Genomic DNA, 288,358 nt, shown 5'->3' on the forward strand with positions numbered 1-288,358 from the left:
CATATGCAAGCTCACCGATGATATCTTTTTGTTGCTTGAACGGCCTTGGTGGGGCGTATTATTAGGGGTCGAAGACAATGGCTATTTCGATGGGGGGGTAAGTCTTATATTTTTCTTATATTTCAATTTGATTAATTTTTTTTTAAATTTATGTAAGTCACTAATATATGTCTTTTTTTGTAAAACAGCATATCGAGCGTGGGTGACACGTCTTCTAATAATAAGAAAACTTAAGAAAAATAAAAATATACGATATACAATAATGCCGACGTCTTTTCACGCCGTTCACTTGAAGAATGCACGAGATGAATCATTTGATTTGGGCAATGGACAAGCTAAACTTTATCCTGCATGGTGGGAGGTCGATAAGGTTAGTATTTATTTTAGATTGAGTTTAAAGGTTTTATGAAATAAGTGCGCAAATGAATGAATTATTACTTATGATTGCAGGTGTTTATCCCTGTTTTGGAACGTAAACATTGGATTCTCGTCGAGCTTCAGCTCCCATCCCTTAAGACAATAGTGTATGACAGCATGATAAATTACATATCATTGGCTGATTTAAGAGATGTTATTAAGGGATGGAGCTCTCATTTGGCTAAATTCTTGGATGCGATCAATTATTGGACTCGTTCTGGAAACAAGAAGCCAAAGAAGCTCAATATTACAGTTATTAGAGACGAGACCGCGCCACAACAAACGAGCGGAGCCAGAGGAGATTGTGGTCCTCTCGTATGCTTGGCGTTGGAGCGTTTGACGACGGGAAGCATCAAGTATCTACCTCCCACCGATAGAGATAAAGCTGCAGTAGGCGTGTGGTTTCGGCATTATATGGCTAAATCGATATATACGAGACGCTGCCTACCTGCATCCGCGTTATAAAAATGTCCATAAACAATTGGTAAGTTTATATACTTTTGGTTTGAAAATGTTTGGTTAAGTAACTAGAATTCAATAATTTGTAGAAAGTGTTGTCTGAACAAATGTTTGGTTTCTGCAGGTTAATCTCAGAAGTGAACTGCGTGAAAATGATGTCGAGCTGCAAAAGTTGATTCAATAGTTTAATTGATTGTTTTTTGATTGTTTAATTGATTTGTAAAAGTGATTCAATAGTAGATGATCGGAAATAAGAATTATTGCTTATTTTTTGATTGTTTAATTGATTTGTAAAAGATGATTTGTAAAAGTTGATTTGTGTAATTGATGCGAACATAATTCTTATTTGTGCTTGTTTAATTGATTGAAATGTAATGGTTGATTTGTTGATTTCAATCTGCATTATGTTGAAGGCAAAAATGACTATCGCAATGCGAAATGAAAATCGCAACGAGAGAATCGCAATGCGAAATGAAAATCGCAACGAGAGAATCGCAATGCGTTTATAATTTCGCATTGCGATTATCTCGTTGCGATTTTCATTTCGCATTGCGATTTTCATTTCGCATTGCGATTCTTTCGTTGCGATTTTCATTTCGCATTGCGATTTTCATTTCGCATTGCGATTTCCATTTCGCATTGCGATTTTCATTTCGCATTGCGATTTTCATTTCGCATTGCGATTCTCTCGTTGCGATTTTCATTTCGCATTGCGATTTTCATTTCGCATTGCGATTCTCTCGTTGCGATTTTCATTTCCGCATTGCGATTTTCATGTTGGGATTTTCATTTCGCATTGCGATTCTCTCGTTGCGATTTTCATTTCCGCATTGCGATTTTCATGTTGCGATTTTCATTTCCGCATTGCGATTTTCATGTTGGGATTTTCATTTCGCGTTGCGATTGTATTTTCCGTGTTGCGATAGTCAAATGCATGCCTAATAGTGATAACAACTGAATAACAAGAGTTGGTTAAGTCAAAATGGTTGGCCTGAGTCATTAATTCAACTGAAAATGTTAAAAGTTCACACATAAAATCCACATAATACAACGTTTGCATTTAAAAATCACCTAAGTTAACAGTCTCAAAAGGTGAAGCCAATCGTGATTGGGATTTTAAAGATGAGTGCCTTTTGCTTGACACCATATGAGCTTGGATTTTGATGAGGATCCATATTTTGGTAGAGGAAAAGATGATTTTGATGGCACTGGTGATCCACATGTCAACCTGTATGACCACTTTCCTTGCACCGACTACATGTCGATCTCTTCTTCTCTTCACCCTTAGACGGTATACGATCGTGACTTTTTGGTCGGCCAGGTAGCCTTCTGTCCATGGCTGGTGGCAAAACTGTTTGTAAGTCATCTGGTATGTCCCACTCAGAAGGATGTGGAATAGGGTAGACAATCTCGGCATAAGTCTGTCGATAAACTTCTGTAGTGTAGCAATCCATAGCGTATGCGCTTGAATCATCTTGGTTTAAATGAAGAGCAACTTTTATAACATGGCCACACGGATAACCAGATGTTTGCCATTTCATACAACTACACGTCTTTGCATTTAGATCGACTAGCCCATTTAAGTTATTATCCAGTACTTGAAACAAAGTGTTTGAACATGGTTCAACTCTCCATGACGTTGACTTCACAACACGTTTCGTTATCTTTTTTTCAGTCCATGGTGTAACACGATGTTCCAATGTTCCTGTAAATTTAAATAAACAATACTTAGTAAAATATATAAATATGATAAGTTACGAATTCAAAGAAATAATACCTGCATGGTTTCTTTTCTTGTAGTACCACTGTTGAATAGAGGCTCGAAAAAACTCCATTAACATAGTAATGGGTAATTTCCGGGAATGACGACTTAGAGCGTTGATTGATTCTGCACTATTAGACGTCATGAAACCATATCTTGCTCCAAGTTGATGTACTCTTGACCATCTTTCAAACCCGACATCTTCTAGTGTTTGAGCACACTGAGGCAAACACGTCTTAAACAATTTATATGCTTATTGAAATCCACTTCCCGATAAGCTTTTACAGCCTTCCAGTATGTCCATTTGTGCTTTTTTATACCAGCAGACCTTGATTTTAGATTTCTATACAAATGAACACCACAAAGTCCATGAAAAGCATCTGGGAAACACCTTCTAACAGCGTTGTCATTGAGTTTGCCCTATCGGATATGATTGTCAGATTGCTAATAGGACCTATGCAATCCCTAAGATGCCCCATAAACCATGTCCATGAATCAGAGGTTTCAGATTTGCCAACCCGTAAGCTATTGGCAATATCCCATTGTTAGCATCCATGGCTACTGCTAATAAGTTTACTCCAAGGTATCGACCTTTCAAATGTGCTCCGTCAACTATAATAACTGGGCGCATGCAAGTAATAAACGAACGAATCTACAAAATAATATACACAAGAAATATAATCATTTAAATGTGAAATGCATGTAACTAACAAAAATGAGTCAACAAAATTATATTGATTTACTAACCGTAGCACCAATGGCGATAAACAGCAACTCAAGCGTCCATCTCTATCTGTTTTGATATGAGTTACCGACCCAGGATTTTTCAGCTTTAAATTGTGACAATAAGCCGGCAGTTGGGCAAACGATGCTTCTGGCGACCCCCTCAACAATTCCAAGGCATAACATTTGGCTCTCCAAGCTTGAGAATATGATATACTAATCTTGAACCGAGCATTCATGTCAGTCATAATTTCATGTCCCCGATATACCCTGCCATTCAAAAACATTAACTCAGCCAGAAAACCACCCAACACCTTTTTGTTTGCCTGTCTATGGTGAGGAAAAACTTGGGTTCTTGAACATGTATGTTTATCAATAAAAGTCCTAACTTGAAACATTTTGCAATCTTTTATTCTCTTTGCAATCATACGCCACGTACAGTTTTTGTCAATCATACACCTTGTTTCGAAACGATCTTTGCTTGATTTGTTAACTTTTAGTTGATAGCCATCTTCCACACATTTTGTATACAAAGCTATCTTCAATCTTCCTTTGTATCAAAACAATCATCTTTCTTGACACGAATAACTTTTGTGTAACAATCAACTGCTTTCTTTGCCAACTCTTCTTCCGGTAACTGAAGTAATTCTGGCATATTCCAGTTATACTCCCGTGGCATTTTCTTTTCTTCGGGGACTTTTCTTCTTCTTTCTTCTTCAGGATTATATGAATTACAGAATGGATGTTCAACATGTTCATTCACAGTCGTAACTTCCTCCTCATTATCATCAACAACATCTTCCTCGGCAACGGGTGTTTCATCATCAAAATTCGGGTATTGACCAATATTAAAATCATTACACACATGGTCTGTTTCTTCTTCTGAAACATCATCAAAATCCGTGTATTGACCAATATCAAAGTCCGGATATTGACCAAGACCAAATTTCGAATACTGACTAGTACTCACAATTTTTTCTGTTGGCTCATCATCGTCTAACTGGTCAATACGAAAACCGGAATTTGGTGCTGAAAGTTGATTGGGATTTGGATTAGAGAAAGGTTGTGGGTTTTGAGAAAAACTTAGTTGATTACTACCCGCTACTGACCCAACAATACTACTTCTAGGTTCAACAACATACAATGTAACATCATCTTGTGAAACACTAATGTAAGCAATGAATCGTTCAACATCTTCATTGTCGGTTAACAAATAAACTTTACCATTTCTCTGATAAGATAGCCTAAATCCACTTAGGGGCTCTAAATTCAATTTATTTGAAACACGTAGCATTAGAGTTTCATAAGTTAACTTTTGTAAAGACAATTTTAGTTGAAGATTCATGGGTAAAGGCATATATTGTAAAACACCATGAACATTATCCCATGACCCTCCAAAACACAAATCTATCCAAACATGATCAGATGATTTCATGGTTGTAAATTAATTTACTAAACAGACGAGCTGCGAAACTAAAACCTGTTGCCGGATTGGGAAGGATGTCGTTGGATATAGGAACGGATGTCGCCGGAGAGAGTGATAGATGGAGATGGAATGAGTTGCGATTTAGGGATTTAGTTTATGATTTCAGTGTTATATACCCAAAATTTCAGTGTTGTGATTTACAGATTCTCGTTGCGATTTACGGATTATCGTTGCGATTTACAGATTCTCGTTGCGATTTACGGATTATCGTTGCGATTTACGGATACGCGTTGCGATTTACGGATTATCGTTGCGATTTACGGATACGCGTTGCGATTTACGGATACGCATTGCGATTTACGGATACGCGTTGCGATTTACGGATACACGTTGCGATTTACGGATACGCGTTGCGATTTTATGTATTATCGTTGCGATTTACGGATACGCGTTGCGATATACGGATACGCATTGCGATTTACCCATACGCGTTGCGATTTTACGGATACACGTTGCGATTTACGGATACGCGTTGCGATTTATGTGTTCGCGTTGCGATTTTCATATTCGCGTTGCGATTATTGAAAATCGCAATGCGAATTTGTACTATCGCATCGCGATTTTCAAGAATCGCGTTGCGATTTTGGAAACTGATTTGCGATTCTGGGGATCGCGTTGCGATTTTTATTTCGCGTTGCGATTTTGTTGGTCATTTTGGCAAATCCAAAAAAAGTTGGTTAAAATCGTATATTATAACTTTTTTTTGGTCACTGAGGCGATTTTCTCTTATATATATTGTCCAATAGATACCTCTTTTGTCGAATGAAAATACGTTTTATATTTGTGTCGAGTATGATCGAATATAAATTTTTACATTAAAATTTGGATCAATTTTAAGATCAAATAAAACTTGTCTAAACTCAAAAATAAATAAATGAAAGAGCATATTTCTTGTGTTAGGTCAGGTTGGATTGAAAACTCAACCTGATTTAACTTGATTAGTTATCATCTCTGCATATATTTATGAGCTTTGTCTCTTGAGATATGATGATGTTAGGTTTTGTTTAAATTATATAGTATATTTTTAAAATAAATATTTAAAATATATTATAAATATTTATTTTTTTTAAAAAAAGTAAATATTATTTATGAGCCTTTGTCTCTTGAGATATGATGATGTTAGGTTTTGTTTAAATTATATAGTATATTTTTAAAAATAAATATTTAAAATATATTATAAATATATAATTTTTTAAAAGTAATATTTAGAATTATCATTTTTTAAGAAGAATATAGATGGTGTAATTAGGGAGAGTTTAAGGAACAACTTAGTTTAAGGCTAAAAAACTGCAGAAATAGACATAAATGAATATGTGATAAAAAATATTTTATGTTGAACGTAACTTAAATTTTTTTATTTTTCTAACACTTTTGGTTGAATCTAAAATGTCAACTTCTTTATAACATTTTTTATTGACAATAAAAAATATTATATTTTTCATAATATTTTAAATTCAAACAAAAATATTAAAAAAGTATAATATTTTAAATAATATAATTTAAAATATTATATTTTTATCATATTTTTAATTACGTTCCTCTTATCGTCTCTTAATCTTAAATTAGATTTTCGTATCATAGAACTTTCCGTATAATTGCAGTGAAATCCTTAAGATCTGTCAAAAAACCAAGATTCGGCCACCGCCCATTCAATTTGATAGCCTTCCAAAGCCCGATCTCATTGATTCACGAATCTAGGTATCCGCACGAATAATCGAAAAATATATACTCTTCCCGCAGTACCTTTGCTGGCTCTGCGTAACAACACGTGACGTGGAACATAATGTCCAAGTGTCGGTTGTCCTAAGGGTGTAGTTATATTTATAGAATATGTAGAGAGTAGCATATTCAAGAATATTTTTAAAGTAAATGCATATATTAATAACATAAATATTTCATATGACATAGATATAAATAAAATTTTAGGATGAACATCTTCAGTAAAATAAACTATTAATATAACAGAATTTAAATTTTAAGATGATCATGTGTCTACACTGAACAAAGCCTACACCCATTATTATATATAGACGTTATCAATAATTAAAAAATAATCTAAATAGATAGTACATTATAACCTCTACAAATCATTTTTTTGGTCCGATAACCACATAGATTCCGTCTATATTAAGAGTTGATGAGTAAAATTATCTATCCATTATATTAAAATATATTTATTGTTTAACAGATATTAAATTTATTATCACTCAATTTAATAGACATTAATAAAACAATTAATTATTTATAATGACATGTGATATCACTATGCAATGTGACATGTCTAAATTTGGATCAAAGAGGCTGCATGTCATTTCACATATTTGACAATATTAGAGGCCATGTACCATTTTAGAAACATAAGTACGCATAGGGAAGATTTACAATAATCTAGGGACCATTCATTCCATTATCCCTAAATCTCATTTATTTTTAGAAGTTATGCTCGAATCCGAGAAGAAGGTATCATGTTTCGGTTATCGCTTTGGCTGGAAGCGTGGGTTCTTCCCGAATAAAATAAAAGCGCAGACTCAGAGGATGTGGGGTCGGCGCCGGCCCTTCACTCTCGCCGAATTCACAGTTTCATAACAGCCCTTCTCATTAAACAAATGAAAAGTCAAAACCTTTGCTCAAACCAGAGTATCCGGGGAACACTTGCATGTTATGTTTATTCACCCCTTTGAACTCCACTCCCTATATAAAGGTTTCTCTACTGAATTTGTTTCTTTGAGACGGAGCTTTTAACAAACAAGAAAAAGAAGAAGAAGATGATTTCTCTACTGTGTTCTAACTCGGGTTCATGCATGGCGGCCCTGATTTTCTACACTTGTGTATGGATCCCATATCTTCAGTTCAAGAGCCTTGTTTCGACCTCGCTGGTTATATCGTCAATATTATGGTATCATTTGATTCTAATTTAAACAGTTTTCTATAAGTATGTACAACACATATATATTTCATCGTATGTAACATCACAAGATGCATATATTGACGAGCATGGTTCTAACTTCTATCATATAAAATAATAACTGTTGGTAAGATCACAAGATGCATTACTGCAAGATGAAAATATTAGTAACGAGTAGAAAAATCAGTAAATGAAATGTAAAAAAAATAAAATAGAATAAATTTAATTTGTCATAATAAAAGTTATTTTATTCTCATAAAAAATAATTCCATCATACTCAATTTAATCATAAAATTGATATCATCCTCAAAATTAATATTATAAAATCATAGTCATCCTAAAATATAATATAATATCTTTATATTCATACATTTAGTTAATGTCTTCTTGAACTCATTAAATGATTTCAGTGGTAGAAGAGAATGTTATTCCTCCTAGAGATCCTGAATTCAAACAGTTGTGTCTGCAGATGTGTACAATATCAATAGTTAAAAAAGATTTTTAAACAAATACTACCTTGATTAATTGGAGGATAATAAACAACTATATCAGGAAATAGAGTAGAGAAATCTTACATATTAATTTCCACTGAGAAATCTTTTAGGCAGAATATGATCTTCCAAGAAATAGTAGCAACATTTGCTGATTTCTCCTATATGATAGAACCATGCTCTTCTCCAGTAAGGATTAATGTAAAGCACACTCGCAATACTCAGTATCACCACAACATAAGATGCAACGAAAGACGCATAGAAGGCCGTCATATCGATCAAGTCGTTGTCGGTTGACCCCTTCGGCAATGACGATGGTGGTGGTTCGGATGGTGAGCAGTTCTTCGGCAATGGTTTACCGCAGAGAAGAGGATTTCCAACGTAGCTGCTTTCCTCAAATGTTGAAAATTGTGCGGTCATTACCGGTGTACTTCCGGACAAATTATTGTAAGCTACACTGAAATAAGACAAGCTATATAACTCCACAAGTTGTGGAGGGATTGTACCACTCAAGTTGTTGTGGGAAAGATCCAAACTCTCGATTTTCTTCAAATCGGAAAATGTCGGTGGGATTGATCCTATCAAACGGTTGTGAGACAGATTCAATGCATAGATATTCTGAAAGTTCTTCACTTGGTGGGGAATCTCACCTGTCAACTTGTTGCAAGAGAGATCGATGCCAGACAGGTATGCAAGGAGTCTTCCCTTGTAAAAGTATGAGTTGTTTTTCGATGTGAACTGTATCGGATCATCAGTGGAGAATGAAGTCTGATTATACGCAACAGCAGCGACATAACGAACATATTCTTGAGATACTTCAACAAATGCTGTAATCATCAAGCAAGATGGAACAGTACCTGAAAGATTATTATTGGAAAGATCAATCAAGCTTAATTGATCCAAATTGCATAACCGAAGTGGAATCTTTCCTTCAAAATGGTTGTTGTTTAGAAGAAGATAGCTCAGCTGAGAAAGGTTGCCAATCCAATTCGGAATTTTTCCAGTCAAGTGGTTGTTACTGAGATCTAATGTCACCAAGATGCTGCTGTTGCGGAAAGCATTTGTGATTGGCCCTTGTAGCTTGTTTCTTGATAAATGAACTTGATTGATCCATAATGGACTAAAGCATGATGGAACATGCCCAGAAATATTGTTCATCGAAAGGTCTAAAAGTTTAAGATGAAGATTAAGATTGCAAAACTCCACCGGGAATGGACCTTCAAGATGATTTTGCGCCATCGCAATATGTTCCAATCTTGACATATTCCCCATCCACCTTGGTATCTCACCAGAAATCTCATTATTGCTTAAATCCAAGGTTGTCAACTGTGACATATTCTCCATCCAATTTGGAATCTCCCCAGAAATATGGTTATTGCTTAAATCCAATACAGACAACGAAGAGCAATCAGACAAAGAATCTGGGATTTTTCCTGAGAAATGATTCCCATCCAAACGCAGCTGAAACAATTCTGTGAGGTTGAACTTTGAAGAGAACATCTGCCCTTGCAATCTGTTGTTTGACAGTGCAAGGTAATTTAATGAAGAGCATCCCAGGGTCAAACCCTCTGGCAGTCCACCGGACAATTGATTGTCTGACAAGTCCAAGACTTCCAGGTAATTCATATCACCAATCGAAGCAGGAATGGTACCGTGAAAATGGTTTTTTGACATGTTCAAAAACCTCAGTGATGGTAGTTTTTCCCCTATTTCAATTGGAACTTCGCCATAGAAGAAATTTTTTGAGACATCCAACCGTCGTAATTCTGTTTGTGGAAAGAAAGATAACTTAAAAGGTCCGATGAGAGAGTTGTTGGCAAGTGATAAACTTGCTAAATTTGTGTTGTTTTGCAACAACCAATTTGGAAATTTCCCTTTTAAGTTGACATTAGAGAGATCAACATACTGCAAGTCATGCTGGTGGTAGAGGAATGCAGGAAATTGTCCAACATCTCCACAACAAGATAAGCTGATCTGATTCAATTGGAATCTTGGGACCAAGGATTGCATCTCGCTTTCAACATACATGAGATTGTTGTCCGCATCAAAAAACTTGAGCTTTGAAAGGTTGAAGAAAGGTTCCAACGAGATTGGGACTCGAAAGTAATTATCATAAAGCCTCAACATTACAAGGGATGTTAAACTCTTAAGGGCAGATACTTTTCCATATAACTGATTTGAAGACAGATCCAAACTTTCGAGAGATGTGAAGTTGGAAATACACTCGGGCAAATTACCCGTTAAATTATTGTAGGCTATATCCAATTCTCGAACATTCATCAAATCACAAAAACCTGTACATGAAATATAATATCAAAATTAAATAAATAAATTACTTAACATTTTTTTCTAGGGTTAATTATATAAGATGCAACTGATCTTTAAGTGGTGTATCATTTATACTATTAAACTTCGGTTTTAACTTCAATTATGCCACTGCATGTGTCATTAAATTTTAAGAAACGATGATGTGGACATATGTTTATGCTGCTGTGATGACGTAAACAAAATGACATCGTTTGGGCGACGATTATTGATGCCTAAAACACATCGTTTTAGACACTAAACTTTAAGGGTGTATCGATTTTGTCACAAAACTTTTAAATAGTTAACTTTTTACCACTACACTTTTTCTGTTACCATCGACAATCAATCATCATTCATCATCAATCATCTTTTACGGCAAGATCGGTACCAAAATGTTTGCATTTCACTCCTCTTTCTTCTCATAGGATTGTTTTTTCAAGAAACTCACTCAAAATCGATGAAAATTCATTTAAAAGTTCAACGTGCTAATACATGATCTCTTCTGATGACTGTCCAATAAGGATAGTTTTGAAGTATTGTTCATCTTCTCGAAATAATACTTCTCACCATTTGGATTTTCAAACAAACATCTCAAATCACTCAAATCTAATAAATTCCCCCAAATTCATAAAAATAGTAATTTTTTTTATTTAATTTCATCGATTTTGAGTGAGTCCTGTGGAAAACTAATTCTAGAAGAAGAAAGAGGAATAAAATACGAACACTTTGGTACAGATCTTGCCATGAAAGATGACAGATGACGGGTAGTGATTGCTTGTCGGCCACATCTAGGAATGTACAATGACAAAAAGTGAAATGTTTAAAAGTTTAGTGACAAAATCAATATACCCTAAAGCTCAGTGCCTAAAACAAAACAACATCGTTTGAGCCATCAATAGCCGCATCAAAACGATTTCGTTTTGTCCATGTCATCACATTGTTTGAATTTTAACGGCCCAATGATATAATTGAAATCAAAACCAATGTCCAATACTATAAATTGAATCAATTAAAAGTTAAGTGATATTTAGTATAATTTATCCTTTTTCTATTTGGAAGCAAATTTTGGATATGAAAAGACAATTTTACCTTGGACATGTAAGGTGCCATTGAGTCCACAATCATCTATCCTTAGAAACTTGAGAGAAGGCATTGCACCAATTTTTTCAAGAAAGTTATTTGCAAGAGGAGTATATGATATGTCCAAAGACTCCAAATTCTTCAATTGAAATGCTGAAATATATCAAATGGATGATATGTTACTGAAAATTTTAGGAAATAAAATTATTTTTACGAGAAAAAAATGGAAGTAAAAGTACATTTATTTCTACTCTTTTTTTTTTCTTTATATATATTTAAAGGTTCAAATTACCTTGTAGAGTGAAGTTTTGGCTGATCTCACACGAGGACAACTCCAAATACTTTAAAGAAGAAAGTTGTAGAGTGAAGTTTTGGCTGATCTCACATGAGGACAACTCCAAATGCTTCAAAGAAGAAAGTTGTAGAGTGAAGTTTTGGCTGATCTCACACCCGAACAACCCCAAATGCTTCAAAGAAGAAAATTCTCTTGGACTTCCAACAGAACCTTTCAAGACCAACTCTTCTAAGTTTGTAAAATTATATATATAATGAATTAAAGCAATGTTGAATATCATAACTTACTGTTTGGAAAATCGGATGTCACCATCGTATCATTAAAACTAAAACCTCCCAAAGAAAGAGTCTTTAACGATGGAAATGAGCCGAATGATTGTAGCAGAAGGCTACAACCTACACGAAATGGTACATTTTTTAATTACTTTATTTCTTTAGAAAATTCCAATTACATTTTTTAAAAACAACATTTCAAATTATTAAACTAACAAATTTAAATTTATGTTGATTTATAAACCTATAATTTTTTATTAGCAGTACCTGAATAGCAGAGGATATCCACCTCCTCCAAGCTTCTCAAGCCAACTAATTCTGACAAGATTAAGAAATCGTGATATAATTCAGTTGGTTTAATTTTACCTTTAATCCTTGTATTCTTCGAACTTTTGAAATTTAATCCATTTACTTATAAAATTTTAGAAATATGAAATGAGGGTGTAATTGAAAGAAAGAGAGACAATCTTACCTTTAATATCTATTGATCCTTTTAATTCAGAACCTCCAAGAGACAAAGACCTCAGATTCGGAAACCTACCAAGAGATGACAATATGCTATTGTTGAAGCGATTCCCCCGCAAATAAAGCACTTCCAAATTCATCAGCCTTGATTCTGTCGTATTATTAATTTGATTTCTTTTATTAAACCAATTTAAACTTTGATTAGAATAATTAAATAATATTATATATTTGACGTATTACATAAGTTTTAAATATTATATAATTAAATAAAATAGAAAACAATTTATAGAGCTAAGTGAAGTACCTTGGAACGAAGATCCCAAGCTCTCAATCCCATTGTAGCCTAAATACAATTCCTTTAAATTTTTCAAAGTACTGAATTCTGTTGAAATCCATGAATTCAACCTCAATCCAATTATTTTAAATCAAGCACCATAATAATAAAAAAATTCCCCAAATCAAGCATGGGATTGTAAAATAAAACTTACCCAGTAAATCAACAGTTCCTTCTAATCCACAATACTGTAGATTCAATGATTTTAAAGAAGTAAAACCATGTAATTGTGATAGGATGTTGTTACTTAAGCTGTTACGAGATAAAATCAAAGTCTCCAAATTATTCAATCTTGATAGCATCTTAATACCTGCACCCAAATATGAAGGACCGCCAAAAAAGAATTGAGAAGCATTGGTATAATAAGTGACAAAATTTGTCCTTAGAGTTTGGTAAAATAATTAATTTGACCCCTATTTTTCTTAAAATATTTTTATTTTTCAATGTTTTATTATTGATCAAAATGTTTTTTTTTATGAAATTGTTAGTTGACTAATGGTTAACGCTTGTGGTTGATTTGACAGTGACACATGTCAAGTGTTTTTAAGTGAGTGTAAAAATATCATGTAAGCAATTAAACATGCCAACAACAAACATTGACCTACAGTTACTATTTTCATCAGAAAGAAGGGACCAACTTGACCAAAATCAAAACATTAAGAATTAAAGTGATTTAAAACAAATATATGAATCAAAGTCATTATCCAGACAAACGTTAAGGGTAAATTCTGACATTATAACAATTAAATATGACTTTACCATTAGTATGATTCGATCCTGTCAATGGGAAGTTGTATGATAAATCCAAAAACTTGAGGGATGAAAGTTCACTTAAGGACATGAAAATGCTATCATTGAAATAATTTTCACTTAAATAAAGTATCTCCAATTTCTTTAATTTCGAAGACAGCCTTTCGAAACCTAAAAAGAATAAAAAAAAAGAGAGAGATTAAATTAATAAAAATAAGTAATTGAAGTGATAATGAAATCGAAAAGAAATGAACCTTGGTCGGCAACACAACCAGCAATGTAATTTGATCCCAAGGAGAGATTCTTTAATTCCTGAAAAGGAAGAAATAACGAAGCATTCAAATACCAAGGAACTCTACCATACGAATCATACTCCAGTGCTGCATCAAGAAATAGTTTGATAACTCGTCCGGTGGTGGGGTTGCACTCAACCCTCGCCCATTCACAGCAGTTTAATGAAGTTTCTTTTTCCTCTACCGGCCAGTAATAGCCAAACCCTGTGTCTGTAACATCAATGAGAGGAAAGAAAGGTTTGAGTCGGGAGAGAGCGACTCGTTCTTCCTCCAAGCAACACTCACACCACCCCAACATTAAAAACGCCAACAGAGCCATAGCCCACCATCTCCACTCCATCTGCTCACTCATCACCTATGTCTTATGCTTTTGTGGCCGATACTGTTAACCCATTATATACTACAACGAAAGGGACCACCCCTCATGTTTCCCAGAAATTCATTCATCATTGAGGCTCCACTCATACTTACATAAATTGGATATTTTTTTAAAAAAATTACAATATAATTGATTTGATAAAGAAAGAAAAAAACACTAAAAGAAAAGTGAAGTTAAAGAGTGGAGTATAGACTTATAGGCACATCTAATTTGTAAAGAAATATTTTTCTTCGGTTAACTTTTGATTGAAAGCAAAAAAGTTTTGTTGGAATAGATTTATTATTACCTCTTATAAATGAATTTAGGGTTACAAATATTCTTGTATTTTATTATTTTTAACATTTAATAAATATTTTATTTACACCAGAATTTTTTAGAAAAAAATACATGAACTTATATATTTCTATTATATACTTTAATTATTGTTATTTTTCAAATATTCGTAAGTAAACCGTGAGCATAGAATCGACTGTGTTCACACTATAGTTGGAAAATTTCCAGTCCATAGAAAGAAACGTGTCCTACCTTGTTGGAAATTTTGATATTAAGTCTTTGTCTCTCACATTGACGAAAAGCAAGAGGACCCAATAATTTTCTATTGGAAAAAAAAGGGAATTAGGTTTAAGTTCCACCAAGTTTCCAGATATTAATGACGAGCTTGACATGTGATAAGACCAACTAATAATATATTTTATAATTATAAATATATTTTTTATAATGTAAAAAAAAGACTCTCTATGTTCTATAAAAAATTGTCTTTTATTGATTTTTTAAAAATAAAAAAATTTAAACTTTAATCATGATTTTTTAAATAATTAAATTTTATAAAATATATATTTACAAACTACTTGATTGAAGGTTTCTAAAATATATTTTTACATATTTTTATCAATTATAAATTTTGAATCATAATTAGTCAAAGTTTAAAAAAATTAACCCAAAAAATCAATAATGGACATTTTATGAGAAAGAGGGAATATTATTATTCTATAATATTTGGATCATTATATCAAAAGATAATAATGCTATTCACCGCTACAATCCAATGTATATATGATTTTTTTAAATAAATTCAGAGTCAATATAAGGTAGTAAATATTTAAATACTTTTAATCTTTTGATAATAAACACTCATATTCTTATACATGGGATACTTGAATTTAAAATTTCAAAACATTTATTAAAATCCTTCCACTATTAAAATTTCTTGGTCGGTGTACATATGAATCATTTATGGATAAAATATTTATAAATTATACTTGCTTATTTGAATTACAAAATTTACATAATTTAAAAATATTTTAAAAATAAAACTTAAATACAAAATATTTTAAAAAATACATGAACTTATATATTTCTATTATAAACTTTAATTATTGTTATTTTTCAAATATTCGTAAGTAGACCGTGGGCATAGAACTGAGTGTGTTTACACTATAGTTGGAAAATTTCCAGTCCATAGAAAGAAACGTGTCCTAGCTTGTTGGAAATTTTGATATCAAGTCTTTGTCTCTCACATTGACGAAAAGCAAGAGGTGATTACCCAATAATTTTCTATTGGAAAAAAATGAATTAGGCTTAAGGTCCACGAAGTTTTCGGAGGGGTTCTCAAAAGTATATGATTCATTAACGCGGTTTGTTGATCTATTTGTTTAAAATTTTAAAAATCGGATAATTAAAAATAATTATTCGACCAGGTTAGATACTCGACCTGTGATTTTTCTCGGGTAGGTGGGTCGGTTCCGGACCGAACTTTTTTATAATCGGGTACTCGACCCAATCTAGTAATTTTAATATATATATATATATATATATATATATATTAGTTTAAATTATATTTTTATTTTTGGTTCCTTAATATTTTTACCTTAAAACTAAATTTAAATCTCTAAATTATTTTTAGGTTTGTATTATATACTTTTAAGTTTTATTTTTTTATTTTTTTTATTAATTTGTCGAAATGAGATTCGAAAGAAAAAATCACGATCGATATTAATATTTTTAATATTTTCTTTTGGAAATAAAATTTAATATATATATATATATTCAAAAAATTATCCTTATAACTAACTTCAAATCACTAATTTCTGTGTATGGATTGTGTGTATTATGAAGTTTTAAATTTTATGTATTTTCTATGTGTTTTTTTAAACAAATATGAACAAAGTATCCGGATTTAGCAGACCGAGTCACGGGCCGAAAAATATTCTATCCGGAGAATCAGGTACCCAGTATTCCGAGTACCCGAATTTGAACACCCCTATTTTCCAGATCTATAAAAAAATAAGTTTTTTTTTTAAAATAAACTCAATTAAAATTTCATTTAAATAAAAGTTTAAAATATATATATATATATATTGAAATTTTAAAATAATTTTAATAAGTTTTTTATATAAATATTTGAATTTTCAACACAAGCATTCGTATTCAACAATTAAATTTCATATATTTGAAGTGTTGGGTCTCATTGTAAATTCCTTAAGAAATTTCGTTCGAACATGAGAATGTAATTCTTTTAATTCTATGTACCAAATTAATAATGAATATAAATGTAAAAATATCAAGATATTGATGACGGCCTTGACATGTGAAAAAAACAACTAATAATACTTTAATATATTTATAATTATATATATATTTCATGATGTAACAAAAAATAGAATAATAATATTATTCTATAATATTTGGGTCAGTATATCAAAAATAATAATGTTATTCACCGCTACACACGTTAATGTATATATGATTTTTTTAAAATAAATTTAGAGGGAATATAGATAATATATATTGAAAGACTCCTAGTTATTTGATAATAAATATTTATATCTTTTTTATATGTGATGTTGAAACTTAAAAACCTCAAGGAATAATAACAAATCTCTTAATCACTAAGATTGCTTAATTTATGTATATACGAATCATCAGTATTAAGGTTTTGGATAAAATATTTATAATTTATACATGCTTATCTGATTTATAAAATTTAAATAATTTACTAATATTTTAAAAATAAAACTTAATTATATAAAATATATATTTTTTTTAAAAGAAAATATCTTTCATCAAGAGAAAGACCTTCAAAAATTCCCCACAACTCTACATCCAAAGTCGAATATTTCTTAATCGTTTTGAAAAAACCTTCAATCCATCTTTTATCATGGTCTCGAATTACACCACCACAATATGCATAACCATCATTATTATTGCGAAAACTTTCATTTGGTGGACACTGCCACCTAACATTGCGATTCACAGGCGTTGTCCGAAATGTATCAGTTAAAGCACGAGTAGCATGTGCATGTGCATCTCCCGATTTAAGATGAATACTCTTGGGAAAGAACCGAGTAGCATTATATTCTTTAATTATTGTTATTTTTCAAATATTCGTAAGTAGACCGTGGGCAGAGAACCGAGTGTGTTTAAACTATTGTTGGAAAATTTTCAGTCCATAAAAAGAAACGTGTCCTACCTTGTTGGAAATTTTGATATCAAGTCTTTGTCTCACATTGACGAAAAGCAAGAGGTATTAACCCAATAATTTTCTATTGGAAAAAAAGGGAATTAGGCTTAAGTTCCACAAAGTTTTGGGAGGGGTGTTCAAAAATATTTGATTTAATTGACGAGGTTTGTTGACCTATTGATTCAAAATTTAAAAAATCATATAATTAAAAAAATTATTCGACCAGGTTAGGTACTTGACCTTTGATTTTTCTCGGGTAGGTGGGTCAGTTTCGGACCGATTTTTTTTGTAACCGGGTACCCAACCCAATCTAGTAATTTTAATATATATATATATATATATTAGTTTAAATTATATTTTTATTTTTGGTTCCTTAATATTTTACTTTAAAACTAAATTTAAATCTCTAAATTCTTTTTAGGTTTGTATTATGTACTTTTAAGTTTTATTTTTTTAATTTTTTTATTAATTTGTCGAAATGAGATTCAAAATAAAAAAATCACGATCGATATTAATATTTTTGATATTTTCTTTTGGATAGAAATATAGAACGGAGTATAGACTTATAGGCACGTCTAATTTGTACAGAAATATTTTTCTTCGGTTAACTTCTAATTAAAAGTAAAAAGTTGTTGGAATAGATTTATTATTACTCTTATAAATGAATTTAGGGTTATAAATACTCTTGTATTTTTTTAACATTTAATAAATATTTTATTTACACGTGATTTTTTTAAAAAAATACATGAACTTATATATTTCTATTATATACTTTAATTATGGTTATTTTTCAAATATTCGTAAGTAGACCGTGAGCAGAGAACTGAGCGTATTTACAGTATTATTGGAAAATTTTAGATCCATAGAAAGAAACGTTGACGAAAAAAAAGGTAAATAACCCAAGAATTTTCTATTGGAAAAAAAGGAATTAGGCTTACCACCCCAAGCAACACTCTTAGCCCACCATCTCCGCTCCATCTGCTTACTCATCACCTGTCTTATGCTTTTGTGGCCAATATTGTTAACCCATTCTATACTAAAACGAAAGGACCATCCCTCATGTTTCCCAGAAATTCCAGCTAAAACAAAGACATTACGGTCAATGGTGGATCCTGAAAAATGTGCAAGCCAGCAGGGAGGGACCAAGCAATATTGGTCATACGATCGGCCAAACGGTTGCTCTCACGAGGTGCGTATGAGAAACTCAAATTCCAGCTGCGTCCAATAAAGCGCCAAATATGCTGTAACATCGAAGAGACAGTCATGCTTCTCCTATTACCGGTAAGTAAATCAATGGCTTGTTTACTATCCGATTCAACACAAACCGATTGCAACCCCATTTTCAATGGCTTGTTTACTGTCCGAGGTGTACCAGTTAAAGCACGAGTAGCATGTGCATGGGCAGCTCCCGATTTAAGTTGAATACTCTTGGGAAAGAACCGAGTAGCATGTCCACGAGTAGCATTATATACTTTAATTATTGTTATTTTTCAAATATTCGTAAGTAGACCGTGAGCAGAAAATCGAGTGTGTTTACACTATTGTTGGAAAATTTCAGTCCATAGAAAGAAACGTGAAAGACCATCATACCTTATTGGAAATTTAGATATCAAGTCTTTGTCTCTCACATTGACGAAAAGCAAGAGGTAATTACCCAAGAATTTTCTATTGGAAAAAATGAATTAGGCTTAATTTCCACAAAGTTTGTAGATATAGACGAGCTTGACATGTGATAAGATCAATTAATAATATATTTTATAATTATAAATAAATTTTTTATAATGTAAAAAAAATACTCGCTTTGTTCCATAAAAAATATCTCTTATTGATTTTTTAAAATTCAAATTTTTTAAACTTTATCCATGGTTTTTTAAATATTTAAATCTTATAAAATATATATTTACAAACTATTTGATTGAAGTTTTCTAAAATATAATTTTACATATTTTTATCGATAATAAATTTTGAATCATAATGAATCAAAGTTAAAAAAATTGACCCAAAAAAAATCAATAATGGACATTTTTTATGAGAAAGAGGGAATATTATTATTATATAATATTTGGATCATTATATCAAAAGATAATAACGCTATTCACAGCTACAATCTAATGTATATATGATTTTTTTTTAAACAAATTCAGCGTCAATATGAGGTAGTAAATATTTAAATACTTTTAATCTTTTGATAATAAACACTCATATTCGTATACATGTGGTACTTAAACTTAAAATTTCAAAATATTTATTAAAATCCTTCAACTATTAAAATTTCTTGGTCAGTGTACATATGAATCATTTATGGATAAAATATTTATAAATTATACTTGCTTATCTGAATTACAAAATTTACATAATTTAAAAATATTTTAAAAATAAAACTTAATTACAAAATATTTTAAAAAATACATGAACTTATATATTTCTATTATATACTTTAATTATTGTTATTTTTCAAATATTCGTAAGTAGACCGTGGGCATAGAACTGAGTGTGTTCACACTATAGTTGGAAAATTTCCAGTCCATAGAAAGAAACGTGTCCTACCTTGTTGTTACATTGACAAAAGGCAATAGGTAATTACCCAAGAATTTTCTATTGGAAAAAAAGATGAATTTGGCTTAAGGTCCACCAAGTTTTTTGGAGGGGTGCTAAAAAATATCTAATTTCATTGTCGCGGTTTGTTGATCTAATGGTTCAAAATTTAAAAAATCGGATAATTAAAAGAAATTATTCGACCAAGTTAGATACTTGACTTGTGATTTTTCTCGGGTAGGTGGGTCGGTTCCGGACCGAATTTTTTTTATAATCGAGTGCCCGACCCAATCTAGTAATTTTAATATATATATATATATATAATATATTAGTTTAAATTATATTTTTATTTTTGGTTCCTTAATATTTTTACCTTAAAACTAAATTTAAATCTCTAAATTCTTTTTAGGTTTGTATTATGTATTTTTAAGTTTTGATTTTTTAAAATTTTTATTAATTTGTTAAAATGAGATTTGAAAGAAAAAATCACGATCGATATTAATATTTTTAATATTTTATTTTGGATATAAAATTTAATATATACATATATATTTAAAAAATTATCCTTATAACTAACTTCAAATCACTAATTTTTGTGTATGGATTGTGTGTATTATGAACTTTTTTAAATTTTATGTATTTTCTATGTGATTTTTTTTAAAACAATATGAACAAAGTATCTGGATTTAACAGACCGAGTCATGGGCCAAAAAATATACTACCCGGAGAATCGGGTACCCAATATTCCAAGTACCCAAATTTGAACCCCTATTTTCCAGATCTATAAAAACAAATAAGTTTTTTTTTTAAAATAAACTCATTAAAATTTCAAATAGTGAAACTAAATTTATATTTTATTCTAATAAAAATTTAATATATATTTTTATATTGAAATTTTAAAATAATTTTAATAATTTTTATATAAATATTTCAATTTTCAACACAAGCATTCGTTTTCAACAATTAAATTTCATTTATTTGAAGTGTTGGGTCTCATTGTAAATTCCTTAAGAAATTTCGTTCGAACATGAGAATGTAATTCTTTTAATTCTATGTACCAAATTAATAATGAATATAAATGTAAAAATATCAAGATATTGATGACGAGCTTGACTTGTGATAAGATCAACTAATAATACTTTCATATATTTTATAATTATAAATATATTTTTTATAATCTAAGAAAAAATACTCGCTTTCTTTCATAAAAAATCTCTCTTATTGATTTTTTAAAAGTCAAATTTTTTTAACTTTGACTACGACTATTTTAAATATTTAAATTTTATAAAATATATATTTACAAACTAATTAATTGAAGGTTTCTAAAATATATTTTTATATATTTTTATCAATAATAAATTTTAAATCATAATTAGTCAAAGTTTAAAAAAGTTGTCCCAAAAAAAATCAATAATGGATATTTTTATGGGAAAGAAAGAGTATTATTATTCTATAATATTTGGATCATTATATCAAAAGATAATAATGCTATTCACCGCTACAATCCAATGTATATATGATTTTTTAAAATAAATTCAGAGTCAATATAAGGTAGTAAATATTTAAATATTTTTAATCTTTTGATAATAAATACTTATATTTTTGTATATGTAATACTCAAACTTAAAATCTCAAGAAAAAAAAATCATTCAACTATTAAAATTGCTTGGTCAGTGCACATATGAATCATTCATATTAAGGTTATGGATAAAATAATTCTTCGACAACAATATCTCAAAAAAAATTCCAATGCATTATTTGAGTATTTTTGCCGTGAATATAAGATAATATATATTTAAAGACTCCTAATTATTTGACAATAAATATTTATATGTTTTTTACATGTGATACTGAAACTCAAAACCTCAAGGGATAATAACAAATCTCTTAATCACTAATATTGCTTAATTTATGTATATGCGAATCATCCATATTAAGGTTTTGGATAAAATATTTAGAATTTATACATGCTTATCTGAATTATAAAATTTAAATAATTTACTAATATTTTAAAAATAAAACTTAATTATATAAAATATATATATTTTTTAAAACAAAATATCTTTCATCAAGAGAAAGACCTTCAAAAATTCCCCACAATTCTGAATCCAAAGTCGAACATTTCTTAACCGTTTTGGAAAAACCTTCAATCCATCTTCTATCATGGTTTCGAGTTAGACCACCACAATTTGCATAACCATCATTATTATTGCGAAAGCTTTCATTTGGTGGACACTGCCACCTAACATTACGATTCACAGGCGTTGTCCGAGGTGTACCATTTAAGCACGAGTAGCATGTGGATGGCCAGCTCCCGATTTAAGTTGAATACTCTTGGGAAAGAACCGAGTAGCAGCATGTGCACGAGTAGCATTATATTCTTTAATTATTGTTATTTTTCAAATATTCTTAAGTAGATCGTGAGCAGAGAAACGAGTGTGTTTACACTATTGTTGGAAAATTTTCAGTCCATAGAAAGAAACGTGATAGAGCATCCTACCTTGTTGGAAATTTTGATGTAAAGTCTTTGTCTCTCACATTGACGAAAAGCAAGAGGTAATTACTCTTATATTAGAAAAAAGGGAATTAGGCTTAAGTTCCACGAAGTTTTCAGATATTGATGACGAGCTTGACATGTGATAAGATTAACTAATAATACTTTCATATATCCCATAGAGAAAAACGTTGACCCATTCTTAGCTCACCTATGTCGTATGCTTTTGTGGCCAATATTGTTAACCCATTCTATACTACAACGAAAGGGACCACCCCTCATGTTTCCCAGAAATTCATTCATCATTAAGGCTCCACTCATACTTACATAAATTGGATACTTTTAAAAAAAATTACAATATAATTGACTTGATAAAGAAAAAAAATAAAAGAAAAGTGAAGTTAAAGAGTGGAGTATATACTTACATGCACATCTAATTCGTAAAGAAATATTTTTCTTCGGTTAACTTTTGATTGGAAGTAAAAAAGTTTTCTTGGAATAGGGTTGTTATCTCTTATAAATGAATTTAGGGTTACAAATATTCTTGTATTTTTTATTTTTAACATTTAATAAATACTTTATTTACACGTCATTTAAAAAAAATAAATTACACGAACTTATATATTTATATTATATACTTCTTTTTTGAATGAAAGAGAGGAACAAATAACTTTAGCTAATACTAGCAAGCATCGAATCATCCCAAAATTCCTGCTAAAACAAAGACATTACGGTCAATGGTGGATCCTGAAAAATGTGCAAGCCAGCAGGGAGGGACCAAGCAATATTGGTCATAAGAACGGCCAAACGGTTGCTCTCACGAGGTGCGTATGTGAAACTCAAATTCCAGCTGCGTCCAATAAAGCGCCAAATATGTTGTAACATCGAAGAGACAGTCATGCTTCTCCTATTACCAGTAAGTAAATGAATGACTTGTTTACTATCCGATTTAACACAAACTGATTGCAACCCCATATTCAATGGCTTGTTTACTGTCCGAGGTGTACCAGTTAAAGCACTAGTAGCATGTGCATGGGCAGCTCCCGATTTAAGTTGAATACTCTTGGGAAAGAACCGAGTAGCATGTGCACGACTAGCATTATATACTTTAATTATTGTTATTTTTCAAATATTCGTAAGTAGATTGTTGGAAAATTTCAGTCCATGGAAAGAAACGTGATAGAGCATCCTACCTTGCTGGAAATTTTGATATTAAGTCTTTGTCTCTCAGGTTGACGAAAAAGCAAGAGGTAATTACCCAATAATTTTCTATTGGAAAGAAAAGGGAATTAGGCTTAAGTTCCAAGAAGTTTCCAGATATTAATGACGAGCTTGACATGTGATAAGATCAACTAATAATATATTTTATAATTATAAATATATTTTTACAATAAAAAAAATACTCGCTCTATTCCATAAAAAATGTCTCTTATTGATTTTTTAAAAGTTAAATTTTTTAAACTTTAACCATGATTTTTTAAATATTTAAATTTTATAAAATATATATTTACAAATTACTTGATTGAAGGTTTCTAAAATATAGTTTTACATATTTTTATCAATAATAAATTTTGAATCATAATTAGTCAAAGTTTAAAAAAATTAACCCAAAATATCAATAATATACATTTTTTATGATAAAGAGAAAATATTATTATTCTATAATATTTGGATCATTATATCAAAAGATAATAATGATATTCACCGCTACAATCCAATGTATATATGATTTTTTTTAAATAAATTCAGTCAATATAAGGTTGTAAATATTTAAATATTTTTAATCTTTTTGATAATAAACACTCATACTCTTATACATATGGTACTTGAACTTAAAATTTCAAAATATTTATTAAAATCCTTCAACTATTAAAATTTATTGGTCAGTGTACATATGAATCATTTATGGATAAAATATTTATAAATTATATTTGCTTATTCGAATTACAAAATTTACATAATTTAAAAATATTTTAAAAATAGAACTTAAGTATAAAATATTTAAAACAATACATGAACTTATGTATTTCTATTATATACTTTAATTATTGTTATTATTCAAATATTCGTAAGTAGACCGTGAGCAGAGAACCGAGTGCGTTTACACTATTGTTAGAAAATTTCCAGTCCATAGAAAGAAACGTGTCCTACCTTGTTGGAAATTTTGATATCAAATCTTTGTCTCTCACATGGACGAAAAGCAAGTGGTAATTACCCAATAATTTTCTATTGGAAAAAAAATGAATTAGGCTTAATGTCCACGAAGTTTTTGGAGGGTGCTAAAAGATATCTGATTTTATTGACGCGGTTTGTTGATCTATTGGTCCAAAATTTAAAAAATCAGATAATTAAAAGAAGTTATTCGACCAGATAAGATACTCGACTTGATTTTTCTCGGGTAGGTGGGTTGGTTCCGGACCGAATTTTTTTATAACTGGGTATCCGACCCAATCTAGTAATTTTAATATATATATATATATTAGTTTAAATTATATTTTTATTTTTGGTTCCTTAATATTTTTACCTTAAAATTAAATTTAAATCTCTAAATTCTTTTTAGATTTGTATTATGTACTTTAAAGTTTTAATTTTTTTAATTTTTTTATTAATTTGTCGAAATGAGATTTGAAAGAAAAAACCATGATCAATATTAATATTTTTAATATTTTATTTTGGAAATAAAATTTAATATATACATATATATATATATTCAAAAAATTATCCTTATAAGTAACTTCAAATTACTATTTTTTGTGTATGGATTGTGTGTATTATGAACATTTTAAATTTTATGTATTTTCTATGTGATTTAAAAAAAAACAAAATATGAACAAAGTATCCGGATTTAACAGACCGAGTCACGGGCCAAAAAATATACTACCCGGAGAATTGGATACCCAGTATTCTGAGTACCCGAATTTGAACCCGTATTTTTCAGATCTAGAAAAACAAATAAGTTTTTTTTAAAAATAAACTCATTAAAATTTCAAATAGTGAAATTAAATTTATATTTTATTTAAATAAACATATAATATATATATATATATATATATATATTGAAATTTTAAAATAATTTTAAAAAAAAAATTTATATAAATATTTGAATTTTCAACACAAACATTCGTATTCAACAATTAAATTTAATATATTTGAAGTGTTGGGTCTCATTGTAAATTCCTTAAGAAATATCGTTCGAACATGAGAATGTAATTCTTTTAATTCTATGTACCAAATTAATAATGAATATAAATGTAAAAATATCAAGATATTGATGACGAGCTTGACTTGTGATAAGATCAACTAATAATACTTTCATATATTTTATAATTATAAATATATTTTTTATAATCTAAGAAAAAAATACTCACTCTCTTTCATAAAAAATATCTCTTATTAATTTTTTAAAGGTCAAAATTTTTAAACATTGAGTATGATTATTTTAAATATTTAAATTTTATAAAATATATATTTGTAAACTACTTGGTTGAAGGTTTCTAAAATATATTTTTACATATTTTTATCAATAATAAATTCTGAATCATAATTAGTCAAAGCTTAAAAAATTAACCAAAAAAATCAACGATAGACATTTTTTTATGGGAAAGAAATAGTATTATTATTCTATAATATTTGGATCATTGTATCAAAAGACAATAATGCTATTCACCGCTACAATCCAATGTATATATGATTTTTTAAAAAATAAATTCAGAGTCAATATAAGGTATTAAATATTTTAATATTTTTAATATTTTGATAATAAACACTCATATTCTTGTATACGTAGTACTCGAACTTAAAATCTCAAAAAATAACAACAAATACTTCAACTATTAAAATTACTTGGTCAGTGCACATATGAATCATTCATATTAAGGTTATGGATAAAATATTTATAATTTATACTTGATTATTTGAATTATAAAATTTACATAATTTAAAAATCTTTTAAAATTAAAACTTGATTATAAAATACTTTTTTAAAAAAATTATTTAATTAACAATGATTCGAGCTTTTGTAAAAGGCTGAAAAAGCAAAGAAAATAAAAGTCTCGGACCGTGGACCGACCTAATTCGACTGTGACCGGCCCTACTTCCCAGTGCAAGACATTGGGCCACCTGTTGCTTCTCCTATTGGGCTAAATCATTATATACGCCAACTCAAAACCCAAACATGCATCATCCGCTTCCATTTTTTTTAGAAATATACATTTGAGTATTTACATTTGATTTTAAATTTAATTTATTATTTACATTTGAGTATTTACATTCGATTTAAATCAAAAAGGAAAGTTTAAAAACTGACTTGAATAAAAAGAGTTCATGTATGAAATTGAACATTAAAGTAAAGTTTGGGTACTGAAATATATATTTACCACTTTTAATGGAGTAGAAAAATTGTTCAAATATAAATATAAAATCGCGTCGCAGCAGCACCAGAAATCCGAATCGGGATACCGGTGTCTGAGCTTTCGGAGAATCCAGATTTTCATTTTTGACTTTTCTTTCGGCTATTATCAAGGATGGTACGTAACTCGCCTTTCATACTTTGATCTTGTTATTAAGATTGATCGGTGATTTTGTTATGTGATCTGTTTTCGATCTTTCTTTAATGCAAAGCATGGATCTGTATTTTTCTTGCTCATAGACGCTGTTTAAGCTTTTGATTCTGTGAATCATGATTTTTATTACTATTTTATGATCATATTTCTCGAATTTAAGCTTTGCCCTTGTCGTTTCTCTTCGGATCTGCTACTTGATTGTGCAGAAATTTTGTTTTGTGTTTTTGATATTGTTTGTTCACTGTAAATATTCCATTTTGACAGTTGTAGTTCACTGTAATTGATTCATTTTGATAGTTTTTCTAATTTATTGTTAGATCCGGCTTATTTCATCTTTTTTTTTTTAAATCGTATTCCATCGTACTTAAACATTTCTGTTTAATGTTTGCCTTTGAATTTTGGAATATTCGAGTTTGACGACAAAATTCTGGTGATATCTATAATTTTTCTGTTTGATAAAACCTTATTGTTTTAATGGTTTCACTTTTCAGTGAGACGTTTCTCCCTGGGTGGAAACTGTAAGGTTATTATTGATATGAAGGAAACGACATTCTTTATACTTTAGCTGTTGAATTTTTTTTATCATGAAGAAGCATGCTAAGAGGATGGCCAAAGCCTCATGTTACTAGTCGACTGATGTAACTACAAATTCACATAGATCGCATTATGTGTTTGAATTTATGACTTATTGAGGATCGGCTTTGGTTCTCATAGTGCGAGCAAAAATGGTTTTATGTTAGTTTTGGGATCTGATTATCACAGTGATATATATGGTCACACATATGTTGTTCTAGTTTTACTCAGTTATCATTGTTTATTTTCACTTTAGAAACCTAAAATGAAGATTCATTTTTTCGGTTGTTGACTTGTTATATTGCTAGTATCTGTAACCTATAATAAGCCTCTTTTGTGTTTCAGATTCACTTTGTACTTTTAATTAGCCGACAAGGGAAAGTTAGGTTGACAAAATGGTATTCTCCTTATTCTCAGAAGGAGAGAACAAAGGTATGACTAGCACATTTTATTAATTGCATTGATTAGATTTTTGAAGTTTGCACTTCAAGGAAAATTACTTTATAATTATAAGATTCTGGTGCATTTTTCTTTATCTTTAGTACTTTGTTGATGCTCTTTCTGAAGTCGGTCTTGTCTTCGTTATATTAATGCTTTATGAAATGCATTTTGAGAAGGTTATCCGTGAGCTCAGTGGAGTGATTCTCTCAAGAGGGCCCAAACTCTGTAATTTTGTGGATTGGAGAGGGTTTAAAGTTGTTTACAAAAGGTGATACTACTATCTGTTAGTGAGTCTACTTTTATGAGGAATCTAATTTACCATTTCAGAGATTTATCAACCGAGTTTGGATAAATTATGCAGATATGCTAGTCTTTACTTCTGCATGTGCATTGACCAGGATGACAATGAATTAGAGGTTCTAGAAATCATTCATCATTTTGTTGAGATACTTGATCGATACTTTGGCAGTGTGAGTAAACTTAAACAAGACTTTTCATTGAATTATTAACATTCCAGTATGTTTTCTATGATTGTGAATTAATTTATATCCAGGTCTGTGAATTGGACTTGATCTTCAACTTCCATAAGGTACAATTATTATGCTTGTCATGTACCTGTTGTTAGGTCTCTTCCTCTTCTTTTCAGAGCAGTTTAAATCTAAATCCTTGTGTTTTATGTAAATTATGCTCTCGTCATGTACTCTTTAGCAACAGTTATCCTCCTACTCCAGAACCACTCCATTCTTCTCATTCTTTAACATACCATCCATATCCTCCATTTGTATTTAGTTAAAGCATAAACTCTAAATCTCCATACTCCCATACCAGTGTGTCTCTTGATTTTATCCAGTCTCAACTCAACTATCCTAAAGAAGCACAAAGCATTCATCTTTTGAATTGATTCCAGTCAATTGAGGGTTTGTAGACCGTTTTCTTCATGTATGGAACCATAATTTTTCCTACATTCCAGATAAATACCCCCCGAAATTGTTATCCTTATGGTGGCATGTTAACCATGTTGTTGAGGAAAGGCATTTCAACCCCCCTCATATTTTCGTAAAAATTGTAGTACTTCTGAGATTATGAAATCTTTCTTCTTCATGATTCAGAGAACAAGCATTTACATGAGAGTTCTTTTAGAACAAAAGTTGTTCATGTTAGCAAAGTATTGCTTCCATTTTTAGAACAAAATGTGGTTTCTGAAAATAGGAGGGTAAATAGCATTATTAAGGATTATAGATCATTGATGTTAATAGAGTCTTTGAATAACACTTTGCTTCCATTTGACATTGAAGGCCTACTATCTATTGGATGAACTCTTGCTTGCCGGCGAACTTCAAGAGTCAAGCAAGAAAACTGTTGCACGTTTAATAGCTGCGCAGGTAGAAACTTTACCTTCCGTCGTTAAAACATCTTGTATGTCGGGTGTCGTAATTTCCGATTTTCTGAGACAACTTCTTCGTTGAACCATAGGATTCACTGGTGGAGACGGCAAAAGAGCAGGCGAGTTCCATTAGCAACATAATTGCACAGGCCACAAAGTAGTCTATGACCGGATTGTCATTTGTCGTTCGGGTTGATTTTTGTGTATCATCTGTTTCATCTTGGAGAACTTAATTTCATGTTTATGATTGTAGATTTGGGACTGGATTTTGGGGTAGAATTGATCACACATAATCATATATCAAGTATGTATACGGTCTTGCATTTGAGCTTCAAGCGTTCATTTGTTGGCTCGCATATAACTATATCATGCGTGCTTTTTTAAATAATTTTTTTAAAATTTTAAAAACAAAATATATTTTCTAATAAAAAATAATTTAAAAATCTCAAATCTCACAAACTTAATGCTTAAAACACTTAAAATTCGCTTGAATCTTAAAATCTAAAAATGAGTTTGGGTTTAAGATTGAAGTTTTAAATAGAAAAGTATCGAATTAAAGCAAATTCGCTGGTTGATGAATCAATAGAAAAGTTTCTTCAAGGACAAATTCATAGATTTGTTTGAGTAGTTAAATTTTTTTTCACTTAATTACAAAATAAAAACGTTTGAGTAAAGGGTATCTTGGCTACCGATTCTTTTGGATTTCTGGTGCAAGTTTTTTCTATTGTTTTCTTCTTAGTATGCGGTTCCACAGGATTTCTTGGGTGTTTGCTTTCCCAATGTTTTGTTTCTTTGTTCGTGTATGTGGCATTATGTTGGTTTTCGGAGCAGTTAAGAGGGGTTCGTTTTTCATTCGTTTAATTTGGATATTCTTCAAGTTTTTTTTTTCTATGTTTGGTGTTTACGGATGTTGTAGTGATTCATCTTTGTATGTCGTTGTCTCCATTGTTCATGCTCTTGCTCATTAAGATGTCATTGATCGCTTATCGTTATATTTTGTTTGTGATAATCATGAATGTATTAATTCAATATGTATATAACAAGACGTTATTGTTGATGTTTTATTTGATTAATGAATATATCACCGTCCTACTAAAAAAAAAGACATTCGAGTAACATAAAGATAGAAGAAAACAGTAAAAAGAGTGGAATATTATGATTTTTATTCAAAACAAAAAACAAATGAAATATTATCTAGCAATAAAATTAAAAATATATATTAAAGATTCAATAAAAATAAACAAATGAATAAATCTAGACAAATCAATTAAGAGAAATCAGTTAAGCTAGTCTATTAATATTTTTATTTTTAATACTTTATTGTTTCTAAACATTTAATAATTTTTTTTGAAAGATAGATAATGATATTATTATTGACGTGACATAATTTTATGATTATCATTACTAAAAAGTTAACACAATTATTAAGTGTTAAAACAATGGATAAAATTAAAGTTTGAGTACCAACTTGAGAGAATGTGTCAATTGAGGTACCAACTTGAAAGTATAAATTCTTTAAGTACCAATTTAAGACAGTTTCTAGTTTAGATATCAAATATATATTTAAGCATTTATTTATTTATTTCTTTTAAATTAAATATAGAAATAAAAATTATAATTTAACCATTTTTACTATAGACAAAGAGATCAAATTATTAAAATTATTCATTTTCATATAAAAAGTTTTAATATCGCATCTTATAATTGTATTTATGTTTTCGAATGAATAAAACTTGATAATTGGATGACAGACCTCTCCATTATCAAGAACACGCTGAGAATGCCAGCTCTGCATAGCACGAGCAGCAGCAGCCCTCTTTGTCCTACCGGATCCAGGAGCTTGAGTACTATCAGGAGGCTACACAAAATTTATAGAAGTCATTGGATAATATATTTAACTTACTATTGGAAACGAGGAGTTACCATGTTCATGCTTACTATGCAAATGCTTTGGTAAATTATTTAATGTGGACAACGTGGTAAATCCGATTTCACTCATATCAGTATATCACAGAGAGTTCATTAAGGTTAACGACCCCCAGCACTTAACATGAACTTCATAACTGGACTTATCTATCATATCCTTTCACAAGGCAATCCATCCGTCAAAACATCTAACATGCCGGCACAATTTTTGTGTATGCCATCAATATAGCATTTTTAAAACCGCATGCACCTCAGCATGCACGTAGTCCTATCAATTGAAGAAAACTTGTGCATATGCAAAAGTCAAAATCTCATTTCTTCATCGTACAAAAGAGGTAAAAACTACGTGAAAGGAAAATTTGGTAAATATAAAATATGGATACGACAAACAGCGTTCATGTTAACAAGTAACATTGAAACAAATATGCCATGCCAAGCGGATCGGAAAGCATTATAATAATATAATTATTGGATTTTACCGGACTAACAACCGTGATAGGCTCTATGAGGGAAGGAACAGAATGAGGGAGTACAGCGCCATGCAATTTATGCTTTTCATACTCAAGCAGTGCCTGCACAAATTGGTGGAACCAAATCATAGGAGAACCACAAGCCAAAATAGAAAATAAAGATAATTTATATTAGAGACGACGGACGAAGGGATGTGACCTTAATTCAAAGAACATCTTTGTTACTATAATCAATGGAAATATGTTGTTAGAACCCAACCTTCTCATAAAAGTTACGGAATGTCCAAGACACAGTAGTACAGGTCCTATGCGCAACAATAAGTAAATAAAAGGTTAGCCATAATTGTGGTATAAGGACATGAGGGTGCTTCATTAACAAAATCTATTCATAAAAACAGGAAACCGAGTTAGCAAATATAAAATTTTAATCCCATAGATTTTCCCACACAATATAAAATGTCATACGAAATCAAAATTCACCAACAATTGAACAAGCAGTTTTAATAGTATAAAAGTGTAGGCTTTTCATTACTCAAGTCAAGCAAATCGCTAGCTCATCAACAAGACGTTACAGGTTATTCTTACTTTGGGGGATTAAACGATTCTCCCACCTGCCTCCACAATTTGCATGAGGTCACCTACAAAGTCCATGGCGCAATTAGGAAAGGAAGTCCATAACTACTTCATATTCTTACTAAATAAACGTTAAAACGGAATTAACGGCCTCTTTCATGTTCGGTAAAACCCAACTAACTACAACGAAATAATGTCACAGACAACAATGATTTTGCATATGCAGATGCTGTACACACAGGCATCTCCTTCAAATGATTGATATGCCATTCGATTTTAGTTTTACACTTTCAATTTAATGTACAAGCAAACCTGTTCATAGCCTCCCAATTTGATGACAGCTCTCCATAACCTTTAATCATATCAAAAAGGGAAGAACAGTTAACACAAAGACTTCAATTTTATCAAGGAAAATGATGAACATGCATACTTGAAAAAGGCTTACTTGAGCAAATTCAAATCCTCCTTGTAAAACTTAGGGTGTTTGAATTCAAGGTTATTCTCCTTGTAAAATGCTTCAACCTCTTTCACGAAAGCCACTTGCTCCTCCTCCAAGTCGGACCCGTCGTTGTCGAAGCACATGTTAGGGTTTTTGTCATCGAGTTCTCTCGATGTGGTCTGCTCCTGATTGTCAACTCCATCGGCATCACCTTCGGGCTTTACTTTTATTTCAGCAGTGGGGATTCCACAGAGTTCATTGTCATGTTCAATTTCATCCGTTCTGGTAATAGTTTCGGCCACAGATTTGTCCTCAACATCCTTAAATTTACCATCTTCATCATCCCCAGAATTTAAAAGCTCCTCATTTTGAACATCAGCGGCAACAACAACAACATTGTGAGCTTTGTCATGGTCCTCACGACCGTGGGTTTGGTCAGAAACAGCTTGTCCTTCAACGGAATCCGGGTTGTCGCAGACCGGCTGAGCCATCAATTTCCCATCTTCTTCAACCTGAACATGGTCTTTCACTTCAGAAGCTTCTTTTTCAGTGTCCATTGGAGATAAACAGTCAGCTTCGGCTACAACAACACCCTCATTTCCTTCCAAGACTGGCTTGGAATCATCCATCTGAGCCTCACTACCACTACCGACCATCTTCTCTTGTTCCTAATTTTTTTAAGAAAAAAGACATAAAACCAAACTCTTTTCAATTAAATTCACAAAACATAACAAAACATATCACAAGAAACAAGTCTCCTCATACTCACAGACATCACTTGCTTTCTGGATTATCAACAAAATGAACAACTTTTTTAAGAAAAGAAAGGGGTTTGACTCTTTTAAGCCCCTGCACTAAAAATACATGGAAAAAAGAGGGAAAAGAAGCGGATGAGACAAAATCCTGGAGAGGGTACGGCATTAATGTACCTAACAAAACAAAAAGAAACTTACTTTGACGACATTTTAACGATCGTGACAGATTATACACCTAAAAAGATAACATCAAAAACGTTAGACACCTACTTCAAACCAAAAATATTTCTATGCACCTAAAATGAGTAAAATTTATAGTCATTGACGAACACAAGATTTTATGATAGGGAGTAAAAACATATTATCAATAGAAAATACTCAAAAAAATTAAAATAAAGGAAAATTTAAAAATTCCAGGGGCGAATGCCCCAGCGCCCCTCAATCCATCTCTTAATATAGTTTGAACACTTGTTTTTGTCATTAAGTCTTTTCTCTTACATATTTAGGGATAATTATTATAGCACTGTTCTTTATATATATTTTCCAATAAATATCACTTTTGTCGAATAAAAATATTTTTTATATTTATATTGAATCATATCGAATATAAATTTTTACATTAAAATTTGGATCGATTTTAAGATCAAATAAAACTTGTCTCAACTCAAGAAAAAAAAATGAAAGAGCATATTTCTTGTGTTAGGTCAGGTTTGATTGAAAACTCAACCTGATTTAACTTGATTAGTTATCTCTGCATATATTTATGAGCCTTTGACTCTTGATATATGATGATGTTGGGTTTTGTTTAAATTTTATAGTGTATTTTTAAAAATAAATATTTAAAATATATTATAAATATTAAATTATTTTTTAAAAAGTAAATATTTAGAATTATCATTTTTTAAGAAGAATATAGATGTTGTAATTAGAGAGAGTATAAGGAACAATAACTTTGTTTAAAGTTAAAAAACGGCAGAAATAGATATAATCGAATATGTGATAAAAAAACATAATATTTTAGGTTGAATGTAACATAAAATGTTATGTTTTTAACATTTTCAGTTGAATCTAAAATGTTAACTTCTTCATAATATTTTTTGTTGATAACAAAAAAATATATTTTTTTTTTAATATTTTAAATTCAACCTAAAATATTAAAAAATAATATTTTAAGTTATATAACCAAAAATATTATATTTTATTCTATTTTCAATTACATCCGAAATCGTTAAGATCTGTCAGAAAACCAAGATTCGGCCACCGCCCATTCAATTTGATAGCCTTCCAAACCCGATCTTATTGATTCACAAATCTAGGTATCCGCACGACTGACCGAAAGTTTCGGCCTTGGAGAGAGCTTGTTGCTGAAAAATGTTCAACTTTCTTGAATATTCTAATGATAATTAACTTAACACATGGTTTAAATATAATAAAATTAAATTTTTTATTCAATTTAATAGGAAATTTCATTTTTATTATTAATGAAACTTAAAAATTATCAATTTTCATTGTCATATTTTCCATTAAATATTTCTTGCTCAAAGATGAATCAATTTGACTTTGAATTTCGAAATTAGTCATGCAATTTTTAAAAATTGCATTTTAGTCACTAAAATTCCACTGTTTCGGTCAAATCAGAAAAATTGCACAGTTCTGAGCCAAATTTCTCTGATCTAAAATATTAAAATAATATTTCCAACCATTTTCTAACATCCTTCAAATTTTCGTAAAATTCCGATTCGATCCGAATATTCGATTTCAATACTGAACTTTCCTGCTTTATAGCTTTTAACACAATTCTCGTACCAAAAATCTGATTTCCACTAAAATCTTTGTTTTAATCCAAATTATTCAGGCTAAAATATATAACTTTTAAAAAATACAATTCCAGTCCCTAAACATTTCAAAGTTTATACTTTAGCCACTAAACTTTCAAAACTTACATTTTAGTCACTAGACAAAATTTGGGGTATTACATTGCAGTGACCCACCCTGAGGTATGATCCGAATTATTTAAGGTCCGGGTAAAATGTTAAAAACAATCCCCTAACTCATAATTTTATGCAATTTTAATATTTCTGATTTTATTTATTATTCCAACACTTTAATTTTTAGTATTTTATTTTTCCGCCCCTTTAATTTCTAATATTTTATTTTAGTCCTTTTATTTTCCAGTACATAATTTTCTGTATTTTCATTCATGCATCTAGCTTTGCATTCCTTTTATTATGGTCACCAATGTTACTTGTGGTTTATTTATTTCCAGTACCTATACTTTTCATTATTTATGTTCTAGCCTTATTTATTGTTTGTCATATTTGTACGGTGTTTTAATCTTGGCTGTTAATTTTTAAAATATTCATGTTAGTCCCTTGTTTATGTTAGTAGAGAATCGATGCTTGATTTATATTTTAGACTTAAAATCGAACTTGATTGCCTTATTACTACCTCTGGTTAGAAATAGGAACCTATGTAGACTTATTGCATGCTTGGAACTTAATGTATTTGTTTATGATTCGACTAGATCCTTAATTAACGTTTATTGACTTAGTTTCTTAATCACTATGTTTTTAGGTTGCTCAATATGGTCACCACCCCTTTTATGTTACACATATTATTATTCGAACTTTATTTTATTGTAAATCATCATATTTCTCTTTTTTAGATAAATTTTGTTGTAAGGGAAATCTATGAAGACATCTTCCAACTATAAGGGAAGTGTGTCTTCGAAGATTTTTCTCAAAAAAGTACATTTTTATATCCGATTGGTTTTTTACTTTACCATGTTTTTATTTTATTTTTTATTTTTTATTTATTACTATTATTTTATTTTATTTTTCATTTTTAATATTAAAAACTATAAGGCAATGTCTTTTGCGAGGGGAATTCATGAAAAAGTCTCCTAACTATAAATGAAGTGCATTTTCGAGGATTGTTCATACAAAAGGCATTCTCTTATCCGAGCATTTCTTGAAAATTAATACAACACTACACTCTTTTAAAATATATTATCAAAAAAAAATAAAGAAACACCGTTTTGTGAGGGGAATCCATGAAAAAATCTCTCAACTATAAGGAAGTGCGTTTTCAAAGATTGTTTGTACAAAATAAAGTAATTTCTCTTTTTAAAAAAATATAATTTTTAGGGTAAATAAATAGTTTTTCTTACATTAGACATTAATTATTCATTAAAAATATATTTTGTACTCCTTAATTTTTGTACCCACTGCATTTATTATTTGTCATCATATCATTATATATATATAGGGATGGGTATGAGACCCGAACCCGACGGGTTACGACCTGACCCGATCCGATCGGTCGATTTTTTTTAAATTGGGTTCGGGTCGAGTAAGGTCAGTTTTTTTTAATGTGATGTTCGGGTCGGGTCTAGTTCAGGTTTAGGGTGAAAAGTACCCGACCCGAAAAAAATATAATTTTACCTTACATATTTAAGAATAATTACAATAATATCCCTCTATATATTATTTTTTCCAATTAAGTCAGTGTTTTTATTGAATATAAATAATTTTTTTTATTATTTCGGGTCGGGTCGGGTTTTTAAGTTATATCTCGGGTCGTGTTCAGGTCGGGTGAAAACTTGTTTTGGTCGGGTCGGATCAGGTCTCGGGTGGAGGACTCCTTGTTCTCGGGTCGGGACGGATAGACCAAAAAACATATATATATATTTCAAAGGCAATGTTGTTTTGGTTTGGAAGAATTGACAAGTTAGTATCTTAACTTTAAAGGATGACAATCTTTGATGATTTTCTTGAATCAAAAGGACATCATTTTGAACAAATTCGAGTGAATCAATTTTCCTTTCTTAACCAAAAATCATTTTAGTGAAATCCACTCATTTCAAAATAAATTCGAATGAATGAAAGGATCACAATTTAAATATATTCGAGTTTGTAATTCCATTGTTTATACAACATATAATCGTTTGGGTATCAAGTCTGGGCACTGTGAGATGCTTTTACTTCTCCATGCGTAATCGACTCCTGAATTCTTGAAAAATTATTCTTGGTAAAACGCAGACCATTTTTATCTTTTAATGATTTTTTTATGTAAAATTCATTAAAAAAATATTTTTAGGTATTCAACCTACCTAATCTAAAGGTTGATGGTGACTCAAAAATCAAATTGTTTTCAAACCTAAATTTCACCATCTTTTCTCAAACTAAAATTTTCAAGTCTAACCGATTCCCACTCGTCGTTGGGCTGTTAGGGGAAACTTTATGACATAAGTTATATAAGTTAAAACCGGCCATCAGCATTGGTCATCATCGTCAATCAACTTAACTCACCGAAAAACCAACTGTTACAACATCCAGGGTTTTCGTTTGTCGTTGCCCAACAGTCAGCCGTCTCAAAGGAGAAGCTCTTCATTTTGCTTCAACCGTCGTTTGTTTATTTTTTTACGCACGGTGACCTTCAAAGAATCATCCCCAACCATTGTCCATCCCAACCACACCAATCACGACTGTTGGTTCTCGTTCATCCGCAACCGCCACCGCGTATAAGTCCATCACACTTAACTCTTCGATCGTCTTTTCATTAGTTTTTTTAATGGTAAAAATACATTCCAACCCCCTTATTTGTGTTTTATTTAAATTAAATTCGTGAAAACCCCCAATAGTTTCTCCAATTTATATTTTAGACTAATCATATATTTCTATTTTAAAAGACATGACTAAATTACATTAACACCCCCACCTACTTCTGTTTTAATTTAATGATCAAATTGTATGCAAACTCCCACACTTTTCCCTATTTAAATTTCAGACTTCTAGGTTTTAAATCTTCTATAATTTTTACTTTATTTTTATTTGATAATTAATTTGAATTTACTCTTTGATTTTAATTAACAGTAATATTAATACTTTATTTTATTCATTAATTTTTATTAGCATTAGTTTCATATCATTTGATATTAATTTTTATCATTAATCTTAACAATTTGATACTTAATTTTACTTGATATTAATTGTGATTATTTGAATCATCATAATATTAATTTTGATACGCAAATTTTAATATTGATCCTTAATTTAAATTTTGATGCTTATTTTTAATTTGATATTTATTTTTATCATTGCTTTTGATTTAGTATTGATTTTTCTCAAATAAATTTTAACTTGGATTTTATAACAAAAACATACGTTAATCTAAAATATAAATGGAAGAACCTATTGTGGGGTTTCATGCAATTTAACCATTTGAAATAAAACAAAAATAAGGGGGTTGGAATGTAATTTTACCATTAAAAAAATAACCTAATAGTGCAAATGGAAAAGATGAGGAGAGAGTTAAGCGCGATGGACTTACATGTAACGGTTGTTGCGGACGAACGAGAACCAGCAGTCGTGTTTGGTCTTGTTGGGATGGGCGACGGTTGGGGATGATTCTTCGAAGGTCACCTTGCGTAAAAAATAAAATAAAAAACAAACGGACGATGCAAATGGCAAAGTTTCTCCTTCAAGACGACCGAATGCTGGGTGATGACAAACGAAAGCGCTGGATGTTGTAGCAGTTGATTTTCTGACGAGTTAAGGTGGTCACCGACGATGACTAATGTTGATAGCCGATTCTAACTTATATAACTTAAAAATCGTAATTCTAAACAAATTAAATTACCTAAATTAATTTAATTTGTTTAGAATTACGATTTTAAACTATATAAATTAAAATTATAATTAATTTTAATAAATTATTACTTTTAAATAAATCCTTATACTTTTTAATATTTACAAAATAAAGACAAATTTGTTTGTAGTATATTTCAATACGTCGTTTTAGTGGTACGTTTCGATATGCAACATGCTGTGTAGAATTTTCCTACCCACACACACACACATATATATATATATATATATATATATATAAATGCGTAAGCTTAATTATTAATTTATAAGTTTGTTTATGACTTTGACTTTGTAATAGATTTTTTATGGCTGATAATAAATACTAATTCAAAAAGACTAGAAGGTAATATATTTTGACGAGCATGGTTTTAACTTCTATCATATAAAATAATAACTGTTGGTAAGATCACAAGATGCATTACTTCAAGATGCATTACTGCAAGATGAAAATACTAGTAACGAGTAAAAAAATCAGTAAATGAAATGTAAAAAATAAATTAAATTTAATGTGTCATAATAATAAGTTTTTTTTTTAATTTGGTTACAATAACATGTTCTTTGAGTGTTCATTTGCGAGGGAAATCTGGAGGGTTGTCCTCAAGCTATGCAATGTCCATCGTGAGGTGAGGGACTGGGATGGTAAGGTTGGCTGGGCTGTGTCAATTTTAAAGGGCAAGTCCTTACTTGTTTACATTCTTAAGGTAGTTTGGTGTGCTTACATTTACTACGTATGGGAGGAGAGCAATTTCAGGCTGTTTCGGGAGACAACTAAAGGTATAGATAATACAATTGATAGTATTAAAGATGTTGTTAGGATTAAAATGTATAGAAGGTTAACCAGAAGTGATCCTATTGATTTGATTCTTTGCACAACTTGGGCATACAAAATTGAGCCCCAGTTCATTGGTTGTTTTGTAGTATCAGGTTATGCTGCTTCTTGGGTAATATACAAAGGGATTTATCAAAAAAAAATTATCATACTCAATAATCATGAAATAGATATCATTCTCAAAATTAATATTATAAAATCATAGTCATTTTCAAAATTAATATAATATTTTTATATTCATACATTTAATTAATGTCTTCTTGAACTCATCAAGTGACTTCAGTGGTAAGAGAGTGTTGTTTATCCTAGAGATTCTGGATTTAAACAGCTGTATCTGCGTGTGTGTATAATGTCAATAGTTAAAAAAATTAAACTGAAGGATAATAAACAATTATATCAGGAAATAGAGTAGAGAAAACTTACATATTAATTTCCACTGAGAAATCATTTAGGCAGAATATGATCTTCCAAGAAATAGTAGCAACATTTGCAGATTTCTCCTATATGATAGAACCATGCTCGTCTCCAGTAAGGATTAATGTAAAGCACACTCGCAATACTCAGTATCACCACAACATAAGATGCAACGAAAGACGCATAGAAGGCGGTCATATCGATCAAGTCGTTGTCGGTTGACCCCTTCGGCAATGACGATGGTGGTGGTTCGGATGTTGAGCAGTTCTTCGGCAATGGTTTACCGCAGAGAAGAGGATTTCCAACGTAGCTGCTTTCCTCAAATGTTGAAAATTGTGCGGTCATTTCTGGTGTACTTCCGGACAAATTATTGTACGCTACACTGAAACAAGACAAGGTGTATAACCCCACAAGTTGTGGAGGTATTGTACCACTCAAGTTGTTATGGGAAAGATCCAGACTCTCGATTTTCTTCAGATCGGAAAATGTCGGTGGGATTGATCCTATCAAATGGTTGTGAGACAGATTCAAAGCATAGATATTCTGAAAGTTCTCCACTTGGTGGGGAATCTCACCTGTCAACTTGTTGCAAGAGAGATCGATGCCAGACAAGATTCTAAGGAGTCTTCTCTTGTAAGAGTATGAATTGTTTTTCGATGTGAACTGTATCGGACTATCGATGGAGAACGAGCTTGGAGCTTCCGCAACAGCAGAGACGTAATGAATAAATTCTTGAGATACTTCAGCAAGTGTTGTAATCATCAAGCAAGGTGGGATAGTTCCTGAAAGATTATTATTGGAAAGATCAATCAAGCTTAATCGATCCAAATTGCATAACAGAAGTGGAATCCTTCCTTCAAAATGGTTGTTGTTTAAAAGAAGATAGCTCAGCTGAGAAAGGTTGCCAATCCAATTCGGAATTTTTCCAGTCAAGTGGTTGTTGCTGAGATCTAATGTCACCAAGATGCTGCTGTTGCGGAAAACATTTGTGAGTGGCCCTTGTAGCTTGTTTCTTGATAAATGAACTTCACTGATCCAGAATGGACTGAAGCATGATGGAACATGCCCAGAAATATTGTTCATCGAAAGGTCTAAAAGTTTAAGATGAAGATTAAGATTGCAAAACTCCACCGGGAATGGACCTTCAAGATGATTTTGCGCCATCACAATATCTTCCAAATTTGACATATTCCCCATCCACCTTGGTATCTCACCAGAAATATCATTATTGCTTAAATCCAAGGTTGTCAACCCTGACAAATTCTCCATCCAATTTGGAATCTCCCCAGAAAGCTGGTTATTGCTTAAATCCAATACAGACAACGAAGAGCAATTAGACAAAGAATCTGGGATTTTTCCTGAGAAATAATTCCCATCCAAATGCAACTCAAACAATTCTGTGAGGTTAAACTTTGAAGAGAACAACTGCCCTTGCAATCTGTTGTTTGACAGTGCAAGGGACCATAATGAAGAGCATCCCAGGGTCAAACGCTCAGGCAGTCCACCGGACAAATGATTGTCTGACAAGTCCAAGTCTTGCAGGTATTCATATCACCAATCGAAGCAGGAATGGTACCGTGAAAATGGTTTTTAGACATGTTCAAAAACCTCAATGATGGTATTTTTGCCCCGATTTCAATTGGAATTTTGCTATAGAGGAAATTTTTTGAAACATCCAACCTTAGTAATCTTGTATGTGGAAGGAAAGATAACTTAAAAAGTCCGATGAGAGAGCTGTTGGCAAGAAATAAAGTTTTTAAATTTCTGTTGTTTTGCAACAACCAATTTGGAAATTCCCCTGTTAAGTTGACATTGGAGAGATCAACATACTGCAAGTCATACTGGTGGTAGAGGAATGCAGGAAATTGTCCAACATCTCCACAACAAGATAAGCTGATCCGATTCAATTGGAATCTTGGGACCAAGGACTGCATCTCGCTCTCAACATACATGAGATTGTTGTCCGCATAAAAAAACTTGAGCTTTGAAAGGTTGAAGAAAGGTTCCAACGAGATCGGGACTCGAAAGTAATTATCTGAAAGCCTCAACATTACAAGGGATGTTAAACTCTTAAGGGCAGATACTTTTCCATATAACTGATTTGAAGACAGATCCAAACTTTCGAGAGATGTGAAGTTGGAAATACACTCGGGCAAATTACCCGTTAAATTATTGTAGGCTATATCCAATTCTCGAACATTCATCAAATCACAAAAACCTGTACATGAAATATAATATAAAAATTAAATAAATAAATTACTTAACATATTTTCTAGGGTTAATTATACAATATACAACTGATCTTTAATAGGTGTATCATTTATACTATTAAACTTCGGTTTTAACTTCAATTATATCACTGTGCCATTAAATTTTAAGACACGATGATGTGGATAGATATTTATGTCACTGTGATGACATAAACAAAACGACATCGTTTGGGCGACGATTATTGATGCCTAAAATGACATCGTTTTAGACACTAAACTTTAAGGGTGTATCAATTTTGTTACAAAACTTTTGAATAGTTAACTTTTTGCCATTACACTTTTTCCGTCACCATCGACAGCCAATCATCATTTATCATCAATCGTCTTTTACGGCAAGATCAGTACCAAAATATTTGCATTTCACTCCTCTTTCTTCTCATAGGATTGTTTTTTCAAGAAACTCACTCAAAATCGATGAAAATTCATTTAAAAGTTCAACGTGCTAATACATGATCTCTTCTAATGACTGTCCAATAAGGATAGTTTTGAATTATTGTTCATCTTCTCGAAAAAATACTTCTCACCATTTGGATTTTCAAACAAACATCTCAAATCACTCAAATCTAATAAATCCCCCCAAATTCATAAAAATAGTAAATTGTTTTTTGTTTAATTTCATCGATTTTGAGTGAGTCATGTGGAAAACTAATTCTAGAAGAAGAAAGAGGAATGAAATACTAACACTTTGGTACAGATCTTGCCATGAAAGATGACAGATGACGGTTAGTGATTGCTTGTCGGCCACGCCTAGGAATGTATAATGACAAAAAAGTGAAATGTTTAAAAGTTTAGTGACAAAATCAATATACCTAAAGCTCAGTGCCTAAAGCGAAACAACATCGTTTGAGGCATCAATAACCACATCAAAACGATTTCGTTTTGTCAATGTCATCACATAGTTAGAATTTTAACGGCCCAATGATATAATTGAAATCAAAACTAATGTCTAATACTATAAATTGAATAAATTAAAAGTTGAGTGATATTTAGTATAATTTAACCTTTTTCTATTTGGAAGTAAATTTTTGGATATTAAAAGACAATTTTACCTTGGACATGTAAGGTGCCATTGAGTCCACAACCCCATATGCTTAGAAACTTGAGAGAAGGCATTGCACCAATTTTTTCAAGAAAGTTATTTGCAAGAGGAGTCTCTGATATGTCTAAAGACTCCAAATTCTTCAATTGAAATGCTGAAAGATATCAAATTGATGATATGTTATTGAAAATTTTAGGAAATAAAATTATTTTTACGAGAAAGAAATGGAAGTAAAAGTACATTTCTTTCTACTCTTTTTTTTATATATAGAGTTAAAGGTTCAAATTACCTTGTAGAGTGAAGTTTTGGCTGATCTCACACTCAAACAACTCCAAATGCTTCAAAGAAGAAAATTCTCTTGGACTTCCAACAGAACCTTTCAAGACCAACTCTTCTAAGTTTGTAAAATTATATATATAATAAATTAAAGCAATGTTGAATATCATAACTTACTGTTTGGAAAATCGGATGTCACCATCGTATCATTAAAACTAAAACCTCCCAAAGAAAGAGTCTTTAACGATGGAAATGAGACGAATGATTGTAGCAGAAGGCTACAACCTACACGAAATGATACGTTTTTTAATTACTTTATTTCTTTAGAAAATTCCAATTACATTTTAAAAACAATATTTCAAATTATTAAACTAACAAATTTAAATTTATGTTAATTTATAAATCCATAATTTTCTATTAACAGTACCTGAATAGCAGAAGATATCCACCTCCTCCAAGCTTCTCAAGCCAACTAATTCTGACAAGATTCAGAAATCGTGATATAATTCAGCTGGTTTAATTTTACCTTCAATCCTTGTATTCTTCAATCTTTTGAAATTTAATCCATTTACTTATAAAATTTTAGAAATATGAAATGAGGGTGTAATTGAAAGAAAGAGTGACAATCTTACCTTTAATATCTATTGATCCTTTTAATTCAGAACCTCCAAGAGACAAAGACCTCAGATTTGGAAACCTACCAAGAGATGACAATATGCTATTGTTGAAGAGATTCCCCCGCAAATCAATCACTTCTAAATTCATCAGCCTTGATTCTGTCGCATTATTAATTTGATTTCTTTTATTAAACCAATTTAAACTTTGATTAGAATAATTGAATAATGTTATATATTTGACTTAGTACATAAGTTTTAAATATTATATAATTAAATAAAATAGAAAACAATTTAGAGTGAAGAACCCAAGCTTTCAATCTCATTGCCGTGTAAATACAATTCCTTTAAATTTTTCAAAGTACTGAATTATGTTGAAATCCATGAATTCAACCTCAATCCAATTATTTTAAATCAAGCATCATAATAATAATAATAAAAATCCCCCAAATCAAGCATGGGGTTGTAAAATAAAACTTACCCAACAAATCAACTGTTCCTTATAATCCACAATCCTCTAGATTCAATGATTTTAAAGAAGTAAAACCATAATTGTGATAGCATCGACAACCAATCATCATTCGTAATCAATCGTATTTTACGGCAAGATCGATACCAAAATGTTTGCATTTTACTCCTCTTTCTTCTCATAGGATTTTTTTCATAAAATTCACTCAAAATCGACGAAAATTCATTTAAAAGTTCAACGTGCTAATACATAATCTCTTCTAATGACTGTCCAATAAGGATAGTTTTGAAGTATTGTTCATCTTCTCGAAATAATACTTCTCACCATTTGGATTTTCGAACAAACATCTCATAACACTCAAATCTAATAAATCCCCCCAAATTCAAAAAAAAAATAGTAAGTTGTTTTTTTGTTTAATTTCATCGATTTTGGGTGAGTCTCATGAAAAACCAGTTCTAGGAGAAGAAAGAGGAGTGAAATGCGAACACTTTGGCACAGATCTTGCCACGAAAGATGACATATGACGAGTAATGATTGCTTGTCGGCCACGCCTAGGAATGTACAATGACAAAAAGTGAAATGTTTAAAAGTTTAGCGACAAGATCAATATACCCTAAAGCTCAGTGCCTAAAACGAAACAACATCGTTTGAGGCATCAATAGCCGCATCAAAACGATTTCGTTTTGTCCATGTCATCACATTGTTTGAATTTTAACGGCCCATTGATATAATTGAAATCAAAACCAATGTCCAATACTATAAATTGAATAAATTAAAAGTTCAGTGATATTTAGTAGAATTTATCCTTTTTCTATTTGGAAGCAAATTTTGGATATCAAAAGACAATTTTACCTTGGACATGTAAGGTGCCATTGAGTCCACAACCCCATATGCTTAGAAACTTGAGAGAAGGCATTGCACCAATTTTTTCAAGAAAGTTATTTGCAAGAGGAGTAAGATATATGTCCAAAGACTCCAAATTCTTCAATTGAAATACTGAAAAAGATCAAATGGATGATACGTTATTGAAAATTTTAAGAAATAAAATTATTTTTACGAGAAAGAAATGGAAGTAAAAGTACATTTCTTTCTACTCTTTTTTTTTCTTTATATATATTTAAAGGTTCAAATTACCTTGTAGAGTGAAGTTTTGGCTGATCTCACACGAGGACAACCTCAAATGCTTCAAAGAAGAAAATCCTCTTGGACTTCCAACAGAACCTTTCAAGACCAACTCTTCTAAGTTTGTGAAATTATATATATAATGAATTAAAGCAATGTTGAATATCATAACTTACTGTTTGGAAAATCGGATGTCACCATCGTATCATTAAAACTAAAACCTCCCAAAGAAAGAGTCTTTAACGATGGAAATGAGCCGAATGACTGTAGCAGAAGGCTACAACCTACACGAAATGGTACATTTTTTAATTACTTTATTTCTTTAGAAAATTCCAATTACATTTTTTTTTAAAAATATTTCAAATTATTAAACTAACAAATTTAAATTTATGTTGATTTATAAACCCATAATTTTCTATTAGCAGTACCTGACCAGCAGAAGATTTCCACCTCCTCCAAGCTTCTCAAGCCAACTAATTCTGACAAGATTCAGAAATCGTGATATAATTCAGTTGGTTTAATTTTACCTTCAATCCTTGTATTCTTCGAACTTTTGAAATTTAATCCATTTACTTATAAAATTTTAGAAATATGAAATGAGGGTGTAATTAAAAGAAAGAGTGGCGATCTTACCTTTAATATCTATTGATCCTTTTAATTCAGAACCTCCAAGAGACAAAGACCTCAGATTCGGAAACCTACCAAGAGATGACAATATGCTATTGTTGAAGCGATTCCCCCGTAAATCAAGCACTTCCAAATTCATCAGCCTTGATTCTGTCGCATTATTAATTTGATTTCTTTTATTAAACCAATTTAAACTTTCATTAGAACAATTAAATAATATTATATATTTGACGTATTACATAAGTTCTAAATATTATATAATTAAATAAAATAGATAACAATTTATAGAGCTAAGTGAAGTACCTTGGAATGAAGATCCCAAGCTCTCAATCTCATTGCCGCCTAAGTACAATTCCTTTAAATTTTTCAAAGTACTGAATTCTGTTGAAATCCATGAAGTCAACCTCAATCCAATTATTTTAAATCAAGCACCATAATAATAAAATAAAAAAATAAAAAAAAATTGAATGGCACAAATTGATTTGGTTTCCTGCTCATGTCCCAAAATTTTCCATTGTGGCTTGGATGGTGATTCTGGATAGGCTTCCTACAAAGGATAGGTTAGCCAGATTTGGAATTCAGGTTGATCATATCTGTGGTCTGTGTGGAGTTGAGCTGGAATCTCGGAATCACTTGTTTTTAGAATGTTCTTTCGCCCGAGAGGTTTGGGATGTAATCTTGCAGACTTCTGGTCTTCATAACTAGTCGATTCTTTGCTGGGATGATACTTTGCACTGGCTGGCCTTGAATTTGAGGGGTAAATCCCTTCTTGTTTGTATCCTAAAGCTTGCTTGGACTGGTTTTGTCTATTTTCTTTGGGAGGAACGTAATCATAGGCTGTTTAGAGGTGTTAATCGTTCGGTTGATGCAATTGTTCATAAAATTAGAGATTCTATAAGAATTAAATTGTATAGATGCAGTATAAACTTGATTGATGATATAAATAGGAGACTATGTCTAGATTGGGATTTGTCTTAGTGTTATATTGTTCTTTGTAGCAGCTTGCTGCTCCTTTTGGATGAATAAAATCTTTACTTATCCAAAAAAAAGAAAATAAAAAAAATTCCCCAAATCAAGCATGGGATTGTAAAATAAAACTTACCCAGCAAATCAACAGTTCCTTCTAATCCACACAACTGTAGATTCAATGATTTTAAAGAAGTAAAACCATGTAATTGTGATAGGATGTTGTTACTTAAGCTGTTACGAGATAAAATCAAAGTCTCCAAATTATTCAATCTTGATAGCATCTTAATACCTGCACCCAAATATGAAGGACCGCCAAAAAAGAATTGAGAAGCATTAGTATAATAAGTGACAAAATCTGTCCTTAAAGTTTTGTAAAATAATTAATTTAAACCCTATTTTTCTTAAAACATTTTTATTTTTCAATGTTTTATTATTGATCAAAATGTTTTTTTTATGAAATTGTTAGTTGACTAATGGTTAACGCTTGTGGTTGATTTGACAGTGACACATGTCAAGTGTTTTTAAGTGAGTGTAAAAATATCATGTAAGCAATTAAACATGCCAACAACAAACATTGACCTACAGTTACTATTTTCATCAGAAAGAAGGGACCAACTTGACCAAAATCAAAACATTAAGAATTAAAGTGATTTAAAACAAATATATGAATCAAAGTCATTATCCAGACAAACGTTAAGGGTAAATTCTGACATTATAACAATTAAATATGACTTTACCATTAGTATGATTCGATCCTGTCAATGGGAAGTTGTATGATAAATCCAAAAACTTGAGGGATGAAAGTTCACTTAAGGACATGAAAATGCTATCATTGAAATAATTTTCACTTAAATCAAGTATCTCCAATTTCTTTAATTTCGAAGACAGCCTTTCGAAACCTAAAAAGAATAAAAAAGAGAGATTAAATTAATAAAAATAAGTAATTGAAGTGATAATGAAATCGAAAAGAAATGAACCTTGGTCGGCAACACAACCAGCAATGTAATTTCCTCCCAAGGAGAGATTCTTTAATTCCTGAAAAGGAAGAAATAACGAAGCATTCAAATACCAAGGAACTCTATTATGGAGACCATACGGACCTTCATCCCGTGGCGCATCAAGAAATAGTTTGATAACTCGTCCGGTGGTTGGGTTGCATTCAACCCTCTCCCATTCACAGCAGTTTAATGAAGTCTCTTTTTCCTCTACCGGGTAATAGCTAACATCATTTGTATAATCAATGAGAGGAAAGAAAGGTTTGAGTCGGGAGAGAGCGACTCGTTCTTCCTCCAAGCAACACTCACACCACCCCAACACTAAAAACGCCAACAGAACCATAGCACACCATCTCGACTCCATCTGCTCACTCATCAACTATTTCTTATGCTTTTGTGGCCAATATTGTTAACCCATTATATACTACAACGAAAGGGACCACCCCTCATGTTTCCCAGAAATTCATTCATCATTAAGGCTCCACTCATACTTACATAAATTAGATATTGTTAAAAATTACAATATAATTGACTTGATAAAGAAAAGAAAAAAACTAAAAGAAAAGTGAAGTTAAAGAGTGGAGTATAGACTTATAGGCACATCTCATTTGTAAAGAAATATTTTTCTTCGGTTAACTTTTGATTGAAAGCAAAAAAGTTTTGTTGGAATAGATTTATTATTACTCTTATAAATGAATTTAGGGTTACAAATATTCTTGTATTTTGTTATTTTTAACATTTAATAAATATTTTATTTACACCAGATTTTTTTAGAAAAAAAATACATGAACTTATATATTTCTATTATATACTTTAATTATTGTTATTTTTCAAATATTCGTAAGTAGACCATGAGCATAGAATCGAGTGTGTTCACACTATAGTTGGAAAATTTTCAGTCCATAGAAAGAAACGTGTCCTACCTTGTTGGAAATTTTGATATCAAGTCTTTGTCTCTCACATTGACGAAAGCAGAGGTACTTACCCAAGAATTTTCTATTGGAAAAAAAGGAATTAGGCTTAAGGTCCACGAAGTTTTTGGTGGGGTGTTCAAAAATATCTGATTTCATTGACGCGGTTTGTGGACCTATTGGTCTAAAATTTAAAAAATCGAATAATTAAAAAAGAATATTCGACCGGGTTAGGTACTCGACCTATGATTTTTCTCGAGTAGGTGGATCAGTTCCTGACCGAATTTTTTTATAACCGGGTACCCGACCCAATCTAATAATTTTAATATATATATATATATATATTAGTTTAAATTATATTTTTATTTTTGATTCCTTAATATTTTTACCTTAAAACTAAATTTAAATCTCTAAATTTTTTTCAGGTTTGTATTATATACTTTTAAGTTTTATTTTTTTAATTTTTTTATTAATTTGTCGAAATGAGATTCGAAAGAAAAAATCACGATCGATATTAATATTTTTAATATTTTCTTTTATAAATAAAATTTAATATATATATATATTCAAAAAATTATCCTTATAACTAACTTCAAATCACTAATTTCTGTGTATGGATTGTGTGTATTATGAAGTTTTAAATTTTATGTATTTTCTATGTGTTTTTTTAAACAAATATGAACAAAGTATCCGGATTTAGCAGACCGAGTCACGGGCCGAAAAATATTCTATCCGGAGAATCGGGTACCCAGTATTCCGAGTACCCGAATTTGAACACCCCTATTTTTCAGATCTATAAAAAAATAAGTTTTTTTTAAAAATAAACTCAATTAAAATTTCATTTAAATAAAAGATTAAAATATATACATATATATATTGAAATTTTAAAATAATTTTAATAAGTTTTTTATATAAATATATTTGAATTTTCAACACAAGCATTCGTATTCAACAATTAAATTTCATATATTTGAAGTGTTGGGTCTCATTGTAAATTCCTTAAGAAATTTCGTTCGAACATGAGAATGTAATTCTTTTAATTCTATGTACCAAAATAATAATGAATATAAATGTAAAAATATCAAGATATTGATGACGGCCTTGACATGTGATAAAAACAACTAATAATACTTTAATATATTTTATAATTATATATATATATTTCATGATGTAACAAAAAATAGAATAATAATATTATTCTATAATATTTGGGTCAGTATATCAAAAAATAATAATGTTATTCACCGCTACACACGTTAATGTATATATGATTTTTTTTAAATAAATTTAGAGGGAATATAAGATAATATATATTGAAAGACTCCTAGTTATTTGATAATAAATATTTATATCTTTTTTATATGTGATGTTGAAACTTAAAAACCTCAAGGAATAATAACAAATCTCTTAATCACTAAGATTGCTTAATTTATGTATATACGAATCATCAGTATTAAGGTTTTGGATAAAATATTTATAATTTATACATGCTTATCTGAATTATAAAATTTAAATAATTTACTAATATTTTAAAAATAAAACTTAATTATATAAAATATATATATTTTTTTAAAAGAAAATATCTTTCATCAAGAGAGAGACCTTCAAAAATTCCCCACAACTCTACATCCAAAGTCGAATATTTCTTAATCGTTTTGAAAAAACCTTCAATCCATCTTTTATCATGGTCTCGAATTACACCACCACAATATGCATAACCATCATTATTATTGCGAAAGCTTTCATTTGGTGGACACTGCCACCTAATATTGCGATTCACAGGCGTTGTCCGAGATGTATCAGTTAAAGCACGAGTAGCATGTGCATGTGCATCTCCCGATTTAAGATAAATACTCTTGGGAAAGAACCGAGTAGCATTATATACTTTAATTATTGTTATTTTTCAAATATTTGTAAGTAGACCGTGGGCAGAGAACCGAGTGTGTTTAAACTATTGTTGGAAAATTTCCGGTCCATAAAAAGAAACGTGAAAGACCATCCTACCTTGTTGGAAATTTTGATATCAAGTCTTTGTCTCACATTGACGAAAAGCAAGAGGTATTAACCCAATAATTTTCTATTGGAAAAAAGGGAATTAGGCTTAAGTTCCACAAAGTTTTGGGAGGGGTGTTCAAAAATATCTGATATCATTGACGAGGTTTGTTGACCTACTGATTCAAAATTTAAAAAATCATATAATTAAAAAAATTATTCGACCAGGTTAGGTACTTGACCTGTGATTTTTCTCGGGTAGGTGGGTCAGTTTCGGACCGATTTTTTTTTGTAATCGGGTACCCAACCCAATCTAGTAATTTTAATATATATATATATATTAGTTTAAATTATGTTTTTATTTTTGGTTCCTTAATATTTTACTTTAAAACTAAATTTAAATCTCTAAATTCTTTTTAGGTTTGTATTATGTATTTTAAGTTTTATTTTTTTATTTTTTTTATTAATTTTTCGAAATGAGATTCAAAATAAAAAAATCACGATCGATATTAATATTTTTGATATTTTCTTTTGGACAGAAATATAGAACGGAGTATAGACTTATAGGCACGTCTAATTTGTACAGAAATATTTTTCTTCGGTTAACTTCTAATTAAAAGTAAAAAGTTGTTGGAATAGATTTATTATTACTCTTATAAATGAATTTAGGGTTACAAATACTCTTGTATTTTTTTAACATTTAATAAATATTTTATTTACACGTGATTTTTTTTAAAAAATACATGAACTTATATATTTCTATTATATACTTTAATTATGGTTATTTTTCAAATATTCGTAAGTAGACCGTGAGCAGAGAACTGAGCGTATTTACAGTATTATTGAAAAATTTTAGGTCCATAGAAAGAAACGTTGACGAAAAAAAGAGGTAAATAACCCAAGAATTTTCTATTGGAAAAAAAGGAATTAGGCTTACCACCCCATGCAACCCTCATAGCCCACCATCTCCGCTCCATCTGCTCACTCATCACCTATGTCATGCTTTTGTGGCCAATATTGTGAACCCATTCTATACTACAACGAAAGGGACCACCCCTCATGTTTCCCAGAAATTCATTCATCATTAAGGCCCCACTCATACTTACATAATTTGGATACTTTTAAAAAAATTACAATATAATTGACTTGATAAAGAAAAAAAATAAAAGAAAAGTGAAGTTAAAGAGTGGAGTATATACTTACAGGCACATCTAATTCGTAAAGAAATATTTTTCTTCGGTTAACTTTTGATTAGAAGTAAAAAGTTATCTTGGAATAGGGTTGTTATTACTCTTATAAATGAATTTAGGGTTACAAATATTCTTGTATTTTTTTATTTTTAACATTTAATAAATACTTTACTTACACGTGATTTTTAAAAAATAAAATACATTAACTTATATATTTCTATTATATACTTTTTTTTTGAATGAAAGAGAGGAACAAATAACTTTAGCTAATACTAGCAAGCATCGAATCGTCTCGAAATTCCTGCTAAAACAAAGACATTACGGTCAATGGTGGATCCTGAAAATTGTGCAAGCCAGCAGGGAGGGACCAAGCAATATTGGTCATACGATCGGCCAAACGGTTGCTCTCACGAGGTGCGTATGTGAAACTCAAATTCCAGCTGCGTCCAATAAAGCGCCAAATATGTTGTAACATCGAAGAGACAGTCATGCTTCTCCTATTACCGGTAAGTAAATGAATGACTTGTTTACTATCCGATTTAACACAAACCGATTGCGACCCCATATTCAAAGGCTTGTTTACTGTCCGAGGTGTACCAGTTAAAGCACGAGTAGCATGTGCATGGGCAGCTCCCGATTTAAGTTGAATACTCTTGGGAAAGAACCGAGTAGCATGTCCACGAGTAGCATTATATACTTTAATTATTGTTATTTTTCAAATATTCGTAAGTTGACCGTGAGCAGAAAATCGAGTGTGTTTACACTATTGTTGGAAAATTTCAGTCCATAGAAAGAAACGTGAAAGACCATCCTACCTTATTGGAAATTTAGATATCAAGTCTCTGTCTCTCACATTGACGAAAAGCAAGAGGTAATTACCCAAGAATTTTCTATTGGAAAAAATGAATTAGGCTTAAGTTCCACAAAGTTTGCAGATATAGATGACGAGCTTGACATGTGATAAGATCAATTAATAATATATTTTATAATTATAAATATATTTTTTATAATGTAAAAAAAATACTCGCTTTGTTCCATAAAAAAACATCTCTTATTGATTTTTTAAAATTCAAAATTTTTAAACTTTAACCATGATTTTTTAAATATTTAAATTTTATAAAATATATATTTACAAACTATTTGATTGAAGTTTTCTAAAATATAACTTTACATATTTTTATCGATAATAAATTTTGAATCATAATGAATCAAAGTTAAAAAAATTGACCCAAAAAAAATCAATAATGGACATTTTTTTATGAGAAAGAGGGAATATTATTATTATATAATATTTGGATCATTATATCAAAAGATAATAATGATATTCACAGCTACAATCCAATGTATATATGATTTTTTTAAATAAATTCAGCGTCAATATAAGGTAGTAAATATTTAAATACTTTTAATATTTTGATAATAAACACTCATATTCTTATACATGTGGTACTTGAAATTAAAATTTCAAAATGTTTATTAAAATCCTTCAACTATTAAAATTTCTTGGTCAGTGTACATATGAATCATTTATGGATAAAATATTTATAAATTATACTTGCTTATCTGAATTACAAAATTTACATAATTTAAAAATATTTTAAAATAAAACTTAATTACAACATATTTTAAAAAATACATTAATATATTTTTATTTTAAACTTTAATTATTGTTATTTTTCAAATATTCTTAAGTAGACCGTCAGCAGATAACCTAATGTGTTCACACTATTGTTGGAAAATTTTCAGTCCATAGAAAGAAACGTGTCCTACCTTGTTGGAAATTTTGATATCAAGTCTTTGTCTTTCACATTGACGAAAAGCAAGAGGTAATTACCCAAGAATTTTCTATTGGAAAAAAATGAATTAGGTTTAAGGTCCACAAAGTTTTAGGAGGGGTGCTAAAAATATATCTTATTTCATTGACACGGTTTGTTAATTTATTGGTCTAAAATTTTTAAAATCAGATAATTAAAACAAATTATTCGACTGGGTCAGATGCTCGACCTGTGCTTTTTCTCGGGTTTGTATTATGTACTTTTAAGTTTTAATTTTTTAAATTTTTTTATTAATTTTTCGAAATGAGATTTGAAAGAAAAAATCACAATCGATATTAATATTTTTAATATTTTATTTTGGAAATAAAATTTAATATATATATATACATATTCAAAAAATTATCCTTATAACTAACTTCAAATCACTAATTTTTGTGTATGGATTGTGTGTATTATGAACTTTTTAAATTTTATGTATTTTCTATGTGATTTTTAAAAAAATAAAAAAAATATGAACAAAGTATCCGGATTTAACAGACCGAGTCACGGGCCGTAAAATATACTACCCGGAGAATCAAATACCCAATATTCCGAGTACCCGAATTTGAACCCTTATTTTCCAGATCTAGAAAAACAAATAAGTTAAAAAAAACTCATTAAAATTTCAAATAGTGAAACTAAATTTATATTTTATTTAAATAAAAATTATATATATATATTGAAATTTTAAAATATTTTTAATAAGTTTTTTTATATAAATATTTGAATTTTCAACACAAGCATTCGTATTCAACAATTAAATTTCATATATTGGAAGTGTTGGGTCTCATTGTAAATTCCTTAAGAAATATCATTCGAACATGAGAATGTAATTCTTTTAATTCTATGTACCAAATTAATAATGAATATAAATGTAAAAATATCAAGATATTGATGACGAGCTTGACTTGTGATAAGATCAACTAATAATACTTTCATATATTTTATAATTATAAATATATTTTTTATAATCTAAGAAAAAATACTCGTTTTCTTTCATAAAAAATATCTCTTATTGATTTTTTAAAAGTCAAATTTTTTTAACTTTGACTACGTTTATTTTAAATATTTAAATTTTATAAAATATATATTTGCAAACTACTTAATTGAAGGTTTCTAAAATATATTTTTACATATTTTTATTAATAATAAATTTTGAATCATAATTAGTCAAAGTTTAAAAAAGTTGACCCAAAAAAATCAATAATGGATATTTTTATGGGAAAGAAAGAGTATTATTATTCTATAATATTTGGATCATTATATCAAAAGATAATAATGCTATTCACCGCTACAATCCATTGTATATATGATTTTTTTAAATAAATTCAGAGTCAATATAAGGTAGTAAATATTTAAATATTTTTAATTTTTTGATAATAAATACTCATATTCTTGTATATGTAATACTCAAACTTAAAATCTCAAGAAATAACAACAAATCATTCAACTATTAAAATTACTTGTCAATGCACATATGAATCATTCATATTAAGGTTATGGATAAAATAATTCTTCGACACCAATATCTCAAAAAAAATCCAATGCATTATCTGAGTATTGTTTCTGTGAATATAAGGTAATATATATTTAAAGACTCCTAATTATTTGACAATAAATATTTATATGTTTTTTTATATGTGATACTGAAACTCAAAACCTCAAGGGATAATAACAAATCTCTTAATCACTAATATTGCTTAATTTATGTATATAAGAATCATCCATATTAAGGTTTTGGATAAAATATTTAGAATTTATACATGCTTATCTGAATTATAAATTTAAATAATTTACTATTATTTTAAAAATAAAACTTAATTATATAAAAAATATATTTTTTTAAAAACAAAATATCTTTCATCAAGAGAAAGACCTTAAAAAATTCCCCACAATTCCGAATCCAAAGTTGAACATTTCTTAACCGTTTTGGAAAAACCTTCAATCCATCTTCTATCATGGTTTCGAGTTAGACCACCACAATTTGCATAACCATCATTATTATTACGAAAGCTTTCATTTGGCGGACACTGCCACCTAACATTGCGATTCACAGGCGTTGTCCGAGGTGTACCAGTTAAGCACGAGTAGCATGTGGATGGGCAGCTCCCGATTTAAGTTGAATACTCTTGGGAAAGAACCGAGTAGTAGCATGTGCACGAGTAGCATTATATTCTTTAATTATTGTTATTTTTTAAATATTCGTAAGTAGATCGTGAGCAGATAACTGAGTGTGTTTACACTATTGTTGGAAAATTTTCAGTCCATAGAAAGAAACGTGATAGAGCATTCTACCTTGTTGGAAATTTTGATGTAAAGTCTTTGTCTCTCATATTGACGAAAAGCAAGAGGTAATTACTCTTATATTGGAAAAAAGAGAATTAGGCTTAAGTTCCACGAAGTTTTCAGATATTGATGACGAGCTTGACATGTGATAAGATTAACTAATAATACTTTCATATATCCCATAGAGAAAACGTTGACCCATTCTTAGCTCACCTATGTCGTATGCTTTTGTGGCCAATATTGTTAACCCATTCTATACTACAACGAAAGGGACCATCCCTCATGTTTCCCAGAAATTCATTCATCATTAAGGCTCCACTCATACTTACATAAATTAGATATTTTAAAAAATTACAATATAATTGACTTGATAAAGAAAAAAAAACCTAAAAGAAAAGTGAAGTTATAGAGTGGAGTATAGACTTACAGGCACATCTAATTCTTAAAGAAATATTTTTCTTCGGTTAACTTTTGATTGGAAGTAAAAAAGTTTTCTTGGAATAGGGTTGTTATCTCTTATAAATGAATTTAGGGTTACAAATATTCTTGTATTTTTTATTTTTAACATTTAATAAATACTTTATTTACACGTCATTTTAAAAAAATAAATTACACGAACTTATATATTTATATTATATACTTCTTTTTTGAATGAAAGAGAGGAACAAATAACTTTAGCTAATACTAGCAAGCATCGAATCATCCCAAAATTCCTGCTAAAACAAAGACATTAAGGTCAATGGTGGATCCTGAAAAATGTGCAAGCCAGCAGGGAGGGACCAAGCAATATTGGTCATACGATCGGCCAAACGGTTGCTCTCACGAGGTGCGTATGAGAAACTCAAATTCCAGCTGCGTCCAATAAAGCGCCAAATATGCTGTAACATCGAAGAGATAGTCATTCCTCTCCTATTACCGGTAAGTAAATGAATGACTTGTTTACTATCCGATTTAACACAAACCGATTGCAACCCCATATTCAATGGCTTGTTTACTGTCCGAGGTGTACCAGTTAAAGCACTAGTAGCATGTGCATGGGCAGCTCCCGATTTAAGTTGAATACTCTTGGGAAAGAACCGAGTAGCATGTGCACGACTAGCATTATATACTTTAATTATTGTTATTTTTCAAATATTCGTAAGTAGATTGTTGGAAAATTTCAGTCCATGGAAAGAAACGTGATAGAGCATCCTACCTTGCTGGAAATTTTGATATCAAGTCTTTGTCTCTCAGGTTGACGAAAAAGCAAGAGGTAATTACCCAATAATTTTCTATTGGAAAGAAAAGGGAATTAGGCTTAAGTTCCAAGAAGTTTCCAGATATTAATGACGAGCTTGACATGTGATAAGATCAACTAATAATATATTTTATAATTATAAATATTTTTACAATAAAAAAAATACTCGCTCTGTTCCATAAAAAATGTCTCTTATTGATTTTTTAAAAGTTAAATTTTTTAAACTTTAACCATGATTTTTTAAATATTTAAATTTTATAAAATATATTTACAAATTACTTGATTGAAGGTTTCTAAAATATAGTTTTACATATTTTATCAATAATAAATTTTGAATCATAATTAGTCAAAGTTTAAAAAAATTAACCCAAAATATCAATAATATACATTTTTTATGATAAAGAGAAAATATTATTATTCTATAATATTTGGATCATTATATCAAAAGATAATAATGATATTCACCGCTACAATCCAATGTATATGTGATTTTTTTAAATAAATTCAGAGTCAATATAAGGTTGTAAATATTTAAATATTTTTAATCTTTTTGATAATAAACACTCATACTCTTATACATATGGTACTTGAACTTAAAATTTCAAAATATTTATTAAAATCCTTCAACTATTAAAATTTCTTGGTCAGTGTACATATGAATCATTTATGGATAAAATATTTATAAATTATATTTGCTTATTCGAATTTACAAAATTTACATAATTTAAAAATATTTTAAAAATAGAACTTAAGTATAAAATATTTAAAACAATACATGAACTTATGTATTTCTATTATATACTTTAATTATTGTTATTATTCAAATATTCGTAAGTAGACCGTGAGCAGAGAACCGAGTGTGTTTACACTATTGTTAGAAAATTTCCAGTCCATAAAAAGAAACGTGTCCTACCTTGTTGGAAATTTTGATATCAAGTCTTTGTCTCTCACATGGACGAAAATCAAGTGGTAATTACCCAATAATTTTCTATTGGAAAAAAAATGAATTAGGCTTAAGGTCCACGAAGTTTTTGGAGGGTGCTAAAAAATATCTGATTTTATTGACGCGGTTTGTTGATCTATTAGTCCAAAATTTAAAAAATCAGATAATTAAAAGAAGTTATTCGACCAGGTAAGATACTCGACTTGATTTTTCTCGGGTAGGTGGGTTGGTTTCGGACTGAATTTTTTTATAACTGGGTATCCGACCCAATCTAGTAATTTTAATATATATATATATATATATATATTATTAGTTTAAATTATATTTTTATTTTTGGTTCCTTAATATTTTTACCTTAAAATTAAATTTAAATCTCTAAATTCTTTTTAGGTTTGTATTATGTACTTTAAAGTTTTAATTTTTTTTATTTTTTTTATTAATTTGTCGAAATGAGATTTGAAAGAAAAAATCATGATCAATATTAATATTTTTAATATTTTATTTTGGAAATAAAATTTAATATATATACATATATATATATTCAAAAAAATTATCCTTATAAGTAACTTCAAATCACTATTTTTTGTGTATGGATTGTGTGTATTATGAACATTTTAAATTTTATGTATTTTCTATGTGATTTAAAAAAAAAACAAAATATGAACAAAGTATCCGGATTTAACAGACCGAGTCACGGGCCAAAAAATATACTACCCGGAGAATTGGATACCCAGTATTCTGAGTACCCGAATTTGAACCCGTATTTTTCAGATCTAGAAAAACAAATAAGTTTTTTTTTTAAAAATAAACTCATTAAAATTTCAAATAGTGAAATTAAATTTATATTTTATTTAAATAAACATTTAATATATATATATATATTGAAATTTTAAAATAATTTTAATAAGTTTTTTTTTATATAAATATTTGAATTTTCAACACAAACATTCGTATTCAACAATTAAATTTCATATATTTGGAGTGTTGGGTCTCATTGTAAATTCCTTAAGAAATTTCGTTCGAACATGAGAATGTAATTCTTTTAATTCTATGTACCAAATTAATAATGAATATAAATGTAAAAATATCAAGATATTGATGACGAGCTTGACTTGTGATAAGATCAACTAATAATACTTTCATATATTTTATAATTATAAATATATTTTTTAATATCTAAGAAAAAAATACTCACTCTCTTTCATAAAAAATATCTCTTATTAATTTTTTAAAGGTCAAAATTTTTAAACTTTGAGTATGATTATTTTAAATATTTAAATTTTATAAAATATATATTTGTAAACTACTTGATTGAAGGTTTCTAAAATATATTTTTACATATTTTTATCAATAATAAATTCTGAATCATAATTAGTCAAAGTTTAAAAAAATGACCAAAAAAAATCAACGATAGACATTTTTTTATGGGAAAGAAATAGTATTATTATTCTATAATATTTGGATCATTGTATCAAAAGACAATAATGCTATTCACCGCTACAATCCAATGTATATATGTTTTTTTAAAAATAAATTCAGAGTCAATATAAGGTATTAAATATTTTAATATTTTTAATATTTTGATAATAAACACTCATATTCTTGTATACGTAGTACTCGAACTTAAAATCTCAAAAAATAACAAAAAATACTTCAACTATTAAAATTACTTGGTCAGTGCACATATGAATCATTCATATTAAGGTTATGGATAAAATATTTATAATTTATACTTGCTTATCTGAATTATAAAATTTACATAATTTAAAAATCTTTTAAAAATAAAACTTAATTATAAAATATTTAAAAAAAATTATTTAATGAACAATGATTCGAGCTTTTGTAAAAGGCTGAAAAGGCAAAGAAAATAAAAGTTTGGGACCGTGAACCGACCTAATTCGACCGTGACCGGCCCTAATTCCCAGTGCAAGACATTGGGCCATCTGTTGCTTCTCATACTGGGCTAGATCATTATATACGCCAACTCAAAACCCAAACATGCATCATCCGCTTCCATTTTTTTTAGAAATATACATTTGAGTATTTATATTTGATTTTAAATTTAATTTATTATTTACATTTGAGTATTTACATTCGATTTAAATCAAAAAGCCAAGTTTAAATACTGACTTGAATAAAAAGAGTTCATGTATGAAATTGAACATTAAAGTAAAGTTTGGGTACTGAAATATATTTACCACTTTTAATGGAGTAGAAAAATTGTTCAAATATAAATATAAAATCGCGTCGCAGCAGCACCAGAAATCCGAATCGGGATACCGGTGTCTGAGCTTTCGGAGAATCCAGATTTTCATTTTTGACTTTTCTTTCGGCTATTATCAAGGATGGTACGTAACTCGCCTTTCATACTTTGATCTTGTTATTAAGATTGTTCGGTGATTTTGTTATGTGATCTGTTTTCGATCTTTCTTTAATGCAAAGCATGGATCTGTATTTTTCTTGCTCATAGACGCTGTTTAAGCTTTTGATTCTGTGAATCATGATTTTTATTACTATTTTATGATCATATTTCTCGAATTTAAGCTTTGCCCTTGTCGTTTCTCTTCGGATCTGCTACTTGATTGTGCAGAAATTTTGTTTTGTGTTTTTGATATTGTTTGTTCACTGTAAATATTCCATTTTGACAGTTGTAGTTCACTGTAAATGATTCATTTTGATAGTTCTTCTAATTTATTGTTAGATCCGGCTTATTTCATCTTTTTTTTAAATCATATTCCATCGTACTTAAGCATTTCTGTTTAATGTTTGCCTTGGAATTTTGGAATATTCGAGTTTGACGACAAAATTCTGGTCATATCTATAATTTTTCTGTTTGATAAAACCTTATTGTTTTAATGGTTTCACTTTTCATTGAGACATTAATCATATTGTTTCTCCCTGGGTGGAAACTGTAAGGTTATTATTGATATGAAGGAAAGGCCATTCTTTATACTTTAGCTGTTGAATTTTTTTTCCATGAAGAAGCATGCTAAGAGGATGGCCAAAGCCTCATGTTACTAGTCGACTGATGTAACTACAAATTCACATAGATCGCATTATGTGCTTGAATTTATGACTTATTGAGGATCGGCTTTGGTTCTCATAGTGCGAGCAAAAAATGGTTTTATGTTAGTTTTGGGATCTGATTATCACAGTGATATATATATAGTCACACATATGTTGTTCTAGTTTTACTCAGTTATCATTGTTTATTTCCACTTTAGAAACCTAAAATGAAGATTCATTTTTTCGGTTGTTGACTTGTTATATTGCTAGTATCTGTAACCTATAATAAGCCTCTTTTGTGTTTCAGATTCACTTTGTACTTTTAATTAGCCGACAAGGGAAAGTTAGGTTGACAAAATGGTATTCTCCTTATTCTCAGAAGGAGAGAACAAAGGTATGACTAGCACATTTTATTAATTGCATTGATTAGATTTTTGAAGTTTGCACTTCAAGGAAAATTACTTTATAATTATAAGATTCTGGTGCATTTTTCTTTATCTTTAGTACTTTGTTGATGCTCTTTCTGAAGTCGGTCTTGTCTTTGTTATATTAATGCTTTATGAAATGCATTTTGAGAAGGTTATCCGTGAGCTCAGTGGAGTGATTCTCTCAAGAGGGCCCAAACTCTGTAATTTTGTGGATTGGAGAGGGTTTAAAGTTGTTTACAAAAGGTGATACTACTATCTGTTAGTGAGTCTACTTTTATGAGGAATCTAATTTACCATTTCAGAGATTTATCAACCGAGTTTGGATAATATGCAGATATGCTAGTCTTTACTTCTGCATGTGCATTGACCAGGATGACAATGAATTAGAGGTTCTAGAAATCATTCATCATTTTGTTGAGATACTTGATCGATACTTGGCAGTGTGAGTAAACTTAAACAAGACTTTTCATTGAATTATTAACATTCCAGTATGTTTTCTATGATTGTGAATTAATTTATATCCAGGTCTGTGAATTGGACTTGATCTTCAACTTCCATAAGGTACAATTATTATGCTTGTCATGTACCTGTTGTTAGGTCTCTTCCTCTTCTTTTCAGAGCAGTTTAAATCTAAATCCTTGTGTTTTATGTAAATTATGCTCTCGTCATGTACTCTTTAGCAACAGTTATCCTCCTACTCCAGAACCACTCCATTCTTCTCATTCTTTAACATACCATCCATATCCTCCATTTGTATTTAGTTAAAGCATAAACTCTAAATCTCCATACTCCCATACCAGTGTGTCTCTTGATTTTATCCAGTCTCAACTCAACTATCCTAAAGAAGCACAAAGCATTCATCTTTTGAATTGATTCCAGTCAATTGAGGGTTTGTAGACCGTTTTCTTCATGTATGGCACCATAATTTTTCCTACTTTCCAGATAAATACCCCCCGAAATTGTTATCCTTATGGTGGCATGTTAACCATGTTGTTGAGGAAAGGCATTTCAACCCCCCTCATATTTTCGTAAAAATTGTAGTACTTCTGAGATTATGAAATCTTTCTTCTTCATGATTCAGAGAACAAGCATTTACATGAGAGTTCTTTTAGAACAAAAGTTGTTCATGTTAGCAAAGTATTGCTTCCATTTTTAGAACAAAATGTGGTTTCTGAAAATAGGAGGGTAAATAGCATTATTAAGGATTATAGATCATTGATGTTAATAGAGTCTTTGAATAACACTTTACTTCCATTTGACATTGAAGGCCTACTATATATTGGATGAACTCTTGCTTGCCGGCGAACTTCAAGAGTCAAGCAAGAAAACTGTTGCACGTTTAATAGCTGCGCAGGTAGAAACTTTACCTTCCATCGTAAAACATCTTGCATGTCGGGTGTCGTAATTTCAGATTTTCTGAGACAACTGCTTCGTTGAACCATAGGATTCATTGGTGGAGACGGCAAAAGAACAGGCGAGTTCCATTAGCAACATAATTGCACAGGCCACAAAGTAGTTTATGACCGGATTGTCATTCGTCTTTCGAGTTGATTTTGGTGTATCATCTGTTTTCTGAATTTCATCTTGGAGAACTTAATTTCATGTTTATGATTGTAGATTTGGGACTGGGTTTTGGGGTAGAATTGATCACACACATAATCATATATCAAGTATGTATATGGTCTTGCATTTGAGCTTCAAGCGTTCATTTGTTGGCTCACATATTATATCATGCGTGTTTTTTAAAATAATTTTTTAAAAAATTTAAAAACAAAATATATTTTCTAATAAAAAATAATTTAAAAATCTCAAATCTTACAAACTTAATGCTTAAAACACTTAATATTCGCATGAATCTTAAAATCTAAAAATGAGTTTCGGTTTAAGATTGAAGTTTTAAATAGAAAAGTATCGAATTAAAGCAAATTCGCTGGTCGATGTATCAATAGAAAACTTGTTGCAAGGACAAATTGATAGGTTTGTTTGAGAAGTTATAAAAAAATTCTCACTTAAGTACAAAATAAAAACGTTCGAGTAAAGGGTATTATGGCTATCGATACTTTTGGATTTCTGGTGCAGGTTTTTTTTATTGTTTTTTTTCTTAGTATGTGGTTCTACCGGATTTCTTGGATGTTAGCTTTTTCGATGTTTTGTTTCTTTGTTCGTGTATGTTGCATTTTGTTGGTTTTTAAAGCAGTTAAAGGGGGTTCGTTTTTTATTCGTTTACTTTGGATATTTTCCAAATTTTCCTTCTCTATGTTTGGTGTTTAGGGATGTTGTAGTGATTCACCTTTGTATGTCGTTGTCTCCATTGTTCACGTTCTTGCTCATTAAGTTGTCATTGATTGTTTATCGTTATATTTTGTTTGTGATAGTCATGAATGTATTAGTTAAGTATGTATATGACAAGACATTATTATTTATGTTTTATTTTATTAATGAATACATCACCGTACTACTTAAAAAGAAAGAAAGACACATTCGAGTAACATAAAGATAGAAGAAAATGGTAAAATGAAGAGTAAAATATTATGATTTTTATTCAAAACAAATGAAATATTATCTAGCGATAAAATTAAAAATATATATTAAAGATTCAATAAAAATAAACAAATGAATAAATCTAGACAAATCAATTAAGAGAAATTAGTTAAGCTAGTCTATTAATATTTTTATTTTTATTACTTTATTGTTTTAAAATATTAATTTTTTTTTGAAAGATAGATAATGATATTATTATTGACGTGACATAATTTTATGATTCTCATTATTAAAAAGTTAACACGATTATTCAGTGTTAAAACAATGAATAAAATTTAAGTTTGAGTACCAACTTGAGAGAATGTGATATTTTGAAAATGACACTCAAATCTACCACATAAAGAGAAAGTGTAAAAGATCAAATGCATTTTCGAAACCATTCTTTTTTTTTAAAAAAAAAGTGATTTTTATTAAATAATGTCACATTGCTCGGGTAATTAAGCACTTTTTATTTCTTTCTTTTAAATTAAATATAGAAATAAAAATTATAATTTAACCATTTTTACTATAGACAAAGAGATTAAATTATTAAAACTATTCATTTTCATATAAACAGTTTTAATATCACGTCTTCTAATTGTATTTATGTTTTCGAATGAATAAAATTAAAATTTAATTTTTAGACTTTTGTTATAATCTTTATATTTATTTTAGTTATTAAAAATCATTATCAATTTAAAATAATTCTTATATATTTATAATATTTTGTTATTTTTAGGATATATATAATTTTAGAATTTTTAAATAATTTAATGGTAACTAGTGTTATTAATGACAATTACATTTGCAAAAAAAAATTGATTATGATTTTATAAATTATAAGTTTAATTGATCTATAATTGAAAGAGAATCCAATTGATTTTGAGTATAATTATAAGGGTTAAAAAATAAATTTAATTTTTTGTAGAAGAATTTTTTTTTCAAAATTAAATTGGCATTCTATTAATATATAATACTTATCTTACTCAAAGAATTAAATAATTATATAGATGTAGATGTAGATGTATTTGTACGCACGTATATATACTACTTGAAATTTACATCATAATCCTTGATATTTTCATTCCAAGTTTCCTACGCATCAAACTTTCTAGAAATTACATTGAAGTCCTTTTCGAACCGGTTTAGTTTGGACCGTTCGGCATAAAATAAAAATAAAAAACCACTTCTCTTTAACTTCAAATACCGTTTATTGCACTGATCAAATCTCTCTTCTTCTGCACATTGATTCCCTCATCAAATCTCCTTCTCATAAGACTTCAACGGTTTAACCGTTGTTCTGAAGCAACGAAGGTGAAAGAAAAACACCCTTTAATACCTCTTCTGTAGGTAAGAACAGCATTGTTTTAATTCTGGGTTTTGCTTAAAAACGGTTGATATCTTTGGTTCCAAGTTCTATCGTCAAATCCAGTCAATTTGTTCTTTTTTTCTTCTCTTTTTTAACTGTCGTTGATTTCCCAGTTTTGTTTCCCTTCGTCGATGTGTGTTTGTTTGTTTATTTGAACTTTGAAGCATGGGATGATGACTTGTTCTTGCCTCTGTTCAATGTCTAAATGCTTGTTTTGCTCATCAATGTTATGAAAAATATTGGCTTTATTCTGGGTGTTTATTGATGTGATTGTGGTTACGAATCCAACTTTGTTTTTTTTTTCTGCTCTTGTCGTTAATTTTGTTTGTTATTTATGAAAATCATGTAAATTAATTTTTTTTTTGCCTTGGTAAATCTGGTGAATGTTGGGGTTATTGTTTTGCGACCTTCACATGTTTGTATGCTTGAATGGAGCGAAATGAGTGTAGTTCTTCTTCAATTCTTTGTTTTTGGGATGTTAATTGAGTGTGGTTTGTTTATTTTATCAGTGAATCTAATTAGGATTTTGTTTTTTAGAGCAGGAGAAAAGTTAAGAGAGGAAACTTAGATTTGAATTTCAATCGTCCAAAGCTTATTGTTTGATGGAAACCGGAGGGAATTCGTTACCTTCTGGAGCTGATGGCGTGAAGAGAAAGGTGTGCTATTTCTATGACCCGGAGGTGGGGAACTATTATTATGGCCAAGGTCACCCTATGAAGCCTCACAGAATTCGAATGACTCATGCCCTTCTAGCACACTATGGGCTGCTTCAGCATATGCAAGTTCACAAGCCCTTCCCTGCTAGGGATCGGGATCTTTGTCGCTTCCATGCTGATGACTATGTGAACTTTCTCCGCAGTGTAACACCCGAAACACAGCAAGATCAGCTCAGACAGCTCAAGCGCTTTAATGTCGGTGAAGATTGTCCCGTCTTTGATGGCCTTTACTCCTTCTGTCAAACTTATGCAGGTGGCTCCGTTGGTGGTGCTGTCAAATTAAACCATGGTCCATGTGACATTGCCATTAACTGGGCTGGTGGCCTGCATCATGCAAAAAAGTGTGAGGCGTCGGGCTTTTGCTATGTCAATGATATAGTCCTTGCAATTCTGGAACTTCTTAAGCAGCATCAGGTATATGTTCAAAACCTAATTTCCTTGTACTTTTTCTATCAGTCTTTTCTTCACTGATTTAGGCATTTTTTTGTTTGTTTTTTGTGCATGAGTAAACTCTTCATAACGAAAGCAATATCTAATTATTTCCTTCTTGTACCGATCTTATCCTGTTCAATATGATATGTCTTGACCTGAATGACTGGTTTAACTCCTAGGGTCTAGGGATTTTTGTTTCTGCATGGGAAACAGTTTCTTATGGAATAGTCTGTCATTGATAACGCTTTTCCTTTATCTTTCTTGTAGCGTGTTCTATATGTCGATATTGATATCCACCATGGAGATGGTGTGGAGGAGGCATTTTATACAACTGACAGGGTCATGACTGTTTCTTTTCATCAATTTGGAGATTATTTTCCCGGTACGGGTGATATACGTGATATCGGATATTCAAAAGGGAAATACTATTCCCTCAATGTTCCTTTGGATGATGGGATTGATGACGAGAGTTATCATTACTTGTTTAAGCCAATCATCGGTAAAGTTATGGAAGTTTTTAAGCCTGGTGCTGTGGTTCTTCAATGTGGTGCTGACTCTCTCTCTCTGGAGATAGGTTGGGGTGTTTCAATCTTTCAATCAAGGGTCATGCAGAGTGTGTTAAATTTATGAGATCATTCAATGTCCCGTTGTTGCTTCTAGGTGGCGGCGGGTATACCATTCGGAATGTTGCTCGCTGTTGGTGCTACGAGGTAAGCCAACCTAACACTTTTTCAATTGAATAATATATACTGATCGGTTTAAGTGATTGGCCTACCGATTGTTTTATCAAATGTTAATACACTGTAAAGGTGACTTTTAGGTCAATGTTTCTACTCCTTCCTCCTCAGCCTTCACTCATAATTCATCTTTATCCCTATATATATGTAAACACTTCATAGTTTTTGTACTTCGAAATGACACGCAAAAGGTATTAAATTTCATCAGAAGACATTAGACATCGGTACTAGATTTATCGAATACTATTTATAATTTGCTTGTGGTGGGTTACTTTGTTAATGTGAGCAGACAGGAGTTGCATTTGGAATGGAAGTTGACGACAAGATGCCTCAACACGAGTATTATGAGTATTTCGGTCCAGATTATACTCTTCATGTTGCCCCTAGTAACATGGAAAACAAAAACTCGTGCCGGTTACTTGAAGAAATTCGTAATAGGCTACTCGACAATCTCTCAAAGCTTCAGCATTCGCCAAGTGTCCATTTTCAAGAAAGGCCACCTGATACGGAGCTTCCTGAGGTGTGTTCCGCCGCTACTTATTTATAGGAATTTTGCCATACCGGAGGAAATTTATGACATTTTCCATTCTAAGTTTTTCAATGTTTCCCAGAATTGCATGTGCTTTTATCATGTATCCATGGTAGGCATTGCACATTTTGCTTAAATGTATTTCCTTTCTATGTTCGGGACATTAGACATTCACGACTGCCTTCTTAGACAACTAAAGCGTTTCGTAAAGTGGGTTATTTTGCTCGAATCTGAGAAAACAATTGTGCTATATGTTTCTTTTGGAGCAGAAATCGTCTTTATTCTGCCAGTGTAACGTAACTGGTTGTAGTTTGCATCGATACATTTCCTTCAGTTTCTTGATGTTGCACGTTAGCTTCATATCAACTTTGCCCTCAGACTTGGTTTCTTTTTATTCATATTATTCAGGCTGATGAAGATCAGGATGATGGAGATGAAAGATGGGACTCTGATTCAGACATGGACGTTGACGAGGACCGGTATTTATCTTTCTTTATTCCTTTTCCTTTTTTCGGGTTTTACTCCCCCAACCGTTTCTGATTGCATTCTACTTTCGTCTTTGCGGTTCACTCATCACATTTATTCAGTAAGCTCATTCCAAGTAGAGTAAAGAGAGAAGTGATCGGATCAGATACGAAGGATCCGGTACGCTCTATGTTACGATGTCGGATTTCATGATTGTGAGATTTAGGCATTTATGACGTGATTCATTTATTTTCTTTATTTCGACGGAAAACTTTTACCGGCTTTATATTCTCTCCGCAGGTCCAAAAAGGAACACTTGAGCAAGCTAGAGGATCTGTGACAGATGAGACTGTAAGTACTAATATGAACTTCTGGGACATAACTCAACCATAACGCACCTTTGCATTCCTATCCGATGTTTGGATCCGTTTTTCGACACATACTCATATCCAAGACTCGCTCGAGTCCGAGAATATCATATATAACTCAACCACATTCGGAAACTGATACGACAACTCTGAAAGGTTGTGTCGATGCTGGTTTTTTTCAGGGTGTAGATGTCAGTCCAATGCCGATTGATGAACCAACCGTGAAAGTCGAGTACGAAACAAAAATAAATCATCCGATCAGATGTACCGGAAGACCGAAGCAAAACCGTCTCCTTCGGGTACTGGATGTATTTCGTGCCATTTCGTTTTATCAAACGTTATAAGATCTCATGTTCATGGATAAGTCTAAAGTTGTACAATGCACGAAGAACTGAAAACGATTTGGATTTATATTATAGCTTCTTCAAGTTGTACATCATACAGTTTAAGTGTTGATTACCAAAGTTTCGAATTGAAGTTCAAACAATTTAAGATTAGTTGATGCAGTCTATGTTGTTTCGAATCTTCAGTTTTTTCTTTAAAATAAGTATATCGAGTTATTTGAGTAGATTTGAATTTGCAAAGTTCAAATAACCGAAAATTTGTGGTTTAGTTTCTTAAATTTGTATTTTGTTCAATTTGATCCCAAAGTTATCTCTTTGTAACTTTTTTTCTCATCAATTCATTGATTCCTTTGATATTCACATTATCCTTAAATTTCTTTTTCAAAAAAAATAATATCATGAATATATTATACAATTTTAAATCATATTTGATATATTAAATAATATTACACTTTGTGTATATTATTTAATATATTATAAATATAAAAATATATTATAAATCTTACATCTAAAGAAATATAAAAATATGTGTATATATTGATTAGAGTAGGATGGTCATGAGTTGGGTTGACTTTTTGATTTATTCAAACTTGACCTAAAAATTAAACCTATTTAACGGCACTCGAATTAGGTTTAAGAGGATTTCACCTGATATGAAATTTAATACAATTTTAAGGTAAAAAATTACACTCAACTTAATTCGATGTAAATATATATATATCAAATAACCTATTATCTATATTTGTGTATATTTTTTTGAATAGTCTATAATGATCATAATATAATATTTATTCAAAAAAATTAACCTATTAATAATATATACTGTAAACATAATTACTTAAAATTCAAATTTTTTAGATAAAATAATATTTTATTTTATCACTAAAATCATTTGATAGACTATATATAAATAAAAATAAAAAGATTCTTTTTAACGGACAGTTTAATTATTTGTAGTGAAAGAGACAATATGTTAAAGTGGTAAGCTTGAAGATTCGTTTGTGGGTGCCCACAGAAAACAATGAATACATGTCCCTATCACCAACTTCCTATACGAAGATCATCACAGTAAAAGCTTCTGATTCATAAATCAAACCTTAAATTTCACAATTCAATTATATTCTTATTTTGCTTCTTTTTCACAATTTATTCATCTATGTTATTTCACCTATCATTTTTTATAAATATGATAATTGTGTTCTTTTTAACAAATTTAATACCTATATTTATCAAATATTCAATATTTATATTTGTCAAACATAACACAATAATCCATATTAAATAACTTAAAAATAATAAATAAATAATTAATTTCTACATTGAACAAATCAATATTTAAAATTAACCGCGCGGGGGGGGGGGGGGGGAACCAAAACATACAAATCTAAGACTGAGATTTGCCTAGCTCAACGTCCTTGAGTGGAGATGAACCGTCCAATTGCTGCTGCTGTTGCTTGAACAATTCAACGTTTTCTTCAGAAGCATCTTTGGGGAGTGTTGAAGCCTTGGATTCAGTTTGTTTATCAGCCTCAACGGCCCAACTGTAAACTACCATGCCGAGGATCGCAATCGCCATCCCGAGTATGTTTTTCAGCGTCAGCTCCGAATCAAACAGTAGCCATCCCAATATCAATACGCAGACTGTTTTCATGTGGCCTATGACCTGGAACGACGTGGCAGAGAATCGTCCGATGCAAAGGTACTGACTTATATTGCAGAATACCGCCAACGAGCACGACAGTAGTATGAAAAACTGCACATTTTTTTCACAATCACCCCAATTTCATAGCCATATCAGTATTTTTCATGATTGGTCTCGGTACCATATAGTGTTCGTGCATATAGGTGTGTGAAAATGGTGTGTGGTGCTTTGATGAGACAAGGAGTACTTACTAGTGCAGATGACGAGAACTTATAACTTGCCAGCAATTTGCCTGTGAGGTAGTAATCAACGAAGGGACCGAACAATAAAAGAGACAAAGCTTGGATAGGAGCTGTTTGACTAAGCAATTCAAACGAGCCTATCGAGTATTTCTTCTGTAGGGAGCCAATTGACTGTTCCAATGAAAGCATGATCGATTAGTCAGTAGGTAGTACGAATCAAAGACTGATTATCAAAACATTTGGCTAGAGAGAAAATCCTCTAAGATCATCTAAGATCTAGATCACTAGAAGCTGTGACAAAAAACAGACAGGTTCATAATCGTAGAAGAGATATGCGACCATGTTTTAAATAACCAAACTAAAACGAAAAGCAAGATTTCAAAACATCTATCATTTATCAGACATAATTGTTATAATGATTTGAAGGCTTTATACTATCATGCACTGCAATCACAAGGCAGCTGAAAGGATAAATGAAAAAAGGCAAATGAGAAAAGCTTACAATTTGTTGTAATGAGGTAGACAGGACCGCAACACAAGCACAAATAAATCCTTGAGCGTTAACTTTTACATCTGTGACTGTACAAACACCGACACCGACAACCACCACCACGACGGCAATCTTGACTTTATCCGAGTAGTGTTTACTGTGTAGTATCCATTCCATCACACAGACAACAGGAATCATACTAAGCTTTGAAATCTGTATCATAGTGACAAACAAAAGGGTTAGATTTGAAAGCCATACCATAAAGATAATCGAAAGGGTTAGGTTCGAAATCTGTATCACAATGACAATGGCAGAGAGCTCGAATATATGAAAGATTTATCACGACAATGACAGAGCTTGAATATATGAAATCTACATCATAATGTCAATGAAATCGACTATGAATGCTTCTTCTTTTACCTGATAAAATCCGACAGAATTCAGCATGAGACTCAAATTCATCCCGGTGATTGAAGTATTGGCGACGACTGAGAACCAAAGAAGCTCCCATAAAGGAACTTTTTTTCTCGTTGAGTGACCGGTGGCATTCGATACCAAACCAATTAAAGCAGTCATAGAAAAGTGAAACCCGGTTAATGTAGTAGCTGTAAATGCAAGAAATATGTTCAGATTTACACACACAGAGAATTCAACTCAGCAACCATCAAAGGTTCAAAACATTTAAATTTAAGGGATCAAACTAAAGTGGATCACAAACAACACTAGAGATCCTCGTCTGTTCTACTGAAGAAAAAAACATGTTGATTTGAAGTTTAAACAATGTAAGACTGTAAGATTACAAATTACTAGAGATCCCATTCTAAAGAATGATCATGCACGTTAAGATCTGGAAACAAAGTCGGGATGAAGGACATGGAGAAGGAATTGAAAGATATTTGGGATCTGAATTAGCCCTTTGCAGGATAAGATCTGAATGTAAAAGTCCCACAATCCATGGCCGAAGTTAAATCAATGGAGATTAGCACATTGAAATCTCTAATTTTTCTTTCTCTCCTTCGGTAAAAAACACGAAATCTCCAACTAAAAATCCATCTTTTCCCAGAACCCAAAAAAAGATGAGACGCCAAGAAATAAAGAAAAAATCTGGGAAATTCAGTGGATCTACCAGAGATTTAAAAAGGGGGGAAATTGATCCAGATCTGAGACGAACAGAGGCAAAAAAGTTCAGCAAATAGAAGAATTGTGTATAAATGTAAAAGAAAATTCAAAGAAGACGAACGGACCAAAGACGAAGGCGTAGCCGGCAGGGGACATGAGCTGCTTGTTAGCCATAATAAGGCCAACGGAGCTGATAACGTTCATAGCCCAAGCTCCCACATCGGACACCGCCGATGATTGTTTCTTCACCACGTCCATTTCTGGAAAAAAAAATCAAAACAGAAAAGAAAAAAGATTGAAACTTCTTTTTTGGCGCTCGGTTGGATTCCAAGACAGACAGATATCTCAAAGCTCCACCGAGCACACACACTCTGTCTCTCCCACCTCCCCCACAACAGCGATTCTTGCAGGCAAATTCTTTAAGAACCAAACTTATACACACAATATATATATATATATATATAATAACCACTCGGGTTCTAGTATTTTTTTTGTATTATTAAATAAATAATTTATATTAAAAAATAAAAATCGGTATTACTTTCATATCTAATATTCTCGACACCGACACGCCTGACTCTTAAACGGTAAAAGTTATAATTTAATAAAAAGGTTAAATTGTGGTTTTGGTCTCTCTATTATATTCAAATTTGAGATTTAGTTCTTCTGGTTTTGTTTCACATAATTTAATCATTCTACTTTGATAATTAGTTTAAGCAGTTATCACTAGGGACAGAATCAAGAGAGGAGATTGTGCATGGGGTTGGTTATGGTTTGAGTTGGGAGAAGGATTTTTTGGGACTTATTTTTATTAGGTAAAATAGAGATTTAATTGAAAAAATTATAGACATAAAATATCATTATCTTAAACATACAAAAGTTAATTACAATTATTCTCATGTTGATAGTATATTTTTCGTTGTAAACTTAAATTAGACTCAACTCTTTTTTTTTAATAAATCCGAAACAAATTCAAATTTTTAACAGTAATATAAAAACCTAACCTAATAAGATCATATCATGTCATAACTCATTGAGTTCGGGTCAAATATATATCCCTAGTTGTGTCTCCAATTTTTTTAGTATAATGATATTTCATGTTTTTTTTAAATATTAGGCAAATAAAACCTCAACTTTATTGATTTATATATTTAAGTGCTTAATATATATTTCTATTTAAATATGAAGCAATACAAATCCTTTCAATATTTAATCCTGATTTGTTCCTTATTAATACCACCATCTATCCTAATTGAATTATTGTATAGATATTTTGAAAGTACCCCTTGCTAGCAACTTAAAAAACTTATGTCGATGTAATGAGTTGGAAGGTCCTTTTTTTTAATTAAAGATCAAGTTATGTCAAATTAAAATATAGGGGCTAAATTTTAATTTGGTGAGTAATCGGGGACCAAACCAGAATTGACCAAAGGGGACATACGATGTCTACGCGGGACAGAAACACCAAGTCCAGCCAGCCACCGGTTCAAATCTACTGTTATTTATTTATTATTTATTTATTATAATAACAATGATTTTGTTAATAGTAACATAACATTAAATACAATAATTAATAACTTATGGCAATATATAATGAGTTTAAACAGTATTGTCGGAGAATTAACTATTATAATACTATTATTTTTGTAGAGACAGTGGAATATTAAATTAAAAGAAAAAGACGGTTGTTTTTTCTTCTAATTTAATGTTGAATTAATTAAGGGGTAAACTACATGTTTAGCACTCCAACTATCACTTTTGTTCTATTTTTGTCACCCAACTATTTCTTGTTTCAAAATCATATGTAACATTGTGTTTTAGTTTCATTTTCGGCACCCACCGTTAAAAAATTAATGATTATATTGATATGTCGTCATAAGATAATGTCATCTCATCATTGAATTTAAAAAAAATACTACGTCAACATTTTGTTAATTTTTTAACATGAGTGACTAAAACAAAATTAAAATGTAATATTAGATATGATTTTAAAAAAATAATAATTCAATAATAAAAACGGAATAAAATTAATAATTATAATACTAAATTAAATTGGATGGATACTTCTCTTGTTATAGATATCTCAACCCATAAGGCAGCAATGAAAATGTTTAATTAATTAATCTATATTGATAAAACATATTTTTTAATCTTTTTTTTATTTATAACATCAATATTCGATCTTGAAAATTAATTTAAAAAGTTAACACATCGCTGGTAAGGGTAAAGTACACAAACGGTCCCCCGATTATAGGATGCTACTTTGTTGAGTATATTGATTATCAAAAGATATAAAATAGTCACTTAATTATTAATTATATTGCAAACTCGTCCTTTTTCTTTAAAGAATTAACGGTCGACGGAGTTGAACGCTAACATACTGACTAAGATGTGATAGTCGTTTGAGAATATGAGATCATATTTTATTATATCTTAGTCAGCAGGTCCAACTCAGACTGTCGTTAATTTTTTAATGGAAAATGACTAGTTTTGAACATGATGAATAGTCAATTGACCATCTTATAACTTGTAATAGTAGAGGGACTCAACAAAATAACTTTATATAGTCGAAAGACTATTTTGTAACTTTTAATAGTCAGGGGATTCAATAAAATATAATCTCATAATTAGGAGATTATTTATGTACTTTACTCGTTTTTTTAAATCAATGACTTGAATATCCCATGTATTTAACTGCTTTTGTTACTATAATATTTTCCAAGGCAAAGTACAAAATGATTCATTTACAATTGGGTGTTGTTTTATCAAGTCACTCAATTACTAAAAATTATAAAATGATAATCTGATTATATGATGTTGTTTTGTTGAATCTCTCAACTATTAAAAATTACAAAATAATCACTTGACTATTCATATATTCTAAACTGGTCATTTTCTGTTAAAGAATTACGACAATCTTAATTTGACGTTAACCCACTGACTGAAGTATATTCCAAACATTTAATGTAACATGATATAACAATATTTTTAATCCCGTAAACTTATATATTTTATTAATTTTATTCTTATTAAATAAATTTAATAAATTTAACCATTCATATTTAAAAACTTTCATCGAACTTAATTTTTTTACGGTACTATCAAAACAAACTGCTCCATCAAATTAAAACAGTAGTTAAATAATTGCATTTTGCCATAAAACAACAAAACATTACTATTAGACTATTATCATACTAGAAAATAGTAGAAAAAACAACATAATATTGCGAGAGAAGAACACGGAATAAAATGATAAAATTTTAAATATTAATAATTAGATTTATTGAATTATTTTGAATTAAGATCAAATTAATATATTAAATAAAGATTAAAATTATTATTATATCAACTTACATCATTATTCTCGTTTAATATTTAACAAAAAAATATCATATTTATAATTTATAACTTTAGAAGATAAGTACGTATAAACTGCTTTTGGAGTGGTCCCATAGTTAAATTTGAATAACATAATCTATATGTACATGTGAGTTTAGATCTAATTATTTTTTTTATAAAAAATATGAACTGCTTTAATCGTTTGTTTACACGTGTAAAATAAAATACGCAGCTAAACTTGATACGCACGTCATTCAAAAAGCCATAAAGTCAGCCACTCAAATGCCATTTTTAATTCTGGATTGGTCTTCCAAAGTTGAACCAATGACCCCTCGGCCCCCGTTCCTTTACTTTGATTTAAAGTTCAAATGTTTAATTCCATTGGTTATCCTTTAATATGACACATATTTTTAATTGGTCCTTGAATCTTAAAATTTTCAACCAAAACCTTCAGTTAGTCTAATTATCAAATTAGGTATTAAACACCAAATCAAATCTGACATTGAAAATATTTGCATGCAGCAACAGATTTACATAAGAAATTAGAGAAGCCCGACCGCCACCCAATTCTTTGGTCTAATGGTAAATTTAGTCCCTAGAAGTTTGAATACATGTCAAAATAAACTGTCTCTAAATTTATTAACTTTGAAACTAGACAATTTGATCATCCCCGTCTAAAATCTAGGAATAAATTTAAAATTCTAGGTCGCAGTTTTACAAGTTATTTTTCGATAGCTTTGTTTTCATCCAAACACATGGCACATGGCTAGCTTCCCATGTACCATGACGGTCCGTCGGTGGTTCATTAATTAATTTTTTATTAATCATTAATTATAATTAAATATGGAAAACACTTCACTAATCTCTCTTAATATACATAAACACGTCAGTGAAATGCATGTGCCAGAAACATTCCCCCTCGGAGAAAATTTTTCAGAAAATTAAATAAAAAACACATATTTTTTAAAATGTGATATATGTAGCAACCAAACAGCAAAGCCAACCCGTTGAGCTGTGCCAGTGATCACAGCCACATACAAAATCAAAGCAAATTTGTTTTTTTTTTGTCTGATAGCACAGAGAGAACGCCCCTGCCACATGCACATACACATGCTGCTTGCCGATACTCCCAAATCAGAGAAACGCATCCTTCTCTAGCAACTTGACCACCTCGTGCTGATTTGTTCAGTTTTGCAACGTCGATGGCCGTCTTTCCGTCCATGTTTTGGGGTGTGCTGCAGTGAGAGACGAGAAATTACCTTCGTAAAAGGCAAAGTATATAACATAAGAGTCGGCATCGATGGATGATACAAGTTGTTTACTTACACAGCAGCGCCGTTTTCCAGTAGAAGGGCCACACAGTCTTTCCTTCCATAACCAGCAGCGTAATGAAGCGCGGTGTTCTTGTTCTTGTCCAAAGCATTGATTTTTGCTCCAGCTTCAATAAGGACTTGAGCACATTTCACCTGAAATTATATCGAGTTTATTAGCTTTAACCTTCCAGACAGTAAACAAGATACCAAACCTATCCTTTGAAAGCAATAGTTCGAATAGATGTCTGGTAGTGGCGGATAGCCATACGTAAACGCTGAACCAAGAAATAAGCATATCATATTAGCTGGCAGATTCCACAATATAAAGATACAATAAGCATTAGTAACTGCCATGGATACTGCATGCTTAGTAGGCAATTAGTGATTGAATCTATCTGGTTTTTGCATCAAATTTGTCCTCGTTAGAGGCTACATTTTTCGGGTGAGAAAGATTCAGTTATAAAACTATCTTACCTCTCCATATCCACATGCAAAATGCAATGCCGTCCTTCCCTCTGAATCTTCTTCATCCTTGTCAGCACCAGAAGCTAGTGCAGCTTTCAGACCCTAAATCATGATTAGTGTCAAAACTTTATGGATTATCTGTCAAAGGGGAAGAAACATATGTACAAACAGTTAAACCATACCTCAACATCACCAACACTAGCACAATTATTAACGATTGATTCATCCTCATTCCCTACTTCATCACCTTCATCTGCAGCAGAGTAACCAGCAGATGTGGCTGCTTCTCCTGAAACTGCAAGACCCATTGCTTCACCCAACTTTTTCAGAACATCTTTATCGTTCCAATACCTAAATATGAAATGTTTTGGTGGAAAAAAATGAAAACACATCCTACACTCATTCTAATGAGGAATACTATGTTATGCCCATAAGTTAATAAAATTATGATGCTACTAATCACCCACTTCATCATCGCCGCAGGACCACCAGTCTCTATTTCATCTAGAATAGGTTTCAACGATGGATCTTCTTTCATTCGTGCCATCCGTTCCTCAATCTGGTCTTTGTGTTGAGGATTAGTCAAACCTTCAAGCATGCTAGACATAGCCGGATCCTAAAGAAAGAAAAAAAGAAAGTTTCAATGTGATTTCATGTAACATAATACAAGGGAAAAACATTAAAAGAACCGTGAATGCATGAGTAAATGAGCCCACACCTGAATTAATGCATTACCAAGGCGCTCGGCCATGGTCATAAACTGGGGATTCTGCATAACCTGTTGCATAGTTGAATAGTATTGCTGTGGATCAAGCTGTGGCACACTACCTTCAGTTGCTGCCCCTTGAAACGTCTTAGTGAGCTGTTCTGCCATTTGGGTAAATGACGGATCTTTTGCTATCTGCTCGGCTAATTCCTTGATGCTTGGATCCTAACAAACCAAGGTGATTAAGAACCATAAACCATAAAATAAAAAATACCTAAAATAACTTGAACACATGATGAAACCAAAAAATTGAGCCCCATAAAACAAAATTTAACATTCCTTGTATAAGTGCAATTACAGACTACTTTACAAAATTTATCCAAGCTCACAAATTTATCAGTGGACACTGTTCTTTTCATTCCCAGCCTTAATACACTGGGGTGTTGATACAGCCTATCAACGTGATTAACCGTAAAGTTTAACATACTCCACTAGACTACAAAGGCAGCATTAGCAAGGCCATATAGAAAAAAAGTAATGATTATCAAAAGGCGCATGGAAACAAGAAAAACTTACATTAAGAAGGCCACTCATGGCCGAGAAATCGAACGGATTCGGTGGGACAAACCCAGGTCCAGGCATGGTGGCAGGATAAGCTCCAGACTGTGCTGGTTGTGACTCCGCAGCAGAAGCTTCCGGCTTCGAAGTTTTGTTCTCAGTGGTGGATGTTTCTATTGATTTGTCATCTAAAAAAGAGAAAACAAGCATAAAGACCAACTAGCTATTACTAACACTTAAAAGCCATGCAGTAATCCAGAAAAACACTAAACTCCAAGAAAGGTCAATCTCTAGTGGATGAAACCCCTGATTCAGTTACAAGAGGAATAACACAATTTTAAAGGCAGTATTGACAATAACAATTATGAGAGTTAACAATTTAATTATCAACTCGAAAATCAAATCAATTCATAACCCAAAAATAGTACTAAAAGGGAGAAAATTTATCATGCAACATAGATGTCAGAACAAATTCCAAACCCAGTTCAACATTAAAACAAAAAAAGGGGAATATGGGGGTTTAAGCTCACCGGAAGAAGAAGATTCCTTCTGCAAATTGGAAGCCATAGCTGAATTCCAAAGAAGTTAGAAATTAGTATTTTAAAAAATACGAGAAAATATAGCGAGTGAAATGGTAGTACAAGTGTGAGTTCTTGGGAGAAAATCAAAAGAAGAAGGGATTTAAGAGACGGATAATATCGGCTACAAATGCAAAGCAGAGATTGAGTTGTGGATGAGTTGGTGGGCCATCTCAATCCTAAACCCCTCGTCTCATCTCATCTCATCTTCTGGTTGCTTCAGTCGGCACGGGACTACTGCTGAGGGATAAATGGGTACAGTGCACAAATAACTATATTAAATTAGATTAAAATAATTTTTTAATTACTAAATTTTTAAAATTTATTAATATACACTTTATCTTTTATCAATTATTAGAAATATGTTTAAAATATTTAAATACTAACCTAATTAATATAAAATTTGTATTATCTCATACTAATTAATTTTTTTTCTTCCAAATATTTGAATATAATTATTTTGAATATACATTAATTTAATGATTGAAAATAAAGTTTACACATGTATCACTGTCAACGTTCAACTTATATTTGTTTTAACACATAAGGACAGCCGCGTACTTTTATGTTAGGAGAACCGCCGCTTACAGACTTCATCACTGAACCTAAATCCGTAGTCAATCGGCAACACCGCCTGATCAAAGGTGTTTCCTTTTAAACTTCTTCATCTTTCACTTTCCTGTATCTTTTTTTTCCCTCGTTCTTTTCTGTTGATGCAATATCGTTGAAATCTTCCTTTAAATTATAAATAGTTTTACAAAGGCAATGTAGAAGGATCGGGATGTTTGAGAAATCTGGCTGACAATTTTTTTAGTTATCCCAGTACTGGTTTGAATCTTTTGTTTGGATTAAGTTGTTAGAACATTTTTTCTATCTAAAATTTCATTTTAAATATTAACTGGTAACCATGAATTTCTTTACTTTTCTTTTCGATACATGAGAGAGGCGGAGAGAGGAGAATAAATGTGGTTTGTAATTTCAGTATGTGTTCTTACATGGAATTTTTAGGATATATATGTGCATATGAGAAGCATTTATTTGTACATTTGTATGTATGTGTTTGCTTTCAGGTCCTTACATGATCCCATTGCCTGATTGAATACTCTATTGCAGAACATTGTTTTGTGCTTACTCGGTGAAATTTGAAGTTGGTATCGGGCATAATTTTGAGAAAAACATACATCAAATACTCTAGTAATGGCTGCCTCTTTGACTCGCATTTCATGCTCGTCCGCTTTCACTTTCTCAGCATCAAAAGCCTCAGTTTTCTCACCTTCTCTATCCCCTCCATCCATCAAAGTCCCCACCTTCTCCCCTTTGACTGTCAAAACCCTCGGTTCCAGCTTCGCCCCACATGTGACATGTGCCATCAGTCTCACCACACATGCCACCTTGACTCCCTCATCTGTTCCTTCCGACACTTCAACAACGACCTTCCATGGCCTTTGTTATGTTGTTGGGGATAATATCGACACAGATCAAATAATTCCTGCTGAATACCTTACATTAGTTCCCTCAAACCCAGCTGAGTATGAAAAACTGGGCTCTTACGCTCTTGTCGGTCTCCCCTCATCATATACAACACGATTTATTGAACCGAACGAGACTAAGACAAAATACTCCATTGTGATCGGTGGTGCTAACTTTGGTTGTGGGTCATCACGGGAGCATGCACCAGTTGCACTTGGGGCCGCAGGGGCAAAGGCAGTTGTGGCTGAATCTTATGCTAGAATATTTTTCAGGAATTCTGTTGCAACTGGGGAAGTTTATCCATTAGAATCGGAAGTGAGAATATGTGAGGAATGTAAGACTGGGGATGTGGTGACGATCCAGTTGAGGGAGAGTCGTTTGATCAATCATTCCACCTGCAAAGAGTATAAATTGAATCCCATTGGGGATGCAGGGCCAGTCATTGAAGCTGGAGGGATCTTTGCATATGCAAGGAAAACGGGAATGATTCCATCAGAGTCAAATTAAAATGCAGGTATGTTTTTGAACTCTTACCTATGCATTTTGTTTGTTTCGTATGTAAGCTGTGTTAGAAACCAGAAGGTTATGCATTCTATCTTCTTATTGATGATTAATGGTCTAGTAAACCTGCTTTCTTGGAGTATTTGGTTTAAATCGTAGTCCATTTTATCTCAAGTCAGTAGTTCATGCAAGTCTATACTGATGGTTAAAGAGATTGTGCTGCAAGTCCGCAAAATGGTACTATCAAATCAACCCCATGATCTTATATTCTTGCTACTACACCATGTCTAAACCGTTTTACGTGCAAAAGCCTGGAATGTGATCAAGTCATCGAGTGCTTTATGTATCCTACTGTTTCTGTTGACGAAATTAGGAGCCAGCCATATGCTGATAAAAAGCAGAATGCTCAAACTTGCAACCTATATTATTCCGATCGGCTCCTAAGGACACCAGCTGTTTTGCCTACTCTAAACCTCTTGCATCGTCTAAACGAACATCAAAGATGATTTGTGTTGACATCAAAGATGATTTTACTTCTTCCGATATATGAATTTATTTCCATATGCTTCTGCTTATCATTGCCATTTTTTGTAAATAAGTTTGTTGACACTTTTAATTTGTAGGGGAGGAGCACTTGCTTCCGACTTCTTCGACTCGTGTCAACTTCGAGGCTCCGTTATTAGGCACTTGGGATCAATGCTCATCTTTTCTTTCGTTGTCTTCTATCGCCGGTCGAAAAATTTTTGCAGTCTAAATGTCTGGATATGAATTTATATTCTCTTTAGTTGTCTTGTACACCCGTAATCTTGTATTGTCTCTTTTTTATATTTATCCATCTTTTTAAACATTATATTGCCCTATATAGTTTAGGATGATAATTATGACTTGAATCTTACGGTTTCGACCCGATATTATAAGGTGGGGTTTTTTAAAGATAAATGGATTCTTGGGTTTTTGTAAAATAGTGAGGCCCAACTGTCGAAGCTTGAGTTTGAAGATCCCAACAGTTGAGAGGCTGCTCTTGAAACAGGGAACACCATTATTGACTAAAAGCATAGGTTACTCCCGTATATAAGATTAACAGCCCAAAAAACTTTTCATTATCCTCGAATGTTCAAGAACGGGGAAAGCAACAGTGTCCGAAAGATGAACGTGGCAATGAAGGGATATTTTTGCAATCCAAATCGTAGTATATTTGAAGCCCATCATACTCATCTTCTTCTTCTTCTTCTTTGGAACTTTCCTGTAATAGCTAGGCACCCATTTCCCATTTATTTATTTTCTTCAAATCAGATTCTAAATAACAACAGAAAGAAGACACCGATTCTCCGAATCTGAGCTGCTGCGGCAGCTGAAGAAAGCAATTCTACTGTTAATGTTTCAAGTGCAAGCGATGTTAAAGGTTCGGGGACAACAGCCAGAGGGAGGACACTTCTCAAGATACGTGAAGGGAAGATGAAGCAATTCGACAGGCTTCACAATTATCCTTAAAGGGCCAAGTACTTTTCCTTCTTGCTCTCTTCTTTTTATAAAATTACTACGCACTCAACCTGTTTGATTTATAGCTACGGTGGAAATATTTTTGTTTTTTTTGGGCACTAAAAACAGGGTCCTGGAAGACGCCTGCAAAGACGATGAGGAACTACTACCGGTTCTTGGCGATAGCATTGGCGACCCTGAGGAAACGAGTCTGTTAACGCCCTGTACTCTTTTCCTTCTTTATTCCCTCGGCTTAATCAACTTTATAGCTCATAATCTGATATTCCAACGAGTTTTTTCTTTATGTTTTGCAGATTGAAGCGCGTGTTCGGAAAAAGGGTAGATATTTTAACAAGAAAAAACGGCCTCTGTGCTTTCTTTTGAAGTTAGTTTCCGAGAGTACGGCTTCTATTCCCTTAATCAACAACTATGTACTGTTAGTTGTCCCTCGTCTAAAAAAATGTACTGTTAGATGTCCATGGTAGTAATTGGCTTCCATGTTTAGAATCCAGTGTAACACTGTTATCTTTTTCCAAACAAAATATACTTAGAAATGATTGAGTTTAGCACGGTTGACCTTGTCCTTATTATAATACAAAGGAATACATGTATAAAGCATTCTTAAACGCACAATATCCTCCGATTTATGTGTGGGGAGGGGTCTGGCTTAGAAATGAATTTGTTAGCATTCAATGATAAACAGATGGCAACTTTTAACTGATTTATTAACCCCTTAGTTTGATAGTTGTATGAAGTAGCTGATGTTTTTCGAACTGTCTAGTTTTAATCCAATTGATTCCTATATATGGTTCGAGTTATATGGATAACCTTCCGATCGAGAAGTCAATCTCATTGGCAGTGTAAGTAGTCTCATTCTCCTTTTGATTCCTTCTTTCGGCAATCTGGTGCTAAATTTAGACAATCATAGGAGAACCTTCTTCGTTTTTGCTCTTATTTCGTCTAAATTGAAGGTATCAATTGGATCACCAACACCCTTGTTCGGATAATTAAAGAAAGCATTGTGGCAACTGACAATGAGTGGAGATTATATAGGTTGAGCCAGCGATCCAATTGATAGAGAGGAATGTTAGAGTTAAGAAAGTAAAAGATGGAATGCCATTTCTGCCCAACGATCATGTTGACCAACTCAATAATTTAAAGCCAATCATCGCAGAACTCCACGCCCCTTCAGATCTTTTTTCTTTGAAGCTTCATAATCCCACTAGTTCAGTGGTGAGGAGCTCTTCGCCGAGGCTTAGGATCCACCTGTTTCTTTCACCCGATACCTCAAGAACACACACAATAACAGAGTAATGCCATTGAAACAGTATGTTAATTTGGGTTAATTTTTACCAATGCAGTAATGCAAGAAGATTCAAACAGCACAGCATGATAAGTAACAGTACAGAGTTTAGATTCGTTTACAGCAAAAGGGGCCGAGGATAGGAAGAGAGTAACTTAATGACACAGAGGTAAGCTTCAACTTTATTTCCTACCTTTGACAATGTCACTAGAACCAGTAGCATATATACATCAACATTGACCTACTCAGATTTCCATTGTTTGAGTCTCCACTTCAAGCAACCATCATTGTAAAAGAATCACATTTAATTACATTTGTTGAAATATAATATAAGATCAAGATAATCTTCTCTGGCTTTTTCCTAAATAGGGCTGCAGTCTGTGAAGTTTGTTACTGCTTTAGCCGAGTCAAATAAAACAATAACAGGAGATTTAGCTCCCCACAACATCAAATAACTACGTCAAATAAGACGTGGCTAGAAATTATCGAAGGAAATGTTACCCTAATATTAATCTGTACCATGTGAACTTTATTTAATGGGACGAGTACCACTAAGTTTTCTTCAAGAACTCTATTCGATAGCACCAACTTTCACACAAATAATTGTGTCACTTCTAGATCAATTCTAAACGAAACACTCACCACCAAACCGAGTTCATACAGTTCACTTATTGTCTAGTGTTTAAGAGCTATAAACAGACCAAATCAAAACGTATCAGTTGTGAGAGAGTACACACAACAACTAAAAACATACACAAACCGAGAAACGTCGGCTCACCTGCTGAGCCCTTCAAAAGGGCTATACAGATATTCAAGTGTGGTATCCTGACAGGTTCCTGATGGCATTTGAAGTGTAATTTATAAAAGAGACCCCATTTTGCCTAGGTTCCCAGTAAGTAAAAGCATCAAATGGTTCATATTAGCGTACACACAAAAAAAAAAGTAAGTAAAGAAATGCCCATTCCCAGGTAGAACTGAAAGATGAAGGTAAAAGTTACATAAAACAGTGAGCAATTATTGGGTTTTTATGGTTATAGGATAGAAAGTATGCGCCTGATATACAGATACGAACCAGGATACTAATCAAGGAATTCCAATTCATCCTCCTTAAGATGAGACAAGAACTTAACAGGTCCTCGTCCTTCAATCTCAGTGACGAACTCCACCTTGTAAGGAAGATTAGCTGAAATCTTTTTCCCTTTCCAGACCCCCACGAATTGTTTAATCACTCCTTCCATGCCGTTCAGATCCAACTCCGGGACTCGATTCACATGATAAACTTTGAGGGGCGCTTTTACCCTTACCTTGGCCCCAACTTTAGCCTCCTCCTCCGGATCCTCCTCCGATCCCGAAACCGACGCGTCATTTTCGTCCTCGTCGACGGAAGCGGCGGAGACAGCTTGACAGGAAACAACCCTTCTCGTCGTTTTTATAGAAACGTTGACGGCGGTTGCAGTGGATTGAAACAACGCCGGTTTCAACGTAATCATCGAGGTTTTGGCTTCGGGAGATGATTTCCCATTGGAGCATATGATCAAACATGAACCGGGCGTTGCTGAAGAGAGGGACAAACCGGATGTACTCGTACTCATCTTTTTTCTACCTTTCCGATCTACAGATTATTTCCTTTCCCTGAAAAAAAAAACCCAAACTTCAACGATCGAATCCTCAAAAATTATGGGCTTCAATCCGATTCAGAAACTATAATTCTTTCTAGTGGCTCAACTCGATTACAGCAACGAAGCTTACCGTTAGATGGAGGAAAGGGAGGGAGCAGCTGCGTGGAGTCTTTTATTACCAGTCTTTTGGATTTTGCCTAATCTTATATGTGGGAGCGTACGGTAATATAGTTTTAATTTAAGATATTTAAATAAAATATCTCCATTCATTAATAATAAAAAAATGAATGTCCCTTGTTCACATATATAATGGGGTCAGGGGAGGTAAGATAATAGGTTGCCCCCAACACTAGGTTGAGAGTAGCTTTCGTAGGAGACCTCCGAATTATGAAATGCCCTCCATGAGACTTGATTCAACGACCTCAAAGTTAAGAACCTTGTGCTCTACCAACTGAGCAAGATGATCATTTTTATTCATTAATAATAATTAATCTTATATAAAATTTAAGATATTTGAGATAAGTTTCAAAGTAATGTATATTTTAAAATATTTTGAATAAATAAGTAGATAATTGAAAAATCAATACCGCTTATAAGAAATAATTCACAACAATGGTTGAGATTGGAAAATGATGCTTGGACACGGAATTAATCTGGGTGGCCAAAGGGATTAGGGATGAGGAATGAGAGGTGGAGAATGCAATCGGGTCTTATCTTTATGGCTAGCTTAATCCAATTTATCCCGAGTTAGTTTACCTATGGTACTCGAATTTAGATTATTTTTAGATATAAATTTTATTCTTTATTATTGAATTTAGTTGGATAAGTTTGCTTATATTAGGATCTATATATCATATTTAGAGTTTAAGGTTTAGAGATTTAGAATTTGAAATTTAAAATTTCGGATTTTAGATTAAATTGATTATATGATCGAGTTTTTAATCAATATTTAATTAAACCGATACCGATATAAGGGAGAGATCCTTTATCATAGCCTAATAACAAGATAAATAAAGATCAAAATTGAACCTAAATCACTCATAAATCCCATAAGAACTATATTGTGTGAAACAAACATTTAAGGACATGCTTAATCGTAATATGATTTCATGCAACATACCAAAATATAGTAAATATAGAATAAAATGTGTCTGATACAAAAGTTTATCAGATTTTTATAGCTTTATATCCATGTACCCGACACTGAAAATAAACACCAGAAGTTGAGACAAATCAGGGTTTAAGCTGAATACTGTACTAAAAGACCACCAGTCTTTTGTTTTTTAATAACAAGAAAAAGGGTTCTAAAATGCAATATTAAAAAAGCCAGCTTTTTGGTGTACCTACATGCTTCTCCACATCATCACTTCACCAGGCAGATCTTAATAACCGAAGCAGCACCGATACGGTGAAGCACAACAACGGCATCACCTGGCCTGCACAACCCCTTCTCCGTGGCTGACCTCAATGCAGCTTCCAAGATAACCTCGGTAGATTCCGCATCTGTTGCCTTTGCCGAGCCTTCTGCAAGTATGGGAACCAAGCCCCTGTATATGAGACTGTGTCTTGCTGGGCCTTCGTCGCTGCAGGTCCAATCAAATGAATCGGTTGTTAAAACTGGGACGACCACCGATAGGATAGGAACAGCCGGTCTGTACTTGGCAACCAACTTGGCTGTCTTTCCACCACGGGTTAAAACAGCGATGAGTTTAGCTTTGGCCTTGTTAGCTGTTCGTACAGCTGAGGATGCAAGACTTTCCAATGGACTCATTGGAAGTGGAGTTGATCGGATCATTTCTTTAAAGATTGCTCCATAGTCGAGTGAGGATTCTGCCTCGATACAAATTCGAGCCATGATCTTCACAGCAAGCTCTGGATAGGCTCCAGCAGCACTCTCACCGCTGAGCATGACACAATCGGTACCATCCAGGACGGCATTAGCAACATCAGTTGCTTCAGCACGGGTGGGCCTCGGAGACTTTATCATGGACTCGAGCATTTGAGTGGCAGTAACAACTGGCTTGCCTGCAAGATTACACTTGTATATCATCATCTTTTGTGCTAAGAAGATCTTCTCAACCGGAATTTCCATTCCAAGATCACCACGGGCAACCATAAAGGCATCGGTCTCACGCAGGATCTCGTCGAAATTGATGACACCCTCTTGGTTCTCAACCTAAACGAATCACAACCACAAGAAAACCTCAAATCATTAACAATCAACTTGCATAAAGAATCTCTAGTTCCCAATCACAATTGAAAGGAGAAACAGATTAACACACCTTCGACATCAATTGAATCTTCTTAGCATGGGGACCGAGGACCTTACGGACATTAACAAGATCGGATCCTTTACGTACAAACGAAAGAGCAATCATATCAATACCATTCGGAACTCCCCATCCCAAGATGTCTTCTTTATCCTTCTCAGTGAGTGTGGGAAGATCCACCACAACACCAGGAAGGTTGACATTTTTTCTCTCACCGATCATCGCAGTGTTATCACATCGGCATCTCACAGTCCCTGCCTCAGGATCACAGGATAACACCGAAAGTGTGATTGTTCCATCTGCACACAAAATGGTATTCCCAGGCTTCAGATCAACAGCCAACTTTTTGTAGCTCATGGAGATCATAGTCTCATCTCCCTTGATATCGTAATCAGTAGTTACAGTAATTTCCTGGCCTTCCTTCAATTGAACAGCTTTCCCATCCTTCAGAAATCCGGTTCGAATCTCGGGTCCCTGCAACACCAAAGCACAATCAATCAGATATGATCCTTCAACGACCTTCCAAGTACATAAGAAAAACATAGGAAAATTGCACATGTTATTGTCAAATGCACACCGGATCCAACACCCAAGTATAGAAAATTTCCTAATTGACAAACAATGCAAAGTTTATTACAAATGTGCATCTTGAGTTATTCTACAAATGCTATGTCGCTCCGATTCTTCATTTTTCAAATAAAATCGAATAGAATCCTCCAAACACCTTATATATACTAATATCCAACACTCGCACCTGAGTCCGAATATATAGAAAACAAGGAATAAAACTAGTGTATAGAAAACTTCCTATCGAGTATTGAGAAACAATGCAAAGTTTATTACAAGTGTGCATGTTGAGTTATTATACTAATGCTATGTCGCTCGAATGCTTCATTTTTTGAATAATATCGAATAAAATCCTCCAAAAGCCTTATATACTAATATCTGACACTCGCAACCGAGTCCGAATATATAGAAAACAAGGAATAAAATTAGTAGGAAAATGGACCTTGGTGTCGAGCATGACGGCGCAGAGGATGCCGGTATTTTGCATAGCGGACCTGAGATTGTTCAAGGTCTCTTGATGATACTCATGACTGCCGTGAGAGAAATTGAAGCGAGCAACATTCATCCCGGCCCTCAACAGCTTCTCTATCATGGGCACGGACCGCGAAGCCGGACCCAGAGTACAAACGATCTTGGTTTTAGGGATACGGCCATCGTTGGGAAGGTCCTTCAAGATCCCATCGATGCATATATTTGCCATTCTGCACCCATTAAAGAAAAATAAATCAAAATCACGAGATCTAAGTGAGAAGCAAGGAGATTAACAGAAACCCAAGATAAAGATCATTAAAAAGATATATATAAATCATCAAGCAGAGATCCTTTAACACATACACAAAATATAATCGAACATAAATAAAAGGGGGAAATCGCCATACCGAAGAATACAAGGAACGCTTGAGAGTGAGTGAGAGAGAAGTGATGGAATCTGAGCTGTGGAGGAGAGAAGAGTGACTCGTTGGTTGTAATGGCGGCTTTTTGTAAGAGAACAAGACAGGACCGAATTGGAGGGTAGGAATTTCTTGCACGTGGTCTTAGCCTTGAAGGTGGCGGCTCGTTCAAGATTTTGTATTCTTTTTTTTAACCCTTTACTAATTTTATAATTTTTTTGTGTTTAATTTACTTGTTAATTTATTTAAATATTATAAAAATTTAGGCTAAACTATATATTTAGTAATTTAACTATTTGTGAGATTCTATTTTGGTCATCTAACTATTTTTTTTTAAAATAATGTCTAACTTTATGTTTTAATTTTGTTTTGGTAACCCGTAATTAAAAATAAGCAAAAATACTGACTTGATAATTTTTTTCAATGATGATGTGGCATTAGTTTATGATGATATGTCAGTATCACCTTTAAACTTTTTACGGTGGATGACCAAAACGAAACCAAAACATAACATTATGTACGATCTTAAAAAAATAATTAGGTGAATAAAATGAAACCACATAAATAAGTGGGTGACTAAATACACAATTTACTCTTAGTTTAAATTTAAATATGGTGATTAAAATAATATCTAGCATAAATTATTTAAATAAAAACTCCTTAATTTTGTATAGTAAAAATAAAAATCATAATTAAATCTAATCTAATTCTATTTGGAATAAAATAAAAAATGAGAATAGAAAAGCACGTGACGTGAGGTAGGTGGCGGTGAGTTGCGTTGGGGTTCGCGATATGTACCTGCCGTTTCCAACCTCAATACTAACGGTCATTTCCATGCTGCCCTTCTTGCATCATTTAGTCCCACAGATTCGACCCAGATTGTTATTTTTATTAATAAAATTAATCATTAAATTTAATTTAATTATAAAATATTTATTTAATTTTAATTATATGTCACTGCTCCGTCTCATTAAATTTATCTCATTTTATTTTTATTAGAAAAGTTAAACATTTATTTTTACTTTTTACTTTTATTTGTCTATTTTTTCACATATCAAAATAAATATGTGAAATCTATTAATCATTTTTTACGAATAATTTTATCATTTCTCTCATTTTATATAACTTAACATGTAATCAAATTTATCTCTAAAAACTATATGTTTGAGCAACAAATAACAAAAATTATGGAACGAAGCATCTTATATATTTTTAAAAAAATAGTTAAATATATTATTTAAAATTATTTGAATTCCAACAAAATTTTGATTATCGATCTATAAATATATTTACTGTATACTCTTTTCATTTTGGAATATATATATATATATATATATATATATAATGATGAACATTTGGGAGCAATGAAAATGCAAGAATGGCAAATATATTCCGAGGAATATATTTAGAATATACCGAATATCTATATTCAATAGCTAAACTCTGATTTATACCTTTCTTATTCTCATTCTTTTTATGTTATAATTATTGAAGACGTAATTTTATTAAAAATGTGTTTTTTTAATGGAAGAGGGTGATTTGTTAAGGATTTCATGAGAAACTGTGGAATAATTATTGAAGACGTTAATGGTATCCATTTTGATGTTCTTGTTTGGTAGGTGAGAAGGTCAAGGAAAATCTGGGATTTTTCTAGGAATTTCATCAAGCAACCATTGGTCAAACAAAAGCAAGATGGAGATGACTCTCTACTTATGTTACAACTTACAATCACCGTCGTCTTCTTCCTCTTTTACGACTGCCCCGCCGGTTGAATAAAAGCTTGTTGGGGGTATAGGGTAGATGAATAAGAAAACGACAAATTCGATAAGTCGGGTGACCAAAATAGAAAATCTTTAGATGACTATTTATGCAGTTTACCCAAAAGAAAATTATTGAATAACTTCTACAAAGTTTAGCACCTGCGACAATTCAAATTGATCCTAAAAATACAATGTTAAATGCAAAAATCCTCAGACCACACGAATGTGTGTGTGTGTGTGTAGGACCACATTGGGAGTCCAGAACTGAAGACCTAAAGGTCAATTGGATGAAGCTGTAGTATTGTTGGTCCTTTCTTTCACCATGGTCTTAACAAAGAGCTCCCCTGCCCTATACGATGATCGAACCTGCAACATGAAAGTTCATGTCCGAACGTGTTAATATAATTTGCCATATCGGAAATCTTAAGGGATGAACTTGAGCAGATGTTAGTGTAGCATAAAAGGTCCAAATGAGGAAAAGAGAAACAGTGTCTCGACTCGAAATTTGATTGATTCAGCAGCCAGTTTTTGGAGAAACTTGAATTGATTTTAACTAGAACAGTGAGTTTCTCTCTGGCTACCTCAATCTGGAGGTAAAATTTCAGTTTTTTATGTTCATTCAATGGTGCGACTGATATCCACAAAATACTAGTACAATCATCCAAAGCAATGAAATGCAAACAGCTTACCAGGGGTCCACTAGCTACATAACGAAAGCCGATTGATTCCCCGTATTCCTTCCAGAAAGCAAACTTTTCAGGCGTAACATATTCTTTGACGGTCAAGTGGAGCGGTGTAGGCTGCAAAAAATATGAGTGCATTCAAGAAAAATATTTTCTTTGTTACGAGTCAATGATTTTTCTTTGTTGTTGGGGTATTTTATTTTGGGTTATTAGGTTGTTTGTAAGGGTTTTATCTTGTTATTGTAAATCTTATGTATCTTTCAATATGAGTTCCTTAAATCATGAAGGGGGTTTTTAATGAGGCCTTCAATTCCTATAAAAAAAACATGACAATGATGATAATGAAATCATAAAAAGACGAACTGAGCCATGAGAGGAACCATCAATTAACTCAAGAAGAACAATAAGTAGGAGATGAATCGTTAACAGTCTTTCGTACAACATGAAAATCACTACCAGCATATCACGAGTAAATATAGCTAGGTTATACGAAATAAAGGTTTAACATGTGCAGGATTCAAGCTAACTAGGTCTATCTATCCTCCAGCCAAAATCCTGATTGGGCATTCACTTATGCAAAAGATCTTTGCATATAAAATTTACCTGTAGATATTGTCCAAGTGTAAGAATATCAACATCTATAGCCCTTAAATCAGCCAGGGCTTCCTTTAACTCATCATCGGTTTCACCAAGACCGAGCATTATAGAAGATTTCGTTATCATTCCTTCTTTGCTGAGCTTTGCATGTCTTAGAACTGACAAGCTCTGTTCATACCTGCAACATTAAACAAAGTAAAACCCTTAACCAGCTAGTACAAGCACACCGATTTTGGTTCTCAGAGTGGAATACGGTTGGTGAAAATGCTAAAATACCATGGTCTCTACATGCTTTACAAGCCATCATATTTCGTTGATACACGATTGCAAAACATGTAATTCAAGTAATAGTGACAATTCCATAAAACACTAAGTCAATGCCATCTACTCAGTTGAACTGGAATAACTGAATAAATGCGCTTACCCAGCCCGAGGATCCCTGACAATTCTTTGGAGCCGTTTCACAGTTTCAATGTTATGAGCAAAAACATCTAATCCAGAGTGTACCAGAGAGTCTACAGCTTGCAAATCACCTCGGAAATCAGAAGTTAAACACTCAACCATGATGTCCGGCTTGAGTTTCTGCACATTATCATATAGAAACCCTATAAAAATCCATCTACATTCCAATCTCTTCCTCAAGAATATGAAAAAATTGGAACAAAGGCAGCTGCATGCAATAGCGAGTTCAATATACAACCTTCATAGCTTGGACAGTCCGAGCAAAATGCCCACTTCCACCATCAGGTAAATCATCACGATCTACGCTAGTCAGAACAATATAATCCACACTACAAATACAAACAGCATCAGAATCATAATTATGCTACAACTATTTAGACAATAAAATCGATTACCGAAGTCTAAGCAGCAAGGAAAACCCGGATATGCAACGGGGCAGTGGTCTTTTCAGCAATCAAAGCCCATTGATAAACAATGAGGCACAACCATTTTTAAACAATAGAAGCTAAACAAGGCAAATCTTACCCCCAACTGGCAATCGCCTGAGCTGTATTTTCAGGCTCCATGGGGTCAGGCGGCGGCGGGTTCCTACTGGTTTTAACCGCACAAAATCGACAACCTCGTGTGCAAGTGTCCCCAAGCAACATTATCGTTGCAGTAGCAATGCCATCTCCACCTCCATTCCAACACTGTCCAGCAAAATCGATTACTTAACAGTCAAAAACCCTTCTTAATTAATAGTAAAAAAATGTTTCTAAAAATTAAGATTACCTCTCCAATGTTGGGGCACTGAGCTTCCTCACAAACAGTATTGAGTTTCAAGCGAGAGAGAGATTGTTTAACCTCATCAAACCTCTGCCCTTGAGGAGCTTTCTGCCTCAGCCACTCCGGTTTCTTCACGTTAGGGTCTCTGCCCGTAAAGGACCCCATCCCACCCGGGTATGATCCGTTTTTGTTATCCGACTCCATCAACTTCCCAGCCGCCGATAACGATTTGGGTTGCGGCGGCCTTTTGGCATCGATCTGCGATGCTGAATCTAAAGAGTCGCATCGGATTTTCAGTTGTGAAACCGAAAACGATGGTTTACGGGGACCTGGAATGGGAATTGGTGCTGAGAAAGAAGGTTTTGACATTGATACAGACATTTTCTTTTTCAGTTTCTGAACAACAATCTGAACTGAAAAATGTTGAAACTAAGCCCATTTTAATAGCGTGAAGGATTCAATGCCAGCCAGTGGCTTTGCTTTGCTTTGTTTTGTCCGCCCAACACCAAAACATAACCAAACTCTCTGTCCATTTAAGGGTAAATTACATTAAATTTGTCAATAATGTTTGATTAAAATTTTATTTTCTCCACTAACGTTTAAAGACTAATGATTCGATCACTGATATTATTGATTTAAAAAGAAATCAATCACTCGTCGTTGACGATCATTAAATCATTTTGACCATTTGCCTTTCCTCTCTCGTAATTTAACTGTTAAAGACATTATTTCTCGTCGTCATCCATCCTAGCTCCTCCAAACAAACTGCCGTTAGGTCATCGTTCACCCAGCTGGGAACTGGGGTCCTTGAGTTTATAATAGTCGTCCTGGTGGAAAAGTCAAGGGACAGGGTACTTCCGTCGTTCATCCCATTTTCGTCATCTTCTAGTGGCAGGAACTATTGTCCGTAATTGTAAGAACGTATTATACCCTTTGAACATACCCTTCGAAGATGTAAAAAAACTCTATTTAATTATTTATAAATGAATGCGTCTGTAGCAATTTCAAGATGTAAAAGCTATCAGAATTCTTACACCAGTTTGAAGTTCATTTGAACATTATACAAAATTTATTGAGGTAATCCTCAATTTTCTCTGCACCTAAACCAATGATGAATTGCAATGCCATCAATGGCATTAAGCAGCATTAGATGAATTCTCACTAGCATCTTTTGAATCGGAACCGTCAACCATCTTCTCAAGAGACTCCATATCCCCGGCTTCGGAAAATGTGTGTAGCCGGAGTTTTTCCACGTCCTCACTGGAAAAAGAGGACGAGAACAGTTAAATATTTCGTACAAAGCATACCGTATGTGTTGAAACGCATCATCTGCTAGTATTTATTTCCAGTTTCTTTCCATCATTTTTGTGAGAATTAAAAATGTAGACTGAGAAAAGAGTCTTACTCTGTAACCCCGAATATTTCTTTGACAATTAAGGAACTATCCCTCGAGCAGAACTCCGGCAACTGCACAAAATTTTCGACAAAACATAATCAATTTAATGTTGTGCATATGGAAAAAAGAAATCGCAGATTAACCCTTATGATAAGTACAAAAACAGATGTAATTAAATGATCACTCGGCATGTAACAGAATCCGAATAGTTAATGACAACGAAACATGCTTGTTTGATACAAGATGATCCTTTATTCATTCTCCTTATTGCGTTCATGATTCATGGTTTGGGCTAAACCCATTCATATTTTATCCAAGTCATTCTAGAGACCTAAGTTACTTACAGGAGTGTCGGATAAGCGTATGTATCCTCCATGAGTATCTTCGAATTTTTTAAAAAGTTTTTTCATTTACTTAGAGGGATCAACAAATGTGTTGACTGTCGAACATGAATGCCGGATAAGGGTACTTCAAGAGAAAAAATGAAAAGTCAAAGCAACACAGCCAGAGACACTTAGAGAAACCATTTGAAAGCTCCTAATACTTTGCAAGTAATTCAACCAAGTACTATATCATCTATAAGCCCGCAAAGTTACAAAATAGTTCATAAAAATATTTTTCAAAACGGCTCCGTTGGATGTTGCCAATTGCAAATTAAATAAAATATACATCAAAGAAGCAAAACAATCGATGCATATGATATATTAATTGAGTAAGAAATACACATACAATCCACAGAAAATGTGGCACTTGGAAAGAGGATATAAAGCTATCTGTTCAACGAACCTCGGACAGATATAAAACCTTCCCAAATAGGCTTTGCACAGCAAGTTTCCTCTTAAATCCTTTCTCTGTAAACCCTGACATGTCCATTACAACCGGGCCTGAACAGTAAAGAAAATTTATCAGTGTCAGATACAAAACACTCCCAGGAAGGTAGATCGTATAGAAGTTCACAGAGAGTGCATATGGAAGATTAAAAAAGATATGAGAGCAACTTCGAATCCTAAACGACACTTAAAATTAGATCAGTAACACATTTATGATAAGAACTATTCATATCACCATTGTCAACTTCAAGAGATGATATATCAGTTGACTTCAAGGCATTGAGAAATGCCATATAAGCATTTTCAGAAATAATTTTTCAAAAAAGAAATTACTACCACAACTGCCTATATGTTGTCCATAATTCACTAGAGAATTAATGTCACATGATAAGTAAAGAGAGCTGCAGTTGCTAAAAGTGACCTTTTTCGCGAACAATTCGTTTTGATATTTCATTTAAAATTTCAGCAACTTGAGAATCGTCAAGCATTGAAGATTTCCTCAGCTGGATTAAGCTAGCAACCAAATCTGCACTCCATGGTTTCTCATTCAATGAATACCTAATGTACTTGCGCAGAATCTCCTCCACGCTAAAGCCTGTCTGGATATGGATTACAGGTTAATATAAAACCCAAACGGCATGCATGTTACGCGTGAAAATAGAAAAATGTCTGCATGGCAATATGACATGAATGTGTGTAAGCTTCTCCATCAACATATCAATTACTCCCTAGAAGCTGTTAAACACACACATATATAAGTAAAATGAAATCAAACTCAATAGCAAAGTCCTAATGCAATGATTCTTTGCCAATAAAATGTTCTCTATAATGAAATTTCTTATGAAAAAGGCCATAATGAAGTGGCCTAAATTTCTAGCACAGTATATGCTATATAGGTTGAGGAGGTAAATTCATAATGGGTCTCACCTTTTGCGCTAATCCCTTTAATGTTGATTGATCTACGGCATCACTTCCTTGCTGAAACAACTCGTCGATTGATTTGCAAAGTATTGCATTTTTATTAACCTGAAAAGTGAAAACCCATCCCCTATCAGTGCAAAACAACTGAAGAAGTATGCAATTTCAGTTTCAATTCCAAAATCCAAATCAAAAGACAGATAAACAACTTCAAAAGAAATCAAGTGGTCCAAGTCCAGCTAACCAATTTCTTTCTTTTGTGCCTGGGAGAAGTGAATTTCTTAACAGTCTTGACAAAAGCAATAACAAAAGTGACACCGGCATAGGCTAGAGGAACAGCAAGGATCCAAGGCAAAGAGCTGGTGCCAACTCTGGGTCCAGGAATGGCTTGAGTAACGGAACCGGTGAACTCAACGAGGTCCAATGCCTTCTCTTGAATCCAGGGCAGTTCCTCCTCGACCTCCACTTCCTCTTCTTCAGCTACTTCCTTCTTGTTTTCTCTTGGGTTTTTAGAGGGCACCGCATTTTGTCCGCCGCCCTTGGCCGCCGCGGTGGTGAGAGATAGGGATAAGTTGGGTGTTCTTCTTGAGGTCAGACGAGGGATTGACAAGATAGGAGGAGGAAAGGGACGGGTACTAACTTTGGATCGGGAGAGGAATTGAGAGGAAGGGAAAGAACAAGTGAAGCTAAGAGAGGAAGATGATGAAGAAGCGATAATGGCCATTGAGCAAATGGATGTTTTCGTTTCAGAGTTTCGGGCTTTTGAGCTTATAATCCTTGCTTTTCAAATGGCCAAACCCCTACCCTACCCACAATTTGTTCTCTTCTCTGTTGCAAAATCGATACTATTCTAATGGTTGGACTTCAAGGGTGTTCATTTTCGATCATTTAGTTTAAATAGTCGGTTAATTATTATAATAATTATTAATTCTTTTAACTATAATTTAATTATTAAAAAAAGAGTAAATTTATTTCAAACACAACATAACATAAAAATTTTAAAATTTCATAAAATTTACAATGATAAATATATATTTATTTACAGATATATTTTATTCTTATATAAATATACTAGGATGTATATTTTTTGAAGTTTAAAATTTTATGTACATATTTATATTTTGTACTTTAAAATTATTTTCTATTTCATCTATGTTTGATTTAATGTGCTCCAATATAAGATAAACATGATAACTATAAAATAAGGAACCATTTTGATTTTATTTTTAATTCTATTCTCTTTAAAAAAATACAATTGATTATAATTTATTAATGTTTGACCGATGATTAACCATTTATTAAAATTTGTAACCGTAACCGTTAATCGATACTTTTAGCGAAACTGTTAACCAAAATCGTTTAATCTTAACGTTCGATTAATTAACCTATAAAATAATAATAGTTACACTAGTTAACTGTTACGATTTAACTTGAACACCTCTAGTTCGACCTATAAACTCTTTATGGTCATTAATTATTAGGTCAAATGATAATTTTCAATCATTATAAAATAATATATGTTCAAAATAAAATTATTTATTGACAATATCCATACACGTTACAAAATTGAATCTAAAACATTTAAAAATAATAATTTTTTTATCACTGAGATTTTTTAATACATTTTAAATAACTTTTTATTATCATATTTTTAAGTTTTATAATACCTTTTTTAAATCAGTATTGAAATATTGTGAATTATCACTTATAGTGTTTAAATATTGACATAGGTAATATATTTTAGTACCTTCAAATCTAAAACATAAATAAAGATGATTATGAATTTGGTTAAATTTGAGTTTTTAGTACATTTGAATTCAATTAGAGTATAATATTTTTATTAGTTATTCGATTCGATTCGAGACTAAAAAATTTCAATTGATTCAAAACTTGATCTCTATCGAATTAAATAGTTATTGAATAATTACATTTTTATCATAAAACAAGAAGTTCGTGTTAAAGTATTATTATACCATAAAAGTAATAAGAAAGTATATAATATTTATAAAAGGGGAACAAATAATACATAAGAAGAATAAAGATTAGGGTAAAGTATAGTAATGGTCACTGAACTTTTCTAAAGCTTTCATTTAAGTCCCCTAACTTTTAAAACTTGCAATACAATCCTCCAACATTTAGTTCATTTGCAATATGGTCCCTGGCGTAACCGGCCGTTTGACGCTGTTACACTGCCATTAGTACGTTTACAATATGGTCATTGAACTTTTCAGGCGCTTGCATTTAGGTCCCCCAACTTTTAAAACTTGCAACACAATCCTCAATTTCATGCTAAACCCCAAATTCATTTTCGATCTCGAATTTTCTTTTTCACTTCTCTCTTCTCATTTTCAGCGTAACTTTTCAGTCGGGGATACATGGGAAATTCTAATCTAACTTTGAATTATGTGGAGGTGTTGAATTGAATATGGGTCCATTGAGAGAAGACCCGACCAAGGGACTATCGGAACCATCAACGATTCAAGGTGTAATGTTAGATACATGTCATCTCAGGTGAAGCATAGATGTTCGATGAAATGCTCGTGAGAAAAAATGGGGTTAGAAATGTAGAGTTGACAAATACTACTAAGATGAACTAAGTATCATTTTTTAAAGTCACAAACAAAGCTGGAATTATTTTGTATAAATGACATGTAATAATTTCTTCATTTAATCATTGTGGTTAAAGATTTTCCGACAGATGATCAAATATAATGAAATCACAAACAATACATTCACCTCTCAGTCGCTTTAACTCACATACACTCTCGTTTGGTTTTTGTTCTTCAATTTTCCGCTATGTAAAATTGTAAACCCAAGCAGTGCTCTGTCTTTAAGTTTTTTATTTACAAATAAAAAATGGAGGAAGAATTGCTGGAACGCAACACCGATTGCGTTTATTTCTTAGCCTCTCCCATCACTTGCAAAAAGATATTTATTTTCTCTTTTGGGCTATCCAGAAGTAAGTTATTCCTCTTTCGCATTTTCCCATTTTCAGTTCGCATTGTGAGTTTTTTGTTGAAATTTTTATGTTTCTAGAACTGCATGTCAATGATCTGTATATTCAGTGTTAGTTTTGAACCAAAACCATCTAATTTTCTTTCTTTCTTCTTAATCAAAACTTTTAGTATTCCTTATGAAAGATATTCAGTCAATCAGAATAGAAGTGAAAGAGGGTCCTAGGCTAAATTTTTTTGATCTTCTTGTTTGGTTTTTCTTTAAATCAGAGAATTGGTTGTGAGAATCGACATAGTGAAATTGTCAGGCTCAATCCGAGAGACTACTGATACTAGTTTACTGGGAATTGTATTGATCCGACCTATGGTTTTCGACGTCATGTGAGCTTGTATTCTTTTTAATAAGTTCATGTTGATTATGGGACTGATATATCGTGAACGAATTGTATTTTTTACGTGTTTTGGAAATTGAGGTATGCGTTTCAAATTTTAAAAGTTGGGGACCTAAATGCAAGCGCTTGAAAAGTTCAGTGATCATATTGCAAACGTACTAACGGTAGTGTAACGACATCAAACGATCGGTTACGTCGGGGACCATATTGCAAACGGACTAAATGTTGGAGGACTGTATTGCAAGTTTTAAAAGTTAGGGGACCTAAATGAAAGTTTTAGAAAAGTTCAGTGAACATTACTATACTTTACCCTAAAGATTAAATTGATAAGATTTTCAAATATAAAGAGTCTTTATTTTTATTTATTTTTTGACAAATTTTAAGTTTAACCTTAATTTTACCTAGATGGGACCAGAAGAAGAAAGGGAGACTCTAGGGGAAGGAAGGGGAGTGCTCCTAATAGGTTTAGAATTTGTGACTTAAAGGAATATGAGGGAACAAAGATAAACAGCTTGACCAACCAACCAAATAAACTTCTCAAATATGAAAAGTTCAATTTATTGAATTATTTCAATAGAATCAAACTAATATAATTCATAAGTTTTAGAAATTAAAATTGTTATTATACTTGGCCACCACATCGTTATTTCGTCTAACATATATAATGGCCAACAATTTATTTGTAATAATATTTTAACTTAGTGACTAAAATATAATATTTAGGGAAAAAAGTGATCCATTTGTAATCAAATTAATACTCAAGTGATCTAGTGTGTATTTTACCCGAAAATAAATGAATAAAGAGAGCGTTAATTGAAATTTTCTGTATCTTCTCACAGCCTCCTCCGTGATTAAAACCCTAGATTCAGGGAGAAGAGCGAGAAATTTAATATTTATTCATATTCCCTTTTTGCCCCTTTTCTTTAATCCGTACAAGAACAGGGATTCAAATTCCGAAACACGAAGAAGAAATTCTATGGATTTGGATCAGTGGATATCAAAGGTTAAAGACGGCCAATATCTTTTGGAAGACGAGCTTCAACTTCTTTGCGAATACGTATTTTCCCTTTTCCATCTCTTTTTTCCTTTGTTTTTTGCCCCTTTCCTTTCTACTTCTAGGGATTTGAATTGGTTTACCTTATTTTCTTTATTTTTTGCTCTTGATTGATAAAACTAGGGTTTGCGTGGTTTTTTTGATTCGGAATTGGGATGATCTGGGAAAATGATTGATTCGTTTGTTAAAACGAAGCTAACCATTTGTAAATGAATCAAGAATTGCAATAAATGTCTAGTTCATGTTTGTACTTAGAACTCTCACGGCATCTATGTTTTTTTCTCTTTAAATGATAGCATTTTATTTTTAATAAAAATAAAGCTTATGGACTCGGAATAACTTGTATTCCCCCCCTGATTTTATTTGTTTGGAAGAATCATGTCTGTATCTTTTACTGTTATATTAGTCGATAGAATTCAGTTTAGGTGTTAATTGTTATTCACTTTATTGGTTTAATTTGGTGGTTGCTATATGACAACTGTCGTTTAGTTCTCTGTCATTTTATTTGAACCTGGTTCATTGTATACTTATGTTGTAAAACATTATAGGTAAAAGAAATCCTCATTGAGGAGTCCAATGTGCAACCCGTCAATAGTCCGGTAACCGTATGCGGTGATATCCATGGCCAGTTTCATGATCTAATGAAGCTTTTTCAGACAGGAGGTCATGTACCGGATACAAATTACATTTTTATGGTAATATCTCCTGCGTGGAAAATTCTGTGCTAATTCTATGTGATTTCCGTATCTGTTATGGTATTGATTTTGACTATTGGACAGGGAGATTTTGTTGATCGAGGTTATAATAGTCTTGAAGTTTTCACTATTCTTTTGCTTCTTAAGGCTAGGTAAGCATCTATAATATTTTCCTTGGGGTTGTCTAATTATTTTCAATCATGTGTTTGGGTGCATTATTTCTCTGCTTTTGGCTTGCTCTTGGTTCTCTATGTAATTACTAGCTCAATTCTCAGACCTCTAACGTAAAATGTACTTGGGTCAAGATGTATCCGATCATTGTTGATTGTAGTTTTGTTTATAGAAATAAAAATGAGTTCTCATCCTTAAACTTTTTGAAATCACCAATTTTTTCCTACTTCAGGCTAAATGATCCTTTTGATGTTATCATGGTTTCTGTTTATGCGACAAGATATTACTATATGTTGTATGCAGTATCATAGTTCTGTTTGGAAGACTAAAGATGCTGATATCATTATTTATTTATTCTATTGCTTCTTCTATGCCTTTGATAAGGACATTAAATTTATGGTTCTGTTTTTGGACTGTTAGGCCACCAATACTATTTCTCGTTTGAAATAAAAGGTAACGTTAACTTTTGTCTCTCTCCCTCCCCCTCCCCTCCCTAAACCATAGGTACCCAGCTAATATCACACTCTTGCGGGGAAATCATGAAAGCAGACAGCTAACTCAGGTGTGCTTTTGAATTATACCACAGTGGAATATGCTAGTAAAGACCTTATAAAAATGTATGCATGTTCTGTTGTGTGTTATAAGTGTCTTCTGCTTCTTTTCCTTTTTCTTTTGGACCTTTTGGTTCATCATCTTTCTTCGAGGCTGTTTCTTGTCATTCTTAAAGCTTCATTACAATTCCGTGTTTAATTTTTTTCCTCCAAGGAAAAAGGGGATTGAATGTGTTTTAGTTTGAGAGTAGCATAGTGAAGCGGAGGATACGAGCCACAAGAAGCTATATGTACCAATATCATATTAATTTGATTCTAAGGTGGCGTTTGGTTCGCATGAATCTCTTGGAATTAGGGGGAATTGGAATCCAATTCCACCACTTTCTCATGTTTGGTTCAAGTTTTCCAAGGGAATTGGAATCTCTCATGGCTTCAACTTTACATCAAATGAGGGAAAGTGAATTCCATCCATTATACGATGGAATTCAATTCCCTTGTTGGAGGGAATTGAAATTTGACCATACTACCCTCATCAATCTTTTGGTAACTTATTTATATATTAATAAAAATATTTTTTTATTATTTCGGGTCGGGTTTCTAATTCATATATTCGGGTCGGGTGAAACTTTATTTTGGTCGGGTCGGGTCGGTTTTTTTAAGAGTGATATTCAGGTCGGGTCGAGTTCGGGTTTAGGGTGAAAAATACTCAACCCGAAAATATATATAAATTTTACCTTATATATTTAGAAATAATTACAATAATACCCTTCTATATATAATTTTTTTTCATTTAAGTCATTGTTTTATTGAATAAAAATAATTTGTTTATTATTTTGGGTCGGGTCGGGTTTTTAATTTATATATTCGGGTCGGGTCGGGTCGAGTCGGGTGAAACTTTATTTTGGTCGGGTCGGGTCAGTTTTTTTAAGTGTGATATTCGGGTCGGGTTCGGGTTTAGGGTGAAAAATATCCGACCCGACCCAAAAAATATATAATTTTATCTTATATATTTAGGAATAATTACAATAATACTCCTCTATGTATATATTTTTCAATTAAGTCACTGTTTTTATTGAATAAAAATAATTTTTTTATTATTTCGGGTCGGGTTTCTAATTCATATATTTGGGTTGGGTCGGGTGAAACTTTATTTTGGTCGGGTCGGGTCTTGGATGGAGATTCCCTTGTTCTCGTGTCGGGTCGGGTGGACCAAAATCTCGACCCAACCCATGACCATCCCTAATTGGGATGATTTTAACTTATGATGTTTATTAGCATGATTTTTATAATTTATTGAAATGAATAATCAATCAATAAAATTAATTTTTTTTTTAATTTTTATAGTATATTACTATATGTAATTTATAAACAAATTAAAATTAAGCAAAAAAAAAAGGCAATCCTGTCATTTTATATTACGTAAATCAAATTCATCTGACATGTCTGCGAACCAAACAGAATATAGAATTGGATTCTAATTCAATTTCTTGCCAACCAAACAGAATATGGAATTAGATTTTAATTCCTGACAGATTCCAATTCCTTCACAGATTCCAATTCCCTCAGAAACATTCCAGCAAACCAAACGCCACTTAAGGCTAGTTGAGCAGTGCTCTGAAGTTATAATTTTTTTTAATAAAAAAAAAGCATTTCAAACGTCAAGGACCGAGACTGACATTTTAATGTGTGTATATACTTTTTACTAGGTTTACGGCTTCTATGATGAGTGCCAGAGGAAGTATGGAAATGCTAATGCATGGCGGTATTGTACAGATGTTTTTGACTATCTTACACTTTCAGCAATTATAGATGGGACTGTAAGCATTCTATCTATAAATCATCTATTTCAAATCGCCTTATTTTCACCTCTTTAATAGTTCTGTATATTATATTTTGCAGGTACTTTGTGTACATGGTGGCCTTTCTCCTGACATACGGACAATTGATCAAGTATTTTTCTTATTTCTCAGCTTTTGGTCGGCTGTCTTGTTATGCATCAATGCCTAGAAGTTATTTAATTGATCAGCTTTTGTCCTTAAAGTAGTTCTGTTGCAGCGTGTTACTTTATTGACTTTATAACCATCTAGTCTCAGGATTAATATCCTCCTTATACAGTTCTGTGAATTATCATCCACTACAAAGTCTTATCAAGTAAAAAAAAAAACTAAATTGTTTGTGCAGTTTCATTTTATTTGGTTTTAAAGCTGAAGGGATAATCGTCTTTAGTGAGTGACCATCTATTTCTCATTGATAGTATTTTCTTTAGAAAGTACTACTCTCGAGAACTTGTTCTACTATATGTCTATTGATTGCATGTTAATTTCGTTTTTCGTTATGTGATGTTGATGCCCTTTTCTGTTTTCTGCTTTTATGCCAGATAAGGTTAATTGACCGGAACTGTGAAATCCCTCATGAAGGCCCATTCTGTGATCTCATGTGGAGTGATCCTGAAGAGATCGAAACATGGGCAGTCAGTCCACGTGGAGCAGGTTGGCTATTTGGGTCCAGGGTCACATCCGAGGTAATTTATCTCATCTCAATTCTATAGTTATGCTGTCATTCTGAAATTATATTTTTAACCTTTAAATCTATTGCAGTTTAACCACATAAACAAGCTTGATCTTGTTTGCCGAGCTCACCAACTTGTGCAAGAGGGTCTCAAGTATATGTTTCAGGATAAAGGCCTAGTAACAGTAAGACTCCAAAATTTCTGATTTCATCATTTTAGCTCAACTTTATTTAGAGCCTAATTGAATTCCTTGATAATTTATTTTTGCAGGTGTGGTCTGCTCCGAATTATTGTTACCGTTGCGGTAATGTAGCCTCTATATTGAGCTTCAATGAGAATATGGTGAGAATTTTTTTTATCTCACCTTTTCTTTTCGATCAGGATTGGAGATTTTTTCTAGCTATTATTGTTCTGAACTTGTATCGGCTATTAAACACTCTCTTCAACAAACATGTGCCGTGCCGCTCATAGTTCTTATGGTTTTTTACATTTATTCAGGAGAGAGAAGTAAAGTTCTTCACTGAAACTGAAGAGAATAATCAGATGAGAGGTCCGAGGACCGGAGTTCCTTACTTCTTGTAGTCAAAGTGAGTCGCATCAGTACCTGTTAAATTATCCAAGCAGTTGGTTGTTCGAAGGAAGGTGCAGACAAGGAAGCGTCGGTACAATGCTAGCAGCGGATGGACCTGTTCTGGAAATGTGGTTCTGCTCCGTCCAAGCTACTTCTGGGTATTAATGGGTCGTGTAATGTCGAGTCTTGTCTGAAGGTTGCTGCATGGTTGCAACATACCTTTTCCCTATAATATTTTTTTTTCTATTTTCATTGCCATTAATATGTGCTACTTTTGATGTCTGCTTTATATTCCTGGGTTCTGCATTTGTTTTCTTATTTGTATACTGCTTCATCTAGTTCTCATGTTTATCATTGTTTTTTCATTTTATCAACCAGAGTCCATCCCTTACTCAAACATGGTTATTATTTATATAAGAGAAAATAATCTCAGTGACCGAAAATGTTTTATAATATACGATTTTGATCAATTTTTTTTCGATTTGTCAAAATGACTAACAAAATCGCAATACGATCTCTAAATCATAACGCGATCTCCAATATCGTAAATCAGTTTTCAGATTCGTAACGCGATTTTGACTATCGCAATGCGAATATGTAAATCGCAACGCGAACTTCGATAATTGCAATGAGAACTTGGATTATCGTAATGAATTTGGAAAATCGCAACGCGAATTTCAACTATCGTAACGCGATTCTGACTATCGCAACGCGATTTTTCTCGTTGCGATAGTTCAAGTTCACGTTGCGATAGTCGAAGTTCGCGTTGCGATAATCCAAGTTCGCGTTGCGATAATCCAAGTTCGCATTGCGATTTTCCAAAATCGCAACGACTGGTGGTATTGCATTTGTTTCTTAAGAATTTTCTCTAAAAAGATAGTATCCGCGCGGACGTGTCGAAGATACGTATTACCACGACCACGAGACGGCAGCGGCGGCGGTGCGCGAGAGTCCCCCTTTCTCTTCCACTCAACAAGGAAGTAGGAAATTCAAGCCTTAAATACTCATTCTCAATAGTGTTTCCAATACTATGTGGGATTGAGCATTGCAAACACATGAGAATCTTTTACACTATCGCAACACATTCTTTTATTGTTTCAAACTAAGATCTTACAAATGGCTTGGGAATCTTTTACACTATCGCAACACATTTTTTATTGTTTCAAACTCCACGTGAATTTGGAATAGTTAAAATGTAAACTTATTTTGGATTTTCACTATCGCAACACATTTTAACTATCGCAACACATTTTTCAAAATCGCGTTGCGAATTTGGAAACTGAGTTGAAAAATTAGAGTTCGCGTTGCGATTTTATTGGTCATTTTAGCAAATCAAAAAAAATTGGTTAAAATCGTATATTATAAGACATTTTCGGTCACTGAGGTTATTTTCTCTTTATATAAAAGTATAGTTCTAATTATGAATTTTAGTGAATTGCATCACGTGTCAAAATTATTTATATTCGATTTTTCGAATATTTTAATATCATTCGTACACTGTAATTATCATTCTAAATCAGTTGGTAAACTTTTAAATCTTTCAATTTCATCCCTAAATTCATTTGATCTAAATTTAATTTTTTTTCACACAATAATATAGTTTGGTATATCAATAATTTAAGATGAAATTGTAATGTTTAAAAGTTAAAGGATTGCTTTAAAATTAAGTCACATATTATGATGAAATTAAAACATTCAAAAGTTCATAAATGTGTTTAGAATGAATGTTCTAGTTTAGGGACATTAATACAATTAACTCAATAAATTGTCTTTCTTTTCAAAAACTTGTCGCAGGTTAAAATTTCCTTACAATGAACAATACATCTTGAATTATATTAAGGGTAAACTATGCAAATATTCTCTCATGATTTTTTGTCTGACCTACTTTGATAACCAATTTAAAATTTAAGAGAAAATGATCTTTAATATTATCGATCTGTTCGATTTTAGTTCATCCGCCATTAATTTCCGTTAACTCTTAACGGAATTATTACGTGTAATTAAACATTTAGATCTTCTTCTTCTTCTTATTAACAATGTTGTGAGAAAGGTAACCATATTTGCTCTCCGCCGCAAAAGAATAAGGTCGCAGGGGCGATGATGGGGCTTCTGCACAACAGTCATCTTCCTTTACTATTAAACAGTTTCTTACAGCAATGGTGGTCGCGGATACATGGTAGTGTTTTATGCATAGATACATGCACGAGAACAAGTTCTTATATCGACATGTTCACTCCCCGCACCATCGTCTTGTCGTTCCTTATGCACTTGGAGCTTTGTACAATCATTCGGTGGAGGGGCTTCTCGGTGACACAATAGGCGGTGCCTTATCATTTCTCCTGTTCGACGTGTCTCCTCGAACTTCCATCTTTTTCTTCTCATTTTTCACCATGAAAACTATCGATGATCATTGCGGGTTAGTGCTGCCCTTAAACCCTTTTCATAGTTTCTTCAAAAACAATTCCGCGTACATGATTTGCACCATCATCTTTACGGTATCAAATACAACTACTCGCAACCGTTCTTCGTCATGTGGGATAGAATTCTTGGGATGTACATGACTCGCTCAAGAAGAGAGAAGGAGAGGGGGAGTCGAAGCACGATTAAGGAAAGAGTTGAAAGATGATTAAACTAGTTAGACCGCGGGCATCCTTTCTGGTTTCTTGATTGAAACAGCCAAAGAAATTGGTGAAGAAGGCAAAGATTACCTCTCAACTGCAGTTGAGAACTTCCTGACCGGAGTTAAAGAAATCATCGAAACATTCTCTTCTTCCACTAATGATCTCAACGACGTTTCTAAAGTTATTGACTTTCACGTTGGGATACCTCATGGTATGTTATTTGCATTGGGACTTTTCAAATGTATTTGAAAATGATTTCTGTTCCATTAATTCAACCATTGAAATCTCTTTTATGTATTTGGGCTTGGCAGGTTTTGTTCTTTCAAATGGGGGATTCCTTTCTTTCGTGGTGGCAGGGAACATAACTTCCCATAAGGTTTGGAATTATTCAAGGTTGAGTTCTTTTGGCATTAAGCGTATTAAGCTTAAGATCATACAAAAGATGAGAATCTTCTCTTCTTGCTACCAAAGGACAAGCAGGTTACTAAATTTTTTGAATTTACTAGACTTTGTACATCCTTGAATAATAATATAAGGCTATTGTCATTTACGTAGCATTTATGCTTTTTGTCTTCCGTAGTGATTTCGTCAGTTTTATTCCGGGAGAAGGAGAAGGAGAAGGAGAAGGAGAAGGAGAAGGAGAAGGAGAAGAAGAAAGAAGAAGAAGACGACACCTGGATTTTGGATTTTGATTTTTTTTTTAATTTTTTTAATTTTCACTTCAGAATTTCGTTTAGGGGTTAACGAAAGTTAGAAAAATTTAAACCGGTTGGATCGACAAGTTAGTGACTTAAATCGGATGGACCGATAACGTTAAGTACAAGAAGAAGACACGTGGGTTCTGAATTTTGGATTTTGATTTTTTTATAATTTTTTTATTGTCACTTCAGAATTTCGTTGAGGGGTTAGCGGAAGTTAATAACAGAGAGATTTAAACCGGTCGGATCGATAAATTAGTGACTTAAACTAGATAGACCGATAACGTTAAGTACCATTTGCCTTTAATTTTTTTTTTGGTGACCAAAGTCGGTCATATCAAAAACATAAGAAGCATCGAATAGTTTACAGCATCATCGTCATTATTATCATCGTTCAGTATTTGATTAATACAAATCTCATACTGGCTTTTCAGGCTTTCCAGGAGGGGTCCATTGAAGGAAGCTGATATTCATCAGGCTTTAGGGACAAAGCAAAGTCCGGCAATGCTGGAGCTATTTGCATAATCCTGGAACCCAAATTCAACATAATAAGTATATATATATATATATATATATAATTTAAACCAATGTCACGGCAAAGGATACAAAAATGGGATTAATTAGAAATAAATTGAGTGTTGGAAAGATCATCCCTAGCAATTCACCCTTGGAATGTACATCACAACTTGATCCTGACCTTGACAACTTTTCCCAACATGTCCTTTTTAAAATTTTCCGGTGACGACATGGTACGATCTCAGAGTGTCGCATCGTTATAAAGATTAAAAATCCAAGTTTATAGACCAAGTCGAGAAAAATGTCGACTTCCGAGACAAGTCCAGGAGGGGGGACTTACAGTTCATGTTTTTGTGAATCCCAGTTGATTGTTTTGCTTGGTATATCTTTTGGAATCTTCTCAGCAAGATACTTGCTGGCTCCCCAGAGTGGAGGATTACTGGGACAAAAACAATTTGTACAAGCGAAGATTACTAAGTTGCACATCCAGACAATGATTTAGTTAAACACTATGTTACTCAGACCCGGGTATAAGTGTTGGACATGCACGTCATAGAAAATGAGAAGTCCTGAGTAATATAGGTTATATTTGCAGGGAGAGTTCACAAGTAAACTACCGTGATGAAGGGAGTGCCATATGGAATCCTTCGCAAGCCTTTTTGCTTTCTTTGAGATACTCTTCTGCTGCTTGGAGAGCCGCTGCAGCCATGTTGGCAGACGTGTTCCCTTCTTCGAGGATTAATCCATGGAGATAGTATGCAATAGCCTGAAAAATAAAAAGGACGTGTAATGTTCATGCTTAGAACGCTACCATTGAGAGGACCATATAAGGTTGATCCAGTTAGTATCCTATACATGTTCAGTAAATAAACAAGTAAATTTGTAAAAGACTAGTTTCTATCAAGAGCTTTTCGATCTCCACAAGACCGGATTCGAGTTCAGAGAGATAGTTGAGTCGCAGAAACAAAAAGTTCCCTCAAACTTTTTGCAGGTTGAAAGAGAGCCCTAGCTCGTTAGATAAAACACCGGTTCAAGACCTCCACCAAGGAGATCGGGTGAGATGGACATGAACTACTAGCTCCTTAAGAGATGCTTGCATGTCTACTTGTGCTGCAAAGGAAGCAATGAGAGTTACCTTAGCTTCAATGTGCTTCCACTGAATGAAAAGCTTGTGCTTTTCTCCCCATCCATTTGCTAGTGGAAGGTCCTTTATGTACTCATGAGCCTGCATTTTATATGTATAAACCAGAAAATTGTCAAAGACAAACGATTTTATACATACATACATACATATATATCTGTGCACGCGCGTATTTAAGCGTAAAATGAAATGTACACAAAACCAAAGAAAAGAGAAAAGCATACTGATTGCATGCAAGGAAAAATAAATTTACCTGATGCCAGTATTTAACCATCTCACATGCTAGCCTCCTTTTCACTGCCAGTGTGGCCTTGATGCTATCAATTGCCATTCCCAGTTGAATCTCAACACCCTGTAAATATTTCGAAATTAAACGCAGCAATTTACTCTAGAGCTTAAAATTAAAGGCATCCTCCGATTTCTTTAATTAGAAACACAATATTCGAGTTACACCGTTGTGCCACACGTTACATTACCGCAAAATTTGCCAGTGATATAGCCTCACACTGGCTATGAAATATTACCTGGCCTAATGCTTGCAAACAAAGGGATTTGAGCACTCCCTCTGTCAGGTCTAATGGCAAATCATTCCTGCGATAAACAACAGTTTCGAGAACTGGTTAGTCCTTTCTGTGAATTATGATACATAAGGAAAATGAATATTAGAATTCATTTCAGGAACACTAGAGCAGAAATCTTTCGAGCAAACCTAAGCTCCAAGGGCAACTGGGGAAGAACTTTCTGCACAGCAAAATCCAGATATCCAGCTGCCTTTAAGAAAATGTCGATGGATGCTCGTTTGCAGTCTTAGAGAAATGAAGAAAAAGGTAGATTTAGTCAGATTAATAGAGAAGGCCACGGTTTAAGTGCAAGGAAAGGATGGAAAGAAACATCTAATGTATAATCCCTGCATAACACCTTATAGTTATCAGCTTAAGAAAAAGATATCGACATTTACCATTGCCCGAGGTACCAATGACCTAAGGATCGGTTGGAATTTCCCCTTACTTAAAGTAAGAGGGATCTTCAAGTGAAAATGGGATAAGGGAAGGCCACCCCTGGTTGTGGCACCCAATTAATTATCCAAAAGGAAGAAAACACAAAGATGGAAAAGAAACTAAAGTCTTCTAAATTTAAGTTAACATAAAGACTAGAACTAAAGTAAATTAAGTTCCGGGATGTTTTCTATAAGAAAACTTCTCCTGTGATTTTTTTGTGGTGTCAGCGTTAAAAGATAGACCGAAGTAACCTTGCCTGTCGATGCTAGTAAATTAAAGCATGAACATCCTTCTTACAGAAACTAAGGGTCTAAGAAACTCATGATGCATAACTGAATGCAATTATGCAACCTTTGGTACACAAAATTCTTGGTAAACCCTCACATGGAATCTGTTAGTATTTGTAAAATATATACAAGGGATTTATGATCTATGCCTTTCTGCACATGTATATAAAATGTAGCAGAAAAAAATATCATGTTGTTCGATAGCAACGAGCATTGGAAGTGCAAGAAATAGAATTATTATCCTCACCTTCTAATGATGTATTCTGATAGCCAGCAGTAGATTTGTTTGGAAGAAGCAATAAATTGGCCTGTGACAACAATAGAACTGCCATCAAGTGCAACACTGATAGTACCTCATACCAAGAATCCGACATGGTAGTTTCCTGCACAATAGAGAACCGTTTGAAAGGGAAACTGTAGACATTGAAGGGATATGAAAATTACGATTCGGGTCTGATTTAATTAACCTCCTCATCATCTTCCTGATTTATCCAACAGAACCGCAAGTTATGTTTTAGCCGAATACCTATATATGGTTAAAAAGATAAAACTTCAGAACATTTTTAACATTATATCAAATTCATAACTTACGGCATATATATAGTTAATCATGCAGATACCATTTTCAACTAGCCCCAACAAAACCGGCAGATAATCCTCGAGAGCCTGCTGCAGATCGGTCAAGGTTGAGCCACCTGCGTTATAAGATTGATGTTTAATTAAACAACATCAAACAATTACCAAAGACAATCTCAAAGTCCTAAAGAAGTCATCAAACCGTGTTGTGTGGCTGTTCTTCTCGGCTTAGTAGTCATAGGTGCTTCTTGACCTGCCATGACCTCTATACGCGTTCTGAGCGCAGACAGACGTTCGACCAAGCTCTTGGATAGCCCATCACCAAGTGGCTCAGCAAAATCAAGCGGCCTCGGAATTCTCAGTCCAGGAACAAAAACTACAATTTCCCCAATATTTTTAGGCCTCCTTCTGGCTCCCCCCGCAACATCCGGTGTCGATAGCAGGCACCCCATTTCCTTCCACCCTCCGTTCGTCTCAAGTCCTGAAACAGTCCATATTATATAGAATCAGAATAGGAAACATCAAGTGGAGTATTTTCAAACGCTTCATCTACTACATATGAACAGAACGATTTGTTCGCTGACTGTGGAATTTGACCAACCATGATCTTGTTATTAAATTAGCTAGAAACTAAGAACCGAAATTCGGATTCTTTTCCAGTACACAAGGATCCATAATAGTGAGAATTTGAAGCACATCCTAACAAAACGAAATTCCATGAATGAAAATCATATCATATAGGCTAAGAAGAAACGATTAATTAAATAACAAGTTGCTTATCAACCTACTGGTTTGGCAACAAAAACCAGGAACCATAGTGGTTTCATAGAAGCATCCAAATTCCAAATAAAAACAATGGATAGACAAACTAAACCCCCAAAAAAGAACCCTTTTTTCAGGTTCTCCTGACCTTCACAATCATTACTTTCTTGCAACAGCAAAATTATTTACTTTAGAGAATCATTTGTGAAACAAAACAAAAGGAATCAACATACCTGACAAGTTCTTCTCAAACAATAATTTGGAAACATTTAGGAATCTCCATTTTATATACTATTGCATCTTTTGTGAAATACCTTAGCTGTTAAAGCAAGTGAGAAAGAGAAGTGAAGGAAGAAACTAAAAAAACTGTTAAAGAGATTATGGATATCTCTCTTTCAGCTGTGTTTTGGGTTGGGTTTTCTCTCTTTTTCCGGCCAAAGTTGTTCTGTATTGAGTTGGAGCAGATGATTGTTTTCTAACATCAAAAGCATGGTTGCTTTGCTTTCTGACAAACTCTGGTGAAAATGTGTAATGAGTTTTGACAGTTATATATATATATATTATTGTACATATTGGCATTGCACCAAAGTTGCTAACATCCTCAAACGTCAGAAAATTTTACACTGGAGAAAGGAGGTGAAAACGTAATAATAAAGTTAGAGGCTTTAAAAAGGAAACTTTTTTTTTACATTTAATCACATGATTCACCCACAAATTTAGTTAAATGACACATTTCTTGCTTTAAAACTGATTTTCGTAAAGGCAGCTCTTTGTTACTTGCAATCCGATGATTTTGAACGAAAATCGATATACATACGTCACTACTGCAATATTCATTGTTTGATCAGTGTGAAATTGAGATTTTCTTTTCCTTAAAATATGGGTTAAGAAAAAAGTTGCAGGAGCTTTTGCATAGAATTATCCTAGAAATTCAAACATTGTTAAATACTCAACTGTTGAATGTCCAAAAGATGGGTATTTCGAAAATTGAATGATTAAATTAAATTTTTATAAAATTTAATGACCAAAACTCTTAAATATTTCGAGTTTAAATCTTTCTATTGGACTTGATTTCATCCAACATAACCAAGACTTATACACTGATACTTTTGATTTAATTGTACCGCATGTTCTCAAATTATGATATTCATTTTAAGTAGTATGTAAGTTTTTTACTATTTCCTTCTCATCCTTAAACTATGATTCTTATTCTAAATTGTTTCTCAAACTTTTGAAAATTCCAAATTTATCCTTAAACCACGACCCTCGTTCTAAATTAATCCCCAAACTTGGGAACGTTATAATAACTTCTCATTTAAAATTTTAGAGATGAAAATAGAATATTCAAAAGTCTAGGGACCAATTTAGAACCGGAAGTCATTGTTTAAGGATGAATTAAAAAAATGTAAAAGCTTAAAGACTAATTTACAATAAGGGTTGTAAGTTAAGGACGTATAATGTAATTAACCCAATAAATTTCGAAATAAACTTAAGAAAGTGGCGTCCCTTTATTCTTCCTTTAATCATATCTATTGGAAAACAAACGTGGAAAATGATAAACAAAATGGGATTGATATAAGCAGAAAGTGTAGCTTTTAGCTTTAAAAGAATGCCAAATTGTTGCCTATTGGCTATTTTGCTCCATGTTTTGGTACTTTGTCTAATTGGTGGCATCAACACTTGTAAAATGCCTATTTTTTTAATAAATCCGGGTAAATACATTATGATATATGTTCAAATATTCACGATCATTTGATAATAAACGTTTATATATATATATATATATATATATATATATATATATATATGTGTGTGTGTGTACGATGCTCAAACTTATGACCTTAAGAAATAATAACGAATCTCTTAACCACTTAGATCGTTTGGTTCGTACATAAAATATCTAATTCTTTGTCGCTAAAGAAAACTGCCGACGACACTCGTCACTATAAGTGCTTATACAATTCAAGTCAACTTGTTTTCTACATAATAAATATTTATTTTTGCCTTACAATGTTCAACAAAGATAACCCCTTTTTCCTAGCAATTTGCAAATTTTAAATTATATTTATCTATATTTTTTATTACTCACCGTAAATTATATAGGATAAAATATATTAGAGGTCATCGAGCTATGTTAAAATGATTATTTTGATCACTTAACTTTTAAAAATTATAAAATAATTAGGGAAATCATCAAATTGTTACATTATAATCATTGTGACGTTATAATAATTGTAATATTTCGATAACATTTAATGATTATTTTGTAATCATTAAAAAATTAATGATTATTTTATAATTTTTTAAAATTTATTTATTAAAATGATCATTTTAACATGGTTCCGTTATCCAATTATATATTACCATACAAAATTTCTCTTAATTGTATTTTTTTCGTAAAACGATCTAGTTAATTGTATTTACAAATATTCATGGTTGAATTCTATAAAGGGTCCATGTACTATGTATTCTTTTAATTAAGTCCCTCTATTGTAACAATAGAAGACCTGGCATTCAGTTTTAGACGACGACAACAACAACAACAGAACCCAATTCCCATATGCAATGGGGTAAGGGAGAGGTAGGGTAGTAAGCTGCCCCCAATGCCAGGTTGAGAGTAGCTTCCGTGAAAGACCTCCGACAGTCAGAAAATTAAAAATATAGATAAAATGCACTGCATATATAAATAAATACATAAATACATAGTTGAACAGTATTCATATGAAGTCATTAATATCATATGCGCGTTTGTACTTGGGCAGTAATCCCTGCAAATAAATCCCTGCGAAAATCTCTGCATATAAACAGAAACGTAAGACCCGATTAAATTTAAAAGTGAAGAGAATGTTACACAGAAGTCAACGATAGCAAGCCCAGTTCTAAGCCTTCATAAATACCAATAACAGAAACATATAAAACGTAGAAGTCATGGAAATTACTACAAAGACATTAAAAGAATACAGATATGATACACCCTAGAGATGTGACCCACACTACTCGACTACCCTAGTCTTCAGTTTTAGAGAGTTGTTTATTAAAAATAAAAAAAGGATTTGATGGAAATTTTTAAAAATTATTTAATTAAATGTACCAAATATATTTTTTTATGATCAAATACACATTGAATATTCTATCGAGGGGAGTGCCATTCTGAACAATATATTTATTACAATAATTCTGAAAAATATTTATTATTTTTTTCATAAAAATAGGATTGAACGTGTATTTCCGGACTATTTTAAAAGTAATTTTGTATAATATTGAGAAAAAAAAATCTTTCGAAAATATATTAAAAAATTAATAATGTTTTCATTAAAAACGTTACACGTGTATGAAGATATTTATGGTGAAGAAAGCTATGTTGGGAATATATATAATGGACGGATGGATAGATGAGACTTTATATAGTGTAGGAGATGTCATGAATAACGATTGATATAGATTCATTCTACGTATTTTGATTTTATAACGTTGAGTTTTCTTTATATAACAAATATTTGATTTTAAATAATAATATATTTGTTCCTTATATATTTAAAAATAATTGTAATCATATTTTTTATTTATATATTTAATTATATCTATATCTTATCGAATAAAAATAAAAATTAATGAGACACCGTAGCATTTACACTAAATAAAAAAATTAATGCAATGTTCACAATACTTTAGATGAGACAGTTTCCCCCGCCCCCAAATTTTATATGATTAGTTTCATCTCTTTTTTTATACAATTATTTAAAAAAATTGATTCTGAAATTAGAAAATAAATTGTAACCTGTTAATTTTTAAATTTCTTTTAATTTTAGATTAAATAAACTAAATCTTAAGCTTTTATTTGTATTTTAATAATTATTTTCATTATATTTATATTTATCTCCTAACAATTTTATCGTGACTCTGCCCCTATTTAAAGAGAGGGGTAAGAATAAATGAATCATTGCTGTGATGTGAAGAGGATCACAAATTTGCAAATGATACGTGACATACAAGAGACGGTCCAAAGTTATCATAATAATAATAATAATAATAATAAAAGCGGCCACCGCCCAATAGTTTCTTATCAATCTCATCATTCCTATTTTTATAATAAATGATTATGCTGTACGAATAAGATAAAAAATATAAATATTTTAATTACAATATAAGTACTAAAATTTATACGATATAATCTTAAATATAATAATAATAATTATATGAATAAATATAAGAATTATAATATGATCACGGCATCGTCGACCAAAATTTCCTCCCTTTATTATTTTTTTTAAAAATCAAACCAAAGTCTTCAATTAATACTATTTTGCTTCCATTTGGGGTTTTGAAAAGTGTATTAATTTCGGGTGATGTCTTGTCTAACAACGAGTTTGGAAGTAGTCTTTTCAAATGAAATAAAATATCGAAAACAATTTAAATAAAATAAGTGGAAAATATTAAAATGGACCACTGTCAATTAAACCTAATTTTATGTATATGTTTTAAGTGCATTTTCTATAGTTTATAAAAATATATTTAAATTAAATTATGAAACTTAATAAAACAAACCTTAATTTTTCAAAATCAATTAAAAATAAAAATAAATATTAAATCTGATCTAAACTAATCTAACTCGTTTAATAAAATAAAATAGAACACATATAAATATAAATATTTATGATATTAATTTAATTATATATAATCAATCAACATATTAAAAAGTATAATAAATAAAAATAATGTATCAATCTTATATATAAATATCTACACGTATTTTCTTCTCTAAAAGTGATGTATCATTTGTTTTCGACTTCTTAATAAAATATTTTAAAATACGTTAAAAAGATAATCGATAATCAGAATCGTTTGATAAGAAAGATGTCTGGATCCAAAAATATATCGATCTTATTTAAAAAATTGTTACAAATTTATTGATATTTTAACTGAAATGATAATTCTAATTTTTGTGTAAAACAAGTATATTTATTCCTTTTATTTAATATCAATTAAGTTATAAAATTATGGTTTTTAAGGACAATAATTGCCATTTTTCCATTTAAAGGGAGATAAAGGGTCCTGTCAAACCCTAATTTCGGCCTTGCTATTAGTATAGGTACATTAAATATGGCTATTTTTGCTACACATTTATGCCTAGTAATTTGTCGTGATGACACATGTCTCGTTGCATCAACATCTTTAACTAAACTGGATAGAATATCACATGGAGTCGACTTATAAATAATGTCTTGTTGGACACGATCATTCACAATTATCAATCATACGTTCCAAATTTCGATATTTGAAAGAGATTACAATGAGTTAATGATGAGTTAATGATGAGTTAATGATGAGTTAAATTGTAATCAATGATTGATCAGATGGCACAATTACCTCTAAATTTTTAATATACATATATATTATTAATAATATATTTTTATTTATTAAAATTTTAGACATAATATTAAAAAATACCCTTACCGTTTGACTAAATAATTATGTTGATTCTTATTCTTTTTTAAAATACTTTTGCCTCTTGACATTCTATTTTAAGACAAAAAAAGCTCTATTTGGATGAAACTGATAGTTAATGAGCGGTTAATACTCTAAAAAATAGGGGGTTTTTTTTTGTCTTATAATGAAACTTTAAGGATGCGTTTGGTTCACGGAATGTAAGATTACTGGAGGGAATAGGATTACCGGCTGAAATAAGATTACTGGAAATGTTGCATTTTTGTGTTTGGTTCGTTTAGCAGGAATATAAGATTATAGTATTTGGTTAAAGGAATAAAGATTATTGGAATGTATATTTTATCAAATTGTCCTTATTATATATTTATTTTGTTAACAAGTTGAATTCTACTATAATTTTACTATAATTAATTTATATATTTTATTTAAAAATTTTAAATTCATAAAATTTATATAATCTTTTTTACAAAATTGAAAAGATAAATAAGTTTAATGAAAGGGAAAAATTTTATTTTAAACCCTACACTTTATATAAAATTATAATTATGATCTATTTTTTGTAAATCTAAAATAGTTTAAGTATATATTTGCAATTTAACATTCGTACAAAAAATTATTCAATGATAAAATAATGATATTTTTGAAAAAAAATGAGGGCATTATAGTCCAAAATACCGGGAATGTAACAATACCTAAGGGAAGAGAAAATCACATTCCCGGTAATAAGCCCCCAAAATACCATTGTTAGGAATAAATGATTACCAGAGATTGGGAATGTTTGCAATCCAAACTGGGGAATGACATTCAATTCCCACAGTAATCAAAGATTACCTGAACCAAACGCCCCTAAGGGTTAAAATACTCAATAAAAATGGTTAAAGTGACTATTTAATCATTCGTTATGATTCTTTTTGCCTTAAAATAAAATGTTAGTGCTAAAATACTAAAAATAGAATAATTATCAAAATGATCATTTTGATAAACATCAGAGGCTACTTTATCTATAATGCCAAAATATTTTAAGTTATTTTCATCTAAATAAAATCTTATGTATATCTGCACGAACCAAGCGACCTCAGTGGTTAAGAGAGTTGTTATTTTCTATTGAAATCCCATATTTGAATACCATGTATATAGAAATATGAACATTCATTATTAAATAGTTGAATCTTTAAACAAATATTACCTTAAGTTGATTCCAGATTTATCACCAAAAAATCTTACGATTTCCTATTTATAATATTTTTCATCAACAGCATATGATGTTTCGAAATCATAAAAAAACATCCTTAAATATCTGTTTGTCCCTCTCTTAATTTGAATGATCGTATAACATTAAATCTAACCTACAACATCATTTTCATCAACAATCATATTGATTTTATGTTTACTAAAAAGTACCATTTTTGTATTACATCTACAAATATATTAATAAATCCCCACAAGTGGTTGTATTAAATTGATAAATCTTAAAGTTTAGAGCTTGAAAAATGCAAGTTTTCCATTGGTCTTTCTTTAAGAAAAAAAGAAGGAAAGCGTCAACGTTTGCAATCAAATTGCAATTATTAATTTGGCCTTTGAAAAATTAGACTTTTTGCACAAACAATTAGCTATCATAAAACAATTATTAGCGCGTGATTAATTAAACTAACAAAAATACATTATGGACTGTTAATTTTAATAGTTAACGAGTCCCAATCATCGTGACCAAATCCTTAAACAAATAAAATTGAGGACAAATTGACACCAATTAGCCGTATCATATGTACCTCTCTAGTCTTGATTAAATAAATAAATACTTATATAAGCACTAAATTAATGGCCAACTTCCCCTAGATGTATCTTTCATTGCAATACAATGATTTTAAAATACTAGATTCAACTGTTAACAACATATAGAACAAGTAGTTGAATTCTTTTTTCTGAGATTGTAAATTCAATACTCATTAGGAGTAAAAACTCTCATTCACGCTTCCGGGGGAAATTGTTAACAAAATTTAGATTCAACCTGCATGGATCGAACTCGATGAGTTTTGATACGATAAAACTAGGGATGGCAATGGGTCGGGTCGGGTTTTTGGGCCACCCGACCCGAGAAGAAAGGGCGCTTCACCCGTGACCCGACCTGACCCGACTAAATTAAGGTTTGACCCGACCCAAATATATGACTTAAAAACCCGACCCGACCCGAAATAATAAAAAAAATATTTTTTATTCAATAAAAACAGTGACTTAATTGAAAAAAAATTAGACATAGAGGGGTATTATTATAATTATCCCTAAATATATAGGGTAAAATTATATATATATTTTGGGTCAGGTCAGATTTTTTCCACCCTAAACCGACCCGAACAGTGATTAAAAAAACCGACCCGATATGAACCCGATTTTTTATTAAAAAATCCGACCCGATCGGGTCGGGTCGAAACCCGTCGGGTTCGGGTTGAGTTGTCATCCCTAGATATAACCGTACATAACTATTTTTTTCAAAGTCAGCTTCAAGTGGTTTTGGGTCGAGGTTTTTTCTTTTAAGATAAGGTTGGGTCAAATTAGAACTTAGGATGATAAATATTCGATCTGGCTCAGCTCGAGAACAATAGTATAATTGACATTTATATATTTAAGAATTATTTATCTATATGTATCTATTTTCAAATTCAGTCATTATTTTATTTAGTAAAAATGAATGATTTAAGTGTGCGTTGGTTATTCATAGATTGTTGAATCAATTAAAAATAAATCGTTTAAGAGTGTTAAATTCTTAAAATTTTGGGGAAGAATCAATTGAGTATATGACTCTTTTTTACACTCAATTTAACTTTATATTTTAAATTTTTATTAATTCATTATTTTGGCTAATAATGATAATTAAATTTAATAAATTTTGTATCAATTAATGTTATGAATATCACAATACTATTAAATGGGTTTTTAGAGATTTATTGTTTTTAATAAAATTTTAGAATTTTCAAGGTTTTAATGTTTTTAGATTTTTTTTATTTTAGAAAAATCTATGATTATTATATGACAAAATCATAATGCATCACGTAAAAGTAATATATATAAAAATTAATAAGATTTGACGGTTAAAATTGATCAAAGAATCTATTGATTAAAATTTTTAACTCGAAGACTTAATAAATTATTTTTTTGATTTCAGAGTTTAATTGAGTGAAAATGGTTTTATTTATATTTATTAAAAATTGTTGTATTTGGCGTGATTTAAATTATTGTCCTTTTCATTTAATATCGAAGATCAAACCCATAAAATTTCACCCACTTCAAGACATGGATCATTTCTCATATAATTAGGGGGAATTCATGGGTTCTATTATCAGCATGCCCAATTGAGGTCCAAGGTTTTGAAAAATATTCCTCCATGTAATTAAAAGAAATGAGATTACATTATTTAAAAAAATGGATTAAATTAAATAATTTAAATATTTTATATAAAGTTTGTTTGAACAATTTCAATTTAGGGGATGAGAAGGAGAATCTTGCTCTTGGTGGGTACTAAACTCACAACGTAAGAGATAGAGGATGTGTTAACTAAGAGATTTTAACCACTTGCTCGAGTGGATATTGATTTAATTTATTAACTGATAAATATTTTAAATTATATTTATCTTTGAACAATTCATATCTAAGAGAGAGAAGGAGATTTCGCTCTTAATAGGTATTGAACTCACAACCTAAGAGATAGAGGAGGTGTTAACTAAGATATTTTAACCACCCGCTCTAAAAATTATTAAGATATAAAGCGTATTTTTTTGTACAAAAAAAATTTAGGTTAGATGTGGCTCCCCCAGTACAGGGTCAAGGCATAACTAAGACTCAATTGAGATTTATATAGGAATTTACAGATTGTCCACTAAGAGTGACAGTAATAAGATTCAAACTTAGACTTACAAGCTCAAATTTATAAAATCTCAACCACTTATACCAATACTCATTGGCGTTGAGATATATAATATATTTCAATATGTGTAATTTACTTTAAATTTAATGAGTAAGATCTATATGAATTAAACTTGAACTATAACGATTACATTATTAAAATAGTTATTGTTTTTTTGGTACATTAAAATAGTTATTATTTGATATACTATAAAATTTATTTTATGTGATCTATTTATTTTAATTTTAAATCTTAAAATTTTAAACTCTAAATCATAAATTTTAAATAAGATACATAATACTAAAATTTATAAAAAAATGTATATAATATATTAAATAATTTATTTATTAAAATTTTAATTTTATACAAAATTCATGAGAATTTGTAATATATATATATATATATATATATATATATATAATTTTTTCCCAAATAATTTAGAGTAATTATAAGATAATATTTAATTTTCTATAACCGTTGATAATATTTTTTTTTGTTGAGTATAAGGGTTATACAACCTAATCAGTTACAAGGCTTTCGTACTGGACTTTCCTGACCACGTAGTCAGGGGGTTGAGTAAGTTTCTGTTCACCGATGAGAGTTGCAGTTGCCCCTTCGTTCTTGACCAAAGTGTCTGCTACTGTATTTTCTTCTCTTGATATATGCTCGGAGTGTCCATCGTTTCTGAAGTATGTTATAAAATCATTGCGTTATACATTATTATATACACACTTTCTAGTTATAACTATTTAAACTTAAATCATTTAAACAAAATAACTATTTTTTTACTGCAAAAACTACCGGATGGTTGCATTATACATAAGTTTTGAAAGGACGAGACAAGACAGAAATCGCATAGCTACAGTGTGCACGGTGGAAGAATCCGAGAGGACAGGCCCAGATTTCTTTTGGACCCTAAAGTGGACAGGTAAGAGAAGAAGATATCAAAGGGCAATTACAGAATAGTAAGTCTACATGATAGGAAATTAGTACACATTACCATTACAAGGTGATTTAAACTTGGAATAATGCCATCCCGTTGCCGCTAGCCATGTAGAGGATAATCAACAAACGAAACCAAAGTCGCCATTGTCGAAGTTAAGTGCATAACTAAAAGGATCATAGTGGAAACTAAACCTCTGTTTCGATGTCCTAAACTCCATTCGTCTCCTCGTCTCTGCTCTAACCTTCAAAACCAAGTTAACTTCTTTTTCCCGCACAAAACCATCGCATTCGGATCAAAACAGAGCCCAACGAAACCCATTCTTCTTTCATCGTCGAAACCAGAGCAAGCAGAACATATATAGAGCCTGAAAGCGTTATCTTCTCTCTCTCTCTTCTGTCTTGTCGATGGGGGAGAAAGGCTACGGCGCTGCCTGTCGTCCTTTCTGGTGTTTAGCAGAGGAGGGGAAGTTTGAGAAAATGACAAAGGAAGCCTAACTGACAGATCCTGAAATTGAGATGGTCCCGATGATGTTGGCGGGGAGATTGTTTTTGTACAAGGGTGACACCATCAATCCACAGGCTTTTCTTCTTCTTCATCCTTGGTTCTTGTTTTTCTTGTCGTTTGATTGATCGGATTCTTAGAATTTTCATCTTTTTGGGGGGATTTGATAGATAGATGATTAGATTGGATATCTTTTCATTTGTACTTTCATTGTTTTCTTAGATTTTTTTTTCGGAATAAAATATTTTCCCTTAAATTTTATATTATTTAATTAACAAACGGACACTTATAAAAATGTGAGTAAGTTTTTATGTTCGTAAATATATTCGTTTAAAACTTTGATTATCGTTATTTATAAACATATTTACTCGGTTTTCATTTTATTTTATTTTTTTATTTTAAATATCAGTAAAGGTATAAATTAAATTGAACACGATGTAAACTTTAAGATTCAAAATGTGAAGTTTAAGGATTAAGATATAATTTTACTGTTTTGGTGAACAAATTTGTGAAGAGAAACAAACATGTTGATAAATACATAAACGAACATGTTTACGAACTCTAAATGAATCAAACACAATCTTACAAAATAAACAAAAAATAAACACACTGATAAATATTTTTAAATGAACACAAATCAAATTATGCTAATGAAATGACATGTGTCATCATTTGATTAAAAATTAGATCTATTGAATTAAGGGTAAAATACACCATTCCTTGTTGAACAATACTCTTTTCTTATTTTACTCACTGTACTTTCAATTTTTTTTACTCTGAACTTTTGAATTGCTTATGTTTTGATCACTCTGAATTATTTTATTATTATTATTTATGTATGATGTGACATTTTTAATTATTATTTAATAAAATAATTAAAAATATAAAATAAAAATAGAAGTTGGACGACGACACCATCTGCCACTGTCGAGTCGTAGATGGTGGTGTTTGCTCCCAAATTTCATGGGTCGGTTTGTCTCGACCATTGAGTTCAAATACGGTGTTGTTTCACTAGAAAATGTCCCAAGACCCATGAATATGACTGAAACGTTTAGGCTTCATCACAATTGATCTCAAATTCGTGACTTTAGAGTAAGTTAAGGCGAATTCAGACTTAGGTCTCGAGATGTACGGCCCATAAAATTTGAGACCGAACAACCACCATCTACGGTAATCGATTGTGGTCGGCGGTGGCGTCCGACCACCTTTTATTTTTATTTTATATTTTCAATTATCTTATATTAAATAATAATAAAAAATTCCACATCGTATATAAATAATAATAAAATAATTCAAAATCATCAAAACATGATTCATTCGAAAGTTCAGTGAGTAAATTAAAAAGAATTGAAAGTACAATAAGTAAATAAGAGAGTATAATTTAGTGAGGAACGATATAATTTACCCTTGAATTAAATTAAAATCAATATCAAACTGATAGAATTTATAAGTATTGAGGATCAAATATAATAATATTAATTTTATTAACTACTACGTCAACACTTTCGCTAAATGTTAACGACATATAACTTGATTGACACCATTTAAATAATTAAGTAGTTCAATTGATAAAATTGAGATATTACTGATAAAATGAAAAGAGACAATAATTAAATGATCATATATATAATTTACCCTTAAATTAACTAATAATAATGTAAATGTTGTGATCAAATTATGCCAATGAAAATAAAAGGATTAAATCTCAAATTTAGTGATAGTTGAGAGGTCCAAACAATAATTCGACCTAAATAAAACCCTGGCTAAAACCCGTATGATAAGTGTTGCTTGACTGCCCTTTCCCCATTTGTTCTTCCGCTTTACCCTCACTCTTGCTTGCGGCTGTTTGATTTTGCGGCAGATTCATTAAGATATAAAAAATGGCGGGGATTGTACCACCTGCTACTACGGCGGTTCCAGCCGATGTTTCTCACACGGCTCACACCAAACACGACGAGAAAACCGATTACATGAACCTTCCTTGCCCTATTCCTTATGAAGAACTCCACCGCGAAGCTCTTAGTTAGTTTTCTCTTCCTCACTTCATTTTATATATATGGATTTTCTTTATTGACTGTATCTGTATCTTTAGATCATGGATGCGGTTCTTTTTTATCTTTAAAGGAAAAAAAGAAAGAAAGAAAAAGAAACCCCGTTGGTTGTTTTTTGATCTATAGGTGTATGGGGAATTTAATGGTTTAACAGTTTGACTAGTGATGATGATGAGTCACTTGAAACTAGGGGATACGGATTTAGCTTTCGGTTTTGAAGTCCCTTTCTTAGAACCCTAGCTGCTCTGATTAGTGAAAATGATGGGTTCTTTTTTTTGATAATGTGAATATCTCTCATTCTTTCTAAGTAGATCGGTGGGTGTTTTTTTTATTAACCTTAAGATTAAGTTTTACAAAAGCATTTGCTTCTTAAAATTCGGGACAGCTGTGTCTTTGGGTTTCATAAGATGAACAATCATATTACTGATAACAACCCAGTTTCCAAGGTGGCATTATAGTGTTTTTTAAAACTGCAGAGCATGGCTAGTGGATAGTAATGTTTGGTAATACGGGACAGAAGGCTTTATTAGGGAAGTAAAAGCATGGCATAGGGTTTATTAGTGAAATTTTGTGTTCTTGAGGTTCAGTGAAGGGTTCAATTAAAGGTTTATTAGCCTGTTATTTTTTATGAAAAATGAATATTGCTCGAAAATGTTTGACAGTGTCTCTGAAGCCAGAAACTTTTGAAGGATTGCGATTTGATTTCTCCAAAGGGCTAAATCAGAAATTCTCTCTCAGTCACAGGTAGCTTCAGCATCTTCTATATTCATTCTTTTTTTTTTTTTTTCTTGAATCCTTTCTGTTCTGTCTTTATTAATTCTGGTATCTGTTCGCTCACAATCATCTCTCAGTGTCATTATGGGACCAACAGAAATTCCTTCTCAATCTGCTGAAACCATTAAAATTCCTACAGCTCACTATGAGTTTGGTGCCAATTTCATTGACCCCAATGTAGGTGCCTTCTCTCATTATCTCTACTCTTCCAAGCCACCCTCTTTTCTTCAATTTTTTATCCTAATAAATCAAGTTAAAAAGTGGGATCGATTATGGTCTTCTAGTTGATGCTTATTGGGAGGGTGCTGACTGATGGTAGACTCAATGCAAGAGTGAAAGGTGATTTGACAGACAATCTTACTGTGAAGGCTAATGCTCAAGTAAATCACGCTCTCATTTATTATTTAGTTTTTTTTCCTTTCCTGTTTAATAGCAGACTTTATATGTTTTTTTCTTGTGTAAGCTCATTGAGATTTGAGAGTTCTTGTTTCCTGTTCCAGCTCACAAATGAGCCTCATATGTCACATGGCATGTTCAACTTCGATTACAAGGTCAGTCACTCTGAAACTGTCTTATATCTTGCCTAGTTTGCTTTCATCTGTGTATATTTTTGTTTGTGTCATCATTGCAAGCGTGGAACCTGAATTTTTTGAGTTTATTCATCATTATTTTTGTGCTTGAAACAGAACTTATGTGGTAGCTTGGGCTTGCTGCCATGAAATATGAGTTCGTTTTTTGTCTTTTGACATTTTTTTTCTTTGGAAAGGGTAAAGACTTCAGGTCTCAGTTCCAAATGGGAAATGGTGCCTTATTTGGTGCTAACTATATCCAGGTAAATCATCTGAAGCCACATTATATTTGAAGTCAGCCGAGAGAGCATAACTTAGCGTATTGAAGAAGTTATTGGATGATTCCTAGAAAAAATACTTTTATTGTACCTAGACTCAAAATAATGTGGAATTATTATTTCTCTTGTATCGCTATAATGTTCCTTCCTTTCAATAAAAAATGCTCTAAGGTACGGATACCTAATAATGGCATAAACAACCTAGATCTTTACCAAAGGCCTTCTGCTTCCTGGTTTAAAGAGGCATTGCATACATTAATTGTCAATCTTCTGTTGATTCCACTACCTCTGCAATTATGATACTGTCTGTTTTTATTAATATTAAAAAACTGAATCTAAGCCGTTTTTGTGCAGAGTGTGACACCACATTTATCCTTGGGGGGTGAAGTATTTTGGGCCGGTCAGCACCGAAAGTCAGGCATTGGTTATGCTGCCCGATATGAAACAGATAAGATGGTAATGTAATTCTTCATTCATCATTGGCTTGTCGATATTTAATTGTCCAATAGTTAGTGGGTGCTTTTTGATTTCTTCTAAATATGTTTCTAGACATGTTACAAAAGTAGAGGTGTAATTTAAATTTTAGATCCCTAACCAAACTCCTTTCTTTCTTTATAATGGCCTATGGGCAAACCAAGACATTGGAATCAATTACATGGTATAATGCTGCTGCCTTTCTGATGGAAAAAGTGAATGTGCATTCAAAACTAGTTAATAGAATGATTGATGTTTAGCGCATTAAGCTTCTAGGTCAAAATTTGATGACCCCAAGTGGGCACATGTGTTGTAGACGCAAAAGAAAATCTTGGTTAAGGGTCTAAGCTCCATAAAGGTTTTAGAGATTCAAAAATACTCTTCATGTGGTCCCTGGATATTTGACGGTAATGCTTCTTCCTAATCCGACTTTTAATTAATTGGCTTCTCCCTAATATTTTCCCCCTTAACACTCCCGAGATGTGGAACTGAAATGTTAGTGCTAGAAATATCCTCTGTTTGCTCTAAGTGCATTTTACCAACCAAAGCTCTCTTTGACTCCAGGTTGCCACAGGGCAAGTTGCAAATACTGGGATTGTTGCTTTGAGCTATGTTCAGAAGGTATCTGATAAGGTAAGACTTCTTTTCTCTCCTCTAATAATATTGCAATTTGTTTCCTACTAATTCTCACGAATATTTATTTCTATCAAGGTCTCTCTTGCGACAGATTTCATGTATAATTACTTGTCAAGAGATGTCACTGCAAGTGTCGGCTACGATTACATCCTTAGACAGGTAAATTTTTGGTTGCTACATTTTCGTTAATGTTTCTGCATGCCTATAAAAGTTAGAACTCGGCATTTATATTGTTATTTTTTTTATCACCCTATTGCCCTTCTGGATATCATCAAAAGTAATTTTAAAATGTGTTTCTTCTATGCGGTTTTTATCGATTTTAACTGGACCACCATTCTGGTCAATTGATTTTTCATATTTCCAGTGTCGTTTGAGGGGAAAGATCGATTCGAACGGATGCACAACTTCGTATCTGGAAGAGAGATTAAATATGGGCCTAAACTTCATTCTCTCTGCAGAGGTAAGACAAAAAGAGAAACATTAGAAGCTGTTTTGATGTTTTTGCTTAGTCCTCCATGCTAAACGTTTTTATTCTCCGGTGTTGTGTTTTTGCAGATAGATCATATGAAGAAAGACTACAAATTTGGCTTTGGATTGACTGTGGGGTGATTCAATTGCGTTTTCTCCACAAAAAAATGCAGTTTGAAAGTTTCTTGGATCAGATTCACCATTTAGAAAATCTTGGTTGAAGATTGAAGGATTGAATTTGTACTTGAAATTGATGTTTTTATTGGAGCTGATGAAGCAAAATTTCAATGGTTGTTGATTTCACCGTTGAGAGATGTATTTCTCAAAATCAAATGCAATTTGAGATGTTATAATAATTTCATAGGATTTTATTCCTTTATTTTTAATGCTCGGTTTTTATATTTGGAATTTGATCCCTTTATTTTTAATTTTAGTAATTTAGTCCTTCAACCTTAATTTCCGAGAACTTGATCTTTTTATTTGTCTAGTTTAATAATTTAAATTCCCATAAAATAACCTTGCATAATTGGATTCTGAATTTTGGAAAATTACCACAAATTACGTGGATGATGGAGATATTTACAAACGTGGCATTGAAACAAATTTGAATCAGAACCCGCGGATAAAGGAGACTGACGAGGCCAGGAAATGTTTACGAAAGGGAAATAAAAATGAGCGGCAGAAAGAAGAGCTCCGACGCAACGGCCGATACCGATGCGGTGGAGCAACTGTTGCAAGCGGCGCAGGATGAGATGCTCTTAGAACTCTCCGTCGATAGCTATATGTCCCGTGTGGCACCTGATTATCTCGACCCCGATCTCCGCTGCCGATTCCAGGCCCTCCGATCCCGACCTTCCTCTTCCCAGCCAAAACAGGAAAAGGAATCATCGGCACAACCTCCACTACAGCCGCCGAAACCACAACTGGAGCAAAAGGAAGACGGAGATAAAAAGGGGCCAGAACCGAAGGTTGCTGTTGACGACGAATTGAAGGCTGTGTTGGGCGATGATCTATCCGCACGATTCGCTGCTCTCAAGGCTTCCTTGTCTTCATCTTCTTCTAATCCTACTGCTTCTACGACTAACGAAGTTCGCGTCGATCTAGAAAAATCCGATGGCGAAGATGATGAGGAAGATGAAGTTGAGAGAGTGATCCAATGGGCAAAGGACGCTGCTCGCCTTGATCCTTTCCCTGCCTCTGATGATGATGATCTAATCGGTTCCGATTCCGGTGATAATGATACCGACTATGATGATGATCCCAAACATAGAAAAAAGGAAACTAAACGCAGTATGTATTTCAATTTCCTCAGGAAAAGACCCCTTTGATGTTATTGAACTGTGTCTCTTTGGAATTTAAGTGTTATTGAACTGCATCTCCATTCAATTTTAGCAGTGTTTCGTGGGCGATTTGTTGTTTTTAGCAGAAAACAAAACATTTATTCCCTAATTCAATATTCTTAACTAATTTGATTTAGGATTTATGTCAACTTTCTACGAATTCAACCAAAATAAAAGCTTTGGGTAATTATAGATTAGATAAAGGGAAAAGTGGAAAAAATGTATGATTGACTACTGCTTGTGTTATAACATACTATTATTTTGATATATTCCAGGGAAATGAGAACCTTAAAGCAACCTTGCAGGCATTAAATCTTCATGTAATGGTACCATACACTTCAAGGTTTCATCATATTTTCTTTTCATTTTACAAAGTCTTCATTTTCCTTTTTTGCCTGTAGGTTTTCTTGAAAGATCAATCATGCGTAGAACACTGCTATTTCTTATAGTTTGCAGTTATGTGCTATGTAACTTCAGCAGTGAATATTCTTGTAGACACAATTAGTATTTCCTGTGCAAAAACGAGTTGGAAATGATGATTTGTGTGTCTAGGAATGGCTTGCAATGCAAGATCTAACCAATCAACATCAACTGATTAAGAATGGGGGTAGGGAGGGGGTTTCAGGTTTCTTCCATTTGTGTTATACATGATGAATGCGTTATTTTACTAATTAATAATGACATTGGCTGCAAGCAAGGACTCGGCTCCCTTCTCTCATGGAGAGGGGGAGAATGGGGAAGAGCTAAGAGTGAGATTATTCCTCCCCTTTAAGGAGAGAGGGGGTCTTCTTATATATTTTACGTTCCTAATGCCATGTGGCACCAGTGGATTAGCGAATAGCTGAGAATGGGCCTATGGACAGGTCGACTTAGGGTTTGTTGTGTTAGTTCGTTGTCATACATCCGATAAGGTCAGGGAGGGTGATTAAGCAGACCAGTTTGTCTTGTCTGGATAAGGAGATGTACCGAGGGCTATAGTCCTGCTCCCGAGCCAGGAAGTCGGGGGGTGTTGGGTGATATTCCGGTGTTGATTTCTGCAGACCATTTGGGCCTGCCGGGAGTGTACTAATGGGCCATTATAACAGTTGTCATGTTTGATCTTGACCCTTTTGTTGTGTGTGTTTGATGAGTTCTTAAGAAGTATAATTAAGTGGTTAATATGTTATGTTGATAAGTAATTTCAGACTGGTTTTGGAGTTGGATGTCTTGCTGATTCTTCTTTAAGTTGAATCTGATGGGGGTATTGCATCTCAAATCCAAATAGAACTCTGGTTGTTTGATCCTTTATAAGATGCCTTTGAAATTTACCCGATTAACAATTTGTTCTCGTGATAGACTGGAAACTGTCAGGCCGGTTTCGAGAGTATATGTTTATCAGATATGCCGATGTTCAAAGTTTGGAAAGATAAATTGCAGGTGGTGTTCCCCTCAAATTGGTTGCGGTTTATTCATTTCTACTTGCATTTAATTAAACCGCCATTGATGATTTGCTTGTGAATACATTTTGGTGCCAAAACAAATGCTTCATTGCTTATGATTTCTTGACGTTTATGCACTAGGTAATAAGGTTTGGTGAAAACTTTGAAATCTCGGGACACGGTGACCAATTTAATGTCATTTTTAAGGTTAATATCTTAACATTTTATTTCTAATATTGTGAAAAATTAATTAAAAAATCTTTAAACATGTACAATATCTAATTTAAAAACAGTTTAATTAAGGATGAGCCTAGGTTAAATCGAAACGAATTTTTGGTCTACTTGAACTTGACTCAAGTGTTCTCTCTCTATATCATCAGACTTATTCTGAGTTTTTTTACATGCCATCTGACTTGATTTGAGTTTAGGAAGATTTTACTCGACCCAAAACCTTACTCAACATTTAGGGTAAAAGTCAGCACTTGACCCGATATATATATATATATTAGATAAATATTATTGTAATTATTTTTAAATATATAAGAGATAATTATATCTTATTTTAAATTATATTTATGATTTTTAATTTTAAATTTGAACTAAATCCAACTATATAATACTCTATTAAAATATTAAATCTAACTCAAATTTATTTATTCTTTTAAAAAACAAAACTTGTACAATTGAATTAAAAACTATTATATTAATATCTCATACACATTCTTAACTTGTATTAATAGATTTATTATTATTTTTGTACATTGTTGATTAGGCATATGTTTTTTTAAGTTCACATGTCAAATCATGTAAAATGGAAGAAATGATAAAAAATTTCTTAAAAAGTGAATAATATATTTAATAGATTTATTTTAATGAAATAATTTGATAAAGGATAAGAAAATGAAATATAAATGTTGGTATTTGTGATTTTTCTAATAAGATATTTTAGATGAGATAATTTTAGAATCTAAAAGAGATAAATTTTAATAAAATGAAAAAATATTAAATAAGAAAAACTTGAAAAGAATATAAAAAATGTAGTATTGCATTATTAGTTAGTTATTTAAATAATAATAAAATAAAATAATGAGAATTAAATAATAAATCTCCCCCACTAGTCCACCTATGACCTGCCATATTATTCACTTTCCAATAACAAAGTGATGTAGGAAGGAAGGGAGGTTCATTGCAACAACGCCAATCGCCATCATCTGTTGGCCCCACTCACCCGGTAACGTATCTCACCATCTCTCTCCTTCATCTCTTTTCTCATTTACTCTCATCTCTTCAAATTCAATTCCTCTCGTCTTTGTTGTTTTTACAAGGTTTCTGAAACTTGGGTCTCTCATCTGGTTCACTTGTTTTATTTCTGGGTTTTTGCTTCTTCTTCCTTTTCACTGTTGGGTGTGTGGAAATGGGGAGTGTTAGCGGGGAAAAGCTGAGATTTTGTATCGATAGAGGTGGAACTTTCACCGATGTTTACGCTGAGATTCCTGGCCACTCCGATGGTCGGGTCCTCAAACTCTTATCCGTCGACCCATCAAACTACGATGATGCTCCTATCGAAGGAATCAGGCGAATCCTCGAGGAGTATACGGGGCAGAAAATCCCTCGGACTGTCAAAATCCCAACTGATAAAATCGAATGGATAAGGATGGGGACAACTGTTGCAACCAACGCCCTTTTGGAAAGAAAAGGCGAAAGAATCGCTTTATGTGTCACTCGAGGATTCAAGGATTTGTTACAGATTGGCGACCAGTCTCGTCCCCATATCTTCGACCTCTCTGCAACGAAGCCATCGAATCTCTATGAGGAAGTAATTGAAGTTGATGAGAGGATTGAGTTGGTTCTTGAAGAGGAAAAGGGGGATAAGGAGAAATCTGGGTCATTTGTTAAAGGGGTTTCTGGTGAGCTTGTTCGGGTTGTCAAATGTTTAGATGAAGGATCTTTGAAGCCATTGTTGAAGGGTTTGTTGGAGAAAGGGATTAGTTGTTTGGCTGTTGTTTTAATGCATTCTTACACTTACCCTTATCATGAAATGGCTGTGGAGAAGTTGGCTGTGAGCTTGGGTTTCCGACATGTCTCGTTGTCTTCGGCTTTGACTCCTATGGTTCGTGCCGTTCCTCGGGGTTTAACCGCCAGTGTGGATGCTTATTTGACCCCTGTCGTGAAAGAGTACTTGTCGGGGTTCATTTCTAGATTTGATGAAGGCATTGCGAAGTTGAATGTTTTGTTTATGCAGTCGGATGGAGGGCTTGCACCCGAAAGTCGGTTTTCGGGGCACAAGGCTGTTTTGTCTGGCCCTGCTGGGGGAGTTGTTGGCTACTCACAGACTCTTTTTGGGCTTGAAACGGAGAAGCCTTTGATTGGATTCGACATGGGTGGTACATCAACCGATGTGAGCCGATATGCTGGAAGTTATGAACAGGTCTTAGAAACTAAAATTGCTGGTGCTATAATACAAGCGCCTCAGCTTGACATAAACACTGTTGCTGCTGGTGGTGGATCGAAGTTAAAGTTCCTGTTTGGAGCTTTCCGGGTTGGACCGGAGTCGGTGGGGGCTCATCCTGGTCCTGTGTGTTACAGGAAAGGTGGAGAATTGGCTGTCACTGATGCAAACTTGATTCTTGGGTATGTTGTTCCTGATTATTTCCCGGCAATCTTTGGTCCAAAGGAAGATCAGCCTCTAGATGTCGAAGCAACAAGGAAAGAATTCGAGAAGCTAGCAGAGCAAATAAATTCTTATAGAAAGAGCCAAGATTCATCTGCAAAGGACATGACAGTGGAGGAAATTGCACTGGGGTTTGTGAATGTTGCCAATGAGACTATGTGTCGTCCAATACGTCAGTTAACTGAGATGAAGGGCCATGAAACGAGGAACCATGCTCTTGCTTGCTTTGGAGGTGCTGGGCCACAACATGCCTGTGCCATAGCTAGATCACTTGGTATGACAGAAGTACTTATCCACCGGTTTTGTGGAATCTTAAGTGCATATGGAATGGGATTGGCCAATGTTGTAGAAGAGGCACAAGTTCCCTATGCTGCAGTTTATGGTTCTGAATCTGTTGTGGAGGCCTCTTGTCGAGAAGCTATATTGTTAAACCAGGTAAAGCATAAGCTGCAAGAGCAAGGTTTCAGAGAGGAAAATATAAAGACCGAGACATATTTGAATTTGAGGTATGAAGGTACAGATACAGCAATCATGGTAAAGAGACTTACTGCAGAAGATGGATCTGGATCTGACTATGCGGAAGAATTTGAGAAGCTTTTCCAGCAAGAATACGGATTTAAGCTGCAGAATAGAAATATACTTGTATGTGATGTCCGAGTTCGTGGGATTGGAGTTGCCAATATATTTAAACCACAGACCCTAGAACCTGCTTCTGGCTCTCCCAAAATTGGAGGCCACTACAAGGTCTTTTTTGGGAATGGATGGCATGATACACCATTGTTCAAGCTTGAGAATCTGGGATGTGGACATGTCATGCCCGGTCCTGCGATCATCATGAATGGGAGCAGTACAGTGATAGTAGAACCAAAATGTAAAGCTGTTATAACCAAATACGGGAACATTAAGATTGAAATCGAGTCTACTGTAAACACTGTAAAAGTTGCTGAAAAGGTTGCAGATGTTGTGCAACTTTCTATCTTCAATCACAGATTCATGGGAATAGCTGAACAGATGGGACGAACATTGCAGCGGACTTCTATCTCGACAAATATCAAGGAAAGGCTAGACTTCTCCTGTGCTCTCTTTGGTCCGGATGGGGGACTAGTTGCCAATGCTCCACATGTTCCGGTGCATCTTGGAGCTATGTCCAGTACAGTTCGTTGGCAGCTCAAATACTGGGGTGACAATTTGAATGAAGGTGATGTTCTCGTCACTAATCATCCTTGTGCTGGAGGTAGCCATCTTCCTGATATAACTGTGATAACTCCTGTTTTTGATCATGGGAAGCTAGTGTTTTTTGTGGCAAGTAGAGGGCATCATGCTGAGATTGGGGGTGTTACACCTGGAAGCATGCCCCCTTTTTCTAAGTCTATATGGGAAGAAGGAGCTGCCATAAAAGCATTTAAACTCGTGGAAAAGGGGATCTTCCAAGAAGAAGGAATAATCAGACTACTTCAGTTTCCCGGTGCCGATGAATATTCTCAAAAAATCCCAGGGACACGCCGACTTCAAGACAACCTATCGGATCTTAGAGCACAAGTGGCTGCTAATCAAAGAGGAATCACTCTAATCAAAGAACTTATCGAGCAATATGGTTTAGAAACTGTTCAGTCTTACATGACTTATGTACAACTTAATGCGGAAGAAGCAGTGAGAGAGATGCTCAAGTCAGTTGCTGCTCGAATTTTCGCCGAGTCAACTGAGATGGGCAAGAGGAACTTGGTAATGATAGAAGAAGAGGACTGCATGGATGACGGGTCTGTCATTCATTTGAAACTCACAATTGATTCCAACAAAGGGGAAGCAACTTTCAATTTTAGTGGAACCAGCCCCGAAGTTTACGGTAACTGGAATGCTCCAGAAGCAGTCACTGCCGCTGCAGTCATATACTGCCTCCGTTGTTTGGTTGATGTTGATATTCCTCTTAATCAAGGTTGTTTGGCTCCGGTTAAAATCCAAGTACCAGCAGGCTCTTTCCTTTCTCCAAGCGATAAAGCTGCTGTAGTTGGAGGCAATGTTCTCACATCTCAGAGAGTAACCGATGTAGTATTGACTGCATTTCAGGCCTGTGCCTGTTCTCAGGGATGTATGAATAATCTTACCTTTGGGGATAATGCTTTTGGTTATTACGAAACAATCGGAGGAGGAAGCGGGGCTGGTCCAACCTGGGATGGAACAAGTGGAGTCCAGTGCCATATGACAAACACTCGAATGACCGATCCCGAAATTTTCGAGCAGAGGTATCCAGTGTTCTTGCACAAATTTGGACTGAGAGAGAGTAGTGGGGGAGCAGGACATCACAAAGGGGGTGAAGGACTTGTGAGGGAAATCGAGTTCAGGCGCCCGGTTGTGGTTAGCATTCTCTCGGAGAGGCGAGTACATGCACCTAGAGGACTCAAAGGAGGGGCAAACGGAGCTCGCGGAGCCAACTATCTTATAACAAAAGATAAAAGAAGAATCTACCTTGGAGGCAAAAACACAGTGGAGGTGCAGGCTGGGGAAATACTTCAGATTTTAACACCTGGTGGTGGTGGATGGGGCTCTTCTTTTTCTTCGTTATGATCATGTTATTGTGTTGAAAAACTGTTTCCATTGTAACTTTGATCAATCAACTTAGAATTCTCTGCTGTAATATCAAATGTTGGACCACCATACCAAGTAATATTCATGGTTGGGTTTATCTTGTGGCAGAATAACCAAATAAATGGAATGGAATGCAAAGAAAATAAAATCAAATTTGTCAGTTTATCATCTTTGAGCTCTAGATTTTCCATTTTTACAAGTTAGATTTGATGTAAAATGTTGTGTTTATAGGCAAGAAAGAAATTCCAAGACAAGTTAACCAAACAATCATGAGTTTTGACAGGGACAAAGGCAATTCATACATTAGTTAATAACTGTCATTTTCATATTTTCTGGGGGTTTTCACTCAGAAATGACAAACCCGAAGCTCCTAGAAGAGAAAAACATACTGTACACAAAAACTTTATAGTTACTAATTCTTTTAAGCATGCAATTCTTGCAAGAAAAGAAATTGAATGATTGAATCCTATTGCCGTCTTTTGTGTCCTGCAAAGTTATAGTGAAAAGAGATCCGTTACTAAAATTGCAAAAAACAGAAGAGACACAAACTGGCTAATACAAGTAAGCAATGCACTTGACTAATTGTTCAAGGATTAAACACTTATCCGGATGTAATAAATAGACTCACCTATCATGAAATTAGCATTTAGCGGAACTCCTCGTGATATTCATAGTCATCTTCGTTTTCATCTTCGCTGAAGATGGCACTATAAAATACATATGGGTTCTCGATCATCTCAATTAAGCTTAAGCGACCATCTTTATCAGAATCCGCCTGCAATACACAAAAGGAAGAATAAGAGATACAAGGGATTTGAACACTAACTTTGTTCCTTTTAAGGAGAGGCTAGAATCACAAGCATTGATTGAGAGTTATCTCAACCTAATATTTTCGTTTCATTTTGCAAAAAGATTACAACTACTTGTTTTCTTCTTGGATCAGACAAACAAAACAGCTCCAAAATCCCTAATCTAGTATCGACACGTGACAACAACCCTGAGAACACCCCGTTCTTCCACTCCAAACATCTGACTTTTAGTATGTTTTACCTCAAAGCTTGCTCTTACCCCTCACCATTTTGAAACGCCATTATGATGTCATTGTCTGCCATGTCAAAATACACGTCTTAACAAATTCCATGTTGATCCCCATGTGGCACAGGTAATAGACAACAAAAGTGCCACAAACACACTGTTCCTAATCCGCGTTACATTACATTCCAAGTACAAATGGACAACTAAACATGGCTTCAGCAAAATATTTCTAATAGAAGGTGATTCCTCGAATCAAATATAAAGAAAAATAACAGAATATTAGAGAATTCATACAGAAATCCATGTGTAAAATACTTCCCCATTCTTTGGTGCCGTAAGTACCTGTGATATGATGTAATCTGATTGTTGTTTTGCATAGTACCGCTCTGATGGATGAATTTTCCCGATTATCGGTAGTAGTTCTTCATCAGACAACAGTCTGTCAAAAAGATGGACCATAAATTTATTTAACCACCCAAACATACATCCATCAGACCATCACCCACGACACTAAACATAAAATGTATACAAGTACCTGTCACCATCTTTATCAAGCTGGCTAAACAACCGTTTAGCTGGGGACTCCAATGAATCATGAGACGGATGGGAAGAGTTGTGGTCTTCTTCATCATAGTTTCTCACCAAGTCAAAAAGCCCGTGAAAAAATTCCTCAAAGTTAACCTTCCCATCCTTGTCTGTATCTCTTTCCCTGAAAAGGAAAAAGCAGCAGCAAAATTAAGTTGTAATTAGAAGCCACTAGTAGGAATGGAGGATCAAATGCAAATGGGCATGCCTGAAAACGTGAACTGTTTTCTGTTGTTCTTTTTCTTCTTGAACTCAAATTATACAATTTAAGCATGATTCGGTTCTTCTTTTTTTTTACCAATACAGATATCTACAATATCCTCTGGGTAAAAAGAAAGAAATAAAAATAAGGTTACCTCACTTCCTCCTTGCACAGCCAGTTAAGCAGCTTTGGGTTTTTGCTGTCAGACGGATGCAGAAAGCTGGGAAAACACCAAGCAGAAACATTATGGGAGAAGAAAACCATGCAACTACAAATAGCCACTTTTGCTAGGAGTATATCAGTTGAAACTTGCTGTAGAATTTGGTACTTACTCATTGAACTCGGTAACATTCAGTAAACCATCACCATCTGCATCTGATGCATTAAAATGTTCCTCTTTCCACCAGCCCATATCATAGCCAAAAGAATTGTTGTCTGGAAAAGGGAACACAAAATAAGTAATCATCTTTAAAGATGATTATTTGGCAAATTATACACAAATCAATTACCACACTGATGTTTTATACTACAATTCCAAATAAGTCATGATTGAAAGAAAGATAAGACCCTTGAACAGACTGGAACTGTTATAAAGGTTTACTCAATGTTTCTATCACTAGGAACACAAGGAAAGAACAGGTCACAGATGTTTACAATGTTTCAGCTTCTTGCTACTACTATCTCTCAAGAAATCTGAAAATTAACGGGTAAATGAGTTTGCAAAAAGGAACAGAAAGATCAAATTCTTAAACAATATAAGACAACCGGTTTCTATAAAATACATCCATCAAACAATTCAAGCCAAATAACAAATTAGCCTATAAAAACAAACCAAAATCACCAAACAAAAATAGTATAGCAAAAGCACAGAGGATTTGTATCGTTAGATGAGTTAAAATTTAGTTATATAATGGGATAGACCACTAACCATTCTTCACCCAACTAGGAGGCTCATACTCTGCAAACGAAACAAACCCATCATGGTTCTTGTCATGAATTTCCATCTCCCTCATAGACCTATGCAAGACTTCCTTTTCTGCTTGTTGCAGGTTCCACTCGGTCAATTCGTTCTCAGCCACAAAACCATCTGCCGGGTCCACATCAATCTTGGGAAACAGCAATACCAACCTGTTCGTTACATTAAACCTCCACTCAATCAACATGTATCAAAATGTTACTCTCAATGCATTCACAAGAATATAAACACAGGTGCAAGGTTTACATAAACACTGCATCACAATGCAAATATATAAACTGGTACTATCAATTTATATTACCTTGCAAATCATCACAATGTACCACTAAACAATCTTTGACAAAAATAATTAAGCCCACTAATTCACTAGTAACAATAACAAAGACACATAGCATGCCTTCTATGATGCATATGAAAAATACAAAACTTAACTAAATATAGCCATTATCCAAAAAAAAAAAAAAAGTAGTTACCAACAATGACTAAGACCAGTACAAAAATTCACACCTAAACGGATAAAATAAGCATCAATGTGAACAAACAAAATACAGTTACCTCATAAATAGTAGCTATAATCAAGTTTTTAAGCACATTACTTTATGAAAGCATCCGTTTTTAACTAAAATTTGCGGCTAAAACATTAATCAGAACTTCAAACTTTCAAACACTTCATAACAAAAAGTACTAACATGGATTTAGAAGCAAATGAACACCAACCTACTGGTAACATTAAACTTTTCCTCGTCATTCAAGTAATCCTCAGCGTTCATGAAATCCTCCCACTCGGGCTGCGACTCGTGAGCTGGAGCGTGGTCGTCTGTAAACTCAGGATGGGTGTTCTCCAAGTACTGCTTCTCCCATTGTCGGTCTTCACGGCGGCGCTCGATGTCTGCGACGAGAGGGTCAAAAGGAACAGGCTCGTGGCGGGTTAGATTGCTGAATCTGAAAGAAGACCGGAGCTTCAAGCGGCGATGGCGGTTGTGGCCGGAGTGCTTTTTAGGTGAATGTGAGACGAGGAAGAGGACTAGAAGAGCCACAGTGATGTATACAAAGGCTGAAACTTTCCCCATATCAGGAAACTACCCAGAAGTTGATGGAAAATTGTTCTGAGAAAAGCGATCTACTCCTTAGAAAAATCTGAAGTAAGAGAATGTAAACAAGAGATCTGATCTCAAAATTGAAGCAAAGAGAAGAGTTTCGAGAAAGGTTGAAAATTTTGGACCGGGAATTGACGAACAAGAAAGCGATGATTTGGTGGGAGTCCTCGTTTACATGTAGATCTGCTACTGTGATAAATTATTAGGTACGGTCATCCTCATCGTATCAGTCATGGGTTAATCAATAGAATTCGAGCCCAGTAAGAGAATAAATCAGCGCATGTGATTGATTACTCATTTATGCATGCCCAATCCAAATCATAAATCACAGGATAATGTAGTGTTTTTTTATATATTACGACAATTATAATATTAACTGGATTAACTTTTAATTAATATAATTGTCATTTTAATATTCAAATTTTATAATAATAATAACATAATTCAAATTAAAATTTAATTAATATAATAATTATTTTAATAATTACTTTTTTGTTATCAAAATATGAATATTTTTATATATTACATAGAAAAAAAATAAAACTATAATGTTTCACTAATATTCTTTAACATCATATCTGTTAAGTTTGATGAATTTTAACCCGACCTGTTAAAAAAGAATTACGTAGTTAATATATATGTGTGCCCATCCCCGTAAAAAATATTCCTAAATCCACTATTGTCGATGATTATTAATATTTTCAAAAATTAATTATTTTAAGCTTATCACACAAAATTCATTGATTTTATTAGACATAATTGGACTACAAAATTGAAAGAAAAATTTTAAATATATATTTGATACATGAATTAAGTTGATATCTAAGAAAATTTTGCTTTTAAGATATTACCCGAACTTTAATTTTATCTACTATTTTGATATTTTTAATAATTTTTTTAATAAAAATATACATAATGACATTATTACTATCACATGACACAATATTATATTGTTATGTCATCAAAAGTTAACATCTTTAATAGAAGTATCAAAACAATGAATGAAATTAAAATTTACGAATCAACAAGTCTAATGGGATGAGATACTATGTCTCTTAAATAAGGTTAGGGGTTCGAATCCTGACGTTTGCGAATAGAGTAAACTGTGTTAGGAGGATTGTCCTCGCCTCTGCAGTACCCGATCTGAGTTAAAATATCATAAGCGTTTTAAAAGCGATATAACACATCATATTTTGAACTATGAAATTCAAGTTTGAAAAATATGATATTGTTAAAGGAAGCGAATTAAATTCCGAAAGAATTAGTTTTATAGATAGTAAAATTTTAAAAAAAATTAAAAGAAAAGTCAAAACTATGGACCAGTGCAGAGAGACCACATGTGCTTTGTTCGACTCGTTAACTTTGATAATTTAACCACGTGGCAATGTGTGACTGGTTTGTTGTTTTACTTTTACGCGACAACTTGGTGACTTTTTTTCCAAAAATGTAAAGAGGCAAAATCCAAAAAGAATTCCTTTCAATGTCAGAATTCCAAATTAAATCACTATTAATCATAAAAATGATAAACATCGTATTAATATTAAATAGATTTCAATGCATTAATAATTTATATAATATAAAAATTTACATTTAATTATATTTTCTAGGATAAACTATACGCTTAGTACTTAAACTATTACTTTTATTATGTTTTGGTATCCAAGCTTTATCTTTTTCAAAATCATACTTAAAATTTATTTTAGTACTTAAACTATACGCTTAGTACTTAAACTATCACTATTTATCTTTTGTTTGAGTTTATGATTAGGTTTTAAATATTTTCCTCGTATGATCTTTGTGTGATCTTAAGTGACTAATTTTTGTGATTATTGAAAAACGTCTTAATTATGTATTTAAGTTACGATTATTGTTGTAAACTTTTATTATAATCGTATATATTTTCTATTTTTAATAAAACTAGTGATTCTATAAATATATATATGTATAAAGTTTAAAGGATAAACAACAAATTTAGTACCCAGACAATCTTTTTGTTTTGTTTTGGTCATCCAACTATTTTTTATTTCAAAAGCATACATAATGTTACGCTTTAGTTTCATTTTAGTCACTCAGTTAAAAAATTAACAGTGATACTGATGCATCACCATAAGATAATGTCACTTCATTATTGATTTTTTCGAAAATGTCACATCAATAGTTCTGTTAATTTTTTAACGATAAGTGTCTAAAACGAGACCAAAAAATATCATTAGATAGGTTTTTAAAATAAATTATAGTTGGATGACCAAAACATAATAAAAGTGATAGTTGAGTACTAAACGAATAAACGTATAGTTTACCCAAGATTAAATTAATATATAACCAAATTATGGAAGCACGAAGTTTTCTCTCTTTGAAAAAAAAGAGAGTATATATACACTAAAATTTCCTGTTTTTTCCTTCGAGATATATATCTTGTGTGTGTGTCTGTATTATTGTCTTTGTCAGAAGTTCATGGGAAATGAAGATTGGAGTAGGCAAGTTGGAAGGAGGGTCTCGGCGGTTTTCAATTCCCAGCTGTCTTATTTATTTCTAAGCAAATTAGTCGTTGAAATGAGGTATCAATTCACCCATCCTGCAACTTGTGAATTCTCAGGATAACCCATCAACATCATTTATAACTTTTCCCCTTTATTTCTACTTTATTTTTTTCTTTTTCAAAAATTTATGCACACTGCCTGTTTGTTATTATCACCGACTTATAATTTCACTCAGTAGACTTGCAACTGAACTACAAACATGCAATTTAGATGTTTTAATCTCTTTTACGAAACAAAAATAATGCAAGATTCTGAGATTTGGGTTGGTTAAAAGTTTTGATTCCTTGCTGTTTTGATAGATTTTTATACGAGCACCGATTAAAGTATCAGAATTTTGATAGTGACACTGCCAGTACTTTAGTTGCAATTGCAAATGTTCTTATACTTTTATAGCGTTTTCTGCAGTTATTATGAAGATTTAAGAGTTGAAAATCGGGGAAATATTGGGTAATCATTTTCAACGTAATTAAAATATTAGAAATCAGAGATTTTTATATGAAACCTTGGTATCTGGGTTTGAACATTTCTGTTTTTTATGTTACCGGAAGTATTTTTTGGATGGTTGTTTGCTAATTATGGCTAGCATCCAAAATTCTTATGTTTATTGTTTTATGTTTGAATGATGCTTTTTTTAAATAAAAAAATTCACATAAAATTATTGATATTTATGTTTGAATCAATTTCCCTAAATCCCAAACTGAAAACACAAACTTAAATATCCATGAAACTTTAAAATCACTGAAATTGCTACTTGTAGTTTTTAGTCTTTCACTTGATTTTTTGTTCTGTTTTGAACTTAAAAGGATAGCCTTTAGAATTATTACCGCTTAGGTTTAAACTGTTGAGTGCATATGTAAATTTAGGTGATTCTTCTTGCCAATCAACGAACAAAGAAAAGCCCTAATTAACATTGAAAAAAAAGTTTGCTGTAATTTAACAAAATGAGGTAACTTTCACGTGGGCCTGTGCTGTTAGAACTTTTGTTGTCAAATAGGCTTGTTCAAATTAGAAATAGCAACTTGATTTACTTTTCTGGATTTTTCTTTTATTTGGATTTTGCAGTGTCCCTTTCATACATTTCACAATAAAAAAACCCTAATTATCTAAGTGTTGAATTCACCGCGCATTAATTTCTATCTGTTAATGATTTGAAATTGCCATTTACGGTTTTAAGATATTTCTGATGTCTAACAGAATTTTGTTGCCTTTTCATTCATCAGTAGGTCAGCAATTTACAAGAGGCCATTTTTTGAATGGTGGAGCAAATCATTATTGAATTCTTCAGATACTCCACCGGTGCCTTCTGAATTTTGTTGGACTTTATCTCTGGTTAAACTTGCTTGGCCTTTTTTGGGTCTATTTACACTCTTTTGCACGGTATCTCTGCTTCTCCATAATTTAAGTACTCCATTAGATCTGTTGTTAGTGAAGCCGACTATTGAAATTACCAAGAAAGTATTGTCGAAAATCCATGGTATGGATTACGGACTATCCTAATTTGGCAGTTTAGTGGAATATATTTCTTTCTTCCTGGTATCTTGGTAGCGAATTCACACTAGACTAGATGACTGCGGATGAAGCCGGAAACAGATCTGAGTGGACTAGGGAGCAAGATAAGGCATTCGAGAATGCCCTTGCTACTTATCCCGAGGACTCTTTGGATCGGTGGAAAAAAATTGCAGCTGATGTACCCGGGAAAACTTTGGAAGAGATTAAAGAACACTATGAGCTTCTGGAGGATGATGTTAACCGGATTGTATCTGGTTGTGTGCCTCTCCCACCATATAATTCTTCTTCCGAGGGTTCAGCCGGCCATGCTGGTGATGAAGGAACTGGTAAGAAGGGAAGCAACCATCTAGGGCATTGTAACAATGATTCAAATCATGGGAGTAAAAATTCAAAGTCGGACCACGAACGCCGCAAGGGAATTGCTTGGACGGAGGATGAACACAGGTGAATTAGGTGTTGTGGTTTAATTTTATTTATTTATTTTCTGTTTTCATTTGGATTAACTATGCATCTTTAGAAGTATCTTGATAAGTTTTATTTTGCACCTTCTTAACTTTGATACTTCTTTTTTCTCTTTATATTTAGTAATTACTTTCATTTGTTAAGGTTTGATTGCCTTGGAATCTCACATCCTATTCATATTTAGAATCTTTGATTTTTATTTGATAAGAGAGTTTCCAAGATTGCTTTCAACCAGTGAAAAGTGTCTGATGATTACTGTTAGCTAGTTGTTAGGAAGTTCAGATCTTCTACATGGCTTTCTTATTAAGGTTCTCCTGCTGTGCTTTACTGCAAAGATATTTGATGTCTGTGGGGGTCAGTAGATGAATAATATATCCTGAAATGATGTGAAAACAACTGAAGGGGAAAGGGAATTACAGTGTAACCATGTGGAAGAGAGATCTTGCTGGTGGTTGCCGCTTGTTCATTTTATTTTTCCTGAAAACTCGCACAGTAAAATAGAAAAAATATACGAACTTCAAACGTCACCTGTATGATACAGGTGGCCGTTATCTATGGATTAACTTTAGCTTTGTCTAACATGGGTGAAACCACCATGGTAGCCATTCTTTTTTGACCTTGTTTCCTACGTCTCATATTAAAGTTGGGTGAGGGGGAATGTTAAGTGATATTATCCCATATTTGTTATATGGTCTTGTAGTAAAGTTGGACCCTCCACCTACAGACAATTGATTTACGATTGGATGCTTAGCAGTCCTAAAGGCTAAAATTGGCATTTAGGATTTGATTGCTTTCGACTGGTATGTCTCTCTCATGTTCAACTTTTTTTTTTTTTGCATAACAGTTTATGGTTTCATTATTAATTTTTTTGCCAAATTTGATTCTGACATGGAAGGAAAGCAATAACTCAAGGGTTATGGTAGAGAATTAACTTCTCATCATGCTGCCGTATAAGAAAAAGAATTTGTGAAAATAATACTAACCTATGCCTTTCCAAGTAAAAACTATTTGACATGGTCCAGTTTGTATCAAATTTAATTATTTAGGCTGTTTTTAGCTTCAATGTCCATTAAACGACTGTCTACCTGAATTATGCCTTAGATCAGTAAGGATTTCGATTATATTTGGATGGTTCCTGTGTACAATATCTGGAAAGTTCGTCAAGGGTATGAATTCTATTTTGTTTGGATCATTAGGTTACTAATTAGTAAGAGTTAGTATAGCATAACTGCATAAAGTCTGCCAATTTTGCATCATACTAATGATGACTTTCTATATATTAGAGATATCAGTTCGGCCCTCTTTCTCCCTTGATTTTTCAAAGTTTTGCATTATATTTTCTCATTTAACAAGATAAATCATGTAAAATTAAGTCAAATAACAATTTCAGTTCCCAATGAAAACACATGGATGAATGTTGATCTAGCTGGTTACACACTAATGTGCAGATGTCTTCACCAAGCTATGTAACAAATGTAACTTAACCTTTTTACTTCAATTCTAGTTTTTCTTTCGAGGTTAGAAATGTCGAAGAAAATTAATGAGTTTCTACTTTAGATTTCTTATGAACTTCAGGAAAAGGTTAAATGGCTTAAATTGGGTATGTTTTAGATATAAAACTTATTGATTTAGAGCTCGGGAGTTGATAAATCTGTTTGTGTATTTGTGATACATTATACCTGTAAGCGTTCACAACTATGAGGATTTCATTCTCTATCTGCTTAAGCTTTATCTAGACTTTCTTTCAATTTAGTCCAAGTGAATTTTGTATTCACTAAAAACATATTTTGCTGTGCCAAAATTTGACCGTCATTGCACAACAATGGACTGTGTAGATAATCAGAATACTTGAAAAGACAAGTAGCAAAGGGTGTTAAGACAGTTCTTTATTTTTTGGATGTTTTAGTATCCTTTCTCTAGATGAATTAGTATCCCTGAATATAATTGTTGCAGAACATTTTTTATCTTTATTCTGGTCTATAGTGCTTTCTACCACACTAGAAGAAATGTCCATAAGCAGAATCTGTAGTTTGTTTAGGGCTTATCATTTTAAACTTTTAAAGGTATGTTTAGTCACTCTGTCCTTTTTATCTTAAAAAACAGGTTATTTCTTCTTGGTTTGGAAAAACATGGGAAAGGTGACTGGCGAAGCATATCTCGGAACTTTGTGGTCACAAGAACACCAACACAAGTTGCAAGTCATGCACAAAAATATTTCATTCGATTGAACTCCATGAACAAAGATAGGAGGCGATCTAGCATCCACGATATTACCAGTGTAGGCAACGGAGTCATTTCAGCACCCCAAGGACCGATCACTGGCCAACCAAATGGTGCAGCAGCCAGAGTTTCATCGGGAAAGTCAGCCAAACAGCCATCTCAACATCCCGCTTCACCACCTGCTGTTGGCATAAATGGTACTCCAACTATAGGGCAACCAGTAGGAGGTCCCCTCGTCTCTGCAGTTGGCAGGCCAGTGAATCTTCCTGCCTCAGCACATATGGGTTACGGAGTCACAGTTCCTGGTGCACCGATGAACATGAGTCCTGCAACATACCCAATGCCGCATACAACTGCTCATAGGTAATACAATGTTTAGCTGCCAAATAGATAAAAGGATAGAAGCCCGCTTGTGCGGGTATTGGGTGACTAGATTTTCCATTTTAGCCTGAATAAGATATGCTTATTTGCAAGCACAGGTTGTATCTGAATTTGTTTAGTCTCTAAATAAGTCATAGGGAGAGGATTTACATGTATCTATATGTAGGCAAATGTTAAATGTGGCAGATGTATGGGTAGGGCAGATTTTTGCAACTATTTTTTCTTCCCTTTTGTATTGCAACCATTAGCATTAGAACTAGTCAATGCTTGGAGACTGCATGGCATAAGTTGTAAAAAGAAACCCCATATATATTTTGCTAGTAAGAGAAGCATATATATGTGTGTGTGTCTATATATTACAAGAACATGTCAGGACAATGAGCTTTTTCAGTTCTGAGTTTCTGGTTACAGTTGAAATTCTAATGAAAAGTTACAATATACTTGGAAACAACAACTTTATTGAATTCATTTAAAGATTCAGGATTTAGGTTCCTAGTGCCATATTGCCATGTAGGGAATGTCCCTGATGTGGCAGTTTTACTGTTGCAAAGAGCATTAAAATACAGAGCCATGGCATGGTACATTTTCCTTGAATTCCATTCTTTCTTGTGTTGCTTTTATGTTAAGCAAAAGCTTTATATTATCATAGTCTTGCTTGCTGATTTGAGCATTGGAAAAGCAGGTGAGGTGAGGCTAAAAAATCTTTAATCTGCATGGCCTACTGCCCATTCATTTCCAGGATTTCAAATTAAAGAATTTTTAATTGTATTCCAGTTAAGCATAAGAACACTGCCTTCTTTTTCTTTGACCAATGGAACCTAGTTCATCCCCTTTTCCCTTTAAACTCTTGTTTCCTTACATTTAGAAAGCTCAATGAATTCGCTTTACTTCAGTTGGTTCATTTGAGCACTATAAAGAGCGAAGCAAATGAATGATTGCTTACCAATTTTTTGGCATTAAAAAAGTAAAGTAGAAATAATATGAAATGCCAACACTTACAAATGTATTAAAAAAGAATTCCAAGTTAAAATAATGCCCAAGAACTTTGGAGAGAGCTACTAGTGCTCCCTTTACATGTGTAAATTACGTCGTTTTTTATAGGTGTTTAAATTATTTTTTGGTCAATACATGTATCTAGCATCATAAACATTATCATTTTAATTTTTAAGTGTCCCGATTATAACGATCGCTAAAAAAATCCATTAAGTGAAACGTATAATATTTATATATTTTTTTAATTTTTTATTTAAAAATAGAAAAAAAAGAACAATTCCCCTTCCTCGTGCCTCCCCATATCCTCTTCCCCCACCAGTTCTCGGTCGTCTCTCTCCCTTCCTTCCCTGAAAAAAAAGCAGCTCTCTCTCCACCCAATAATTTTAGGGTTAAGGATTTAGGATCCAATCCATTAATTTTATGGTTAAGGATTTAGGGATTTATGAATTTAGGGAGTTGGGATGACGAAAAAGATGATGGGCAGTTAGTGGGTGGATGGCGACGGAGACTATGGCCGGAGATGGCTGGCAATGACTGAAAGTAAGGATTTAAATTAGGGATTTTAGGATTTTGGGGTTTTATTAGAATTTTTAATGAAAATTTGAATTTTCTTTTGAAATTTTTAAGTTTTTTAAATAAAAAATTTATAAAAATATAAACGTGACGCATGTCATTTAACGAATTTTTTTAACAACGATTACAACCGAAACACTTAAAATGGTGATATTTTAAAAATAAAAGAAGCTGGTCATGGACATAGATGACATTATCTCAATATTTCCTCAGCATTACCAAGTGTGAATTCATTTCACTCTCGTTATTGTCTATTATCACTCATCCAACGGTTTTAAAAAATTGTAAAATTAAAAAGTTTTACGTGAATTGATCCTGCATCTCTCTATATATTCAGATTCATTGGAGGTTATTTCTTGAAGATAATCACATGAACCTACTGAATTCAAGTTTCCACCTCGGATTATTAAGCAAGTTGCATGCATTATCATATCTTTTAGTATGTGATTTGTGTTGGTTGAGTTGAATCTTTCCTTGCTTTTTTTCTTTCTTAGTACCTTAGCAGCAAAGGAGCGGCAGACCTCAAAAATCTACAATGCCAACTCAGAAAGTTTCAAAACCACATCTTAGAGAAAAAGCAACTTTAAAAGGTTGTCTCAACCATACAGGGTATTGCTTTTATTTTTCATGAACTACACTCTGTCCATTTGCAGAAACTATGCTTTTTCCCATGGATTTCCTGGAAAGTTAATTAATTTAAACCAAATTAAATTAGTTCCTTTGCTGCTTCTTCAATCTTTCAGGTGGTTTGACAGATTCTAATAGCTTGATTCTACTATGGGTGTTTTCTAGCTATTCTTGTTCGATACACTAAGCATATGAACATAAAGAAAGTTGAATATACTCGTATCGGATTAAGAATTTGAACCATTTTCTTAAAAGAAACCAAATCTTCTTATAAATTTTTATCTTTTTGAAGTGATGAGCTATTGCGTATTGGTGACTCATGCAGCAAAAAAGTTGGATTCAACTTCCACAGCTGTATCCCCCTTTAAATACATACCATTTGCAAGAAAACAAGATTCAACACAACCTGAAGAAACATTCGATTCAACAGTTTGTGGCCATTGAATTCCATTCCATTCATGAAAAAAAGGACAATGAAGAATCAGCTGCTTCAACAAGTTATTGGAGTTCCAATCAAAGCAGAAACATTTGGAGTTGAGAGAGCATCAAGGCTATGCTTACCTGATGCTACTGGCCAATACCACATTTCATCACTAGGCTCTACAAAAAGTAGATCTACCCCTTCAATTTTTACTAATGGTAGATAAGGGAAATTCATGGTAAAGTTGTTTCCTTTTCTAATTGGAAAGTGTTTGACATTGCAGGCAAACGAAACTTTGTATTTAAAAGGATGAACTGGCTAGGGAAGAAAGCTGACACTTTCTGTAACACCCCCAACCCGTATCCGATCCGGATACGAGTCCGAAGTGTCACATTGACTTTTCAAACATTTATTCGTATAAAATAGTGAGTAATTTAAAAACTTTGATAACATTTAACTTATTCAAAACATTTACGAAATATATATCAGAGTTCATACAATTTATGTCTTTAGACTACATGCCAACTACACTCTATATACATTACATATATTTTCTGATCTGACATTTGGTAAGGAAAACTGACCTGTCTTGCTCCGCATTACTCTTTACTCTTCTCGAAACCTACGTGTGAAACAATCACACGCTAAGTCGAAGACTTAGTGAGGCATAACGACTTATAATGCACTTCATAACATATATCAATACATGCATGTTCTGTTCTATCATGTTATACTAATTCCATGCATTCTTCGTATCATATAAAATCATATCAGATTAATTACAGTAAATACATACATACACATAATTCATCATTAACAGTTTATCATGTAATCACATACTTTTATTGTTAACCTTTTCAATCAAACACTGTACACACACAACATCATATGGTTCACGTAACACATTTCAAACCACTTATAAACCCATCGTATACATATCACATTCAGTATGCTTGTTTAATCACTTTATTAGCCCATGTACACTAGTAAGAACTTAAGGTATGTGAGTACATTGAGGTTGTGCACACATATGCTGTCACCACAGCTCGATCAATGTCCCGAAGGACCAGTCCATAGATTTCGAAGAACCTAGGTAATCAGTCCATATGTCCCGAAGGACATAGGTAAACAGTCCATATGTCCCGAAGAACATAGGTAAACAGTCCATATGTCCCGAAGAACATAGGTAAACCCTCGACCCTTGGCATGCCAACTATACCCCTAGCTCTCATATCAATAACATGGGCATTATCATTTATAACAGTTCACATTACTTATTCATATGCTTTCTCTTATAAACACATATCTTTTCTTTTCAGTCACGTATCACATGTACGTGTAATCATTGATCTCATAATCACATGTTCCTTCTTTTCTGTCACATACCACATGTATGTGTAAACATATATCTAATATCATATGTTGCATGTAATCACATAGATCTTATCTCATAACATATACTTGTTTTTACATATATATTTCATATCATTTCTTATACCATCACATAATCCATTTAACATACATAACATATCATGTAACATTATAATAGAAATACCTATAAGTCATATCACTTAGAGCACATAAAAGAACATATCAATTCATATAATCAAGCATACATACATGCATATTCAACTCATGCCTTTAATCATGAATTCATGTGTAACACTTCAGGAAATAGACTCATCGCAAGTCTTATTTCCATCGCACATCATATACTATTGAATATGCACTCACCTGGCCTCACTAGTCAATTCCAATCTCTTATCTTTCCCCTTGATCGATCTTACTTGTCAATGATTCCGGAACTTGGTTAGGCTCTGAATCTACATAATTATACATTTTAAGACAATCATTAGATACCTACACCTTGTAATTGGATACTAGCAACTTAAACGAGCTTATTAAACCAATATGCACATTTTTCCTTTAGGGGGAATCGGTTCCCTACTAAGGGTGTATCGATTCCCTAATGACATTCTGGAAATGTTGTTCGTTTGAAGGGGTATCGGTTCCCCTTGAATGGGTACCGATTCCCCTTGCCCAGAAATCATATTTTCAACCCGAAAATTACTTCATTTCCACTCAAACACTTCATATATCATCCCCTTTTCATTCTTAACTCTAGTACACATACTTAAACCAATCTATATTCATTTATTTCATCTTAAACCTCAAAATCCTATCTTCCATATGAGATTCAAAAATCATACCAAATTTTCAATGTGTTCTAATTCCAATTCTAACACTTCATACTTCTTAATTAGATTTATGACAAGTCAAATTCATCCATAAAACTTCAACAACCATACCATATCAAAATTTCATCTTAAAACTCATATTGCAAATTCCTTCACAATTCCTTTATCTTATTGTTTAAATCACATATAAGCTTTCCTTAAGCTTATTTAATACCCAAAGAATCAAAACCAAACTTAAAATTCAAATAATAATCAACTAATAAAACTCTCACCTTTGCCTTGCTCTCCCACGTATGAAGAAGAAGAAAGGAGAAGAGAACTCTGGATGTTTCTCCAAATTCCCACGTTTATACTACCTTAAAAAGAAATATAAAAATCTTTCTGGTCAAATGACCATTTAACCCTTAATTTCCTTTAATAATTACTAAATAACCTTCAATATATATTCAAATAATCATTGAACTATTTCATTCTTCTACTTTAGTCATCAAATTCTGAAACTTTACAATTTGATCACTAACCCGGTATTGAGGATGTTACAAATCTCCCCTTCTTATAAGAAAATTCGTCCTCGAATTTTCACTGCACATCTTAATAGGAACATATCTTCTAATGTTCTTATGTTGCTTCCCTGACTTATTCTTTCTTGTCATCATCAGAAACTTACTTTTTAATCCTTTAGTTTTCCGACTATCTTTTTCGTTTATACCTTCATCTTCTGTTGTTTATCATATAAACAATAACCAGTAATACCAATCCATTGTTGTCTTTTCTCTCATTCGATTATGCATTTTTCCTTTGACCTTTCTAAAATTCCATATAATGTCACTCATCACGTTGATAGTAACATTCATCTCATCACTCTATATCAAAACTGTCCTCTGTACTTCCATATTTATCGTATCTGATTCTTTTAAATCAATCCCTTTCATTTCTTTACTCCTTATTCCTTATACATAAATCATATATTTCCTTTCATATTCACATACTCTTGTCTTATCACTTATACTCATCTTTATGTACCAATCTTCATTGCATCCTCATTACTCTGATAACCCATTTCTTATACATAACTTCATTCTTTATCATTTCTTATACTTGTATTTTCCTTCCTAAAGGTTCCATGCAAATACTTATCTCTGTTTCTACATCATAGCTATCTGCTCAGAATATACAACTATATTCAAATTCACATCATAATCAATTAACTCCACTATATCTTTCCTCCAATCTTATAACTCTAGCACCTTTACTCTGACAGCTAGATAATAACTTTTGTTCAGTCTAGGGCACAATCCCTCTTATACCAATCATATACATTCTTTCCAATCTAAATTATCTCAACATTCGCTTACTCAACTTATCAATTTCACCTCTATTCTCATACATCCTGAAAATTCGTTTACTCAAACTCAACATTCTGACTTCCTGTGTCCTATAATCTGATAATCGATATACATATTCTCAAACTCTTCTTATCAATCCTCAGCTTTACTTAAATATACAAATTCTTACTTCCTTTTCCTTTACTATACCACATTACTATGATCCAAATATGCAACTGTATCCAGATCCATTGCGGATTTGGTTATCATATCCTGACAATATCTTAAAATCTTATAATTCCAGTACATTTTTATCACATACTATAGTTAGCCAATGCTAACTCTTTCCATCTTAACTGCAAACCCTTATCATAAACATAATCTTGTTCATGCGCAATAATATCACTTCGTTTCAAACTCATAAGCTCTGACTTTATACATCTTATACACTTGTCACTGATGCACTTATCCTTGAGTTCTTCTATACGTACTCATCACGGCATTAGATCTTTTTAACATTCTTATGGTGACACCTGTTCACCATATTCTATCTTATCCACATAATAACAAAACTACTCTATATCGTGTTTCCGATTTCAAACGATGAAAACTTTCTATCATTATTCAGATATAATTTCAGCTTTCTGAAATCAACTTTTGATCTTACTAGGCATTTCCTGAGGTGTCCGCTCTTCATCCTGCCTGGCCAGGGCAGGTGAATAGCTATCACAATCAGGAATATCACCTTTCACTTACTTCAAAATTATCACGATCGGATTTTCTACTGTATTAAACTATTCTTATTCTATTAGCAAGACAACATATTCCTTACACTATCAGATCAGAAATTTTTCAATCTATGTTGGCATGGACACCTTTTATGACACTTTGGACTTCGGTTTATGCCGAGAATCGGCTAAACCTTAGCTCTGATACCATTAAATGTAACACCCCAACCCGTATCCGATCCGGATACGAGTCCGAAGTGTCACATTGACTTTTCAAACATTTATTCGTATAAAATAGTGAGTAATTTAAAAACTTTGATAACATTTAACTTATTCAAAACGTTTACGAAATATATATCAGAGTTCATACAATTTATGTCTTTAGACTACATGCCAACTACACTCTATATACAGTACATATATTTTCTGATCTGACATTTGGTAAGGAAAACTGACCTGTCTTGCTCCGCATTACTCTTTACTCTTCTCGAAACCTACGTGTGAAACAATCGTGTGAAACAATCACACGCTAAGTCGAAGACTTAGTGAGGCATAACGACTTATAATGCACTTCATAACATATATCAATACATGCATGTTCTGTTCTATCATGTTATACTAATTCCATGCATTCTTCGTATCATATAAAATCATATCAGATTAATTACAGTAAATACATACATACACATAATTCATCATTAACAGTTTATCATGTAATCACATACTTTTATTGTTAACCTTTTCAATCAAAACTGTACACACACAACATCATATGGTTCACGTAACACATTTCAAACCACTTATAAACCCATCGTATACATATCACATTCAGTATGCTTGTTTAATCACTTTATTAGCCCATGTACACTAGTGAGAACTTAAGGTATGTGAGTACATTGAGGTTGTGCACACATATGCTGTCACCACAGCTCGATCAATGTCCCGAAGGACCAGTCCATAGATTCCGAAGAACCTAGGTAATCAGTCCATATGTCCCGAAGGACATAGGTAAACAGTCCATATGTCCCGAAGAACATAGGTAAACAGTCCATATGTCCCGAAGAACATAGGTAAACCCTCGACCCTTGGCATGCCAACTATACCCCTAGCTCTCATATCACATAACATGGGCATTATCATTTATAACAGTTCACATTACTTATTCATATGCTTTCTCTTATAAACACATATATTTTCTTTTCAGTCACGTATCACATGTACGTGTAATCATTGATCTCATAATCACATGTTCCTTCTTTTCTGTCACATACCACATGTATGTGTAAACATATATCTAATATCATATGTTGCATGTAATCACATAGATCTTATCTCATAACATATACTTGTTTTCACATATATTTCATATCATTTCTTATACCATCACATAATCCATTTAACATACATAACATATCATGTAACATTATAATAGAAATACCTATAAGTCATATCACTTAGAGCACATAAAAGAACAGATCAATTCATATAATCAAGCATACATACATGCATATTCAACTCATGCCTTTAATCATGAATTCATGTGTAACACTTCAGGAAATAGACTCATCGCAAGTCTTATTTCCATCGCACATCATATACTATTGAATATGCACTCACCTGGCCTCACTAGTCAATTCCAATCTCTTATCTTTCCCCTTGATCGATCTTACTTGTCAATGATTCCGGAACTTGGTTAGGCTCTGAATCTACATAATTATACATTTTAAGACAATCATTAGATACCTACACCTTGTAATTGGATACTAGCAACTTAAACGAGCTTATTAAACCAATATGCACATTTTTCCTTTAGGGGGAATCGGTTCCCTACTAAGGGGGTATCGATTCCCTAATGACATTCTGGAAATGTTGTTCGTTTGAAGGGGTATCGGTTCCCCTTGAATGGGTACCGATTCCCCTTGCCCATAAATCATATTTTCAACCCGAAAATTACTTCATTTCCACTCAAACACTTCATATATCATCCCCTTTTCATTCTTAACTCTAGTACACATACTTAAACCAATCTATATTCATTTATTTCATCTTAAACCTCAAAATCCTATCTTCCATATGAGATTCAAAAATCATACCAAATTTTCAATGTGTTCTAATTCCAATTCTAACACTTCATACTTCTTAATTAGATTGATGACAAGTCAAATTCATCCATAAAACTTCAACAACCATACCATATCAAAATTTCATCTTAAAACTCATATTGCAAATTCCTTCATAATTCCTTTATCTTATTGTTTAAATCACATATAAGCTTTCCTTAAGCTTATTTAATACCCAAAGAATCAAAACCAAACTTAAAATTCAAATAATAATCAACTAATAAAACTCTCACCTTTGCCTTGCTCTCCCACGTATGAAGAAGAAGAAAGGAGAAGAGAACTCTGGATGTTTCTCCAAATTCCCACGTTTATACTACCTTAAAAAGAAATATAAAAATCTTTCTGGTCAAATGACCATTTAACCCTTAATTTCCTTTAATAATTACTAAATAACCTTCAATATATATTCAAATAATCATTGAACTATTTCATTCTTCTACTTTAGTCATCAAATTCTGAAACTTTAAAATTTGATCACTAACCCGGTATTGAGGATGTTACACTTTCGCCCATGGGGTCCGAGAGCATGGTATGAAAACACTCGTAAATTATATTCTTCAAACATATATTATGCGGTATGTCTCTCAAGGTAAAGTTTACTTTATTGAAACTGCAGTGAGATTGGGGTCAAAGATCAGTGAAACAGTGAAGGGAAAATTGAGTTTGGGGGCAAGGATTCTTCAAGTAGGAGGCTTGGAGAAGATTTTCAAGACATTGTTTAGTTTCACAGAAGGAGAGAAGCTGTTGAAGGCTTGTCAGTGTTATTTATCAACAACAGCAGGCCCTATAGCTGGTTTACTTTTCATCTCATCTAAAAAAGTTGCCTTTTGCAGTGACAGATCAATCAAAATCCCTTGTGCAAATGGGAAATTCCTCAGAGTCCATTACAAGGTTTTGGTTCCAATTGAGAAAATAAAGGGTGTTAACCAAGGTGAAAACATGAAGAAACCATCTCAAAAGTACATGGAAATTGTGACAGTGGATGGTTTTGACATCTGGTTCATGGGATTCTTGAATTATCAGAAAGCTTTCAAGTATCTTCAACAAGCAATCTCACAGAGATTATATGATGTAGAAGTCACTTTCTAGGTGGCTTTAAGAAATGTTTTCATCAGATTGTTTTGGTGATGAAAAGAGGAAAAAGGTTATCAGTAAATCACTCTTGCAAATGTAAAAAATAAAAAAAAGGTTGTTCTAAATTTGATATATGTATCTATGCAGGCAAATGTTAATTGTGGCAGATTTTTAGGTAGGGCAGTATTTTTCAACTTTTTTTCTTTCTTCCATTTTCTATTGCAACCATTAGCATTGGAAGTAAGCAATGCTTAGCAATTGTATGGCATAAGCTGTAAAAAGAACCCCTTAACACATTTTGCTAATAAGAGCATTTGTCCTGTTTTTTTAATAGTTGAAATTGTGATGAACAGTGACATTCTTACTTGGAAATCCACCACTAAAAATGGACTTGAAGTGCAGCAGCAGGTGTAACTTCTGTTTTACAATACCGTTAGCACCAAAGCTGCCATTTACACTGACATATTAAAAAGCCTTAATTGCAAAAATAATTTCTCTTCTTATTGACATTGTTAGAATTCTAGTCCTTTGAGAACGAATTTCACGAGGAGATATTAAGACTATAGACTTGAAGCTCGTATAGTCATATTGACTCAATTGGCATTGCTGGGAAAGGTTTCATGCTGTTGATGCTGATAATCTTCCAAGCGCTTGAAAATAAATAGAGAAAGTTGTTAATGCATTTATGAACCAATGCACATATCAACTCCAGATTGTGATTGAAGACAAGAAAGGTGATAAGAGTGTTGATAAAAAGTACTGAACAGAACTGGGAAACCTTTTCTTCTCAACTGTTTCCATGAAAATTTCTTCTCAACTGTTTCCATGAAAATTTCTCATACAACCAAGGATGGACAAAGGGGGCTTACGGTGGCAATCACCTTATTGGTCATCCCTGCTCCTAATGCAATCGTGCCATTAGGAAAATGCCCCTGATGTGGCCATGATGTGGCAGTTTTAGTGCTGCAAAGAGCATTAAAGTACAAAGTCATTCCATGGTATGTTTTCCTTGAATTCCCTTCATTCTTTTGTTGCTTTTATGTTAAGCAAAAGCTACATTATATCATAGTCTTGGTTGCTGGTTTAGGCATTGGAAAATCAGGTGAGTTGGGGCCAAAGAATCTTTAACCTGCATGGCCTACTGCCCCATTGATTTCCATTTAAGCATATGAACATTGGCCTCTTTTTCTTTGACCAAAATAGACGTGCTTCATCCCCTTTTCAAAAGAGGATTTCTTTGTGGATGGCTCCTTTATCATCCCTTTTCATCACTTTTAGATGCTTCTGAGTTTTCAAAGACCCATTGACTGAGAGGAAAACAAAAGGAAAGAATTGAAGATTTTCATAACTGAAATATGTCCGGACAAGGTTCACATATGGTGGGACTTAAAACTAGAATAATTATATTTACACGTGATGAAACTCGAGTCCATTACAAGGTTTTGATTCCACTTGAGAAGATAAAAGGGGCTAACCAAAGTGAAAACATGAAGAAACCATCTCAAAAGTATGTGGAAATTGTGACAGTGGATGGTTTTGATACCTGGTTCATGGAATTCTTGAATTACCAGAAAGCTTCCAAGTATCTTCAACAAGTAATCTCACATAGACTCGATGAAGAAGTCATTTTCTAGGTGGATTTTAGAAATGTGTTTCATCAGATTGTTTTGTTGATGAAATGAGGAAAAGGGTAATCAGTAAATCACTCTTGCAAATGTAAAAAAAATGTTGTTCTAAATCGAATATACCATTCTGAATCGAACGCAGAGTATTAAAACTTGACTTTATTCACCAATCTCTATCCAATTACAAGATTTGTGAGTCAACGAACTGTAGGCTTTTCCTTTTTGGAAAGAACAAATAGAAAGAATGTGGTTTTGGTCAGTGCTTCAATGTACTTATGAATGTTTGCAACAAGTGAGCACACAGTCCTCCAAAAAATGGCTGAGCTGACTTGTATACAGATTTGGGTCATTTCTAAAATGATCAACATGTGGTGTCGAGACAAAGTTGCATGCCCGAACTTCGCGCCCCGATCTCTTTTGCTTCTCTATGAACGATTCCACGGAATCTGCAGGGATGACTCTATCTGCAGAGCTGTAAATATATAGTTGTGGGCAGGTAGGTTGTCCGTATGACAGTAATCCCAGCACATCAGAAAGCCTCCTGCAAGGTGATATGAGATCAAGTTATGCCGGGTTAATAAGCATCGGGATGACTTCTGGTTGCAATCATAAATCACATTGGAGATTGCATTAAAGCATAGAGAACACATACATCATGCATGGAAATCTTGAAAAAGATGTAGCAAAGAAAGCTTTTCGATGAATCAAACATCGAGTAGTCCATCATATCGTCTAAAAAGACCGTTCATTACCTTTTAACACCAGGAAGATTCAAAACCACATCAAAGAACTTCTCCAGGACTAGTAGCAAAGCAGCTTCAGTTACTGCAGGCTGGGGTTGTGAGACTTCACTTTTGCCAACTGATGCCCCCATATCCGATTCACTTGAGCTTGCAAATCCTTTTGTCGCAACGCTATGTTTCTTGAGAAAAGCGGCCGAGAAACCCGAAGCCCAGACCTGCAAATACAATACAAAAACGATTCATTAAGCATTTCCATTGTTGTTGATCAAATCAATTACTATGTGAAACACCCTTAAAGCATCATTTACCTGTGGGTCAGGAGCAGCAACAGGGGCTGAATCCACAATGCAACCTCTGATCCTTTCCATTAAGGAAGGATCTTCCTTTTGGAACTTCTCAAGAATGGCTCCATACCTGCAACAAGACGAAACCCGGAATTCGGTTCAGATAATTAGTGCAAACAATAAAAGCAAAAAATTGTTCTTCATGCATATATGTGCACAAATGTAGTGAGAACACACATTAACCATCCGGTATTGCTAAAAGTATGAAAAACCAGGTTTTTCCCCTGCTCCTCTTCCAACCAATCCGCTAAGTGATGAACGAGCATGTCGACATTCTGCTCGGCTTTGCCACCGGCTTGGTAACCGATAATGTCAACCATTGGAAGGGTGAAAGTAATGACATGATATCCCCTCGAAGTATACCAATCTGAATATCTTTTGAGATGTTTCTGCTTGGATCCTAACCATCCTAACAAGACGACAACCGTCCGGGACTTTGCCGATGAACAATCCGATGTCCCGGTCATATCAATCGCAGTCGGCTCGGGCAAATGCCATCTATACAGAACATCAGGCACCGGGGCAGGGATAGGGACACTCCCTGGAAATGCAGCAGCAGGCTTAGATGCTTTATCCAACTCTGCCGACTGATATAAATTCATCATTAAAGGGGATGAAGCAATAGAAGAACATATCTGGTCGGGAACGAAACTCCGGCCGGAAATGTTAACCGGAGAGTAAAAGCTAGGTAACGGTACGTGAATTCTAGTAACGAAAGACAGGTTGGGAAGCTTGGAAGCTGATATAAGAGCAACCAATGATGAAGTTGACTCTGGTAAGACACTAGATGTTGAAGTTCCTATTTGTTCGATTGAAGGAGATGGGAGTTTAGCAGAGAAATCAGCAGAAACAGAAGCCATTGCAACGGCAACGGCTGCCATTAGAGGACGTTGAATGACTCCAGACAAGGAACCCATATTGCACAACCAGAAGAGAAACAATCCTCAAATGGACACGTTTGGTCTCAAATAATCAACTCCCAGAAAGCCAAAAGAAGATTTCACACACGTTATCAACGAGAATCACCTGCAAAAAAGATAAGAGAATTCAACTGTGACGCTACGAAAAATACAAGCAAGCCAAGGTTGACATATTCTGTTGTCAAAGCTTTATAACATTCAAAGATGGAGTTTGACAACCAGACCAGTTGTTGTATAGACAACACAAATGACAGCCCCCGTTGACCAAGAACCTGTCAGGCTGTCGCTAAACTAAAAAAGGAAAATTAAACAAAACAACAACAAGGAACTTAAAAGTGTGAAGAAAAAATAAAATAAAAAAATTCTTTTAAAAACGGTACATGTTTCATCTTTTAAAAGAATTTAACTATTAATAATTTTATTGTCTCTATTCCAAATTAAACGTAATATCAATATAAACGTAGAAATTAAAAAAACTAATCTGATATATTATTTTACGAACTCTGAATATATCAATAAAGATTAGACAGACTTTTAAAATAATAATATATAATGACAGGACACGTTTTCCTTAGTCTAAGCCTTCATGCTTGAAGAACATGACAGTGATTGATGAATACATGCTGACCAAATCATTCCTATGATTTAGGAGCCCCAAGAGGGTGATCTGTAATGACGGGTTTGACCCATTTAACTTTTTTTTTTTCTCTCTGTTACCCATATTACAATAGGATTAGAAAGGAAGACCCGTAAAAGCGAGTAGGAAGTGAGTCAACTCGACCACGGCTCTGGTGGAAGAACACGGTAAACAAAGAAAACGAAAACGAATTCACTGAAAATAATCAAATTTGAATCAATGGAACCCAAAGGCCAATGGAAAAACGAAACCCCAATTCAGAAAAAACGAAAGAGGAGACCATAAACAACACAAATATTGATTCTGGGTTGATACTTGAAGAAGAAGAAGTCACCTGACGAATGAACTGAACTGAAGATGAAAGTAAAACAGTAAAAGGGTCTCCTTTCCTTCCTCTCCTTGCCTGCAATTTTCTGGGTTGTTTTGCTTCATTTCTCTCTCGTCTATCTGTTTATATAGACATTTAAACTCTTGCGGATGAATAACATTAACTTATCTGAGAATTGTCTACCCTGCACGCTAATATATATATTAAATTGTACTACCAATTTAAGCTTGGTTACCATGAATAGTGATATATACTCTTTTTGCTGAATAATACTGCAAATGTTTTAATTTTAAAACTAAGATTTCAAAACTTTTAGAAAACATGATATTTTCCTGCATGCAAAACTCAAATTGAAAAATTGGTTTCATTTTTTTTACAAAATATAGTTTTAAAATTTTCCATGTACTGCACGTTACATGAAGGTTAATCAAGTTACAATCTTTAAGGAACAAGAAATCAAGGGAAAATAAGACGGAGAAGGGAGAGAAAATAATTAAAAAAACATTAAAGATAAATTTATTAAATGATAAATTGTGTATTTAGTTATCAACTATCATTTTAATTATATATTGATATTTTTTTTTTCAAATCATCATTAACATCTTATTTTGATTTCGATATTAACATTCCTTGTAACATATATTTATAACATAGTTGCTCGAACTTAGATGTTTTAGAAAAAATAATATTTATTTTACTATTAAGAATATTAAATCTGAAAGTTATTGGGAGGTTGGTTGTAAGTCTCATTATAGCTGGATTTTAAACAAATTACTGAGGTTACGGGATGATGCGAGTAGACTGTTTTCTTCTGGTGCTAATTTGAGCCTGATAAAAAGCAAGTGGATTTGGGACAACATTAGAATTAGCATGGAGAAGGTGAGTTGGCACAAGATCATTTGGTTCCCTTCCCACATACCTAAATTTTCCTTAATTTCGTGGATGGCCATTCTCGATAGGCTGCCAACTAGAGACTGGTTTATTCGTTTTGATGTGGTTAATGATGATGCTTGTGTTATTTGTGGTTCTGGTATGGAATCACGCGACCATTTATTTGCAGATTGCTTTTATGCTAGGAATGTTTGGAATGTTGTCCTGGGGCTATGTGGGATTCGTAGTATTGCTGATAGTTGGGACCAGCGCCTTAACTGGCTGGTTGTAAGTCTGAAGGGTAAATCGCTTCGAACAAGAATTTTAAAGTTGGCCTGGACTGGTTTTCTATATCATGTGTGGGAAGAACGCAATTTCAAGTTTTTTAGGAGTATTTCGCGATCAAGTGAGGATACTGTAAAAAGAATTAAGGAAGCAGTGAAAATTAAATTGTATAGCCTTAGTTTACACATTATAGATGATGGTAATAAGGAATTGTACATAAACTGGGAATTGATATAGTTTGAGATTTGCATTTTCTTTGAATGAAATATAATTTACTTATCTAAAAAAAAAAAAGAATATTAAATGAGTTCATCGTTATTTATTATTATTATTTTTTTAATTATTCCTATCTATGAGGGAGAAGAGGAGGCGCAAATCCCATTAAAACAAATTTTTTAAAAGATTTAACTCATTTTTATCGCGTCCTCTGCTTTCCTCCCAATTAGAAATGCATATGGTCGGATAAAAAATTGATCTGGATCGGATAAAAATTGATCTGGTTTTTTCATTTAGTTAAAAAATCGGATTTTAAAAAAATTGGTTCGGATTCTAATCGGTTTGAAAGGCTAGATGGTGTAACCGGTTTCGGTTTGAAAAAAACCAGTTTTTAATCCGGTAAAAAATCTGGTCGTCCAATTTTTTAAACCCCATACCAGATTTTTTTCCAGATAAAAAACCAATTTTTATCCGGTTTTTAATCCAATCGTCCAATTTTTTCCCAAACGGATTATACTATCCGGTTTTAAAATATCCGATTCGGTTTTAAATAAACCGATTTTTCCCAAATCCGATTTCAGATATTTTTTTACGCAAAATCGAATATTCGAATTTTTTATACACATCTACTCCCAACATGCGCAAATCTCTACTCCTTTTCTTTTTCCACGTCATCCACCTTCCCCAGTCTAAATCATCCTAATGTTGAGATTATTGGGATCAATTTTAGTTAAACTCCTCACCCATTCAATTGAAATCTTTATTTTAAGGCATTTTTAAAATTTAAATCTTTTTGCAATTTTAATTTTTCTTTTATAAAAATTTTCGATAATATATAAATGTAACACATGTCAGATAACAGTCATTTATAATAGTTGTTATGGTAATATACTTAAAATAATATATTTGTGACATTAATCACCTATATTAACTGATTTTTTTAAATATTTAAAGAAAGATATTATCCAAGCAATTTTTTGTATTAAGCTTATTTTAAATAATAAACTCGGCTTTTGTATAAGCGAGAGTATAAAGAAATCCGGGTTGTGGTGTGATCCAATTCGATCAATGAGCACATAAATGGAATGAACCGTGTTTTGTCGCGCCGCGCCATATCGTTTCTTGATGACATTTGTCCCTTCTAACTGCTTATCTTCAAAACTCTCTTTTCCTTCTCATCTGCTCCTGACATTTGGCTGCTCCACCAATTCCCAAACCTTCAAACCCACCACTTTCTCTATTTTCTTATTAGCCTTAAATTACATTTTTGGCCCTAAAACTTTTTTCCCACCTTTTCTCTCCCAAAAGTATTTTTTTTTTCTAGATACTAATCCATGAAAGAAATCATTCAATCACAATACAAGCTTCCACCAACAAACAAACATCACATTTTGTGGGCATAAAGATTATGGCTTTTCAATAAAAATTAATATACATATTTAAATTTATGTATGCACTTGAATCGGATGGCGTTTCCGGTGACCAAATGGCTTGTAAAAGAACACAAATACTCTCAATTTTCTATATCAAATAAGATTCCTGGTAATAGCAAACACCAGCAAACAACTATTGATCAACTAGAAAGAATAAGACAGTAAATGTATATGGTTTTCAAGTGTACCTTGTGCTGTTCCTCCTGCCCCACCACTTCTTTTTAACCTTGTCCAGTGCACCTTCTTCGCTCCCGAGTTTATTCAAGACGATTTTCGTTTCTCGTAACTTCGTCGCGTAATCTTTCTTCCAGGTTTCGAACATCTGCTTTAACCTTCTGAGTTCACGGTCTGGGTTCAGGTTTGCTTCGACCTGACCTGATTTTACTTCCACTAAGAACTTGGTATCATCGGCGAAAACTTGACTCCTCTGCTCGAATTCCTCCGCCAACCGGCTTATCACACTCAATCCTGCACCCATCGGTCTCAAACCGTTGCTCTGGGGGGGCCTGTGATTACTTCTTGTGTCCCAGCTAAACTCTCTGTCGTCGCTGGCGATAACCGATGCATCTGAATTTCTCTCGGAATCATCAACCGCTAGGCTCTTCTTAGCAATGGAGAGACTGGATTGTAGAGACCTCATTTGTTTCTGCCACACTTCTTCCATGGACTTCATTTTTTGTTCGTATTCGGACCAGCGGCTATCGTATTGTTGGAGCCGTTGGTGGAGAATGTCATTTTCCTCTTCTTTCTCCCCGAGAGCAGCCTCAGCTCTAAGAACTCGTCGCTGTAGTTCAGCGATAAATGATGACTTGACCAGCACCTCATCTGATTCATTTGCCTGTATCAAATTCTATAATCATTTCATGTCTCAAATGCAAATAATATAACATCGGTATAGCACAGAAAAAATAAGAAATGGAGATCAAAGAGCTGACGAATCGATCTGCAAATGTTTGGAAAAACAATTTTTTTTATCATTTTTTCGGCTAGATTGACCGGCCTATATTTTCCGAGCTGTATAACTGACTAATGAGTCTATATTGAACTAAGAAAAGTTTGTAAAAAAGAACATTTGGCATCATTCTATAAACAAATTATAATGGGAATGCTACTTGGAAAATTTAATAAAGAATTACATGAAAGATCGAACCATAAGTAAAGTTTATACGAGTTATATCGTAAGATGATCGTTGTACCTTAGAGGTCAATAATCCTACATTTCCAGAGCATCTTCTGACCAACCAACCACGAATAACTGCAGCATGGAGCACATATAATCATGAAATTAAACATAAAAATTTGAGCAACATAAAATGATAACATTAGTAGCGTTTGGCACCTCCATTGACCCAAATGAGAAAAAAGGTATAGTTTGGACAAATTTTTCGTACTAAGCCTTAAATAAACTGGCGTTGAAATACAGCGCCCAAGCCATTTTCAGTTCTGAGCTCAAGTTTCAAGAAAACACAGGCATTATGCGAATACTTACCTGATTGTATCACAACTGATGCATCACAAATTTCCTTGAATGTTTTCGTAGTATTCCTGCCTTTAATCTTCTTTTGTATCGTAATAGCAGCTCTATGTCTCTGCAGTAAGACGGCATATTCTTTCCTGGTTTTCTCTCCTCTGATAACTGTAGTAAGAGACGTAGAGAAAATCAGGCCTCGACAGTTTCTTACTTTGCAAAAATATGACTTCAAAGCAATGAAAAGAACAGAGAGAGGGGGGGGGGGCAATACATGACTGAAGGGTAGCAATTCCTATTTGAAGCTCCTTTAAGTGGCGGCGAGCTTGATGTCCTCTGAAGCAGCTTTGAACACGTAAAATGCCATGAAGAGTACGATTTCTAGTATCCTCAAGTGCCCCAATCTGCATTGATTATTATCAATATATAAATTTATCAAGATCAAGAAAAAAAATTAATGTAGTGAAGGTTTTCGAAGTTTTTATTATCAACAGAGACAATAAGTTATATTATACTATCTACAAAATCTCCTCGAGAACCTCAATCTCCCAGTGTGTCCTTGTTAATCAATATAAGTCAAGGTTGTGAAGTAGACAGACGTTCTTAAGCATTTTCATTGTCAATAACTAGAGAGTTGCAAGGAATGCGAGGTTGGAGATTGAGTTTGACTTGAGAGTCGTACTATAATATCAACATAATGAAACCTAACTGAAACTTAGCCGCAGCGATAACATGGGATTATTTTCCCTTTTTCGATATTCCAAGTGTCTTGTAATGTAAATTCCATGTCATCGGTGTCATTAAGTTTTTAACGGCGAGTACCAAATTGAAACCTAAACTAAACATTAGATATGATTTTGAAAAAAAATAAAGTTTAGGTACTAAAACAAAACAAAAGTGATAGTTTAGATACTAAGCATGTAGTTTACCCAATCTTTTATTATACCTGGCCAGTACGGAAAAACAATTTTGTGTAGCCAACTTGATACATCTCAGGCAAAATGTTGAACTGATGAAGAATTGCAATTGAAACACTAAGCGGATCTTGCGAGGCAACATTCTCCATTAGAAGAAAACCATACCTGAGAAAAGGTGCAAAACAAACCAAAAACACACAAAACCCAAAGAAAAAAAATGGAAAAGAATCAGATGCTTAATGATTTATGTACACACTATCAAAACTGTAAATAAAAGGGAAAAGACAATGAAAATGAAAATGGTTCTCCTTTCAACGAAGAGAGAATTTTTTCCTACTCTTTACCTTCTGGCAAACTTCTGGTGAGACATTCTCGTGGGAAAGCCAGACCGTGATATGCGAACAACTTCAAGGACTCCACAACATCTGAGTTGCTGCAAAACGAGTCCTTGCTCATATGATCCAGGAGATTGAGAGTTGTTGGGCTTTATACAACGTATGAAGTGTGGAGTAGTGCTCTCTAGACGTTGCATTAGTTGGAAAAGTTGGCCCTATATTATAGAAAGTAACACCCAGAAAGGAATGGAGGACAAATTAATTAGTCTTCAAAAATACTTCAACTCAAAATGCAATTGACATTACAACCATAAACGCTACAGTTTCTATTCTGATGAAGATATCTATCTAGTATTTTATCTGAGAACTGAAAACAATATCATAGGAACATAACGGAGAAAAAATCTAATCAAACTACCGGTTTAACGAGACACATTTTAAAACTATCCATGAGTTGCCTCCATTGAAAACAAATGGATCTCATAATTAAACAATCATCACTAGAAAAATCAAAAGAAAATATGCCAGATAGTTTTTCTTTCATGCAACCTAAAAGGTTGACATGTATGAACTTATGAATAGTTTGTTTTTAACATAATTTAACTTTTTAATTGTGTATAAAGTTTGAATAGTTGATTTCATACATATCCATCATTATGAACACAAAAAAGAAATCAAAACTATCTGAGACCCTCTATGAAATAGAAAGAGAAAATCAGTTATTAGCATGTATATATTCTTTCAACAGTTCATACTTGTTACAATTAAGGATGTCCGTACTGATACAACAGAAAATTTGATATCTGGAAATGACTTCACCTTGAATTTTGTTGCAACACTTAGCTTTTGAGAATCTGCTCCACCAGCTTTATGCAAAGGACCAACCACAGGCTTTTCAGATTGGTTAAGCATATTTGACGCAAATATCCGAGGAAGGTGGCATGAGCAAGAGGAAAGTAGTTGAATTGAATCGAGGTGCAGTAAGTCTCTGTTTTTCTCTAAAAATCCAGTTGTGTCATATGTAACCTGAGTTTGGGACAAAGAACTGTCAAATTGTCTGGGAACAGAATAAATAAAACCAGAAAGCAGCTCCAGACACCAACACTTGAACAATGAAAAACTCGGAGGTGCAGGCAAGCACCTCTGAAAAATTAATTAGAAAAGTAAATACCTCTCCTGCAAAATGAGAGACAGTAAAAGCTTTTTCTCGCTCTCCCCTGAAACAAGGATTAGATTTCAGATGCTGCTTGAGCTTGCTGGCAAATGTGAAGTCAGTCCCATTTGGAAAAGTGGACTCCTCATCTAATAGAGACAATAATCCCAAAGGTTTCTGCATAAAACTTAAAAAATAAGATTTGAAGTAGTGCACTTATAAATTGATGCTGCAAAGAATAAAAGGGATCTGTAATAGTGTCTAGCATCAAAATTCAGTTAAATTATTGTTGTCATTCTTGCAATTTCTACCTTCAACTTCATCAAAAAAGGGGGAAATAAATGAAAAAAGAAGAAGAGGAGGAATTCAATATACACGAGTAGCATACTAGGAGCATAACATGCAGAAGATATATATGTACATTCTTCCATTTAATGACACATTAAAGCCAAACAAGAATTGTTAATTTGGTGGGGGAAACAGACCTTGAAAACTACTTTTTCATTTCAAAATAATGATAACATTTTTCCTTTTCACACAACTAGCTCAAAATGTTAGGAGACATGGAAAACAGAAGGATCGGGCTAACATCAATAACTTCTACAGCTCCTTTCAGTGACTACATTCGTACAAAAGCAGTTCATTATTTCCCATACCAACTGCATAGAAGGAAAACACCCTGAAGCTGAAACATTACAAATGAACTCCTTACCTTTTCAAAAAGATTAAGACAACCTTGGTTGTCATCAAAATCAACTTTTGCCCAGTCAATGCCATCTTGGATATATTCCTAAAAGAGAAAAAAAAAGGGGACTAAGAATTATTGTAAAAATCACAGGTCCTATCTAGAGAAAATCACATAAATTTTCAGACAACACTAAATGACCAGAGTAAAATCAAACAATACATTTTTTTTTTTTGAAAATTAGGAATATATTACTTAATGAGAAAGTATACATTTTTCTCTTTTATAAGATGTTTAATTCAAGAGTTAAAAACTTTCTGTGCAAGGGGGTCTCTTGAGCATTCTTCATTAGATCCCAATGAAGAAAGTTTATACATGCCCTCACTTCAAGTGCATAACTTCAATCGTCATCACTAAATATTCAATGATTCATCACTACAGTTAAGCATCCAACCTACAATCAGTTGGCAATAGGTGGAAGATTCAATGATTCATTACTACTTCAAGCATCCAACACCAAAACAATCGGTAATAGGTGGGTTCAACTAGAATATAAGACCACAAGAAATCCAAGACTTAATGCAGGATAACACAACACTCACCTCATGCTTAACTAAATAAGGGTATAAAGTATAAAAATTGACAGCTTCAAATGGGGTTAGAACAGAAGAACAAACCACACCAGAGCTTAGGTAAAATGCTAAGCATCCAACCTAAAAAAAATTGGAAACAAATCTGGAAACACCACAAAGGGAAAGCCAAGACTTAACAAATGAGGGATAACAACACTTAACAACTACAATTACTCTTCCCTCCAAAGAATTGAAAGGTTATGGCATAAAAGAGGTTCTTTACATGAGAAAAATGCAACAATAGATTGTCATTCCTTTTTCAGATTTTGAAAACTGTAATATTTTCCATTAATTCATAGCAATTCATGATACTCTGAAGCTGCTGTTGCACATTATTTCACCAACGCAAAATGAACTGACTAAAATAAGTTGAAGAAATTTATTTTCAGTCGGGTTCTATAAATGACATGACAGTTCTGTTCAATAAATTTATACTCTTAATCCATCGCATGATACATAAAAATAAGGTACCTCCTGCTCCAACTTGAACAAATGACGATTAAAATGCTGCTGTAATCTCTCATTTGCGTAATTAATGCAGAACTGCTCAAAACTATTCTTCTGTAGAAGCAAAACTTGTTGAATCAATAGCAAATGATAATATCAATTTGGACAGATATGGAACAATAGAGATAGAGAGTCAAAGCATTATTGAAACATACAGCAAATGATTCAAAGCCATAAATATCTAGAATGCTGATAGATCTCCCAGTTCGCCTCTTGCCAACAGCAAGTGATTTGTTAATTTGATCTACCAGCCACTCAAACAAACAAGCATAAATTGATTTTGCCAAAGCATCTCTAGTGTCAATCGCCTGAAAAATGAGAGTCAAGTCTGAAAATGAGTACAACCAAATCACTTCCAACTATAACATGGTAGACACGAGGACCACCTATCAGTCAGACAGTGGTCCATAAAAAACAAAAGAGGTCAGAATCCCACACAACCTTAACTTCGGAACACCAAATAAGAAATGGATGAAATCAGTTTAGAAATTTTGTGAAGCTGACGAGTCATTAAGGCCCAAAAACTAATAAAGGGGGTCATAACCCCCAAAATATCTAAGTCTCATCGCCAAATTAAAAGTATAGAATCAAGCAGTTTAGAAATTTAGTAAAGCTGAAGTGATTTATATGAAACACGCAGGAAAACAGACTAACATGATCCTTTAACTAATCCTTTGTAAAATGGAAGAAAGTAAAATCTTGTGCTTTTAAATTCCATACTATTTTACGTAAAAATAGGAAGCAATACAGTGAACCCAATGATGCTATACCATCAAATTCAGTCATTTGATTCTTCAAAGCATGGCACAGTCATCACCATAGTCATCACAGAAATTCAGAGATTTTTCTCAATGAAGAGGAGAGGTATTAACATAAGGTAGCATAGAATGAGAACAATATTGGATCAAAGCAACTCAAGCCTTCCAGTCGGATCAAATGAACTGGCAAGAATTCAAAGTGACATGGGAAAGCCATGAGGAAAAAATAGACATGTCATAGACATGTTATTGAAACTTGAAACAAGCATGGAGGAACTCTCTACCATAAACTGCAGAGTGTTAGCACTTTTTATGACCCACCACGAGACAAAATAGTGTTTCTAGATAAGGATTCTTACCTGTGATAGTGTTAGCTTTTGGATAATATTATCATTACCAACTCTCATTTTGCGGGTTGATAAAGCCAAATTAAGGTTAGCAGTGTCACAGCCAATCAACTTAGCAACATTGATTAGACCTGAAAAGTAATAGTATAGTCTTTAGAGAGACCAGATGAGGCTCAAGCAAAAATAACCGAATAAAATAATGAAGAATGAAGAAGACAGTTTTGTGTGGCAAAAATAAGACATGAGGTCAAAATGCAAGACAGCATATCAGCCGCACTAAACAGGAATAAGAGATACGAGGCAAACACAACTTAATACAATAGGAAATAAATTGCCACAAAAAAATAATAAAATAAAATCTGCCACTAAAATCATAAAAACCAAAAACATGTCAAACAAACACATAGGGCTCTAAATTTCTAATACCATTTTCTTAGCATCTAACCTATTACTACTTGGCAATTAGTAAAGGGACAGAACTTATACATAAGACCACAGGAAACTCTAATTTTACCCATGGAGAATTATACCCTTAATTGTCTTTAATTTGGATTTCTCCTATGTCTCCATTTCATTTTTCCCCTTTCCAAGTAAAGTCTATTATTAGGAAGATGAATTTGGAAGGAGAGGGGGTAAAGCTATGTGGGTGAATTTATAGCATCCATGAAGGTTCACAAGATACAATAACACAATAGTATAACTTAAAAGCATACGGGCAGTCCATGTAGTAAAAGACTTTTCATAGTGTTTTTTTTTTTTGGGAATTTCTTACTTTCATCCTCCACAGCTTCAACATGGTTTTCATTATCAATGATGGTGAATGAGACATTTCCCAGCCACAGCACTGCAGCAAGCATTGCAAAGACACTCTCCTGGTCTTCTTTGCTAACATGGACAACATCCAAAGCTTCCTGAAATTAGGCACATAAAACAGTTATTGGTAATTGCTTTATTAGTTTTATAGTATGAGTCGTGACAAAAAATTAAATGGATGGAAGATACAAAATTCAAGAGAGATAAGCAAGCACCTTAACAATGCGAAATTGTTCAGAATCATCAACCCCAGTAATAGAGTAGCAATTACTCTTCTTCAGATAATTATATTCACCCACATCCTTCAAATTTAGCTTCTCTGTAGACATAAATTGAATAAACCAAGGCAAGGAACATAATTTAATATGCCAAAATGATATAACATGGAGATTATTTCAGAAAGCATAAAAGGTAAGACAACTATGCTAGTTATCTCGTGGATACTTTTCTACTATCAGATTTAGGAGAGTCAAAACCATGAATATAAATTTCCAGGCCTTCATAGTGGAAAATTCAAATTTTATACTGAAGATCAAAAAGCATATTCTAACACCAGCTCAAAGATGAATGGGCCATAGCCAATCTAACAAAAAAAACCTTTTATCCAAATAGATGTTGTGAACAGGAAATATATTAGACCAAGGAAAGATAAAGATAGAAGCAGTTTTACCTTTGAGAGCACGAGGAGCACCAGCACAGAGCTGATAAAATATATGGTAAGACCTTTCTCCCTCTGCACATTGGACAACTCTAGACTGTTCACATAATACATTACATTAGGCACTTATACCTAGAAAAATAATAGATAAAATGACATGTAAGAACATGGAGGCCTAATAAAAATTACCTTCTCCAGTAAAACTGCCCATTTGAAGGAGAAAACAAATTCAAACTTGATGTTAGTTACAGATTTCATGAAGGTAAAAAACATGCTTTAATAAATGAATTTCATCTCAGGACCTCAGTAGTAAAAATGAGCTTACAAGTTTGAATCTTTGCCCCAGATATTTTTCCAGTTTCACTAAAGTGGATTTCAATCAACTTTCCCTGAGAAATACAGATCCAAATTATTTCTAATTGAAAGCCATCTCATCAAATTTCACTAAGAGCTAACACTATATTACGCACATTTGTAAAATCAAAGAAAAAGCTTGAGAGGCATGAAAGAACATGGAACTTACAAATCTGCTTGAGTTATCATTTCTTAATGTTTTTGCATTACCAAATGCTTCTAAGATAGGATTGGTCTTCAATATCTCATACTCTATTCCACTCCCACCCCCTAGCACTGCTAAATATTGCATTGCTATCTTCGCTGTCTCAGTTTTTCCTGCTCCACTCTCACCACTTCACAAGCAAATAGCAAAAGAAACATTAAGAACATAGACACATTAAATGTAAAAAGAATGTATAGATGTGTTCCACTGATTAAAATCAGGTCTATTAATACAAATATTAAAAAAGTAGAATATTCTGATGAAACTTAAGACTTTGCATTCCACATCGTGTATTAACCTAACTGAATAAAGTAGCATAGCTACCAAAAAGTAAATACAGGTATGTAAACCAGAGAACAAAATATTACACATCCACAGAAAGAGAAGAAAAATAAAAATGAAGTCAATAGAGAATAAAGAGAACTTATTTAAAGCATGAAAATAAAGTGAATCTCCATGAAAACTTGCAACAGTACAAACAATACTTTACCAATTTAGGAACAACTTTAGACATCCTAAACATAGAGGCAGTCAATACCCAGAGCTCAAATAAGCAGTGAAGTTAGATGCAACTCTTAAACAACTATAATCCTATTTTACATCTTAATGTTGCCCATCCTGACCCAAAAAAAAAGTATCGAGTGTAAAAGTTGACATGCAATATGCATGTCCACAGTCACAGCATCCAACAAACCATGAACTTCTTAGTATTTGGTCATCCACATCACAACAGGAAGCAGAGCTACATGACAAAGCATCTTTATATCCAAAAGAGAAACAGATATTTTTGTAGGCAAACTATGCTATTTTCATTCAAGAATCATCAAATTGGGTTGCCAGTTTTTCATTCGCAATATAAACAAATAATAAGACATTGGTATGGGATGCAGCTAAAATAAAATTGGTTGGATTCATATAAAAATATAGTCAGAGAAGGTAAAAGGAAATAGAAAAAACACTAACCTTATGATGATAGATTGATTTACTTCATCTGAAAAAAGAAGCAAGTGCCATATTAAAACCATAAACTCGTGATACAAACAAAGTTAATATAAGTAAAACCAGTCTAACAACTTTAAGAAATTGAAAGTACCTCGTGTCATTTCCCGGATGGCTGTGTCTGCAATTGCATATACATGGGGGCTCTCAATGGATTTATTCTTGTATGCTTGAATGTAGTCATTTCCATATAAAGGAACTTCCGCAAAAGGATTGATGGCAACTAAAACTGGTCCTGCTTTTGTCTAAATTGCATATGGATTATAAACAATAACAGCATTAGAAAAATACTTAACTTTGGGATAGGTTCAAAACTGAAAGAAGACAAATATGAGCTCTTACATATATCATATCTTGGTTGTATCTATATTGGAGATTGTACAAGACTGATGGCTCATTCAAATAACTAAGTTGCATGAGATCATCCACACCATCAAGGATATCAGGATTTGCACGTATCAGACTATCAGAATTCACCTTTAAAACCTATAATTGAGATGCAATTAAATGAATCAAGTATCTAATTAATGGAAGAACTTATACTTCATTCTTTATCACAATCACTTACTTTCCCTTCAGGAAATGAAATAATAGACTCAGTCCCTGAACTTGATATTATTGTCCCCAGCTCCCAATTCCCATTTGGAAGTTGAAACCAAGACTGAACCTTCCGGAACAGGAAAGATTAATCGACTCAGTAGCCGAGCAAGAGATTTACCATAAACATAGCAAAGGGTATTTCCTGTCAACACCAGAAGTGGTAACATAACATCAAACCTGAAGCCAGAGGTTACCTTTTTTGTAGCATATGAAGTTATGTCACTCCACCTGCGTTCAATGTTAGATCTTGATACTGAAGGCAATGGTGCTGCTGCAGAGTCCAAGTCCTCATCACCCACAGGAGGCCTTTCCTCAACCAACACAGCATTCCCACTATATGGTGAGTCCTCGTTAACCTGATCAGCATCAGGAACACCATTTTCTACTCTCTCAAAAACCTTGTCCCCTGAAACACCATTTACAGAGGTACTCAATCTGTTCACAGCATTGTTTCCCGAATTTACATCAGCATATTCCATGGGTTGAGAAGTCGGAAAACCCATGAACCTATAATCAACAGGGAAAAAGTTTAAAAAACCGGCAGGAAGGAGGAACCCCGGTTTTCTGAGACATTTTTACACCCAAGTGTTTCACAACACTGAGAATTGAGGTTTGAGCTTTAACATGATGTGCCAAAAAAACAGTTGAGATTAAAAACTGTAAACCATTTTTTTCAGTTTTCACCAAAATTTCTATCTAGATTCGATATGACTCGACTTGAAAACTTATCCAGGCAATGCAAATGGGAACCATTGTCTAAGATTACAGACCCTACTGCTCTCAAATCCTCGGTCAACATGAACAAGTTCAAATCACAAAGATGGTTAAAGCCTCAACTAACTCAACTAGAATTTACGATACATCAAACAGGTGGAAAAACATCACAGCATCATGCAAGCCTTTCAAGTTTCAGCAAATTTAAAACAATTCGATATTAACTTAAAATTCATTCAAATCTTAAAAGAAAATTCCAACCTTCGCTTAAATTCCAATATACTTTTTACAAAGGGACCTCTCCATTTGGCTGGTTAGAAATACAAATAATCTAAATGATAAAAAAAAAATCAAGCATTGCTAAAGAGTTGTTAGAATTAGATACTTTTCTTTCCATATTTCTACATTTCATCAGTACACAAAAAAACATAAAGCCTAAGAACCACGAAGTCTTCCAAATCTGAACCGATCCAAGCAAGAAAAAATCCAGCAAATAGTTAAAAAAAGAAAAAAGAAAAAAGAAAAAAAGAACAAGTAGCAGAAACATATCAAAACTTTCTATACTTACCTGAAGAAAATATATATATATTTTAAGGTAACTAATCCAAATCCGAGTGATTGAAAGCTCCGATCGATCTTAGAACCGTGGAACCATTCAAAAGTCCAAATAATTAATACTAGAGAAGGAGGAGCAGACGAAAAATGCCAGCAAAAGACGGGTTCTCTCTTTTAGAGTATCAAGTCTTCTAAGGAAGCTAATTCTTATTTACTTCAAACGAGTAGAATGATGGTGTATGTGTTTGTTTGGCTTCTAAGAAAGAGCAGAGAAAAATAAATTAATATATAGATCAACTGGAAATTAGAAATTTCAGAGGCTTGCGTGAGGAGGAGGATGCAGCTTTTTTGCTTGCCTCACTTTTTTATCTCTCCTTTTTTTCTCTCTCTCTCTCTCAGCTTAACACACACACACAAATGAGATAAAACTTATTTAAAAAAAATAGTGGTGTTTTTTAATTTAATTTACTCTTTTTTATTTTAAATTTTAATTAACGGATACTGTGACGCCGACCGTATTGAACAGAAGATTTTAACGCTTTACGAAATTTAAGATGGAAAGTCAATTTTGCCACTCAATTTTAAAGATATTGGCGAAGGGAGCTTTCAAGTGAATATATAAGGGTACAACAACTTTAATATACGATTAAAAAAATAAATTATCAAAAATGTTAATATTTTTTTAATGTTTTTAGTAAAATACTACTTAAAACATTATTTTTCTATCGAAAATGTTAATATTGGATGTTACCTAAAATGTTTAACATTTTTTATAAAGTGTTATCTAAAATATTATTTTTCAACCGAAAATATTAATATTAGGTGCTACTAAAATATTATTTTTTTTTCTTCTGAAAATTAAGTAGTGAAATTAATATTTTCGGTAAAAAATAATGTTTTAGGTAACACTTTACCGAAAATATTAAAAAATATCAACATTTCCGGTAGATTTTTCTTTAGCTGTATATTAAGGTTGAGGTACAACAGAACTACCAGTAGAAATAATTATGTTTTCGGTCATTTTTTCTGATTTTGTTATTTAAATAATAATAAAATCGATAGCGTTTTTTTAACCGTATATTAAGACTATAGCCTGTTAGTATTTCCCTTGAATATCAATAAACCATGATTTGCATCTCAAGTTATATTTCGCACGCACCAAAACCTCCATTCGTATCCTCGACTATCCTAGTGATAATCGATTTGGATAATTACACGTTCAAAGTCATTTTTCCCATGCAATCTTCAACGAGATCGATAAGTTTATAGAATAAGTCGTTAAAAGTTATTACTTGACATTTTTTTTTAAGTTGTGAGTTCAATATTTATTAGAAGTAAAAAAAATCTCTTTTTCTTAAGTATAAACGATTCAAAAAAATATTATGAAATTTAGAATTCAAATAAAATTTTAAATTTAAATGTTAAAATCATTATCATTGTGGATTCAAGTAGACATTACAAATAACAATTATTTTAATTTTTGTTAGTTAAATCGATGCAGATTATAACTTTAAGTATCCGAATCAGACTCCATATAACAAATGAAAAGTATGTTTGTTTCTAATGAGTTATGAACCTTTGTCGTCTAATATTTTACTATATTCCAATTTAAAATTTCCTGAATTTATGTGTTCAATTTAATATTTAAAATTTTTAATTCTAGTATTTTATGGACTCAACTATTTGATTAATAATACTATGTAATTAAAATTTGAATGATAGTATTAAAGTAATTTATAAACAAAAATAAATTAGAACTTCTAGATAAATTTACAAATTTAAATTCAACCAAATCTAAAAATAAAAAGTACACGGCCTAATATATTTAGCCATAATTAAATTTAGTAAGGGTGTTATATTTTATCATATATTAACTTTTGATAGAAATTGGAAGCCTCGTTAAAAATTTCCTTCATATCTATTTTCACTCATCCAACGGTCTTAAATCTGTGTAAAATTAAAAGAGTTTTACACAATATATTATCCCTCTCTCTCTTTCTATATATATATATATATATATATATATATTGGACCTTTCAAGCTATTTAGGGGCATATATGTATTAGCTTTCACCTTAGAAATGAGATTGATTTGCCTTTGCTTAAAATGAAAGTCAACTTAATACATATCTTTTAACGTGTGTTCAATTTAAATTTAAATTTAAAATTAACTCTTTATTTTTTTCTCTAGTGAATAGCTTCTCATTTCCTACTATAAATCTTAACAATCTATTTTCACTCATCAAACGGTCTTAAATCTATGTAAAATTAAAAGAGTTTTACACAATATATTTGGATCTAACCCCTCTCTCTCTCTATATATATATATTGGACCTTTCAAGCTATTTAGGGGTATATATGTATTAGCTTTCACCTTAGAAATGAGATTGCTTTGCCTTTGCTTAAAATAAAAGTCAATATACATATTTTTTTTAACGTGATTGATTTTCTTTATATATTAAATGGAATAAGCATATATTATATAGCTTTTATTAAGCTTTTAAATTACCATACACTTAAATGATAACACATGTAAATTGGACTATCATTATTGGCAAACATCATCAATTTTTTTCTTCAATCTCATGATGTATAGTACGCATGATGTTACTTAACCTATATTATACATAATTAAATATGGAAACGTATATTATTATATATGGAATATTACCTATTTTTTATGAAAATGATAATTACTATTCTTAAACATTTGCATATAAGCATAATTCAACCAAACTTTGTGTTGGAGCATTAAATGAAAACATTAAATATATTAATTCAACAATATTATAGAGAAATTGGATAATATTTAATTGTCAAGGGCTAACTTTATGGAATCAAGATCAAATCATAATAAATTGTAAAGGTTGAAACACAACTTTTTAAAACCAAGATCAAATTATAACAATTTGTAGAAGTTGATGGTTGAATTTTTTATTATGATATTAATCCGGAAAATGATTAACTTGTAACTTTCAATAATTTAGATGATTATTTTATAATTTTTCATAATCGAATGGTATAATAAAAATGTCCTATAATTAGGAGACTGTTTTTATATTTTACCCCAACAGGCCAACACTATTAACTCCTTTCATAAAACTCCATAAATGGCATTTTTATGATACAAACACGTGGCAATTGGCATCTTTTCAAAATTTGGAAGGAGAAAAAAAGTTCATGATTAAATAATTAAGTGTAAGGGCAGTTTAGTCAAATAATTATGTGTATGACAATTTGGTTGGTAGTTGAAACCGAGAAATCCGCGAAGTAACGGTGGATGGAGTCAAAGGAATTGGCGGTGCTACAACTAGAACCGTTGGATTTATAAACGACGGTCAAAGGTGGTTTGACCGTGGGACGTTAGCGCAGACGATTACGACACGACAAGGTCCCTTGACCTTGTCCAGAAAGCCGGCAATTATTCCCTACGTAAGAATTAAATGCACTGATATGTGGGAGCTGTGATGAGTCACCCTCGATCAGCCAATTGTATCCCTTGACATTTTTTTTCTTATTTTCTTGTATTTTTACCGCTATTGGTACACGTGGAACTGTAAATTTAGAGACTAGGATAACAATTAACAAAAAGCTGAAAGAAGGCAAACAAAAAAACAAGGGTAACTACACTTTTAATACCCCAAATATCACATTTATTTCGTTTTGGTCACAACAACTTTTTTCCTCTAACGCTTAGTTTTAGTTTCATTTTGGATATTTGCCGTTAAAAAATTAATGACGATGCTGACATGTAACCATATGGTAATTTCATGTCATCATTGAAGGTTTTAAAAAAAATACCACGTCAGCAGTTCTCTTAAATTTTAACCGTGAGTGACCAAAATGAAAACAAAATGTAACGTTAGATATAACTTTAAAAGAAATAGTTGGGTGACTAAAATAGAACAAAAGTTAATAGTTGTGGTACTAAATATATAGTTAAATCAATCACTAATTATTAAATTAAGTATGAGATCAAAATATAACGTTAGGAATGATTTTTCTAATAAAATATTCCAACCATAATCACTAAGTTGAATTAATCAAATTTACCCTTACATCTCAATTGAAGAACATTATTAGGCTAACCGAACACAATTATTTTTCCAACTATCCTTAATTTATTTGATTATAATAGTTGATAGTTATATAATACCAAAAGTTTTCCGTCAACAAGATTTTTTAAAGAATACAGCCATACAGGTAGTATATGAAATGTGTATGAAAGCTTATTGTTAAATTATTCAATTATTGTTATTATCAAACATAATGGACCCTTAAGGAGGGAGGAAAAGAAGATATTTGACCCATGGTACACACATGGGTTTGTTCCCTGCCTAAATCTGAATATAATCAGCATAATTGTCATACATCTAAGTTTTGATGGCATTAATCCAGCAATTTATGCATTGTATTTCATTTTGTTCGGTATAATCGTCAATATCTGATATATGAGTCAACTAATTTAGATCTGGTATTGCATGAGTTTAATATGGAAACGACCCTTCCAATTAATTTTTTTATATTCATTATATCATGATTCAAATCTCTAACCTTACTTAAGGACCTAACGTCTCATCCCAGTATACTAAATATTTTCATAACACTTAAAAATACACAAAAATTTATGTAATATTATCAATTGAACTTTGATTTTGTAACTGGACAAATGGAGGGACTAAATTACTGAAATTAAAAACAAAGGGATCTAATTTCAAAAACCCAAAGAATATAAAGAATAATAGGACCTAAAATAATTAAAGCACCAAACAATACTATCGATTTGATATTAAATTTTAAATCAAATAAATACAAAGGTTAAATTTATAAAATAAAAAATCAAAAATAAATATAATAGGAGCACAATTGGACTAAAAAAATTAACACACCCAATGATAAATTATTTAGTAATGAAAAAAAAAGTATGTGAAAAGGAAGAGGGGGAATATTTAAATGTTTCATTAAAATAATCAAGGTTCTTAATCTTGAGGTCGTAGGATCGAGTCTTATGGAGGGTATTTCATAATTTGGAGGTCTCCTACGGAAGCTGCTCTCAACCTAATGTTGGAGACAGCCTACTATCTTACCTCCCCTTATCCCATTACATATGGAACAAGGGACAACCATTTTTTTATTAAAATAATCAATGCCAATAATTGTCTTCACTTTTAGGGTTGTTGAAATTTTGACGGCTAGCGTAAAAAAATGGTTGTCCCTTATTCTCATATGTAATAAGATAAAGGGGAGGTAAGATAGTAGGTTGCCCCCAACATCAAGTTGAGAGCAGATTCCGTAGAAGACCTCCAAATTTTGACAGCTAGTGTATATTTTTAAATTCATTATAAATAATAATTTTTATCTCCTTTAATCTTTAAAGATATAATTAGAAAAAAAAGAGAAATTGTCAAAATTTATTTTGTTCTTGAGGATCCTAATTTTTAAACATTTCAGTTTTGCAAAAATTAAATTATAAATACTAAAACTTAATATCAAATACTTCAATAATAATAAAAATCATCTGTTTTATAAGTACGATTAAAACACATTCTATAACATTTTAATTTTACTTGTAATCATGAGATAAGTAAGAAAAAAAGTTACATGACTTGAAAACTCATCAATAGAGAACACTATTTTTTTATTAACAAACAATATTTTAATTACAAAATAAAACTTTAAACACTTTTGTAAAAATATTTAAATTTTTTAAATTAATCAAAATTATAATCTATACACTTACTTTAAAAAAATAAACAATTATAAAATATTAACAATATAATCTATAAAAAATATCGCTGAACTCAAAATTTTAGATTTTTTTTCACTAATGTAAAAACTTCATTTGCAAAAATTATTTATTGTTAAAAAATCTCTATTAGGTCGGTCCATTTTTCATTATTGTTTATATTCTCAACATTTAAAAAAAAAGAACATATATAATAAAAGATTTATATGGTTCAAAACCCAAATCTACTATGTGGCGATGAAAATAACGAGACAAAATCATTAATGCCTGTGATTATAAAATATTAGGCCTTGGACCTTCAATTTTCGCTATCAATATTTAATATTTATTAACGACCTTATATATATATATATAAAGTTAAAGAAAATACTACTGGCTACCATTTACGTAACATACATGGATTTTAATTTTCGTTTTTCAAGTAAAAATATATTTTAATTTTTTTCTATTTAGAATTTTATTTTAAATAAATACTTTTAATATTTATTTTTAAAATTACCATGGGTGATACAATCAGAATAAGGGAAATAATGTTGGCGAGCCGATTATTTAGCTCAATAGGACAACTTTGTTTTTATTTTGGGTTTTATGGCAAAAGCTACAGTGCAACTGGAATTCGGTATGACGAGTTCGGTGGGATATTATTTTTTAATGGGCCCTGGGAGATGGGTCCAATGAGATAAATATATTTAATATATTTTTCGAGGCTCATCACGCGGACATGACGAGTCTCAATTAAAAAATATTTTTTTTATAATTTAAAAAAGATTGTAAATATATATATATATATTTAAAATTTTAAGGGAACTCGTCATGCCAGTGTGACAAGTTCTAACGGCTATTTTGAGAGATGGTTTTAGTATAAATAGGAGTTTGGGGTGAAAGTTTTGATATATGAGAAGTGAGAAAAAATTGAGATTATCAAATAATGTGGTCGTGGGAAATTGAGATTAAGCACAATTTCTAGACCGGAAAGTAGATGGACGTCTCCCCACGCATATTCGACATATTGCATACGTTATATTGCGTCTAATGCTATGAAGAGGTTTAAGTAGAAGAAGATCGAAAAAGATATTATCAACATGAGTAACTATTATGTCATTTCTCATTAATTATTTATACTTCATTTATGTTTTTATTTTTAATTTTCAATAACATTTATTTTATTACTTTTTAGGGTATGTTTGATTGCAACCAAATTTCCGTGCACGGCTAGAAAATTTGAGAAGATATTAAGATAATGTGTATGAATTCGCTACTGAAATCCCTAAGGAGAGATGGTCACAAACATATGATGTTGAGGGTCAACGTTATGGCCATATGACTACCAACCTTGCCTAATGTGTCAACGTTTGGTTGAACAAAGTATATATGGGCAGACAAAAGTGCACATATAGATGTCGTGATCAGCGATATGAGAAATTGGGCTCGAGATTTAGAGAATGCAATGCAAAAGAACCAAACACATGCGACATCAATGTTTGTCCATAATTTTGCCTGACTTTATTCTGATTTCGTTGTCCAAGCACTAGTTCGACCACACGAGGGAGGTAATTCTACAACATTTACTAGTAATCTCAATAGAATATGGTGTAATTGTGGTCGATTTCAAGCTTTTAGATTCCCATACGTTCACACTGTTGATGTATGTATGCACATTAATGTTGGCCCATACTTATATGTTGATGACTATTATAGTTTGCACACTATGCGTAACATTTACAGTTGTGACTTTAAGTATTTCCCAAATGAAGTATACTGGCCAACAACAATTTCTAAAGAATGGTTGCCAAATCCTGAATTGTGTAGTAAGTTAAGGGATTGACCTGAATCTAGCAGAATTCATACCAATATGGATGATCCTCAAAGAGAGTTGGATCTACCAAAACTTTGTGGCAACTACAGAGATGAAAGGCATAACAAAAATCATTGTCCTCATATTCTTAAATATTGAACTGGACACTAAAATAGACGTTAAATAATATTATGTTATCTTTTTTTACTTTTACTCTTTTAATTATTCACTATGTTTTTAGTTTGTAGTCTAACTATTTTTTACTTATACTCTTTCCACTATGTTTATGAGTTTTTTTAGTTAAACTTTATTAACAACTTTTATCTGTGTTCACTTGTATTTTTTTTAACTAAGTTTATGCATGTCTCTAGTTCTATTTTATTTTTTTTGTTTATGTATTTTCAACATCATTACTTCTAACTTTCACTTCAATTCTTATATAATTGCAAACTATTACTAAATAAGTTTACTTAATTGAATAATTACTTAATTAATAAAGACAACTTCATACATAAATTAAAACAAACAAATAAATATTTGTACATATGTTATTTTCTATTTTTTTAGATATCTCTTCAATTCGTTCACTACGTCGGATTAAGACACCTTCATATTTTTCTTTCATCGTCTTCTTCTCAATTTCTACACTAAAATTTTTAATTTTTCTTTCCTCTCAAGGAGTCGTTTGCTACGTCGCTTAGGTAAATCTTCATACTTCTTCTTCTTCTCCTCTTCCATTTTCGTCTTCTTCTTCTTATGTTCTTCAACTATGTACTTTATTGCCTCTTTTTCCCACTCTTCTTCTGAGGAAGAACTTGAATCCGAATCGTTGATCTCCAAGTCGGTGTTATCAAACCCATAAATACCGTTCGCCAAATCATACCCAAAATTTTCCCACGACCACATTATTTGATAATCTCAATTTTTCTCTCACTTTTCATACATCAAAATTTTCACCCTAAACCCCTATTTATTCTAAACTCATCTCCCAAAATAGTCGTTGGTTGAATTTTTAAAATACACACACACATACATATATATATATATATATATATATATATATTACAATCTTTTTTTAAATTACAAAAAAAAAAATTTAATTGTGACTCGTCATGGTCACGTGATGAGTCTCGAAAAATATATTCCCATGAGACCCACGTTATAGGATCCATTAAAAAATAATATCGCACCAAACTAGTCACGCATGACGAATTTCAGTTGTACTATAACTTTTACCGTAAATTTCAAATTAAAAATTAGATTGAATTGGACTAAATAATCGGCGTGCCAGTATTATTTCCCTTATTCTGTCGTGATACCTCACTTACCACATACATAACCGTATAATTTAATCCAATTATAAACTCTCGCGTTCACATGAAATGAGAATATACATATACCACAATATATATTTTTAAATAAAAATTTCATATTACAATCTATATATGCATATAAATTATTAAATTTAATTATACTCACGATATGTTTTTTTATAAAAATATATTTTAAAAAAGTTAGTCACCAAATAATTATAGATAGAGTGATAAATGTTCATGAATCTCAATATAATGTTCCATCCTTAAATAGTGCATTTTAATTATTTATTTTTGAGATTATATATAAAAGTATTATTATAATAATTTAATTTCGTGATATCAAATTTAATTAAAATTTTAATTTTTAATAAAAGAGCAATAAATTTATTTATTCAACATTATGATTATAGATGAGCATGAGTCAGATTGGGTTGAATTGAGTTTATATAAATTCGACTTGAGTTTATATCTTCAATCCGTCATTTGATATGAGTTTAGGGAGTTTTATCCTACTCAAGACCATATCTGATTTTTACAATAAAAACTTACACTTGCACTCGATCAACCACACATATATATACATAATTTTTATTTTTATTTGATAAAATATGGACCTAATTGAAAAATATACAGAAATAACATTATAATTATCTCTAAATCTATAAGAGATAATTTGATTATTATCTCGGGTCGAGACAAAGATTTTCCACCATAAACTCAAACTCGAATAGATCTGAACCTAATTTTTTCAAAAGAAAAAAGAAGCAGCCTTATAAAATTGAATCTAAGTCTCATGTACATCCCTAACCATAATTGTCATTGAATAATAGACCTAATAATCGATGTACATCTCAACTATGTGTCATCTTTGTCATATAAATAGTCACATATACTCTAATTTTTAATAGTCATATAAACCTCGATTATATTTAAAATAAAATTGAATTGAACTTTTAAATAACATAATATTATTTTATCATTTGTAGTATCATTCTCCTTATTAGTTTTGAGTTCAAACAGTTATGTGTATAAGATGTATGTGTATTGTCGATAATTAAACAAATTCTAAACAAATATTATTTTTTAATCACTCCTAAAAAAAAACTTTATTTATGAAAAATCTTCATACTTGTCGCTCGAGTTAACAAGCATTTGATTTGACAATTCAACTCGGGGCATTAGGTGTAAGGTTTTCTTGGATTAAGGCAACAAATTATTTCAAGCTGAAGCAAGCTCCTAATATTCCTTCTCTCAAGCTTTTCTCGGAAAGAATCTAAGGAAGCATATGTCTATCAAATCGCAGAACAAAAGTCAAGTGTTAGTATTACAAAGCAACTCAATTATTGATGGTCTTGGACTTTGAGAAACTTGAAGTGCCCATTTGGTGTATGGTAAAATGACTGATAGAAAATTGCCTTGGAATCAACTGGACGCTGTGAGCAATCTGTTTCTTTTTGTGATGCTTACTTGCTGGTAAGCGGTCAGTCTTACCTTAGAAACTTTTTTTAAAAAAATGGCACCATTGCACCCATAAGGACATATATAGATAGATAGAAATGGAGACCTAATTCGTGTATAAATATGGGAAAATGAGAGACAAGTTCATTCAAGTGTCCGCACTGCTAGTATTGGGTCAGACCTAATAGTCATTGTCTTTTTACTTGGTTAGGGTTAATTCAAACAGTCATGGTAGTAGCTTATTCTGCTCCATCCGACTCCATTATATGAATCATTTTAGGATAAATTATTCCATTAGTCACTAAACTTTAATTTGTGTATATATAAAGTTATAAACACTAGATTTCGTTCAGGTAGTTTTGAGCTAAACATGGGCCTCAAACCCAACCAACCTGAGCCCGGGTCCAGCACAGTCAACTCCAATTTCCCCTTTCACGATCAAATTCTCTAAATATCTTAACCCTATTTCTCACCCACTAGTAGTGTTGCACAGAAGTCAGATTTCAATTCGATCCGGATCGGTTTTTATCCGATCCGATTTTTTTCTATAGAAAAAAATCCGGTTTATAAAATAATCGGTTCGGTTTCTAATCGGTTTAGGTTTTAAAAAATGGGTTTTTTTAAAAATCCGGTTATAAAAAAACCGATTTTAATATTATTAAAATTACATCGTTGTGAACCCAGACCGGTTTTTAAACCGGCTATATTAACGGCTAGTTTTTTAAACCCATACCGGTTTTTTTTTCGGATAAAAACCGGTTTTTTTAACCGGTTTTTTCAAACCGATTTTTATCCGATAAAAAAACCGATCTAGATTTTTTTCCAAACCGGTTAAAATAACCGATTTAAAAAAATTCGATCCGATTAAAAAAAATCGATTTTTCAAAATCCAATTTCGAATATTTGGATTTTTTGTGTACCCCTACCACTACCACCATTATCAGTACAACTGCGAAAAAGAGGAGAAGGGGTTAACGCTTTTTACAAAATAAAGGGGTAAACTATTTGTTTAATATCTTAACTATCATTTTTGTTCCATTCTAATCACCTAACTATTTTTTTGCTTCAAAATCATACTTAATATTACGTTTTGGTCTCATTTTGGTCATTCACAAAATTAACAGTAACACTGACGTGTCACCATAAGATAATGTTATGTCATCATTTAATTTTTTTTAAATGTCACATCAACACTTTTATTAATTTTTTAACGGCACCCGAAGTCTCAAACCCTTAACCCTTTGTCGTCCACCATCTCAGCCAGCCCCATACAAATACCATATGCCCTTGCCATTACCTTTACATGCAAAAATTATATTGAAGGAGTAAATTTAAACAATTATATTAGAAATTTAGGAGGTATGGGATTACAAAATTTTAATAGTATTAAATTAGATCATCAATAAAAAATACAAAGAAAATATCTAAATTAAATGAAAATTTAGAATTTAAAATAGGTATTAAGATAGAAATTAATAGTATTAAATTAGATCATCAATAAAAAATACAAAGAAAATATCTAAATTAAATGAAAATTTAGAATTTAAAATAGGTATTAAGATAGAAATTAACGGTGGAGATCAGATGTGACTGGTTCCTTTAATGGCTAAGATTTGTTGTATAGTACTATTAAATTGTGGTTACAGTGCTACGATTATGGATATTACTTACAGAAGAAAAAATGTATCGTATTTTTAAACGACAAACGTAATATAGTTTAGTAATTTATAAATCGTTATGATACAATTATTACCTTGTATTATGATAATACTATGTTTATTACCCTCCTTCCATGCACACACATGCATGCATATACACTTTATATATATATATATATATATATGAATAATGGGCATTTGTCGACTTATCATGAAGAAGCAGATGTAGAAAGATGCTTGATATGCGATAATAATCCAAAGAAAAAACACAAGCAGAACTTATTCTTTTAATTTTCTTTATCGGAATCTGTTTAATTGTATCAGATTGGGAGATGAGGTGCCATAATCCAGAGGCTGTATAAGCAAGTCCTTCGTCTCCAAAACTTTGCACCTCTTACTCAGAGATGGCAATTACAAGCCATGGTGCATATATTTCAAGACGTTGCTCATTAACTCTCCCTCGAAGGCTTCGCCAACATGCCATGCATATATAAATGCTTGGCGAAGCCTTAGGGAAAGTTCATGAGACATAGCCTTGTATGCTCTCTCAACATGGTATTGATTAATTTATTATCACAATACATCGTAATGGTCATATTGTAAAAATTATATATGATACCGTAACTGTATCAAAATTATAAAAATATAGTTATTTTTAGGAAACAAATCACACCGTAATCTCCGTAACTGCGACATAGTAATTATAACTATAACCGTAATTATGATTTAATACTTTGTTTATTCAGATGGCGAAATTGTTTTCTATCATAGATGGTTAGTTAATATTTGTTCATAGAACGATTGTAAAAGATTAAAGAAAAAAAGAAAAAGAGTAAATTTGCTTTACACCTAATTATTTTGGGGTCAAATGAATGTGTCTTTCAGGGTTACTTGCCCTAGAAAGACTCCTCATGTTCTCCATTTCAATATCCCACGCCAGCATGCCTATAAATTCATGGAAGATGATAAAAATTATGGGTAAAAAAGAAGAATTTTTATTAATATAGAAAGTAGAAGAATATAAAAGAAATCCTCATATATAATTTAATATATAACTCTTATCCCTAGCTAGTATCTATTTATAAGAACAATTCCTTGATTACAAAGAAAACTTATTTAAAAGAGATTGTAATTTAAATCAACATTGAAAGTAGATATGTTTCCTACTTTCTTCACTTTACTCTTAATTTATATCTTTATTAAATATCGAATCAAATCGAATTTGAGTCAAATTCTAACCATATGTATTTGTTATCCTATGCTTGAATTTATAGATTTAAAGAATGTTGTCCATGGTTAGATACCAACCATATCACATCTCCATATGTCGAATATAAATAATTTAAGAAGAATCAAGAGTTCGATTAATATAGTTGGATACAATCAGCAGCAGTATCACGAGGAGAGGTTGCACCATTGCAGTTTATCCAACACTATTCTCTTCGTCCGAACTGTGATGAATTTGCATGCTTTGGGTTAACTTATCATCAGCAGCTGCAGGAATCCTCCCTCAGGCAAACAGAACATTAGCAAGATTTTCAATAAGCTTATCATCTTAACCTTAATTAGAGGGTTCCTGTTAATTACCAAGGATAAAATGGTAGAGATCAATAAATTTTCTCAAGTATTCTCACGTCCAAACTATGATAGTAAAAATGGGTATGATTTGACTTGACATGGTTCCTTCATTGGCTATGATTTGTTGCTTTCCTTCCTCACATATATATATACACATTGTACTGCTATAGATATGGTTTTTAGGTTCAATGGAATGTCAACTTACGATTAAGATTCTCTTCTGATAAATATTCCTTTTCCTTTGGAAAAAAACAGAAGGTTTGGCTGTCATGCCTTACCTCTTTAGTTCATTCAAGAGACAACCTAGTTACTATCAACACATTCAACATATTGATATATATATATATATCTTTCACGTGTCTAATCTGCACAAATACTCATATCTTGTTGATATCAATAATGGGAATTTGTGATCATGAGGAAGAAGAGATGAAAGATGCTTGATATCTGATAACAGTCCAATGAAACGAACAGAAGCAGAACTTATTCTTTATCAGAATCTGTTTAATTGCATCAAATTGGGTGATGGCAGAGGCTATATAAGCAAGTCCTTCGTCTCCAAAACTTACTCAGAGGGAAAATTACAAGCCATGGTATGGTGTTATATTTATCAAGACGTTTCTCTTTAACTCTCCCTCAAAGGTTTCCCCAACAAGCCATGCATGGGGCCTAATGCTCTCCACCTATGCAAATGCTTGGCGAAGCCCTTGAGGAGAGTTCACGAGACATTGTCTTGCATGCTCTCTCACTAGCTCAGACCAGATATCATATAATGATTACAGTATAGATATGTCTAAGAATGTTGGGATACGAACGAAAGGTTAAAATATTTGCCTCAAAAGCTTTTATTATCGTTTAGATAAAACATCAATGTTGCAGGAGTTAATAGATTTGTTGTTATCCCTCGCGATCTCGGGTTAGAGCACTGCATATGTAAGGTATGAACATTAATTATCAAAGGTTTGAGAGTCTTTGAACAAATACTATCTTGTATTCACCCAGATTTATAGATAATGATGAGTATTTGATAAGTTAATTGGGGTGGAGAAAAATTGAGTTAATGGAGTTTACATGTATCATTTAAATTTTATTTGATTTTTTTTTTCAAGATGAGTCGAATCAAGTATAGTCGTTTGAGTTTCTGTTCAAATTTAAATATAATTATTTGTAATATTATAATATTATTGGTTCCAATTTAAATGATTCTCCTTAACCATTTATGGTATACTTTTTTCATAATTATTTTACATGTATAAGTAATATTTATAATGCTATTTAATAAATCAAAACCATCTAAAATTATACAATATATTTCTAATATTATTTTCTTAAAGAAGGTATTTGAAGAAAACATCATTGATGAGCGTATAAAGAAGTCTAAAGAATTGATGAAAAGAAAGAATTTACAAGGAGTTGCGGTTGAAATATCAAATTGAATAAAATGTAAAATTAAAAGATTAAATTCAATAAAATAAAAAATTTGTTGTCAAAAGATGAGTTTAAGTTACATATTTTTTTTTTTGAAGTGATTGTTGAAGAACCTGTGATTAAAATTTAGTCAAAATATAAATTAAAATCGCAAAGAGAGTATTGGTTGTAGAAATTCAAATTTTTAAGAAAAATATTCAACTCTATTAAATATGACCTCATCGTGTATGAGTCTTCATCCCTAATTGTAAATAAGATAATATTTTATCTAATATACAATAGATAATAAAAATTATAAAAACATGACAAATATAAAATTTCTTTTTTCCTTTTATTCAATTAATTTATTTTTAATGATTAATTTGTATTTGTAGAATGGTTGTAAAATCACTTTAGAATTGCATATTGCTTAAATAATTTGTAATAGTGACTAGTAAGAACTCACCATTGTGAAGTAGAATTTTCATTAACAATAATTATAATTAAAAATACAATAAAATTTAATAAAATTAACGATTTCCATCCTAAAAAAATAATATTGAAAGTAATTAAATAAAAATAAATTTAAAATGAAAAAAATATTACTTTATTATTAAATACTTGAGTTTTGAATTGATCTTTTTAGATACTATTTAAAGTATTGGATATTATTGCATTTATTTATTTCTAATTATTATTAGGGCCAACTACCCATATGTCACTAATATTTGAGCAAGTTTTCGTTTTCACCACTGATGTTTCAAAAGTCACAATCGATCACTAACGTTATCGTTTGTTACAAATTGGTCACTCGACATTAACAACCAGCTGGCGCGTTAACTGCTTACATGGATTGGGTTGACTGGGTTGATCACAACATTTTTAAAACTTCAGTGGGAAAACAAAAACTTACTCAAACATTAATGACCAACTGTGTAAATTATCCTAATTAGTAAAGGGGAGGGAGAATCAAGGGTTTCATTTACCCTAAATAATAAAAGGGAGGGAGAATCTTTAAAATTATCGGAGCTAGGGATGGGTACGAGACTCGAACCCGACTCTATTGGGTCAGGTTTTTTTTTAAAAAAATTGAGTTCGAGTCGGGTTTTTTAGAGGACGTGTTTGGGTCAGGTTAGATTCGAGTTTAGGGTATAAATATTCGATCTGACCCGAAAAATAATGTAATTCTACCATATATAATTAGGTATAATTACAATAATACCCATTTTCGTAACCGGTTTTCGTCCGGGCACAAATTTTTTTACTTGGCTGGAAAAGTGATGTGAATAAATGGTTTTGAAAATAATTTGGGAGTCGCCATCGGCCTTTTGGGTCAGGTAGGTCGAATACCTAAAAATTATCTTTTAACAGAGTTTTTAAGAAAACATTAGTTAAAAGATGAACTGATATGCGTTTATAACCAAAAATTGTTTCTTTTTAATAATAAAAAGGGATTCGTGGTCGGTTACGTTTAGGGAAGGATTAGCACCCCTACAATGCCCAAAATTGGTACTTTTTAATTATAAATTGTCTCTATTATTAGAAATTTAAAAATTCAAAATATATTTAATTTATAATCCTATTATTTCAAAATTATAATTATGAGAAAAAAATAATTTATATATATATTTATAAATAAAATATTTATTTATTTAGAAATATCAGAAAAGGACTTCTAGGTGCCTTAAGACAGCTCTTTTCTTCGATATTAATAAATACTAATATAATAATTTAAATAAAATTAAATTATAATTTTTTTATAATATTTAATTTTAAAATACCAGAATAGGACATCCAATTGTATTAAGACTGCCCTTTTCTTCGATATTGAAAAATAAATATTAAAATAATTTATATATAAAAAAATATAAAATATTATTTATTATATATATATTTATATGACTATATAATAATAAAAAAATATTTAAATATATTAACAAGTAAAATTAAAACAATAAAAATACAATTATATATTTAAAAGTAGTAAAATAAATGAAAAATATTTAAAACTAGTGACTAAAATATAATAAAATTAAAATTAAATACTTAATCCTAATTAATTATTTAAAATTATAGGGATTAATCATGCTATTTTCCTTATTTATTAATTTAGTGACTAAAATAAAATTATATAAAATTTGAATATCAGATTAAAATAAATTAAAAAATATATACTCTAGATTAAAATATTATTTATTAAAATTAAGGGACTAAATATGTTATTTATCCTAAATATTTATAAATACGGTTAAGGGCTAAAATATAAATAAATAAAATTTAGAGACCAAATTAAAAGGATTTTTAATTTGATTTAGTGACTAAAATGTAAAGATTACACATTAGGATGGCTGCGGACGGTATTTAACCTTTAGTTAATTACAAACAGATCCCTCCCCAAAACGGCGTCGTTTGGGGAGGGCTATTTAAGCCCCTAACCGGCTGGCCCTTCGGGCCAACTCTCCCATTTTTCTTTTTTTTTTCTCTCTCTCAAACAGAGAGAGAGCCAGAGTTCTCTCTGGCTTCTCTCTATCTTCCCTCGCCGGAGGGAATCCGGCAGTCGTCTGCCGCCACAAATTCTGTCGCCGGCCACCGCCTCCGGTGGCCAGAAATTCCCCAAAATTACCTAAAATATAGATCTAAACGCCCTAAGACCGAGTCCGGCCTTTGTTTCCCCAAAAAGACTCCTAATCGGAGTAGATCTATAAAAATACCTTCGGTATTTTCTATTCTCCGACGATGTTTAGTGCTTCCGGCGATGGTCAAGGCTTCCTCGGTAAGCTTCTCTCCTTTCTTTTCTTTTGTTTTTGGTTGTTGTGTTGTGGATTTTTTTTTTGTTCTCCGTTCTTCCTGGTTGTTCGTATCTCTTTCTCTGTCTTTTTTTTTCTGTTGTCTTGTTGTCTTTTCTTGCTCTCCGTGGCTCCTCCTTTTCCTTGCAGGGGACAGTGGCTTTTATAGCAACCACCGGTGATGGCTTCAGACCGGTCCAAAGGATGAAAGGCCCGGTGAGTCACCAGTGAGTCACCATAGCTATGGTGGTGACTCACCATAGGGCTCAACGTGGGTGGCTTCATGACGTTCTAGAGTGTCGGTGAGGCTGGTGTTGTGGCAACAGCAGTGTCGACGTGGGGCGGCTGGAAGCTGAAGCAGCGCCGCGTGGTCTTCTGGAAGCTACGGCGACGGCTGGGACGTGTCCCTAGGGTATCATCACCCTAGGGTTTCCTGCTGGAACCATCTGGACCGTTGGATCTAAGATAGATCCAACGGCTGAGAAGCAAGGCGGCGGCTGGCTGAGATACAAACCCTAACTGGGTTTAGGGTTTCTATTTTGGCTTCTGGATCTGGGCCACCAAGTTTGGGTCACTGTTGGGCCATCTGGGCTTCGGGCTATTGGGCTTTGGGTTTGTAAAATGTAATTTGGGCCTGTAATAATATTTATTAATAATAAAATAATAATAATAATAATAATAATAATAATAATAATATAAATAATATTTAAATGAAAAAATGAGTATCTTCAGCTGCCCCTCTTTGCTTATTCTTGTGTTAATAAGAATAGAGCAAAGACGAAAAGATAATAAGTTTTTTCATTTGACTTCACTTGTTTAATATGGAAATATTGAATAAATTCTTCTATTTCTTCAGATGAGTTCTTCTCATTATGAACTTTCCACTGGGGATGATGTTGACCTATTTCCTTCTGTGATAAAGTCATTCAAAAGGTTGAATAAGCTCTTCTCCTCTTTAGATGAGTTCTTCTTATTATGAACTCTTTCTAGCAATATTGATCCATCGAATGATAAAATCGAGCAAAAATTTGAACAAATTCTTCTCATTATGAATTCCTTCTTTCTTCTTCAGATGAGTTCTTCTCATTATGAACTTTCTCTGGAAAAGCTGATCCATCAAGTGATGGATTTGAGCAAAAGGTTGACCAAATTCTTCTCATTATGAATTTCTTCTTCCTTCTTCAGATGATGAGTTCTTCTCATTATGAACTCTACCTGGAAATTTTAATCCATCAAATGATGAATTCAAACAAAAGGTTAAACAAATTCTTCTCATTATGAACTTCTTATTCCTTCTTCAGATGAGTTCTTCTCATTGTGAACTTTCTCTGGAATAGCTGATCCATCAAATGATGAATTCAAGCAAAAAGTTGAACAAATTCTTCTCATTATGAATTTTCTCTTCCTTCTTCAGATGATGAGTTCTTCTCATTATGAACTCTACCTGGAAATGTTAATCCATCAAATGATGAATTTAAACAAAAGGTTGAACAAATTCTTCTCATTATGAACTTCTTCTTCCTTCTTCAGATGACGAGTTCTTCTCATTATGAACTCTACCTGGCAATGTTAATCCATCAAATGATGAATTTAAACAAAAGGTTGAACAAATTCTTCTCATTATGAACTTCTTCTTCCTTCTTCAGATGAATTCTTCTCATTACGAACTTCCTCTGGAAAAGTTGATCCATCAAATGATGGATTTGAGCAAAAGGTTGAACAAATTCTTCTCATTATGAATTTCTTCTTCCTTCTTCAGATGAATTCTTCTCATTACGAACTTCCTCTGGAAAGTTTGATCCATCAAGTGATGGTTTTGAACAAAAAGTTGAACAAATTCTTCTCATTATGAATTTCTTCTTTCAGATGAGTTCTTCTCATTATGAACTTCTTCTTCTTCAGATGAGTTCTTCTCATTATGAACTTTCTCTGGAAAAGGTGATCCATCAAGTGATGGATTTGAACAAAAAGTTGAACAAGTTCTTCTTATTATGAACTTCTTCTTCCTTCTTCAGATGAGTTCTTCTCATTATGAACTTTCTCTGGAAAAGCTGATCCATCAAATGATGGATTTTAATCTTTGCTAAAATCTTTGAAATTCCTGTTAAAATTCAACATGGATGAAAATGAATGAAAATGCACCTATTTTTGCAAATGACTAAATATGATGCATGAATGTTAAGTTATTTGATTTTAGATTGGTAAACTGAGTATTTCTTCAGTTGTATAGAAACCCAATAAATCTTTCTTCAAATCAGAGAATCTATCATCTTTGATAAATGTAGATGTAGATATAATGTCACAAAATCTCTTGAGAATAAAACTCAATAGTATAGGCTCTTGAAAAGCTTGCATTCATGCAACATGTTGATTCTGATAACAACTCATCTGATTATGAAGTGATCTTTCAAGATGATTTCGCAGATATCGATAGTTCTTTTAATACCAAGAAAATCTTGAATTCTGATTCTGATGAGGAGAGTAAACTGTTATACTTGAAAAGAAATGAGATTCTCAGAGGCTGAGGCTTCAATAACCATGAAGAGATGTGGTTCAGATTTATCAATTACAAAATTGACAGATTTTATATGTGCTGCTCAAATGGCTAAGGCTGCTGACGCATTTCTTCCGGTAAAAGATAGGAAGCCATTATGCAATGATCCCAATTACAAGAAAAGGCGAAACTTGGGCTATGATTTTTGGGAAAGGAATAAGCAGAAGAAGCTTGAAAAGAAGCTTCTTAATAAAGACGATCATGTAGTTCATCCTTTAATTCCAATAATTGGTTCTGTGGTTCCTATCGAACCAGATCAGATAACTTAAAGAACACTTCCAGAAGATGCTATGAGCACATTCATCTTCCAAATCCAATGATTGGTTCTATGGTTTCATACCAAACCAGATCAGATAACTCAAAGAACACTTCCAGAAGATGTTATGAGCACATTCATCTTCTAAATTTAATGATTGGTTTTTGGGGTTCATACCAAACCAGATCAGATAACTCAAAGAACACTTCCAGAAGATGCTATGAGCACATTCATCTTCCAAATTCAATGATTGGTTTTTTGGGTTCATACCAAACCAGATCATATAACTCAAAGAACACTTCCAGAAGATGCTATGAGCACACGGCACTTGTTTCACTTGAATCTGATGAGGTGGAAATACTTCTAGGTTTCCCTAAAAACCATATATAAGGATCTGTATAGAGACATGTTCCATGGTGGTATCAAAGTCCTGTCTCTTTTATCTAGGATTAATGATGCAGAGGTTGCCTTTTACTGTCTTGGCATAATTTTGAAAACAGATGTGCAAGAACTGAATGATGATCGCTTGGAGCAATTGATGAGTAGTTTTAACGGTCTTGATCTTGTTATCGGTGGCATCCAGCATAACAACCTTACTGGAAAAAATAAACATCATTCATGGGCTTGAAGATTTTTGTTGGTGCATTTACTTACAATGATTGCTACAACAAACTATCTCTTCTGCTGCTCCAATATATCCCACTCTTTTCGAATCATGGAACGGTTTAGTTGACAGTAAAATTTGTCATCTTCAACTTTTGGAATACTGTAACCAATGTTACCCTATATAACCAGAGTGCAGATAATGACTTGTTCATGGCTTTATGATGATGATGATTTGCTTACTTTGTATTCCATGCCTTTAAAAGTATTAACATAAAGTGATATTCAGAAATCTTTAACTTATTTCAAAATTATGTTAATTCATAGAAGAATAAATTGAATTTTTGAAAATAAATTGAATCTCAAATAAATTGAACTTGGAATTTGTTATGGCAAGCATAAGAATGATAAAAATTCAAATGACTCAACAAATTATTAGCATAAGTATTTCTAAATTAATCAAATTGACACAATTTAGAGTAATGATGTAAGCTTTTGTCTGGAAGATCTCAAACGTTGTCAAAATGCTTGTAGATGTGAAGTTTCTCCCAAACTGTCAAAATCTTAAGAGGGTTCAATTGCCAGATGCCTAATATCAATATGTATTTGAGCCGTCCATTCAGGTTTTCAACTCAAATCCTTTCTTTGGTTACAAGATGCCCTTTGCGGGTTTTCATCTTGACCCCCTTTTTCTTTTTCTTTTTCTTTTTTCTGTTCTATTTCTTTTTCTTTTTCTTTTTTGTTTCTTTTTTGTTCTTTTCTCTTCAAGCATAATATTTCTTGACTGAATCCGAGTTTATTGGATTTTTCAGAATTTTTCCATCCATTTCTGCCAAGATCAACGCTCCTCCGAAAAAGGCCTTTTTTACAACGTATGACCCTTCCCAATTAGGCATCCATTTCCCACGGAAATCTTTATGTATAGGCAAGATCTTTTTTAGGACTAGATCACCCTCTTGGAATTCTCTTGGATGTACTTTCTTGTCATGAGACTTCATCATCCGTTTCTGATACATCTGTCCATAGCAAATAGCTTTCAATCTTTTTTCCTCAATAAGGTTCAATTGATCAAATCTAGCTTGGATCCATTCGGATTCATCCAATTTTGTTTCTCTCAATATTCGAAGCGATGGAATTTCAACTTCAATTGGTAAGACTGCTTCCATCCCGTAGACTAAAGAAAAAGGCGTTGCCCCAGTAGATGTTCGAACAGTAGTTCGGTATGCATATAAAGCAAAAGGTAACTTCTCGTGCCAATCTTTGTAAGTTTCAGTGGTCTTTGTAATGATTCTCTTGATGTTCTTATTTGCTGCTTCAACTGCCCCATTCATCTTTGGACGATATACCACTGAGTTTGCATGTTTGATCTTAAACTGTGCACAAAGTTCGGTCATCATTTTGTTGTTCAGGTTCAGAGCATTATCTGTAATGATCCTTTCTGGTAGGCCATACCGACAAACTATCTCTTTCTTTATGAATTTGCAGACTGTAGACCTTTTAATATTGGCATATGAAGCAGCTTCAACCCATTTGGTAAAATAATCAATTGCCACAAGAATGAAGCAATGTCCATTCGATGCTTTTGGTGTGATTGCCCCAATGACGTCTATTCCCCACATAGAAAATGGCCAGGGTGCTGTCATTACATGTAAAGGAGATGGGGGTACATGAATCTTGTCTGCATATATCTGGTATTTATGACATTTCCTTGCATAATCAATGCAATCTGTGTGCATGGTAGCCCAATAGTATCCATATCTCATTATTTTTCTGGCCATGGAAAGACCATTTGCATGTGTTCCACATATTCCACTGTGTACTTCTTCAATGATGCTTCTAGCTTCACTGGTATTTAAACATCTCAATAGCATTTGATCATTGCTTCTTCTATACATAATCTCGCCATCAAGAAAATATCCAGCAGCCATTCTTCTCAAGGTTCTTTTATCAATTTCAGATGCATTTTGTGGATAACTTTGATTTTTGATATATTGCAAGATATCATGATACCATGGTTTACCATCTACCTCTTCTTCCACACTATAACAATGTGCAGGAATTTCATATACTTGCATTTTGATTGGCATCATATCAACTTTCTTAGTTGCCTGAAACATAGCAGCTAATGTAGCCAAAGCATCTGCCATTTGATTTTCTTCTCGAGGGAGATAATTGAAGGTGACTTTCTCAAATTCTTTCACTAATTTGAGGGTAAAATTTCGGTATTCCAATAATTTGGGATCTTTTGTTTCCCATTCTCCTCGTAATTGATACACCACTAACGATGAATCTCCATATATCTTGAGATATTTGATTTTTCTTTCTATAGCTGCTTTCAATCCCATGACACAAGCTTCGTATTCCGCCATGTTATTGGTGCAAAAGAACTCCAGTCTACTTGTAAAGGGATAATAAATATGTTCTGGAGAAATTAACACTGCCCCGATTCCTCGTCCCAAGGCGTTGGATGCTCCGTCAAAGTAAAGCTTCCAAGATGCAGATGCATCATTTGTTCTGACTTCTTCATTCATGGATATGCACAACAAATCTTCATTGGGAAAATTGAAACTCAAAGGCTGATAATCATTTGATACACGACTGGCCAGAAAATCAGCTATGACACTTCCTTTTATCGCTTTTTGGTTGACATATACAATATCAAACTCAGATAATAACATTTGCCATCTAGCCATTCTGCCTGTCAAAGCTGGTGATTCCATTAAGAATTTCAAAGGATCAAGTTTGGATATCAACCAACTAGTATGATATAACATATATTGTCTGAGTCTTCGAGTAGCCCACACCAAAGCACAACATAATTTTTGTATTGGTGGATATCGAATTTCATAATCAGTAAATTTCTTGCTCAGATAATAAATAGCTTTTTCTTTTCTTCCAGATTCCTCATGTTGTCCTAGCACACATCCCATCGAATTTTCAAAGACTGTCAAATAGAGAATTAACGGTCTATCAGGCATTGGTGATACTAAAATTGGGGCATTGGATAAATATTTCTTAATAATATCCAAAGTTTCTTGACATTCATCATTCCAGACTTCATGATTGTTCTTTCGAAGTAATTTGAACACTGGATCACATTTGTCAGTTAATTGAGAAATGAACCGAGATATATAATTTAATCTTCCCAAAAAACCTCGAACCTCTTTTTTTGTATTGGGTGGTGAAAGATCTTGAATTGCTTTTACTTTATCTGGATCAATCTCGATTCCTTTTTTGCTGACCACAAATCCCAAAAGTTTCCCGGAAGTTACCCCAAAAGTGCATTTAGCGGGGTTGAGCTTTAATTGATACTTCCTTAATCTCTGAAAAAGCTTTCTCAGATTTTGAATATGTTCTTCTTCAGTTCGGGATTTAGCAATCATGTCATCTACATATACTTCAATCTCTTTGTGCATCATGTCATGAAACAAAGTTACCATGGCTCTTTGATACGTTGCCCCTGCATTTTTCAATCCAAATGGCATCGCTTTATAGCAGAATGTGCCCCACATGGTTACAAATGTTGTTTTTTCCATGTCTTCAGGATTTATTTTTATCTGATTATATCCTGAAAAGCCATCCATGAATGAAAACCATGCATGTCCTGCAGTATTGTCTACCAAGGTGTCTATGTAGGGTAATGGAAAGATATCTTTCGGACTAGCTTTTTTAAGATCTCTGTAATCCACACACATTCGAACTTTCCCATTTTTCTTTGGTACGGGAACAATGTTGGCTACCCATTCTGGGTATTTAGCTGCCTGTAGGAAACATGCATTAATCTGTTTCATCACTTTCTCTTTGATCTGCAACAACATTTCTGGCCTCATTCGCCTGAGCTTTTGTTGGACTGGTTTATATTCTGGATTGATTGGAAGCTCGTGCATCACTATATCTGTACTCAAACCAGGCATATCTTGATAAGACCAGGCGAAGATATCTTTGAACTCTTGAAGAAGATTTATCAATTCTTGTTTTATATGGATTGTCAAAGTAGTACCAATTTTCACCTCTTTCATTTCTTCATCTGTTCCCAGATTCACAGTCTCAATCTCTTCTTTGTGAGGTAGAATTTGTTTATCTTCTTTTTCTACCAGTCTTAATAATTCAGTAGGAACATCACATTCCAGTTCATCCTCACACCCATTGATTTCTTCCAGACATATGGGCTGCTCTAAATTTATCTCTTGATTAAATTTAGGAATAAACATGCTATTAACATGGTGACACCTGCAAATTTAAATCGGACATATTTCTGAAAGAATATAATAAATTTATGAAATAAATAAATATAATAATGTAAGAAAATGATTGCCATCTGAAAATTTTAAAGAAAATTTCTTATATTTAATATTAGGTTAACATAATTTCCTTTACAAGATAACAAAAAGTTTTCATACTTTTGGGCTAAACATAAAGATTAGTTCTGAATATTACTCTGCGTTAATATTAAAAACTATAGGAAGGTCTTCAGTGGTCCAATTGTTGAGTGTTTCTCCAGGAAAACATGGGCGAATCCTATCCAAGTATTTGCCAGTCTTGTTGTCATTCATGATCATGTTGATAAATAATCCATTCATAGCTTGTTCAACTATGCTTTGATCTTTCATCAACTTTTCTTCTTTAAAGGCCTCAACAAGCTGTTGTTCTACATTAATTGTTCCCCCTGATCTGAATATGGTCTTCAATTGTGAGAAAGACATGTGTTCCCAAAGGATTTCTTCCCCTTTCAACCTTGCCTTTCTATCTTCACACTTTCTTTTCATCTCTTTGTTCTTTTGCCGAAAATTGGGCTTAAATCCAAGCCTAAAACGATCTTTCTTCATCTTTATACTTACAGGAACTGAAATCCCTTGAAGATTCTTTCCTAAACCTTTCCCAGCTTTAGCTCCGATGCCTAAAGTTTGTCGTACCGTCATCTTGGTACAATCAGATAATCTGGGATATGGAATTTTGCTTCCTTCTGCAATAAAGGTTGCATTTACAAATTCAAGAGCTCGAAAAGAGCATTCAAGAGCATCATCATTGGTTTCAATATATGGAACATCACTTGTTATAGACACAATGATTTCTTCTTCAGCTCCTACGCATATTAGTTGTCCATCAACAACAAATTTCAATTTCTGATGTAATGAAGAAGGAACGGCTCCTGCTGAATGAATTCATGGCCTCCCTAATAAACAATTATATGTAGGGTGAATGTCCATCACCACAAAGTCAATATTGTACACGACTGGTCCGATTAACAACGATATTTCCATTTTCCCAAGAACCTCTTTTTGAGTACCATCAAAAGCTCATACTACATTCTGATAACTCTTCATATGTGATTTATCCACATGCATTCTTTGAAGTGTGACTAGAGGCATCAAGTTGAGAGCAGATCCATTGTCAATCAATACTCCTGGCAAAACATGACCATGACAATGTGTAGTGATATTCAAAGCTTTTACTGACCCCATTCCGCCTTCAGGTATTTCATCATCCGTGAACGTTATGTAATTGTCAGCGGCTATATGTCCCACAATTCTATCAAGTTTATTGAGGGATATGTTTTCAGGGATAAAGGTTTGATTAAGCATTCTCATCAAAGCATTTCTATGTGCTTCTGAATTCATCAATAGATCAAGAATAGAAATTCTCGATTGTTGTTTGTGTAGTTGTTCAAAAACACAATACTCACTATGTTTCAGGAATTTCAAAAATTCTTGCGCTTGTTTTTCTGTTACAGGCTTATTGAATGCTGGAGGGGATTCATCATCAAATACCTTTTGGGGTATTACCATGGTTTTTCCTTTTGTTTTCACTTGTTCCGAGGCATTGGATGTTTCGGGAGAGTAACATCTCCCACTTCTTGTAAAGAATCCGACTTTACTCACTGCTTCAGATGTCGAACCCAGACTCTGTATTTTCTCTTCTGTTTTTTCTAGAGAAACATATCCTCCTACCATTGAAACATTGGTAGTATAATTCCAAGGTACTCTGCGGGTATCCTTGTATGGAAATGGTAGAGAAGTTGTAATAACTATTTTCGGCTTTATTGGTGCAGGAATTACCGTAGAAGATTTCACATTAATGATCACAGGATCATTTGTTCTTTGACTAGGTTAGGAATCTTCTGATGAGCAAACATCATCTTCTTTTCTCCCTGGTTCTTCTTCAAAGAATTCTATCTCTCTGCTATTCATCAATTTTTGCACCAAATTCCTAAACTCAGGACATAGTTGAATTTCATGCCCCTTCTCTTGATGATATTCACAATAATTCTTGCCTTCATTATGCTTTGACCTGAATTGTTGTGGAATTATACCGGCTAAAGAGAGTTGTTGAAATACCCAAACAAAAGGAGATTTAATTTCAAAAATGTCAGTTTTTGCTTTCTTTCTGTTCTCTTCCTGAATTGCATTCACGTTTTGATCTCCATGATTTGGCAATGGATGATTTGATGTAGTTGGTGAATTGAATTCCAACTTTCCAGTGTTGATCAAATTTTGAACCACCCTTTTGAATGCCAAACAGTTTTCAATAGAATGACCCGTAATTCCTTCATGGTAAACACAGTGTGCCTTTACATCATACCATGGAGGAAATGGTGGTTGTATGGGAACCAAAGGATAGGGTCGTATGACATCTGCTTTTAACAGCGAATCATAGATCTCAGCATATGGTACTGGTAAAGGTGTAAAAGACAACCTTTCATTTTCCTTTCGAGATCCTCTGGACTCTACTCGATTAGTGTTTGTTTCCTCTTTCTTAACCCTTGGTTGGGTTATTGTAACACTTTTCGATGAATCCTTGTTGTAAGAGTTTGCATTGTTGACTTCATTCTCTTTTTTTCGGTACATAGGTCTTTTGGAACTAGACCCCTCATTTGATTCAATTTTACCACTTTTCAAGACATTTTCAATGAGTTCTCCAGAAATGACCAAATCTGTAAAATTTCTGGTTGCATTCCCCATTAGATGATTTAAATAAGGAGCTTTCAATGTATGGACAAATATTACTGTGGCCTCTTTTTCTGACAAAGGTGGTTGAACTTGGGCTGCTGTGTCACGCCATCTCTGAGCATACTGTCTGAACGTTTCGCTATTCTTTTTCTCCAAATTTTGGAGAGTCCATCTATCAGGGACCATGTCTGTTACGTGGTGGTACTGCTCTAGGAATGCTTTAGCCAGATCTTTCCAAGATCTAATGTTGGCTTTAGTCAATTGAGTATACCATTTTAAGGTTGGTCCTGTCAAACTATCTTGAAAGCAGTGAATTAACAATTTCTCATCTTTCACATATCCTGCCATTCTGCGACAAAACATAGTAATGTGGGATGAAGGGCATGTGGTACCGTCATATCTATCAAATTCGGGAGCTTTGAACTTGATGGGGAGGATTAGGTCTGGAACCAAACTCAACTCACTAGCGTCAAATGCATAGAATGATTCAGTTATTTCCACGGATTTCATTCGTTCTTCTAAGCTCTTGATCTGTCTGGTCAATTCTTCATTTACTTTTTCTTTCTCATTCAGCTCATTCAAATCTGGGATTAAATGTTCAGCATTAAAATCCCCTATTTTCACATCTGATATAAGTGGATTTTTGCTTGAAGATGCAGGATCCACTTGTCGATTTTCATGTGGTTTGGCTTCTTAAAATGCTGGTTTGCTGGCATTGATTTGTATAGGTGTAGTACCAGAGTGATAAATTGGTTCTGGTGGAAAACCTAAAGGATACATAGGTTCTTGGTCGAAAGATACAGGATTTTCATGTATTTTTCCAATGATAGCCTGCCTTTTAAACATGTCTTCTATTTTCTGCATCATGTTGTCTTGTGAGTTTGCAATACTGGCTTCAATTTTCTCTAGCTTCATTCTCATTTCTGCTTGTTCTTTATTATGTTGTTCCTCAAAACGTTGTATTTTATCCTCCATAATTCTCTTAGTAGCTTGTCTAGTACCGTAGTGATGCTGTATTTCTCTTTTGGCCAGAATAACTGCGATTGAAAAATCTTTTGATATTATTTTTTCCCAATTTTAATTAATGTTTTATCTTAATAATAAAAAATTATACAAAAAGAAAATCATGAAATGAATAATGAATGTATGCAAAATGTATGTATGCAAAAAGGTATTGATCCCAAAAAGTTAACTGTCATAGAACAACTTTCATTGGCATACAAAAGTTTCTTTATAATAGTTCATAACTACAGATAAGGCGTAGCTTTCCTATTAAGCTCTATAATTTCTTTCATTAACCATGACACCTTCTTTCCGAACTTAGAAACTGGATCAACGTGATGCTCAATTATTTTAGCTTCAACAGCTAGTTCCCCAACATATCTAGCAACTTCACTCATTTGTACCATGGCCTCGAATACCATATTACTTCTTTCTTCACTTCTTTCTACATAGAAATCAGTTGACTTCTGCCATTGTTCATTAGTTCCTTCAAGAGTTTGCTCTAACTCAGTGATTCTGACTTGACAATTGTGCAGAATTTTTTCAAGATCTCTAATGCGTCTTCGCAGTGAAGCACTTTCCTCATTACTTTCTTTGGTATCATTAGGTCCTAGACGAACCTTTTCTTGAAATAATGACTCTTCAAGTTGCAAAATGTAAGCATTAAACTCTGCATTTTTGTTTCTAGACTGATCCAGATCTTCTTCCAGTTTTGTTCGTGCTTCTTGCGTTCTTTGATTAAGTTTTTGGATTTGAACATTCTTGTTTCTGCATCTTTGCATCCAATTGCTAGCCACTTCTTACTCTACCTCAAGTTTGGTGTTGAAATTCTTTCTTTCCAGCTCCCATTTTTCTTTTTCAATATTGGACTCTTCAATCTTTTGGCCTCTGACTTCAAGTTCGGCAATCAGCTGGTTCATTTCAGATTCAAATCCCTTGAACATGATATTTTTCTCACCCTCAAATTTATCAAAGATATCATTATTCATCTTTTCTAAATCTTTGGCTCGATCCCTTTCTCTTTGCATTTCATTCATGATTTCGCGGTGTTCAGCTTTGTGTTTTATAATTCGCTCTCTTCTGTCAACCTCAAAATCTTCCATTTTTTGCTTTCCTTTATCAAGGCTTTTGAGTAGACGGCTATTCTTCCCTTTCAGATCTTCAACTCGACTTTTCTCGATGTTCAATTCTCTGGTCATCTGTACTGTTGATTGGCTTGGTCCTGATGCTTTCCGGGATTTATATAACTCCTGGTAATTTTTCTTTAATGCTCTGAATTCACCATCAACTTTTTCTTTGTTTTCTCTCAACATTGCACATTGTGATTAATGAAAGTCAATGTCAATACCCAACATAGCTTTATCTCGTCTCATTTGCTCTAATTCTCTCGACCAGCCTTCTCTTTCTGCTTCAAACTCGGCTCTTAGGATTTCAATCTCTGATGGAACCACCTTAATGCGATCTTCCATAGAGATATCTTCATTTTGATCTGGTAGAGGAATATTTTCATTTTTCCTGACAGATCTCCATTCCTCATAATCAGGAGTTAGCATTTCTTTTGCTGCTTTAGCTCGGATACAAAAAGTTGTTTTCCAAGCTATAAAGGCTTCCATGATATTTCTTTTATAATTTTTGCTATGGATTGCGAACTCAAATGAATGTAATCCAGCGGTGACAGGTACAAATTGACGACCTTCATACTGTCTTATGACCAGAAGTGGTGCATATCCAATTCCTCCCCATAATCCGAGCAGCATTATCCAGTTGTAATCACCATATTTGTAAAAGAATTCTCTTTGGATTTGCCACGGGGCTCGCCAAACAATGTCATTGCTTTTAACATTTCGAAAGGCATTAATCCACATATCTTTCTTAATTTCTTTCGGCCATTCTTGCTCCAGAAATTCTTTTAATGGTGAGTAATCCGTATTAAATCGTCGGTATGAAATCTTTTCTGTCCTCCAGAAATGGCTACGGATCCAAACATATAACAACTGGGTACACCCTGAGAATCGTCCACCTCATAGCTTTCTACAAGCATTTAACGATCTGAAAGTCTCTGCTAGAATTGCAGAAGCATGATTAATCTTTTTTGGTAGCTGCTCAAACAAATATACTACTGCAGCTTCAATATATCCCAATACTTTTGGGAAGATGACCATACCATACATACCCAGAGCAAATAGATCGAATCGTACTTTAGTGTCTGGATGACTCTGAATAAGTTCTTTAATGTTAGTCCAAGCAATGCCTTCGCTTTCGCCCTTTTGTTTTGTACGGGATGCCACCCATTCTTCTCGTACCCCGGCAATCTTTTCTAATTTAACTCGAAAGGGTTGAGTTTTAATTGACTTTGAATAGATTCGATTCTCCAAAGCCCCTTCTATATGTAGCAAAGTTGTGTACTCTTCAATAGTAGGGACCAAGTCCTCCTTATTGAGAGTGAAGCAATTGTACACTGGATTCCAGAATTGAATTAGGGCTCGAAGTAAGTCATCATCAACTTCGACATAGAGCAAATATGGGATGTCTCCGTAAGTCTGATAAAACTGTAATTTTTTGTTTGAATCCCAACTTTCCCAAATACTTCGTAAATCTTGCATATCATTTCTTTTTAGCGAAATTGGAGCATAACTGGCCAAATCAGATACATAGTCATCTTGCAGACTGTCTCCTCCTTGTCTTTGTAAGTCCTCAGCCCACTATCTTACTTCTGAGTTTAGAATTATTTGATTTGAACACTTTTTATCCATGGATGAAGGCTTTCCAATGAGACAATTAACACGAGGATCAATGCCTTTTATCCTGTATGATGCTATGCAAACAGAAAAAATAAAGAACACACAAAAAGAAATGAATTAGTTTACATAATAAAAAAATTTAATAATAATATCTACCTAAATATCTTTATTTAAACATGCTTTTTCATAATTTAAATAATTTAAATTTACATGTAATTTAATCAGTAAGAAAATAAATAAATTAATTAAAAGGAAAGTTAGAATTCATTTCTCCTGTGTGTACACCTATTTTGGACAAGATTTTGGCATGGCTTTAGATCGGAAGAGTTTCTAGGGTTTATTATATGCAAGGTTTCAGATCTAAGAATAAAGGTACCCGAATTGTCCTTGTTAGTACCCCATTGGGTTGCTAACCCTCAATCCTAGTCCATTACAGACTTTAAATGGATCGAGTTCAATTCGAGGGGACACATTTCTCTATGCCTGACACGGAGAATAAATTCTCACGAAGACATAGAGCATATGAACCCCGAAAGTTACTTGCTAGGTCTGACACGGAGAATAAATTCTCACGAAGACGTCGCTTTCACTCCCACTTAAAAGGGACAAACTCAATTATAGAGCTTTATGTTATGCAATGCAAGTGTTGTGTGTGAGGAGAAATGTTCAAACCTCTAACAGAAAAAATAAATAACTTGCAAATAAAATGAAATATTAATAAGAAAATATATAAATACTATAAAAATAATAAGTATATATAAAAAATTTGAAAAGAAAGAATTATATATGAATTTTTTAATTTATAATTAATAGAGACAATTTATAATTGATTTTAAAAGTTTGACCAGTCCCCAGCAGAGTCGCCAAGCTGTCGTAACCGGTTTTCGTCCGGGCACGAATTTTTTTACTTGGCTGGAAAAGTGGTGTGAATAAATGGTTTTAAAAATAATTTGGGAGTCACCATCAGCCTTTTGGGTCAGGTAGGTCGAATACCTAAAAATTATATTTTAACAGAGTTTTTAAGAAAACATCAGTTAAAAGATGAACTGATTTGCGTTTATAACCAAAAATTCTTTCTTTTTAATAATAAAAAGGGATTCGTGGTCGGTTACGTTTAGGGAAGGATTAGCACCCCTACAACGCCCAAAATTGGTACTTTTTAATTATAAATTGTCTCTATTATTAGAAATTTAAAAATTCAAAATATATTTAATTTATAATCCGATTATTTCAAAATTATAATTATGAGAAAAAAATAATTTATATATATTTATAAATAAAATATTTATTTATTTAGAAATATCAGTAAAGGACTTCTAGGTGCCTTAAGACAGCTCTTTTCTTCGATATTAATAAATATTAATATAATAATTTAAATAAAATTAAATTATAATTTTTTATAATATTTAATTTTAAAATACCAGAATAGGACATCAAGTTGTATTAAGACTGCCCTTTTCTTCGATATTGAAAAATAAATATTAAAATAATTTATATAAAAAATATAAAATATTATTTATTATATATATATTTATATGACTATATAATAATAATAAAAATATTTAAATATATTAACAAGTAAAATTAAAACAATAAAAATACAATTATATATTTAAAAGCAGTAAAATAAATGAAAATATTTAAAATTAGTGACTAAAATATAATAAAATTAAAATTAAATACTTAATACTAATTAATTATTTAAAATTATAGGGATTAATCATGCTATTTTCCTTATTTATTAATTTAGTGACTAAAATAAAATTATATAAAATTCGAATATCAGATTAAAATAAATTAAAAAATATATACTATGGATTAAAATATTATTTATTAAAATTAAGGGACTAAATATGTTATTTATCCTAAATATTTATAAATACGGTTAAGGGCTAAAAAATAAATAAATAAAATTTAAAGACCAAATTAAAAGGATTATTAATTTGATTTAGTGACTAAAATGTAAAGATTACACATTAGGATGGCTGCGGACGGTATTTAACCTTTAGTTAATTACAAACAGATCCCTCCCCAAAACGGCATCGTTTGGGGAGGGCTATTTAATCCCCTAACCGGCTGGCCCTTCGGGCCAACTCTCCCATTTTTCTTTTTCTTTTTTCTCTCAAACAGAGAGAGAGCCAGAGTTCTCTCTGGCTTCTCTCTATCTTCCCTTGCCGGAGGGAATCCGGCAGTCGTCTGCCGCCACAAATTCTGCTGCCGGCCACCGCCTCCGGTGGCCAGAAATTCCCCAAAATTACCTAAAATATAGATCTAAACGCCCTAAGACCGAGTCCGGCCTTTGTTTCCCCAAAAAGACTCCTAATCGGAGTAGATCTATGAAAATACCTTCGGTATTTTCTGTTCTCCGGCGATGTTTAGTGCTTCCGGCGATGGTCAAGGCTTCCTCGGTAAGCTTCTCTCCTTTCTTTTCTTTTGTTTTTGGTTGCTGTGTTGTGGATTTTTTTTTGTTCTCCGTTCTTCCTGGTTGTTCGTATCTCTTTCTCTGTCTCTTCTTTTTTTTCTGTTTTCTTGTCGTCTTTTCTTGCTCTCCGTGGCTCCTCCTTTTCCTTGCAGGGGACAGTGGCTTTTATAGCCACCACCGGTGATGGCTTCAGACCGGTCCAAAGGATGAAAGGCCCGATGAGTCACCAGTGAGTCACCATAGCTATGGAGTGTCGGCGAGGCTGGTGTCGTGGCAACAGCAGTGTCGACGTGGGGCGACTGGAAGCTGAAGCAGCGCCGCGTGGTCTTCTGGAAGCTACGGCGGCGGCTGGGACGTGTCCCTAGGGTATCATCACCCTAGGGTTTTCTGCTGGAACCATCTGGACCGTTGGATCTAAGTTAGATCCAACGGCTGAGAAGCAAGGCGGCGACTGGCTGAGATACAAACCCTAACCGGGTTTAGGGTTTCTGCTTTGGCTTCTGGATCTGGGCCACCAAGTTTGGGTCACTGTTGGGCCATCTGGGCTTCGGGATATTGGGCTTTGGGTTTGTAAAATGTAATTTGGGCCTAAAATAATAGTTATTAATAATAATAATTATTATAATAATAATAATATAAATAATATTTAAATGAAAAAATAAGTATCTTCACCCATCTCTATTTTATTTTTTTCAATTAGATTCATATTTTTATTGAATAAAATTAATTTTCTTTTATAAAATATTTCGGGTCGAGTCAGGTCAGGTTTCAGGAACATATTTTTTGGGTCGGATCAAGTTGATCAGAAATCCGACTCATGCCCATTCCTAATAGAATTAATGTAAGGCTTTTATTTGATTATTTGTTTCCCTAACCACTACATTATCTATAAGACAAAGTTATTGAATTAATGTACCTTTTTCTGTTTTTTTTAATTAAAAAACCAAAAGTCTTTTTCTATATTATCGTTCATTTCTTCTTACTTTTCTTTTTTTCCCTCTCGGTTAATATTAATATTAATATTAATATTAATATTAATATTAATTATAAGTTGATTATTGATCGTTGGCCATCCCCCCCCCCCCCTTTGTTCCTCTCTTCTTTCCCTTTCATTGTCCATCTTGCCATCTGTGTTCCACCTTTGTCGCCTCGGTATTGACTTTTGTCCGTCGTGTTCATATATTCCTCTCGTTAGCGATCCATGAGTTGAAGTTCGATATAAGTCGAGCGACATCGCCCATGTTGAGTACATGTCCTTCGATGAAAATTTAAATTGATTCGATGCAAATCAATTTGAGTGCACCACTTTTAGTTTCAATGGAATGTCGACTGATTAGATTTGATCATTGTAGTGCCAAACGATTAGGATTCTCAACTCTTGAATAAACAAATTCAGCTGTCCTTGTCATGGAGGCTACCTCTCATGCTCATCCAAGAGACAACTTGAAACACAATCATTCACATTATTTGCTAAGAATATTAACCTATTCACTTCATTCTGCTCTTTCAATTTTCTTCCTTCTTTACCCCTTATCTTTTGGATTAATAACACAATTTAAACACACGTGTTCAACGTATATATATAAAAGAATATAATCTTTAAATATGTAAGATTTTTCAGAAAGTAATTAAAGATGCATGTATGATAACCAATGAAGCTTTGGAGAGTATATAAGAGAGCCCTAATTTTCTTAACAAGTAATTACATAGTTCTGCAAGGCAACTCTCATGTTTCTCTCCTTCAAAGGCTGCATCAATCAACCTGTCGTATGTGCAAACTAAAGACGGTTGAGTTGTAGATGGGGCCGTTGTTGGAGAGATCCCATGAGACATGTCTTGAACCCTGTCGATTTGGATCTGTTTTTGTAAAACCAACAACAGCATGTTGCTTCCTACATAAATTCAGACAGAGGTATGTTCTTTGTTCTTCCCATGGTATCAGAGTCGACGATCCTGGCACTGTTGTCTCTGCTACAAATATCGTCTACGCTTCTGTTTTCTTCGTCCGTGACTGCCGCTATTTAATCCACGACTTATATTTGTTGACTATTGTTCCTTTTACTACTCAACTCTGGAATTCTTACAAGTAATTTATCCATCGACGATTGTGTTGCTCTTTGTCGAAAGTTATTTTTGATATTGTTGTTGATTGTTCAAACGAAGGATCAATATGGCTGCCGATTCAGTCTTTACAACATCGATGCTACATCATATCTGCATTACGTAGATACGATAGATAATGGTAAAATTTATCCTAATATAAAATCTTATATTTATCCTTGAATACGAAGAATCTTGCACACCATATCATCATCAATACAAATATGAATCAAGTCCTTCCAGTTACGAGTTTGTTGATCAATAAAATATAATCTGAAATATGTCACATGCTGTTGTTTCAATGAACGGAAGTAGTTTATGGAGGTTTGTTAGGAAATAAACCAAGTACAAGTAATTTCCCTATAACCAGATTAGTGAGAATGCAAAATAAAAGCGGAAAAATAATACCCGAAATTTGATAACGGAGTTCAGCCAATTTATGCTTACGTCTCCGGACTGCTGCAGATCTTTTACTAAGAGAAAATTTACAGGTGTTTACACAACACACTTGAGAGAGAACTAGAAGATTTTGGGATGATTTTGAAGCTAAATGAGCTAGGGTATTTATAGTTAAAACTTAGGGACTAATATTGTAATTAAAAATAAAAATATTTTGGGCAGCCCCCCTCCCCAATTTGTTTTAGCAGCCCCCCATTTTTCTTCCCTTAGCAGCCCCCCTGGCTGCTGTCTTTGACCAACAATCTCCCACTTGAAGACTAATTTCAATCTGTCTTCACACCTCGATCGATGCAGCAGTATTTCTGGTCTTTTATTCTAGCATGCCAACTGAAGTTGAACACAACTTCAGTTTGTCCGTGGTCACCGTCTTTGTTAACATGTCTGCCGGATTTTGAGCTCCACTAATCTTTTCAAGTTTCAAAATCCCATCTTCCAGAAGAGACCGGATAAAATGATATCTCAATTGTATGTGCTTCGTCCTGGAATGAAAAGACGGATTCTTCGCTAGATGGATAGCACTTTGACTGTCGCAATACAAGACATTGTTTTCTTGTTTCTTACCTAACTCGTCCAAGAAACTTTGGAGCCAAACCATCTCCTTGCTGGCTTCCGTAACAGCGACATATTCTGCTTCAGTTGTGGAGAGAGCAACTATCTTCTGTAGTTGAGAAACCCAACTCACTGCAGTACCTCCTAGAGTGTAGACATACCCTGTAGTGCTCCTTCTGATGTCAATATTTCCGGCTAAGTCAGCATCTACATAGCCTGTCAGTATCGTATCTCCACTTTTGAAACAAAGTGCTTTGTTTGTGGTACCCCGCAGATATCTGAGGATCCATTTGACTGCTTCCCAGTGTACCTTGCCCGGATTATTCATGTACCTGCTAACAGCTCCCACTGCATGAGCAATATCTGGTCTGGTACAAACCATGGCATACATCAGACTTCCAATTGCTGAGGCATACGGCACCTTCACCATGTGTGCACGTTCTTCCTCCGTCTTTGGTGATTGGTCTTTGGAGAGTCTGAAATGAACACCTAAAGGTGTACTTACTGGTTTAGCATCTTGCATGTTGAACCTGGAGAGTACTTTGTTGATGTACTCAGCCTGTGATAACATCAAAGTCCCCGACTTTGTGTCTCTTTGATCCTCATCCCAAGAATCTGCTTTGCAGCGCCGAGATCCTTCATAGCAAACTGCTTCGACAATTTTTGCTTCAAGTTTATAATCTCTTGCATATCTGAGCCTGCAACGAGCATGTCATCAACGTACAATAATAAAATAATGAAGCTGTTGTCGAACCTCTTGATGTAGCAACAATGATCTGCTTGGCATCTGGTAAAACCACTGCTACTCATGAAACTATCGAACTTCTTGTACCACTGTCTTGGAGCTTGTTTTAAACCATACAAGCTCTTCTTTAACCTGCATACCAGGTTTTTCTTGTCTGCTTTTATGAAGCCTTCTGGTTGCCTCATATAGATTTCTTCCTCCAAATCACCATGAAGGAAAGCTGTCTTTACATCTAACTGCTCAAGATGTAAATTCTCTGCAGCTACAATTTTCAACACCAGTCTGATTGTAGACAGTTTTACGACTGGAGAGAAAATTTTATTGTAGTCAATACCTTCTTTTGCTGAAAGCCTTTGACAACCAATCTTGCTTTGTAGCGTTTTCTCCCATCGTGCTCTTCTTTGATCCTGTAAATCCACTTGTTATGGAGCGCTTTCTTGCCTGGTGGTAATTCAGCTAATTCCCATGTCTGATTTGACATAAGCGAGTCCATCTCATCTTTCATGGAAGACTCCCACTTGACTGAATCCTCCACTTGCATTGCTTCATCATAGCACTCTGGTTCACCATTGTCAGTTAGCAACAAGTAGTGCAAAGAAGGAGAATACCGTTGGGTTGGTTTAGGAATTCTGGAGGAGCGTCTCAGTTCTGGTGTGCTTGGTTCTTCTTGAACTGCTTCAGGATTGATCTGAACATCATTTCCAGAAATCTCCTCAAACTCAGCAAATTCCTTTGTTTCAGCTTTGGTATTTGAACTGCTTGATTCTACAGTTGACCTGTCTTTGTACATCACATTCTCATTGAAAATGACGTCTCTGCTTCTGATGATCTTTCGATTTTCGTAGTCCCAAAACCGATAACCGAACTCATCACCGCCATAACCAACAAAGGCACATTTGTTGGACTTAGCATCAAGTTTACTTCTTTCAGCAGAGTCTATGTGTATGTAAGAAATACAACCAAAAGCTCTTAAGTGTGAAAGGTTTATTTCTTTCTTGCTCCAAGCTTCCTCTGGTATTCCGCCATCCAAAGGAACTGAGGGCCCACGGTTGATCAGGTAAGCTGCAGTGTTGATAGCTTCAGCCCATAGAAATTTGGGCAATCCGGCATGTATTCTCATACTTCTAGCACGTTCATTCAGAGTTCTGTTCATGCGCTCAGCTACGCCATTCTGCTGCGGTGTTATGGGAACTGTTGTCTCCATCTTGATCCCATTGTTTGCGCAGAAATCTCTGAATCTATTGTCTCTGTATTCTCCTCCATTGTCAGACCTCAACCGCTTGACTTTCAAACCAGTCTCATTTTCCACCATGGCCTTCCATTTTCTGAAGGTATCAAAGACTTCTGATTTCTTCTTCAGAAAATAAACCCACACCTTCCTTGTTGAATCATCGATGAAGGTGACATAATATAGTGAGCCTGCAAGAGATGGAACTGGGGATGGTCCCCATACATCAGTATGAATCAATTCTAACCTTTCTGCCTTGGGTGTCTTGCCAATCTTTGCAAAACTGACTTTCTTTTGTTTGCCAAAGATGCAATCCTCGCATAGTCCGACATCCACATTCTTTAGATCCGGCAGTTTCCCTTTTGACAGAAGTATCTTCATTCCTTTCTCGCTCATATGGCCAAGCCTTTGGTGCCATAGGTTTGATTTTCCATCAGCATCTGCTACTGCAATGATATTCTCTAAATTTGAGGTTACATAGAGAGTACCAGTCTTCTTACCACGAGCAATGACGAGTGCTCCTTTGGTAATCTTCCATTCACAACCTGAAAAGGTTGTACTATATCCTTCTCCATCAAGCTGTCCAACAGAAATCAGATTTCTTTTGAGGCCAGGAATATGTCTCACTCCTGTCAGCTTCCAGGTGGTCTGGTTTGGCAGCTTTAGTCGGATATCTCCTTTTCCGACGATCTTCAAGGTTTCATCATCAGCAAGATGAACCTTCCCAAAATCACCACTGATATAGTTCTCCATGATTTCTTGGCATGGGGTGGAGTGGAAAGATGCCCCTGAATCCAAGATCCATGATTCAATCGGACTGTTGACGCTTAGAATCATGGCATCACCTGTCTCCTCTGTCACGTTGGCAGATTCCTGTGCGCCGGTATTTTTCTTCGGTGCTCGGCAATCTCTTTTGAAGTGACCCTTCTTGCCGCAATTATAACAGGTAAAATCTTTATTTTCTGTTCTTGATTTTCCCCTTCTGGATTTCGATCTGCCACGATTTGAATTTCTTTCTGAAGTTCTCCCTCTAGACTCCGTGTGCAAGGCTGAGGAGGTTGATGCTTCACCCGATTCTCTCCGTCGAATTTCTTCGCTCAGTACCAGATCCCGAACATCGTCGAATTTCAATTTACTATTTCCCGACGAGCTGCTAACTGCTGTAACAGTAGCATTCCAACTGTCTGGTAGAGATGATAAGAGAATTAAAGCTCGAACTTCATCATCGAATTCAATTTCCACAGAACTCAACTGGGTTGTGATTGTGTTGAGTTCATTCAGGTGTTGAGCCACTGATGCTCCTTCCGTCATCCGCAAATTGAATAATCGCCTCATCAAGTGAACTTTGTTTGAGGCCGATGGCTTCTCATACATACTGGAGAGAGCTGCCATAAGACCTGCCGTGGTCTTTTCCTTTGCTATGTTGAAAGCAACATTTCGGGACAACGTCAGTCGGATAACTCCGAGGGCTTGTCTGTCGAGAAGAGCCCAGTCTTCATTCTTCATGCCCTCTGGTTGCTTTCCTGAAAGAGGTTGATATAGATTTTTCTGATACAGAAAATCTTCAATCTGCATCTTCCAAAAGCCAAAGTCCGCACCATCGAACTTTTCAATTTTCACCTTCCCTTCGTCTGCAGCCATCGCTCCCACTCGAATCTGGCTTCGTTTGGATCGTTTCTGACAATTTCTGCGAACCGCAGTGTATTAGAACACCTCCGTCGACAAACTCGTATCGCCGACCGAATTTCACTATTCACGAATTCACTATTCACGTGAATAGTAATGAATAGTAACCTCGCAGAAAATTGACAAAATTCACAACCTGGCTCTGATACCAGTTGTTAGGAAATAAACCAAGTACAAGTAATTTCCCTATAACCAGATTAGTGAGAATGCAAAATAAAAGCGGAAAAATAATACCCGAAATTTGATAACGGAGTTCAGCCAATTTATGCTTACGTCTCCGGACTGCTGCAGATCTTTTACTAAGAGAAAATTTACAGGTGTTTACACAACACACTTGAGAGAGAACTAGAAGATTTTGGGATGATTTTGAAGCTAAATGAGCTAGGGTATTTATAGTTAAAACTTAGGGACTAATATTGTAATTAAAAATAAAAAATATTTTGGGCAGCCCCCCTCCCCAATTTGTTTTAGCAGCCCCCCCATTTTTCTTCCCTTAGCAGCCCCCCTGGCTGCTGTCTTTGACCAACAAGGTTGGAGAAGGAACCAGCCGCTTAGCCCAGAATGTTCCCAATAGTCATGAAGAACGAGACCCAACCATTGGGGATCCTCATTCTTTTATGATCGTTTGTCGAAAGGTCAACGAGGAAAAGCACGACAAGGACCTTGTAACATGTTTGCACCTCGAGGATCCAAAAACCAGTGATGAAGATAGCAACTGCTCTAGGCTTGGTGGGATTGTGGAGCGAATCGCCTGCTCGGTGGCCTATGTATTTGGCGAAGCCAATGAAGAAAACAACGACGACGATGAAACGAGCTCTGGCGGCAATGAAAGGTCGACGATGACCAGTGCAGGAGGAGCAATGATCTCTATTGTAACTTACGACAGTTTGCACGAGGAGGCCGAAGATGGGGCGACAAAGTTAAATGAAAGAATCATTTAGTTTAGTGTTTATTATTTATTATTATAAATTAAATTTATGTATCAAGTAAAATTTAATGTGACATAAACGAACTTTTATATATTATAAATCTTAAAAAAATTAAATCAAATTTGGTGATTATGGGAAAAAACCTTAAATTTAATGGTATTTTATAAATAAAATAGTTGGTAACCAAAACAGAATCGTGAAAATAGTTGAGTGACTAAGTATGTAATTTACCCTTGCTATTTTTAATAGGATTTGAGACAAATGAAGTAACAATTTAAATTTCAAGAGATAAAACGTTTCAAAAAATACTTTATGTACAACTCGCTACAAATGACATAGTTTAGGAGACAATGATACATTTAAGCCACTAATTAATTTGACTTCTAACGTACACCATGTGATTTGTTAGAACCAAAATTAATATCGATCACATTAATCAGGCCTACCAACTTACAAGTAGACACGATAATTTTATATCCGACACCTAAAATCACTATAAAACCTCTCGATCAAGATCATAAAGACTTTTTTTTAGCACATTTCCTCTCACGGATCTCTCTCATATCCATTACCGATATTTTTTACTTATTATTACTCAACTATCGGTTATAATTCTCTGTCTAAATTAAAAAAATGTGAATTTTCAACTATCCGCGTAACAATCTTAATTTCATCAACAATTTTACTACTTGTTCTCATCCGAACGAAAGAATCCTCTACAAGCATCTATTTATAGTGCACCACTTTTAGCTTCAATGGAATGTCAACCAATTAGGTTTATGATATAGTACTGAAGATTTGGATTCTCACCGGAATCTATAAAACACAGCTTTCCTATTCAAGGCGGCTACCTCTTGTGTTCATCTAAGAGACGACTACAAATATGATCATACTTTATCATACTTTTATTTTTAATTTTAATAATTAAAGTTTAAAACTTTTTAATTTATTCATTAAACTTTTGATTTGTTCTTATTCTAATTACTTACATGTGAAATTATAAATGAAATGACGACATAATAGTTACATGTGCTAATGTGAATTGTTTTCCTATTAGCATAAAATTCATGTCATCCTTATCATTTTCCCTCTTTTTCTTCTCTTTTTTGATTTTTTTCTTCTTTCTCCAAATATGAAAGTTTTATAATTTCATCCATTGTGTCATGTTGACGTTGTAATTATTATTCTTTGACATGTTCTTTGATCACTGAAGATATCAACGAATCCGTCTAATTGTATCATACCATTCTATCGGTTTAGATCACTTAAATCACTTTCAAACTCATAAAATTCAATCTTAAACTCAAAACTCATAAAACGCTAAACCACTCCAATTATGTGTTTCCCTTCCTCCTTACCTCCTCACTATTAGAATTCGAAAAAAGATGCTTTATCGTCGAGAAATCAAATGAAATTAAAAAATTAGAGGGTTCTCACAAAAAAAATGAAGAAAGCCTTGGGATTATTTAATAAGTACTTTTAAAAGAAAATGTCTAATATTATTTTACTGATCAAAATAAGAGTGAGAAGAAAATTGAGTGACACATGTTGGACACGTGTATCCAGCATACCTTAATATATATAGATATGAGAATATAATCTTCAAATACATGAAAACCAATCAAATTTTGATTCAAATCTTAATTTTTAAATATTTGGATTCGGGTCTGTGCTTATATAAATTCACACGTACAGATTCATCTGATTTGGAAAAAGAAAAGAACTTATTCTTCATCAGTCTTAATCACCATTGTGATCAAGTTGGACACCAAGTGTGAAGGACTGACTTTGGAGAGTATATAAGTGAGTCAATTGTTTCCTAATTTTCTTCACACTCAAATGCAAAGGGAGCAACCATATACCCGCAAGGCAACAAGCATGTACGTCTCCTTCAAAGGCTTCATGTGCAAAGCTTAATGAATTTGCCTGCAAATCAAGATTGAGCTGCAGGTGAGGCCGGCGAACGGGGACGTACACGAGACTTGTCTTGAACACCGTCGATTCGGATAGGTTATAAACCAACTACAGCACCGGATTCTTATTAGGATAAGCCCACAGGAAAGCTGACGAAGCCAATTGCTCCCAAAAATTTTAAATTTTCATATATTTTAATTTTTTTATATTTTTCTATGAATAATATGTTCTCCTCCCCTTAACATATAAAAATCCTACGTTCTTTTCATATGTTTTTTTTTTATTTTGAAATAAATGTTTAATCTAACAACATTAACTATTGTAGAAAACATTGACGAGTGAACGATCAAGCAAAACACTATGCTACAGAGATTGAAGCACGATGCAAAGATTGAAGAATAGCAAGAGCATGGCAGTTACCGCTAATTTCGTGTGGCGGACTTCAACTTGTCTTCGTCAGAGTTTACAACAACTCCACTCAAGGAATCGTCGATCGGGGCTGACCGGAAGAACATCATCGATAGCAGTGTTTCTCTGCTGGGGAAATCAGCCTGTTAGGGTGTTGCGCCGTTATATATAAGGGTGAATAAAACTCGATCGATGCCGACCATAAGCATCATCAATATCAGTGTTTCTTTGCTAGAGGAATCAGCCTGTTACAGTGTTGTGCCGTTACATTTAAGAGTGAATAAAACTCGATCGGTGTTGACCATAAGCATCATCAATATCAACGTTTCTTTGCTAGGGGAACTGTTACGGTTTTGCGCCGCTGTATATAAGGATGAATAAAACTCGATTCAATTCAAAAAAATTGATTAGATTTTATTCGAATTTAAGCATTCGATTTGATTTAAAACATTTTTAAATAAAATAAAATTATAAAATATTACTCGTCAACTCGAGTTGCTCAAATTTTTTAAACTCGATTCAATTTGACTAACTTGAATGTTCATCCCTAATTCTTCCGTCATTTTTAATCTATTTTGACCAAATATGAATTATATGCTCCTCTAATATCATAGAATATCTATGTAACATCAATCTTATTTTTCAACAACAAGTCTACGATTTTTACAATTTAATCTCTCAACTATGCATTTAATTTAATTTATTAAATAATATTGTGTGTAAAAATATATATATAGTTAAAAAAATTGTTAAATTAGATCAATCTTTATCATAACATTATAAATATATATATATATATATGATTAAATTCTATATAAAAATTAAATAATAAATAATAATAATAAAATTAATTAACTTAAGTTTTTATTTTAATTGTAGGTGACTTTCCAAAGTAAAACCTAACCTCTATAATATACGTTTATTTATTTTATAACTTACATGAGTAGCAGCGACTGGTTCTTTCAGCCGGTGGCGGTTCAAAGCAAACTTGAAAATTTTCGCGGGAGACGCTGCCATTTTCGCCACCTACGCCATTTTATATCACTGAACTCAAATTCCCCCTTTCAGGTTCGTTCTCATCGCCGTTTTCTCATGGCATTGTCTAGAATCATAAAACCCAATCAATTTCTCTTCAAATCAACCAAACTAATCCCACAAAGTTCTTCATTACTTCTCCCCTGCAAAACCCTTCTTTCTCCCTCAAATCAACGAAGACCCATTTGCACAAAACATCGAAACGACAGTTTTCTCTCGCCGGATCAGATTAGCACCTCGAATGCCTTCGTTTCAATCATACTCAAACAACCCTTTTCACCAAATAATCCAGAGCTCAACAATCTCGCGCCGCTACTCACCCCTAAAGTTGTCGAAGCCGTCCTAAATAACCTCAGGGACTGGAGATTAGCTCACCAGTTTTTCACATGGGCCTCAAGTCAACATGGTTATAAGCATAAGATTTATGCTTACAATACCATGGCTTCTATCCTATCACGTGCTCGAAAAAATGCCCCACTGAAGGCTTTGGTTTTGGATGTCGTCAATTCCCGTTGTTATATGAATCCTGGGGCATTGGGTTTTTTAATTAGGTGTTTGGGGAGTGCTGGGTTGGTTGTTGAAGCTAACAACTTGTTTGATCAGGTTAAAAGATTTGGTCTTTGCATGCCGAGTACTTATAGCTATAGTTGTTTGTTGGAAGCTCTGTGCAAGTCTCGTTTGATTGATTTGGTTGAAGTCAGATTGAAAGAGATGAAGGATTTGGGTTTGGAATTTGATAAGTACACCCTGACCCCAGTTTTGCAGGTTTATTGCATTTCCGGGCAGTTTGACAAAGCTTTGGCAGTGTTCAATGAGATGTTCGAAGAAGGATGGGTGGATGAACATGTGCTTTCCATCTTGGTTGTTGCATTTAGTAAGTGGGGTGAAGTAGATAAGGTAATGGAACTGATAAATAGAATGGAAGAGCGAGGTATGAATTTGAATGAGAAGACATTTTCTGTTTTGATTCACGGATTTGTTGGTGAGTCTAGAATGGATAAAGCTCTTCAGTTGTTCGATAAAATCCGAAAATTGGGGTTTTGTCATAGTATTTCATTTTTTGATGTGATGATTGGAGGGCTTTGTAAGAATAATGAGCGAGAGAAAGCATTGTTGTTATACTCAGAAATGAAAGAGTTGGGAATTAATCCTGATTTTGGGATACTGATGAAGTTGATAACTTCTTTTTCCGAAAAGGAAGAAGAGTTGGACCGACTGCTTCAAGAATGCTGGGAAGATGTTAGTTCACAACATAAGAATCTGCTTTACAGTTCTGTTCTCGAAGGTCTAGTTCGCAATGGCTCAATAGATACGGCTTATGATCTTCTCCATATGCTAATGGGGAATAACAGAAACAGTGGTAGCATCCTTGCAAAGTACTTTTTGAATGAAAAGGAAGTAATTACCCTTGATAGTAATTCATTTACAAGTGTTATCAATGGCTTGCTTGATGCTGGTAAAGTGGATATGGCACTAACACTCTTCAGAGAAATGATTCAATTTGGTTTTAATCCAACTTTATTGCTTTATAATGGTTTGATTGATGCACTGTGCAAGTTAAAAAGACTGGAAGAGAGTTATGAGCTTTTGAGACAGATGAAGGAAATGGGACTTGAACCAACCAACTTTACTCACAACTGCATCTTTGGGTGTCTTTGTCAGCTAGAGGATGTTGAAGAAGCAGTTGATCTGGTGAAAAAGATGCGCCTTTATGGCCATGAACCATGGATAAAGTATTCTACCTTGCTTGTGAAGAACTTGTGTAAACATGGGAAGGTAGAGGAATCTTGCAAATTTATCACTGATATGTCACAAGAGGGTTTCCCCCCTGATATAATTACCTATTCTGCTGTAATAAATGGTTTGATCCAAATTAAATCAGTGGATACAGGTTTGGAACTATTCCGAGATATCTGTGCTCGAGGATATTGTCCTGATGTGATTTCTTATAACATACTTATAAAAGCGTTTTGTAAGGCCAAAAGAGTTGCAGAAGCTGAGTGTCTTGTGAATGATATGATGTTGAAGGGGCTTGTTCCCTCTGTGGTTACATATAATTATTTGATTGATGGATGGTGCAAAAATGGTGAGATTGACCAAGCTATTCTTCGCTTTTCCAAGATGTTTGGGAAAGAGAGGAAAGCAAATGTGATTACTTATGTAACTTTAGTTGATGGATTGTGCAATTTTGGAAGAACTGATGATGCTCTAAATCTATGGGATGAAATGTTTAGGAAAGGATGCATTCCCAACAGAATAGCTTATCATACTCTTATTAATGGACTTTGCAAGTGTGGTAGATCCTCCGCAGCTTTAGTTCATTTCAATGCGATGAAAGAGAAGGAAATGAAACCCGACAATTATCTCTATATAGCACTAATAAGAGCTTTCCTTTCAGACACAAACTTACCATCTGTTCTTGACATATTAAAAGAGATGGTTGATGTAGGAAATTTACCAGATCCACAAGACAAGAACTTCCCTGTCATAAAAGATGCAATTTGCAAATTGTCAGAAGATGCCAGAACATTTTCTAGCATAAGAGACCTAATAGAGGAGGGGAGGATCCCAGATGTTAGTCCCCGTGAAGGAGCTGAAGGTAGACATAATCCATCTATTTGATTCAGAGTCGAGTACGATTGCGGTTAAAGTTAAAAGAGAATTTGTTTATTCATGGAAGTAATGTTATCAGATTCAACGTAATGAAATAAGGTAAATTCTTTCCATCTTTTGTATGCCATTGTAAATTAGATTTTAATCAATAGATCTTGAATCATTCTACTGCTTGATGGATTTGACTGGCAATGTTTTGGAGTTAAATGTCAAATACGAACACGGCATACTGCCATACGCCCATACCTATTATCTAACTAAGCAGAAAAAGATATCTTATGCCACCCATAAGGCCTTATGTCACCCATAAGTTTACATGTGATTTGCAGGTATTTCAGGCCTTATAGTAATTACAACAGTAAGTGCCCCTCGTTTAACATGCAGGATAGGAAAGTCCAACGCTCGAATTGTCAAATATGAACACGGCATACTGCCATACGCACATACCTATTATCTAAGCAGAAAAAGATATGTCATTCATAAGTTTACATCTGATTTGCAGGTATTTGAGGCCTTATAATAATGACAATAGTATGTGCCCTCGTTTAACATGCAGGATAGGAAAGTCCGACGCTCGAACACCGAGAACTAAAAGGAAGGAAACGTAATAAAAGACTTGGAAATTGCTAGGCAAGTTAAGTTCAGGTTGCTGGTGCTAGCGACGGGCATACCGCATGCTGATCCCATCTTAACATACCGCATGCTTACCCATCTTAACGAGTTTTCAGAAGGCAGATATAGAGAGAACAATGGACGAAGTAATATCCAGTTTTCCAGCAAGGGATCGAGAAATTTTATTCACCAATTGACTCGAAAACTATGCTGTATCCGCCTCCAACTGGCGTAATCTTGGATGAGTTTACGATCGGTGGTATCGATGTGCTCGAAAATCGATTGCGTAAATGCAAAGGACGAGGATCCATTAGAGGAACTGCATCTTCATCTTTGTTTCGTAGTAAGTACACGTACAGTTAAATTGTACCAAGCCATTAGCCATCTCATGATCAACTGCAAGGGAACTACTATTACCTAAAATATGAGGGAAGGCCTTTACCTACCAATCATATTACCTAAATTTCAAAAACTATTAATTATATAAAGAATTATTATTCGATAAATTGGCAATAGGGAAAAATAATTCACAAGCAGAATTATTTTATTTAAAAAAATTAAGTTCACGTTAAATATATTTAATATAATCTGAATATTATTGATAAAATTAGTTTCTTATTAACAATATATCGAATAATAACTTTAATATAAAATATTAGGATCATTATATGTATTTATTTATAAAAGAAATTACTCATTAATCATTTCTTTTAACTTATAGTGGGTGTACGATAATTTAATTATTGTTAAATAATTAAATTAATTCCAATAATTATCTGGTTGACATTTGGTGTTATGATTTAAATAAACAGATTCTTTGTGAGTATTTTATGAACTATTTTCCTGTGTGTATTTATATTGTTTATTTATTCTGAATAATCTGAGTTAATTATAAAATTATTATTTATTTATATAAAAAATATATTATTTATTATAAATTTATATATATATATATATTTTTTTTTTGAGTATGAACGTCTCACTTTTTAAAATTTTAATTTAACTCAAATTTCATATTAATCTAATAATCATATCGTTTGTGAATCGTTCTGCGGGAAGTTCTTTTATGTTCATTTATTTATTAAACGAACGAACATGAACAATATTTTGTGTTCATTTAATTAAATGAACGAACATGAACAGATGACTCATTCGTTCATTTACGTTCGTGAGCGTTCAGTAATATGTTCGTTTATGTGTGTTTATTTATGTTTAGTTCAATCTCTTTAGACCAGTTAAAATATTAAAGCCCACTAAATTTTAAGCTGAGACCTATAAATATTTCAAAATTCAATTAATTTTAAATACAAATAAAAAACTCAAAACAATTAAATAAAATATAATCCTAAAATTGTTAGGAAAGAAAAAAAACTTATTTTCATTTATGCTCGTTTACGTTCATTTATTGTGTTTGTTTACATCCGTTCGTTTATGTTTGTTCATTTGTGTTCGTTTATCATTTAAATGAACGAACATGAACGAACACGAACAAGTTACATTTCTTAACGAACGAACATGAACAAGAATTTTTTTTGTTCATTTATGTTCGTGTACGTTCATTTGTTCGGTTAAAGTTAAACGAACTAACATGAATATACCCCGTTCTTGTTCGTTCGGTTCGTTTACATGCCTAAGACTAAATGTTGCTACAAAGGGTGTGTTTGTTTGCCGTAATTGGAATTACGGAATTGGTTTTCCCCGAATTCCCTTGTTTGTTTCACGTAATTCATTTTCCGGAAAATATTTTCCCGTGTTTGTTTCACGTAATTTGTTTTCCGGAAAACGTTTTCCCGTGTTTGTTTCACGTAATTCGTTTTCCGGAATGTAATTCATTTTCCTAGTAACAGAATTTCCTTTGTGTTTTCTGTAAAATGACTTACGGATTCATTTTCCGTAAGTCATTTTCCGAACTTTTCACTTCAAAGCAAAAATACTCAAAATAATTTTATTTTATGAATTTAATATTAATAAAATATTTTAATATCATTTTCTTCAAAATATTAATTATTAAAATATTTAAAATATATTTATTAATATTTATAATAATATAATATTATATTTTTAATAATATATTATATTTTAATAATAAATAATAAATTTTTTATATATTTAATAATGAATAATATTATTTATATATTTCAATAATATTTTAGTAAATATATTTAAAATATACTAATTAATATTTTTAAAATATAATATAGCATTATTACTTTAATAAATAATGTTTAAATAATATTATTTATTATATTTAATATTTGTAATAAATAATTTTTTAAAAACTCTTCAACTAGTGGAAAAAATGTTTAAATAACATCTTCCAAACATTATAAAACGTTTTCAGATGTTTTCCAGAAATGTAATTCATTTTCTAGAAATGTAATTCATTTTCCAGAATTCAAATTCCAGTAATTCATTTTTTATTAATTCAAATTTCAGTAATTCAAATTCCAGTAATTTATTTTTCGAAAAATCAATTACAGACAAACAAACATACCCTAAATTAATTTAATCACTTTGTTCATGTATTTGCTTATTAGTTTAATGGGGGAATACAGTATTTCACAATATTTAAAAAAATTATAATAGGGTATAAATACTAGACTTCTGTTTTCCTACGTTGATATCCCCTAGTAAAAGCAAGGAAAAATCAAAATAAAAATTCAAGTTTTTCGATCATTTTCAAGGCGGCTGCTCTCTCATTTCTCTTTCCCCTCTTTTAATCTTTGTTTCTGATTCTTCCATTACTCCCCGATTATATTGAAGCCCCATCGCCGATCTCTTCTGAGCCACCGATTTCTCTTTCCGGTCTAAAACCTTAGCATCGGAGAAAACTCTGGCGGGGAACGGCGAAGCTAAATCGGTATTGGTTAGGCTAGAGAGGTAAAAAAAAGAATGTCGGCCGAACAGAAAAAACAAGAACCTAGCCCTAACCCTAATGGCAACAATAACGATAATTTGAACAGTGAAACTGAACACGAAGAAAAACAAGTACAAGAAGAGCAAGAACAGGCTCCACGTCAGTCTTCGACGAGAACTCCTTTCACTAATCTAAGTCAGGTTGAAGCTGACCTGGCTCTTGCTCGAACCCTACAAGAACAGGTAAATTTTGCATGTTTTTATTTTGTTTTCTGTTTTAAAACTGATCATTATGTGTGTGCTTATTTAGATTTTTGTTTAATTGTAGGAAAGGGCGTATATGATGCTTAGGATGAATAATGATGGGAGCGATTACGGGAGTTGGGAGGCTGAAAGCTATTTACATGGTGGAGATGACGGTTTTGGGGATCCCCATGATCATGATATTACCGATGGTGATGAAGAAGAAGAAGATGATGACGGTGAGCAGGAAGATGAGGATGAAGGGGAATGTGATGGCACTGATGCTGATGATGACGATGGGGATGTGTTTGATGTGCATGCTGAGAATGGTGAGGAGGTTAACAACGCCAGTATTGAACTCGACCCAGCCGCTTTTTCGAGTGATGAGGCTTATGCTAGAGCACTTCAGGATGCCGAAGAAAGAGAAGTGGCAGCTAGATTGTTGGCCTTAGCTGGGATAAACGATAGTGAGTGTTTAGTAATACGAAATTCTTGTTAGTTGCTTTGAGTTAATGCCAATGCTAAGATCGCTTACTGAAGTTATATCAATTTGAAGGAGGAATTTTTACCTTTGAGGATCATGGAGGTAACTCTCAGGTGAGAATTATTATGAGTTATAAGCCTTAATTTCCATGCATATGTCGAAATCTCTATCTTTCCTTTATGATTTTTTTTTTCAATCAGATAAATAGGTTGCATTCTTAGGTAGAAATGTCTCAATTGAGTGCCGTTGATGTTGCTTTATTTGCTTGTATGCCTCTTTGGCTGACTTCTTATCTTGTAACTCTGATCGGAAGTTTTCATCAGGGGAGTATTTCACTTGAACTGATTTAAAATGAATGGTTTATAGTTTTCTGGACTGTGATCTCCATATTAGTATATTATGGATTGATTTTTTGCTTTTAGGACACATTTTTTATGGAGAATATGTTAACCAGTAATTAATATTTCTGGTCCTGCCTACCTGTAGGAAGGGTGCTTCCATTTTTCTTGGTGCATATGACCTTTGTCTTTAAGAGGGATATGTTATTAGTTTGCCTTTTGAATCTGATCATGGGATTCTGTTTGTCTTATTTTTATGTCATAACTTCAAATGTGCTTATAAATACTTAGATGGTCATCTATTGTTATTTGTCATTCATTCCAGCATGCGTGCAACTATGCAAGGTTACTGCATCATATGTTAGGAAGTATTTGGGGTTCTAACTTCCTTAATTCCAAAGATGTTCACTTGGAAAATTTTGGTTCCTTAGTAACGTGTTTAGTTGTAGCTAACAGAATGATCGTCTGTCTGTGCATGGTAAGCTTGTACTTTAGTAGTTTTTACAGGAATGGTTCTAGAGCTAAAATCTTAGTGAGTTATTTTCATTCTGATGCATGGGATGGATACATTTGAGTGCCATCATTGAATAACAATGGCCATGTAATTATCTTCTTTTATTAGGTAAAATGAACATGCCAGTATTAGCACTGTATTTGCTCTTGTTGGCCAATTCATATCTTCAACTTGGAGAGTGTATATTTTCCGACTTGGTTGTTACATTTAAATTGTTATAAGAAAGGGTTTCCCAGTTGACAATTCCCTCTATTTTCTGTGTCTGAGGCAGAGGTCTCTCATTCCATACTCTTGGTTGATATTATGTTGTCTGGTTCTGTTTTAGGGCTCTGCATAGTATGGTTAATTCTTTAACATTTAGTACTATCATATTGTGAATGACGGGTGATAACTTGGAAGAAACAGTCTGCATCGAGTATTCGTAACAGCCAATCTTTGTTTGTATTAACAGTGCTGGGAGTGAAACTTGTTTGAAAGGCAAGGATCATGTTGTGAATGTTTCTGAAATTGAGGCTGTTGCATGTTATAGTTTGTTAACATTTTTCTCTCACAAACCCTTTGTTGGATTATATTTGTATTTTTTGTCCATGATCATTTTAAGATATCAAGTTCATTTGAGAATAGAAGCTTTTCCTGATTTACACTGCTTTTATTGAGATTTGACTATGAATTTTCATCAAATACCCGATTGTATGTACAAAATAGTTTGGGATTCGACCTCCTGTATAGAATAAAATTTGTTGATGCAAGGATGAGGTTGTGACAGTTTAGTACTGTTCACCTGAAGGGACAAAAGTGAGGTAGTAGCAGGAGGAAGAAGATTGGATATGAAGCCCCAGAAGTCCCTCCTTTCCTGGTGAGGGGGCTCTATTTAGAGGTTATGCGGGTCCCCTTAATGATGCCCTACTATGTGTAGGGTGGTTGGAGAGGTATCGGGATGTGATAGATGGAACCCTTGATGGATTTGATGATATATGGCAAAATGAATGTACATAGTTACTTGTGGATATGTTTGTCCCTTAGACATCATCGATAACCAAACTCTCAAATCAGATGACATAAGTGAGTCACATGGAAAATAAAAATTTGAAGACAAAAAACTCAGGTAACAAACAGCGAACCGCCTTGAAGGAAGTGGCAACATTACCAAAGTAGCTCCTGGATTGTTAGCTTCTTAAAATTCTCTCCAGCCAATAGTCATTTTCTGTTCAATTACAAGTATAGTTGAAACAACCCGATCTTGCTTTGGATGTATTATGTCTGGAAGGAGGGCCTATGGATCGAGATTTTTCAACTGTACTTGAAATTGAGCTGAGAGACCATGAAGAAGACCTGAAGCTACCAATCAAGGATCTACACTGGTGATGATGACAGAGAGAAAACTTAATCACCGGCTCTCAGCCCTCCTAGTGAATCTTCCTAAACTGTCACAACCTCATCCCTGCATCCACAATTTTTTATTCTTCTCTTTCTTACGCCCTTTTATGGATTTCTGGAGCATATCATTTCACTTAATTTTGAGTCATTTTTTTTTCTTTTTGCGACTTACTTTTGCAGGATACATGGGAAGAAGTTGATCCTGATGAACTTTCATATGAGGTAAACTGAGCTAGATTCCTAATGCATTGTACTTTCCTTTTAAACACACTTATCAAGAATGAGCTATCATTCAGGAACTCCTTGCACTTGGTGAAGTAGTTGGAACTGAGAGTAGAGGGCTTTCAGTCGATTCACTTGCCTCCTTGCCTTCCATAACGTACAAGGCAGTCATCAGTCAGATTGGAAGCAATGAATCGTAAGTTTGAATGCATAGTCCTTTTCTTTTATGCCTGAATTTCATTCACTTGGTGATTATATTTGCATCCTTTGTTTTCAGGTGTGTTGTATGCCGTGTAGACTATGAAGATGGTGATTCCTTGACATTGCTTTCTTGCAAGCATTCATATCATCATGAGTGCATAAATAACTGGTTGAAAATAAACAAGGTATGCTTATCAACATATGCATTTAACTGCCTTGTATTTTGAGGACACTTGAAGCAACATCTGCACAAGTTTTCTTTAAAAGATAATACTGGCAAATTCTTCCTCTGTATATTTTCTTTCCTGTTCGCTTGTTGCATCATATACATGTTAGAATACCGGTTTTTACGAGTATCTTATGTTCACAGAAGCTCTTGTAAACATTTATGTTGCCGAATAATGCATCATTGCGTTACCGCAGGTCTGTCCCGTTTGTAGTGTTGAGGTCTCAACATCGGGTCAGAGCTAGTATTTTCCGTTAATCCTCTTCATGGTGCGCCACAAGTTGCCAACTGCTTGTCTTAATACGCAGAATGTACCATTTCTTTCTGGTGAAAAGACTTGTAGCCATAACATCTTCTTGCTTGCTTGCATCCATTCATCTATTAACTTTGTGTTAATACTCCCTTTGGAATTAGTTGACTATGGTAATCTTCTATACCTGAATTTGTTTTATTTTCTCATCATCTTTAGAAATTAAGGTACTGAAATATTGAATGAAATTAAAATTTGAAATTCAACTTGAGAGTAAAAAGTTTTAAATTTCAATTTGAGAGGAGAGAATTTATTTGAGAGGAGAGAATTTAAATACCAACATTTCAAAAAATATATTTTATCAGATGGTTTTTATGCATTGTCAAAAAATTTTAAAAAATAAACAATTGATTTTTTTCCATTACCAACTGGTAAATATATTGTTTTTTTCAGAAATATTTTGTTTAATATTATTTTCTTCCGATTAGACCACGTAACCGAAGACCAAATCAGTTTAAACTAGAATGCACAAAGGAAGAAGCATTATGTAATGCTTTTATACCTTTCATGAAATAACATCTGGTAAGAAAATTACACAAGCTAAAGCTAAGCTACAAATATCAGTAGGCTCCAGCCAAAGGAGCACATCAGCATGCAAGAAAGATTTAGTAGTGAACTCAGTGAGTCAGTCAAAGTTGGAAAATCAGAACCCCAAAATATTTGCCCACTTGCCAATTGTCATCTTTCAGCAGGATTCAGCAACGGAGTCGCAACTCATTCCAACTTTATTAGCAAGCTCAATCCTGAGTCAAGCAAATTTTAGATAAATCAGTCACTATGATAGACTTTTCTATGGTTATTACATGCTATATCATGCATCAGTAGTATCCGTGTCTGATCGCTTGTGTTATAAATATACCAAAAGAAAAAAGAAAAGCGAATTTTGGGGTATGCCACAGGTACATAATCGAATGTGAATGTTGGATGCAGTCTGCAACCGGTACATATTTCCATACCCATAATTGGTTATGCTCTAATAAAAGATGTCGGACACAAGTATTTTAAGAAAAAGCAACATAGAAAAAAACCAGTGGCCCCAATATGTGATGCAGTCGAGATGCAAGATCATCAAAACAAGGTATTCCGGGCAGCATCTGATGAAAAACCAATTGCAGAATTTCATTTTTGCTCTATACTTTTTTCATGTAAAAATGCATGAAAGGACTGATGTTTCACACATAGGCGAAGCAGAATCGTAAAGAAGCAAACTGGGGATCATATCATATCATCATTTCAAGGGAAGAAGGTGAGTTATCAGAGTAAATGAAAAAAAAAATATGGTACTAATTATTCTATTCAGAATCAAAGCATATGAAGTGCCTTACTTTGCATTCGGATCCAAGTACTTAACGGCCTGATGCACTGCATGTACAATCATTTTCTTCACCTGTTTTACATATGACAGTTGTAAAAGAAACAACATTCAAAAGGGTTAATAAGCACAAGAAAAAGAAAAGCTACCTACTGCCCCCTCTCACTAAAGGGGCTAAAAGGCACATATATATATATATATATAGAGAGAGAGAGAGAAATTATAGTATCAACATTTCAATGCTCGATAACAATGCGCATACCTCCAGTTTATCCTCTTTTACCCTATGGTCATGAGGTAGCAGACGAAACTCCTCGGTCAAGCGAACACACTCACCAACATTTTCAGGTGAAACAAAATCTAGAGCAACCTTTATGCATGACTGTCAAACATAAAGATAAAGGTTTAGTTTAGAGAGAGCAATGAGAAATAAGTTGCATAGTAGTTATTAGTTTTTTCACATTTTCATAGTTTTACTTTTGATATTTATAGTGATTGTTTAGATATTCATTCTAGATTTCTCTCTTTTGGTTCAATTTAATCCTGTCTATTTCGATTATATACTTCATGATTGATTGTGTTGATTATAAATTTCACTATCAACTAATTCTCCTATAGTGATTAGGAAATCAGAAGTTAATGACTTAGTGAAATAGGGTAATAAATGGCTTAAGCCTTGACAAGATTAATTACTCAATTCACTATTATTGCTAATCTGAGTGACAGAGACGATACGGAGTTGACTCCAGCGATCTAATTAAGTAATTACCAACCTAAGTAAGAGATACATCAACTGATTTGGCTACCTATAAGGAACACAACTAAAATATGAAATCATTTTTGCAAACAAGAGAGATACATATTCTTTTTTCCGAAAAATGAAAAAACTGTAACAAGCACCATCTTACCTTAATGTTTCGGACTTGATGAGGACAACCAGCAGGTATAAAAACAGCTTCCCCGAGTTTCTGAATAAAAGTCCACGGTTCAATTCCTGCATGCCAAGATTTATAACCATAGTTAAAGGCTGAGATTTTGAATGACTGGTCCAACAAAATGTACTACACATTTTAACATACCATATTCCTGCTTAAGCTTTGCCTTATGATCCATAGTCAGATAAAATGATTGATCATGTATAGGGTGTAAAACCTACATGACAAAGAGACGATGAATTATATAATATAAGTAACTCATCAAAAATGTTTCACGTGCACAATACATGATGTAGAGAAATTACCTGTGATACTGGGCAACAATGAATATATCTAAACTCCCCAAAGTGCTTTCTAAGGTAATCCTGCAACTTTGGAATATCTTCCTTCCGGAAAATGTCCCAGATAGCACCTCCTTCAAGAACTTCCACCTCTTCAATCTTATTCTCGGAAGTTTCAGATGACCTGCCATTCAGCCCGCATTCTTCTTGATCCACTTTTACCTTCCTACTTCCTTCCATTTCAGATTCCATTACCGAATTATTGCCACTCAGACTTGAATAACCATCTTGACCTTCTTGTTCAATAATAACATTGCCTTCTTGATCACCGGCTCTATCACTAGGCTGCTTGTTACAGGTGGAGATGTCAAAGGACCCATCACCAGGCTTATTCCTGTCAATCTTTGAGGTCCTTCCAAATATTTCCAGCTGGTCTTGCGCATTGTGCTTTTGTTTCAACTTCGCAATTTTAGCAAGCTGTTCAGGTGTAAGCTTCACCTCAGCAGTGTGTGTTAGAACATTCACCTGAGCATTCACATTGGCAAGTGATTATATATTAATATCAATAACTCGATACAAGAAAGACTGAAAACCAGATTTCCTTCAAGTTACCCCAATAAATATACTTTATTTTATTCATACTGACTAAATAATATGTTTATTTGCATTAAAGCTATTATTAGAAAATAAAAGGAAAAACTGAGCATATACCGCATCAGACATGTCACAATGAAGCCTGGTTACAGAGTCTCCACGCCCAAGCTCTTGTGCGACTCCATATGCAATATATGACTTAGGCCCCATATCTGGCTTTAGAGATTTCTCTGGCAATTTGGTAGTGACATTAAGAAGCCCACTTCGAGGATGGGTATATTCTTTAAATGGCAAACAACAGACAAACTCGGCATGATGACGTGGAAGGAGCTTCTCAAATTCATTAGATGGAGGCCAGTCTTTTAGCTTCAGTATCTGAGGCCATGATTCCGAATCAAAACGACCATCTGTATACCCTTTAAAGAATTGGTGAATATTGACCACTACCTGCATTTCAACAACAGTGCTGATCTTAGAACCAAGGTTAACCAATCAACAAGCAATTGTTAAAAGACCAGCATATTTCAGTACACATGCTTATCACATAGTGTGGTACATAAACAGAGCATAATCAAGTTCAGCATCATAGTCTAATAATATGAACTAGTGCAGTTGATAAATAAACTGACCTCAGACCAGTCTAAGCAATGAAGTGCCTTGACTTCCAACTGGTGATCACTTTTTTTATTCGTTACTTGACGAAAGGCACGCCACATAACCATTGGCTCCCAGCTCAAACCGGACGTATTCTCAAGTACATCACTGACAATAACAGGCTCGCCGTTAGCCCAGTGCTTTTGGAAATGTTTCAAATCTCCACTCTTAATATCTTTAGCTTTTGGACAATATAAATAGTTGTCAATGGCATTTTCTCGAGAAGCTGCTTTCCTTAACTTATTATTGTTGATGTCAACTTCTCCCATAGAATTGTAACAAGGGCAACGTTCATTAGAAACTTGAAGAGCATGATCAAAATTAAGAGCTTTGGTTATTTCCTCGGTCTTTCCTGTTAACTCAACAACAGCATGTTCTCTAAACATGCACCTTAACTCCAAAAGGCCATTACCGCACCCACCTAAGCCCTTCGGGGGACAAGGAATGGTGCCATTTTCATGCACCTTCCACTCAGAAGTTGGAGCATTTTGTTCTATAGAGTTAGTTTCCTCAGGGGTCTCTTTTTGATTCCCCACTTCCGATGGCACTGGGCTCTTAAGTTTTCCGTGCAAGTATTCTAAATCCTTGTAAGGATATACTATAACTGCTTCTCTTTGTCCGCCCTGCAAATTCCCATCACGGATTTCTTGGCAACAGGTAAGGCACAGATCATAGTTACAATTAGGACAGCTTCTATGGAAGTCGACGATTGAAGCTCTGCAGTTGTTACTGCCAAAAGAAGGTCTTGGTATCAAAAATTACTTCAAACGAGTTCCAGCAACAAATGAAATGATCCCATTTAGTTTCCCTATCACAACAATAACAATAAGACCTACCAATATACACGCACAACATTAGACCATTCTGCCTGCTTAAGCTTTATTTGTTCTGGGGGCACCCCTAGTCGCACATTAAAAAAGAAGTGTTAGAAAAATAAAATCATTAATTAACAACGTTCTAAAACGCCACATGATGCACTTATCATTTTGGAGAAACTACACAAAAACAAGTTCAAATAAGGATACACATACGGTTAATTTTTGCCTCGATGGCCTTCTCTTTTATTTGTTCTTCACAAAATTGTTTCAGGTATGGAAGAAGTGTCCGAAGCAAGTATCTGGAGTGCTGAGCTTTCTCATCATCACCGAACTCCAAATTTATTGTCTTTCCCAATTTCTACAACTCATCAATTGTACAATATCATGAATCAAGTACGACATAATATATGCAATAAATCGAGCAGGAAAGCCATTAATGTTAGAACTAACTTTGGGAAGGCCGGTCATCCGCAAGCATGCCTTGCAATTGCAATTCTCCCGACAAACTGGGCAGGCATCAGCTATTTCATCCTCCGACATCTTGGGGTACCTGGTCCCAGAAAAACAAAATACATAACCAATTAAAATGGAAACAAGAACATGCTCAATTATGATTGCAGCAAAGTTCATGGGAATTAGCAGCAGCGCACACATTTAGATAAAACCCGATTTGATATAAGAAATCAAATTAAGGAAACTATTTTCTAAGCAAAGTGTAGACTGAGTTCATGCTCCAAATGAAGTACCAATTTGTTATGCAGGGGATGCAATATCGTTTTCCCTTGCAAAGTTGGCATCTCACAACCCTGCCTTTATCATTCCTCTTGCACTGATGGCATGTTAATCTATCTTCTTTGGCAATGGTAATCCACTGTGTTGAAAACAAACAAGAACCACCGGCAACACATTAAATACATCACCTAGCACACACACGTCATAAGAACAATGCAAGAATTAAAAAGCATAATTTGTACCGTGGAGTCCCTTTTTTTCTTTGAACCAGTCACAGGCTCTTCTTCCCTGGGGCTAACCAAATCTTCTGATCCATTCACTGAAACTTGTACATCTTCCCCTCCATTGCCTTCACTTTCAGAAGCTTGTTTCCTTGGCCTACCCCTTCCTCGACCCCTCTTCTTTCCATTATTTGCATTTTTCCCTCCATTTCCTTCGCTCTCGAAAGCTTGTTTCCTCGGCCTTCCCCTTCCTCGCTTCTTTGCATGCACAGTACTATCTCCATTCTCATTAAAAACATCTTCTTGTGCTTCAGATTTCACAGGCTCCTTCTTCGGCCTACCTCGACCACGCTTCTTTGGCACAAAGTCTTCATCTTCATGTTCTTGAACCTCAACATAGCTTACTTTCTTAGCAATTTCTCTCAGTCTCCTCCTTGAATCATCTCCACTATTTACCATGTCTTCTACATTTGATGTCTCAACGTAAGTCAAAGTTTCTTCTCCTTTCAGTTGAACCCCACTTTCTTCCTCTTCCTCAGCTACAGAATCTGAACTTTTTCCATCTTCAAATCCCTCCTTTTTCCCCCTTTTCCAAGGAACTGTTGCTTCCTCCTCTCTGTCTCTCTTATTAAGCTTCTTTAAAGCTTCAGAATCCCCAGTTTTCTTCTCCTTCTCTTCGATTTCCCTTGCTTTCTCTCCGCCCATATCACTGTTTTCTTCCCCATTTCTCCCTTCGACTTGGTCCTCGGCGAACCCTCGATTTTCTTTACTTCCCATAATCCCCCGCCACCGGTCGCTGTTTTCCGACAGACCCTCGCGGATTCCAATCGCTCTGTCTGAATTCAGACTATTTAATGTGTCACTCGCACAGTGGTCTGAAAATTATAACAAGTCGACCTAGGATTGTCCTTTGCTTCATGGTGATTGGTCAGGGAGGGGAATTAGGAACCCTTTTTTTTCCAACTCAAAATTCAAATTTATTTTGGTTCTGTAATTGGAATGATTTGTACCCTTGAATAAGAGAGGTAGTAGTATACAAGTTTACAAACTAAAAAATTCATACTTAAATTTAAATTTATTTCCATAAATTAGTTTAAATCAGTTAGTTGTCCACTTTAATATTTATATTATTTATAATATTATGCTGGAGAAATTCAACGTAAAATAATTTTAATTGGTATTTGATTTTGAATATTAATGTACATAGAGGTGGTGATCGGTTCATATCATTTAAGTTTAAATCATTTTAAATTCGGAATATTTTGAATTTACATATTTTTAGATAATTTATCTCGAATCATATTCCAACATTTGCAGTGGAGCAATTAGGGATGGGCATGGGTCGGGTAGGATCGGATTTTTGTTCCACCCTGCCCGAGAACAAGGAATTATCCATCCGAGACCCGACCTGACCAAAACAAGATTCCAACCGACCCGAATTCGACCCGTTATATAACTTAAAAACTGACCCAACCCGACCAGACTTGAATTAATAAAAAAATATTATTTTATTTAATAAAAATATTGATTTAATTGAAAAATAATAATATAGAGAGAATTATTATTGTAATTATTCTTAAATATATAAGGTAAAATTATATTTTTTGGATCGAGTCAGATCAGGTATTTTTATCCTAAACCAGAACTCGATTCGACCCGAACATCACTTTAAAAAAAATTGACCCAACCGAACCCAAAATTTTAAAAAAAAAATCAACTAGATCAAATCAGATCAAATTAAAACCTATCGAATTCAGATCTCATGCCCATCTCTAATAGAAATGCAAGGCATAGTAACAAAACATGAGCTCCATCTATAATGAGAAGAAACAGCATCTCGAAACAAAGAAAAACAACAAAGCCTCCTCGATAGCTATAACCTCGGTCAAATGTAATAATTTTATTTTTATTTTTATTTTTATTAAAATTATTTGTCCTAATCAGTAACTTTTTTTTATTCGATAGTAGAAAAATATATTGACAAAATAATTAACAAATTAAATTAGATAATATGTACTAAATACTTTAAAGTCCTAGGCCTTCGTGATAATTTTACAAGTTTTGTACTTTTATTATGTAAGCTTATAAATTTTATTAAAAGTTTTGTACTGTTTTTTATTATTATTACATATAAAAAAAGATGGACTGAGGAGAAGGGCGGAGATAATCATTTTTTGAAAATTTAAAATTACTTTATATTTTAAATTTTTTATGTATTTTTATTTCGTTCTCTAAAATTTTATAATTTCTTTCTCTACAAATTTTAAAAGTTCATTATTTAACATAAAAATTTTATGTTTATCCTTTTATATATATATATATATTTAGTGCTATTAGCTTATGGATTACGATTCATTATTTTTAGTAGTTATTCAGTTATTTTACTTCTTAGATTATATTATTTTATATTAAAAATTATTTACTCTAATTTTTTAATTTTTATGATTTGTTGTTATCGGAGATGTTGGTTGAAAATATATAAACATCTTTCATATCCGAATCATCTAAACTAAAATTTAAATTATCTAATGTAAACTTATATTCTAAGAATGAGAAGTTAAAATATTATAAATGAAAAAAAAAAGAACGAGTTAGTATTTGGTTTAAATTTTATGGATTACAGTTATTTTAGTTTATATTTTTTAAATTTTGTTTGTGAATAAAATGAATTAAAATAAAAAATAATCTATAAAAAATATTTATGATATCCACTTCAAAATAATATACTAATAAATAGGATTAAGTCGATTATAAAAAAAATTACAGTATACAAATAGTATCCTGACTATAAGATATTATTTTGTTAAATCTCCGACTATTAAAACTTACAAAATAATCCCCGACTATTAAAATTTACAAAATGATCTCTGACTGTAAAGTGTTTATTTTGTTAGGTTCTCGATTATTCAAAGTTACAAAATGATCACCCGACTATTCATATGTTACAAACATATCATTTTCCGTTAAAATTTAACAGCAGTCTGAGATGAACGTTAATTTATTGACTGAGAAATGACAAAATTTTATCTCATAATCTCAAACGACTATCATAACCAACATGTTAACATTCAACTTAGACGACTGTAAATTTTATAACGAAAAAGAAAAAGTTTAGAACAAAATTAATAGTCATATGATCATTTTATAAATTTTAATAATCAATGGACTTAATAAAATAACACCTTATAATCGAAAGATCGTTTTATAACTTTTAGTGGTTAATGGTCTTAACAAAATAATGTCTTATAATCAGGGACTATTTGTGTACTTTAACCCCAAAAAACCAGTCGAAACACCCATAGCTGAGTGCCAGGACACAGTTTCAGCTATCCAATAAAGTGTTTTCAAGTTTCGAGACAAGTGTGCTCATCGTGACGGGCGAACCGGCATGGCTTCACGCCAAAAACTCAAAACTACAAGTGGCCTGAACGACCACTTATTACAAAGAAAGAAGGAAATCAATAGCTGGAAAAAAAATGAATTCTTTCTCTTCAGCAAGTCTTAAATCTTCCAAGGTTTATTTGCATCGACTCAACCATCAAACTGTTTTGCTTTGCATTGGTTGATTTTCCCTCACTTTCAGTAAAAAAAATATTTTTTTGACAAAAAAAAAAACAATGCAAGCACATCAAACAAGTTTCACCTGAAACTAATCCAGGTAATGTTGTTTTGATTTTCATCTAAGCAATAAAAAACAGACTAGTTGAGGAGACCTCTTTGCTTGAAGACATCAAACATCGCAACACCGATCTTTGCGGGTGATTCAACGACTGTCACTCCCGCTTCCCTTAGAGTCTTTATTTTGTCTTGCGCCGTGCCCTTGCCCCCTGATACTATAGCTGTTTGTAGGCAAAACATGGAATAATAAATAATTATGCATATAACACGATGAAACATCGAATATGGTAAAAAGCACCAGAATATCAGATGCCCTGGCCTAGGGATGGCAAACGGGTACAATTTTGTAGATTCCGCACCGCACCCGCATCCGCACCAATTGGGGCGGGGATGGATATAATTTTAGCGGGTAGTGGGCGGATGTGGATTTACAAAGTGATACCCGTCACGGGTAATGGACGGATAATGGGTTTGAGACATTACCCACCCCGCATCCGCCCGCCTACTTTCTATAATATATGTAGGTAGTAGTGAATTTAAATTGGAGCGTTTCTCAATTTGAGGAAATAGAGAATGATGATTGTAATACTGTAATATCAGTTGTCACAAGTATTGCCTGAAATTTTAGAATGTTGTGCCAAAGAACAAAAACATTATGTGTTTGAGAATGTACCCGCGTGGGCGGGTGTAGATTTGAAAATTTGTACTCATCATGAGTGGTGGGCTGGTGGTGGATTGAAAAATATTAGGTGGATATGGGGATGGGGGGAGGAGGTATCCGCACCCGACCTGCCCGTTTGCCATCCTTACCCTGGCCTCAATAAACTCGAACTAAATCATTGTGACCTTATGGCAATAGTTAACCTTCTGTTATGTATCCTTTTCCCATTTCAATACGTTCACTAAGAACAATTACCTTTCAGCTCAAATGTCAAATCATGATGTCTTGATTATTTAAAAGGTTGAACAATTTGCTTGTTTCACAGAAGAACGAGGGTCTTGCATTTAGCTAGTGCATATAAGTGATAAAAACTTGTAACGACAGTCGACAATCATAAACCTAATAAACAAAAGACAAAAGCAATGTATTACCTCCAGCATGACCCATACGCCGTCCAGGAGGAGCAGTAAGTCCAGCAATGAAGGCAACAATAGGCTTTTCAGTCCCACTTTCCTGTTTCGTTTATTCAAACAAACCAAAGGGAGGTTTTTCAGCAATCTTTGGTTTTTAAGTGTAGAGACAATCAAATAGCATTAGGAAGCATTCCCATTATATCTACATAAATTGTAAGCCGTTTTTGTTAGTTGCACAAGTGCAAAGAACTATAGATTATAAACAAACCCTTACAAAGTAAATTTGATCTTACTATTAACCAAGTCGGAATCAGAGCATGGAAATATACCATCCCCCCCCCCTCACATTCGCAGTAAAAGTAACACTTTCTAGAACAAGAAGTCCTCAATTCCTTCATGCTAAAGTGTTGGTGTTACCTTAATTAGAGCAGCAGCATCTTCTTCTGCAGTGCCTCCAATCTCACCGATCAAAATGATGCCTAAACACAATTGCAATAATTAGATGGTATGTATTCCCATTCATCATAGACAAGATACAGCCACATAGCGAAAAAGACCTTTGAATCTAAGAGCAGCAGTAGAATTAATGATGGTCAAATAATACTAAGAAAAGTAGTAGAAACTCTCTTCCGATATAAATCACGAAAATTTACCTTCTGTCTGAGGATCAGCAAGAAATTTGGTCACACAATCAACAAAGTTGGTTCCATTAAAAGGATCCCCACCAATTCCTACACAGGTTGACTGCCCCAGACCTACTGTAGTTGTTTGGAAAACCTAAAAGATAAAATGAAAAATATGCTTATTGACAACTTACTAAAAGAGAGTACACTATGATACCGGTAACTGGAAAACAGTGTTGGCTTCTTCAGGACTATGGTGCTTCAATCCCATAGCTATGAGGCTGTACATAACCTACCGAATACTATAACACATTAACTTGAGCATCCAATAAAAATTCACGGGTTCAATTATATTCATATTTTTCAACTAATATCCATTCAAACTGAAAATTATTTTATAGGAAAAAAATGCAAAATTTTCTTTTCATTTTGTTGGCCAACATGCATGATTTCCCTCGGTCCCAAGTCTGTTGTTGAATGCTCAATACTGTAAAGTAGAGTCATATGTTATCCTTTTTCTTACAAGTAAAGGTATAGTTAATGAAAAATATTAAATTCAAAAAAAATTAAAGAGAACTTCAATTAAGCCGAGCCTTTTTGGTGCTTATTGCCTTGCAAAACAGAGTATCTAGGAGCATCAGGCATGCACTTGATCACCGAAGAGGTTTGAATCACTTTTGTTGTCTGATGATACCACAAGGCATACACCTTAATAAGAATGGAGCCACCCCAGTTTTTCTGTAAAAGGACCATGCGAATGGAACGGGATACAAGAAAAACAGAGACACAAATAGTACAACCACAATCAGAAGATCAAATGCGACTGAATAAAGCCTAGAGATTGTGTTAAATAAAGGTCGACAGTAGCAAAAATGCATTGATCTGGATAGTAATTATGAGGTTTAAAGAACAAGCATCAAGGATGCATCATTAGGCATATGGATGCCAGAAAGGTGATCTTTACACAAAAATATGAAAGACATAAAGTAAAGAAGAAGAAAATATCAAATAAATATCCAATAAAAGATCTTACTGCTTCATATGTTAAAGTGCCTGATCGAGAAACAATTCCTATGCGACCAGGTTTGTGAATATAGCCAGGCATAATTCCAATCTTGCATTCTCCAGGTTTAATGATGCCAGGACAGTTTGGACCAATCAGCCTGGTTTTTGATTGCTGATTAAGAGCAGCCTTCACACGAACCTGCCGTACAAAGATATAAGCTTTGATCTCAAAAAGAAATAAAATTGATTGCCAATCACAACTCGGAAGGAAGATATAAACTGTAATTTGGATCACTATCTACATGTGCATATGGCAGTCAATACTCCTTAAAGTGCATATAATGCAAATAAGCACTTCTAAAATGAAAACCATAACATATATCCATTTCCAGAGATAAGAAAGCATAATTGCAAATTTAAACACACAATTAATCAAGCAAAAATGTTATTAAGGAGCCTTTGTATCATTTACCATGTCATGCTGAGGAATTCCCTCCGTGATACAAACAACAAGATCCAATTCAGCTTCCATAGCCTCCATGATAGCAGCTGCAGCAAAAGGCGGAGGAACATAAATGACAGAAGCATTAGCCTTGGTTTCGGCCTTGGCTTCGGCAACCGAGTTGAAAACAGGAAGCCCTAAGTGCTCTGTTCCTCCCTTCTTGGGGGTTACTCCACCAACCTATCGAAAGAAAATTGAAACAAAACTAATAACTATAAAATATATATGACTAACCAGCAACCTTAAATCATTCCCATAACTCATAAAGACATACAGAAATCCACTTAATATATAACAAAACTAAAAGAAACCCTATTCTCTGACATATATATATATATATATATATATAAACAAATCTTATGAATGTCTTTCCAGGATTTTCTCAATACCCCATCAACTTTTGCAGTGAATAAATCAATGGAAAACAGAAAAGGTGAAATTTTGCTGGGAATTCAATGTACCATCTTAGTGCCATATTCGATAGCTTGCTCGGTGTGGAAAGTGCCATTCTTTCCGGTGATCCCTTGGCAAATGACGCGAGTGTTCTTGTCTACGAACACCGCCGGTTGGGGCGCCGGAGCCGCCGAGAAAGAACGTGACTGAATCAAAAAATGAGAGGAAGAGGAAGAGGGGCTGAGTGGGGATATTTGGGGTTTGTGATGAGAAATCCTGGAATACAAAGATTGGATGAGTCGTGAAGCTTGTCTGGCCATTGCTATTGCTGCCGATTCAGTATCAGATCTCCTTTGATTTCCTTCGCTGCAGAAACCAAAACCGCTGTCTCAAACCAAAATATTGCGTATAAAAACCCAATGCCCCCCCCCACCCCAAATATTGGTCAGCTTCCCTACTTTTCGTTTTTCTTACAAATTATAAATCGAGCCCCTATATTTTTATCTTCATCAATTTTAATCCAGCTCTCTATTTTGAACATAAAATTGCTTTTTTAAATTAACTACTACCATCGAATTTATTAATTGAATAATACATATCAAATTTTACAAAAATGTATTATGAGGAAGATCCTCCAAACCCATATAAATACTAAACATATTTTTTCTAATAGTTCGGAGTAATTACAATATAGTATTTATTCAAAATTTTCTTAATCAATTGATAACACACACCTTATAGACGTAGTTTCTTGAACCCATTGATAGATCGATGGGATGTTGGGAGTGCGGTCACTCCCCTTATAAATTTTAAACTCTCTTATATTTTATGTATTTTCTATTGATTATATAATTTTGCACCTCCTGATATTTTATAATTTCTCACCCTCTAAATTTCTAATATAATTTCTTAAATCCGCACTCTCTAACACAATTTCATGCGTTCATCAAGGCCTCTAGAAATAACAATATTTTATTTTACCATTAAAATCACTTAACGTGCTCCAGTAAATATAATTAAAATTAAACAATCATAAGAAAAATTCACTTACCTTAGCTAACTTCAAAAATATTATTTCCAAACTCTTATACTAATTTTTCCTCATCAAATATTCAATTTACTTCAGTTCTAAATTTATCAAATGAAAGAGTTATAGTCATAATTTTTTAGATTAATTTTCTCTCTAATAATATCATTAGTCGTCGGTTACAATTGAATCATACTATGTTTTTTTCATAATTATAACTTTTGAAACTTTATAATCTGGTCTTTAATTTTTTTCTTCTTCCAATTTAATCCCTTTTTATCCACCTCAATCAAAAAACTAGTAATTATCATAAATAATAACTTCATAATGATCATGGTCCTCAATTATTCCATTTTTTTAAAAGTATCATTTTACCCCTCATATTTTGCATTCTTTGTAATTTAATTATTAGCCTTGATTTTAATACTTCTTCACGAAAGTCAAACTCCACATTTCATTTAATTAATTATCATTAACTTAACTAATAATGAACCCGGTATTTGATATGGAACAAATATTTAATATCAAATTAAACTAAGATCCGACGCCGAAAAAAATAATTTTTATTAATATGCTCGAATAAAAATTATTTTATTTTTTCTCTCTATCATTTTTTTTTTCATTTCCTTCTTTCCCGAAATTGGTGATGATCTCATCCTCTCATTTCTCTCCTTTCGACTTGTCTCATCCTTTATTTCTTCGACCTGATTTCGTTTTTTCACTCTCTTCGCCACCTTTTAGTTTCTCATTTTTCTCGTGAATATCTTCTTCTTAAAACTCTGAAACTCATAATCAACATATACAATAAAAGAATAGCAACTATTTTGATCATTAGTAGATTAAAGCTAGGCCTGTTACTGCAATCGATCTATCACAGTATCAAGATTTAAGTTTTGATTTCGAGATTTTTTACTAGAGAATTAGGATGGAGATTGTTGAGTAAATTAGATAATTTACAAATGTTGAATGATTGTTGTATAGGATGAATAATTGTAGAGATGAAAAAGAAAAAAAGAAACAAAAATTGGATTTGTTTTTCATCACCAAACCATAGTTAGCATAGTTAGTCTCGACATATCCTTGTACAATGAAAAGGGAAAGGCTTGAATGTGGGAAGTTTACCGTGCGGCAGCGTTAATATATAGCTAAATAAATGTCTTATTGGTTTTGTTATTATTTTTTAATAAAACTGGTAAAAAAAGTACCTAAAACATTATTATTTATACCTAAAACATTAATGTTTTTAATACTTTCGGTAAAGTGTCCAATAATAACAAAATCGGTAGAAAAATAATGTTTTAGGTAGCGCTTTACCAGATATGTTAACAAAACCGGTAAAGCGCCTAATAATAAAAAAATGGTAGAAATAATAATATTTTCGATAATTTTTTACCGGTATTGTTAAAAAAATAATAACAAAATCGATAACACATTTCCTTAACCGTGTATTAAGACTGTCGAACGTGAGATTTTACCGTAACGTAAGGGAAAAGGATGATAGAAGTTAAACAACGTTCGAGAAAAGTCATGAACGAGAAAGAAGAGAGAGAGATGATGAAAAAGAGGATAAAACAAAATGAAATCATATGATTATATTTTGATCATTTAATAATTAATCGTGAAATTATGAAGTTTGTTTTATTTTAATTATTTATCGTTAAAATATAAATTGTATTGTTGATGTAATTTCGTTTCTACTTTTGTATTATTTAATTTAGATTAATAGATCTGATATTTGATTAATTTAAAAAAAATATTATTAATTGTTTAACAATAAATAATTAAAATTTTAATACAAAATAAAAATATAACTTTAAGAATTTATAATTTAAAAAGATAATAATTAAGTGATGAAAGTGGAACTGTGAAAATGATTGGGTAAGTAAATACTGAGGTGGCGTTTGGTTGGATGTAATTCCTTGGAATTGGGGGGAATTATAATCTAATTCTACCACTTTCTCATGTTTGGTTCAAGTTTTTCAAGGAAATGGAATTCCTAATGACTTTAACTTTCTATCAAACGAGGGAAAAGTGAATTTCATCCAAGAATAGATGGAATTCAATTCCCTTGTTAGAGGGAATTGAAATTTGACTATACTACCCTCATCAATCTTTTGGTAACTTATTCATATATTGAATAAAATATTTTTTTATTTCGGGTCGGGTTTCTAATTCATATATTCGGGTCGGGTTGGTTTTTTTAAGTGTGATATTCGGGTTAAGTTTGGGTTTAGGGTGAAAAATACCCGACCCAAAAATGTATATAATTTTACCTTATATATTTAAGAATAATTACAATAATACCCCTCTCTATATATTTTTTCCAATTAAGTCAATGTTTTTATTGAATAAAAACATTTTTTATTATTTCGGGTCGGATTTCTAATTTATATATTCGGGTTGGATTTTTTAAGTGTGATATTCGGGTCGAGTCGGGTCAGGTATTTTTAAGTGTGATATTCGGGTCGGGTCGGGTCGGGTTTTTTAAAGTGTGATATTCAGGTCGGGTCGAGTTCGGGTTTAGGGTGAAAAAAACCGGACCGACCCAAAAATATATATATAATTTTACCTTATATATTTAGGAATAATTACAATAATACCCCTCTATATATAATTTTTTCAATTAAGTCAATGATTTTATTGAATAAAAATAATTTTTTTATTATTTTGTGTCGGGTCGGGTCGGGTTTCTAATTTGTATATTGAATAAAAATAGTTTTTGATATATTTTTTTGTAACTAATTAACATACTTCAATTGGAATGTATCGAAATATTACTCTATCTTTTGGTAACTTATTAACATATTCTGATTGCAATGATTTTAACTTAAGATGTTTATTAACATGATTTTTATAATTTATTGAAATGCATAATAATCAATAAAATAAAAATTTAATATTTTTTTTATTTTTATAATATATTACTATGTAAGTCGTAAAACAAATTAAAATAAAACCAAAATATAAGAAGGACAATTCTGTCATTTTACATTATTGAAATCAAATTCATATGAGATTCTAATTCTATTTCCTGTCAACCAAACAGAATATGAAATTAGATTCTAATTTTTTCACAAATTCTAATTTCTTCATAAACATTCCAACGAACCAAACGACACCTGAGTTTACACGAACAATCGAGAGGCTGCCGTTTTTCTCTTATATATACCCTTTTTATTAACAGGAGCCTTAACATCTACCAAAAATATTTCTCAGGAATCTAAAATCAATGGCGTCGTCCCCATCGAAATGCTCCTCATACAAGAAATATGAAATCAGAAAGCGAGACCCAAACCCTGAAGCCGCCGCTTTATTAGTGATCGACCTGCAAAATTATTTTTACTCCGTGGCAAAACCTATTCTTCCCAACGTCATCACCACCATCAACCTCTGCCGACAAGCTTCGATCCCCGTTTTCTTCACTCGCCACAACCACAAGTCCCCCGCCGACTACGGCATGCTGGGGGAGTGGTGGAACAACGACCTCATACTCGACGGAACCTTGGATGCCGAGCTGATCCCGGAGATCGAACGGCTGTCTAAACCCGACGAGGTGGTCGAGAAACACACGTACAGCGCGTTCGAGGACACGAGATTGCAGGGGTTGTTGTCGGAGAAAGGGGTGGAGGAGGTCATAATCACGGGGGTCATGACGAACATGTGCTGCGAGACGACGGCGCGTGCGGCGTTCGTGAAAGGGTACAGGGTGTTTTTCTCGACGGATGCGACGGCGACGTCGGACCCGGAGCTGCATGATGCTACTTTGAAGAATATGGCCAACGCGATTGCGTACCTCGTCGACTGTGAGAGGCTTCAACAGGGGATTTCTGGGAATGGGATGAAGTAGTTTTCGTTTCCTGTGGCGAAGAAATTACAGATTAATTACTAGTAGCAATTATCGGTTTCATCGCCAGTTTTGTAAATCGTCTACATTCTACTGGGTCTGTCGTATGTGTATGTGATTGTGTGGTCTATAATAAACTGAGTTATAATAATAGTTCAGTAAGTATACAAGTTAATATTATTATTAATTTACTTGTGCTTTGCTGATGACTTGTTACATCTGTTTTGAAAATCGGATCGGTCGATTTAATCGGTTTAATCGGGAATTGTTATTTAGTCTGATTTAATTTAAACTGGTTGAACCGTTATTAGTAAACTGATCAGAATCGTTGAACCGTTCGAACCAGATCGGCTGAAAATAAAAAAAATCGAGAAAATCGGGATTTTTGTTTTTTTTGTTTAAAAAAAATTAAACCAAACAACGTCGTTTGTTAAACGAGTTAAGTCGAACTCAAGTATTGTTGAGCTTGACTCGAATTTGAAAACTTTAAAAGTAAACTCAACTCAACTCAAACTCATGAGTTAAAAATTATCAAGTTCAACTCATACTCGAAATATAATATTGAAACTTGAACTCAAAAAGGCTTGAACTCAAAAAAAATTAGAAGCTCGATTGAAGCCTAAAATTCGAGATTGATTGAAGTGAAAAAATAGTTCACTCAATGCTCACCAAAAGGCTCCATGATTTTGAATGTCAAATTACCTCTATTATTTATAGAAGTTAGTTGTGATGCGCTTCTATGTTTCTTAGTAATGTGAAATTGTTTTGTTCTCATATTTTTACTCTTTAGACTTTTGGGATGCTCTTTTATGTTTCTTAGCCATGTGAGATTGTTTTTTTTAAATTAAACCAAACAATATCATTTTGTTATGATTTTTTTAACCTCAAATTTATTTTTTAATTATAGTTATATAATTATATTTATTATTTAATATGTTTTACCTGAAATATTATGTTGTAGTTAATTTGAATCATTTTGTTTCACTTGATTTTATAGTTTTTAACTTATATATGTTATGACTTGCTTTGAATATGACTTGTAATATAAAAAATTATTTTTTATTAAATATTTTTGATATTTTTATTTAATTTTTTAAATAAGTATGACGTCGTCCGGTTCTTCCGACCGGTCGGATCGGTTCAACCGGTTGAACCAATGAACCAATATCATGACCGGTTCGCTAAGCGGTCTAGTTCTAAAAACCATGCTTGTTACTGTTTTGTCATGGTTCTTTGAATTTAGTGAAGGGTTCTTAACATTATGGATAAGTTTTATGACCTGTCTGGTCTTAAGTTGAATGTTATGAAAATTGAGATTTTTACTTGTGGAGTCTTTGGGGAGAACTGGAGCATATTAGAATAGCAATGAGTTTTAGAGTTGGTCAACTCCCTGTAAGGTATCTAGGGGTACCTTTAGTGACTAGGAAATTATCTAGGACAGACTGTAGAGCTATGTTGGATAAGATAAAAGCCAAGTTGAGACAGGGGTCTAGTAGGAAGTTGAGTTATGGGGGCTGGCTGCAATTAATTAAAGTGGTCTTGTTTAGTATTTTTAGCTATTGGAGTAGGCAGCTTATTTTGCCTAAGGATGTCATCCAGGACATTGAAAGAGTGTGTATGAGATTCTTTTGGAAGGCAACGACTCTCCTGCTAATGGTACTAGAGTTAGTTGGAGTCAGATCTGTTCTCCTAAATCAGAGGGTGACTTGGGGCTTAGAAGTTTGGTTGGTTGGAACCAAGCTTGCTGCTTGATGCTTATTAAAAATCTCTTGGCTGATGAAGGCTCCTTGTGGATCGCCTGGGTCAAGGCTTACTGCTTTAAGCATTAAGACTTTTGGAATGTTGAAAGTAAGCCTCATTTTAGATGGACTCTCAGGAAATTGATTAAGTTGTGTGTGCAGGTTGGAAATATGTTTATTGCTTCTGTTAACTGGTCACAGGCTAGAGGAGGATGGATATGGGATAAAATTAGAGAGAGAAAGGATAAGGTTGAGTGGCATCGACTCATATGGTTCCCTTCCCATATCCCTAAGTTTTCTCTGATTTCTTGGGTGGTCATTCTTGACAGGTTGCCAACAAATGAGAGATTAGCTCGGTTTGTTGTAGTGTCTGATGCTCGTTGTGGTTTATGTGATGATGATTTGGAATCGAGAAGCCATCTCTTCTCGGATTGTCCTTACTCGAGGGAGGTTTGGGCTTCCATCTTGCATTTGTGTGGATTGCAACAGCAGTACATGAGCTGGATCGATTGGCTGTGTTGGTTGAATAGAAACTTGAAAGGCAAGTCCATGCTAGTTCATATTCTGAAACTAGCATGGACAGAGTACGTTTATTACATCTGGGAGGAGCTCAATCGTAGACTCTTTAGAGGATTGTCGCGTCCGGTTGATGTTATTGTAAATACAGTCAAAGAGGCAGTTAGTATCAAATTGTATAGATTCAGTATTAATAGGTCGGATATTGTAAATAGTCAACTTTGTGCTGATTGGGGACTGATTTATGAGGTTACTTGTTATTTGTAGCAGTATTTTGCTGCTTTCTTTAGATGAAATATATTTGATGATTATCCAAAAAAAAATATTATTATTAATTTTTACTAGAGATTTTTTACTAGAGAATTAGGATGGAGATTGTTGCGTAGAGGTGACAAAGAAAAAAGAAACAAAAATTGGATTTGTTTTTCATCACCAAACCATCATTAGCATGGTTGGTCTCGACATATCCGTGTACAACGAAAAGGGAAAGGCTAGCCTGAGGGAAAAGGATGACACGTGTTAGACAACTACGTAGGCAAACGAATGAATACGAAGGGGTATGTTCATGTTCGTTCGCTTAATTTTAAACGAATAAATGAACGAACGCGAATATAAACGAACAAAAAATTTATTGTTCGTGTTCGTTCGTTAAGGAATGTAGTTTGTTTGTGTTCGTTCTTGTTCGTTCATTTAAATGATAAACGAACACAAATGAACGAACATAAACGAACGAATGTAAACAAACATAAACGAACACAAACGAACGAACGTAAACGAACACAATAAATAAACATAATCGAACATAAATGAAAATATTTTTTTTCCTAACAATTTTATTATTATATTTTATTTAATTGTTTTTAGTTTTTTATTTGTAATTAAAATTAATTGAGTTTTAAAATATTTATGGGTATCAGATTAAAATTTAGTGAACTTTAATATTTAAATGGGTCTAAAGAGATTGGACTAAACATAAAGGAACACATATAAAGGAACGAATATAAACAAACATAAATGAACGAACATTTACAAATATAAATGAACGAACGAACCCTATGTTCACTAACGGTTCGTTGAATGTTCGATTCATTTACAAGCCTATAGACAACACTCGAAAAAGTAATGAACGAGAAAGAAGAAAGAGAGATGATGAAAAGAGGATATATGATTATATTTTGATCATTGAATAATTAAGCGTCAAATTATGAAGTTTGTTTTATTTTAATTATTTATCGTTAAAAATAAATAGAATTGATGATGTAATTTTGTTTTTACTTTTACAATATACGATCTGATTAAACGATCAATAAATCAGATATTAATGATTAATTTTAAAAATATCATTATCAATTTTTTAATAATAAATAATCAAAATTTTAATACAAAATAAAAATATAACTTTAAGGATGTATAATTTAAAAAGATAATAAATAAGTGATGAAAGTGGAACTATGAAAATAATTTGGTAAGTAAATACTGAGTTTACATGAACAATCGAGAGGCTGCCGTTTTTCTCTTATTATATACACCTTTAATTAACAGGAGCCTTAACATCAACCATAAATATTTCTCAGGAATCTAAAATCAATGGCGTCGTCCGCATCGAAATGCTCCTCATACAAGAAATATGAAATCAGAAAGCGAGACCCAAACCCTGAAGCCGCCGCTTTATTAGTGATCGACCTGCAAAATTATTTTTACTCCGTGGCAAAACCTATTCTCCCCAACGTCATCACCACCATCAACCTCTGCCGACAAGCTTCGATCCCCGTTTTCTTCACTCGCCACAACCACAAGTCCCCCGCCGACTACGGCATGCTGGGGGAGCGGTGGAACAACGACCTCATATTCGACGGAACCTTGGATGCCGAGCTGATCCCGGAGATCGAACGGCTGTCTAAACCCGACGAGGTGGTCGAGAAACACACGTACAGCGCGTTCGAGGACACGAGATTGCAGGGGTTGTTGGCGGAGAAAGGGGTGGAGGAGGTCATAATCACGGGGGTCATGACGAACTTGTGCTGCGAGACGACGGCGCGTGCGGCGTTCGTGAAAGGGTACAGGGTGTTTTTCTCGACGGATGCGTCGGCGACGTCGGACCCGGAGCTGCATGATGCTACTTTGAAGAACATGGCCAACGCGATTGCGTACCTCGTCGACTGTGAGAGGCTTCAACAGGGGATTTCTGGGAATGGGATGAAGTAGTTTTCGTTTCCTGTGGTGAAGAAATTACAGATTAATTACTGCTAGCAATTATCGGTTTCATCGCCAGTTCTGTAAATCATCTACATTCTACTGGGTCTGACGAATGTGTATGTGATTGAGTTGTCTAGAATAAACTGAGTTATAATAATAGTTCAGTAAGTATACAAGTTAATATTAATTAGTATTAATTTGGACATTTTACTATAACATTATGAAGAATTTTACTCCGGGACTCCCCCTCACTTTCGCCGTGAGAGGTTGTTTCTTTGTTCACTGGTGCACTCGTCTTGCTACTCCGGTGTGGGGTTCATGTTTTGATCTCTGGTTTTTTATTGCTGTCATTATGATTTGGATGATTGTATCACCATACTCTACTGATCTATTCCCATTCCTTTCGAATAAGCACTTCTATTTGGGACTCCCTTTTCACTTCTGCCGTGAGAGGTTGTTGCTTTGGTCTCCGGTGCCAGGTTTTTGGTTTTGTCTCTGGTTTGTGGTTTAATTGCCAGCAGCCGGGGTTTACGTCGGACGGAAGTTCATCTGGGAGGAGATGGGAGGCGCGTGAGTTTGGAAATATAGTAAGGTAGGATAATCACTGGTTTTGTATTGCCGTCATTTTAGTACCTGCACGGGAGTTGGTGGTCAAAACGTCGCTTGATACAGGGCCTGTGGAGGCTTAAAACAATCGTAGCGAGGCGTGAGAGACTGCTGGAGGGAGTCATGCACGGCTGTCGCAACAAATTCTCCTGTAACGCGTGGGCAGAAGCAATCAGACTCCATGCTGGCTGGAGGCTGCACCCGTCCTTCATGAATATATAAAAATAAAATTCTTCACCGGCTGTTTGTTCCAGGTTGGCAGCTTGTAATAAAATTCTTCATGAATATGTAAAAGATCCGGATGTAAACGAAATCCAGGTTGGCAGCTTGTTCCAACTAGTTTGGCTTTGCAGGCATCGTACTCTTCTTTGCATATTGTTTCTAGGCCTCTCGCTGCTAATGCTTAATGCCAAAAACCAACTCTCGGGGCATTGAAGATTAATGTGGATGGTGCCCAACACTCCCGGACTGCTATGGCTTCGCTTGGTGTTCTTGCTCGCGATCACAATGGGATGATCGTCGCTAGTCAAGGGATTCCATTCCATGGTAATCAGGATCCAACTTCGGAGGATCTTTACGTGTCTCATTTCTTCCTAGGTGAGGACGTTGAGTGCTCTGCCAACTCATCCTCACATCGGGGTTCGTGCCATTCGGCGCTCTGCCAACGCATCGGCACATAGTCTAGCTTCCTTGGGTATTTCTTTGGATGCTCCATTGTATTTTGAACATGAATCTCCTGATTGTATAGCTGATGCGGTTCTTGCTGATGCTAGTTATGGTTAGTAATATAATGCATCCTTTGTTTAAAAAACAAAAAAGCAAAACTCTTCGGAGTGAATTCACGAGATAATATTCTCGAACTTTTTTATTCACGAGATAATGCACATCCCAGATTAATTGTTGAAATGGGGTGAATTCTACAGTGATGGCCATAGGTCGTCATGCAATCCATGCGATCTTGTAGGACGCCATGCAATTCGGGCGACATACGGGGTGACATACGAATACGAGCCATACAAGCCATATACGAGCCAATGGAGAGGTCGCCATGCAGTCTGGGCGACCTTGTAGGTCGCCATGTAGTCCCGGCGACCAAGTAGGTCGCCATGTAGTCCTATCTCACGAGACCTCATGCATGCACATGCAGCCACAACTGAGATTCCTTCACGTGCTCCCCTCCTGCTCCCCGCTGCATGCCTACAGCTATTGATGCATGCATGTGAACCATTCGAGCCGTGAATTATTGGTACAATTATTGAACCATTGCTGCGTGAAATCAGCTGCTATCATAGCTGCAATTGCACAATTATTGGTGAAATAATTGAGGCAGCCGGTGACACCTAAATTATATATGGGGTGTGCATTATCGTGAGAACATAAAAGAAAGAAAGAAAGGGATAAGAGATTGCAGCCAGAGCTTGGTCGCCGAGATTGCAGCCGAAGAAAGGGAGAAGAGACTGCAGCCGAGAAAGAAAGAAAGGGAGAAAGGAAAGTAAGAAGAAGAAAGGGAGATAAGGTAAAATTTTTTATATTTAAATTAGTTTATTATTATAAATGTTTAATTTGTTAGTTTAGGGTTTAGGGTAAAACAAAAAGCAGTTAATTAGTTTGTTAGTTTAGGGTTATATGATTGTTAGTTTAAGTTATAGTATACATAAATTAAAAATTATTTAATTAGTATATGTTTGATAGTTATATAGTTAAAAAATAATTAATTAGTTTGTTTTGTTAATAGTTAGTTATATAAAAAAATTATTTAATTAGTTTGTGTTAGTTAAATAGTTAAGTTATATTTGTTTGTTGAATTTATATTATATAAAAAATTAGTTAGTAAGTTTATTAGTAGTATATTATAATGAAAAAATAGTTTATTAGTTAGTTTTAGTTATATAAAAGAATATTTTATTAGCTGTTTAAGGGTTTAGCGTTTACGTTTAACTTATATTTTAAAAAGTTTAGTTTGTTAGTTTATTAGTTTATTATATTATAAGTTATTATATTAAAGTTTAGTGTTGTAAATTAGTTAGTTAGTTTATATTAGATTATATTAAATGATTTTTTAAATATTGTTGTTTAATTTTTTTTACAGATTCATTCCAATGGCTGACCAAATTTCACTGTTGAGGCTTGACAATGAGCATATTTCAAGTCATTTGGGAATAATGGTGAATAAAATATTTGTTTAATGAATTATAATTAATAAATATTTGAATATTATTTTATGATTGTGATAATTTTTTTGAAATATTTAATTGTAGGAGGACGAGCAGCGAGTCCTTCGTCTTCGACTACATAAAGTGCCCAAGCCATACCCACTGATAGAAGAAAATTTGCAAGAGGCTGGATTTTGGTATATAACATTTGTGCGAGATTACAAGTTGGTCCCAGGTTTGATCAGTGCGTTGATTGAACGTTGGAGACCAGAAACGCACACGTTTCATTTGCTGTGTGGCGAATGCACGATAACTTTGGAGGATGTGGCAATGCAACTCGGGGTCCAAACTAATGGGATGCCGATGGTAATGTCACATGAGTTTAATAAGGTGGAACAACTTTGCAACTTGTTTCTTGGGAAAGCGCCCGTACCACCAGAGTGTAGAGGGTGGCGGGTGAGGTTGTCATGGTTGAAGAATGAATTTCAACTTCAACCAAATAGTACGGAGCACGAAATTATATATGCAACACGAGCATATATATTACAATTGATTGGGGGAATTTTGATGCCTGATAAATCCGGTAGTTATGTTCACACTCAGTATCTTCTTTTTTTAACAAATTTTGAGAATTGTAGGCAATATAGCTCGGGTTCGGAATATTGGCGTTCTTGTATCGTGAGATGTGCAAGGCGTCATTAGTCGTGAATGATAATAATACAGTAGAAATCGGTGGATGTCTGTTGCTGCTACAATCATGGGCTTGGCATAGACTTCCGTTTTTGACACCGATTAGTCGGACTGCGGTTGACTTTCCACTTGCCGGAAGGTAATATGAATCCTCTATTTTAATATAAAATATTAATTAAAAAATATTTATTTTGATTAAAATTATTGAACAAAATGTCTCTATTTTTGTTTTGATTGATATACAAATGGAGGCATAAAATTGAAGGCACAGGGTTGGTGCACAACAACATTAAAGAGTTTAGGTTGAAGATCGACATTAAGGCCAAAAAGGAGGTATGCATAATATGTATTTTTTAATTATTATTTAAATTAACTATATTATTTGATTTAAATCAATTTTATTGTTTTTGTAATTTTACAGTTTAATTGGAGACCATACATGAATGAAGAATTATTTGCGTTGATACCGCACGATATTTTAGATGGGTTTCAATATTGGTGTGCTGTTACACCATTGATCAATTTTGCTTTTGTTGAGATCCAATTTGGGGATAGAGTACTGAGGCAATTCCACTTCCACCAACCTATTCCGCGGAGTCTATGGGATCATGACCTCCTCCAAAACTTAGATGGTCGTCGTCCAGTGAATTGGGTTGAGACGCATGACGACCTGCACAGATTTGATGGTCGTCGTAAAGAAAGCGTTAATTGGGTTGAGAAGCATGCAACCTACATTAATGCTTGGAACAATATGGCTTCATTCATGCCAACTCTTGACGCCATTCAAGACGACGACTTTAATTTTGAGACTTCGGCTTACCTTGCTTATTTTTTGGATAATGGAAAGCCGTTCCTCACAACAATAGTAGAGAGGCGACAATTTTTGAGGTTTAAGAAAAGATTTGGTAAAGCTGAATACTCTCTACCGAGTGGGAGTGGGAGTTCATCTCTACAACCTGAAGCGAAAATGACCGATGTGGATAATAGCGCACCACAATCGTTGCATCATGCAGTTGATGATTCTACTGTCCCGGCATACATACCAGAGTTTGTGCAGCCTGAGGCACCCATCTATTCCCCTACGTTTTCGTCGACGTATGACTTTGAACACATGACAGTTCAAATACCCCCAATGAATGAGGGGGATGGGTACAATACTCCTGAGCCACAACTGCCACAACGTATCAGACGTCCGCCCCGACATTATCATTCAACAACACCTCGGCATCGACAATAATTGTAAACTCGTTTGCTATTTATTACAAATTATTTATTGAAATTAGACTAGTTTTTTAACCTTAACAATGATTTTTAGTATCAAATCATTACTAGTATCAAATAATTAAATATTTAGTAAATCAACTATTTTAAATCATTAGTATCAAATAATTAAATATTAACAATAAATCCTTATTAATAATAATTAGTAAATCATTAGTATCAAATCATTAAATATTTAAAAATCATTAATAAATTCGACTATGTATAAATTTAAACTCAGTAATCCACACTTGTACACTTATTTGTTAGTATTCTATAATTATTAGTAATAATTATTAAATCATTAGTATTAAATCATTATTATAAATAATTACTAAATAATAACTAAATAATTATTATAAAATCATTATTATAATGATTATTATCAAATCATTACTAAATCATCAAATCATTAAATATTTAAATCATTATTAAATCATTTTTATAATGATTATTACTAAATCATTATTAGAATGATTATTATCAAATCATTACTATAATGATTATTATCAAATCATTACTAAATCATCAAATCATTAAATATTTAAATCATTATTAAATCATTTTTATAATGATTATTACTAAATCATTATTATAATGATTATTATCAAATCATTACTATAATCATCAAATCATTAAATATTTAAATCATTATTAAATAATTTTTATAATGATTAATAAATACATAGAAATACATATATGATTAATAATGATGAGGTATATATCTTGGTAAATTAGGACAATTGTTTTTTGAATGGCCTTCACCCCTACATAATCCGCATCTCTTTGCTTGACCTCTCTCTATAACATGGAAATCCATACTGGTATGAATTCGAGTGGACTCAGGTCGACCCTTTGGACTTCTGCGAAGCATTGGATTTGGTAGCCGTTCATCATGATCCTTTTTGGGCCAATATGATTCATTCGGGATCTGTCTGAACACATAGCTGTAGACATTTAATATCCTACGTAGGTGGAAGCATTCATCAACATAAGTGTATGCGCTTACACCAGCATACATACATGCAGCGACTGCATGAGCACATGGATATTTCTATGCCTGAAAACGACCACAATCACACCATTTGTGTCGTAAATCAACTCTAAATGTTTGGTCTTCTCCTCCGACGTTACGACGTATGCACGACACGACTAAAGTATGACCAACTCGGTCGAAATTATGAACAACCATTGATGTTGCCAATCGCTCATTTGCTTTCATTGATTCCACCACTGTAGGAGCCCAAGTTTTACCACTATTTATGAGACTCTCAATTTCCTTGCCTTTGTCCGACCAAACTTTACCCAGTCTAAAGTACGTATCTTTTACCACACTCGCTATTGGGAGATGGCGTTTACCTTTTAGTACCGAATTAATGGCCTCAACAAGGTTTGTGGTCATATGTCCGTATCTCCGACCTTCATCGTATGCTTGCGACCATTTTTCCCGCGGTATTTTTGAAGCCCACTTCCAAACACGCTGATCATCGTAAAATACCTTCAAATTCTCCAATCTCTTGTCAAAATTTGGTCGACGTAGTTCGTATCCTGTTCCATAATATATTGTGTTAAACCGCAATTAAAAAACCACGTAAAAAATACACAAATATTGAAAATAAAACTTACCCATGCTGACTATCTCGCTACGAATATGTGCGTTATGAAACTGGTCGATACTATTCTTGCCAATATGACGGATACAAAATGTCGGATATGCATACGGAGGTATCCAACGACTTCCTGGTTGTTCAATTGCCGCCAAAATACTCGTTCCTCTATCGGATATCAAGCAAACTCCATCTTCACGAACGACATATTGACGTAGATTGGTCAGAAAGAAATCCCAAGCCTCTGTTGTCTCTCCCTCAAAAATGGCGAATGTAATTGGGAAGATATTTCGCTCACCATCTTGAGCAACTGCCATCAAAAGTACATGCCTATATTGACCATACAACCACGTACCATCTACTTGGATCATACGTTTGCAAAATGGAAATCCTTCAATACATGCCTTGAATGCCCAAAATAGTCTATGAAATATTTTCTTCCCTGGCAGAAGTTGACCTTCTTCGTCATATGCGGGCATGGTTTGAGACTTCACTATAGTTCCTGGGATAAATCGCTTCATTGCTTGTAGCAAATGTGGTAGCTCATTGTACGATGTATCCCAATCTCCATACGTCAACTTCATTGCCTTCATTTTCGCATTCCACACCTTGCCATATTTTACTTAATATCCAAATTGGCTTCGAATAGATGCAGCTAACACTGAACAAGATATCCTTGGATCCTTTTCAACCATCGCCTTCACGTATTCACATATTACATCGGAGTCCAATAGTCGGTGGTCTTGTTCGATGGAGTTTCGCAAACATGTGTGCGAACCATTGTACCTCGTGATGACCCAAACATCGTGCCTTTGATTTTTCGACACTCTGATCTTCCACTTGCACTCTGGGACATATTTTACACACTTTGCGTATAGGGTTTTCTGGTTGGACTTTGCAACATGGACATCAACATGGCATTTGATGCAGTACTCTTTAATCGCCAGCGTAGCTTCATTTTTTCCTCTGAATTGCACCCCAACTGAAAATTCACCAGAATTATCGAATGATTCAGTCATTTGGTACGAAGGTAAATGTGGCATGTCTGGGAATTCAGGTGCCTTCATTGCATCATAGTCTATCTCGTACATGTGAGGAGTAGCTTCATACGGTGTCGGAACTTCATCAATTGCACCTCCACCAAAAATATTTTTGTCGCCGCCCAAAACAGGTTCTTCAGTTTCTTCATCTTCGCTTGAATCATCATGAATTTCTCCCCATCGATTTTCAGCGTCAATATCAACAACCAATTCCGGTATGTTTCTCGTCTCATACTCTGCTGCTGCAGATGTCCCCCCGACTTCATTTACACTTTCCAATAGTGCCATAAAACTGTTCGGGAACCTGTATGTCGGCTCCTCAAACTGACTATATAAACCATTTCAGATGGATTTTGAGCCACACCTCTTGATGACCCAGGAACATCACATATGTTACGCATATCAACAAATAATTCAATAACTGCTATATTGGTTGACTCATGTAATCCAGCCATGGTTCAAATATCATCATCTTCTTCAAGTGGAACTGCAGCATATCTGACTGGGTTAGAGCATATCATAAACCTATACCTCAAACCATCAACTGCAGCTCGAATTTTTCTTTCTATCTTATGCTTCATTTCTATAAATGTGATGTCTTTTTTGAACATCATATTTATTGGTTTTTCAAACTGAAAAACTACTCCGACCTCATTTTTCATAATCTGTCCATTATAATGGACAATCGTGAAAAAGTTGTTGCTCATTTTCTCTACAAATAAAAAAATAAATTAATTTAGATTAAAAAATTAGATAAGATAATTTCATAAATCATTAAATATAATATAATATATTATTATATTAATGATCAAATAAAATTTATTATTTAACTTGATTGATTGCTTACTAATAAACCTAATAATGATTTGATAATTACTATTAATCTAATGATTTAATATTTAATGATTTAATAATAATATGATTTAGTCATAATCACTAATAATTATTTATTATAAATATTTAATGATTTAGATTTGATACTAATCATTTAGTAATTATTACTAATAATAATGATTAGTTTGATAATATTTTTTATTTTTTAAAAATATCAAACAAATTTGTTAGGCAAAACTGTCGAGATAATGTTCTCGAAATAATTATTTCGCGAGATAATGCATTGTCCGGATTATTTCATTCAATTAATTTTTACTCCTTACTAATATACATATACAATGTAAATTAAACAAAATATTTTTAAAACAACACTAAATATTTTTAAACACAATATTTTTTAAAACGGAAATTATCTCGCACAAATTAGTTTATATAATCTAATATAAACTTACTAACTAACTAATTTACACATACACAACAACAAAAATGGACAGCAAAAATCTCACGTCTTTATGTCTTCTTCCTTTACTTTCTTTTCCTGCCTTGTTTCTTTCTTCGAATCAATCTGTACGTGGGCAAATGTTGTGAAATAATGTCATGTATGTGTAAACAAAATATTTATTTAAACAACAATAGCTCCCACAAATTAATTTTATATAATCTAATATATTATAATATACCTTAAACTAATAAACTATTTCTTTATTATAATATAACTTAGTTAAAATAACAAACTAATTAAGCACTAATTAATTTTTTTATAATATAACTTCAACTTCAACGAACAACCTAATATACGTTTAAAGACACTAACAAATTAATTAATATTTTTTTATATTTAATAACTTAAACTAAGAAACTAATTAACTAATTTTTTATATAATATAATATATAACTTAAACTAATAAACTAATATAATATAACTTAAACTAACAAACTAATAATTTATACTAACAAACTAATTAACTAGATTTTAGTTTTACCCTAAACCCGAAACTAACAAACTAATAATTTCATATAATAAACTAAATTAAACAATAAAAAAATTACCTCACGAACTATGTTTGAGCCTTTATCTTCTTTTCTTCTTCTTCCTTTTCTTTCTCTCGGCAAAGTTTATATGTGCTTATGCTTCTGGTTCTGCTTGTGCTTCTACCCTAAACCCCATATCCTTTATATAAAGCAACTGAGTGTTGGACAGAGTCATTAAATTTGACTGTTGAAGCAAATAATATTAGCATTGCATCGTATAACTATTGAGCATTGAAAGGCTGCAATTGAACAATAATATTTGCTGCATTTGGCAGCTAAATTAACGCTGCAATAACGCAACTATGGATGCAACACATGCAGCTACGGATGCAGGAATCTCCCAGCTATGGATGCAACGCATGCAGCTACGGATGCAGGAATCTCCCAGCTAGAATCTAGCTACAACGGAGCTTGGTCGCCGAGACTCCATGGCGACCTACCTACCACGCCGTGACTCCATGGCGACCTACACCGTTCGACGTGCATGGCCCATGCACAGTTCCCACGTCCCATGCACAGCTCCCACATGCATCCCACAACTCCCCCAAGCATGCTCCAATACTATTTGATTGCATGGCGACCTACACCTGCTCCTTTGCAAAACACTACACAGGTCGCTCGGATGCCATGGCGACCTCCAAGCTCGCCCGGATGCCACTGTAGAATTCACCTCATTTCAGCAATTAATCTGGGATGTGCATTATCTCGTGAATAAAAAAGTTCGAGAACATTATCTCGTGGATTCACCCAACTCTTCGGGTTTATATATATTATTTTTTAAAATATTAATTAAAGACAAAATTTTAATTTATTCGTAGAAGATTATAATTAAAGATTATTATAAGTTGGGTTAGGTTAATTTTTTGTCTATTCAAATTCGATTTGAATATAATATATTTTTACTTATTATTCGATTTAATTGAAGTTTAAGGAAATTTCATCTAACTCAAAATTTGAATTAATTTTTGGGATAAAAACTTATACCCGATCTGATATATATGATCTCAATTTTATTAGATAAAGTAAGAACCTAACATAAAAATATGAAGAGACGAGTATTATATCATTTTTTAAAATATATAAGATCAATTATATTATTATTTTTGGGTTAAGTTGAATTAGATATTTCTCATCTTAAACTTAAACTCGAATTAATTTTATCTTTCGAAAAAAAATCTAATCTAATTCTATTCGATTTTTTTTTATAAAAATATTAATCTTATAAAGTCAAGCGAGATCAAAACACGCTATACTTAAATCAAATAATTGTAAAAAATTATAGTGTAACCAAAGCGTAGGGGATCAAAACCTTTGTAATCTCAATATCCTATCCGGTGTCTGACCTCGCCAACTCCTTTTCTTTTACTTTACTCTCAATCTCAACAGACAAATAACAGAAGGCGGATCCCTTCAAAGCTTAATTCAATCTCTTTGTCTTGCTTTCAACTTCTCCTTCTTCTTCTTCTTTTCTCCCATTTCACTATCCAATTCTCAAGCTTCCAATGGAGACTGCAGCTTCTCCTCTAAGCGGCGGCTTAGTCAACTTTTGTGGCGGTGGCTCCGTCTCTGTTCTTGACGTCCCCCTTCGAAACCTCAAGCTTCAATCTCTTCCTTCTTGGAAGAAAAAACAGGGTTTTGGGGTTATAAAAGCTTCTGTTGCTAAAATAGAAGTTGCAGTTCTTAGAATAGGTACTAGAGGAAGGTACGTTCTTAGCCCTTTTGATTTGTTTTCTGGATTTATTACTTAATAATGTGGATCTTCGGCACCCTTGGTTGTTGAACTCAGATGGGTTTGAATTATAATACGCGAAAGTGATCTTTTCCTAATAATGGATGGTTGTCCCTTATTCTAATGGGTACCCCAATACTAGGTTCAGAACAAGGAGTTCAAATTATGAAATACCCTCATGGCGCTCTACCAACTGAGCTGGATGGTCATTTCCTTTTCCTAATAATGGATGTTTTCTTTTATCTTGGGTTTATTTGATGTATTTGTAAAATCTTGCTCTGATTTTGCTGATTCTGTAAGTTACATATCTAATTTGCATTTTTTTTAGTTTTATACATGCTTTTCCTTTCCTGAATCTCATTTGAACATGTAAATGTAGGCTTGACTATCATTCATTTGATTAGACGTTGATGTTTTTATTATTAATGAACATTATTCAGTTTGGTTTAATTTAAAATACAAAATTGATAGTTCGTCTTCATTTAACTGAAAATATATCAATTTAAGATTACTACAATTCATATTTTAGAAAATTTCAAAACAATTTAGAGACTTTCTCATTGAAGAAGTGTACTTTTCTCACTTCTTTTGTTCTAATGGTTAACATTATTTAAATTAACACTTTTTATCCAAATGTTCGAAATTGATCACGGGTCTTTCTCTTTGAATTTCATGTTTAGGACAGCCCATTAGCACTGGCGCAAGCTCACGAGACACGTGACAAACTCATGGCTTCCCATCCGGAACTAGCCGAGGAAGGGGCTATCAAAATTGTTGTAATAAAGACAACTGGTGATAAAATATTGAGTCAGCCACTTGCAGACATTGGTGGGAAGGGCTTGTTCACAAAAGAAATAGATGAAGCTTTGATAAATGGTGATATTGACATTGCTGTCCACTCGATGAAGGACGTTCCTACTTATTTACCGGAAAAGACAATTCTACCTTGCAACCTTTTGCGTGAGGATGTTCGTGATGCATTTATTTGCCTGAGTGCATCTTCTTTGGCTGAGCTATCTGCAGGGAGTGTTGTCGGCACTGCATCACTTAGAAGAAAGTCACAACTACTTCACAGATATCCATTGCTCAAGGCAAGTTACTTTGCTATGTCGTGCATTTTTATATTTGTAGAAGTGTCATTTACGAGACTTTTTTTGAAATATTACTTTTCATTTGGTCTTGTATGAGCTGACTGGCAGTTGATTGGAAATTTCTTATGCTGCGTTGGATTTAAAATATCATTATTTCAGCTCTGATGAAAAAGCATGTTGTCTTAGAATTAAAGCGTACATAATTGCGTTATTATTTCTTAATTTTAAATTAGTTATAATTTTCTATGCCATTTTGTAGGTGGAGGATAATTTTCGGGGTAATGTACAGACACGATTAAGAAAACTTTCCGAGGGGGCGGTTCAAGCAACTTTATTGGCATTAGCTGGACTCAGGCGCTTGAGCATGACAGAAAATGTTACTTCTATTCTTTCAATTGATGAAATGCTTCCAGCTGTTGCGCAAGGGGCCATTGGAATTGCATGTCGAAGCAATGATGAAAAGATGGTATGTTTTATTTTTACTTGATTTATGGCTGAGTTCAAATTTCTAGCCATATGTAGTGAGGGCAGAGCCACTTTTTAGAGTATTCTACCTGTGTGGTCCTAAGTCGGTTTATCCCTCGCTGAGTTGGTTGAAGGTCTTCTAGAGCCTTCTAGAGTATGCTACCCGCATACCCCTATGCGATGTGCGGATAGGGTACCTTTCTGTGTGGGCTTGTAAGGGCAATGCACCCTCTGGTGCCTTCTCCAAGCCATGTTGTGGTGCTACACTAGGCTGTTGCTGATGCTTGAGCCTTGGGACCCCTTCCTTAGCCTCAAGTACTTCTTGAGTTAGGTGTGGGTGCTAGGCACGACCGGATGCTATGTTGTGGCATGCCGTGCTCATGATGTTTGTGAATTGAAGTTTTGCCATTGATTTTACCGGTTCCGATTTATAGGCTAAATACCTAGCTTCATTAAACCACGAGGAAACACGACTGGCAGTAGCATGTGAGAGGGCCTTTCTAGAGACATTGGACGGGTCTTGCCGTACTCCAATTGCCGGCTATGCTTCCAAAGATGAAGATGGTAACTGCATATTTAAAGGATTAGTAGCTTCTCCCGATGGAACACGTGGTATGATCATTTCTAATCATCTTGTTCTTGCTATGAGAGCGCTTGTTTCAACCTCTTAACTGTCATTTCTTCTCCATTTGTATATTTCAGTGCTTGAAACATCTAGAAAAGGTGCATATGCTTATGAAGACATGGTTATGATGGGGAAGGATGCTGGAAAAGAACTTCTTTCTAGGGCAGGTCCAGGCTTTTTTGATTCTTGAGTAACTTAACAATGACATTGGCTAAAAGAGTAAAGCTCAAGGCTTCTGGGTTTAACTTCCAAGGATTTGTGTCCTGACCCTTTGTTTGTTCTAATTCTAGGGTTAGCTTCTGTGGGTTTTAATTTTTTTAATTTTACTTTTTGTTTTGTTTTATGTTTTTTTATACATTAGGGAAGCAGACCCTCTATGAAGAAGACAGACCCTGTGACTTTAAAAATCTTGTCATTCCTTCCGTTAAAAGAAAAAGCAATTCGAACATGCAATCTATCAACCAGATGTAAGGATGGTTTCAATTGCATGTCTAATATTAACCTTGATCCTTTTGGAAGGGATAAGTATAGAGGTGATTAATGAGTTGAGTATATCACGAGCAATTCGAACTCGATTCAGTTAATATTTGTTTAAAACTTGATTTGGGTTGACTCGACTTGAGATTTTAACGAGTTAAGTCCAATTCGACTCGATAAGTACGTGAGCAGCTTATTAATTTTTTTTGTAACTTTATAATTTGACAATAAATGGAGTGAAGAGATGTTGATTTATTTATTTTTATGATTGATTATGTGTAGTTGATTTTTTTCAAAAATGTTTTTAATATGTTAGTTTGATTTATTCGTGGATTGTTATTTTGTTTTAATATGTTAGTTTGATATATTTGTAGATTGTTATTTTTGGAGTCTAGCCTTTGAAATTGTTTCATACACCATTTCAACAAGTTTTTGGCTAAATTTGTTAATTTATGTTTATATTACGCTCTATCTAGTATTAGTAGATTTTATCTATAGTTAAAATACAAGGTAAAAAATTCAGTGAGCTTAACGAGCAACGAGTCGAGTTGAGAAACAAGTATTTTTAACGAGCACGAATCCAGCAAAATTTTAACAAGTTTAACGAGCAATAAGTTTAGCCAAACAATAAATTTTTTTTAACGAGCACGAGTTAAACACTGCTCAACTCGTGATCGACTCGCTCGATAAGTACCTTAGACAAGTCTTTCATTAACTTGGCGGATAGAGTTCTGTTATTGTTTAAGGATATCAGTGTGGATAGATTTCGCCTTCACTGTAAAAAAACACACGCAAATCCTTTCAGGATCAGTAGATGGATACTCTACAGCACGGTGTTAGCGAGTCATCATTAATGGATAGATTTCGCCTATTAAAGATACATTTAAAGCGTTTAAGTTCACGGTAACTTTCTCACAGAGTCCTCGTCAATGGTGCTTGGGGGAGTGAAAGAGGGTTAGCTAAAGAAGAAAGCACCTACACCATGACAAAGGTGGCTTTGGTTCTCGAGTAATCCCTCTTGTGAATGGCAACGTGCTGTTGTTTTCTGGGTACGTTTCCTTTAATGCTTGCTTTGCTGCTACACTTTCATTATTGGCTCCTCTTTTTTCTTGTTTCATGTTAGAGTCAGTTTCTTCTTCTTCTTTGCTCATCTGCTGGTAGTTCTGACAATGGAAATGTCGCTGCGAGAGAAGGTGGATGCAGCGATTAGGTGATGAGCCTTTCACCTCCAGAAGGAAACACAACTTTCCTCGATGGTATAACATGGTGCGTGGCACTGGCCGGAGTGTCCCAGATCGACTTGCAGAATACAGAACATGTGGGCTGGGAATGGCAGATTGCGGGGCAATCCAGGAAGGAGGAGAATGTTAAGAGCCCGACACGCTTATTTCTCATGCCTCCTATGCCTTCAATAGGTACCAGCAACAAAGAAATTCCGATATCTCGGAGGAACCACTGATTTAACGAAACATAACCCCAGTCAGTAAGCATCAATTTCCTTCTTATATATATCTTGAAAAAGTGAATCATTCGATTATCGACATAGAATATAACATTCTGTCGTATAATGTGTTGAAATTTTTTCGAGAAATATAGTATTATTACATTCAATGTCATATGTAGAGTTGAAAATTAGCTACATGGTTCAAAGCAATTTTTACGCCATACAATCTACGCTAACCTGCCTTTGATTTTAGCTGTCTTAGATTCAAAATACCGAATCTCCATCTCCTTCAATCCTCCTCTTCGTCAGCAGAAGTATACCACGTTGGTCTATGCAACAGCACTTCTTCATCATGAAGTGCAGTAGTAGCCACCAGAACAAGAGTCTTTAGAACAGGAACATTCAAGTCATCTGATGGACTGCTTCTCGAACCCCATGTAAACCAAGAGCCGTCTGATTTCCTCGCATTTGCTTCTTCTGCATTTCCGAATGCTATATTTGGAATATAAGCTCTCATGTCTATTTCGGTCAATGGGAAGTCATATGGGCAAACCATCACATTCGGCAGCGTTTCTTTTGAAGGATTATTGGCAAAATGGGCCAAAGCTAAAGGATTTCTACGCTCCAAAACTTCACCATCAAATTTCACCTGTGAATTTTCCAAAGGCTTACCAACCATTTCCGTGTTGGGCCTCGTATCTAGCATTGTTGAGCCATCGAACATTTCACGTGTTTCACCCCCATATCCCCAAGGTTGGGCATCGATAACGGTCCCATCATATCTTGTGATCAAATATCTATTTCGTGCACCAAGTCTTGTGTATCCACGAACATACTGATAATAAGCTGGAGTGTATATAACACCAGGGTATAAGGCAATTACAGCACCGACATTAGCTTCACCATTCAAATATAAACCTTGGCCAGCTTCACCTTGGGGTATTTGAGATGGTTTGACATCAAGCGAGTAGCCAATAGAATCCTTCAACCTCTGTGAGAGTTCAGCACGTTTTACCGGTCTTTTCTCGGGAACAGCTGCACTGAATCATCGTCAATAGTTAGGTCCGAGAAAGAAATTATCAGAGGCATGGTCTTCCATTTATCTCTATTATGACTTATGCAAGTTTGAAATTTGAGAGCAAAGGCATATATAACACAAGTCATACAACAGATCAGACGATTCATATACCAACTACTTGTTGCTTATTCCGTTCCCATACAAATCGATCAAAATTTAGAATCAAAATGAAGTTTGCTTAAAATGTTGGTATTTCATATTATCATATATAAGAGCAGTTAATCTTCTCAAAATAGTAAAGATCCATGTTTAATGTATTTTGTTTCCACATATAGCAATTATCTTAAACAAAAAGGAAGAAACAAAACCTTATCTCGAAAGTAATAAAGAAAAGAAATGGTTCCTCTACGAGTATACACTCCTATCTTGTAACTCACCAACAGTTGCCAACCCAGAATCCACACAACAACTGAATCTAGCAAAGACGGTCCTAAAACTAATTCACATTTTAAGTTCCGAAACTGATAATCATCACATTAAAGTTGCAATACAATAAGATATCGACCATAAACAGTAGAAGGCAAATTTCATCAACAAAGTAGTTAGATCACACGATTAGTGAGAAGGCCGAGGTACCAAACATCCCATAGATGATACATAGAAAATAAACTACGAATTTACTCACCACTACCAGGAAGAATAATTCCATCCATAGCAGTGCAAAAGTTCTTAATTTGATCATGAACATTTTCCTGCACTAGCGTCAGTTGGTCAGCAAAAGAGGCCTTACTAGCCATGTCGATAATATCCTCGGCATCGGCCTCTTCGGCATCTTTTCCCAAACGATTGTAACTACACATTGCACAACCAAACAACATCAAAGAATCTAAGATTCAATATGTCACATAAAATAGGCAACGATATTGAATGATATATCATCATCAACCTGGTATACATGAAGAGGAGGTTAATGTCATCTTCAAATTGGAGTTTCCTTCTATACTTAGCAAAAGTGGGGCTCTTTGCAAGGACTCTAACAGCCTGGAATATCAATAGAGAAAATGGCCTTAGTTTCAAAACCCCACCTTTAATTCTCCATTACCCAATTTCACAAATGAAAAACTTGAGGCTCTTAAGATGAAGAAAAATGAAAGATTGTTGAAAAAGAGAAAAAGAGTACTTACATCTTGGAATCTGTTGAAAAGAGAAGCCATTAGAGCAAAAGCTATCGGCCAACAAAATCCCCCTACTGAGACTCTTCTTCTTCGATCTGTTTAATGGTTTAATGCCCTTGCTTTCCGATCGGAGACACAAAACCGAAGAAAGACGTAATGGGGAAGGCCTTTCTTTTACCAAATTTGGGCACTTGGTCGAGGATTGTGCTCTGTTGGGATTGGGTTTTTAATGGATATTAGGGTTTCCAACTTTGGTTTCAATGACAAAGCTTTTCGGATCCATTACGAAGGGATTCGGCGTGACAAAGGCCCATAGGGATTCGAAGTTGTAGATTTAATTTTTTTATATTATAATTTAATTATATTAATTTATATATTTTTAAATTTTATTTCTACTTAAATAGTAAGATTTTTAAATTTATTAATTCAAATTTGATATTAATTTTACTATTATTCATAATTTTCAATTTAATTTATGCTCACTAATTTAATTATTTTAAATTTATATGATTTAGTTATATTTAAATCATGTATCATTTGAATCGAAACTAAAATTATAAAATTTGAAAAATGTAATCATATGTCATTTAAGTCAATATGAAAATTATGAAATTATAATATATATGGGTAAGCTACACGTTTATTATCCCAACTATTACATTTATTTTATTTTTGGTCACCTAACTATTTTTTCAAAATCATATCTAACGTTTAGTTTTGGTTTCATTTTAATCACCATCCGTTAAAACAATAACGGTGAAGTTGGCATGTCACCTTAAGATAATGTCTTGTAATCATTGAAAAATAATAATAAATGTCACGCTAACATTTATGTTAGTTTTTTAACAGCGGGTAACCAAAATAAAATCAAAATGTAACACAAGGTATAATTTTGAAAAAAAGAAAAATAGTTGGGTGATCAAAATGAAATAAAAGTAATAAATAGGGTACTAAACGTGTAGTTTAACCTATATATATATATATATATATATATATTAATCAAATTACAATATATGAACTAAACTAACAACATAAGTTTAACACAGGGACTAATGAAGAAATTTAACCAATAATAATACCAAAAGGGTAAATCACAATCCTTAATCCAAATCTACTTGGCGGCTTCTATCGTGTTTTGGGGAATTGCCCAAAACTAGTAGATTGTAGAATCTGCGTATTTTGTATTTAAAATTATTTTATTGAAAAAAATCCATTAAAAACAAAAGAAATTTAGTGCAAGTGACGTCATTGTTTACTAATTAAAATTACTAATCAACAATTATTTTAAACCAATTAGCATCACGGCCACGTCAAAATATTGCCAAGTCAAATATCTAGAATTTATTATTTTTCATAAATATTGATTTTTTTAGAATTTTAATTTTTTTTAATTTTCTTGAAAAAATTGCATATAGCGTGTCAAACGATAGTAATATTTCTAGAAGAACAAAGATTCAATGGTCAAAACTCATCAAAAGGCTTAATTACTTAAAAATTTAGTTTGACGGCTTAATTGATTTAAATTTTCAAATCTAAAGTTTAATTGGTTTAATTTCTCTATTTTCAGTCAATAAAAAAACTACAGGGCATTAATGCATCTTTGAGCCGGAAATTTAATATTGATTACATGTATTTTTTTTTTGTTTTTTATATCACATCTTTTGTTTGTTTTTATAGATAATTTTTTCATGTCGCTCGACTTTAATTTATGATTTGTCAATGGTCTTTTAATAGTTCGATTACCTATATCCTTGATCGGACATTTAATATCGATTACATGTATTTTTTGTTTTTCTTTTATTTTTTTATATTATGTCTTTTGTTTGCGTTCGTGGATAATTTCTTCACGTCGCTCGATTTTAATTTGGAGTTTGTCAGTGATCCTTTAAAGTTTGATCCCTTTTATGGTTCGTTTGTCGATATAATCAAATCGATTTGTATCTATCGTTTTTGTCGTGGTTTTTTGTTGGGTTTTTTTAACTTTTTTACATGATTCTTGTACGATATTAATTGGCTAATTTCGTGTTTCAATGATTACATAGAAATGTCTTGGTTATGTATTTAGTTTACGATTATATTTGTAAATCTTTATTGTAATTTGAAATATTTTCTAATTTTAATAAAACTAGACGTTTATATAAAAAAAACAAAAAAAAACATATTACCAAACGTGCCAGCAATTTTTTTCAAACTTTTAACACAGAACAATCTAGTTTCATAATCCTTAAAAATCTTTTTCTTTTTCGTTGGGTCAGATATTTGTGCTTCAATTACTAAGATTTATTGACATTTTAAGATATTTTATTAATTCGTTAATTTATAAATAATCCTCACGTGAAATTCATGGATCCACGCTTTTGACTTGAAAAATCATTTATAGATAGACACATCAAATTTAATAGAGATTTAGATCGAAATATATTTGAATGGACCGACTGATAATATAAATATATTCAGATTTAACTTAGAATAGTTTTAGATATAGTTCCCGTGTATAATACAATTTAAATAAAATAAATTGAAACTGAAAATTCTTATGTTAATCTCTTTATTATTTTATATTAGTTTTATATAATTTGCTTCATAATAATACATTAATATTTGAAATATTGCTAAGTTATTAACCCAAATAATCATTTGCAAGATTCTAAAAATGTGTTTAATTTATATTTGAGTTAATTGTACCACATTTTCTCAAATCATGACTTTCATTTGAAATTGACTCTTAAACTTTTGATCATTCCAAATATATTATTAGACTATGATTCTCATTCTAAATCGATCCTCAAACTTTTGAATATTTCAATGATATCCCCTAAATCACTCAAAGGTTCGAGATGAAATTAGGATATTTAAAGGTTTTGGGACTAATATAGAACGAATGTCATAGTTTACGGATGAAATTAAAATATTTAAAAATTAATTTACAATGAGAATCATAGTTTAAAGATATATAATGCAATTAACTCTATATATTTTATTAGAAAATTTGAAATAGGCTAAAAAAATATCTAAAAGTCCAAAACAATTGAAACACATTGATATTTGAAAAAATAATTTGATTAATGATGTTATTAGGAGGGAATTTTAATTATTAAAAATGATTAAATTTATATTTTTAATTTTTTAAACGACGGTGTTAATGAATTTTTTATTTAATGATTAAATATTAGGCAACTCTATATAAATGAGGAGGAAGATAGGACAGGGTACCCTAGCTACTCTACATTAGATTTATTTATTTTTCAACGTGGAATTAATTATATTCCATAAATTAAAATAATTAAAACAATATACAAATTAAACATGGCATAAACGAAAAAAAGAAAAGAAAAATACAAACACTATATGAATCATTTACATATAAAAGTTTATGTAAATGAAATATTAATGTAACGTGGGATGAAACTAACTTAAAATTTTAAGGGACAATTTCTAAAATTTTGAAGATGAACGAAAATATATTTTTAATATATAATATAAAGAAATATATAAAATATATGATAATTTAAATTTTTGAAGAGAAACGACCACCCGACTTATAGCTAACCCTCTCCTGATCTATCTTGTTGATTGATATAACCATGAAATATTAACATTTACATATAATATTTTAAAATTTAGTCCTCACTGTTTAAATATAACGATTTGAATATAATAAATATAGTTTATTCATACAATGAGCAGTCTTATTCATGTTTCGTTGAATATCACTCTTTAAATTAAAATTAAAATAAATTTGAAATTGAATTTGAAATCTAATACTTTTTTCGAATATTATTATTGAATCAAGGCCGTCGATCTCATAAAAGTAATTGAACGTGGAGAAATAAAAAAGGGTGGATACGGTATACCTTGAACTGTACTCGTCATGTACGTCTCAAAATTCTTGATTTAGCATGTGATTATATATATATATAGTGAAGATTTATTTGTACATTATAAAATGTTCAAATTTTACATATTATTTGGATTAATTAAATATTGTGATATTGATTAAAGTTTTTAAATTTAATAATGATTTATTTTTATATAAATTTTTATTATTAAATTTTAATTATATTTTTTATTTATTCAATGATCTTAAAAATATACAAAATTTTGATAAATATCATAACAACGGAATAAATTTACTTTTGCATGTCATCACGATTTCATAAATCGGGAAAACGTCGCCGGATTAAGCTACATTTTCGTTAGACATTAACAAAATACATCTCATAGTTTTCCTATACATTCCATTCAAATAACCTTTGTGGAAAATTTCTCAAAAGCTTCCATATATATAAAGTATATTTCACAAACGTATGGAGTTTAAATTTTCTTTAGGATAAAATCATACACATTTATTATTATTATTATTAGAATAATAAAATCCGCTAATTTTATTAAAAATATAAAATATTCAAATTATAATTAAGGTTTACAATCACAACCGTAAACTAAACGCATATTAAATATATTTTTCTAAAGATGAGAAAATTACAGTGATCTTACAAGGAACTGGTTAAAAAATCTAACCAAATAAACTCAAACAAAAATAGATATGAACATATATGATTGCATCGACAAACGAACTACAAAAGGAGATGAAGCTATTGAAAGACATATTAAACTATAAATTAGAATCTAACGAAGTGAAAATACTATCCACGAACACAAATCGTGTATCCAAATTCAATATGAGAGTCCAAAGTAGGGAAGAGCAGCATGATATCAAATAAGTGTCATCTTGTTCAGTAGTGGCGATGTCAAATACAGCCCTGAAAAAAAAATAAACGAAAACAGCAACCAAATGACCGAAAACATGCTATAAAGATAAAGAAAAATGTCTCATAAAGACAGAAGAATATGTGTCATTAAGGCATAATTATTAAAAAAAGATATAATAAAACAAAAGAAAAACAATAAATACCGATAGTCGATGACTAATATTAAGACTGTTGTCGTAACCGATCACAAAGTTAAAGAAGAAAAGAGACTAATTACGACTAAGAAAAAGGAAGAAAAAAAACATTCATGCTTAATTGTTTAGCTTCTAAATTAATGCAATCCTTAATATGCAATTCATTAGTTAAAAAACTCATTAATCATGTGGTAAATTACCTATCTAGCCTATACCGGGGTTATCTCATTAATTAAGTTGAATTTGGGACATGTAATTCTGTTTTTTTGTTAGTTTTCTTTTTAATAGAATACGTTGGTATTATTAAAAAGATGAAATATTTAGAATTAAAATGAAATTTCACACTTATAATCATAAATTAAATATATAATTAAGATATTTTTCTATAATCACATAAAAACTAACTACTTAAGATCACGAAAACCATATAAGGAAAAAGTTAAAAACCTAATCAAAAAACCGAACAAAATATATATACAAATAAATTTGTCCGTATCAATAAATGAATCACAAAAGGGGATGAAGATATTGAAAGATCATCGAAAAATCACAAATCAGAGTCGAGCAACACAAAAACAATCCATGAACATAAATCGCATATCCAAATTCAATTCGATGGTCCAAAATTGAAAAGATAGACATAATAACAAATAAAACGTCATCTTGATCAGTCATGACGAATATCAAATTCAATCTTGAGAATACTTCACAAACAGATCCTCCTACATCTATATATAAACGTTGGTTTATCAAGAATACGCAAGAAAATCACTAAAAAAAGATAAAATTAAAGACATAATATGAAAAAATAAAGAGGAAACAAAAAATATCAACGACGACATCAAGATTTAAAAAAGAAATATCTTCGCTTATCAATCATAAATGAAGAGAAAAACCACCGACGTCTAAGGTAAAAAAGAGAAAACCCTTTGATATAAAATTTAAATGCTGATTTTTGTGTCAGTTTATAGTTTTGATATTTTATTTTACGAAGACTTAGCTTTTTAAGTCAATCCGCAATATAACTTATTGATCATTATTTATATCAAGCTCGGCATTTATGGTTGGATTTTTTGAATAAGAAATTAATAAATGTTATTTTAGACGTAACATTTTAAATTTTTGAAGAATTTTAACATTAAAATATTTTAAAATACCTCAATTTAGAATATAAGGATATGTTATTATCAACAATCTTGGTTACAGAGGAGTATATCATCTTTAAAAAAATTAACCTCTTTAAATAAAAAGAAATGGAATATTATATTTAAATCTTATATTTTCATGTATGAAATAGTAAATCGTATTCTTAAAAATTTAAATTTATTTAGGTAAAATTCGCTATACTTTAATTTATATCTTACTTTTCTTTTTCATTAATGAGCAAAGAGAAACAATTGTGAACACTAATTTTTTAAGTTCATCAATCGTGCCTAATTCTAAGCCTGGACATAAATATGAGATTAAATTCCATCCTTTAGACCAAGCTTATCCAAAAAAACTAAATCCTAAATTAACTCAAAGACGATATGAACTCGAATTTGGAACCAGAAATCAATTTTTCCACCCAATCTGAATTAATCGGTCAGTAGATCGGATACCAGTAATTAATTCAAAAAAAAATTCCACCGTTAATATATAGTTATCGTTTAAAAATTATTTTATCCTCATTGTTATCCATGAAAATAAAGTAATTAACTATTAAATAAATTAGCATGGCTTGTTGTATATGTAATTTGTATTAGTTTATTAAGAAAGCTGGCAACAGTAGCGCGTGGACTTGGTGAAAGCTTAGGACAAGGTGAAAACGTGTAAGAACAACAACATCCAAATCAAATTCAAACCTAAGTTACTCTGTAAAATTAAAATAATTATATTCTTTTAATATCTTTTAATTAATACATTTTTAATAAATGAAACAGTTAACATTAATATTATTTAGTTATAGCGTGAGAGGCCCAGCCATTCGGGTATTTCAAAGTCCTCCATGCCGACTCCTCTTCCCCATGTCTTCCATGGCCGAACCCCCCAAGAAAACTCCCAAAACCAGTCGTTTTCTAGGTTGTTTCGGGTTTTCCGGCATGAAAAACCGGCCGGAAAAGCCCATCAAAACCGGTAACCGGAACAAGACACGGTCGCCGTCTTGCCCGATGCTTTGTTTTACCGGAAGGAAGTCCCGTACCAAAACTGTGCCCTTCGATAACTCCGACAACAAGACAGTCTCCGGCGGCGAAAGCTGTACGCCGTCGAAGCTGATAAAGAAGAAGACCCCTTCGCGGCAAAATTCCAAAGCTGATCAACAACAAACGGCGTCGCTTACAGAGGTTAGTCGAAAAGCGTTGGAAATAGTGAAATTACTCAGCTTTTTTTTTAGCTGAAGTTTATTTTTTTATTTACATCATATTGCAGGCCAAAAGGCGATATGTGTCGTCTCTTACAACTGTTTGAGAGCTTAATTTTGGATTTTACTGTTTTGCAGGGACCTAAACCGAATATTCCCATCGAGAACAGGAAAAATTCAAACCTGATGAGAACCGGTTCAAGTCTTCCGGGTTCACCGACCGTTAAGTCGAATCCAAACCAGCAAACACAACCCAAGTTATCCTACACGGTTTCGTTACCAGTCCTCGACCGCGGAAAACGGGCGGAGAATCCCCGGATTCATGATCGGGTCAACTCGAAGCAAATCAAACGGAAGAACAATGATGTGGTTAAAAAATTCGACCCCGTCACGGGTTTGTCTATCATTATGGTGACACTGGTAATAATGTTACTTTGGGGTCGTTTATGTGCAGTTCTTTGTACCTCAGCTTGGTTTTATTTTCACTATCGAACCGCGGTTAACGATAACAGTATAAAAATTGAATCGGATTCGAATATTTCGGATTTGGACTCGGAAGAATACAAGAAGAGAATCGTGCTAGAAGGATTGTTAGAGAGGAATCATAAGATTACACTATGAATTTTTTTTATGTAGTTCATGTTAGAGTCTATTTATGGTTCATGTACAAAAATAATTTCTATTTTTTACCTTTTTTTCATGTCTGATGCGCACGCTAGATGTAACTACATATGTTTTGCTAAAGTGAGCCGGTTTGGGCCTTTTGTGTAAAATTAGCAATGGAAAAAAAGGGGTCAATGTCTTCTAGAATTGTATATAATTCAGTTCTTTTCTTTCTCAATTTTCTCCTCGTTTTCTTGTTTGATTGGGCAGTTGCGTGTGGCACGTGATTCCTACGTGAAGCACTTGCCGTCGATTTAGTTAATTTACCAGAGTAGTTGAGGTACTGGCTTGTGTGGTTCAAACGTTAGCGGTCAGCTTCGGTTGTCTCCTTTTCTTTCACCTAACATTGGGGAGAGAATTTAAGAGAGAAAATAATCTATTGATCATTTATTACGTGTGTGTATATATATAAACGATTACTCAAATTCAAAACCTTTAGAGCGAATAATATTAAGTGTTAGATGTATGTATTCTTTAAGTGGATACGTGTTAGATAGATACGTGTTCACCTTGAAATTTAAATTTATTTAAATTAGCGGTTCATTTCACTTAAAATGTCCACATTGAAAATTTATTTGTGTTGGGCAATTCATAATCCTAACTGCTAGAGGTCTTCCACGGAAGCTGCTCTCAACCTGCGTTGGGGCAGCCTACTATCCTATCTCCCCCTCACCCCATTACATATGAAAATAGGGTCAACTAATTTTTTTCAAATAAAAAATTTATGTTAAAATATTATGTTATTAATACATATATGCCCACATTGAATAATGTTTTTAGATTCACCATTAATAATTTTCGTTTTAATAATTAATGTGACTTGATAGATTTTAAAATTTATATTTAATAATTTATTTTTATATTGGAAAATATACTAAATAGGCCCTTAAGATTTGTAATTCTTATATTATTTTTTGGTATTTTATTTATGTTCAGAATTTATGATAATCTCTCTATCAATATTATCTTTAAAGTTCATACATAATTTTTTTCCATCAATAATATAACGTGTTTTATCATTACATAACACATTTTGATATAAATCTTTATACTTTAAATCACAGTCAAATAAATTATTTATTAATATTTTGAATCTCATCCTAATGAGAAAAAACGTTAGGTCTTTTAAATAAGGTTTAAGATTTAAATTTTAATATTATAAATGAAGTAAATTAAACTAGGAGTATCACTCTTATAATAAGCTTCTACAATATTCGATTTGAATTAATCGACTAATATTTTAAACATTTATGGTTATAGTGATTAATATATTTCATTTATAATAAAGATTGATATAAAATAAATTAAGTTTTAAATCGGTTAATATGCTTCTTATTACAACATCTCAACAAATATGAATTTAAACTCGCTTAAAATCATAAAAACGGATAATTAAATATATTTCATTTATTTAATTATCCGTTTTTATTTTTTTATTACGAAAACTTTAATGCAAAACAATGGATTTGGTGATACCAACTTCATTGTTTGATATTTTCTTTTTCTTCCACAACTTCATTTTTTACTTATGACTTCAATATTTTTTAAAAAACGAATTTTACTATTTTTTAAATACATTTTTGAATAATTTAGGGTGATTATAATGTAATATTTATCCAGAACTTTCTTAACTAATTGACGACGTTTATATACTTGCAGATGTAATTGCTCGCACATAGGATCTATAGGAAGAACAACATTCATTTTTATCACTGAGGCTACTTGATCGATTATTTTAAATACAAATTTTAAAAAGATAAACAAATGTAACATGATAGAGCTATCATTTTGATATAGAAGTGTAACCAAAAACACTATGTCCTTTTGTTTGGCCAACAACTACAGATACATCCTACATTATCATTCAATTTATTACTCTGAACTCAGAGTTATCCATCTTATCCACGTCTCAATCGTTGTTGCCTTTGTTTTGGGTATTGTTAGCATCTAGAGGTACCATATGGCAAGACTTCCACGCCCAGATAACTTATTTATTCATTATACCCTATAGTATATTCGGACGTCTTTTTGAAAAGCAAAGTAGGTGAGTTGAGACTTAATCCGCATCAAATATAATCGATACAAAAAATTAGGTTATGTATATATTTGCATTGGAATTTTAAATATTTTAATTAAGATATTATGTTTTTTAAACCATTAACGATACGCGATCGTTTCTTCTTTATTATCATGTAGAAAATTGTCAACTTCTCCGGTCATCGTTATTGGTTAAACATTTCCCGTCATCAATTATCGTTATGATAAGATTGATATCAAAACGTTTGCATTCCACTCATCTTTCTTCTTCTCGGTTCACTCAAAATAGATAAAAATCCATCTAAACATTTGACTTTTTAATTCTATAATCTCCTCAAATGATCGTCTGATGAGACTAATTTATAAGTATGTTGTTCGTATTCTCAAAAGGATACTTCTCACAATTATAAGTTTCAAACAAACAACCCCAAACCATCAAACCCAAGAAAACTTTTAAACCTAAAAAAATGATAAATTCTTCATCTTCTTTCCCCATGAGTTTTAAAAAGATTATGAGAAAATTTAAATCGAAAAAGTGGAAAAGACGACGAGATGAATTTATCAGTATCTAAAATGATCGTAAACGACTTTAGGAAATGACGATTTATAGAGATAATTAAAAATGTGCAAAAAAACACTAATTTTGATGATGATAAAGATTATGTGGAATAAAAAAATGACTTCCATATCAACACATCAATTTTCACGTCAATATTAATCTATTATATCATCTCATTGTTAATGATTTAATGACTCGATGTCTTAATTGAAGTGTAAACTTAAGTTCAATTCTAAAACTAAGACATTATAAAGATTAATGCTAAGATGGATACCCAACCTAAAGGGTAGTTATTACAATGCAGTTTACCCATAAAAATAACTTATTCTAGGGTTGAAATTGATGATAGAGAGGCTTCTAATTCTTAGATACGTCCAAAAGTAATTGGGCTGCTAAAGATAAATCTGGGTTGGATCATAACAACAATGCGTTCTTACTTTTATTCATTTTTATTTTTTAGCCCCAATCCAATCCCTAACCCAATTTGTTAGGTCAGATTGGCAGCCGACGACACAAAACTCAAGCTTCTCGCCTTTCAGCGTCAGCCATGGTGAAATCATATTCGTCTCTCTATGTTTAGTGTAATATTTCCCAGATTTTAGGGTCGTTTACTTGAAAAAATGTTTATTTTCAAGAAATCAGCTCAAATGATATAGATTTTGCTCTGGAATCTGAAACTAGTCTTGAATTAATGATAATAACCGTTGGTTTATAAGATATGTGATGAGATTGCAATGTGAGGGTTAATTCTTTTTGTTGGCACTACTGCTTGTTAATTGTTGTCGGTGAAGTGTTTGAGGAAATGCTTGTTATATATTTGTTGCTTTTTTTGTTTGTTTGAAGGTGAACGTGCCTAAGACCAAGAAGACTTAACTGCAAGAGCAAAGAATGCAGGAAGCACACTTTGCACAAGGTCACGCAATATAAAAAAGGGTAAGGATAGCTTGGCAGCACAAGGAAGCGTCGTTACGATCGCAAACAATCCGGTTACGGTGGCCAAACCAAACCAGTGTTCCACAAGAAGGTAATTCTTTGTGTTGCTTATCTTTTATTCCATGGATGGGTATTAGTTATGCGAGGAAAATAAGGTTTGCATCACACGTCCATTCAAATCTCTTCAAGTTCTCGAATTATAAACGTCATATCAATTAGGTCATCTATTTAAAAATGTCCGCTCGAATATGATACATAGCATATTCAAAATTGTTTTTTAACATGTTGTCTTCGTAGTAATCACACATTTATTAATAATTCGATTAACATGTTTTATGTATTTTCCATGTCAGATTTAGCCCCCGTTTACCATTGCTTTTCAAAAATGTTTTTGAAAGAACACTTGTTAACCAAAATGTAAAAGTTAAAAATTTCAACTTTTACGTTTGAAAAGTACTTCTGAAACTAAAATTACAATTTTAATCTTATCTTATTTATGTTAGTTTTACAATTTATAAACTCATAATTTTTTTTATCAAGACATAATTATATGATTAATAAATTATATGTGGGTTTAAAAAATTTATATCTCATCATATCAATTTTTTTAGTTAAAAATTATTCTAGATTTTATATATGTTTTCTTGGAACACAGTCATTACAAATTTGTTTATTTTTTATAGAAAATATATATTTTTACATTTTCATCATAATTTTATGTTGATACATTTTAAATATTATAATATTAAAGAATTTAAATATATATATATATATATTAACATACAACATCATATCTGAAATGATAATTTATCTTCTCAAAAATACTTTTTTGACAATAAAACTTAACACTTAAAATCACCAAATAATCCAAAAGTATTATTCAAAAGCAATGTAAAATCAGCCCCTAAGTTGGCGTTTAACATTTAATTTGAATGCTAAGATTACGAAATGATATTTTGAGGATTCAATTAAAACATTTTAAAGTTTAAAGACCATCTAAAATCTAGTTTATATTTCGGGATGTTTGGTGTAATTAGTCCATGAAAATATCAAGAACCTTATCCCTTGCTTGTATATTTCATGTTTTATTGGCTTGAGACTCCAAGGCTTTGCATATGTAATATTTACGAATGTGTGTATCCGTTGAACAGGCAAAGACCACCAAGAAGATTGTGCTAAGGCTGCAATGCCAGGGCTGCAAGCATGTTTCGCAGCATCCGATCAAGGTCGGCTTACCGGAAACCCCTTGCCTAACTTATTTATGCTCTTCGATGAGCTAATTTTTGGTTTGTTTGTTACCGGTTTTTGCAGAGGTGCAAACACTTTGAGATTGGTGGAGACAAGAAGGGGAAGGGAACATCACTGTTCTAAATGTGTTATTCATGGTATTATGGTATGTGGATTTACTTTTGGTCGAGTAGTTTGAGCTTACAAGGCCGTAATGGAGTTTTGTTAAGTCTGGTTTTGGTTTTTGCATTCCTGATGTTGCTTTGCAGTGTTAAAACTGTTGGCAAATGTTTCGGTAGCAAATTTTGAGTTTAATTGTGTGCGGGTAACTTATATTAATATTCTCCACTATGTTACTTTCTATTGCTTGCATGAACTTTATCCTCGCATTAACATATTTATCCTTGTCTTATTTTGTATGTGTGATCAATAATACTATACAAAACACACTTTCAAATATATATATATATATATAGACATAAATTCAGATTTTAACTACGTCGATTGTCGTGTTGATATTCACAAGACCTCAAAATTTTTAGGTAATATTATTTTGATCACTTAGTCCGAATCTAACTTTTGTTTCACCTGGATTTCATTGAACTAGCAGCTATTTCCTCTACGAAATCATTTTCTATCTTGTAATGTCACCCGCTATTTAATTACAGAGTGATCAAAATAGGATTAATTTAAGATTTAGTTATTAAATTAAGAAAATTTTAAGTTTCAATGACAAGAACCAATGAAATTTGGAATCCACTCTTCGTTTAAACGCGTAATGAGCAGTTCTATTCAGAGATAACTTTAGTCTTTTTTATTTAGTCAACGACAAGTGGTCCAATAAGTACTGTTAAGGCCTATGCCTTTTTTCTTCTCTTTAAAAAGAAACAAAAGCATGGATTCGAATATTCATTACTTTATTATTAAAACCCAATTTAACATTGCACAATGATTGGACAGTGAAGGAAAATGTAAATCTGTCTGGAACATTGAATGAAAAATTGGTCAAATGTGGAACAATATATTACACAAAGTCGTGCATATATGTATATGAATTCAAATAAACTAGCAGAAAATAAGCTAATGTGTCATCGGACTTCATTGTCTTTAACCCTTATTGTCCATTTCTGTATCAGTATAATAAACTCCTCGAAGATCTAGCAATGGCGGCCTCACGAATTTTGCAGTCAAAATTTGGTAATATATGCAGGCGACGGAACGTAGTTTTAATCAAGTGCCGCTTTGCTTTTACGCGCAGATATTGGCTTTGGCAATCCATCGAACATTGGCATTGTAATGCTTACGGTTGAAAGAGCTTGTAAATCAGGCTTCAAGTTCCATTTGGATGCTGCCCAGAGGGATGACAGACTACCATTGTCCTGATCTTGAAAACTTGATGTGCTCGATGACTTCCTCACCGTAGCAAATTCATCGACCACATAACCATCTCCGAGGCCTGTTGGTGCGGTGTTGAACCCAAATAACTCTGCATCGGCTCCTGAATTAGTGCGAGTTGCTGCTTTGGATCTTTGTGCCAAGAATTTCCCTGTTATTGTTGAAAATCCCCCACTGTTGTTGTTATCCTCTGTCATTAGCCTTTCAGGGGTGCGGGCGGTGAAGTCGGACTCGGATTTCTGCCGTCTCCGCATCAGTTTGTCATTTGATTTATCAGGATCACCGATTTTAGCTTCTCCGGCGGAAAGGATATCTGCTGTGATTTCACCATTCTCGTCATAAAATCCATTGGTCACGCTTCTACACTTCCGTTGAAGCCTCAAA

The 288,358-nt window shown here is 33.0% G+C and overlaps 29 protein-coding genes, 1 long non-coding RNA gene and 5 pseudogenes across 48 annotated transcripts in view; 19 read left to right on the forward strand and 16 right to left on the reverse strand.

Moving 5' to 3' along the window:
• Window positions 1-7,133: 7,133 nt before the first annotated feature.
• LOC120214976 (receptor-like protein 15) lies at window positions 7,134-49,770 on the reverse strand. 11 transcript variants are annotated; one of them, XM_039212771.1, is made up of 21 exons: window positions 49,285-49,770; window positions 49,045-49,206; window positions 48,441-48,596; window positions 47,642-47,719; window positions 47,345-47,488; window positions 47,140-47,190; window positions 46,888-46,995; window positions 46,724-46,810; window positions 46,442-46,585; window positions 45,139-45,282; window positions 44,934-44,984; window positions 44,684-44,791; window positions 44,520-44,606; window positions 44,241-44,384; window positions 12,670-12,813; window positions 12,465-12,515; window positions 12,213-12,320; window positions 11,923-12,135; window positions 11,640-11,783; window positions 8,328-10,537; window positions 7,134-7,438 (listed from the first exon to the last, which is right to left on the reverse strand). In XM_039212771.1, exons 1-20 carry the CDS (start codon window positions 49,676-49,678, stop codon window positions 8,331-8,333), a joined length of 4,725 nt encoding a protein of 1,574 aa, XP_039068702.1. In that variant the 5' UTR covers window positions 49,679-49,770; the 3' UTR covers window positions 7,134-7,438; window positions 8,328-8,330. The 11 variants fall into 11 exon arrangements, with proteins under 11 accessions (XP_039068702.1, XP_039068703.1, XP_039068701.1 ...); XM_039212772.1 differs by lacking the exon at window positions 7,134-7,438 and adding an exon at window positions 7,696-7,720; XM_039212770.1 differs by lacking the exon at window positions 7,134-7,438 and adding an exon at window positions 8,067-8,215.
• Window positions 27,283-64,803, forward strand: LOC120214980 (AP-1 complex subunit sigma-2). 2 transcript variants are annotated; one of them, XM_039212786.1, is made up of 7 exons: window positions 27,283-27,433; window positions 28,388-28,474; window positions 28,660-28,751; window positions 28,845-28,953; window positions 29,037-29,072; window positions 64,377-64,463; window positions 64,554-64,803. In XM_039212786.1, the coding sequence occupies exons 1-7, from the start codon at window positions 27,431-27,433 to the stop codon at window positions 64,623-64,625; spliced, it is 486 nt and encodes a 161-aa protein (XP_039068717.1). In that variant the 5' UTR covers window positions 27,283-27,430; the 3' UTR covers window positions 64,626-64,803. The 2 variants fall into 2 exon arrangements, with proteins under 2 accessions (XP_039068717.1, XP_039068716.1); XM_039212785.1 differs by lacking the exons at window positions 64,377-64,463; window positions 64,554-64,803 and adding exons at window positions 29,779-29,865; window positions 29,957-30,165.
• Window positions 31,610-39,432, reverse strand: LOC120214979 (AT-rich interactive domain-containing protein 5-like). The gene is made up of 8 exons (XM_039212784.1): window positions 39,362-39,432; window positions 34,229-34,265; window positions 34,045-34,129; window positions 33,282-33,943; window positions 33,149-33,188; window positions 32,849-32,901; window positions 32,273-32,365; window positions 31,610-31,725 (listed from the first exon to the last, which is right to left on the reverse strand). The coding sequence occupies exons 3-7, from the start codon at window positions 34,048-34,050 to the stop codon at window positions 32,296-32,298; spliced, it is 831 nt and encodes a 276-aa protein (XP_039068715.1). The 5' UTR covers window positions 34,051-34,129; window positions 34,229-34,265; window positions 39,362-39,432; the 3' UTR covers window positions 31,610-31,725; window positions 32,273-32,295.
• Window positions 64,804-66,824: 2,021 nt separating the features above from the next.
• LOC120214982 lies at window positions 66,825-70,625 on the forward strand (annotated as a pseudogene).
• A 1,313-nt stretch (window positions 70,626-71,938) lies between these two features.
• LOC120214986 (UDP-rhamnose/UDP-galactose transporter 2-like) lies at window positions 71,939-79,532 on the reverse strand. Of its 2 annotated transcripts, XM_039212790.1 has the most exons (7): window positions 79,521-79,532; window positions 74,776-74,780; window positions 74,208-74,344; window positions 73,384-73,568; window positions 72,976-73,176; window positions 72,483-72,644; window positions 71,939-72,342 (listed from the first exon to the last, which is right to left on the reverse strand). In XM_039212790.1, the coding sequence occupies exons 3-7, from the start codon at window positions 74,338-74,340 to the stop codon at window positions 71,974-71,976; spliced, it is 1,050 nt and encodes a 349-aa protein (XP_039068721.1). In that variant the 5' UTR covers window positions 74,341-74,344; window positions 74,776-74,780; window positions 79,521-79,532; the 3' UTR covers window positions 71,939-71,973. The 2 variants fall into 2 exon arrangements, with proteins under 2 accessions (XP_039068721.1, XP_039068722.1); XM_039212791.1 differs by lacking the exons at window positions 74,776-74,780; window positions 79,521-79,532 and having other exon boundaries at window positions 74,208-74,484.
• Window positions 78,358-81,213, reverse strand: LOC120214985 (annotated as a pseudogene).
• A 450-nt stretch (window positions 81,214-81,663) lies between these two features.
• On the forward strand, window positions 81,664-99,901 carry LOC120214989 (3-isopropylmalate dehydratase small subunit 1-like). Its single transcript, XM_039212794.1, has 6 exons — window positions 81,664-81,685; window positions 82,155-82,189; window positions 82,224-83,025; window positions 83,636-83,737; window positions 95,697-95,706; window positions 99,889-99,901. Exon 3 carries the CDS (start codon window positions 82,239-82,241, stop codon window positions 83,016-83,018), a length of 780 nt encoding a protein of 259 aa, XP_039068725.1. The 5' UTR covers window positions 81,664-81,685; window positions 82,155-82,189; window positions 82,224-82,238; the 3' UTR covers window positions 83,019-83,025; window positions 83,636-83,737; window positions 95,697-95,706; window positions 99,889-99,901.
• On the reverse strand, window positions 86,725-87,640 carry LOC120214990 (ferredoxin-thioredoxin reductase, variable chain-like). The gene is made up of 2 exons (XM_039212795.1): window positions 87,544-87,640; window positions 86,725-87,426 (listed from the first exon to the last, which is right to left on the reverse strand). Exon 2 carries the CDS (start codon window positions 87,384-87,386, stop codon window positions 86,874-86,876), a length of 513 nt encoding a protein of 170 aa, XP_039068726.1. The 5' UTR covers window positions 87,387-87,426; window positions 87,544-87,640; the 3' UTR covers window positions 86,725-86,873.
• LOC120214983 (pyruvate kinase, cytosolic isozyme-like) lies at window positions 88,637-91,210 on the reverse strand. Its single transcript, XM_039212787.1, has 4 exons — window positions 91,129-91,210; window positions 90,693-90,951; window positions 89,696-90,157; window positions 88,637-89,589 (listed from the first exon to the last, which is right to left on the reverse strand). Exons 2-4 carry the CDS (start codon window positions 90,948-90,950, stop codon window positions 88,777-88,779), a joined length of 1,533 nt encoding a protein of 510 aa, XP_039068718.1. The 5' UTR covers window position 90,951; window positions 91,129-91,210; the 3' UTR covers window positions 88,637-88,776.
• Window positions 93,125-95,822, reverse strand: LOC120214984 (lipoyl synthase 1, chloroplastic-like). The gene is made up of 7 exons (XM_039212789.1): window positions 95,414-95,822; window positions 95,168-95,331; window positions 94,881-94,971; window positions 94,605-94,762; window positions 94,187-94,358; window positions 93,590-93,700; window positions 93,125-93,266 (listed from the first exon to the last, which is right to left on the reverse strand). The coding sequence occupies exons 1-7, from the start codon at window positions 95,786-95,788 to the stop codon at window positions 93,180-93,182; spliced, it is 1,158 nt and encodes a 385-aa protein (XP_039068720.1). The 5' UTR covers window positions 95,789-95,822; the 3' UTR covers window positions 93,125-93,179.
• Window positions 96,384-99,360, reverse strand: LOC120214987. Its single transcript, XM_039212792.1, has 6 exons — window positions 98,796-99,360; window positions 98,561-98,659; window positions 98,055-98,232; window positions 97,590-97,687; window positions 96,813-96,874; window positions 96,384-96,667 (listed from the first exon to the last, which is right to left on the reverse strand). The coding sequence occupies exons 1-6, from the start codon at window positions 99,273-99,275 to the stop codon at window positions 96,544-96,546; spliced, it is 1,041 nt and encodes a 346-aa protein (XP_039068723.1). The 5' UTR covers window positions 99,276-99,360; the 3' UTR covers window positions 96,384-96,543.
• Window positions 99,902-102,714: 2,813 nt separating the features above from the next.
• Window positions 102,715-107,818, forward strand: LOC120214988 (phytochrome-associated serine/threonine-protein phosphatase-like). Its single transcript, XM_039212793.1, has 11 exons — window positions 102,715-102,810; window positions 102,849-102,954; window positions 103,500-103,646; window positions 103,731-103,798; window positions 104,322-104,379; window positions 106,075-106,185; window positions 106,268-106,318; window positions 106,746-106,889; window positions 106,966-107,061; window positions 107,148-107,219; window positions 107,376-107,818. The coding sequence occupies exons 2-11, from the start codon at window positions 102,874-102,876 to the stop codon at window positions 107,457-107,459; spliced, it is 912 nt and encodes a 303-aa protein (XP_039068724.1). The 5' UTR covers window positions 102,715-102,810; window positions 102,849-102,873; the 3' UTR covers window positions 107,460-107,818.
• Window positions 107,545-110,078, forward strand: LOC120215045 (annotated as a pseudogene).
• A 1,041-nt stretch (window positions 110,079-111,119) lies between these two features.
• LOC120214992 lies at window positions 111,120-115,573 on the reverse strand. The gene is made up of 12 exons (XM_039212796.1): window positions 115,281-115,573; window positions 114,488-114,766; window positions 114,330-114,404; window positions 114,177-114,235; window positions 113,957-114,092; window positions 113,134-113,230; window positions 112,949-113,015; window positions 112,678-112,776; window positions 112,419-112,508; window positions 111,901-112,049; window positions 111,624-111,722; window positions 111,120-111,294 (listed from the first exon to the last, which is right to left on the reverse strand). The coding sequence occupies exons 2-12, from the start codon at window positions 114,735-114,737 to the stop codon at window positions 111,198-111,200; spliced, it is 1,218 nt and encodes a 405-aa protein (XP_039068727.1). The 5' UTR covers window positions 114,738-114,766; window positions 115,281-115,573; the 3' UTR covers window positions 111,120-111,197.
• A 12,064-nt stretch (window positions 115,574-127,637) lies between these two features.
• On the forward strand, window positions 127,638-131,247 carry LOC120214993 (mitochondrial import receptor subunit TOM40-1-like). Its single transcript, XM_039212797.1, has 11 exons — window positions 127,638-127,859; window positions 128,551-128,632; window positions 128,740-128,839; window positions 128,947-129,042; window positions 129,163-129,213; window positions 129,429-129,494; window positions 129,864-129,965; window positions 130,548-130,616; window positions 130,695-130,778; window positions 130,984-131,079; window positions 131,175-131,247. Exons 1-11 carry the CDS (start codon window positions 127,718-127,720, stop codon window positions 131,226-131,228), a joined length of 942 nt encoding a protein of 313 aa, XP_039068728.1. The 5' UTR covers window positions 127,638-127,717; the 3' UTR covers window positions 131,229-131,247.
• Window positions 131,248-131,700: 453 nt separating this feature from the next.
• On the forward strand, window positions 131,701-132,469 carry LOC120214994. Its single transcript, XM_039212798.1, has one exon. It carries the CDS (start codon window positions 131,759-131,761, stop codon window positions 132,413-132,415), a length of 657 nt encoding a protein of 218 aa, XP_039068729.1. The 5' UTR covers window positions 131,701-131,758; the 3' UTR covers window positions 132,416-132,469.
• A 2,671-nt stretch (window positions 132,470-135,140) lies between these two features.
• Window positions 135,141-139,266, forward strand: LOC120214995 (5-oxoprolinase-like). The gene is made up of 2 exons (XM_039212800.1): window positions 135,141-135,218; window positions 135,250-139,266. The coding sequence occupies exon 2, from the start codon at window positions 135,260-135,262 to the stop codon at window positions 139,076-139,078; it is 3,819 nt and encodes a 1,272-aa protein (XP_039068731.1). The 5' UTR covers window positions 135,141-135,218; window positions 135,250-135,259; the 3' UTR covers window positions 139,079-139,266.
• A 461-nt stretch (window positions 139,267-139,727) lies between these two features.
• LOC120214997 (reticulocalbin-2-like) lies at window positions 139,728-143,035 on the reverse strand. Its single transcript, XM_039212802.1, has 7 exons — window positions 142,615-143,035; window positions 141,850-142,049; window positions 141,254-141,356; window positions 141,076-141,141; window positions 140,670-140,843; window positions 140,477-140,573; window positions 139,728-139,874 (listed from the first exon to the last, which is right to left on the reverse strand). The coding sequence occupies exons 1-7, from the start codon at window positions 142,965-142,967 to the stop codon at window positions 139,746-139,748; spliced, it is 1,122 nt and encodes a 373-aa protein (XP_039068733.1). The 5' UTR covers window positions 142,968-143,035; the 3' UTR covers window positions 139,728-139,745.
• Window positions 143,036-145,427: 2,392 nt separating this feature from the next.
• LOC120214998 (transcription factor SRM1-like) lies at window positions 145,428-150,322 on the forward strand. The gene is made up of 3 exons (XM_039212803.1): window positions 145,428-145,552; window positions 146,758-147,487; window positions 149,609-150,322. The coding sequence occupies exons 2-3, from the start codon at window positions 147,099-147,101 to the stop codon at window positions 150,090-150,092; spliced, it is 873 nt and encodes a 290-aa protein (XP_039068734.1). The 5' UTR covers window positions 145,428-145,552; window positions 146,758-147,098; the 3' UTR covers window positions 150,093-150,322.
• Window positions 150,323-159,661: 9,339 nt separating this feature from the next.
• Window positions 159,662-160,209, forward strand: LOC120215046 (putative GEM-like protein 8). Its single transcript, XM_039212839.1, has one exon. The coding sequence runs from the start codon at window positions 159,662-159,664 to the stop codon at window positions 160,178-160,180; it is 519 nt and encodes a 172-aa protein (XP_039068770.1). The 3' UTR covers window positions 160,181-160,209.
• Window positions 160,210-161,942: 1,733 nt separating this feature from the next.
• LOC120214996 (transmembrane protein 53-like) lies at window positions 161,943-163,841 on the reverse strand. The gene is made up of 4 exons (XM_039212801.1): window positions 163,055-163,841; window positions 162,842-162,947; window positions 162,543-162,748; window positions 161,943-162,331 (listed from the first exon to the last, which is right to left on the reverse strand). The coding sequence occupies exons 1-4, from the start codon at window positions 163,792-163,794 to the stop codon at window positions 162,064-162,066; spliced, it is 1,320 nt and encodes a 439-aa protein (XP_039068732.1). The 5' UTR covers window positions 163,795-163,841; the 3' UTR covers window positions 161,943-162,063.
• Window positions 163,842-165,704: 1,863 nt separating this feature from the next.
• LOC120215047 lies at window positions 165,705-166,154 on the forward strand. Its single transcript, XM_039212840.1, has one exon. It carries the CDS (start codon window positions 165,705-165,707, stop codon window positions 166,152-166,154), a length of 450 nt encoding a protein of 149 aa, XP_039068771.1.
• A 1,478-nt stretch (window positions 166,155-167,632) lies between these two features.
• On the reverse strand, window positions 167,633-178,570 carry LOC120214999 (annotated as a pseudogene).
• A 45,940-nt stretch (window positions 178,571-224,510) lies between these two features.
• LOC120215001 (putative pentatricopeptide repeat-containing protein At5g08310, mitochondrial) lies at window positions 224,511-228,122 on the forward strand. 4 transcript variants are annotated; one of them, XM_039212805.1, is made up of 2 exons: window positions 224,511-227,299; window positions 227,703-228,122. In XM_039212805.1, exon 1 carries the CDS (start codon window positions 224,645-224,647, stop codon window positions 227,207-227,209), a length of 2,565 nt encoding a protein of 854 aa, XP_039068736.1. In that variant the 5' UTR covers window positions 224,511-224,644; the 3' UTR covers window positions 227,210-227,299; window positions 227,703-228,122. The 4 variants fall into 4 exon arrangements, with proteins under 4 accessions (XP_039068736.1, XP_039068738.1, XP_039068737.1 ...); XM_039212807.1 differs by having other exon boundaries at window positions 227,757-228,122; XM_039212806.1 differs by lacking the exon at window positions 227,703-228,122 and adding an exon at window positions 227,530-227,607.
• A 2,334-nt stretch (window positions 228,123-230,456) lies between these two features.
• LOC120215003 (E3 ubiquitin ligase BIG BROTHER-related-like) lies at window positions 230,457-234,692 on the forward strand. Its single transcript, XM_039212809.1, has 8 exons — window positions 230,457-230,911; window positions 230,997-231,378; window positions 231,468-231,508; window positions 233,805-233,846; window positions 233,921-234,042; window positions 234,124-234,232; window positions 234,471-234,525; window positions 234,557-234,692. Exons 1-7 carry the CDS (start codon window positions 230,705-230,707, stop codon window positions 234,516-234,518), a joined length of 951 nt encoding a protein of 316 aa, XP_039068740.1. The 5' UTR covers window positions 230,457-230,704; the 3' UTR covers window positions 234,519-234,525; window positions 234,557-234,692.
• Window positions 231,531-232,710, forward strand: LOC120215004. Its single transcript, XR_005524914.1, has 3 exons — window positions 231,531-231,848; window positions 231,931-232,560; window positions 232,609-232,710. It is a non-coding gene; the product is annotated as an uncharacterized LOC120215004 (long non-coding RNA).
• A 367-nt stretch (window positions 234,693-235,059) lies between the features above and the next one.
• Window positions 235,060-241,055, reverse strand: LOC120215005 (lysine-specific demethylase JMJ25-like). 3 transcript variants are annotated; one of them, XM_039212812.1, is made up of 14 exons: window positions 240,635-241,055; window positions 240,152-240,577; window positions 239,924-240,048; window positions 239,628-239,727; window positions 239,391-239,535; window positions 239,196-239,259; window positions 238,335-239,088; window positions 237,823-238,152; window positions 237,136-237,636; window positions 236,975-237,047; window positions 236,804-236,889; window positions 236,158-236,277; window positions 235,909-235,970; window positions 235,060-235,326 (listed from the first exon to the last, which is right to left on the reverse strand). In XM_039212812.1, exons 1-14 carry the CDS (start codon window positions 240,905-240,907, stop codon window positions 235,269-235,271), a joined length of 3,117 nt encoding a protein of 1,038 aa, XP_039068743.1. In that variant the 5' UTR covers window positions 240,908-241,055; the 3' UTR covers window positions 235,060-235,268. The 3 variants fall into 3 exon arrangements, with proteins under 3 accessions (XP_039068743.1, XP_039068742.1, XP_039068741.1); XM_039212811.1 differs by having other exon boundaries at window positions 237,136-237,445; window positions 237,488-237,636; window positions 240,152-241,055; XM_039212810.1 differs by having other exon boundaries at window positions 240,152-241,055.
• A 2,647-nt stretch (window positions 241,056-243,702) lies between these two features.
• LOC120215006 (succinate--CoA ligase [ADP-forming] subunit alpha, mitochondrial-like) lies at window positions 243,703-247,758 on the reverse strand. 2 transcript variants are annotated; one of them, XM_039212814.1, is made up of 8 exons: window positions 247,631-247,758; window positions 247,414-247,576; window positions 246,923-247,132; window positions 246,479-246,649; window positions 245,476-245,599; window positions 245,240-245,301; window positions 244,841-244,922; window positions 243,703-243,969 (listed from the first exon to the last, which is right to left on the reverse strand). In XM_039212814.1, the coding sequence occupies exons 1-8, from the start codon at window positions 247,663-247,665 to the stop codon at window positions 243,830-243,832; spliced, it is 987 nt and encodes a 328-aa protein (XP_039068745.1). In that variant the 5' UTR covers window positions 247,666-247,758; the 3' UTR covers window positions 243,703-243,829. The 2 variants fall into 2 exon arrangements, with proteins under 2 accessions (XP_039068745.1, XP_039068744.1); XM_039212813.1 differs by having other exon boundaries at window positions 247,414-247,727.
• Window positions 247,759-251,578: 3,820 nt separating this feature from the next.
• LOC120214826 (nicotinamidase 2-like) lies at window positions 251,579-252,352 on the forward strand. Its single transcript, XM_039212627.1, has one exon. The coding sequence runs from the start codon at window positions 251,602-251,604 to the stop codon at window positions 252,217-252,219; it is 618 nt and encodes a 205-aa protein (XP_039068558.1). The 5' UTR covers window positions 251,579-251,601; the 3' UTR covers window positions 252,220-252,352.
• Window positions 252,353-256,020: 3,668 nt separating this feature from the next.
• LOC120215007 (nicotinamidase 2-like) lies at window positions 256,021-256,711 on the forward strand. The gene has a single exon (XM_039212815.1). It carries the CDS (start codon window positions 256,059-256,061, stop codon window positions 256,674-256,676), a length of 618 nt encoding a protein of 205 aa, XP_039068746.1. The 5' UTR covers window positions 256,021-256,058; the 3' UTR covers window positions 256,677-256,711.
• A 10,663-nt stretch (window positions 256,712-267,374) lies between these two features.
• LOC120215008 (porphobilinogen deaminase, chloroplastic-like) lies at window positions 267,375-270,156 on the forward strand. The gene is made up of 5 exons (XM_039212816.1): window positions 267,375-267,591; window positions 268,304-268,709; window positions 268,969-269,175; window positions 269,609-269,786; window positions 269,877-270,156. The coding sequence occupies exons 1-5, from the start codon at window positions 267,392-267,394 to the stop codon at window positions 269,987-269,989; spliced, it is 1,104 nt and encodes a 367-aa protein (XP_039068747.1). The 5' UTR covers window positions 267,375-267,391; the 3' UTR covers window positions 269,990-270,156.
• Window positions 270,157-271,860: 1,704 nt separating this feature from the next.
• Window positions 271,861-274,198, reverse strand: LOC120215010. The gene is made up of 4 exons (XM_039212817.1): window positions 273,923-274,198; window positions 273,685-273,779; window positions 273,424-273,590; window positions 271,861-272,755 (listed from the first exon to the last, which is right to left on the reverse strand). Exons 1-4 carry the CDS (start codon window positions 273,950-273,952, stop codon window positions 272,010-272,012), a joined length of 1,038 nt encoding a protein of 345 aa, XP_039068748.1. The 5' UTR covers window positions 273,953-274,198; the 3' UTR covers window positions 271,861-272,009.
• Window positions 274,199-280,770: 6,572 nt separating this feature from the next.
• Window positions 280,771-281,967, forward strand: LOC120215011 (uncharacterized protein At5g23160-like). The gene is made up of 3 exons (XM_039212818.1): window positions 280,771-281,143; window positions 281,299-281,790; window positions 281,829-281,967. Exons 1-2 carry the CDS (start codon window positions 280,826-280,828, stop codon window positions 281,779-281,781), a joined length of 801 nt encoding a protein of 266 aa, XP_039068749.1. The 5' UTR covers window positions 280,771-280,825; the 3' UTR covers window positions 281,782-281,790; window positions 281,829-281,967.
• A 3,143-nt stretch (window positions 281,968-285,110) lies between these two features.
• Window positions 285,111-286,825, forward strand: LOC120215048 (annotated as a pseudogene).
• Window positions 286,826-287,691: 866 nt separating this feature from the next.
• The window catches only part of LOC120215012, a 2,349-nt gene continuing 1,682 nt past the window's right edge, over window positions 287,692-288,358 (reverse strand). The window contains exon 3 of the mRNA XM_039212819.1: window positions 287,692-288,358. This exon is cut by the window's right edge and continues 255 nt beyond it. Coding sequence (XP_039068750.1) covers window positions 287,806-288,358 — 553 coding nt within the window. The 3' untranslated portion in view covers window positions 287,692-287,805.

This window comes from Hibiscus syriacus, unplaced genomic scaffold (assembly GCF_006381635.1).
Source record: "Hibiscus syriacus cultivar Baekdansim isolate YM2019G1 unplaced genomic scaffold, ASM638163v2 tig00110109_pilon, whole genome shotgun sequence".
Classification (NCBI taxonomy): domain Eukaryota; kingdom Viridiplantae; phylum Streptophyta; class Magnoliopsida; order Malvales; family Malvaceae; genus Hibiscus; species Hibiscus syriacus.

Coding starts and splice junctions, on each gene's coding strand:
- LOC120214980 (XM_039212786.1), top strand. Junction 28,475..28,659: donor CTCAGAAGGAGAGAACAAAG/GTATGACTAGCA, acceptor CATTTTGAGAAG/GTTATCCGTGAGCTCAGTGG. Junction 28,752..28,844: donor TTTAAAGTTGTTTACAAAAG/GTGATACTACTA, acceptor TAAATTATGCAG/ATATGCTAGTCTTTACTTCT.
- LOC120214979 (XM_039212784.1), bottom strand. Junction 32,902..33,148: donor AATTGGGAGGCTATGAACAG/GTTTGCTTGTAC, acceptor TGGACTTTGTAG/GTGACCTCATGCAAATTGTG. Junction 32,366..32,848: donor GAATCGTTTAATCCCCCAAA/GTAAGAATAACC, acceptor CAATTTGTGCAG/GCACTGCTTGAGTATGAAAA.
- LOC120214976 (XM_039212771.1), bottom strand. CDS start 49,678: ATGAGTGAGCAGATGGAGTCGAGATGGTGTGCTATGGTTCTGTTGGCG. Junction 12,814..44,240: donor TGGCACCTTACATGTCCAAG/GTAAAATTGTCT, acceptor ATAATACGACAG/AATCAAGGCTGATGAATTTG. Junction 12,321..12,464: donor GGATATCCTCTGCTATTCAG/GTACTGCTAATA, acceptor CATTTCGTGTAG/GTTGTAGCCTTCTGCTACAA.
- LOC120214986 (XM_039212790.1), bottom strand. CDS start 74,340: ATGGACGTGGTGAAGAAACAATCATCGGCGGTGTCCGATGTGGGAGCT. Junction 72,645..72,975: donor CTACCTCATTACAACAAATT/GTAAGCTTTTCT, acceptor TCATTGGAACAG/TCAATTGGCTCCCTACAGAA. Junction 72,343..72,482: donor AGTTCTCGTCATCTGCACTA/GTAAGTACTCCT, acceptor AAAAATGTGCAG/TTTTTCATACTACTGTCGTG.
- LOC120214989 (XM_039212794.1), top strand. CDS start 82,239: ATGGCTGCCTCTTTGACTCGCATTTCATGCTCGTCCGCTTTCACTTTC.
- LOC120214990 (XM_039212795.1), bottom strand. CDS start 87,386: ATGAGTACGAGTACATCCGGTTTGTCCCTCTCTTCAGCAACGCCCGGT.
- LOC120214983 (XM_039212787.1), bottom strand. CDS start 90,950: ATGGCAAATATATGCATCGATGGGATCTTGAAGGACCTTCCCAACGAT. Junction 90,158..90,692: donor CCGTCATGCTCGACACCAAG/GTCCATTTTCCT, acceptor TTGGTGTTGCAG/GGACCCGAGATTCGAACCGG. Junction 89,590..89,695: donor AGATTCAATTGATGTCGAAG/GTGTGTTAATCT, acceptor TGATTCGTTTAG/GTTGAGAACCAAGAGGGTGT.
- LOC120214984 (XM_039212789.1), bottom strand. CDS start 95,788: ATGTCTGTATCAATGTCAAAACCTTCTTTCTCAGCACCAATTCCCATT. Junction 93,701..94,186: donor CACTTGGACAATATCTACAG/GTAAATTTTATA, acceptor TATTTTTTGCAG/CCTACACCGCTCCACTTGAC. Junction 93,267..93,589: donor ATGTAGCTAGTGGACCCCTG/GTAAGCTGTTTG, acceptor TTCATGTTGCAG/GTTCGATCATCGTATAGGGC.
- LOC120214987 (XM_039212792.1), bottom strand. CDS start 99,275: ATGGCCATTATCGCTTCTTCATCATCTTCCTCTCTTAGCTTCACTTGT. Junction 97,688..98,054: donor ACGAATTGTTCGCGAAAAAG/GTCACTTTTAGC, acceptor TTTACTGTTCAG/GCCCGGTTGTAATGGACATG. Junction 96,668..96,812: donor GAAATATTCGGGGTTACAGA/GTAAGACTCTTT, acceptor CTCTTTTTCCAG/TGAGGACGTGGAAAAACTCC.
- LOC120214988 (XM_039212793.1), top strand. CDS start 102,874: ATGGATTTGGATCAGTGGATATCAAAGGTTAAAGACGGCCAATATCTT. Junction 106,319..106,745: donor ACATACGGACAATTGATCAA/GTATTTTTCTTA, acceptor CTTTTATGCCAG/ATAAGGTTAATTGACCGGAA. Junction 107,062..107,147: donor AGGATAAAGGCCTAGTAACA/GTAAGACTCCAA, acceptor TTATTTTTGCAG/GTGTGGTCTGCTCCGAATTA.
- LOC120214992 (XM_039212796.1), bottom strand. CDS start 114,737: ATGGGGTGCCTGCTATCGACACCGGATGTTGCGGGGGGAGCCAGAAGG. Junction 113,231..113,956: donor TCAGAATACATCATTAGAAG/GTGAGGATAATA, acceptor CATTTCTCTAAG/ACTGCAAACGAGCATCCATC. Junction 112,050..112,418: donor GGAAGCACATTGAAGCTAAG/GTAACTCTCATT, acceptor TTTATTTTTCAG/GCTATTGCATACTATCTCCA.
- LOC120214993 (XM_039212797.1), top strand. CDS start 127,718: ATGGCGGGGATTGTACCACCTGCTACTACGGCGGTTCCAGCCGATGTT. Junction 127,860..128,550: donor ACTCCACCGCGAAGCTCTTA/GTTAGTTTTCTC, acceptor AATGTTTGACAG/TGTCTCTGAAGCCAGAAACT. Junction 128,840..128,946: donor CCAATTTCATTGACCCCAAT/GTAGGTGCCTTC, acceptor ATGGTCTTCTAG/TTGATGCTTATTGGGAGGGT.
- LOC120214994 (XM_039212798.1), top strand. CDS start 131,759: ATGAGCGGCAGAAAGAAGAGCTCCGACGCAACGGCCGATACCGATGCG.
- LOC120214995 (XM_039212800.1), top strand. CDS start 135,260: ATGGGGAGTGTTAGCGGGGAAAAGCTGAGATTTTGTATCGATAGAGGT.
- LOC120214997 (XM_039212802.1), bottom strand. CDS start 142,967: ATGGGGAAAGTTTCAGCCTTTGTATACATCACTGTGGCTCTTCTAGTC. Junction 141,142..141,253: donor AATGTTACCGAGTTCAATGA/GTAAGTACCAAA, acceptor GTGTTTTCCCAG/CTTTCTGCATCCGTCTGACA. Junction 140,844..141,075: donor CTGTGCAAGGAGGAAGTGAG/GTAACCTTATTT, acceptor TTTCCTTTTCAG/GGAAAGAGATACAGACAAGG.
- LOC120214998 (XM_039212803.1), top strand. CDS start 147,099: ATGACTGCGGATGAAGCCGGAAACAGATCTGAGTGGACTAGGGAGCAA. Junction 147,488..149,608: donor TGGACGGAGGATGAACACAG/GTGAATTAGGTG, acceptor CTTAAAAAACAG/GTTATTTCTTCTTGGTTTGG.
- LOC120215046 (XM_039212839.1), top strand. CDS start 159,662: ATGCGGTATGTCTCTCAAGGTAAAGTTTACTTTATTGAAACTGCAGTG.
- LOC120214996 (XM_039212801.1), bottom strand. CDS start 163,794: ATGGGTTCCTTGTCTGGAGTCATTCAACGTCCTCTAATGGCAGCCGTT. Junction 162,749..162,841: donor TTGCTGCTCCTGACCCACAG/GTAAATGATGCT, acceptor TTGTATTTGCAG/GTCTGGGCTTCGGGTTTCTC. Junction 162,332..162,542: donor AATCTTCCTGGTGTTAAAAG/GTAATGAACGGT, acceptor ATCACCTTGCAG/GAGGCTTTCTGATGTGCTGG.
- LOC120215047 (XM_039212840.1), top strand. CDS start 165,705: ATGGCCATTCTCGATAGGCTGCCAACTAGAGACTGGTTTATTCGTTTT.
- LOC120215001 (XM_039212805.1), top strand. CDS start 224,645: ATGGCATTGTCTAGAATCATAAAACCCAATCAATTTCTCTTCAAATCA.
- LOC120215003 (XM_039212809.1), top strand. CDS start 230,705: ATGTCGGCCGAACAGAAAAAACAAGAACCTAGCCCTAACCCTAATGGC. Junction 231,379..231,467: donor CTTAGCTGGGATAAACGATA/GTGAGTGTTTAG, acceptor ATCAATTTGAAG/GAGGAATTTTTACCTTTGAG. Junction 234,233..234,470: donor ACTGGTTGAAAATAAACAAG/GTATGCTTATCA, acceptor GCGTTACCGCAG/GTCTGTCCCGTTTGTAGTGT.
- LOC120215005 (XM_039212810.1), bottom strand. CDS start 240,907: ATGGGAAGTAAAGAAAATCGAGGGTTCGCCGAGGACCAAGTCGAAGGG. Junction 239,728..239,923: donor ATCCCCTGCATAACAAATTG/GTACTTCATTTG, acceptor TTCTGGGACCAG/GTACCCCAAGATGTCGGAGG. Junction 236,890..236,974: donor AAAGCTTAAGCAGGAATATG/GTATGTTAAAAT, acceptor CTTGGCATGCAG/GAATTGAACCGTGGACTTTT.
- LOC120215006 (XM_039212813.1), bottom strand. CDS start 247,665: ATGGCCAGACAAGCTTCACGACTCATCCAATCTTTGTATTCCAGGATT. Junction 244,923..245,239: donor ATGCTGCTGCTCTAATTAAG/GTAACACCAACA, acceptor TAAACGAAACAG/GAAAGTGGGACTGAAAAGCC. Junction 243,970..244,840: donor GCGTATGGGTCATGCTGGAG/GTAATACATTGC, acceptor GCCTACAAACAG/CTATAGTATCAGGGGGCAAG.
- LOC120214826 (XM_039212627.1), top strand. CDS start 251,602: ATGGCGTCGTCCCCATCGAAATGCTCCTCATACAAGAAATATGAAATC.
- LOC120215007 (XM_039212815.1), top strand. CDS start 256,059: ATGGCGTCGTCCGCATCGAAATGCTCCTCATACAAGAAATATGAAATC.
- LOC120215008 (XM_039212816.1), top strand. CDS start 267,392: ATGGAGACTGCAGCTTCTCCTCTAAGCGGCGGCTTAGTCAACTTTTGT. Junction 268,710..268,968: donor ACAGATATCCATTGCTCAAG/GCAAGTTACTTT, acceptor GCCATTTTGTAG/GTGGAGGATAATTTTCGGGG. Junction 269,787..269,876: donor TTCTCCCGATGGAACACGTG/GTATGATCATTT, acceptor TGTATATTTCAG/TGCTTGAAACATCTAGAAAA.
- LOC120215010 (XM_039212817.1), bottom strand. CDS start 273,952: ATGGCTTCTCTTTTCAACAGATTCCAAGAT. Junction 273,591..273,684: donor CTCCTCTTCATGTATACCAG/GTTGATGATGAT, acceptor TGCAATGTGTAG/TTACAATCGTTTGGGAAAAG. Junction 272,756..273,423: donor AATTATTCTTCCTGGTAGTG/GTGAGTAAATTC, acceptor GATTCAGTGCAG/CTGTTCCCGAGAAAAGACCG.
- LOC120215011 (XM_039212818.1), top strand. CDS start 280,826: ATGTCTTCCATGGCCGAACCCCCCAAGAAAACTCCCAAAACCAGTCGT. Junction 281,144..281,298: donor AAACGGCGTCGCTTACAGAG/GTTAGTCGAAAA, acceptor ACTGTTTTGCAG/GGACCTAAACCGAATATTCC.